The following is a 288,358-nucleotide window of genomic DNA, read 5'->3' as shown; positions in this document are numbered from 1 at the left end:
GAATGCCTTAAAACTTGCTCTCTGCAACAGATTGCATTAGAGAAGTACTGCTTTTTAGGTAGAATTGTCTCATTCCAGGAATCTCCAGTAATGAAAGTACAAAACAAAAAGAGGAAAATGAATTTATGCTCTTCCTTCCTTTCATCAGCAGCATGTTACTAACAGCAAAAAACCTGTAGTTTATTAAGGCTATATTTATATACAAGCAGACCACCAGAAATTTTCTTTTGAATGTTTCCTCCTGAATTAGTTGTGATATTGCATGCTGAATTTCCTAAACTAACTTGAACCAGATAATTGCTTAAAATAGACAGGAAACATTCAAGGGATAACTATTTTCCCACTACTTGTGTGCTGTTCTGACTCATAGCTCCAGCAAAGCAAGTGCTGAAGTCAGTGAGAACCTTTCCTATGACATAAGTAAGTTTTACATTTGCCCATCTGAGCTATAAGAGCAGTCTTCAAGTTCCTCCAACCCACATATCTTCATGTCCATATGGACTGAATCAGCAGGATACATAGCATACCTCACAGAGATCCAAAAGGAAGGTCACAGGAGACATTGCACATATGGGAGATAACAGGCTTTGGAGAAGTCCCACTGTTCTCTCTCAGCGTTGTCGTGCATTGCAGGACAATCTGGTAGTATCAAAGTAGTTGATGGCTTCTTTTCTCTAGTAACTGAGATCCTGCCCAGTAACCAGGAAAGAGTATGACTAAAACACAGTAGCTGCACTCAACCTGCTGGTGACCACACATGGTTTAAAAGCTACAGGTAGCTCAAAAACTCAGTCTTATCCTGTCATTTGAGTTCCTTTCAGTCTGCTGCTGTTTTAGAGTGAAAATTTGGAGACAGTGAGCTTAGAGTGCAGTGCTTAGCTCCTGAATTAGTTGTCTTGGGTCCAATGAAACTGGTACAATTGTGTTTGTTTACATCATCTCAGAATATTGCCACAAATTATTAAATCAAGTTTCCCTGTGTGGTTGTAACAAGTACTAACTGTATCTACTGACAATGGACTAAAATCCCAGCGTCGTTATGAATCAAACTAATCAGGTCAATGTTATTGCTAAGCCTTGGATGTAATGAAGCAAGAGAGAACACAGAATTGCTCATTGCAATGTTATTTTAGGGTTTTAGATTCTCAGGCCTGTGGTATTTTTGAAAATATAGTTAAATTCACATAAATAGTGTTCATTATATGATTAGACAGGAAGCCTGTAAATTAAATATGTTGTAATGTTTCCACAATCTGGAGATGTTATGTGATGTGAGGAAAAGCATCTTGAAATGACAATTAACAAATGACAATTTTTCATATATATGGCTTTACTTTTACGTTTTTCAAAGCAGTTTCTTTTTACTTCTCTAGTGATGATCAGTCCTACAAAATACTGTTACTGTTACATCATTGGTTTGTGTGTGAGCAATAATTCTTTATTTAGTAGCAACAAAACATGAAGATGACTTTCTATGACAATTAATATATTTTTGGAGAAATAAGGTTCACTACTGAAGTGTAAGGAATACCATGAGCTGTGGGCACAAAAATGGAATGCTAAAATCATAACCATTATGGAATCAGAAAATATACCTGAGCTCAGTAGCTTGTACAGCTAAAATAAGAAGCCATACAAATTCTCACACCTGAGAGCTCTCCTGCATTAGCATGGTCCATTCGTTCCATTTGGAGCCATACCACACATTGTTAAATGGAAGACTTACATGATTAATACCTAACACCAAAAGTTGACAGAGGCAAAATTGGCTGGAAACTAGAAAACTAGAAGTTGCTTAGCCACATAATATTTGAGCTGAATCAAAGAGATTTGGTGCCTCTCCTAAATCTTAATCTGCCAAATCTTACAGATGTTACAGTTGACTTTACATTCCTTGGAGTTACATTATCAAAGAATTTGAGCTTCTATATCCACTTTTCATAGTTGATGTGATAGGTACTGTGACATCCAGTATGTTTTTTCAATGACTGAACCATCTGCAGAGAAAACACTGTGTAGGCAGCTAGGAGAGCTAAAGCTAATAAGATAGACTCTCACACAATGGCATTTTAGGTTGAATCAAGCTAGCAGGTTTGAACTCTCTTGCTCACAGTTGAGACAATCTCTTTTTTTGAAGACACACGGAGGTATTCCTAAATTTCTTCAGTGAAAGCAACTTGTTAGGTCCCTGACACCAGCTTTCATCTAAGCTATTGTCTGTTATGAGCACACTTCACTCTAGGATGAAGTGTTAGGATTATAAATCAAATACATATAAAGGGTATAAGGGAAAGTATCATGTAGTTTCTTTCTTGTTAATGCAAAATTATTCCCAGTGGTAATGAAAAGGATTCCTGCAGGGATTAACAAAGTAGAAAAGGATGCACTTTCCTATGGTAGAGTAACGACAGTCCCAGCTTCTCAAATCCTAGATTTCACTATCCTGGCTTCTTATTTTCCATGTGACTCCCTTTCAGTCGAGTGTCAAACTATTCTTCCTGCCAAGACTATACAGGTTGAGGGGATTTCCCATAGATCAGTTTAAAGGAAGAAGGGTAAAAAGATGATACCAAACACTAGGAACAGAGAGTGAGCAAGCACAGAGTGTTCTGTCATTCCTGTTTTCTTCACTGCTTTTTGGCCACCAAAAGGAAAGATCTCATTTTCCTAGTGCTGCCAGCCTTCCTCCATTTTCTTCTCTTCTCATGCGTTCAGATGTAGAAAAACCCTTAATTCCTGTTAAAAACCACAGTGAATAAAGGAAGTTATAATCAGAGGCACTTTTCTTCTTTAGTCCTGTTTTGCAGAGTAGGAATTCACCAGGAGGGATGCTTGCTGGCCTATGCTTCCTCCTGTGTCTGCTGTGAATGCAACATCTCTCATGCCTGTTTTGGTTCACTTTTCACTAAGTCAGGAATAAAATTCTCAGGAGGCGTCTTTCCTTATGTTCCCAATTTTTCATCTTAATATTTCCAATAACTTTCACCAATACAAAGGTGAAAGGAAGACAGATTTCTCACATGTATGGAACAGCCACTGTAAGAGCTTCCAAGTATTGAAGGGGCAGTATCAAAACACATCTACTTTAACTCTGATTTAAAGAAATCTACTTCCTTATTGTTCTGAAAATTGGAGGCTTTTGGAGATTATTGTGCAAAACTTCACCATACTTATGTTATACAACACCACACAAAGAGATAAGCCAAAGCTAAATTAGGCAGGTGTGACTGCTTCCTTCTATTAAAATAAATCTCTTAATCATTACATTTAAATTAACATGTTTCCCAGTATATTTGAAAAATAATGTCTTATTGAAACTGTCTCTGCTTCCAGGTTCTCACTGTCAATGTGGAAGTGCAGATAGGAGATAAAACAGAGGATACTCAAGTCATACTTATTGCAGATAGCCACTACCATGGAAAATCATGAAAGAATGCAACTTTTTTCTTACTGTTGGAAAGAAAGTTCTTGTCATGTTCCTTCCACATTCTGGCTGTATCTTCTTTGTCCAAGAGGAATAATACACAGAAAACAAGTTTATGAAACTGAAAGAGTAGATGACATAAGCTGAGAGTGCACTCAGAAGTTTGGTTGATGGCAATGGCAACATCCTTATTTGTCCTTCCATATTCTTATGGAAACCACAATATGTTCTAATAATATATAATAGAGTCAAAAAGCACACATCAATTAAAGTTTCTGACAGCATCATTTAAATGTGGTCATGGCCCAAAGATGGGCTTTTATATAGCATAGCCTAGCAAATTCTAAGTTTTCTAGTTTTGCTTTTAGTAATCTATGTTTGATTTTTTTGTGAGATGTTTTAGCAATACTGTTTCTAAATCTTATCTTGATATGCCTTCAAAGACACACTGGAAAAAGAAAAGTGCATATGCACGCTGTCAGTTTAGACTCCTGCTTTTGAATTGTCTCAGTGCAGCTCAAAGATAAATGAGGCAAGTAATATAAAAGACAAAAGCAGCATCTAGAAGAAATGTGCAAGAACTATGTCAGAGGTTTTGGGGTCAGGTTTTTTTTAAGTGAATATTTGGAAAGCAATTCTTTAAAGCAATTAATACAGAGTCCAAACGACTTTGGACAAAGTCAGAAAGATCAACTAGAACAGAAAGAGATATGATCATTTAACATAAATTAATTTATTGCCCCATAAGCAAAGTAGAGTCTTGCCAACATGTGCCAATATGTATCATTTCAGTTTGTGGGGAAAGAAAAAACAAATTGTTTTGTTCTTGCACCTGCCAATAATTTAAATTGCTATTGTATTTCAGAGTATTTTGCTTCTACATGCCTGTCACTGGAGCAGTTATCCCCAGTGATGATAGACCTGTTTCACGTCTGACATCCATCACCTTTCTAACAGTACTTTGAAGAATGATTCACATCAATTCTATATGAGATTGTTCATCTTGACAAATACAGCCCATCAACTCAATGAGTGTCAGTCAGTCCTCTAAAACTCTGGACATAACAGCCGTAGTCAAGCCTACAGTGAAGGTCATAAATCTTCCAGTTTTGTAGTATCTGCAGTTTATTTGATAGCTGCAAGTTACTGAGGACTATATCAAACTCTCAGGGAAAGACTCACATCCTTCCAGGGTAAGACTTGGACCAGACCCAAAATCATACTGTGTAATTTAATTGAATGAATGAAACACAATGTTGATTTGCCAGCTGTTATATTAGAATTCAGGCTTTTAATTCCTTCCTCAAAATGACTCTCTGCATGCAGGAGGGACTAAAGGATTGTTCCATTTAACACCTAGTAATTCAGAGCCTGTAGGGAGCTCTGTTGCATGCAATGCAAATACTGGCTATAAATACCAAAACGTTCCCAAGTATTTAAATTAAACACTTTCAGAAGTTTCAAGAAGTAATATAGTCTTAAGACTAGTAATCACACTGTGCAATGAAATGTGTACAAAATATACATGCATACATACATAAGCATGCATAAATACATACGTTACAGTCAGATATTTCAGTCTTGTCTTGGTTTCCTAAGACTTGGCTTCTATTTGTCTATTCCAATTTTGAGTTGAAAGAAGTGTTAACACAGAATTCTCTTGCCTTCACCCTGTCCAGCATCATGACTTACAACTGCCTGTGCTCTGTCTGACATTGTTTAAAATGAGGATCTGAATTACTGAAAATGTGACAGAGCCTAGAACAAAGATTTGTGTAGGCAGAGAAACATAACTTGAAGATATTTCAGCACTGTTGAAATGTAACTGTCATTTCCAAACACAAAGATTTGAAAATAATTCCTAACTTACCTGACAGGATAATTTGGATTAAAAGAGAGAATAATTGTTGCATCTTTAATAAGTGAAAACCTAAGATAAATGTCTGATCTTGTAGCTTTTGTCTATTCCTAAAAATGCAGTGTTAGAAAATGAGAAGGACCTCTAGGAATTGGTTGTTTTAGAGATTTAGGCAGTCATTTAGATCTCGAATGATGGATTGCAAGGTCAGGTCCTGAAGATTGTCATTACTATCGCATTTGACTTAGTCAGCAATGACACGCTGTATAGAACACGCTTGACAACCAAATTATCTGTCACAATGGCATATGGTGAGATACAACACTGTATAACATCTCAGTGAAGGCAGAGAGGGAAAGTGGTTATCAAATATATATTTAATGTTGGCACAGTTCTTAAATTATTAAAATAATAACGTGAAAACCAAGAAAATATCATGTTCTCAAAAACGAAGAGAATGAGGTTCATTTGAGTTAGAATGACTAGTCTTCCGAAGTCTCTTGTTAACTCTCATTTCCCAAATGAATGAATCCCAAGAACTACTGTCTCTTCTTTCTTTTTGTACTTCCTTGATACATAATTTGTGCAGGTCATCTAGTACTTTCATTGCTGAATTTTAGGACTCCTATTTGAAATTGAACACATTGAAATGTAACTTGAAATCTGCTGATGAAAAAATTGTTATGGAGTTCAGCAATCAATACCTGTTGGAAAATTATTTTTAAATAATTTGAAAATTTGATAGAGGTAAGAAAAATTCAGTTTCACCACTTTGATGAAGTACAGCAGTGTACACAGACTCTTACTTCCATTACGATTAGCATTCCATGCATGTAAATCCTAACCTAATTAAACTCGGTGACAATATTTTCTTTGGTAAGATATCCAAGATATATCACCATTTATTTTTTAATTGCTGTTTCCCTATCATAACAGCTATTTCTCAGAGAGTCAAGTGAGTTTAAAATTTCATTAAGAGCAAAAATATAATAAATAAACCAAGTCCACAATACATCTTGTTTGACATTTCATCTTACCCTGAGGAAAAACGTGCCTATGGCTAAACACTCAAAGTTTAGGCCACTTGCATTATTTACAAATTTTAAGTGTACACTTGTAAAGCCAACTTCTAAACATAAACCCTACAAATTTAACTGAAGGAATAGTAATATTGCAATAGAGACAAGACCCAGAACGAAGGATATCACTTTTTGTGCCATCACTGCAACACATGCATTTTGACACAGTACTGAATTTCGTACTATTTTTAAGACACACACATTTCCTCATGCAGTGGATGAAGTGGTCAGCACATCTATTCATTAATTTCCATTCTTCTTGATTAAATTGTTTCTGTCACTTCCCATGCATCACTGACTATTGAAAAGACAAAATAATTCTTTTTCTCCATGACATAGCACCTGTTGGAGGTGTTCAAATATATCAGCAGATTGATTTTCACAATTACTATCTCTGTTTTACAGAAAACATAAGCAGAGAAATAAAGTTGAAAGTATGGATGCTTTTAGTAGTACTGCATATGGTATTGGATACTTTTCTATGCAATTAATCCTGTTCTAGACCTCCAATGACTATAGTGGGAATTTAGACATTTAGCAGACTTACAGGCATGTATTTACAGATAGTTACATAACAAATCTGAAGCCTATTGAAGATATATATTGCTGCCTTGAGACAGTGAACAAGTCTCTTATTTATTCAAGGCTAACTGAGTAGACTTGGCACTTTTTAATGTCATCTGAAGCCAAAGCAGAAAGGCAGCAAAGCCTTCTGTCAAAAAGGGAGGGGGTTTGTGGTCTCCCTCTGGTTTTGAAAACCCTTTCCAAAGATTCATTTCAAGTAACAGTAACACTTTCTAGAAGTACCAATTACTTTTAATATTTATTCTGGATGTCTATAAAACCTTTGCAGCATCCATTATGCAGCATTCACAATCTCTTTTCTAGCTGTGAACAGAAAGGCATCTTTCTGTTGGGATATGTTGGGTAGACATATTGCAACTGCAGTGATGAAGACTGTAAAGTCAATAAACTAGGAAATTCCAAAATTAAATCTACTTTTTCAAGGCTAGCAGAAGACACAGATTAAGTCATGGCAAACCAAAATGTATACTTTGCTTTCAGATTTGTTTAAATTGTGTTGTACAAATCACATTGGAAAAAAACCCCAAACCACACCAGTTTGTCTTTAAAATGGAGAAAAACAGCATCTTTTGTAAAATACTTATAGAAGTAACATGATCACCTTCCAGCATGGGCACCAAAAGAGGCGGGGCTCTAATAATTTTCTCCTTATATGTAGAGGTGAGTATGTTGTCTCTTGTGATTCAGCCTTCTTCACTAGGTTATAAGGATCCCCTGGATGCTCTATTTTCTATTAGCAGACACAGAATGCAGCACGAGCAATCCGTTAATATATAGATACATATTACAACTTCAAAACTGTCAAGAGCAATGCTGGATGCCAAGTATTATTAATTAAGAGTTATCATAGATTATGTTGGCAGTACGGACACTTTGAAATTAAAGTCCAAGAGGAACTATGACAGCAGTGGGCAATAACATTCTCATGCCCATGGACTCAGACATCTCTGGATACCAATAGGAATAACAATGAGGAATGCCATCTGCTGAGCTCTGAAATGAACGCTTTATTCATGCTTGGCAGACCTGCACAAAAAAAGGAGGGGGAAGGAAGGGATGTGAGGAGTTTGTAGCCAAAATTTGCAGCTAGATAAAGGTAAGCACAGCAGATGTTGTCAGCGCTTCCCTCGTGGGGTTTTGTTTACCCATCCGCTATTTTTCTGTAGAGACTAGAAGCCATCATTCAAGGGACCCACTGCAATCGCCAGCAATGCTTTCCCAAGCCTGGTACTTTCAGCAATCAGGTGTTAGCAACACATAAATACATGCTACTGTGGAACAAATTTAGATCCTAACAGAGCCCAACTGCAATAATTGAGATGGAACTAATGCCTTTTGTGATTTCTGCAGGGTAGGCTAAAGTAAATGCTTTATGGAGAAGAGAAGGTGCATCAGTGGTATTTTCTCCTATAGAAGCATATAAGTTCAGATCTCTATCATTTTACACAGTATTCGATGGAACACAGATAGCTCAGTGTGTAAGTACACAGCGCTGCTGATTTGTCAGATGAAAAGCAAAAGAAAGCCCTTGTTGATCACATTTTCAATTTCCAGAAATATAAAGCAGATTTACAGCGCCATACATTTTTACAGAGGGTTGCAAAAGAACACACAGCACTGAGGCTGTATCCAGTAAACATGATTTTTGTCAGGCTTTGTGCTGACCTTACAGCTCAGAGTCTAAGGACTTTTTGGCCTTCGCTTGGATCGAGCTGAGTGTAGCTTGCTTTGATAATTGTGTGATGGTCAGCAATATCTGTCCTGTTGTAACTTCATCTCTGGAAATACTGCACATGGTAAAGGCCTGACAAACCTGACAAGCAATTCTGTCAGGTGGGGCAGGCAGAGGCTGCTGTGCAGCTTTCACACTTCACCTAGGAACCAAGAAGCAGGCAGATCTTGCTGGCAAAACATATTAGAAAACACCAAACAGACTCAAAGAATTTTAAGACTACTTTGATGAGACATCTCTGTATTAATTTGAACAATATTTTTGTAACAGGTTAATAATTTTGACTAACTTGACTAAGAGTAAATACTTAATTTCAGGTATATATTATGTTCCCTTCTGCATGTAACAACATTTGTAGTGTATCAAGATCATTTAATACCAATTCTATGCCCTCCTGGACCAGCACTATAAATTTAATTATGAATATATGAAGACATTTCTGTTGAATCAGCCAGAGCACACAATATAAAATTTATGTTAGATTTATACTGCTATGCTGGCTTTATATCAGCTCGTGGAAGACAGATGACATATGATAAAGCCTGTAAATAGTACAGAGTTAACATACCAGAAGTTCTGCATGAATTTGAGTCAGCAGAGCGAGCTTATATGGAATCAGCACTTTGCTCCTTGCAGCTGCAACAGTTTGATCTAGTACTGGGAACATGAAGACAAGCTTTCCTATACGATAAAATTGTGGTCTCAGAAACTCTGGTACTGCAGTTTTGATTTATATCCTCCCTTTACAATTCATGTAGGCACTAGGATATTCATATGACGGAGAACGTTCCTTAGGATTCAATAAATAAGGGATACCGTGATGAACATGCTGATTATTTTTATCCTCAGTGCTTACATCAGTTACCTTATTTTCCATTCTTTCTCCCTTCTCCCTTCCAGCTCTTGTTTATCATTCTCTTTGATTTTCTCCTTTCTGGCTTTGTTCTTCACTACTTATCTCTTGGTTATTTCCCTCCCCTTCTCTTGCCTTCCCTGCTTTTTGATAAGTCTCTCTGCTCTGTCTTTCCTAAAACCTCCTCCACCCCTCCTCCTTGCTGATCTCTTGTCTGTATGCAGAGCCCTGCAGACTGCTCATCAGCACTCCTTTGCTGAGCAGCCAGGCCAGAGCAGGTTAATGGAATAGCACGCTGGGTTCCTGTATTGAATAAGACACTCATGTTTATAGAAATAATTGTTGCGTGATAGCTTTGTTTTGACTACAAAGCTGTAAGTGGTTTGAGTTGAAAACAGCTAAATAAATTTCTACTAAATGAGTAATGGAATTTAGCATAACGAATTTAAATGTATTATAGTCTGACTGTGTTTAATAAGTATCTGAGAAAAAAATTCTAAGAAGGTAGTAAATACTTGAGAGAGCTCAGACTGCCAACATAAAATGTAGTCATTGAAAAAAATAGGGAGACTAGGAATAAAAAGAAAAGAAAATAAGAAATTATGAAGCAGGGGAGAAAGTCTCAGTTTCCATATACTCATAATCAGACAAATCAACCTTACCTGTCCAAAGACGGAATTTAGACCTGAAAAAAGAGTGGTTAAAAAATAAAATCAATAGGAATCATATTAAAACTATTAAATTAGAGTGGGATACTGACCTTGTAAAAGCTCTAGTTACCCTTTTCAGGGTACTGCTGGATGTACTGTTGTATCACTGGATGACTTTTGGTTACCCTCATAAAGTGAGCTGACGACTTTGATCTAGACTGTAAAGTGAAGTCACACAAAGCATACAGGAAGTTAACATGAATGACAAGAAGAAATATACATTTATTATTGGTTCAGCAAGAGTTAAAAGGAGATGTTTCTTTTCAGCAAATTTCTCACTAAAGAAAAATAGTGTTTTTGAATTGTTAATGTATCCAAAGGGCTAACAGGGTGAGACTGCCACATCAGCTGCAGAGAACAATAAAATAATGCAATGCTTGCTGAAAATGTAAAAGAAAATTATCTTTATAGAAGGAAAATCTTCATTAATACGAAAAAAAAAAAAAGTTATGTCCTAAGGGAATCACTTCATACTTTGTCTGTCGCTGTCAAAGGATAGAAAGTACTCAGGGACTCTGATTTCATCCATTCCTTTCCTCAGCAGTCAATGAGCTTTCAAGTCATCACTCCCTCTTCTTGATCTATTTAATCCAGATCATAACCAGAGAATGTCATTGCAGCCTTAACCTCTCAAGCTTCAATACGAGATGTGTGTGGATTCATTAAACTTTCTTGAGCCTCCAGTTCTATTGGACTCTAGAGACCCAACCAAAGCACCTAAAAGAGAAGCCAGGTTGCCCTTGCTTCCCATTACAACCTGAGAGAAATACAAACAGGAACAAAGGTGACTCATCTTAAATAGGCTAAATTTCTTTTAGGATGTCTCTGTGAGAAACTACAGGGGAGCTGTATTCCTATTCATTGCTCCTAATTGCTTAAAATTAGGATAAATTGGGGGTGAAGGAGGACTTGGAATAAACACGGTGTGCTGTGCAAAGCTATGTCAAATAAGTAAGGCCCCTTGGGGACTTTACAGCCCAGTCTGCTGGGCCACACAGGCTTGCACAACAGGAAAATCCATAGGGATATGTTGTCTTAAGACTCAATTCAAAGCACTTTGAAGTAAATTAAACTTGGTTGATTTCAGTGGGCCTCTTCTTCCCTGCTGGGTGTCCGAAGAGGTGAGCCAGCACCTTTCACTTATGGAAAGAAGTGAAGTGTGACCGCCTGTCTGACCTGCAGATGTTGTCTGTTACAGCTGACATCACTTGTCATGGGTAAAATGTGTCTCCCTATGAATTTTGTGCTTGCTTGTTCTCTGTTCACTTTCATGCTGTACTGTAACACTCCTGCCCAAGCAGCACAAAAGCCTCAGAAACATTTACATGCTGTGTGAACTGCCTGCATATTCTCTCGACCTTTCTCAAAGACAGGAAGCAGCTGCACTGTTGCATCTATGCTGACAACTTCAATCTGAGTTTTACATCGCCTGTCATCTTGCCAAATACTTTTCATTACTCTTCCAAAAAACACCCCAACCATACACCTGATTAAAAACCAAATTTGGATCACAGTTTGGATCACAACTGGCTTACTGAATTTGTACAAAATCTGGCACTTGTGGAGCATACAGTAGGAAAACAGGCAGATGTAAAAGTAAATGCTTCACTGCTTTATTCCTTGCCATTTTTTTAATTTGAAAATGAGAGCACTATTTATATGCCAGATCTGATCAACCACTGAACTAGAACACTACAAAGACATCATAATTAATCTGCAAAGCTTTTTTTCCAAGGGAAACTTGGTAACACAGACTATTATTGCTTGCTCTATGCTCGTGTTTCTAGGCCCTATTCTTCCACAGATTGAATTTATATTGGCATGTTTCAACAAAAATCTCTCAGTCACTTCAGAAAAGGCATATAAGATAAAAGTCCACTTCAACACAAGCAGGCTTTGCTCTAGTACTTAACACTCTCATGAACAGTCATTTTTCAATCTCGAAAATGGTCCTTTTTATGTATTTGTGTGCAGGGTGTATTTATTTTTGGTATAGAAATTCATAGGTTTTTTAAAAAGTAAACTGCAACAACCATAACTTTGAAAGCTCTGTCATTTGAGGTAACAAGCACTTAGCAGTAGCCACAATTCATGTAGGTTTGACAACAGAAAAAAAATGGGCAGAAGTCAAGAAATGTGGACTGTATCAAGCACTGTGCAATGCTAAATACAGATACCCAAGCTAGTAAAGGCACTGAGAAACTGAAGCAGAAGATAAGCTTTTCAATGTAAAATTATTGATGAAATAGAAAAACCACATACTGAGTCTAATCTGGGAGTCTGGAGATGTTCAAATAACTGTCAAAACAAAATGAGAAATAGAGGAGAAAACACTGTTCCAAAGCCTGCTCATTGATTTAAGCATTTTTGATGCCAATAGGAATAATAACAATGAAAACCATCTGCTGATCTCTGCAATGAATTCTTTATCTATGCTTAAAAGGCTTGTGCATAGATGAGAGGCCATGTGTGAGGCTGTAGACAAAACAAGGTGTGTGTGACAGATGTTCAGAGGGTTCCACTCTTGGGAATCCAAATGCCACATATTTAAGGATCTTCAGGTACTGGAGATCAGCTTCTTGTGGAGATATTATCATCAGATCTAACAACACATCTTCAAATCTTGTGGTTTAATTCATGAACCATTAGCCAAAAATAAAACTGAGATTCTGAAATGAGCAATGGTTCTAAAAGTACTATTATAATTTAGTATATACTGATCCAAATAGAAGTTGATGAACAAACAGAAAATTGATAAAGGACATACTGGATTATTTTATTCCTCCCATGGAAAATTCCATAAATCCATGGCATTCACTGGTAGATTTTTTATTGTATGCACTGCTTCAATGCAAATCAGGCTGCTGTATGATCACTAAAGTTGTAATTCTTAAATATTTTTTCACAAAGTTGTGGCATATGGTGTATTTAGGAATTATCTATTTGCATTCACATGGAAAGTGACTTGACCACATAGGCAGAAAGGGCAGAGCAGGGCTGCACTAATTAAAGGGAAACAAAAACTGAAGATTATTTTATTAGAACAGCAGAAGTAACCTTTACACCACTCCCACATAGATGTTCACATGTTGAATACTCAGCGGTTAGCAGCTTATGTTCACCACTAGTAATCACATAGTGATAGTGTGCGTCAGCAAATACAATTTTTGCCATTATTCACAAGACCACAGGCTTGACATGAACTTGACAGTGGAAGGACTCACTACTTCTCTGGGGCTAAGATACTTTTAGCAGTAGTCAAAAGATTACTACCTGAAAGTTGTAGCTTCTGGGAATATGATGGTTCAACAGATTCAGATAGTCACTGTGTGATGTACAACAGCCCTTTATACTCACAGGAGCCAGAGAAGGCCTTTGGGTGATGCTCAGTGAGTAGAAATAGTCTTAAGTGGAACCCAAGATCAAAGAGGAAGGGACCTCCACACCATGTCATTCTCCTCCTGAAGACTGCAGGTTGCCCAGAATTCATCCTGGACATTTCCACCTTCAAATGCACTCATCTGCTTGCAGAAGATTGTGGTTATTGGCTGTAGAGCCCATAGGGACACTGGAAGGGTAAAGGGATAAATGTTACTTTCTATCAATTTTAAGAGTATTTTTTATGAGATTTTTCCTTATTACCTTGGAGTATGAGTGTTAACGGTATTGAGATTGACTAAGAGTAACCATTCACTATATTTTGGTTAGATTTTTATGATTCAGATTAGTCTAACAAGAAATTCTTTGCTCCATGCATATTTATGAAGCTCTTCCTTTTGTCTCTAGCAAGATTTCAAGAATAATAGTAGCTGGGATATAGCATACTTTTCCACATCCTTCAAAGAGGAAATAATTGTAACAGATGATACATACAGATCTTTTAGGGGCAAGAATAGTATTTTACGTTGTATAACCGTGATCAGGAATATAATTGGCTTAGCACAGTGACAAATCTGTGCTTCTGGACTGGAATTAAGCTATCTCAACAGATTCTTCCTCATTGTCATGTTAGATGCAAGAGTGAGCTGAAGTTATTGTAGAGATTGTGATGAAATTAAAAGTAATGTTTAGTCTAACTGGCTATTTCTATTATGCTGCACCTATATGCATATGTATCTGTGGCTTTATATGTCTCTGCCTATCATGTACACAGAGCCAGATTCTGGATACAAACTGAGGTCTAGCTAGCAGAAATGCTCTTGTGCTTTTGCCAGCTGCAAATTAGGGCTTGATAAATGTCTCCTTTGGAGAATGAATGGTGCCCTTCAGAGATTAAAGGGTCAATCTGCACCATACAGTTGCTGTCCTAGATAAGGCCTTTAATGGGTCTCTCATGGCAGAAGAGCTTTTCCTGGCAGAAAGCAGTAGAAGTTGTAAGAGTAGCACTCATCAGCTAGTAGAAGTTTGGGATCCTTTTGAGCAGAGATTGGAGGTCCTGATGCCTGCTAAATAAAATAAGCACCATCCTGTCACTTGTCCCAACCCTGCCTGAGCAGAGCAGTATGTATTTCTACACTCTTCCTCTATAAATTCAAGTGTACTCAGTATTCAGCAAAAGACTACACACATCTGCTGTTCCAAGAAGCAAGTTTAATTGCTGATGGGATTTTTTCCCACTAGCATTTCAACCCATCTGCATGTTGCGATTACTGAAGCCTAATTTTGTTTTTGTCTACTTCAACCTTTTCAAGTGATATTCATTAATCCCATCTATGGCATCTCTAACATGTGGGAAATCTGCCTAGAGTAATTACAAAGTATTTCCTCTACACTTAGTTCTCATATGAGAGCATGGGAAGATAATGAAAGCTGATTGTAGTGTCATCATTCCATTGAGGAAATGAATGATGCCGTTCAACTAACAGCTGGCTTGTTACATAAAAGAAATGACAGATCAGAATAATAAAGGCAAACTCCCCTTTAACAGATCATTTTAATTTGAAAGTCTCAAATAATTGCCTGGAATCCTGGAAATACAGAAAAAAGTACAAAAAACCAAGCCCTTAAGTTTGATCTCCACATGGTCAAGTGTATGTGTGTATTTACACACTTATACATACATGCCTACAAACACAGAATACTTTTTAGTGTATCATTTCTGTAACATATGTATATATACATATTTTTACATCTGTATGTATTACAGTGAGATAGCAAGAAAAATCACCAAGCCTAGTATTTTTAATTTGGAATAACCATCATGGAAAATAGAATACAAATAGGGAAATTTCTTTTTATTGTTAACTGACCCAAAGTGAGCATTTAGGAAGGTGAATGATATGTGTTAGAATTGAATTCAAGGTGCAATGGGAGTTTCACCGTATAATAATTTACATTATAGTGCCTTTATAAAAAATCTTACAAGGCTTTTAGTCTCTAGCATATGCAAATGAATCACTGGAAGTTTTCCTCTTTTTAAATATATATATTTATATATATATAAATATTTTAAATACAATTTTATATGTACAAACATCACATGTACAAACTTACATATAAAAATAGAAAACCTCAGTTGTGTGTCCATTTAAAAGTACACACTCTTTCATGGATAAAATTTGCTCTGCTCAGCTCACAGTCTGAAAAGCCAAAGGGCTAATTTTACTGTGCCTTTCTGTCTGAGGATGTCTTTCAGACAGTCTAAACCCTAGAGTCTGACTCCTTGATTACGGAAGGAATGAAATCATAACGAATTATTAGATTATGCCACTTGATTACTAGTTTGAATTTAAAATACAGGCAAGCTAATAACAACCGAAATGTGACGTCTTTCAGGTCTATGAATTGCCTCAAATGATCCAAGGAAAACATCATTCAATGCAATGTGTGACCTCGAATGATACAGGAGATAAAATTAAAGCTAGTGACATCATAGGGTAAAATGAGCCTTTGAGAACAGACTTTCTCAACAGCACTAGCTACCTCCCTGAACTAGATACAACAGACTCTGGAAACATTGTTTGTGTACTCCTATTTTACATTTTCAAGCTGTAGCGAATAAGATGGACCCCGTTCAGAGGATCACAGAGCAATATTGGTTTCCAGTCCAGCCTGCTGCTCCAAGCAGCATCTGCTGTGGTAACTTCAAGGGCAGAGACCACACAATCTAAGTTGAATATATCCACCTGGAACATAAAATCCTATTAGTGAGGGCAATAAAGTAGTTTAAATTGACTGTATGCAAAGTCCATGAAAGGCTAGCTTCAGGAAATGGTGGAGCAAAAATGTAACTTGATTCAATTATATTTTTATTATTATTCATAAATGAAAAAATAGGGATCTATATTGCCATAGCAACAAAATACCGTATGTTATTTCTATATAAATTTGAAAATGTAATGTCCTCACATGAAATTAAAACCAGAGCCCTGGAGCACAAAAAACATTAAAGTAGTGCATTTATAATAGGAAAAGTATAATTTTCTGTCCAATTGGTTTTGTCTTCAAATTAAAAGATTGTTGAAAGGGATATTTAACACTGAAGTTGATTTTTGAGAAGTATCCATTCAGCCTATAACTAAAAATTACCTGAGAGAGCAATTTTTCTCTAGCAACCCCATATGTAGCTTTGAAGAAATAATATATCACTTGATAGCTCAGGGCATAACTTCTTTTAAAAAAAAAATACTGTCTAGATCAAAGAGTAAGCTGTGCTGCAGATGTGAACTGATACCGCCTCTTGAAAATGTAGTTTCTAAGAATGTTGTTAATCCCAGATTTAGCGAATAAATTTAGTGAAAGCCTTTAACTGAGAGTAGTTCTACACAACAGAGACATATCTGCATGTATTTAGAACAGGACTCAGCAATCCTGAGTTGCTGACCCCTGCACATGCTATAAGCCCTCTGACCTAAATGCCTCTTATTATCAAACTAAGCCGAACTGCAAATTTAAGATAGTAGAGGCTGGAGCCAAAATCAGAGTGAAAGTAATAGACAGTTTTTAGCTAGTGGACAGCATTTGCACGTCATATTTCAGTATCACATTTGAATTCAGACATTAGATGAAGCTGATTTCTTAATAGTAAATCAAAATGTCTTTTTATTTGCAGCAGACTTGTTACAGCTCTCATGAAAGTATCAAAGCAAGGAGACTGAATAAGAACCTCTGCAATTGCTTATTCTTTCAAAGTCTTGATCTTAAACTCTGCTACTTGTGTTAGAAATCACATTTGACTTTAAGAATTTGAAGGCTTTCAGAAAGAGATAGAAGAAAGCAGTTTTAATTCAAAATTTTTCACCTGACCTGCTCTTATTGATGTCTCTGGAAGTTTTTCAGACTTCCCCTACCATAGGAGTTGGATAATCTCTAAAGGTCTCTTCCAAGCCCTACCATTCTATGAAGTGTGGCATAAGTGTACAAGGCACTATGATAACTCTGTTCTGAGTAAATTTTCCCAGATGACTGGGCTCTCATCTGATGTACATTTTTAATTTTCAGTAACCAGGAGAGACCGTTTGTTCTTTTCTCTGCTGATTTGACAAGGGTAGAAATTTTATATTATATATTGAGTATCATACTAAAAATTCAGAATTTAGTTCTGCTAGTGGATAATTATATCAAGACCAAAAAAGCTAAGGAGATAGATGTGTTATATTTTATTTTTTTTAAAAAAAAAATCTTTAACAATACAAAGGTATTTCACTGTTATTTCAGCTCTAGCAATAAAAAGTTCTCTGAAATTTTGTTCATTCAACCTCATCACATTTTTCCAGTTCTCCACATTTTCTCCATGTTTCAGAATTTAGTGACAAGCTTAGCATGTGAAAGTACAATGTTTAGTCCATATGGTTTTACGTTGAATGACACTACTAGTTTTGACTGGTGAAATCTTCCTGTCTTTTTGTGTCAGCAGCACATTTCTGTAACTTACAGAGCAGCCACTGGTTGCACTGTATTTACAACTGATCAAAAAAATACGTTTACCAAAGCATTCCAAGTTTCAGCTGCTGGCACACCACTAAGGAATGCCTGACTGTCAGAGAAAAAGAAAATCACACTGAGTGCCTGGCTAAATTGGTAATTGTGACCATTTCTGAGCTGGACTCAACAAACATGGAAAAGATGAGGTAGGGAGAGAGAAGAGTAGAATCACAGAATCACAGGATCTTAAGGGTTGGAAGGGACCTTGAAAGACCTAATCCAATCCTCCTGCCAGAGGAGCACCTAGAGTAAGTGACACAGGACCTCATCCAGGTGGGTAGAAGCTCTTTTTCTCATTGCTTTTGTTTAAATCAGATTCTTCCACAGCTGTGTCAGTGTGGATTTGAGGCTTATAGTTGTGATATAAACCTACTATTGGAAAAAGTCTTCTGAAACTTTTAGTAAAATTTTCAAAGAACCTAAAAGGAATTAAGCACACACAGCTAAAGTGAAGCAGGAGTAAAGTGCCTGATTCTTTTAGGTCAAATAAATGTATTTATTAAATGAAAACTATATAAATATGCCTGGGTTAGGTAATAAACCAAACAAACCTTATATCCAAAATCCAATGCTCAGTTTTCACTTCCTTCAAAAGACAATATCATTTTTCACTTTGAATTTCCCTAGACATTTCTAGTCTTGCCCTTGGTTATTTCATTCTCTGTTTGCCCTAATCAAGCATCTTTTTGCCTAATTCACATCTACATCCTTAGTACAAAGCCTAGACATAACTGTGTCACAGCAAGCACAAGACAGGGCTGTCCCTGTCTGCATTAAGAACCAGAAGCAAAATAGCCAAGGTCCAACTTGAGCAATATGGTTTCTAGGATCCTAAATCCTTTTCGGTAACACAACTGTCACAAACTCAGGGTAGTCTGCAGCCTGTCACAGCACTCTGCCTGTAGCAACAGCAATAAATCACATTAAATCACAGTGGAAGACAACTCCAGCCATTAGGTCCTTGCATATAAAATATTATTTCATCCTTGCACTTCTTCTCATGAAAGCAAACCATATGTGCAGCTGAAGTATTTGCATGACTCAATTTGGGCACCTACCCTAATCAGGGAGTCCAGATGACAGAAAACAAGATTATGATTCTTGAAATGGCAATGGGATGCTTTGTGTTTGTTCAAGTGACTTCTGCTCAGATCCTGCTCATCTCTTCACCCAGTAGAAGAAGCCTGCTCACAAATCTAGGGGAGGAATCCAAACCCTAAAACACTGGTGCAGTCATATTTGTTTCGGCAGCTAGAGATTATAACATCTACATAACAGTTGAATCTCATAGCACACATCAGAAGACTACTTGGGCCCAGTTCTTCTGGAAACCTTTGAGTTTGTTACCAGCAGCTGTAAGGCTCTTCTGTTATTGAAATATTAAAGCATCTGAGCCAGTAAGGGAAGGAAGAGATCCTATCCAGGGAATACCAAAATGCATTTGATCTCCTGAGAAAATGAGATATGAATGTGATAAGGCCAAAAGGCAAATGAGAAAAGTATGAAGATCAGAAATGAGTACAGCAGTACCAAACCACCTCTTGAATACAAACATATCTAGACTGAAATTCAGTCAGCCTGACTTACAAACATAGCATGCCCATATATAGTTTCTAACAAAACAGCCTTCCGAAATAAGACCCTAAATTTCCTATAATGTTAATTAAGTTGATAACTTGAAGGGACTCCAAAGGGAGATTTCATAACTCCAAATTTTAGCCCCTAAGCTAGACTGTCAGGAGTGTCTTGGGACACTGACTGCCTCTCTAGAAGGCTTGTTCCAGTGTTTACTACCCACTTAAAAACAAATATCTTAGCTATATATCATAGAATCATAGAATGGTAGGGATTGGAATTGACCGTTAGAGATCATCTAGTCCAATTCCCCTGAAGAAGCAGAGTCACCTAGATCAGGTCTCACAGCAACATGTCCAGGTAGGTCCTGAAGACTTCCAAGGAAGGAGACTCCACAACCCCTCTGGGCAGCCTGTGCCAGGGCTCCCTCACCCTCACAGTGAAATAGTTTTTTCTTATGTTTAAATGGAACTTTTTGTGTTCCAGCTTCATCCCATTACCCCTTGTCCTGTTGCTAGCTACAATAGAAAAAAGGGATGTCCCAACTTCCTGACACACACCATTTAGATATTTGTAAATGTTAATAAGATCCCCCCCTCATTTCCTTTGCCATTTCAAAGGGGGAAGATATTCTACTAAACTTCATCTTTTTTTTTTTTTGGAGTGGAATTTTTCAGCTTCCTACATGTCTGCATACCCTCTCCTTATACACATGCATACAGAAACACCTACAGGGTACTAAGTATATACTTAGATCTTTGAGAGGATTATGCAATTTTAAAATGTGTAGGCTATATGAAAACAAAGAGTTTAAACACAACTTAAATAGAAAAGAAAGAATTAACAGAGAGAGTTCTAAGAGCCAGAAGATTGTTAGTAGCAGGTCTTCCTACTAATTCTGAAATTAAAAAGAAAAAAGAACCAAATGAAATTTTGAAATAAGATGTCCTTCCAAGCAAATAATGAACAAGTCATTTGGACGGTACTTGACAACGATTCTCTATTTTCTCCACTTGCTTTTTTTAGCACTTGAAATTTGCCACTGAAAGTAGCCCTTTGAGAAATTTTTCACAAAAAGCAACAGAAATTAAAAAATGAGAATGTAATTAAGGGGTGCATAAATATCAAGTAAAAAGAGGGAAAGAGCCACAATTATTATATTTTCCTTCACCCATTGATTATGTCATCAAAGATAATTTCTGTTTACTTTCGTTCCTTCTGTGAAACATTAGAAAATGGAGCTTCTTGCTTGTGTCACAGCCATTACTGTGTTCCTTTTATCACACTTTGGAATGATTTGGAAGATGATTCTTTTTCTGATACATATAATTCCTCCATAGAGGTGCAATGACGTTTCTGAGGTCATTCATTGCTCCCTTTATCCACATATTAGGAAGCTTGAATGATTCAAAAGACATGCATACTAATATTATATTTGGGGCATAATCAGTTAGGCATGGAGATTCAAAACCAGATTTTAAACAAGTTTCTGTTTCTATTTGCATTTAACAGAGTTAGATGTGCTTTGTATAAAACAGAGTTACCAGATCTATGTCTGAGAAACCTGGTATATGACAAGCCTTGTTGATCTTACATCCTATGTTTAAAGTTGATTTCAAAAAATCATTTTCAAACTTCCACCTGACAATACAGTCTAAACATTTGTCTTAAAAGGTTATGTTACACTCTCAGAAAGTCTTGCTGAATCTGATCAATGGAAATTCGACAGGATGAGTGGTTTACAAGCAGCAGGGGAAGCATTAATAACTAACTTACCCTCTGCAGAATGAGATGGTGATATATCTTGGATGGTATGTGCATGTTAGGTCTAAAATAAATCATGGCAACCAAAAAACTCTGTGATGTGAGCAATGCAGGAGAAGTCCTGGACGTGGATTTTTATTGTGGTGTTAGGAGTGTTTTGCTTAGTTTATTTTCTTTTTTCCTTTTTTCTTGTCTTTCTTTGTAGTTACTGTTTCATTTACCTAATTTGATTTAAAAGTAGTGGAACACGTTTTCTTGAAACTCTGTATAAGGTTGTTAAAGAATCCATGCTTCTGCATTCCTGTAATACTTACTATGTAAGTATCTCAATGCACCCACAACATTTTTATAAGCAGATTCCTCCAAAATCGTCTGCATGTTTCAGCAGAAATTAGATAAAAGAGACACCTCATTGATTTTTATAATTTATTCCATACTAGTAACAAACCCACAATTTATTCTACAGTAGTAGCAGAACTAAAGAAATCAAGATTTTCTTGATGCAAAATGCAGATAGAAAGTCAACATGCTGAATCAATCAAAAAGGAGATAAAAAAAGCCAGTATTTAGCTGAACATAGACATTTTACTTTGCTGCAATATCTGACAACATATTCCTAAAGTCTATATGTTTCTGGGCACTAACATTAGGTTGATTTGCACTCCAGAATAGTTAATAGCTATGAACTATTAACTATATATTAACTATATAATAGCTTAAACCTGCATGGTTTAAGCCATTCAGCTTCTCTTCTTGGAACTAGCCATTCACCCAATTTTTGTGTCATCCATTAAGTTGTTAAGTGTACATTTTTTTCCACAAGCCAGACTGATGATGAAGACATTAAAGAGTATTAGGCCTCATATCAACCCCGGTGAATATCATATTTTACTGGCTACCAGTTAGACTTTGAACCATTGACCAGTAATTCTCTAAGCCAAATGGTGTACATAGTTTTTCTCAACAGCTTGAAGTCTAGCCCATTCACTCCACAGTCCATAATTTGGCTAAAAGGATGCTATGGGAGATCATTTCAAAGGTTTTGGAAAGCAAAGTAAATTATATGCCCTGCTCTTGTCTGCATAGTTAATAGTTTCATCACAGAAAGCAACCACACTGATCAGACAACAGTATTTGCATTGGGAAAATTCATGTCAACTGCTTCCAATTGCCCTCTTGTTCATTTGCTTGGAAACGGCTTCCATGAAGATAGTCCACATTACTCACAGGAACTGAGTTGGAGGATGACCCTCCTGTAGCTACCCAGATCCTCTTGTTCTCTACCTGAAGCTTCCTTGAAAGTTTCCTTGCCTGCCAAACATTTTGAAAAAAATGTTACCAATGGGCCTCACAGTAATATTGACAACTCCTCAGATTCATCCTGTTCAGCTCCACTGGATCGCCTGTTTTCATTTTACTCTGTCTCGTTAGTCCTCCATTGCAGGTAGCACTTCTCTCTTCCTCACTGTGCTAGTAGACACAGAGATCTAAGGTTGACAATAAAGACTAAGGCTTACTTGCCAGAACAAGGTAAAGGAGATATAACCACCTATTACACATCATTTGTCATTTTTCATGTCACTCATCATTGAGCTGCACACTTCATTTAGTAGAAGACCCAAATTTCCATGGTTTTCTTTTGCTGCCAAAGTACCATCTATTTGTTCCTCACATTCCTCACAAGTTTCATTTGCAGCTGAGATTTAACTTTCCCTCTGTCATCCTTACCTGTTTGATCACCTCAGTCAGGACATACCCTTTCAGTCAAGCTGGTTTTCTGCTCAGCTGTCTTCACATCAGGATGGACTGCTCTTGAACTTTGAGGAGGTTGCTCCTGAAGAACACCCTTTAAGCCTCATGGCAGATTGCCATGACTACCAGTTCCCTGAACAAGCTTTCTAGAAATTCAGTCTCAGAAAGTTTTTGGTCATTATTCTGAAATCTGCTTTCATTCCTTTCCTCAGGTTCTTCAGCTCTATCCTATCACGATCACTGCAACAAAAGCTACACTGGCTATCACATCCTCTGAAGCAGATCCAGCAGAGTACCTCTCTGTCACTCTGTCTAACATGTCTGCAATAAAATTGTCTGTAGAGCTCTCTTGACTTGTTTCTATTGCTCATCTCTCCTCCCAAGAATAGATAACTCAGAAGGAATAGTGCTGCAGAACTTCATTCATCTCAGTGTTTTTTCTAATTCAAACACATCTGGAGTTGCCTTTAGTCATTTTTATGCAACAGAGTCTAACATGGAGTATCAGAATTCTTCGTTGAACTCTTTAGCTTGCACATTTATGTCTAATGTCAGTTTTGGAGGCATGGTTCAGCTCAATCAAAAATTACATTTGATACAGTAATTCCTGAAAGTGAAAGTCTACGTTGCATGGCTTTAATGAGAAATCAAATGAGGTGAGTAGAATGCAGCCTTAGAAGTCAATTACTTGGAGTACACGGAGAAATGATTTTGTTAAAAGAAGATTCCTTTTAGCTTTCTAGCAGTATTCAAGCCCAAACTCATGTGAAATAAAAAAACCAAACCTATTCTTGCTTTTCTTTCATAACAGCACTGCTTCATTCTTTTCAAAGTCTGAAGAAAAGGTATCAATCGTATACGAAAATATTGAGTTTGTCTAGCACATTTCTGGTGCAAATGAAGCCAGTTAGAAGCCTGAGAAAAAAAGACTCTTAAATGTTCTTACAGTCCTATGCATTGTCGGTAGCTTGCCCTATCTCAGTTATGGATTTAAAAGAAGCAAAAAGGGGAAGGAATGTGGTTTTACTGCTAGCGTTACCCAGCATGTCACACTCCCAGTTAAAATGTGGTCATGTAGACCCTAGTATAAGACATCAGATTAACTATACTGCCAGTTTACATCTACAGACATTTTACTGTTTCAGCATTTGGCATTTCACTCATGCAGTTAACTAATTCCCCACATAGAACTTTGCAGATATACTTCATCAAAGTATAAAGGCCATCCTCACTTCCATTTCTCCTTCATTGTGTGCTTTCGTGATAGTCCCTTTTTTCTCCCTTCAGAGAAGAAAGCACAGCAGATTACCCCCTCACTAAATTTATGGGCTTTGGTCTTAGCCTTTGAGGAAGTGAAATTTAATCTCAACTGCAGCTTCCCTCATCTACTAACATAATCAGAGATGTGCTGCTTTAATGTTCTGTTAATACTGGAAAAATGAGAACAATGACCTTTGTGTTAATTACTTAGCCCAGAGTAGCAACTAAGGTGGAAAATGTAAAACTTTGCAGGCAATCAGGTTACATAATCTCCCCATATCTTATGTTAATTATGTGCTCAAATAAATGTTGCTGCACATGCTAGTAGCCTTCCATCTCCTTCATTTTAGTTGGGACAGGAATATATTTCCTCTCAAAAATCGCTATTTTTTCTTAATCCACATGAACATTAGAAATTATCACTAGAAATTAGAAATTAGAAATGTATCACTGGGTTGTGTACATGGTGCTGAGTGATTCACTGTGCTTTTTTCTTCCTTTTTCAAGACACTCTCGTGACACATTCCCTTATAATTTTTTTATTATATAAAGAGTTAAGCCATTATCCATGTCATTACAATTAAAAAATGTTCTCAGAATCATGCAAGTTGGATCTTTTCAACCTGCAAATTGAGTATTTTCAGATACCTCACATTCCAGTATACATACCTGGACTATAACAATTACAGTACACTTCTAAATAAGCACGATTGTCAGATTCTACACTCTCAGCCCCTGCCCTTAAAATGAAAATGCTCAGAGTCTTTTTACTAAATACTGGTTCCTTAAGTCCCTTCAGAGATGATCATTTTGCTCTCAGAACATATTGTCTTCAATTTATTACTTGAATTGTTATTTGGCAGTGAAGCTAAGAGAGCAACTGTCAGGTAAGACTGATATTGGCAGCCTGAAAACACAGTTGCACAGATAGTATCATACAGATCCAGAGCTAAAATTGAGCTTCCACTACAACAGAGCCTGTCAATCTGTCACGTGTCATCCGCTCTGATCAAACATTTTGGGATCAGGTGTCTACAAATACAGTAGAAGTTTCCTAGAAAGTAGTGATGCAAAATTAAAAACCTGACTGATGTGTCCATCACAGTATGGTCAAGGGCAACAAAAGTAGTCTAAAAGCTTGTTCATATGAATATTTTCATTAATCAGATGACTTTTTGGTAGAAATTACCCAAAAGATCTCTTTTAACTCCCTGTTGTCTCAGAAAATACCTAGATGTCATCAACAGAGAGACTTCAGGTCCTTCATCTGCCAACTTTGTTTAAGAAAAAAAAAAAGACTGGAGAAAAGAAATAATTTCTCCACTTATTAAAGTGAGGGAAAACATATTTTCTTCTCTTTCTCAGTTTTCAGAAATCTGTTTGCATCAGGATTACATTTGGTCTCTTCTCCAAAGGAGGATTTCTACTCACAGTCTTGGAGAGAGACCTTTAGTGAAAACAGTCCCTAGAAACTTTGGCTCTAAATCACAGAGTTCTTCAGATGACTTGCAATAAATAATGGGAAGATCAAAGAAGGATTAGAGGCTGCCTGTGAAGAACATGAGGAGGAATGACAAAAGGAAAGGCACTAGTATTAGTCATGTTCCCACTGAGAAAATAATAAAGAAAAAAACCTCTTCTTCTTATCAAAATTTGCTGGATTCATTGTCTAATAAAAGAGTTCCCTGTATTCCTGTGTTACTATTGTCCTGTTGCTGTACATACCAAATAGGAACAGATTCCTGCTGAGCATTTCATGCTCACAGTTTAACAGATCATGTGTCCTAAATTCAAGCAGAGATTTTGAATGTTCTGTTAAATATAGTAAAACCTTAACATTTAGAAAAAATACACAAATAAATCAAAGTAGAAAACTAGATCTTCTCTATAATTATTATTTTCCTCCTTGACTTTTTCTTCCTTCTTCCAGCTTCTTCTAAGTAATATTTTGCAAAGGTGAAATAATAAACAACTTTTTTATTTAGATTAATGTACACAGACTAGCACAGAAAAAATTTGGAGGCCTGTGGCCAGTGGAGTTCCACAGGGATCAGTTCTGCGGCCACTGTTGGTCAAGATCTTCATCAACAACCTGGATGAGGGGACAGAGTGTACCCTCAGCAAGTTGGCTGATGACACCAAACTGGGAGGACTGGCTGATTCCCCAGAAGGCTGTGCTGCCATTCAGCAGGATCTCGACCGGATTGAGAGTTGGGCAGAGAGGAACCTCATGAGGTTCAACAAGGACAAGTGTAGAGTCCTGCATCTGGGAAGGAACAACCCCATGCACCAGTACAGGCTCGGGGTCAAACTGCTGAAGAGCAGCTCTGCAGAGACAGACCTGGGAGTCCTGATTGATAATAAACATGAGCCAACAATGTGTCCTCATGGCCAGGAAGGCCAATGGCATCCTGGGATGCATCAAGAAGAGTGTGGCCAGCAGGTCGAGGGAGGTTCTTTTCCCCCTCTACTCTGCCCTGGTGAGGCTTCATCTAGAGTACTGTGTCCAGTTCTGGGCTCCTCAGCTCAAGAGGGACAGAGAACTTCTGGAGAGAGTCCAGCACAGGGCCAACAAGATGATCAGAGGACTGGAACATCTTTCTCAGGAGGAAAGGCTGTGGGAACTGGGCCTGTTTAGTCTAGAGAAGAGGAGACTGAGGGAGGATCTTATTAACATTTACAAATATCTAAATGATGGGTGTCAGGAGGTTGGGGCATCCCTTTTTTGATGGTATCTAGCAACAGGACAAGGGGTAATGGGATGAAGCTGGAACACAAAAAGTTCCACTTAAACATAAGAAAAAACTATTTCACTGTGAGGGTGAGGGAGCAGTGGAACAGGCTGCCCAGAGGGGTTGTGGAGTCTCCTTCCTTGAAGGTCTTCAAGACCCGCCTGGACATGTTCCTATGCAACCTGATCTAGGTGAACCTGCTTCCACAGGGGAATTGGACTACATGATTTCTAAAAGTCCCTTCCAACTCCTACCATCCTATGATTCTATGATTCCTTTGTTGTCTTGTCCACAGTATGAGATAAAAGCCTAATTTAAGGTCAACTTTATCTTTCAAACTATACTTTCATAGTTGTATACTTCAGGACTTGGTTCACAGAGTTTGAGTTTAGACCTCAGACCTTAAGAGTTCTGCTGTCATGCACTGCTATTAAATCTAAGTGATTAATACACCTAAAAAAGGGATACCCCAACCTCCTGACACCCATCCTCTGATTTACCAGGTCATAGTGATAGTCTCCTACTAAATGTGGCCAAACTAGTTACTGTGACCCTTTCTGCTTACAACAGGTTACCAGGGTCTGACAGATAATGATTGTAGGCTGTCCAAGACTAGGGGCTATGGTAAATATAAAATATTAGTCTTATCAACTGAAGCTCCCATGTCATCCACATGAGCAGGTTTCCTTTCTGTAGAAAATGGAGCACAGGAAAGAGAAGAAGGAGTAAAGGAGGAGGAGCTGTGACCAGAGCAGAAACCCACACTTGAGAACTGGGAAGTTTCCCTCTGATGCCTGATGTATACAAAATTCTCACAAGGCCTAAAGTAAGCATACACAATACTTGTCCAAGCATCCCCCTATGGCATTATATTGTACTTCCTACATCAACTTTCATTTGAGGATCCTATGTCACTAAGGCAGAGGTATCTCTCCTCCTCAGAAAAATAGGAAGCTGAAACATGATGAAGGAAAACAAGTCCTAATCATTGAAACACTTATCTTGTTTGCCAAGATCAAAGATAGTAGAGTAGCTGAGCAGCTGAGACTGGAAAGTAATGATCAAAAGTTGAGTTCACAGAAAGTCATCATCATTTTCCCTTTGACTTCACCAGGCAAGCAAAGAGTCACAATTTCAGCTCAAATCTTTGACTGACCAACTGCTGCTTTGTATTGTGACAGAGCCTCATTCTTCTGATGAAGACTGAGAGGTCTCCAAAATATTTTCTTTCATGATGATGTCAAAGAACAGAGGAAACTAGGAACTCAGAAACAAAAAGTGTTCAAATGCTGTATTTGAAATATATTGATTCGTGCTAAGATATTCCGGTGAAGCTCATCCTAGCCTTAAGCCATTTCACTGTATACAGGCTTTGAAACTTACAAAATGCAATTGCTAGAAAGTATAAACTCTGCCCAACATTAGTAAGATTGTTTAGGTGGATAAGGACTTTCAAATGTAGTTAAAGCTTGATTCTGTTGCAGTAAGAACTTAAAATCAACCAAACTGAGTAATACCAGAGATCCATCCAAATCAACAGTCTGTCTTTAAAAATGGCCTGTAACTGATGTTTGGAAAAATGGGCATGCATAGGGTAAAGGTTCCCCTGATACCTCTGTGACTTTTCACTCTACTCCTGTTTAGATTTTGTCTAAACCTGCTCATTCTAAAGCCTGATGCATTCTGGGATCAGTGCCATTAGGTCAAAGCAAAATACTACACAGGCAGGACAGGTGGTCAGGAAGAGTTCACGGGTGATTATGCAGCCACGATCATCTGCAAATTGCTGTATCCCATAGCCATTATCTTTTATCTGTTAGTTTCCTCGGAATCCACTGAATTATGGAAACTCCAAGCTGATCTTAGCCCAAAAGGTTTGGAGGAGATCCAACAGCAGTTGGACTGCTGAGGCTTTCATGGTTCCCCGTGTAATACAGGGGATGTCTGCACCAAGACAGAGGAAAAGCACTCACAATCAGCTAGGTAACAAATACTTTTCATGTGCTCATAGAAGCATGATATTATGAGTTGAGGGTTGTAAGCTATGAAACCTTACAACTTGAATGGTGAATAAGTGAAACAGCATGATAGACTGGTCTGGGCAATAGGGGATTGAGTCCCTGTTTATTATTTTTCTTACTGAGCTGAGGAAATAAAGTTTAAATCACATATTAAGTTTTCCTGTAAATTTGAGAGATTCAAATGGACTTTTGACATATCTTCCATTCAGCTTTTAGCATGCACTTACTACACCAGAGACTGCATCCAGATAATCGTCTTTGCTGGAGGATGTGAACCCATTTTGGCCTCCACAATATCCTGTGACAATGAATTACGCAGTTTAGTTATTTATAATGTGAAAATAATCTCTCTGGAGAGAAAGTAATTGTTGAAGTGAATTGCAAGACAGTTTTCTCAGTCAGACACTCTGTGGATCATGTTGCAATGCCAGGGCTATGGCAAATACCTCAGACAGTGATACCAAGAGTGAAGGGTACCAATTAGCTGTGATCTAGTTCCACTTTCCTGCTATTAGAAGCTCACAGAAGTGTGATGGGAACCACATCTTTTTTATCCCAGTAGGACTTACATCACAATGAGAAACAGGAGAGACATCTCAGGAAGAGATCTCAGCCTGCAACTGTGGTTATGTCATTTAAATTGGCAGTGACTTCAAGCACACTGCTCAACAAATTGTTTTACTAGGCAGTTCAAGAAAATTATCTGATGATCTTTTCAGTTTTGCCAACAGAAGCATGATCTGGTAGAATGACATCAAATGCTTCCTATTTTCTTTATTACAGGTTTAAAAGAAATTATTATGGTTTGAAATAGAGATCTTTTCTGGTAGATGGTCCAGAGAATGAAAAGTGACAGAGAATTTTGACTTCTTCATATGCTGGCAGCCATATAAGAGATTTATAAAGAAACAAAAGGTATTTGGTATCTTTACTGTCGCTCATACAGTAGGAGAAGCAGTCTGAGGAGACAATAGTTTTGGGAGGCTATCAAATAGGCAAAAAAAGAAGGTAAGTAAAAAAAGTATATTTTTCTTTACCTCAACTTTCAATTCTTGCTACAATTTAGAAGCTACATGACACACATTCAGAATCTTTTTTGCTTTCTTTTCCCTGTGACATTGTTGTAAGATGCATAAAAACTCTATATATTCTTGCTGTGAAGAAAACCAAAAAATCATCTGAACCCAAATATCAACTATGGAAAGGGCAGGTAAGCAAATTTGTGGTTACCAATTGAATTAGGATTACACCAGGAATTTAGAAAGAATTATCTTGATCTTTCCACACTACTGAGAGCTGATGCTTGCTACTTTGTCAGAGAATCAGAATTTAAGTTAATCAGGCTTGTTGGTGTCATAAATTTTACAGGCTGACTGTGTACATACTATGCACTTGTATTTGTCATCTGGCTTTTAAATTCTCCAGGTTTCATCTTTCTCACATGAGACGGCTGATCTAGTCTTATAGCTTCCTACTGACAGGTGGGCTGCCCCATAAAGAAGGGGTTGAAGGGATCAAAGAGAGTTCAGCTCTTGCTCCTGCCGCCATCTTTCACCTGTCAGACCAACTGCCAAGCACAGATAACCCCCTTTTACCTCTCCGGATATGTTGCATTGCATTGCTGTGACCATTTGGACAGAATATTCAGCAAAGCTTTGCAGTTGCAACCCAAATAATTTGAGCACAGGCAAAAGGGAAAAGAAAAACAAGAGAGGCAAAGTAGCAGATATCACTGACAAATGAGCTCCCCTAGTTTATAGTTTCAATTTTTGTACTTTTCTCCCAAGTTTTGATTCGGTTACTAGTGGCTTTCCTTGCTGCCAGCAGGCCCAATGGCCTGCTCTGAAGTCTTGAATTCCAACGTATAGCTGAGACTATTCATAGTTTGTTTAATCATTTATAGCTCCTTTGTTACATGTAAGGATACAGGAGGCCATAACAATGTCAAAAGGATTTCTTGAAATACACAGAAAGAGCAAATAATCTATTCAAGTCACTAAAATGTCAACATATGACCCACGACTACCAAGCAGAGATTTAAATTTAAATTGATACTTCATTTAAATTGATACTTCATTTAAATTGATACTTCATTCTGCAACAACAAAATATTCAACCCTCATCAACTATAATTATAAACATTCAGCAAGGACAAAATATTCCCTATGGATTAAGAGCTTCCCTCACATTCCAGACAAATTTAAAAACACATGCACAACAAGCCTTCAAATATCTAAATTCACTTAAACAAAGAAAACCCCTACTAGATTCCAGAAGACACAAAAATGTCTCATGTACAAGAACTGATCTTAGCAATTAGGTATCCTGATACCTAGTGTATATCCTTTTCTGAGAGCAAGGTTCTTTTGCAAATGAGCAAAATATATTCTACAAGTTCTGGAGAGAGCTATTAACCAGTCTGGATCCATAAAAAAATCTGACCTCATCTAATCTTTTATCTTTTGTCCACAAAAGGTGAAGTGCATTTGGTCTCAGCAGGAAGTGTAAAACGGAAAGGGTTACTCAGAACTGTCTAAAGATTCTGTTATATCCCCTCATTCAGGGCCATTTAACAGTTCTGCTAATTCTGTACTTTGTTCATATCAGCAATTTAGGTTGCAGTCAAATGGTGTTCCCCAAAAGACGTGTTGCTTTTCATTTACATAAACTGTAAAAGTTTAAATGTCTTTACTAGTCTTAACTCCCATAAGAAAAGGAAATATGTTCTCAGTATATCTCATGACACTTCTTGAGGTGTTTTAGCTCCGTGTGACACTGCAAAACCTGAGAAATCTCTATCCATACATGTACCTTACTGAATATATTTAACATAATACGCATTCAAGTACAAGAGACAGTATAGGAAAAAACTAACAGTGTACAGGAAGTAAACTCAGATAATCAGAGCTCAGTGCACAAGTAGGAATAGTTTGCATTCTTGATTTCCTATGACCCTAAGCAAAGATACTCATTAAAGTAACCATAATAAGTAGCTGCAGCACATTTATTGTATCCTCAGTACCACTAACAGCATCTTTTCAGTCTCTTTGTTGAAAAAAAAGGTAAGGTAATTTTAATTCCTTTGGCATTCTTTTACATTTTTATGTCATTCCGGTTGTCATAAAGAAAAGTAATTGCTAGTATTCTTCCTGGACTATACATAATTACAAGTTGCTGGGTTTGCTTGTTTTCCATTATCAGGAACTGTAAATCTAAGAAGAGTTTAGTGAGGTACACTAGTAGACAACAACAGTATCTCTGTTTGAACCCAAAAAGCAGAGGAGTTGGCAATTCCAAAACAGATGTCATTAAGATGCCTCACTGTTTCCCTTTTAATAAACATATTCTTTTTTTCCACATTGTGAAAGCCACTGCAGTTTAAAAAGGCACAGTGGTCCTATTCAGATTATAAAAAAAAATCTAACATCTGTCTTGCCTGACTGTCTAGGAAAATGGCACTTGCAGTAGCAATCACAAGGATGACTTTGGCTTTTCCTCTAAGGGAAGTAAAACTGGCTCTTGTCTGGCTGAATAAGGCAATGTGTTCCTTTCAAAAAAAAATTTAAAAAGTTATTACACTGTAAAAATTTCTGGAAAGCTGCTCAGATCACCTTTATGTGCCTTGCAGCAGGCTGTGGGGAGGAATTTGTTAAGATCTTGTTGTGGTTTGGCCCAGCTAGCAAAGCAGCACCACGACAGTCTTTCATTCAGTGCCTCCATTCACCCCCACCCTGGTTAGGATGGCAGAGGCCCCAGTGAAATGGGAGTAAAAAGGTAAGCAAGGTTGGTGTGGATTAAGACAAGGGCAGGGAGGGCTCACTGCCAATTACAGTTCTGGGCAAAACAGACTCCAGTACTTGGCTTAGAGAGGAAAGCAGGAAAGTTTATTGTACTGCCTACAAGAAACAGAATGGAATAAAAGCAAAGAGGGAGTAGGATGATGAGAAAACTACAACCAGCACTTTAAGATCTCCCTCCCCCATCCCTCCTTTCTTCCCAGGCCCAGCTCACTGCTCAAGATATCTCTACCTCCTCCCCCCTCAATGGCTCAGGGGGGCAGAGAGTGGAGGATGTCTCTCACAGATGGGCTCTGCCGCTTCTCTCCTCTCTGATGAGGATGACTCCTGGCATTCTTTCCCTGCTCCAACACGGGGTTCTTCCCCCCAGACACAATCCTTAACAAACTTCTCTAATGTGGGTTGTTCCCAGCAGCTGCGGCTTCTGCCCATACAGGATCCCTCACACAGGACACAGTCCTTGGTGAATATCTCTGGCGTGGATTCTTTGCCACTGTTGCAGTTTCTGCCGATAGAGAGTCCCTCCCTTGGGATATGGCCTCTTCTGGGCATAAGTTTAATGAGCTGCTTTGTCGTGGGTGTCTTCCCACAGTTACAGCTGTGAATATTGGGTTCCTTCCTCAGGACATGACCTCTTCTGGACATAGTTTTCACAAAGAAAATCACTGCCCCTGGCTCGGGGTCTGTAGTGAGGTGATTGGGTCCCTCTCACAGGACACAGCCTCCTCCGGCCATAGTCACTGTCCCTGGCTCAGGGCCTTTAATGAAGTGAATCGCTGCCCCTGGTCTGGGGTCAGCTTTAGCAAAATGAGTCTCTGCCCCTGACACGGGCTCATTATCAAAATGAGTCTCTACCGCCGATGCGGGGTCTTTAAAGAAGTGCAAATAAATCTCAGCTTCACCAGTTATCTTCGTAGAATGCAGGGGAGTCTCTACTGCAGCGCACCTCCTCCTCTCCTTTATCACTGACCTTGGAGTCCACATGGTTGTTTCTCTCTTCCTACTCCTTGCACCACCACCAGCCAGAAGAAGAAGAAGGAGCAGAAGAAGGAAGAAGCAGAAAGAAGAAGGAGAAAGCACTCTCCTCTTCCAGCTTCTTCTTAAAAAGTGATCGTGGAGGTGTCTAATTGGCTCAGCCCCAGAAGTGGGTCTGGATCAGAGCTGGGGAGAGTTGCAAGCAAGTTCTTACAGCAGTCACACAGCCCCTTCCCCTTACCAGAAAAGGCTGTCATGTCAAACCATGACAGACCTATAATAAATTTTCCCAGAAACGCTTGCTGAAGAAATTAGTTCCTGTGAGTGGTTGGAGAAGCAGCATATCACTGCATGGCTATCCAGCATACAGTCTGCTGTTAGGAGCCAGGCTGAGTGAGAAGTTAAAATAACTCTTCTCCATCTGAAGCAGCTTATCTTCTGTTCATTAGCCTCTGCCTACCTCAAGTAAATTTTTGGGATTAATTACATTGGTTTCTACTAGTTAAGAACTTATCTCCTGTGATCCGTACATTCAGGCAGGGAATAAGACATGTTGAGTCTTGTAAAATTTCCACCTGGACTTATAACTATCCCTCAAGTCAGACTCCAAAACTTAGAGTAGGTTTCTCATTTGGCATTGCAGAGTTTTCCCTCTGCACCAAATCCTGCTTTGGTGCAGACAGACACATTTTCAGCTGTTCTGGATCATATGTACATATCTCTGGTTTATGCATCTTTGGCAGCTCTCTGCATCATCATATATGAGGCAGTGGGTGTCCTTGCTGGCAACCTGACTGCAATTGTAATGCCAATATGGTTAACCTTGATGGCAGTCATCATCCTTGCAAGAGGCAGGAAGTTTGTGCTGGGAAGTGAAAGCCATGTTTTAGTGAAAAATGAAACTAAAGAACATCAAACAGCGGAAAGGAGTAGTCTCATCTTAAATAAAACCAGGGTCCTTGTCAGAACCTATTGGGGGGAAAAAAGGGAACTACAAAAGATTTTGTTTAAAGGAACATAAAATAGCAAGGGGCAATGGAAAAGTAGAATCTATCAGAGAAGTACTATTGTTATATCTTGCATTTGGCTAAGATGGAGGTTTTTTTCTTGAGAAAATGAGAGAGAGTTCAGCCAGGACAGATGACCCAAACTTGACAATGCGATATTCAATACTATATGATGTCATATTCAGTGTATAACTGGGAGGAACCAGCAGGGTGGCTGGGGGGTGGATCACGGCTTGAGAATGGGCTGGACCTTGGGCTGAGCAATTGCTTGGTGCATCATTCATTTCATATACTCTTTTTTTTTTTTAAAAAAAAATATTACTGTTCTTATTTATTGTCTCCTTGTGTTGTTCTATTAAACTGTCCTTATCTCAGTCCATGGCGTTTTTATCTTTTGTCTTCTGATTCTCTTCCCCATCCCACCATGAGGGAGAGAAGGTTGAGCATTCATGATCTGCTTAACTGCCAACTGAGCCTTAGCCATGATATGTAGCAGATCTGATCTTTCTGGACAAATAAGCCTGGCCTCACTTCAAAATGATGGGCTCTTTCAAGAACATGGTGTGTCCATACACATTGTTTTCAATATTTTACAAAGAGGGTAGTAGTTTACAAACAGAACAAGTGCTTTATGAACCTGAACAAAATGATATCAGACCCAAATTTGTTTGGAACAGTTAGTCTTAACATTTACTTTATAAGCATTTTTACTTCCCATTGTAAAAATGCTTGATTCTACTTGAGGTCTTTTAGCATCTAATATTCCAGTGCTGACTGGAAATCTATGAAAGTCAATCTACAAGGACAGATAGTAGCCTCTTACACAAATGCCTTTAACTCTTTGCTGCAGCTAGGGATTTTTTAATCCAAACTTTGACCTCAATGAGTCATTTCTATCATAAAGTGAATTACTCCCTTGCAAGAATAAATCAGAAGTATTATAGCATCTAGCAAGCATCGCTGTCTTCCTTGTAGAGCTGGCCTGAAGCCTAGAGGAGGTCATTTCAGGGAGATCAAAGCACTCAGGACTTGCAAGTAAAATTCAGAGGGGAAATCAGATGAGTGAGTCAACTGCCTTTAAAAAGGATACACCAGCATAGATAGGGCCATCCCCACACTTCAATAATAATAAGCAGCAAAAACATATCTGTAAGGTGGTAAATAACAGTTCTTGCAACAAAGAGCTCTGACAAACCACTGAAGTGAGAGATATCCTTTTAAACAGCTACTTTCTTATCACCAGCTATGGGGTGTGTCCCTAATGTAGGGAGCCAGAACTGAAAGCTCCTGATCTAATGTGTTTTCTCTCAAAGCAATTATACTATCTCACACTGACATAACTTCTGCTTCATTCTTCTCATAGCCGTAAACCAGGGTGAGATTTATTTAAAGGCATAACTACAGCATTTGATTGCATTTGTCCCAAAGGCTTTTACAGAGTACTAAAAAAATCCTTGTCTTTAAGAACAGTAGGCTAGTTCAGTCTGAAGGTGCTAGCTTGGGCTATGGGAGATGTGGCTTAATTTATATGGTCAGTTGATGCTGAACATATAAATTATATGCTGGTATAACATGCTGGTAACATGGTAATCTTTACTACTAAGTGGTAATTAAAGGCATTCTGCCTTCCAGGGCAGGGTGATGATGACAAAAATAGAGGCTGAAACACCTTGGATACCATCATAAATGTAATGCTGCAGATCCTAATGAGCGTTTTGAATTGCTCCTTGTTCAAAGTACCAAGTGAGCATTTGATTTCAGTTTTGCCACCAAAAAGACATGATGTTGCCAAAGGCAGAGCAGAACACAGGAGTACAGGCCTCTTCAGGAAGCAGTAAACCAGCACCCCATTCAAATATGTCTCTTAAAAAAAAGATGACCCAAAAAAACCACATTATTTTTCACACAGCTTAGCCATAACCAGTCAAAGAGCTAAAGACTACGAAGGTATGTTGATACACCCGCCTTATACAACGTTATATAAGATTGAAACTACCTTTCATTAATACAGGGCAAGTATTTTTAGGTAGCATGATTCACTGCATAACTATGACAACACACTTCAATCATCTGAAAATAAACCAATATTCCTATAAACTACTTCAAAGCAAAAAATGACAGAATTCAGGCTTTTCATAGTAGACATTGCAACTCAGCAGGGCTTGGGCTGGCTCACATAATTTGGAACAACTCTCAGTGCCTTAAGACATCCCATGGGTGTCTGTATTTACTTTCTCTTCCTACCCACTGGTCTCAAAATCAAAGCCAAATATTCTTAGCCTATTTGCAATCTGAACCTAAAATACATATGGAAATAAAATTTACAACATTCATGGTTCATCTAAAGTAGAACCAATTCTGCTCACTAGAAAGGAATGTGGTTTTGTCATTATTTTTGTGAAAACAAAATAATAGAATGAAAGCCAGGGTTGCTGACCCTAGCTGACAAGGTAAAGGACTAAACCAACTCCTGTTTTCTCAATGAATATGTAAAACTACAGAGGAGAAAGATTAAGATGGTCCATTTTTCATCAGGAAAAGAGAGCACTTATTCTGCCAGAATTTCACTTCCACCTTTGGATAAGAAAATAACTCTTTTTGTTTGTTGTGTTTTATACCTGAGTGCAGTAGCATGTGCTTCTGGGCTTTGTGTTCTTCAAAACAGTTTGCATGTCTCATCAGAAATGTGATAGAAACATGAGAACTGCTACAGGGACAGCAAAGGACATTTAGTCCTGAAAATTCACCATGTATGCCAGTAAAAGTATGAAGCCAAGTGAGCAGCTCTGGGCTGGGCTTCTTAATGAAGCCATTCCCCTACAGATAAGCACAGTCCTTTCCAGTCCTCTGAAAAGGGGATGTCTTGCTCCTTTCTATTTCCTTCTGAAATTGGTAAAGACAAAAATCCTCAAGATCAAGTCATTTTCCAGTGTGCAAAACTCTCATATTTTGGATCTGTGTTATCACAATTTGACACTTTTTCTTGGGTACATAAGAAAAATTTAATTATGATTATCCTATATAAATAAAACCAGAATATTTTGGGAAAGATTTTAAGGAAATCAAATAAGCACTAGTTGTAGTCAAACAAAACTTCATTTGTTCAAATTTAATAATAAATCTAGGTAATTTAAAATTAAATGCCTGAACCTAAGCTTGTAATTCTGGATTTGCCTTGTAGTACATGAAGGATAGCTATATTTCAAGCACAAAGAAGTTTATCATAAAAGAAGAGTTTAATGTAAATACTCCTCCGGAGGTGTTTATATCTCCCAAATGACAGTATAGCCTAGGATGACTAACCTGGAATTGTATGTCTAATTTTTAGACTCTTACATTTTGGCAAATGGATCCCACCATGAGTATGTTAATGTAGAGAATCTATGACAGGCATTATTAAGACAGCAACTTGGATTTTAAAAAAATGAAAGATGTTAAATGATTCTGCTGCTCCCATTACAACAACGCTTTTCTCTTGCAACCGTTTCGCTACCCAACATAAATATTTTTTAGTGATATCTCCTAAAATGAAATACACATGCACCTGGTGCCACCAGCTGAGCTGTGCAGCCCATAATCTTTTATATGAAATGTCATGAGCATCAGATACAACATCTTTAACAGTACTTTTTAGCATGCTGTTAAGGCATTAAGAGCCTAAGATACAATCTGGAAAAGATTGTGTGGCAATGTTGCTGACAATGGCTTTTATCTCCCCTGCACTGAAGCATCTTGGGTTTAGACATTATAAAATAAATCGTAGACATAAATAAATCTCAAATAATACACTAAAGAAAAAAAAGGAAGGAGAATTATATATTAAATTGGCTATAAGACACTACAGAACATTGTACCCAAATCTGGAAAACAGAGCTGTGGTCCTAACCCCCAGCTCTCAAATGCAGGGTTATTCTGCTGCATCTAAATCTAGATCTAAATTTAAATACAAATATTTCATAGTCCAAGCAAAAAGGGCACATTTTCTAGTATTAATTGTAACAATTTGACTACTCTTATTTTGAAAGGAACTGTGAGAGAGGAGTAGAATGTCATTTTGCGCTATTTAATAGGCCCATAAAGGCCAAAGATTATGACAACATTTGGTAGAGAGACAAGCATCAGTGCTAGAGGCCTGGAATATAAACACAAGGAACTGGCATTATTCATTTCTAAAGAAAGAAAATTATAATACTGGTATTACTGAAGCTCAGAGTCATGTGCCTGGAATGATAAAATATCAGACACGTTATTTATACGACATATTGTGTGCAAGTGAAATCCTAGCATTGACCCTGATGCTAGGCAGCACTGATACAATTGTCAATGAGGATGTGAAGGCAGATGCATTCAACAGATACATGCAGTCTTTATCTTGGGGCAAATCTGAAAGATGTGCTTCAATTTTCCAGTCTTCATGGAATAGCTTCTATCTCCTTGGCAAGTCTGATATGTTTAAATTTTGTAACTATAAAAGCTAAATGTACTCAAACTGGGAGAATTGCAGATCTTTCACCTAGGAGTATCAAAACCATTAGAGTCTCTCTCCCTACATGGTCTAACATCATGCAGTCCTGAGAAATTTGAGAAAAAGTGAGGTAAGCTGACCTGAGATTACAGAAATGGTAAATATCTGTTTTCAGGCAAGTAAAGTGAGCCTTTGGGCCAGGAATCAGTTTCAGGTTAGGAAACTTAAAATGTCTCTTCGTAGGTGTCTACAGATGTCTAAAATCCTATTACAGGCCTAAGAAGCATTTCAGCTCATGATAAAACAGACATCTAGAGGATGACTCAGCTGCCTACACACTGGTTTGCAGTGGCATTTGATACATCTCCGGGTATACATGATGTCAAATGGATCTCTGTGAGACTCTTGCACTTCTACAGCAGAAGCTGGAAGCCAGATGAGATTAATAAGGACATGGGAAGTTGCATTAATGCCTCTGTGGTATGAACAAATAATATCTCTTGTGATAGCAGAATTGCTCCCTGTATCTCCACCAACTATGAAGTCTCCTCTACAGAGACCACTGAGAACTAAATTTATCAGTCTAAACTGATCTATCTTAATCTTGAAATTAATCCCATCTGTCAGAAACATCTAAGGAAAAAAAAAAAGATGCCACAGTTACATGCTGCCAGTTTTCCCCTTCAATGTAGAAATGCTGAAAAAACATTAGGCATCATTGTAATGAATGATTGCAGTGTGATAGCTTGTAGGGAAAACAGTATCAAACAGGAGGAGGAAGGTGGTGTTGCCTCTTTGTATACCATCTGTAATAGCTTTTGTAGCTCTGTTGTCAACATTTTAAAGAAGAAGATGGTAAAATGTGGGGAAGGATTTCACAAAGAGACCCAATCATGGTCTAGAAAGCACACTTAATTAAAGACATGGAGGATATCATGCACTATTGTAAATATTCGTATAATCATAGAAACATAGAATGCTAGGGGTTGGAAGGGACCTCTAAAGATCATCTAGTCCAGCTCCTCTGCTCAAGCAGGTCCACCTAGATCATCACTCAGGAATGCATCCAGGTGAGTTTTGAAAACATCCAGAGGAGACTCCATACCCTCCCTCAGCAGCCTGTGCCAGGGCTCCCTCACCCTCACAGTAAAGTAGTTTTTCCTTCAGTTTAAGTGGAACTTTTTGTGTTCCAGCTTTTGTCCATTACCCCTAATCCTATCACTGGACACTACAGAAAAAAATGTTGCCCCATCCTCTTGACATACACCTTTTAAATGTAAGTATTAATTAGGTCTCCCCACAGCCTTCTCTTCTCTAGACTAAACAGCCTCAGTTTGAACAGCTTTCCCTCACAAGGAAGATGCTCCAGTCCCCTGATCATCTTAGTGGCTCTGCATTGGACTCTCTCCAGAAGTTCTCTGTCCCTCTGGAGTTGAGGAGCCCAGAACTGGACACAAGACTCCAGATGAGGCCTCACCAGGGCAGAGTAGAGAGGCAGAAGAACCTCCCTTGACTGGCTGGCCACACTCTTCTTGATGCATCCCAGGATGCCATTGGCCTTCTTGGCTACAAGGGCACATTGCTGGCTCATGTTCAGTTTGTTATCAACCAGGACTCCCAGGTCTCTCTCTGCAGAGATGCTCTCCAGCAGGTCAATCCCCAGTCTGTACTGGTACATGGTGGTGTTCCTTCCCAGATGCAGGACTCTGCACTTGTCTCATGAGATTCCTCTCTGCCCAACTCTCAAGCCAGTTGAGATCCCATTGAATGGGTTGCCTCATCCAGGTCATTGATGAAGATGTTGAACAATACTGGTCCCAGAACCAACCCTGGTGGAAGCCAACTGACCACAGGTCTCCAGCTTGCCTCAGCTCTGTGTTTCAGATAGAGCATGTTCTCATCTGTTTACACAGTTGGAAATTTCTGTCAGAAAAATTCTGAAAACTATCAGAAAAATACAGAGAGAGATGTCATATTTGAAAACTAATAAATTTGAGGGCTTTTTTTTTTCTAAAAAATGAAAAGCTGTCACATAGAAATGGGGATTTTTTAACTCTAATTTGTCCAGCTTTTTCACAGAGATGCCCTAGGATGATTTGTCCTGGTGCTGAACAAGCAATGTTCTACAGGACCTTAGAGCAGAAGAGCAAATGGGTGCCCTGTGGCTGTGATAGTTATGACACTATTTAGTGATGCTAATACATCAAAGTGTAACCCTCAGAAATGTCCTCAGGCTCTGTGTGAGATCTCGGAGACCTTGGGGAATGCACCAAGAGAGTGGGAAGAGAAAAAGCAAAGGCTGTCTTTTAGAAGAGAGCAAACTGTGCCAATTAGCACAGAGATACACTGAGGTGCATCTTGGTGTCAGTTCTTTTCTTTCATCTTTCACAGAATGTCCAAAGCCATACCAGATGTATGACTAGTAGCATAACCCAGTGTTTATCACAATAAATTGTTAATAAGATTGAAAATTTTCTAGAGGGAGCCTCAGGAAACATTCCTTGACTGAAAAATTGAAAACAAACCTGTAACATTAAAGACAGCTCTGACAGCATAAAAACAAGATATTCTTAAAAGAAGGCTGGGAATTAGTTGCCTCTAAATATCTAGAGAGGGATGATTGCTGCATAAGCTGCATACCTCTTTGTGTAGCAGAAGAAAGGTAACAAGGAGCTACTGGGACCTCCTCCATCTCCCACAACAATGATTGCAAAATTGCTGCAAAATTCATGGGCATCTACAAGGAAATCAGAGGGGATTTGGGAGGAAAAACATTGTACATATAAAGTCATGTAATAATTACTAGTTTCATCTCAACATAATTACAAATGAGCTTCTACCAGCTACTAATTATCTTCTTGGTTACAAAGGCCATATTTTATTTAAACGAAGTGGAATGAAACCCTGGTAAAAGCTACATATATACTACTAATGAAAGAATGTATCAGAGGAGACCTATTTCCCCTTTAGGCCCTTGAATTAAGGGTCCTGATTTTAAAAAAACAAGAAGAAAAAGCACACAGAATCTGAGCATCCTCCTGAATATCTGAGAAACCCCAGGTCTAGATTAAAAATGAATGTACTTTCTTTGAATGTGTGACAAACAGCACATGCAAAGAAATATAGTCAATTTGTTATAGAGCTCGTTGCTCTTCCAGCGTTCTTGAAAAGATCCAGTCCAAATACACTTTTTGGATGAGGGCCTTTGATCATATCCTTCTCACCTTTCTTCAGGCACCCATGGTAAATGTGCCTGCAATATTTTCTGCATTCATGGAGGTAAGTGCATCTTTGTTGGATCTCTAAATGTCAAAGCTATGCAGGAGGAATGTTTTGTCCAACTTCACCTAAGGAACTTACCAAATACCCCACTAAGGAAAGTCAGGTGTTTTCACACATACAGGAAAGCTCTTATGTTACATTTATCTGTGAAAAGTAATTCATAATCATGTGTATTGGAATAAAGTCTAAGGACTAAACAGAGAAAGATAGGGTAACCTGCAGTCCCTACCTAAAAACTCTACTCTAAATAGACAAAGCAGAAAAAGGCTGGAGGAAATTATATCACATGAGAGCAGAAGGGTGTGATCACATCCACCATCTGAGATGGTCCACAGTTCTCATTTTTTAGTTAGAAGGCAAAGCTCACAGAAACAGAGGTCAAGGCCTGAGATATGTTGGAAATGAAGACAAGGAAGAAAGAAGGAAGTGACTATAAAATGTATGTAGGGAAAGAAGTTGCAAGGATCACCTTTTTCTCAATATGTTGCAAAGTATGTAGGGTTAATGATGGACCTAGTGCATAACTTGGACAGAAATCCACAGTGAAATCAAACCATTGAAAGACAAAACCAGAAAGACTAAAATGATCAAAGACAATGAAAACCTTATGAGAATAGCATATGCATATAAATATTTTTGACATTTAAATGTCAAAATGATTTCATGACAACAACAATAGCTGTCAAGTGCAAATGCATTGAGCCTTCCTTTCACCTTTCAAATAGCAATTTAATAAGTAATTTTAATATTTTTTCCTTTCATAGATATGGGCTTTGCTTACAAGATTTGTCATTTATAGTGAAAAATATCATTCTTATAATGAAACATTCATTTAGTATAGCAATTGTGTAAGTGTTGTTGGTTATTTATTCCTAACATACTGGCTCTTCTTAAGATAAGGGCTATGGTAGCTAAAGCACTCATGATTTTGCTGTGAGATACTACTCCATGTACATTTACAGCTGGGGACACAAAGCCTTGCCATAAAGCCCACTAGGATGGGGCTTTCTGCAATCACAGATATGGCAGTGGCAGACTGCACAGACATGAAAACCTTGGCAAGCATCTCACAGTGCAGGCATAGCTAAAAAAAAAGCCAAACACAACCGCAATATACAAACCTCTACATACTCCCATGGTTTTCTTCTTAGAGTGAAGTGAATTACATTATCTGCGTTTGCAGCTGGTTCAGCTTACTCATAATTATCTGGCTCATTTCTTGCACATCACACTGAATACATAAATGTAATATCCAGAGATGTAGCAGAATGATAAAGACATAAACATAATTCATAGTACTAGGAAAAAAAATGAAGGCAGTATTACCGTGCTGTGAAATATTCCAACCTGAAGAGCAGTATTGCCTTGAAAAGCATTTAATTTTTTCTTTTGTCTGAAAGAGGAATAGACATTTGGCTTTAACCTTCCACTTTTACAGCCTGTTTTATAACACATATGAAATTATTTTTCAGTATTTAGTTATTTGAACATTAAGTACCAGATGCTCAACACTCTACTGTATATGAAATATACATATATTTAGTACCTCTGTTGAAACCCAGTAAGAACAAAAGCAGGATTTTCTGCAGTTTCTCTAGACAGCTACCTATGCCTCCTGTCTGTGGACTACATTTCCATGTGTGATTAAAATGATAGGTGTCTTGTGGTTTATAAAACCCAATCCTATTTACTTAGCTGTGTTTTTAATTAAGTGTGCTTTGCAGTTGAACTCTCTGTGGCACTTGTATGGGGAATGCTATAAAAATAAAATGAGTGACTGAATGTAATATTGGATAGGGATTGCTGAAATGCATTTTAATGTATTTAAAGCATGCTCATAAAACTTTTGTTGGACAGGCTAAAAATTCAAATTTCCTGGAGGAAAAGATTTTTTTGTTGTTGTTTAGCCAGTGACATATGATTAGCCATTACAGTCTACTCAGAAAAATTAAAAAACTATTTTATGCCACTATTTCCCTTCTGAGTTTCAGATTGTTCTACCTTACAGCTATTTTCATCAACTGTAGCACAGCAGGTGATAAATGATGCTCCTCTGCCTGCTCATGGATTTGCTATTGTGATGGTTATGTCACAGGAATGAAGGGCTTGGACTTCATCTGTTTGAATTCTGCATCTTTTCAAACCATGGGTTACATCTGGAAACTCAAAACATCCTTAAATTACTAGATGACATTAGATAAGAGATATATAATTATCTGGACATATATTCAGTACTTGGTGCTTTTATTGTTCTTATGCCCATGGACTGGAACATACAGACCTTCAATTTTGATCCCATTCAGCTACTGCCTGTATCAACACAAAACAAATGAGCGAAGAAGGCAATGCTCCCTAAGTGCCCTTCTCTCTCTAGATGTTATGAAAGGAATATGGGAATTTGAGAACCACATATTCACCTTGCAGATGTCTAGAATAAGAGGAGATAAACTTCAGAGCCAGGATAGCTGATTATCGTAATTTTTCTCTTGGAAGCCCAAATATTTAAGGAAAACTGTTTATATAAAAGAGTGCAAAGGAGTGGTTTTGCACATATTTTGATGAAGCTCATCTCAGATTGACACCAACTATGACACCTGGTCAGGCCCTTTCCAGTAACAGAATGATGCAATCAATGATTTTTCAATGTATTTTTTAATACACAATTCAATTTCTTCATTATCCTTTGCAGTAATAAGATACTGATGTGTATACGACAGAAACTTCATTAAGCTGCAGGAGCAAAATGTACAGCTACTGGTGCAGGTACTTTTCTTTGTGAGTCAACTTGTATGACTCACTGCAAACTCCATATTATGTTCCAGCTGGGAGCAGAAAAATTAAAACTCATGCTCTTTTTAGTGGCCTCTTTTGACTCTAAAACAAAACTTTGTGTGTGATCCTGTGTGTGTTTGCAGTATATCAACTACACAGCAGTCTGAGCCATTTTTGACTCAGATCACTTGCTCTCCTGACTGTTGCAAGTGCAAAGACATACATTATGGTCTTGGATTTTCCTTTGGGAAAAGCCAAAGTTCTTGCTTTCACAATATAAAATTATTAGGTTTGGTGGGACTGATCAAACTACAGCTAAATCCACCATCTTCTTAAGTTTGCTTCTTTCTAAGTTCTTTGGGTGCTTTCAGTCTGAGCTGCAGCTTTGGATATAGCACACAAGACAGATAAAGTGTATGGATAAGGCAGCAGCACAGTTATCCTATTTTTTGACCTCTACAGTATCATAGAATCACAGAATGGTAGGGGTTGGAAGGGACCTTTAGAGGTCTTCTAGTCCAACCCCCCTGCAGAAGCAGGTTCAACTAGATCAGGTCGCATAGGAACATGTCCAGGCGGGTCTTGAAGGCCTCCAGAGAAGGAGACTCCACAACCCCTCTGGGCAGCCTGTGCCACTGCTCCCTCACCCTCACAGTAGTATAGTTTTTTCTTCTGTTTAAATGGAATTTCTTGTGTTCCAGCTTTATCCCATTACCCCTTTGTCCTGTCCCTAGATACAATAGAAAAAAGGGATGTCCATATGGTTAAACATACAGTCTTTTGGTACCTATCTAGATATCCACTTTTATCACAGACTGTCACTTGCAGAACAGGAATCATACAAGCTTCTTTGTCGCCTTCTTTGTCTACCCTGGATTGCAAAACAAGAAACAACAGCACAAATAATCCAGTGAGTGGCAAGAAACACCTTTAGCAATTTTTTTGAGTGTTTTTAGTAGGTTCAACTCCTTGTATTAGTTTATCTATTCAAGCAGCAAAAGGCTGTTAGGTGAATAAGGAAACTGTACTCTCTGTTGTGATTTTAAGGGTAATCTCAAAATTTTTATACTATTAATGAGCATAGTAGTCTAACAATTGAAATTACCCATGTACTGTACTTTAAATTTACATGATACAGCCCAGTAGTGCATGAAAAAGTGTGAAGTCATGAAGCAAATGGCATAGCTGTTGCAGAGCCATACTTAAAGCAGACTACATGCTTCTACAGACCTCATGTACAGATCTGCTTGAGTGTAGGCTTTACAAAGGGACCTGGACAAACAAGATCGATGAGCTAAAGCCAGTTTTATGAGGTTTAACAAGGACAAGTGCTAAGTCTTGCACATTGGCCACAACAACTGCATGCAACGCTACAGGCTTGGGAATGTGCAACTGGAAAGCTCTCTGGTGGAAAAGGACCTAAGGCAATTATTCAACAGCCACCTAAACATGCTCCAGCAGTGTGCTCAGGTGGCCAAGAAGGCAAATGGCATCCTGGATTGTATCAGAAACAATGTGGCCTAGAGGATCAAGGAAGTCATTGGCCCCGTGTACTGGGCGCTGATGAGGCTGCACCTCAAATAGTGTGCCAAGTTCTGGGCCCTTCACTACAAGAAGAACATTGAGGTGCTTGAACATGTTCAGAAATGGACAACTAAACTGGTGAAGGATCTGGAGAACAAGTCTTTTGGGGAGCAGCTGAAGGAGCTCAAGATGTTTAATTTGGAAAAGAGGAGATTCTGAGGAGACCTTATAGTTGTCTACAACTACCTGTATAATAATATTCAGCCTAAAGGGAGAGGCAGGGAGTAGTCTGCCTGTTTGCCCTTCATGAACAATAAGATGCTGGCCAAAATGAAAAATAGTCTTTGAAGGATAAACTTCTGATTACTAGAACAATTCTTATCTCAATAAATAGAAAGGAATGTACTTTTCAAGGATCATGAAGAATAGAATCTTGTTAATTGTTTCACTTGGAAACAATTATAAAATATACCCATTGTTAATGGGTATATTTTTGGCAATTTTCTTTTGTAATATTGCATTACCAGTGATGCTTCCAGTAAAAAGAAAGTATCCTACCCATTCACAGGAAACACTGAAAGCAAGCGTAGCAATGTTCTGGGTTTGGAAAAGTACTCTCATACAGGTTGGAAATGGCACAATATTGACCTATGTGATGGTGCTTGCTTATATTCTCAGCTGATAAAAATTGTGACTGTTGAACTGAGCAGAACAAGTTTTTTTTTTTGACAGAACAAGGTTTACAGGAACTCAGAGTCTGTTCTGTGAGACATCCTTCAATTACTGATCATTAAATTAAGCCTCATTTTAGGCATCTAATAATAAGCAGTTCAGCATTCCTGACTCCAGAGATTTACAGATACTACAATGATAAAATTAACGCTGCAAGGTAAATGTAACAGAATTGTTTCTTTCTCCTTGGTTTCTTTCACTGTTGAACTTTGAATAGCTAGCTACAGAATGTAAGATATAAGAACTTTACTTCTTAAGGTTATCATTTAATTACAGATTATAACACACAAAAAAAATCTTGGTACCAGTATGGCACATACCTAAACAATAAAGGGATATAAAGCTCAATATGAGTGATATTTTTTATCAATTGTCTATAAATTAATACACTTGTAGGATAATCTAATGAATGGAGGTCATTTGAGACAAATAGTTTTGTCAGTTCATTTCTTTCTGAGGTGGAATTTAGGGACAGGAATAAGAATTTCTTTGCCTGCTGCCTGGGCACACTTACAGTTACTTGATGCCTCCTCTGCTAGGATCTCACCAGTGCCACTGGTGTCACTGTTGTTGGAGAGGAACAGCTCTGCAACCTCCTGAAATGATGGCAGGACAATAGTACTGGATGTAGTGTCTTTTTAACCAACTCAGTATCCCCAGGGAGAGGAGAGCAAGGGGAGGTGACAGAAAGAGCAGTCTGGGTGGAACAGTGGAAAAATTAGAAGCAAAAGATTGTGTTTTCTTAGGCAAGTGGTCTAAGACAGAAAAAGAGAAAATAGAACTTACCTCCTTCCTGCTGCAGAGAGGATGTGTAGAAAGTTTCTTTCTTTCCATCCCCTTCCTCTTTAGAAAAATTCAGCCTCCATTTGCCTCCATTTGTCTATGCTCAGCTGCCAGTCCAAAGACTCCAGCTGAGCCCAGTATATCCTGCAGCATTAGTGCAGGACATGCTGCCCGTCCTTCCCTATCTTGGTTGGCAAGTGATCCTGCCTGTCTGTCAGCCACACTCCCCAGGTGAGACTTTGTCTGTCTGACTGCATTGCATTCCCACTTGCCATCAATCTGCTGGATATTTGTATGCTGTTATTATACAGTTACAGCATTGAGTATATTTTAGATATACATCCAGTTTACTTCACTTTCTCTTCCTACAAAAACATATATATCCTCTTAATTCTGTATAGGCAAAATCACTCAGTTTCACTCCGTTCTTAGCTTCATTTCTGGTACTGGTACTTATCTTGTCAAACCCAAGTAACAAAACACATTTACTAGCTGCAGTTGCAAGAATTGTAAATGGGTTTCTTGCTTTGCTTAAATTCATCAAACCGAAAGGCTCAGTAGCGCCACCATAAAAGGAATTTGAAGAGACACAACACTGAAATAACTCCTGCATCAATTTGTTCACATCAAGGCAGAAGTTTTTCAGTGTGAGAGAATCCCAGGGGAAATCAGCAGGAATACTGAGCAGCTAGAGAAAAAAAGAAAGAGACATATCACTTACTGATTCCAAAACACCTTGCTGAAAAACTAGCTACTTCTCTTTGCACCAGTGGGAACTGCGCTGAGAAATAAGTCCCTTGCTCCACTCACTGACTGGATAAAAACGTAACATAAAATTACATTTGGTGCCAGATTCTTCACATTCTTATGCAGATGCTTAATTTCAGGTGTTTGCAACAGCCTTGCATGCTTAGATGTGTGTTAAGTGATTGCAGTGCTAAGGTTACAGGTGCATAATGTTATCTTCTTAAAATACGCCACTAGAAGTAGGGGGAGTCCATCCATGAGATTGTTATGATCAAAGTGCTCAAATCAATCTTACTCAATTAACAGGTATAAAAAGCATTCTTTTTGAAGCATGAGAGTCCATACACTACAAAAAGCTTGAAAGAGAGTTTCTTACAAAGAAAATTTAAGGTATCCAAAATCCAAATGGGGAAAAACAAAGACACAAGAATCAAAGCAGGACTTTGTCCTTTTTTAAAAGTCAATCATAGGATACAACTGTGAGGACCACAAGATCACAAAATATGTTGGATTCAGATGCCAGACAGCTATAAAAGCTTTTTTGAATGCATGGACAACTCAGGGCTCACAACAGTCTCTATAATGTCTGTTATTTCCTTTTCTCTGCAACAAAATAAACCTAAAAAGAGACCAAAATGCAGTAACATCATCCCTGCTAGTACTGCAGCATAATGACCTAAAATTGAATAGATTAGCTTAAATGGAACCATTTTTTGGCATCGTAACAAAATCATTATGGTATATTTGGTTACCATAGAAACACAGGTAATGAATGAAGCCCTGCCACTAAATCATGAAACTTGAAAGAAATGAATACAGATATTGGAAACATGGCCTCGTGTATTACATTAAAGGACCAATCTCACTGACACACAACTGTCTCTAGAATATAAACTCTAACTTTATTGATTGTGCAAATTCAAAAGACAGATTGTGCCTAGATGTCATTCAAATAAAAAAATTAGTCTTCATTCAATATTTGGAAAGTATAAAAAGCTTTAAGAACTTGCTACTCACCCATGTTAAACAAATAAACAAGCAAATAGTACTGACTAAAGTGTAACATTTAACAAAGAGGTCAGAACCACAGCAGCTCCTACAACACTCAGGCAGAATCTGTAACTGCTAGAAATAGCTACTTTTCTACCACTTGCAACTTTCTGAGTTTTAAGGTTAAATGCCATCCTGTTGTTACTGGTTTTTCCCCAAGGTAAATGAGGAGGTCTTTTGCTTTCTCTGTCAAACAGCTTTGACAACAGCTATGAAAACAAAGTCTCGCCTCTGCTCAACTGCTTCATTAAAAAAGCTCAGCCTTCTACTGCCATTATCCAAAAGGTGAAAAACATGGGTAGCCTACATAAAGGTCTGTGCAACAAGGCAGGTGTGTGTATACTTGTGTTTTGTATTTCTCACATACATGCAAATTAAGCATCACACCCACAGGAGCCAATTTAAAAGTCTGAATCCTCAACAAACTTGCAATCACACAAAGCTAGCTTTTTTGACTATTTTTAATAACATCTGGCATTCTCAGCTTACCCTTTTCATCTCTCTTTCCTCCTTCTCTTCCCTCTTTTTCCTCCCAGTGTTCCTTGTCTACTTTGATAAAGTGTGCCAGAGCGAATTTAAAACTTTCTTGTAAATATTTCCACTCCACTGATTCTCATCAAATATGATTTGCTTGGAAATGCATTCTTCATTACTGCATATGTTGCCAATTAGGGAACGCAATGTCCTACCAGTTACACTTTATCACAGCATGTGAAGTATAAATATTCTAACTAGAGGAAGAGAATGAAGAATAAAGAAGGATGCAATCTAATAACTTTGATATTTACCTAAGCTTTAGCAATCTGACTCCTATGGCAAAACAGTTGCACAAAGATCAGGGTTATATATGTTAGAGGACAAGTGAGATCCAAATATAGAGTTATAAGATACATAGCAAGTATTACATACATGATTGGTCTCTGAAGGTGACTGACAGCTTTATTAGGGCACTTGAGAAAGTGACCTGGATTCGAGCTGTTGCATCGCAGGACTAGAGAGTCAGCATCTACAGTAGAATCTAGGAAATATTTGTTTCTGTGTTGTAGTCATACTTCAGCCACCTGCCATTAACAGAAGTTAACAGCAATATGTTAATATTCCTTGTTTCTGATTCTATTATTACAGTGCTACAAGAGCAATTAAGGGAGAATTACTTTCCAGTAGAGTTGATAATTATAATCTCATCTTCCATCCTACCCCTGAAATATGACAATTGGTGTCATGTTTTCACCTTGCAGGCAAGAAGGAAAGAACAACAACAAAAGCTGTAAAATGCAGTCCAATTCTTTTCTCCCCAATGAGAGTTTTACAGAACAAGAGAGAGTAGCAAGTAGCTGAAATAATAAAAGTTGCCAATGTCATTCTCAGCACAAGAAACAGTAATGTAATAAGAAAATGTGAATTTCTAGTTTGTACCTTGTGTTTGTCATACTTACTCTTTCTCCTACAAAGAAAAGCAGAGAAAACCGTTGGGTATTTTCAGCAGGATTGTATAAATCCTTCCATAAACCTTAAACAGAACGTCCACACTAGAGGAAGGGTTCCTCAGACCAGTTGCCATGTCTTTTTGGTAACGGAGTTTCAATCTGTAACCTGGTTACACTGCATGTGTAAGTTCCTGATGCCTGGGGCACTGCTGTGCCTCTCTTGGAAGCTCCTGGAGGGATTCCCACAGCCCTTGTCACCCCTGCAGGAGCTGGTTCCTAGATGTTAGCGACAGGCATCATGGTAGACATTTCCTTCAGGCATGTTAGAAAATAAAAAGCTCTTAATTTTGCAATACTGTTCAGACGGGCTATTTGCAACCTCATAAGGCATTTAATGTTTAAATAAAGGACTGCTTCAAATGTAGTACCAAGACAGAGGTACTGGTTTAGTTCTCTTACAAAGGAGTCCCCATTAGGCCCTCGTAGCAGAACATTTTCATGGAGAAAGGATGGGGCTAGTTTCTTTTCTGCACTGTCCAGTGACACTTGAACATGAGGAGAAACTTCTTTCCTATGAGGGTGAGGGAGCCCAGGCACAGGCTGCCCAGGGAGGTTGTGGAGTCTCCTCTGGGTGTTTTCAAAATCCACCTGGACACATTCCTGTGTGACCTGGTTGAGGTGAGTCTGCTTTAGCAGGGACTTTGGACTAGATGATCTCTAAAGGTCTCTCCCAATCCCCACCATTTGGTGATGCTCTGGTTCTGTTAATATCCCTCCTTTGTTTACGTTGAATGAGTCTGAAAAGTCTACATGGTTAGAGACCAGAAAGGTTGGATTTCTTGATGTTGGAGAAAGAGGGGGAGAAAACAAATTGTATTGAGTCTAGTTGGGTTGCTGATGATATTCACAGCAAACCAATTTTGGAGTTGTGAGTAAAACAGTGTTCTTGAGAAATAAGGGTTTTGGTTATTGCTGATCAGTGCTTATACAGAATTAAGGTTCTCTTTTTTCCTACTCTGCCCACCAGGCTGAAAGTAGATAAGAAGCTGGGAGGCACAGGTGAGACAGTTGACCCCAAATAACTACAGGAATACTACATGAGATAAAAGCTTGGGAAAATGAAGAGGATCCAGAGATCTTTGTGGTTGTGGCAGTTCTCTTCACAAGTAACCATTATGCATGCTGAAGCATGACTTTCCATGTAGAATCATAGAATCATAGACTGTTAGGGGTTGGAAGGGACCTTTAGAGATCATCTAGTTCAAACTCCCTGCCTAAGCAGGTTAATCTAGATCAGGTCACACAGGAAAATGTCTAGGTGGATCTTCAAGACCAAATCACAGGAGGAGACTCCACAACCTCCCTGGGCAGCCTGTTCCAGTGCTCTGTCACCTTCACAGTAAAATAGGGTTTTTCCTTATGTTTAAATGGAACATTTTGTGCTCCAGCTTCTTCCCATTACCCCTTGTCCTGTTGCTAGATACCATGGAAAAAAAAGGAATGCCCCAACCACCTAACACCCACCATTTAGATATTTGTAAATATTAACAAGATCCCCCTCAGTCTCCTCTTCTCTGGACTAAACAGCCCCAAATCATGTAGCTTTTCCTCATAAGGAAGATGCTCCAGTCCCCTGATCATCTTAGTGGTCCTGTGCTGGACTTTCTCCAAAAGTTCTCTGTCCCTCTTGAGCTGAGGAGCCCCAGAACTGGACACAGGACTCCAGATGAGGCCACACCAAGGCAGAGTAGAGGGGGAGAAGAACCTCCCTCAACCTGCTGGCCACACTCTTCTTGATGCATCCCAGGATGCCATTGGCCTTCTTGGCCATGAGGGCACATTGCTAGCTCATAGTTAGTTTATTATCAATCAGATGTAGTATCATCTGCCTGCCAGTGAGAAATAGTGAATAAATTTCTGTTTTGTGTGTATAGCTTTGCCTCACCTATTTCTCTAGCACAAGAGTCTTCTTGGCTTTGCTCTTCTGGTTCTTGGATGACAGCATAAAAAATTGTTCCCATCACACTTTTCTATGACTGCATTGCAAGTGAGACAAGACTGGTCTTCTCTTATGAAACAGGATTCAGAAACTTTGTGATTTTCCATTTTAGGAGTCCTAGAAAAATTTCTATAATTTTTAAAGGACATCCTGAATTATTAATGCAATATCCTTTTGGTAATGTTCTTAATGGCTTTTTTAATACTGTAACAAAACCTCAGTGGCTGGATTTTTCTTCAGCAAGCTAAAGAAAGAAGTAACCTCATAGTTCACCTAATGAATATACATAAATCTTTTCTCCAGGTCTATAAAGTCAAATCGTGCTGAAAGATCACATTCTAAAACATTCATCTTTTCTCTCTATTGTTCCAAAGAAAATCCTTTACAAATTGACTGTAATCCTACTATGATGTCCTCAGGTGATAACATGTAATTCTGGTCATTTTAGTATTAAAAGAACAACTACCGTACCTGCTGCTTCCATAAAACTTTTTGCACAAAAGACATTTGTAATCTGCAGAATGTGCTTTTTATTTCCAATCACTTAGAATTGCAAGGCAAGGGGGAACTGCTAAGCAATACAGGACATGACTGACACAGGTCTTTATGGGCAGAGACAGAATCACATGGGAATTTCCTCTGAGGCCCACTGCTCCCTTGCTGCTGCTTGGAGCCTGGGAAAGCAAAGGGGGCCAGAACAGAGGAGTAGAAGGGACCAAGCATTTGAAACAGAAGCAATTTTTAAACTTCAAAAAAGTAAATCCAAGACCCTGGATCATATCTTCTAGATTGGTCAACTGTGTTTATATTGTAGGCCACTTCTTTGTGTGTAGAGATACCTATGAACCATGCATACATGTGAAGCCTTCTGCCTACCCTGCCACATTCCTCAAGGATACACCAAGCCTGCAAAGTGCTCTGTGTCCAATAAATAATTTGGAGACTCTATTGTTTGGAATATAAACTCCCTAATGTAACTGCATTTGTGCTGTAAGGGCAGGATAGAGATCTTGAAATCATAAGAGACTATGCACCAATTTGTAGCCTTTAAGAGTATCATCTATTAGCACAGCAGCCAGGCAGCCAGGAGAGGGGAGGGGAGATGCTGTTTCTGTAAGAGGTAATGGGATGAAGCTGGAACACGAAAAGTTCCACTTAAATATAAGAAAAAACTATTTTACTGTGAGAGAGCAGTGGCACAGGCTGCCCAGAGGGGTTGTGGAGTCTCCTTCCTTGGAGGTCTTCAAGACCCGCCTGGACATGTTCCTATGTGACCTGATCTAGGTGAACCTGCTTCTGCAGGGTGGTTTAAACTAGATGATCTCTAAAGTTCCCTTCCAACCCCTACCATTCTATGATTCCTTTGTTGTCTTTTAAAGCAGACTAACAGAAGCTCAATAGAAAGTAGCGAATGTTATAAAAGCCTTCTTAATTTCACCAAAGACTGTAGAAAGCACCATTAAAAAGCTTAAAACTTCCTTGCCTGCTGTCCCCAGATCAGCTGCTTCTGCTTCTTTGAGGAGCCGGCTACACTGCAGCTATAAATTTCACCAGCTGAACAGGGAAAAAATGGAGAATCCCTTTCGCACCAAAAATACAAATGAGCACAGTTGTGCCACAGAGGCGAGGCAGGAGGGAAGAACGCAAATACTCAGTCTTCGTATTTCTATGCACCTAAATATATCATAGCTTTCCTACAAAAATCTCTCCTAGAGGGATTCTGTTTATTAATTACTAGAGGAATCAGTGCACTAAAAAAATCCTGGCTGCAGGCTGCCATCTGCTGTCGTGCGCTGTGAAAGGGCACTTGCAAGCTGGTTTTATCACAGTACTTTGTCACTGTAAACAGCAGTGACAAATCCTCTCCCGTGGCAGACTGGGGGCACCCCATTCCCACCATTGGCAGCTGATGAAGTTTCTGGAAGACAGAGGGTTTTCTGAACCTGACTTATTGCTTCCCAGAACTCTTTTAAAAGACACCACTTTCACAGATATGGCTTCTCTATAAATACAAATTTTAAGTTTATATGCTTTGATACTTACTGTCAGGTTATGTGTCTTCCAGCCACACAATACACATGCATATGTGCAGTCCCCATGGAAGCCACATTATCAGGCAAAGTCTAATTTTTGTTGAACTTCATGTCATACATAACACATCAAACTGGCATATTGTTTTCTTGCAGTAGGCTTTTAGTTTTATATTCCTCAGATGATATGCCCTGAAGGTTCTCCATCTGTTTTCCTGGGCTCTTGACATCATTTAATGACTTATTAAAGCTCAGAAAACAAACATTTTATTGGATTCAAGTGCAGCATGTAAATTAAATGAACCTGTGCTGATAAGGATATCTTGGTTCTCTAATTTAGTTGGCATTTCACAGAATCACAGAATGGTAGGGGTTGGAAGGAACCTCTAGAGATCATCTAGTCCAACCCCCTGCTAAGGCAGATTCACTTTGATCAGATTGCACAGGAACATATCCAGGAAGGTTTGGAAAATATCCAGAGGAGACTCCACACTTTAACTGGCCAGACTGTGACAGGGTTCCCTCACCCATGCAAGTAGAGGAGTTTCTCCTCATTTATGTTCATAGGTGCAAGACCAGTGCTCATAGAAAGTCCTAGAAATAAAAGCCAGGCTTGTGTTAACCAGTAGTAGCTTTTGATATTGACTTCAGTGAGTTCAGGGGACACGAAACTCTCTCCATATAAAACATATTGTCAGAAAAAAGGTTCTAGGGATTATTTCAGTATGGAGTGTGCACCTCCCTCTCACAGTAGTTACTGTTTCAGAAATACAACTATTAATATTTCAATTCTTCATCTGGATCATTCACCAGTTTTTGAAAGGTCTCACGAGTCCCTATTACAATCAATGTTAAACTTTCCTTGTTCCAAAAAATACACAGCAGAGTAACTGACTACCTAATGAGCCAACAACTCAGTTGAATTTTGCAATATCAGAGCATCATATTCATCATTTTGTAATCAAGAGAATATCATCAAGATTAACAGACCTTATACTAACTTTCATTTATATTCTCTACAGCCCTTTTCAGAATGGGTATAATTCTTTACAATGTGAAAAGGACTTTGTTTGCTTGTGTGCTTTAATGTATCTCAGAGGAAAGCAGAGAAATCTGTGATATTGTGTGCATATATGCATTCATATGGATTTGCACACACAGATTTTACAATGTCTGAGAGAAATAGAGCAAGGGTTGCAAACGAAATCTTTGGAAGGTAAGAGCACTGTGATATTTCCCGGGGCTTGCTGCTCATACCTGAACAGTTTTCTACCACTTGAACAAAATGTGTTGGAGCCACTTTATTAATTCTGTTGCCTCTTCTTAAAAACATTGAATTTGCTAAATTTTAAGATAACACGTGTCCCCTGCTTGACCTGACAGAAATTTCCTGAAGTTCAGCAAAAAGGCAAATGCAGAGTCCTGCATATGGGATAGGGTAATTCCATGCAGCAGGACAGACTGGGGTCCAGGAGGCTGGAGAGCTGCTTTACAGGAAAGGACCTAGAGGTTCTGATGGAAGGTTTGAATATGAGTCACCACTGCACCTTCACAGCACACCAAAGTGTCCTGGACTATATTAGCAGAAGTTAATCCAAAAGGTCAAAGAAAAAGGTTGTATAAAGCACTTGTGAGCCTATATCTGAAGCCCTGTGTCCAGTTTTGGGCTACACTGTAGAAGACAGACACTGATACTATTGAACAAGTGCAGAAGACACCACCAAACACATTTGGGCAGCATAGCATGATGGTCAAGGAGATCATGAAAGGTCTGGACCTATGCAGCCTGGGGAAGTGAGGATATTGAGGGATGATCTTACTGCTAAGAAAAAACACCAAATAGGAAGGTAAGAGAAAGTAAATTCAGATTTTTCTTGAAGGCACACGGTTATAGAACAGGAGGCAATAAACACAAATTAAAACATAGAAAAATCTGAATAGTTTTAAAGAAAAAGATTTTTTAATATAAGAGTGGTCAAACAGCAGGACACATTGTCTCAACATGCTGTGGGATCTCCATCTCTAGAAATATTCAAAAGCCTATTGGACCTGGCTCTGAGCAAAGCTCACTCTGCTTTGAGCAGGCGAGTCGAATGAGACACTTCCAAGAGGTGCCTTCTGGCCTACTTTATTCTCTCTTTTACTTTCTGAAGATTTTTCTTGTTCACACAGCAGTAACAAGAAGATACAGAAATTCTCTGCTGGCTCTTAAGCACTTCAGCAGATGAGGAAGAAACAGCACATGACACTAGAACAAGATATTCACTTGGAGCTGTCAAATCCATCAGTTCTCTGTGCATGAAATGAGACGATTCCTACCAATGCACCTTTATAAAATGTTTGCTTCTCCTTTGTGTGTTGGAGAAATGTACCTTTCTGTTATTTAAACATAGTTCTTGGACATCTGTAAATGGCTTTGCCAGTCTAGTAGCATAACAACAGTATGAACTGTCACATTAGCAGATAACAAGAACAGTTAATATTTTCCAGTTAGTGGAATGCAATTAAGAAATTCGGTGTCACTCTAAATAGGGATGATCTGTTGTTAATCAGGCACAAACCTCACCTTAAATAGATAAATAGATTATTTCTAAGTAGAATATACCCATTAAAAAACTCTAGGGACACATTTTATAAAAAACCAGTAGCTCTTACTGAGTCTGACCTGTGTTGCAATTTGGTTGGCCTAAAGTCCCTTCTCCTTTTCCTGGTCCATGAAGATATGGGTAAGGGAACTTTTGGCAGCCCACTGAGTTATTTTCTCTCAGTCTATGGGAGAGGAAAGTTCCAAGGTCATCATGAGGATGTTTATCTTTAAAAAACAAGGTTGTAAATGTTAGTTTTTGTTATGTGTTCTCCTCTGTCAACTCTGTCACTTATATTCCCATCAGGATAAACAAAAAGTGATCCTCGGCTGTTTAGCAGTATTGTACACAAAAATATATTAATGTGAAGCTAACTATTATTTAGAAATTAATTCCTATATTCAAATGTATATTTTTTTAATGTATTTTTATTAATGAAAAGCTTTTATCACAGATACTATCACAGATATTACAGGTTCATCAAGGGGAAATCCTGTTTGACCAAATTGATAACCTTCTGTGAGAGAATAACTGGCTGACTAGTTGAGGGGACAGCAGTGGATGTCACCTACCTTGACTTCAACAGGGCTTTTGACACGGTCTCCTATTACATTCCCATTGAAAAACTCAGGCAGTGTGACTTGGATGAGTGGACGATGAGGTAAATCTAGAGCTGGCTGAATGACAGAGCCCAGAGGGTGGTGATCAGTGGCACAGAATCGAGTTGGAGGCCTGTGGCCAGTGGGGTTCCACAAGGGTCACATCTGTGGCCAATCTTATTCAACATCTTCATCAATGACCTGAATGAGGGGACAGAGTGTACCCTCAGCAAGTTTGCTGGTGACATCAAACTGGGGGGACTGACTGATTCCCCAGAAGGCTGTGCTGCCATTCAGTGGGATCTCGACAGGCTTGAGAGCTGGGCAGAGAGGAACCTCATGAGGTTCAACAAGGACAAGTGCAGAGTCCTGCATCTGGGAAGGAACAACTCCATGCACCAGTAAAGCTGGGGATTGACCTGCTGGAGATTAGCTCTGCAGAGAGAGACCTGGGAGTTCTAATTGATAATAAGCTAAATATGAGCCAGCAATGTGCCCTCATGGCCAAGAAGGCCAATGGCATCCTGGGATGCATCAAGAAGAGTGTGGCCAGCAGGTCAAGGGAGGTTCTTCTTTCCCCCTCTACTCTGCCCTGGTGAGGTCTCATCAGGAGTCCTGTGTCCAGTTCTGGGTTCACCAGCTCAAGAGAGTGTCCAGCGCAGGGCCACCAGGATGATCAGGGGACTGGAACATCTTTCATATGAGGAAAGGCTGTGAGATCTGGGACTGTTTAGTCTTAAGAAGAGGAAACTGAGGAAGGAACCTCATTAATACTTAGGAGTATTTAAAAGGTGTATGTCGAAAGGATGTAAGTGTCCAGTAATAGGATAAGGGGTAATGGACAAAAGCTGGAACACAAAAAGTTCGACTTATGGAAAATTACTGTGAGGATGATGAAGCACTGGCCCAGGCTGCCTGAGAGAGTTGTGGAATCTCCCTCTCTGTAGGTTTTCAAAACCCACCTGGATGTGTTCCTGAGTGACCTGATCTAGGTGGATCTGCTTGAGTAGTGGGGTTGGAGTAGATGATCCTTAGAGATCACTTCCAGTCTCTACCATTCTATGATTCTATAATGAAAATGCTAATACCTTGCATCTGTCCTTATGACAAAACAAATCCGAATGCTAATCTGAATGACACAGGCATCTGCAGACTGTTAAACTGAGCATTTTAACTGACAGTCAATGGATTTATCTATTAAGTTCTCAGATATACAACATAATCTGTATTTGCTGTTGAAACTCCATTAGTGCCATTCTCAGCAGGCTAAAGTAGATTTTAGGATGATCTCTGTTGGAAAAACTCATAAGTTCCAGATAGTCACAGATATTTTCATTTTTTTCATTTTATGCCCTAGAATGCAAAATTAAGTATTATAATTTGAAATCAGTTGCCAATTGAGAAGAACATATGAAACCATGTATCAATGCCTGTAATTATCACATGTAATGACAATTCTATTAATAATGTATGATAAACAGTGATTGCTAATCATACTTGGAGTCTCTTAAATGCTGTTCTGACTTCATTTGGTCTGAAATTGAAGGAAAGCAGTAAAGTTTATGGAGCATGAAATACTGCAGTTTCTTGTTCCATATATAGGCTTCAAAGGGTATTGAGAGTGCTTTCTGTCAATCTTTATCTATAAAAGAAATGTTTACTCCTCTGGGAAAAAATACAGAACTTGGGACTTATATTTCAAGTATACTTGTTTCAGGCAGATTTTCTCTCTTTATTTCAGCACTTCTGAGTTCTGCTGTGATTGTTGGCTATCTTCATATGTAGCTATGTCTAAAAAATATTTGGTTTATATGTACACATAGAGAAGAAACAGGTGACAGCAGAACCATTATTTTAATTTATTCTAAGCCTTTCAAATATATTTCCAGTGTTCAACAGACTACCCATCTCTCATCTTTTAAAGTCATCAATTCCACACACACACACATACCACCCCCACCCACCCAACAGAAAATCCCAGAGATTAAAGCATTAAGGCAGCCCATAAGAAAACTGATGATTTTCCAAGCCCTCTCATTGCCTCCTTCTATGTGAGCAAGGTATCTGGTAGCAAACCCTGCTTTGATCTCCTGATGAAGAGAGTCTTCTCCTCCACAAATCATGATGCCAGGAGCGGAAGTGACACATTCCTTTGATGTTTTGCCTTGCACAGCTGCTGGTCTGGGTGTTTATAAAGGTAGCCTTCTGTGAACACATTAAGTTGCAGCTCATCAGGTTTTATATTAGGAGCCCTGTTGAGCATCACTGCCTTAAGATGTTGCTCTCATGCCCATGGCATGTGGTAACTTCACTGCTTTGAAGGCTGGGAGCACATTTGATACAAATGGGTGTATGTTTGTCCACTTCCTTATTTCTCTGATGCCCTTTGTCACAGCTGTAGATTTTTCTCTCACCCTGAGCTTACTTCTCCAATGCTGTGCAGCTCCTCTGCATACTGCAGTTCCCTTAGCTGGGACAAAAAGACCTGTGAGCACAACAACCTGTCAGAACCAGTGCAGGAAGCCTGTTGCCAGAGCAGAAGCATGTCTGCTTCTCTTTGTCATGCGGAGTCAAGACAACATTTTTTGTATGTTCACCATAGTAAGAACAAGGTGAGACAGTTACTTCAAAAACCAGAAAGAGAAAAGATGGTTCAGGAGGTGTATGACAGAATTAACATGATGCATAAAGGCCATGGACATGGGATGCATCTGGTAAAAAACCAGAAGTTATTTGATTCTAGGACAAAAACAAATGCCTTGATATTTAACTGAGGGGGAAAAAAGGAAAAAAAAAAAGCAAAGAATGAGAAAAGGAGAGGCAAAATACAAGAACTGGAGCTTCAGCATTACTATCATGACATTTTGTCAGAAGCAAAGTGGTAAATAAGGGAACTGGCAGTTTCCCAAGGGTATGTAATACCAAGATTTCTTAGCACTAAGTCTTTCTAGGACAAGCACAAATGCTTAAGCACTTCAAAGGTAACATAACACAGAAGAGCAAGACATGGATATTAATGTAAGGCAAACAGATACATGATTTCAGAAAGCAAAGTCAGACAGCTAATTTAAAGGCAGGGAGAAAAAGAGAAGGAAAAAACCCAAACTACCAAGCAGTGTTTTTAGATAAATTGGCTTTCACAGCTAACCTTTTCCTCCTGTCCCTGTAATAAATGCTCAGTCAAGCATTAAACTTCTGCCACTTTACTGACTGTTTCCTACTATTCTTTAGCCTCTTTCAACATTCACAGTTCTCATAGTTCTTGCAAAACATATCTACCTGTCTATCTATGTATACAAACACATGGATATACAAAGTCAACACCCTTGCCCTTTGCTCTGATCTTTTCTTACTCCTGAAATCTGTTGATCTGATCTGCTACTCACAGTTCAAGTCACTTGCCTTTCTTTTTACTCTCATACACAACACTAATAACTTCTTTCTCCCGTTCCTCTAAGCCTTCTCCATGAGGGATGATGAATCAGTGATGATCTCTCAGCTAGATTAATCTTTGCAACTAGAATCCTCTACGCATTGAAATAGCCTCTGGAGGACACCACCAACTAAACATAGTACAGAAGAAAAGAGAAGAACTTGGAAATTCCAGATTTTTTGTTTTATTACTGTCTTCTTTCTAATTTCCTTTTGTCTAGATAGTAAGTGTTTTTTTGCTAGAGGGGTGGGAAATTTCTTCATATGGCATCACCAGCAAATTGCAATGAAGACAATATATGTTTTACTCTATAAATCTAACAGAGTGTATAAAAGAAATCGAAGATGTGTATTTCCCCACAGCTTTTAAAGGGATGGACTTAATACTCACCAAGAGAGAAGAAAGTCAGATTGCTCTACAGAAACCTATTAAAGAGCTTCAGGAGAGGCTCTGAGATCAATAGATATTTAAAGGGTAGCCACTGTATGAAGTAAATGTTATAAGAAGAGAAAAAAGTATTAAGAAAGGATGTGGGTGCTGACTGTTGCTTGAATAAGAAACATAAGAAAAAAACCCCAACAAATCAGACCCCCAAAAACAGAGTATGTGGGCCTCTGGCACCCTGAAAATATTTGACCAAGTCAATGGGAGTTTTGGCTCTGTGCACATTTTTTGTTGGTCTTGCTGTAAAGCATACAGCTGAAAACCATTTCCTTGACTTATTTACAGAACTGTAAGTGGAAAAAAGGATTTTCTTTTCTAAATTACTCTGTAACAGTATCATTACTCAAGCAAACAATGACATAAAGAGCACACAGAAACACAATTGGGCAGCAGTATTTAACCTCTTTATTGCTTACAAAAGATGCATATTTTGTCTCCATATGTACTAGTTCATTAAAACCACCTCTTTCTTTTAAGCAACAGAATTGTACATGTGGAAATAACAGGTCAACCTTTCAGCCCTGCTGTAATCACTTCAATTGTTCCATTAAAGTAGAAAAACTCCCAAGGACTGTGTCTGTAAATGCATTAGTGTGAGACTTTTGTCTTTTAGAGATGTCAGAAAACATACTGGGATATTCCATTAGCTGGGTAAAAAAAGATGATGCTTCAATAAGAAAGATGCATGAAAGCTATACCAGCAAAACAAGAAAGTGAGGCAGCACAAAGCAAGAGCAGCTGCCTGGCTGTGAACTAGAACTTTGTAAAAGTGCTGCAGAAAAGTAATCCTGAGCTTTTGAAGCAACTCCAGGCAGTCTGAAATAAACTGGACTGCTATTCCAGTAATAATACTCCTAAATAAATAGTTACTGTTCCAACAAGCAAAGCAATCAGACTCACTTTCTTTTCTCGGATGAAACCATGTATACCAATTCCATTTTAACTGTCTGTCACAGTGCCCTCTTCTAAGCCACAAGGATTCATCTTTTAGGATTGAATTTTCCCACTAAAATCTCAATTAATAAAAGGATCTTTTGGTGTCAGAATACATTGTCTGTGAGTTTTTCAAACACTGTGGATGAATATTTAAGACAATTGTATATAGAAACAATACTAACAGTTGGCCAAGATCTACAAGACCTGTTCTTCTCAGTAACAAAATGCTTAGAAATAATATATTTTAACTTGTTAATTCTATAGGGAATGTTTTATAGTTAAATACAGAAAATTAATTTGTCTTACAAATCTGTTTACAATAATAACCATTGTTTTTAAAAATACATTGGAAAGATCAAGGAAAGATGCATGCTGCCTGTTAATGTACTGCCAATATTTTAACAAAGATCCTTAGTAAAATAAATCCTTCCATTGGTCATGTTAAGCTTCATTGACTGAGTGCTACACAGCAATAACGTTGTAAAAGTCTTTCTTTGTAACCCCCAAAAAATCTCTCTCAGGTTTGCAGGAAGGATGGAATCACAAAAAGAGGAAGAGACACTTGAAATTAGCTTTTGCAGGCAGGTTTTCTTTTCTGTGTTCTGAAAAATAAAATGGTAGAAAGTCAATGAAATCCACTTGTGGACAATAACAGGGAGGGTAATCCATGGCATAGATAGGATAAACTAGGGTTAAATATGTCACAAGCTTTTGATGCCAGATGCACAGAAAAGGCAAGTTTAACTACAGTTCAGACCAGGAAGTTCTAAGCAGTTATTCTTCTAGTTTTAAAGGTTTTCAGCACCCTAGTACTATTCAAGAAAGTACCCATCTCACAATAGGGGCTTTCTGAGAATATATATAGCAATCATTTGACATGAACTTCATTTAAAAACAATAGAACTAGAACTTATGCAGAATTTAGGTTCCCTAAGTTTAAAGTTGCAGTTCTCAAGTCTCCATCTGGCTGCTACCAAGTCTTAGAAGCATCACTGCTTTCAAAGTGAGAGTTGTTGAGCAATTGAACTTCTCCCTGCCCATGCCTCACACTTCATGAGGTTTGGCAGATTCTGTCCAGAATCTCTAAGGATCTGGAAATTAGTTGTTCTAGTAGTCATTTCCGTTTGGTAAGTGTATACTAAAAACAACTATCATAAATCCATGGATGTGTTACACAGTGGTGATAATTTTCTTTGAAAATGGCGTTGCTGCTACTTTTTCTACTCCAAATTTCTACAGAGAGCTTGCTAGTTAAGTCACATATCCAAGGAAATGGAGATTGAGATCTACTTCCTATGTCTTCATGAGATTACTTTAATCAGTGAATTCTAGCTGACAGTGAGTACAGAGAGGGAAAGATCATGCAAGACATGGTAGTATTTGTTCTCATTCTTTAATCATTCAATGTTACTTTGAGCTTTGTGCACAAGTTATTTCAATTTTCATTGCATCAGAGATGGAGCACAAAGACCTTGAGGACTATGTCCCATATCCCTTGCCCCATGGACTGTTCAATGAGTGACTTCAATATTTTTACAAAAAAAAACCCAAGGTTTGTGTGTATTAAGACATCTCAGGTAAAAATGTATTAGCTCCAGATTCATCTCTTACTTTGTTTTCCTCATTTGTTGTTTTAGAGTCACCTACAGGATGATTTCACTTTGATTCCCATTCTGATGCACCAAACTCTCTGTACGTACTACAGTGGGATCTGAAAGCAATCCTTGACATAAAGTCCCTTTTTGGAACCACAATGTAACTCACTGATGAATCAAATGTCTTACTTCCCACCTATAATCAGTTCATAGAGAATGAGACCTTGTAAAAGACCACACACATACTTGTTCTGAGAATTTGTCTGAAGACTCTGGGTTACTGCAGGTCAGTCTGATTCATTTCATGACCAAAAGATTTGCTCCTCAGTAGTGTCTTTGTAATGTGATTAAGCACCATGAAGGTGAGCTGCAGGCCTTTCTCCAGATCAGAAGCAAGGCCATCACTCTCTCTTTATCTTTGATCTGGTAGACAAATTATAATAAGCTTCTTAAGAATTCCCTTCAGTAGATAACTACGTCATTAAACATCATTAAATTGCAGTCATACGAAGAACTATAACCACCAAAATAATGATGTTTAAAGACTACAATACACAGAATTTGTCTGTGCTCACCAAACATTTCCAAACCCAACAAATATAAGACTTTTAGACTCCTTTGTCATCACTGAAAAGTTATTCTGAATCTTTTGCTGAAAATTGAGCTACAATTTGGTATATTCTTTAAGTAATTGAAAAAACACATTTACTTGGGAAACGTTATGTCAGAGCTGGAGTTGTCAACAGTGTAATTCAGACTTAGCTACTGTTTGCATGCAAAGAAATATCTTTCTAAAGAAATTCCAAAAGATTTAATGTTTGATTTCTCTATGATGTTTTTCACCAAGCTGTTTCCAAGCTTGAAACATATTGGTTATGATGATATGTGTACGGTCAACATCTCCCAGTATCACAAATACCTGGCGGGTCACACAGAATATTGGACAGTCAGTGTAGATTATACAAGGATTTTCAACATAGTAGAAAAAAACCCAGTGAAACACAGGAAAGTTTGTACTCATTCAGAATTCAGAAAAAGAAAGAGCAAGGATAAACTTATATTAGATACTCTCCTAGAATGAAATTTCTACCTTCTTTTAAGAACTAGGATACACTAGAAGGAATTACCAGTTTCATCTTTCAAACAGTTCAGTGTGATCATCTAAGAAGTTCAGGATTCAGAGAACAGCTACATTAGGCTGTTATTTCAGTACATCTTCAATTGGAAGACCTGCATACAGTGTATCTTACTACTGTTTTCTACAGAGCAAAACTTCTGTTAGGGTGTTGTCCTTTAAATATTGACTATCTGATGGACTCAGTTCCATTTGCCTTTTCAGACCCAAGGTCAACCAACTTGTGAAACCCTATTAGCCAGGAAGATCCATTAGCTTAAAGAAATTCCAACTATTAGTGAACATTTCTTTTGTGACTCTGTGACAAACTTTTTGTGTGATTTCCCAAGAACAGAATGAAAATAAAATCCAGGGAAATTGTAATGGATTGGCTGTTGAGACCAAGGGCAGTTTTTAAATTGCTTTACAGCTGCAGTACCTGTTTCATTTCAGCTTTTGCTGATTTTTTTTTACAGCTCAGCAAGAGGTTTATAGCTTACTGACAAAGACAGAAAGAGAAAGAAAGGAAACCAGAAAGGTGTCAGTTGTATCCCTCGGGCTCTGATAATCGTAAAAGGGCTTCCCATTTATCTAGTTCTATTTTGGATCATTGGATCAAATCCACCTTTCATGTGTCGAATTATTACAGTGGAGTTTAAAGCTTTTATGTGGGAGGCTCATTACAGCTCCTATAATGTGTGAGAGGCAACTATTTCAGTCCTGTTTCGGGGGGAGGAAACTGGGTAAAAGCTCAGCAGGCCCTGTAAATGGCTTTCTTTCACAGAAGCTGGCATTGTGGAAGGCAGAGAAGCACCCAGCTTCACAAAACTCAAGCAACTACCCAGCCTTTCACTATGGGCAGGTACTACTGTGTATCAAATCCAGTAGATTTGAGGCCCTGGGACCTACAGGCAGACAGCCCAGCAGAGCTGTGTGACCCTCTCTCACTGCCCAGTGATGCCAGATGCCCGACACAGGGGACATATCACCTTCCCAAGGCAACGGTCGCAGCATCTCACAGCTCCAGCTGGGCTCACAGCTCCTGCAGACTGCAGCGTTTTCCACATATCTTCTTCATGTTCTTTAAATAAAATCCTCTTCCCCTAGAAGCAGTAACTGTGTCTTAGAAGAGCAGGAAGAAACCTGAGGGCACAGTATGCCTCTGCTCTCCCACTTTTAGGTTTATTCTTACACCTATCTATAAATAGGCAAACTGTAAGTGCAAATAAGAGAGTAATTTACCTGCCTTAGCTCTATGATTAAACTGCAAACAGAAGCCGGCTATCCTGGCCTCCTGACTCTGCTCTAAAGCTATCACCACAGTTATGAACAGCTCAGACAGACTTGCAAATACCAGGGTTACATCTTACTGTGAAAACACCAGGTATCAAATATGAGAAAAGACAAATTACTCCATTGTGATACTAAAAATAATTGGAATAGATAATCAATCATAAATGGGATTCGAGGTCTGCAAAATAAAGGACCTGATCCAACAAAAGCCAAAGGACAGAATTTGCAGTAATCAGGATAGTCACTATAACTGTTCATAAAGATGGCTAGATGCACAGACCTGATGCATAGCCACAAAGGGCTGCATCCTTTGGGAAGGAGATTACAGGTCTACTACCCATTTCTTAGAATCATAGAATGGTGGGGTTGGAAGGGACCTCTAGAGATCATCTAGTACAACCCTCATGCAGAAGCAGGTTCACCTAGATCAGGTCTCATAGGAACATGTCCAGGCGGGTCTTGAAGACCTCCAAGGAAGGAGACTCCACAACCCCTCTGGGCAGCCTGTTCCACTGCTCCCTCACCCTCACAGTGAAATAGTTTTTTCTTAAGTGGAACTTTTTGTGTTCCAGCTTCATCCCATTACCCCTTGTCCTGTTACTAGCTACTATAGAAAAGAAGGATGTCCCAACCTCCTGACACCCACCCTATAGATATTTATAAATGTTAATAAGATTGTCCCTCAATCTCCTCTTCTCCAGACTAAACAGCCCCAGTTCCCACAGCCTTTCCTCATATGAAAGATGTTCCATACCCCTGATCATCTTGGTGGCCCTGTGCTGGACTCTCTCCAGCACTTCCCTGTCCCTCTTGAGCTGAGGAGCCCAGAATTGGACATAGGACTCCAGATGAGGCCTCATCAGGGCAGAGTAGAGGGGGAGAAGAACCTCCCTTGACCTGCTGGTCACACTCTTCTTGATGCATCCCAGGATGCCATTGGCCTTCTTGGCCATGAGGGCACATTGCTGACTCATATTTAGCTTATTATCAATCAGGACTCCCAGGTCTCTCTCTGCAGAGCTGCTCTTCAGCAGTTTGACCCTCAGCCTGTACTGGTGCATGGGGTTGTTCCTTCCCAGATGCAGGACTCTACACTTGTCCTTGTTGAACCTCATGAGGTTCCTCTCTGCCCAACTCTCAAGCCAGTTGAGATCCCACTGAATGGTAGCACAGAAGAACTGTGAAGAAGAAGAACACAGCATTTCAGGAAGAACTGGTTGCTTATAGTTGCTTTATATCTGGCTAATGCTAATTGCATTTCCTGGTACTTTGTTGTCACACTAAGGGACAACAAACAGTCTTTTACCCTTATTATGCCACTCACAGGTCTGCAGACCTCTGCCAGGCTGTACTGGCACTCTCCATCATTTAACTCTTCTGACTCTCCTCTAAACCTTTCCCAACTGCAGCACATCCTTTAAAAGCCAGAGGGATCAGAATTCCACTCAATGTATCAGCTGTGGGAAAACCATGAGTTTGTCCAGCAGCAAGATGAGAGTTTTTTGATTGTCTTTTATTTCCCTCTTGATGATTCCTAGCATTTCATCTGCCTTTTGACTGCTACTGAAATGATCCAGGGTTCTTCTCTGCAGTGGTAATGACCACTGCAGAGCCTATCATTTTATGCAATTAAAGGATTGCTGCTTTTTTCCTAATCTACATCGCTTCACATTCATCTGTGCTGAATTTCATTTGCCACTTTTTGTCCAGTCATTCAGTTACATACATATTCAACTTCTTCCTGCCATAAATAGAAGTATCAGACTCCATCTAACTTCTTGATTTGCTTTTCTCCCTCTATCAAATTCTTTCTCTTTAAAACCTCTGCAGAATTCATCCATCTCCAGTAACTATTTCTGGTTTGCTGAAGCAACATCTTTTCAAGAGAGTGTTGTATTCATCAAAAATATTGCATTCAGCTTTCTGTGGTAATATAATAGAGTCTTCATTTGCTTTGTAGTTCTGTGACTTTATGCCTTTCCAATGTTTTGCATATAAATTCAGCTGAAAAGGACATAGACACAGCTGGTGTAACTCAACATGGTTTCGATGAAAGTTTCTAAATTTCTTCCCTTATTTTCAGTTATTTGAATAATATTTTGCATGAGCAGTTGAGTGGAACTATACATAGAATTACTGGTGGGATATGTGATGTAGCATTGCTGGAGATAATCAATGTCCTTTAAGATTTTAATTCTTTTAGCTTTCCCTTCCTCGTCTTCTCCACTTTCATATTCTCCACAATCTCTTCGGCACATCTACGTTGAAATGATAAAACCCACCACTGACATGGATATGGAGGCATGCCAACAGACTGTTGGCTGGGATATGTGAATAAATCAGTGAATTCATAGCAGGAGCTTTTTCAAAATACTGAAGTGCAAATTTCTTGCAGAACTCTTATTGCAAGTATATCCCAGAACATTACACAATGCATAGGACACTGTTTACATCATGGTCCATATTAGAGTGGCTACAGGATAAGACAGACGAGTATCACACCATGTGGCAATACAATACCGTACAACAAAATTAACTGGTCTTGTTTCTGTCTAATGATCCAGAACAAGGGAGCCCAAGTAAGCAGTATTACATCAGCCACTGAATTAACAGTTTATTTTAATGCACAAAAATATCTGCTAGTGGTATTGTGGAAAAAATGTTGGTTTATTAAATATCTTAAGACAATTTGAAGTAATTTGTTAATGTATTGTGATTTTTATTGGGTTTATTAGTTGACAGAAAATATAATTGCTTTGGCAGCCCTCACTGTTACTTTCTGCTTCAGGAATTTATTATACACCTATGACAAACAAGATGGTAACTGATTTCAAATGTTGAAGATAGGGTTAAATGCTATATTACCTATTAGATAGAAGAGATTGCCTGACCTCTTTATGTTTAATTACCTACATTGCAAGGTGTTTACTGTGTTTACTTGGATTGAGGAGCTTAAGAAAAGACAGGTCAAAAATAGTGTGCTTACCAATGCCATTCCCAACTACAGTTGAAACTCTGCAGGACATTGGAGGTGTTTTTATTATACTATGGTGATGCCATTCTTGTTTTTTGTATATACACTGTTTTATAGCTTCCATGTATTAAGATCTTGTAAACATATGGATTTCAGGGATGCATTTGTTATGAAGATTGAGAATGTAAAACTTAGTGTGAAGATGTGTAGGACCAATGTCAGTAATGAATTCTGATCCAAAATATGGTACCTATTTTGTAATCGTAATAGAGACATATAAAGCATTCGGTGCTCTAGTTTTAGGTCCATCACAAACATCTTGTAAAACAGATTCTGAGATAATTTACAAATACCATATTATCATTTTCTTGGGATTGAGTTAAAATTAAGATGAAGAGTTTGAACTCTGCGACAAATCCTTTAAAATGGAGAAAAGGTTGCATTTGCATTGCAATGGGCCTGGAGAAAACAAGAGATCCTTATTCAACTCTCAGAAAAGTCCTGTTGTACATATCATAAGCTCGATTAAAAAAGAAGATATAAGCATTGTGTGTTCACTGGTATTAACTATATGACTTACATTAAGACAGATAAAAAACAGAGAATTCTTGCCCCATGTTTACTATAGTCTCCTAGCAAACCAGTGGGTGACAAGAAAAGGGATAACAAAACCAATTTTTTTGGTTTATATCCGTGTCAAACTGGCAATGGCCTCCCTTTCTGTTACGATCAAATCAGTGGACAGTGTAAAGGTATTGAACAGCTGCATTTCAAATAAAGTATGATTAGGATGTTGAGGAACAATAACTGGGACAAAGAGACACAGAGGGATAATTGAGATATTTGACATGAGGGAAGGAAAGAAATGGGAGATCTTAAAGATGCTGAAAAGGAAAAAGCACACAGATGCATCAGGTTAAGAAAGTCCCTGAAAGACAAGGAAGAAACTTTCCAGGTAAGCCAAAGCTAACTTCTTTTTGCAGTTTACTTGGGTGAAAATTTCCAGGACTCCAGGTGAAATGGTTAGATGAGGGAATTTACAAAATTACTGGAATTCTGCTTTAAACCATGCACTCAGATGAGGTGTTGTAAAGACCTGGTATATAGTAAGGGTTAAGGAATTTTGGAGAAAATGGGAACAGGAAAAATGAATACTGCAAAAAAAGGTCAGAACAAGAAAGAACTAGAGAGAATGATCCAAAGTATTCGCTTACAGAAATGTTAACAGAAATATTGATTGGTCTGAATGAAGAACGAATGGAAATATCTGTATATGAAAGCGCCAGGGGACTCAATATGGAACAAAGGTCAAAATAATGTATTAATAACCAAGGACATGATTTACAGCAATAGACTGCTTAAAACTCAAGAACTTGTCGTTATTCACATCAAGATCAGCAGGTCTATGATTTGATAAAGCCATCGAATAGATGACTTTTCAGCAGAAGATCTGCTTGTTGACAATAGGAAGGTGGCAATGAGGTGACACCGCAGTGTGTCTTATTCTTCCTCCTATCTCAGCTGGAAGGCTATAGCTCTGAGATCCAAAATAAGGGCATACTGACAGAACTTTGCTTTATTTTAGGCAGGCTGCAGAAAGAAATATTCTGAGGGAAAAGCATCACATCATGGCTTACTAAAAAGGGGTTAAAGAATAGTCTATCATTGCCAGAAAAGAACATGGTGACGTAATTAGGACTCAACTATTGGCGTCCTTTTCCCTGCCACACACAAGGTGACATTGAGAAGACCACTTGGCCGTGTCTTTGTGCTTTGTTGGTGGGTCTGAGAGTGACTGCAATATATGTGAGAATGGCCATGAGTGTCTGATTGAATTGTTTGGAAAAAAATACCTCCTTGGCCTTTTACAAGGCCTCACAATGAGTTGATTTCCTGTTTATCTCAGATAAACCAGCCCTGTGAATTTAATGATAATTCATAACTACAGGCTTAATACAAGAATTCCCTTTTTAAACAAAACAAATTTGTCTATCAAATGAAAGCATATGCACTTTTTTAACCTTTTCACAATACTTTTTTCTGGTTTGTTAGATTATCTGTATAAATAATAGGTACTGAATTGTAAAATTGCATAAAAGGTGGCAAAGGCCTCAGCATCCACAGCACACTTTTACTGATGAATATTTCAAAATAATTTTTAACTCAACTATGGATTAAAATTTGCTGACTAGTTTGAGCTCTACCTATGACTTCTCAAAAAATGGACACTTACTTACAGAATATAAGAATGAATCATACAGTAACAAAGGTTTTTTAAGGCACGTGATTGTAATCTTCCTACTAAAATCAAGAATATATTATTGGAAGATAGGATATACAAATGGTGGAGAGAGGAAGCTTAATATTAAGCAAGAAGGATAACAATAAGAATGAAGTTTAACTTTGATATTTATGCTTCAGGGCTTAGAGGGGAGGGAAATAACAAAATATTATTAAAGTTAAGCTGGAAAGATCTTGCTGCAAAAATGGCAATTGTATTTTCTCTTTATGAATGAGAATACAGTCTTCTACCAGTTAGCATGGCAATATTATAAAATGTCAAGTGAATTCTAACTAAAGTGTATTGAAAATGCTGAGGTAAAATTGTTGTTCATGATACACTCAGGGACAAACGTTCACTATGCAAAATAATGCTTGGATTTTACAGACTCTAAAGACTACACTGCTCATTCATTTGGATATTATAAACTGTGGACCAATTAAAATCCATGTGAACTCCTAGACAGAGGGAACTCTGTGTTCTGCATTGCATAGGATTACTCTGAAATTCAGCACCTAAGAGGGAGCCAGGTCAACACAGCTAGGAAAAACAGATAGGCATCTAATAAAATTGGTCTCTGCAGACTTTGAAGAAGTAAATAAGTAACTCCCGCACCTTTGCTAGCAGCACATGATCCAAAGTGACAAAAGACAAAACCAAATATATAGATATTTACAGACACAGATATAGATATGTAGATAGAGAGGTATTATTTAAAAGCCATTTGTCCAGGCACTTGGATAACTGACTGAAAGAGAATAATCCAGGCAAAAGGCAAACCTGAAAGAAAGACAAAACACTTCAGCTCTCATGAGGGCTGAGAGACCTGCTCCTCTCTGTTGACCTAGCTATTGCAAACATATTGGCTTTCAGAGCTGTTGGCGCATCAGACAACCCGGAGCAATTGACTTTGAAGAAGCCCCTGTGTTACATCTGTGCAGATGTTTTCTGAGGTCAGTAACTGTGCTGAATACAAGGGATGATCAGTTCTGTAATTCTGAAACCGTCTGAACTCACCTAACTTCAGGTGGGACCCTGGAGGATCCAGATCCTTCTTACAGTAATTTGATGAAATTGGATCAGATTTAGCTCCTTTAATAAAACACATTGCTTCAACATTATCTCAGTAGTCTTTACCCATTTCAATTCTCCCTCCTGTTCTCATGCCACATCCCATTGACTTATTTTTGTGCTAGAAAAATATCACTTTGTTGAGATATACCACAGCCAATGGAAATTTTGGATGCTTTGAGCTTGGGGAAAAAAAGCATGTAAAATAGTAAATATGACTTAGAGCTGGGAAAAAGCACATGAAATGGAAAACATGATGTAGAGGTACAGGGCATTCCATGGGATCTACAAGAAAACAAAGGCCAAGTGTGACAGAGTGGGAACATAGACAGTTATGAATCAGCTCTTCAAGAAAAAGAGAAGTAAATGAAGGAGAAAAAAATGCACATGCTGCAAGGATAACTAGAATGGGCCAAAACTCATTTGGTTATCTCCCTTTGACTTTAGAATTTCTTTGAATCTCATTTTAATTCCTCAGCATGAGTTTTGTTTTGCATAATATTCAAGCCTGAATCTGAATTTCATTGATGCATATTTGTATCCTTCCATAGTTCCTACAGTTGTCAACATTTTTTTCCAGCTAATGCAATGCATTGTCATAGACATCCAGCACTGAAACAAAATCCACTGCAGCTACATGGCTAATAAGAATACATTAACACTATGTAATAATCAAAATTGTGCTTCGCAATAAAATAAAGACAGAGCTACGTTATAATAGTTAATGCATACAATTAACTATTGAAATTCCTTTTGTTGGTACATTCCTATTGTTTGAGGTAAACCAATTCAAACATAAAGAAAAAAAGTTATTATTCAAAAGCATTTTTATGAATCACAGATCATTTCTGTCCCAAAAAAACCTGAGATTTTTACCAAATATATGGAAATTAATTCTTTAGAGCTATTTAAAAAGTTTTAATGAAGGATTCTCAGAAAGTTGTGCTAGGAAGTTCCAGCACAACTGTGGAAGCATGTATTACAGCATTCGCACCTTCTCTGAACTTATTCTGTAGTAATATCTTAACAAAAACATTTTTTATAAAAATGATGGGGAGAATGATCATCATCCAGTTATTCTTGTTTCCTTACTGACAAAAATGTCACTGGTGTTCCAGTGCAGTCTCAAATGACAACGTGGAGGTAAAACGTTAAACAAAGGAGAAAGAAAACCTTTTTTAATGAGTTAACAAATGAGTGCCTTGCTTAAATTGAAAAGCTTGAATCCAAGTTTGGATGGTTATTTTACAGGCATAGATACACATATGAATATATTTCTTAGTTACTATTAAATTACCGAGGACCAATCACACTCAAAAAGTTGCTGCTCAGTGGTTTGAGGTAGAATCCTTCACAAAGTTAATCTAGCTGAGGAATCTGTGCCTGGTTCTGCTGTCTCCCATCATGAGGTGGCTCTGCATTAACAGGGACCTTTTCGGTCTTCACTACCTGCTAATCCCCTTTCTCACCCCTGACTGAACTGAACAGACAGTATGTCTGCTCATTATTTCAGTCACGCTTTTTTGGTGCCCCTGGCTGATATATCACGCAGTTCTCAGTGTCACAGAACTAAAGCTACAACACCTTCCCACTAAAGGTTTTTTAGCAGCTTGGCTCTAAATGTGTGTAAGTATGAACTGTTTTCACACTTAGTTGGATAGCATTTGGCACAGTAAGGCTTAAATCTGTGTGTTCATCCAAAACAAATATTAAGTAACAGTGATAATTCTAATGGCAGAATTAACTTGGAATGGAAAAAAATCTATTTATAACTGAGAGGAAGAAAGATCTTTCCAGAGGATTGAATTCCCATTGTCCTTTCCATTTTATTCTATATCATTCATTTCCAGGTATTGTACAGAATTTTTTGAGAAAGAATTTTTTTTTCTTGAATCCAGATAACTCATTAAACTAAAAATATGTCTAGTGTATGTAAGTATAGCTATTTTAGAACTGGAACCACAGAAATTTTTCATTTGCTTGAAAGAAAATACAGGCAGTTGTATGTGTCTCAGTTGCTAGGCTTGAAAAACCTGCATAAATCCTTCTGAAAAGAGCTACTTCTGCATGAACCCACTCTGTCTATGTTTTTTTCTGGTTGGAATGCCAATAAAGTTGATTAGGTAAATTCCCTTTTGACCAAAACAGAGTGATGGGGTGAGTTTGTAAATCCAGAGTACGCAAATGCATTCAAGTAGACTTTTTGTAACAGTCAAATAATCACATACTGTGAATTAAAACAAAAACCAAACCACTGTTTGCCTAGAGATTTTTATTACTATTTAAAGTAATTTGAGGTAATTTCTGAGTTGTGTGCTCCTGTCTTACAATGCTGAAATATGATTTTAAGGCTCTCCCTGAGTTAATAATTTTTAAGTGCACTGGATGTGGATTGTGTCTTTGTAGGAAAAAGATATAACGAGGCTCTGATTGAGTTCAACTACTCAGGACTCTCATTTGTTGAAACAACATCTCCTGTTGTTCATCAAATAAATTAATGTTCTTTTTTCTCTTTAGCAACAACAACTTGAGCACTATCTAGACTTAATTTCTTATATTTAAGTGGACTTAAATCTCTAGCAGATTTGGTTTTGCTTCATCATGGTAAAGCAGAGCTGAGGCTTGAATTGATGAGTAAAGCCAGTGACACAGGGCCTGAGTCTGTTGTTGTTCACACAGGACCTCCATACACATCAGAGAAAAAAACGTTTTGTGTCACTAGAAGGAAGCTTGAGTTACTGCAGTGTAACTGAGAAGATAATCCAATCAATTAACCAAAAGGATGTAAAGGAATTCTTATACCTTGGGCTAAACTTTCACTTTAATTTACATAGATTTGCATTAATTATACATTTTCAAAGCTATTTCCATAAAGTAAAAGGTGAGTGTTTGGTCAGTGGTCCCACTGGTCTACTTCAGAAATAAGTAATGCTTGAACACTTACAACTTTTACCACTACTGGGCTGCATCCCCAAATTAAGAAAATCTCAGTCCAAAAAGTTGGAAACATCTCCTCTGGTTTAGTTAGTTAACATACAAGGAGGAATTAAGTTTCTCAGTCACTATTTAGTAGGGTCCAGATACATTTTGCAACTCTCCTTGACTGTGAAACAAATAGTTTGGGGGTAACATGCATTCAGCTAGAGACAACCTTAACATATCAAAGAACCATAGAATCTTTTCAGCTGGAAGAGATCTTTAAGTCCAGCTTTTGTCCCAGCACTATCAAACACTAGACCATTTCCCTAAGTGCAACATCCGACTGTCTCTTAAACACTTCCAGGGACAGTGACTCCAGCACCTCCCCAGCAGGCTGTTCCAGTGGAGACATTAAAATGCTGTTGTGGAAATACAAGGCCCTCACAAGCTAAAAGCACACACTTTGTACTCTGCTCAAGAGATTGGATCAATTTCTGTTGCTTGGACCATGAAGTCTCCTGAAAGGCCTTCCATGGTTCTTATTAAACTAAGGACATCATCAAGATCTGGAAATCTCTCCTCACTGCTGTGCAATGTTCTGGCTCTGATCGTAATCTAGAACCTGGATTTCACACCACTTTCTCATGTGTGTGTGCAAGGTAGGTTTATTTGGTGATACAGCTTACAGAGGTGAAGTAAGAAAAGCACTTTTCTCCACTCAAAGTGCAATTACTATTTTTGTAGTCATGCAAATACATCCCTGAGCTTGCAAAATTTTAAAAGCAATACTTAAGGTTAGCAACAATGCAGAGCAAGTGGGTTGGTTTTCAGTTAATGCTGCTGCAGTATTTGCAGTCTTTTAGAAGACCGACATGCATTCTGCATTTGACTGACTCTTTTTCCAATCCCCTTCCTATTATATGTCTTCTTCCAAGCTACTATTATTTCTTTTCAGGTAGTTTTAGAGGCTCCTGTTGAAAAAAAGTACCTGTTAGCTCTCCACCTCATATAGAAATCCAACAACTAAAGAAATTTAGTAATGTCAAAATGATAAAGCCCAGGAACAAAAGGTTACTATTTATGGTGTCTTAAATCTCCAGGGGAAAAGAACACGTAGTGGAGATGAAAGAAGACAGGTAGATAGGAGAAATGTCCATGCTGAACACAAGAAAAATCATTATTGCTCCTTATTGTGTGTTTGCAATTCATTTTGAGGAGTAGTATCCTACTACATTGATTCTGAGCTCAATTAGAAACGAGTAAATTCCAGAATGGTATTAGGTTTTGTTCAGAATAGCTCATGTAATTTATTATTCAACAAGCCAGAGGCCAAAGCTGAAATTCTTTGCTGTGTGGACAAAAGTAGGCCTACCCTTCCTCTACAAAACTACTGTTGCAAGCTAAAAAACAAGCAAACAAACAAACAAAAAAACCCCCGAAACTTATACCTCTTGAATCTCAGTACTTTTACATGTGTTTTGTTCCAAATACAACTGAGTATCACTGTTTGCACAATGTGTGACATTAAAAGTCACAAGTTGGAATTTCTGACAGCAGAATTGCTTTGTTGAAATCCATCAACTTTTGCCAAGCCTCATCAGGTAAAGATCAGACCCTGTATCTTCTACTGGCTCACAGCATGACTTTGCAGGCAATATAGTTGTAGTGGGTTGACTCTGGCCAGCTGCCAGACGCCCACCCAGCTGCTCTCTCATTGCTCTTCCTCAACAGGACAGGGAGAGAAAATAAGATGAAAAAGCTCATGGGTTGAAAGACAGGGAGATCACTTCCAATTACCATCACGGGCAAAACAGACTTGACTTGGGGAAGGTTAATTAATTTCTTGCCAATTAAAAGAGAGTGGGATGGTGAGAAATAAAGGCAAAATTAAAATAGTGTCCTCCTCCATCTCCCCCCTTTCTCCTAGGATAAACTTCATTTATTCATCCTGTCTCCTCCTCCTTCCAGTGCAGCACAGGGGGATGAAGAATGAGGTTTGTGCTCAATACATAACAATTCTTTTCTGTTGCTTCTTACTCCTCATCCTTTCCCCTTGATCCAGTATGGAGTCCCTCCATGGAATACAGTTCTTCAGAAACCGTGCAGGTGTGGAATGCAGTCCTTCAGGATAAGTCTGCTCCAGTGCACACTCTCCATGCTCTGCAGGGGAATCTCTGTTCCAGTTCCTGGAGAGCTTCTTCCCCTTCCTTCTCACATTCATATTTTAATAATTTTAGTAACTTTTGCTTGTGTTCTACTTTATCTCCTGAGCCAAACTAAGGGATTTGGTTTTGTTGCTGATGCAGAAACAACAAAAAAACTTCAGTAACACAAGCACAATATCCAATAGGAAGCGTGTTCATGCTTTGGAAAGCAGACTCGAGGCATGTAATTCTTTATTAAGTTATTTATAAACTCTACTGGATTTGATTAATTTCAGGTGCTCTGAGGCTTTTTTCCTAATTTTTGTCATGGTGTTGGACTGAGCATTGTGACACATGGCTCAGAGAGGCTGTGGAGTTTCTGTCCTTGGAGATCTTCAATAGCTGTCTGGACATGGTCTTGGACAGGTGGCTCTAGGTGGACCTGCTTGAGCAGAGGGACTTGGACCAAATGACCTCTGGAGGTCCCTTCCAACCTCAATCATTTTGTTGTGTTTCTGTGGTCTCAAAATGATGCCAATAGGGCTTTATGAGTAAGCATGTTTAACTGAATGCAGGTTGAAATGACTCATTTGTTACATACAATATATGTGCTGAACATCATCTACACAGAACAATTGCCTTAGGCAGGTCATGATGATTTATTGACATGGACAATTCTGAGCAATTCTGAGAAAGTATGCTCTTGTAAGACATGATTTCACAATCAGATGTCAGCACTTAACTAGTGTCAATGATTTTCACCTTACTCTCATGGTTAATTAAAAAATCAAGTGTTGCTAATGCTAAACTAAAAAAAAAATCATTTTAACTGACAGGTACCTAAAATAGTCAAGAGTATGATAGAAACATAGATAGATTTCTTTTCTCATCAAATCTGGTAGTTATGTGTAGCTAATAAATAATTTTTTTTTGCATCTGAAGTTTTTGAGAGGTTCAGAAGGAATTACATCCACACAGATTAAAGCTATCTCTAACACTGCAATTAAAACCAAAGTATTCAGTATGTCAAAACCAAAAAAGTACTTACTTTTATGTTCAATGTCATACAGTCATTTTAGAATTGCTGCAAGTAACTCACTGAAAGTCATTCCAGTTTAAAGCCTCTAAAGTTATGTTTTTTAAATAAAGAAGTCAATAAATGAATGAATGTGTCCATCTGCTGTATACAATCACACCAAAGCTGGACCTTATTAGTGATGTTCCAATGGAGTTTTTAAGCACAATAAACTGAATTAAGATCTGTGAGTTACTAGGCATGTTTTCCTAGTTTATTGGGCCTTATTAGACTGCAAGGGTCTAGCTCTGCTCTGAGATCTATGGGGGAACACAATACAAAATTACCTTTGCCCATTTATCTGTTAAGCCACTGATTTTATATGAAAATTGGATAAATTTAAAAGAATGAAAAATCCTTTGCATTCCCATAACTAAGCTGGAGGTTAACATTATTAAGTTACTTTGCCTTGAGAGATGGCAATAAGTGGAAGACAAAAAAATGAACGTGTTCGAAGCACAGAAATTGAGAGGCTAATTACTTTTAGCAGAAGAGTGTCTTAGGGAAAATTTAGGTGTTAATTTCCAAAGGCAAATGGAAGTTACTGTCATGGCATTTCTCTGATAGAGTAAAGGATATTATTAGTCATCTTCATGATAACAGTTATTTCAAGAATTAAAAGAAGTAAAATGGCAGGTTTTTTGGTTTTTGTTAATTCAAATTTTGGTTTGAAGTATATTTTCTGAAGATGAAAATCTCTCTGAGACATACACAGAAATTACTTCTAGGAGAAAAGAGTTGTGTTACCAATAAATTTAGGCATTGTACTTTGAGAAAGTGAATTTAAGAAATAAAAATAATTTTTTAAAATAAGATAAAAAATTAAGAAAAAAGAATCAAAAAGCCACGTTCTGCTGTGGCCATGATTCAGGACTGTGCAAACTCAGCTGGACTCCAAATGCAGTACACTTATCTTGTTCAGTAAGATAAAGTTCAGTGAAATAAATCTTTTCTGAAAGACACCTAATGTAAACTAAAATAGGCTTCTCCAACAGTCACTAAGAAGACAGGTGAGCCCCAAAAGTGATTCCTAGCACAAGCTCAGCCACTTTACAGTGAGCGAAGTCCCTGAAGTGCTTACCTTTCTCCATGTGGAAGGCTGAACAATGAGGAAGTTGCCTGGCTGAACAAAGATCTCTGTCCTAAACTCATCTCCTGGTGCCACGATGCACATCAGGCCCCTGGTAGTAATGAGGTATCAGTGTCTTATCAATACAGAGACAGGGAGGATGAGAGGGGAGAGATAGACTAGTTCTTGGTGAAGGATTATTCTCACCTCACTTTGAATGTTTAAATCACCACAAGTACTCTATGTAGCCAATGGAGATAGACTGTCACTTTTGGAAAATGGTCCATACATGTGTTTTAGATATCTACTCTAACATGAGATGAAACAACCCCCTTCCTCCCCACTGGGTAAGAAGGAAGCACAAAACTGTTCCAGATGCTGTTAATATCTGCACTAGAGGTCAGTGAAAGAACCCTGTGTGAGGCATCACATGAGGATGGTCTAGGGGATATGATGCTGTAACCCTTATAGATAATGTCCAGTCTCTGTGCTGTGATAGCAGAGGAATACCTGACTCCAAGACTGTGCCCAGATGCCTTTTGAAAAAAAAACCTGCCTAAACCAATGTGTCAGTAAGTGTTTCATCATCTCCACCTTTTGTCAATAATTACCCCAAAGCATTAATTTTAACCTGTGATCTCTCGGGCCTAGGCAGAAAGGAAGGAAGGATCACTGCTGAAGAATAAGGCTTCCTTCAAATCTGTTAGTTGTTGTTACTTTGCATTCCCTTTTGACAATTGTTATGTTTGTGTTGGTGGAACGTTTTATCTTCATAGGTGTACCACCAAAAGTATATATAACTTATTTTTTTATTTTACACCCATGTCATAGACTGCTTAAGGAAAACAGAGAAAGGAGGCTTTATGAATACTGTCCATTATACTACTTAATAGTATCAGAAATTAGCTCTGGATAGCTGCAAATGCCTACAACTTTTGAACTACACCTAGTCCTGTCTCCTAAACCAATTCTGACTATAATCCCATATTATTCTGAATAAACATTTAGCCTTCTGAACTCTCCTTTTTATTGCAAAGACCTCACTTTCCTTCCTTCTCATTTTCCTTATTTCTCTGCTAGACAGGAGACTAGTTGTTCTTTTCTTGCTTTTCCCATTGAGTACTATCAATTTTATTTTTTTCTATTGGAGAAAATACTGAAATCCTATAGCAGCTCCTCTTTCACTCTCGTCTAAATTGCTTTCCCCTCCAAACTTCCTTTATTCTACATCAACTTGTGTCCTAGATTCTGTGAGTTGTTGCCAGTTGCCTTCATTTATATCTTTTAATCTTCCCCTGTCACTCTTTTAAGCTGCTGTTTCAGGCTTATCTCAGTCACCTGTCATTCACTCCAATCCCCTGACTTCAATTCACTTTCTTTTTTTTTTTTCAGTGAGGCAGCTGAGACACTCATCCTGTTAGTTCTCTATTTAAGAAAAAACCCAGAAAGAAGAGATACACAAAGGACCAAACTCTGTTCTGCTATGTCCATACATACTAAATGATTTAAATGAAGAAGAGTTGCTTTAAATGTGAGAAGAACTGTGATCCCAGTCTCAAGTGTGCTTACTGGAGCACTTTGAAAATGGTAAAGGCGGATGAGATCAAAAGGCTGAGTGGAGAAGAATACATAACTGAGTACTCATGCTCTTTTTTTTTTAATCTCTACAGATGATGTTTTGCAATGCAAACACTGAAAGGAAAGGATAAAAAACTTTCTTCAGCGAAACTTTTGAACTCACATGAAACTCAGATGAAACTTCATAATCTTTCACTACTCTAACAGCAGCTTTGGAAGAAAACAATTTTTAAATGGATGAATGTAAACATAAAATATGATTGACCACAGAAAACTCTTGAGGCATCTCAGATCTCAACACCTTTCTGCCTATAGTTTAATGTAGATTAGTACATTATAGGTCACTGCAAGAGCTGTTAAAGTGTTACATATTAATATACTAGCAGGCCTTAGCACCTAATTCATTAAATCTACTGTGAATTTGTTTAAATGCCATAGTAATAACCATGAGCACATTAGTAAATGGAATGGCTATTTACTGGAGCAAATATGTTAAAAGCAGTAAATACCCTACCAATCTAAGTTTTGCAGTACAAAAGTAGGAAACTATTCTTCTGGCAGGTTTATTTTCATTCAAAGAAACAGTATTCAGAGTGCTGTAGTTCATCCTTAAAAAAAAAAATCACATGAGATGGACTCAGCTTAGTGAAAATAAATCATTTCATAAAATACCATTCAATCTTTTCTTGCTTGTCACCTCAAGGCCCCAGCACTGATATTTGCAGTAGTTATGATGGCAGTTGAGACATACAGACATTTAGCAAACGAGCTTTCTCTACCGTGACAACAGCTTTTCTTTCTATACTCTGTCAGTAGGCAGAGGTACTTTTGAATTCTGCAGAGGGAAAATGTGCACAATGGTGGTTTTGCTTTCCCAGTCTCCCCAGTCTTTGGACCATATGCACAAATTTCATCCTGCAGAGCAGAAGGGAAACATCTCCAATATGTTACATTAAGAAATGAAAGCGATAAGACAAGCCAACAGGTCAGGATGCCGTATTTTCAGCACTAGGCTGTTGTCTGACAGCCTGTGAATACACTCTCACACACCTTCAGCTCTCTGCAGAGAGAAATTCTGAGTTCACACCCTCACTATTTTTGTTTCACTCATTGCAGAATGGTCAGTTGCATGAATTACAACCCAGAAATTACAAGAGCAATTTCAATCATCCTGATTATAAATTTCAGTAATAGCCAAGGTCATATCAGAAACCCAAACCATCTAAACAATCTGGAAGATAAAAGTATATGAAACCTAACATCAGCATGCTCTTTAGTGTATACTGAAACAAAGAGGTTCTTGAATCATCCTCAAATTTAGTACAACGATGGTCAATTTATTACGGCAAATGCAGAGCAATCAAAAGGAGATTCAGAAGATGGAATGTGGATTACATTTGTCTTTCATATGACACTTAGAAAAAGTGCCAGTATGCACTTAATATCCTAAAACCCACTGTTTGTCATAAGAAGCCAGCCAGCGTATACTCTCCAGGATCTTGTGTGTCATGATAGCTCTTTTCGATGTTTATGTGCCACCTCCTTCACTCACATCTGTAGCCAGCAAAAATGAACCCCTAGCAATTGCTTGGAACTGAGTATGAATTGCTGCAGGTCCATATAGGTCTGTAGGATCAGAGTCTAGATTTACCTATAAAAACTCAGATCATAGGGGGTTGCTTGTAAGATTTTTCTGTCAACCCTACTCATCCCAAAAAGGATGGACGTAATATGAGATTTGCAGAGAGCAGCAGTTTGAAATCCTCTTCAGTACACTGAGCGTGGAAAGTTTCCAAAGGAGGGATGGACAGTCATAGTCCAGATTTAAGCCTGCTGCTTTTCTTAGTTTGCTTGTGCAGGCTCCTTGGAAATCACACATGGGCATCCTCCCTCACCCTAAGACACAGATTAAACCCCACTGTTCTAAATTGAGAAAAAAGATTGGGGAAAACAAATGCACCATTACTAAAGCTAGACAGAGCCATGGAGACAAACTGGTTCAAAATCAGCCTGAACAAGCAGGACAGAGAAAAATACTGTGCTTTAATGTGAGCCTTCTTGAAAACAACTCTGCAGTGGAAAGCACAGAGACATCCTGATATTCCCTCACTATGGTCAGAAACCTCACACATAGACAACCTTTTCCTAAATAAGCAGTCATCAGAAATCAGGTTTGTTGAAAAAGGGATACAGATGGGTTAAGGCAGAGGTTTAAAGGAATCTCTTAAACTCAGAATTACTCCCTCAGAATTTATATTTAGTAAGAACAAGCTTTTACTGAACTGTACTCTTGGCTTTGCTTTAAGATATCTATGGAAATAGACTGGTTTAAAAAAATGTATTCCCCAGAACTGTTGGCTTCCTCAAGCATAGGGCCTGAAAACAAAACTGGTATTAAACTTTGCAGTTAACTTCCAAGTGTAAAATGAGCAAAAGGTAAGCAGTCCACAACCTGGAGAGTGAAGAACTCTTTAGTATCTTCAGACTTACTGAGGTAAGATGTTGATTTCAGTCTTACCCAAACCAGTGAAAAGATTTGCAGTGACTTTTAGCTGTGCCTTAAGACTTGCATTATTATTAGGTATCATCTAATGTGTCATTATTGGTTAATTATCAAATTCTCTAGGATATAGCCATGTAAAAAGAAAGAATAAAAAAAAAGTTAACTTACCAATATACATTTAAAAGCTTCACAGTAACTGCTGGGTTTGCCAGGGAAATTTTTTCTGGTCTCTTTTGTTGGTGATCAAATACAGAATTTAAATATAAACCATATTTAGTACCTTGTTGAATTGTTTGTTGCAAAGATGAGGATTTAAGAGGCTAGGCTATTCCTGAATAATATTACAAGGTTACTATTTTGGTTAACGGTTCACAATAAAAAACAATTGGAAATTTCTTCAGTCCCATTGCAAAGAGAATAACTAACGTCTGGTTCAAAACATGAGCAAAGTAATGTCCACAAATTCCTTTGCTCTGAGATCTCAGTACATTTGCTGTATTTTAAACCTTAGTATCTAAGTTCATTAGAAGAGAAATCAGTGAAGAGATGTGGAAGGAGACAAATAAGACATCCAGGAGCTTATAGCCAAAGCAGCAATTAAGATCATGCTGCTTAACACTGTGATGAGTACTTTCAAGTGGAAAGTAAGCAATGCTCTCTTCATTCTTACAAATAGATCAAATCCTTTAATGCCCATCACCTATTTTCAAGTCTCCTAACACAAAAGCTATAACTTGCAGTGATGATCCTCATTTTGCTGCTGGGCTGTGATTGCTTGAGGCCTTTTTCAAGTCTTTTTCAATGTTCTCTACAAAAGATGGAAATGAAACAGGAACTGAAAAGCTGATTCCTAAGTTCTCATCTTCAAATGTTTATTGAAAGAAATCTCTTAAAGAAGAAAAGGCATTTGTCCCATATTCATTGTGAGATGGGGTCTCAATAGTTTATTAATAGATTTACGTGTTGTGAATTAACTGAAAGGGTTAGAATTTCCCTTCAGTCTAATATTTCTACTGAATCATCTCCATGCATGCATAACTATATACATGCATTTATAAATGTAATTTTACAAGCTTTTAAAACATAATTTATTGTATTTGCTCTTTCTTTTTCTTTTTAGGTTTCTTTTTTTCAGGGGGAAGAAGAAGCAGTTGCAATCTGCATCTATGACTCATGAGTAAAGCCATGTCAAAAATAATAGTCTACCGTCCCTCAGAAATTCCTCCTGACTTTATGTCATCTAACTTTAAGGGCCTATCTGGAGAGTCTTGGATCCTCATGCAGTCAATGAAGGAAAAAACCATCTGGATTTTACCTCCTAAATAGGGAAGGCAAAAGTACATGTAAATTCATTGGTCTCAATTACTCTCTGGAGTGAAATCTTTCCATGGCTCTACAGGGGAACTTCAGCTCTTAAGTACTTACTGTAAGTGTTGGCAATACCTTCACAAGAACTCAAACTTCAGTTTTCAGCTTTATTTCCTGTTTATGGAGAAGATCAGATAAGCCAGAGAAATGACTCCATATTTTTTCTCACTAAAAATCCCCACATTTATCTTCATGAATAGCCAACCATTCAGTATATGTCACATTCAGTGACTGGTAAGACATATAACCCTTACTGTAAAGGTAACTTGATATGCTTAAAAATTTGGGGTCTATGGATTTGTACTGTTTTGGGGTATTTTTTTAAAACTGATTCATATAGTCAAGGTCAGACAACTTTGTTACATTTATTTTGTCTACTCCCATGAGTGACATGAAGAAAAGGCCACTATGCAATGATTCATATGGAAAGAAACTGTAATTTCTGACAAGACCAGAAGATTGGAAGCAAATCTGCAGTCTATTTCTACCTTGGATTGTCATGTAAATTTGCATGCATAGTATTTAAACACCAAATTATTCAAATCATTATTTAGGGATTTTTAAAAACCTGGTTCAGTGATACATTTGAACCTTTAGCATCTACTCTACATATACATTCATGAAGTTCATAAAATGTTTATTAACCAAACTGAGGAGAAGCAGAGCTCTTGCTCCATAATGTAAAGTTAAAATTCTATATTAAATGTTATTTCGATATCATGCAGACCATAAAATACCCATGAATTATTTTTACACAGACAATATAAAAAGCAGAGATTTCTGACCAGAAAATCTCTATTAAAAACAGAAATGTGCTTATATCCAGCAGCTAACTTGAAATTGTAGGGCTGGGTTAGCTTTGAATTACTTTTAGCACATCAGGGGAGGAAAGTATGAGAACAAATTCAGTGGTTGACAGCTAGACACAATGCCTGAGATAGGTAGAAACACAGGTCACCCTGTCTTACAGCCAAAGTCCTTAGCCCTTGAAACCATCTAAAAAAATCTTTCCTAACACAGGTAAGATACCATAAACTACACTTGAGAGACCCGTGTGGTTGGGCTAAGAGTAAAGCAGCACTTAGGTTGCCCTATTAGCATGTCATTTAGGTACAGCAGCCATCTCTCTGCCATTCCACTTTAGCTAGATTTGTTTTTCACAGGGGCTTCAGATCTCACCTCCAGCAAATTCTGAAGCTACATGCACCACCTGCATGTAAATCATCTGATGGTGCTGTTGTGTCTCCCTCATATTTTCTGCTTCATACACCATTGTTTTCGCATCCAGCCCTGAGGACTGGATCCCTCCAGCCTTTTTCCTGCAGAGGGAGCAGTTGGCCTGGGATTAACCTGTGCTCCCCTGCATCCCTGTCTCTCCTTATAGAGGTGAATGGAAGAGAAGACTCATGCAACTACTGCTAAAGGACAAAAAGTATCAGCAGGTCCCTTCTTGACTTTGCTCTTTTATTTATCATATCATGTGCAAAAGGAATGGGAGCCTGTAGTGATTTTGTCTGGACCAAGTTTTGGGAGCAGGGGGCTACAGGGGTGGCTTGTTTAAACAAAGAGCTGCCAGAAGCTTCCCCTGTAGCTGATAGGGCTAATGCCAGTCAATTCTAAGATGGACCCTGCAGCTGACCAAGGCCTGGCCAATTAGTGATGGAGGTAACACCTCTGTGAATAACATATTTAAGAAGAAGTTCCTATGCAGTTGCTCAATGGCAGCAGCAACAGTGAGTGAGAATGTGAAAACAGCTCTGCAGACACCAAGGTCAGTGGAGAAGGAGGTGCTCAGGCACAGGAAGAAAGATTCCTCTGTGACCTGTGGTGAAGACCATGGTGAGGCAGCTGTGCCCCTGCAGCCCATGGAGGCCAGCAAAGAGGAGAGATCCACTCACGACCCGTGGAGGACCCCACGGTGGAGCGGTTGGATGCCTGAAGGAGTCTGTGACTCTGTGGGAAGCTCACCCTGGAGCAAGTTCCTGGCAGGACCTGAAAGTCCATGGGAAGAGAGAAGCCCATGCCAGAGCAGGTTTGCTGTCAAGACTTGAGATCCTGTTGAGGGACTCAGGCTGCAGCAGTCTGTCCCTGAAGGACTGTTCTCCTGATGAGTGGCCCACACTGGGGCAGGGTATGAGGAGCTGCCCCTGTGGGAGGCCCCACGCTGGAGCAGTTCATGAGGAACTGCAGCCCATGGGAAGGACCAGTGCTGGAGAAGTTCATGAGGAACTATCTCCCATAGGGAGGGACCCCACGCTGTAGCAGTGGGAAGTGAGATGAGGCCTCCCCTTGAGAAGAAGCAGCAGCAAAGTCCATCTGTAATGAACTGACCGCAAGCTCCATACCCCATCCCCTGCGCTGGGGATGGAGAGTCTCTGGGAGAAGGAGGGGTGGGGGAGGTGTTTCAAGATTTGGTTTTATTTCTCATTTTCCCTTCTCTGTTCTAATTGCTCTTTAATTCATCAAATCAATTCTCCCCAGGTTGAGTCTGTTTTGCCCATTACACTAATTATTGAGTGATCTCCCTGTCCTTATCTCGATTCACAAACTTCTCATTATATTTCTCTCTCCCCTGTCCAGTTTAGGAGGGGGAGTGATATTATGACTTGGTAGGCATCTGGCACCCAGCCAGGATTAAACCACCACAGAGCTCAGTTCCCCACATGTCAGGATGACTGGTTTTACAAGTTGTTTCTAGCCAGTTTATCTAAAGGGAAGAGGTCTGCATTTTCAAAATAACTAGTCATATTAAGATATTTGTTCTTTGCCTAGTTAATTTTGCCCTGAAAGTAATGTACTTCCATCCTTGGATTGTGAAGCCCATAATTTAAGATATCTCACCCACTGAACTAAAAAACAAAAATATGGAGGCATCCAGACTCCAGTCCTTTTCCAAAAGTAAGACTGACAATCTTCATAATGAACATCAACATCCTTGTGTTACTCACACAAACATGTGCCAAGTATTCCTTCCTTCTGCCTCAAGTAAGAGAGGAAAGTATCTGAGCTAAAAGGAAAAGGTTGAAAACATTGAACAAATCAGTCACTAGATGATTTAAATGTCTCACCTACTAAACCTTCTGAGGATTGCCCACTGACATCTGCTGATCATATCTGATCCCAAATGCTGGGAGACTCCCTGTACTTTGATTTCTTTGTATTGCAGCTCTCTGCTTTGCTGGTGGCCCTGTTACAAGCAGCTAATGCCAGCATTGCCCTGTGAAGACTTGGAAAGCACAAAACCTCCTAGGAAGAACATGATGCAAAAAGGCCATGGCAGCAGGGTGCTGTCATGTTTTCTTTAAAAATAAATGGCAACATGCCCATTGATTTTTCTGATGACAGGATTTCATGGCACGTACACAAAGTCAAAGTTTGGATGCTGCTGAGGTCTCAATTTCATTCCTCAGGAGTAAGAAAGATAGTAAGAGATTTTAAAATACTAAAATTGGCTTTGATACTTCAGTATTATCTCACATCCCTGCAAGAAAGCCTTGTATATTCCTGTATGTTTTTTAATTATTGTCAAAAAAGCTCATTATCCTCAGCCTCACTGTGACATAGTTTTCTGTAGCCTAACTTTTTAATCTTAGCTGAAATGGTTTAAGCTATCTGTCAGACAGAGCATATCCAGGCTAACAAAGCAAATTCTATGGTTGTGAGAAAAATGAGAGTGAAACCAAGGAGCTAATGCAAAAAAGAGGAGGTCCAGCAACAGCAGAGGCAGAAGACATGGAGAAATGGCAATAAATTAGAGCTGAATCAACTAAGACCACAAAAACAGTGCTTGGCTTATGAGCAGAACAGATCCATTTCAAATTTTGCCCGTAAATTTTGCTCCTACCTACACTGGTACAGCCTCTGAGGGCCCACATGGAAAGATCATTAGCTGCTCAGTGGAGCTTGTTACCGGGAACTTCATATTATTTCATTTCTATAAACACCTGACTGCTACATAGAGACTGTTTAAAGTGTTGAGTCTGCAATATGAAGCAGTTTGAGGAGCATACAGTTTGAGACCTGTTGATTTAAGAATATCTTTTGTGGTCATGCAACAGCTATGGTGACTATGGGGTAACTTCATAGTTGCCTAGGTTGGGGTGTTGGGATTTGAGTCTAAGAGTCAGCTCCAGATTCAGGCATCTCAATGTAGATACTTGCAGAGGTGTTAGTGAAGATCTTAACAACATAGCCAAAGGAGTCAGAAGAGTGAGTAAATGTAGGGATGCAGTTCAGTTCTCTCAGTCAGTTATCTCATATCTTCAAGTTTATGCAAATGCCTCAGATATCTAGAATTGTTTCAAATGGCATTAGATGCCTAAGTTTTAACAACTCAATTGAGCCCTATCTGGTAAAGGGTAAAGTGTATAACCATCCCTCTCAGTCCCTCTGTATTGATTAGCACTCCTTTGACTCCAGTGGGAGCATGGACACTTTGCACACAGGTGCTCAAGTCATGTACTTAACACATGACTCTGGAGCTCAGTACAGCACTTGCATACATCAAATATCTCTGTTTGAAGAAGAGAGGATCCCAAATTCTGAAATGACTCATTTCTGTCCAAAGTGAACTTGTGTCTGTCCAAGATCATTTCCCAAATGAGTTTGCATTGATCACTAGTATTTATGATAGTCATCTACTTGTTAGTTTAGTGAATAAGACATAAAAATAGTATTTACAGGTAGGGCATTAAAAAAAAATCATGTGTATTTCCATTTTTGTCTGCTTTTGGACCTTGTTGGGTTACACGAGATAATGTGCCTACTTTGTTAACATATATTATTTAGATGTGATATACGTACAAGTACTTTTAACAAAGGTTAAAGTCACCTCAAGTTTTGGAACACTGTCTTGAACACCTGTCTAAATAAGTACTGACATCTATGATTAAGCATTGTTTCCGTCCTCTCTGTCTGACATGAGCTGTGCTGTGACACTAGCCAGCTCGTTACCGATACTTTCCAGACACTCACTCACAGACTATTCGAAAAGAATTTCATTTGCTTTTCACATTATCTTGTCTGGCTTCAAGATTTGTTAAGGTGAAGGATGTGGAAACAGTGTTCCTGACTTTAAACATGAACTCAGGTGAAATGCAGGGGAAAAAATGGGGGGAAAAAACCCATCAAACCAAAAAAGAGGTCTGCAAAGCATAAACTTTTCAATACACTGCAAAGCTATTTCCATATCTGTTCAAAAGCAACTGCTTCCATGGGCAGCAGAAGGGGCCTACCACTGGCTCCCTATGGGTTTGTGGCCTCTATCCCTCAAACCTCTCTACTACCACACCTCCGCCTCCCCTGAGATATATCCATGAAGAGCTCAGGAGGGTTGACAGATACACAGTTGACACATGTCAGCCAAGGCGTGTAGCAGCCAAGCCTGGATCCATCTCTATTTATCAAAAGCTTTCAGTGTGGGCACAGAATTGGGCCTTTTCTGTCCACTCAGCATTTTCACAGAACCCCCAGGAATGTAGTTATTTTGAGATTTCCACATGTCTGCCAGGTTAAGCAGATGTCAGCCAACAAAAGCCTGACAGAGCAAAAGCAATCGTAAAGCCTTTTCCTCATAGGAAAGCAGAAAAAATCAGCTATATCCCAAGTCAATGGATAACATTTCCTATTTCTCTCATCCTGAAGGTTGTGTGAATTGAAAGTAACACATTTCTTCTGGTGAAAATATTTAGTTTGTACCAAATCTGAAGTAAACATTGTGTTTGATGGTGTACTGATGTTGCAGAGGAGGAGCAAGAGCCCTGTTAAAATAAACGACCGCAACATAAATGCTGAGTTTGCTGGTTTCTAACTGTTAGTTGTTGCATGGAAAAGGTAAACACTCATATTTCATCCAAGAGTTTCTGCCCATGGATTCAAAAAGAAAAAGAGTTACAAAGTCAGAAAGCAAACAGTAAAAGACAGACATAAGGAAAAGTAGAGAGAAAACATTGCTGTTCTGTTGAAGGCAGGCAAGTTAAATTTAAAGTGGAGTCAGAGTCGGTTAGGAGAAGCCAGTCTTTACATCAAATGTTTCTTTACTGCTTTGCTGTTTATTAGCAATGAAGAAAAAAAGTTGATTTCTTTGAAATCAACAGGAATCAGACAGCAATAAGCAACAGTCTGCTTCATCAGAAAGCAATTCCCAATCATGGGAGGTTTTTCTCCCTCTCTACTATGACCTAGTGAGGCCTCATCTGGAGGACTGTGCCTAGTTCTGGGCTCCTCAGCTCAAGAGGGACAGGGAAGTGCTGGAGAGAGTCCAGCACAGGGCCACCAAGATGATCAGGGGACTGGAACATCTTTCTTATGAGGAAAGGCTGTGGGATCTGGGGCTGTTTAGTCTGGAGAAGAGGAGATTGAGGGGAGATCTTATTAACATTTATAAATATCTAAAGGGTGGGTGTCAGGAGATTGGGACATCCCTTTTTTCTATAGTAGCTAGTAACAGGACAAGGGGGAATGGGATGAAGCTGCAACACAAAAAGTTCCACTTAAACATAAGAAAAAACTATTTCACTGTGAGAGTGAGGGAGCAGTGGCACAGGCTGCCCAGAGGGGTTGTGGAGTCTCCTTCTTTGGAGGTCTTCAAGACCCGCCTGGACATGTATGCAACCTGATCTAGGTGACCCTGCTTCTGCAGGGGGGTTGGACTAGATGATCTCTAAAGGTCCCTTCCAAACCCTACCATTCTATGATTCTATGGGAGAGGTTTTTTTTCATCAGTTGTTGTTTTCTAAGGGCGAATAGTGCCACGACCTCTAAAAAGAAGGCAAGACCCAGCAATTTCCATGAATATTCCGTAGTTCTGTGGTCATAGCATTTGTGTGGTATGAAGAAGATTCAGCAGTTGTTAGCACTCTGTGGTTTCTCCCATACCGCACCTCTGAATCCACAAACTTTTCTGGGATTTGTCTCTCTGCGTTTTTCGCCATCAGTGTAGACCTAAAATGCTCTTGTTTGAATCACACAGAATCACTTTTTGGAAATTAGCTTTAAATAATTTGTACCTTTCTATTTTCTTTTTTTCTGCATTTCAGGTTTTTTAAAAATGTGGCATTTTCCTATTTACAGTTTCAGCTCTCTTTCTTCACCCAGAGGAACTCTCTTTAGACTTTTCTGGGGATTATAACCCTGGGCCTGGATCTGGCTTTATACTATCTCTCCTGTTTTCAGACACATGCACACCTCTGCTCAATAACGCTAGACAGGACCATGATCCTTAACATCTAGACAGAAGATGTATCTGCAGGAAGATGCTGACCAAATGGAGAGTAAATTCTTCTCATTTGTTAATATTTTAAATGAAAATGTCATTGTCTCTTTATCTGCACCCCTCCTATGAACAGAACATATATAGGACTTCAAACTGAAAGAAAGCATATTTAGTTGTAAGGAAGAAGTTCTTCATTGTGAGGATGGTGACATGACAGAAGACGTTGCCCAAAGAACCTGTGGAAGGCCCATGCCTGGAAATGTTCAAGGATAGGTTGAATGGGGCTTTGAGCAACCTGGTGTAGTGGAAGGTGTCCTTGCCCATGCAGGGAGATTCAAATCTACAATGGGTTCTATGATTCTATGAACATGTCATGCAGTGATTTGCTTGTGTCAGGATTGAGGTAAAACTAAAATAAGACTTTTCCAAAACAAAACAAGTAACAAAGAATTTTTGCAATCACAAACACGTTTTCCCCTCTCCTCCCCTCAGAAAATACATTATCCAATGTGGGTATCCTGTGATGTATTTTCATATCTAAAAAGAAAAATTATTTGTTGAGATGATAATTATTTTTTATGAGATCTACAGAAGTCTTTCAGACAATGAGCTTTAAAGAGAAAAGAAAAAGAAATAAATTCTCAGACTCTGGAATTACACTGCACAGCAATCCACAAAACCATTTCAAGGAAGTGGTCAGTAAAGATGATGTAAACAGAGACTTTGCTTCCAGAGTAAGCAGTTAACTGTTTGAGAGCACATCAGCCATGAGAGGATATACTTTCTTCAAGTTATTGTTGTAACTTGTCTTTACTTGAAAAGAACCAGAAATTAAGTGGCTATGACAGAGGTTAGCTGAATTTTTGTCTGTGCGTTTGCAGAGCATTTCTTTTTCACAGTTAACTATATTTTTCAAGTGGATGTTAGCAGTGATGATTGTATCCAGGAATGTCTGTATTTGCACAGCAAAGAGGCATCTAGGCCTGTACTGCAGGCAGATAAACAGTGGGAAAATGCAGTTGTGTTCAGTGAATAGATTAGCTGAGAAAAGACAGATGGCAACCAACGAACTAACAGCATTTTTTCCCCTTTTGGTAATGAAGAAATTATAGATTTCCCTATTCCAGTCCCTCTGAGAGATTTTCCCCTGTGCTCACAAAGACATCGTGACTCCTGTTTTCTAAGTCTCTTTTCAGCACAATGTGCATGAATCTGTACACAACAGCTGCAACTCACTGATGTCTTATTGCTGGAGTGTCTTCAGTGACAGACTCTCCTAACAGCTGGCACAAGATTCTTGCAAGCAGGGAGGCTGATTTAAGTTAGAGAGTCTTTATAGTATTCTTTCATTACACACTAAATACTTCACTGAAGTCAGGCATTTCTGCTCCAGAAAGACTGTCAAGTGGTTTTAATCTCTACTACTCTATGGAGAGAAGTGTTGATCCATTTAAGTAGTGAGTATTTTGAGAAAGCTCACAGACATGAGTGAGCTATTCCCATTAACAGGGCAAGTCTGCACCTAATCATGATTGTCATCTTTTTTCCACCTACAGCTGCAGGATAAAAGAAAGCCTGGTAATATCTGAGAGTACTAATCTATATATTATCTGCACAATGGTTACACACTGTAAAGAGGTCATCTGTTCTTTCCACAGATTGAAAACCCCTTCACAAGGCCTGGTGAGATACTAGCGATAAATTTGAGCAGCACAGATATTTACTTTGCCTGAAAGTCAAAGAGTCAAACAAAAACATCTCATTGCCCAGTAGATTCATTTTTATGATGGCTGGCCTCTATGCCTTAAGGGAGATTCCCAGTACCATGTGCTAAGCAGTGCTAAGAAAAAGACTAGTAAAGAAGAGCCTTTATGACAAAACATCTTTAAATAGCCAATTGTAATCACTTTATTTACAAAAACACAACCAACCAACCAACAAAACAAAAAACAACACCCCAACAAGCCATCTATCTCAATCAACAGAAAAGCAATGTTTACAGGAATGTAACAACTTTGCAACAGTACTTCAAGGTTAATCCAAAGAACAGGCAGGAGTCCCTGGGCCACAGTGACAGTCACTGCACCAATTGTGATGAGAAATGAGCAAAAATTCTCTCCTGAAGTACCATGGTCAACTGAGATATTCATAGCAATATAAAAAAATACCCCAGAGAGACTAACATCCTGATGATTTTAGAGAGAATGAGAAATAATACTACCTTAGGGACTGTACAAGAGAAACAGAAAGACTCTGGCTCAGCATTACCACTAAGCCTGATTTGATCGGGGTGCAAAACTGAAAGGCTTTAACAGAAACTACATGCACTTGTTAAACATTGCAAGTACCACAATTCTGACTAATTTGTAAAATATCTTGTACATTGGTGGATAGTATCTTATACAATATTTGTGATATTATAAACAAAGCCAGTACAAAACCACACGTATGCAAGAGCGATTCCACAATTCTAATTTAGGATTTTAAATCTTGAGTTACAGTACAGCACATGGGGCCATCACAACCCAATTGTAGGATTCTCCCTCATTTCTACAATGAGATGGTCCAGCCTAACCCACAAACCTGAATCTCTAGATGCTAAAATAGTTTCATGAACATATGTCAGGGGAAAGTATCCCCACTGCTTACTATCATAAAGTAATTTTCACATAATCACAGAATCTTAAGGGTTAGAAGAGACCTCAAAAGATCATCTAGTCCTAACCCCCTGCAGAGCAGGACCACCAAGAGTAGGTCACACAGGAACTCATCTGAGTGGGTTTTTAATGTCTCCAGAGAAGGAGACTCCACACTTCATCTGGGCAGCCTGTGTCAGTGCTCCCTCTCTCTCACATTGAGGAGATTCTTCCTTATGTTTCTTTGGAATGTCTTGTGTTCAATATGCTATAATCTTAACAAATAATTTTGAATGTATTTTGCTTTTGTTTTGTTGCAGTCTGTGCACTCCTCAGAAATAAAGTATTTAAATCATGCCACATAGAGTTAATTCAAATCACCTTGAAAATATATATGTGAGATAACAACTAAAACCACGTTGAACTATAAGAATTTTATTGCAAGTATCTCAGCAGAGCTACTAAGCAGTGTGGAGAGGATGGAGAGAAGAGGTCAACAGTTTTGAAAGGGATCTCAGTGAATATGACATGCATCATCAAATAACAGGGAAGACAAAAAATGATATGTAAGGATTCATCCTTAAAATAACTTGCAGAAGCAGACTAGAAAAATTTAAATAATAATAGCCTTAATAATAATGAATTAAGAGCATCTGTCTACCAATTCCAGTCCATTTGCAGAATAAGGCATGAAGCTCATGGATGACTTAACACACTACTCATAAGATAACATAAAGTACAGCAGCATTTTCTGCATTAAGGCACAGTAAACTACTTAACATATTATTAAGGACACAGCAAATTAAAAGATATTTCTTGAAGGAAGTGTTACAGAATATGTTGCCATGGTAACCAATACAAATCACTATCTATTGTTAAACTTAGTACTTCGAACATTAAAAAGAAAAGGAAAAACCACTTTAGGTAGCCAATATGCTCTGTGATTAACAGATGAAAAATCAAAATGCATGGGAAAATTGTTAATTTTTATTTCAATCAATAGCTCACTTGATGTTTCAAAATGATTAACACAAGCAAAAGTTTTTTTAAAAAGATAAGGTATGGTAGAGAGCAATTCTCACCTTTTCCAGGGTTTTTTCTAACTTCCAAAGAAATTGACTGATTTTGATCAATTTCCTATTTCACCTCAAGCAGTTAAAGTTCAGAGCTCTTGGAACATTATCAAAATTTGTCCTTCCAAAGTCACTCTGTGTTGAGATTAGATACTTTCTTACAAATACACATCCATCAGTTTCTACAATAGATGTTCTTATTGCATATGAAGATAATAAAAGTGGGTTCTCTTTTAAAGCAGCTGCTGCTCTTTAATGTGGGGCAAGAGGGAACAGAAAAACTTTTTCTTTAATAACAGAGATCCCAACTTCTCTCTTTGTGATATGTGTGAAAGAATTCTACAAGGGTGATATTTTTTCAGGAAACAGCATTTAAGTATTTCCTGATGTTTTTTTCCATAACTCTCAGAGACTAACTAAAAAAGTCTTCATTATTTTCACTGCCCAATTTGAAAAGCAAGTGATAAAATCAAAGAACAAGTATTTTATTATTAATATATGTTCATTGTCAATTCTCTCTCATATAGGAAATAAAGAAATTCCAATTATTGGGTTAATTCCCTAAATTTAAGAAACTGTCACGCTCTCCACTTTCAGAGGTGGCAGGGAGCAAGATGAGGATTTGGTCCAGGCATTTTGCTAATATGGTATAGGAAAGATAGAAGAGTATATTTATGCATATATCAAGAGTTTACTGACTCATAGCTCTGATGTGATTTGCCACTTGGCTACATTTTGGAAAGAAAACGTTGTCTGATGTACACAGAGGTAAAAGTGACCATTAGAAGGCTGCTGGAGTAAATAGAAATAGAACAAGAAAGATCAAGAGTGTTGCCACTGTCCTTAATCCTGACAGCAATGGGGAATTTGCCTTGTAAAGCTCCCTTTTTCTCCTAGAATGCCTTGCACGTTGTCAAAACTCCAGTCATCCTGCTTGGGAAGAGCTCTGTCCCAGTCCCAAGAGCATCAATCCAGTCAAATCTGTGACTGGATCAAAGCACACAGTCCTGAGACCTGCATAATAAATAAATGCCATTAGAAGGATCAATGCACCCTATTCATGTTAGTAATTGTAGTCAAACTACCATGCCTCAGAAATCATCAGCAGAGAGAAGAAATTAATTCTGGCCTTACCAAACAGCTACGCCCCATCCTCCCACACCTCAAAAAAGAACAAATTAAACCAAAATACATGTTGAAATCAACGTCTCATTCACCCTGCTTCAAGATGTAAATGTAATCAGACACAAAGAGATTTGGGCCACAGGATTTATTTTTTCTGTGCCAAGGAACTGCTCTATTCTCTGTCACACACACTCCTTATATCTCTGAAAATCCTTCTTGTCTCTATTGCCGTGTTTGAAAGACCAGCTCAGACTTCATTCTTCAAACAGTCTGAAATTTTCTAACTTCCAGTCTAGATTTATGTACAACACTTGGAGCATTTACCTCCTTCCCTTTTCTGAAGGTATTTATACACGAATCATTGTATTATCTTTCAACTCTTTGCTAGGCCAAACAAATCTAGAAGCAATGGGTCAGTCAGCCTTGCACAGACCATTTTGAATGATAACAGAAAAAAAAGTAGTAAAGAGCCAAACAGCCTCATAAGGCAGCTACATGTATTATAATGACCACATAAGATCTGTAACAGCTTGTATTTTATATATTATTTAGAAGACTTTGCTCCTCTTCCATTTATTGGGATTCTCAGTGTATGCAAAGGAAATATGATTGATAATTAACTGAATTCAATCTAAAAGCAAAACAAAACTCAATCTTAACAAATTAGACTTGTAATAAATAATATAGAGTGTGTATTGATCATAATATAGAGTGTGTATTGATCATAATAAATATAGTATAAAGCGGATGGCGATTATAATAATATAATGTGTGTGATAATTTTAATATGGAGTGTTTAATAGAAATATGTGTTCGGGTGGTCAGTTCCCAGTGTTTGTCTCTTATAGATACCAAGGGGTGGGTGATGGGAATTGACTATGGGGACACAGTGATAGTGCTTGAAAATAACTAATCAGGGGACAACAGAAGTGCTGGTACCATCCTGGATCGACGAGTTTACGGTGGATGATGACACTCATCGGCTAAGATTGCATCAGCCGCCTTAAACTTGCTGTATCACCAGCAATACCCAAATTAGGTATATCTGGACATCGATCTACTGCGAATGAAGAGGAATAAGGACTTTGAATCCTTAAAGAGGACCAATCGAGACTCCCGACGTAAAAGCTGGACATTTCGAAACCCAATCATGGACTATGTTCAGGCGTATGGACAGCATTAAGATCCTATATAAGGCGGGTGATAGAAAGCCAAAGTGTGCCGTGGCGGAACTACTGTGTTTCCCCGGTCACCCAGGGCTGTTTTGCTCATTTGCCACTTGCTAAATGTCTTTATTTTGTGTTAAACTTTGATTAATAAATTTCTGTATAGAAGAAAACGGATGTGACAACTTTTTCGTCCATAACAGACTGGTGACAAATAAAATAGAAACGGTTATGTTGAATACATAACTAGTTGAATACATATTCTAGTTGAATACTGTACTAAGCTATGAAAGCAGTTCATTAACTCCATAATGTTTCTCAGCATAAAAAGGCAATTAAGTATAGTGTCATTTTAAAGAAAAATTTTAAATTCATTCTCTAGATAGATTTAAATGACATTTCTGGAAGATATCATGATGTTTTACTAAATCGTTTTAATGCATTTAACCTGAGCAGATGAGATTCATGTTGGCTGACAAGATTTTTGAAGGTGAAGAAAAGGTGAAAAGAAGGTATTTATGTTGTGTCAAAATATGTATAGCAATTTCTGTTAATGGATGAAGTCCAAGATTAACTATTTCTGTAAGATGCCAGTACACTCCGAGCCTCTTTGGGCTTGAATTTCTGATCCATGGCTTCTGAGTTTAGTATCAGACCAGAGCACACAGGGATAACAGAGAACTCCAAGTTTGGAATCTCTGCAAGAAAATGTCCACATATGCTGGTTGGTTCTTCACCAAACTAGAAAGACTGAATCAACTGTACTTTTTAGTAGTTTTTGAACATAACAACAGCTGAAGCCAGCTCAGAACAGAGCAAAGATTTCAACTTTTAGTAGCATCTCCTTTTTTTCTTCTTCAATTCCTTCATTTTAATTAAAAATTAATTAAAAGAAATATCTAACTCTTTAATCATTGTATGGGTCTGCAAAGCCAGAGGCATTGCTTCAAATGCCACAGGGGAAGTAAGGTCAAACCTACAAAGAGCTTAGATATGAAATCTCAGAGAAAATTCATCTTCTGGGCAAAAAAGTGTCAAGTGCAGATAGTTTAAAGCCAATATTGTTTTCATGAAACATAGAAAAAAACTTCTCAGTATTTTTCCAGATAAAAATGGCCGAAATTGAGCTGTTTTGTTGCTTTAGTGCCAGTGGATCAGCTACTCTTGCCACTTAGTCCCAATTAAATTCTTTCAAGAAAGGCCTGTAGAAATGATGTGTTTGATGAAAATATGAAAAGAGGGGATTATCACAGCCTAAAAACCAAGAAACTAAACTTTGATACCCTCTGTTGATGTAAATAGTTTTGTATCCAGTTGTCCATGGTATTATGCAAGCTATATTTCTAGCACATAGGTCTCCAGTAGGGTGAGGTTTTCACCAAACTGGTTATAACTTCTTAGAAAGAGGAATTAAATGCATCTGTCAGAAACAGACGAAAATTTGGTTTGCCTCATATCTTTATCCTTTCAGTTCTAATTTGTTTGTTTTGCAATCAAAAGAACATCTCATGGTATGACAAGGGAAATTGTTTATAATGACTGCAACCAGTGAAGTTGAAAGCTACTGTTCTCTATTCCAGGCCCAACCCTTTCCTGCTGTGATCTGCCTTCATTCAAATTCCTACAGTCAGCATATACCATCACACTCATTGCAGTCTCACTTAAGCCAACTCACTCAACACACTACCACCTAGAAACAGGAGATAACCCTTCATACAGTTTCCTCTATTTCTGTTCTTCTTGGGGATGAGATATGAGGGATGAATAGCTCCCCTACTAAACATTAGTGGTTGTACTTCCTCAAACGGTTAAAACATACTGCTCCCTGGGATTCTCTGACAGCAGAGATGGCTTCTACTGAAAATACACAACTTTCAGTGTGTGGTGGCAGACAGACATACAGCCGATAGAAATCAGGAGACTCCACAAAAACTCTTCTCGTTTAAAGCAGGTGATTTATGAAACCTGCAACTTGACTTAATTACAAGGTCCACAGGGAAAAGTTCCCCTCAGCATACTGAATGCAGAAAAGGAACCTGATTCCCAGCTGAATCCATAAAGTGCTGCTGAAGCAGAGCTGAAGGAAAGGAGAAATAACTTATGTATCAAGGCACGTGTGGGGTAGCTGCCAAAGAGACATCACTCCTTCTGCCAGCAACACAGCTGTCAGTAGATAATTGCTGAGCCAACCTGACAGTGCAGTAGGAAAGTGAGAAGGCTGTCACATTTCACCGTGCAGCATGGCTGCAAGAACCCCAAGGCTTGCTGCTTGGCAAGCAAAACGTTACAGTTAGTTACTGACATTACAGAAAGAGGCTGATAGAGGCTGAACATCAGGTTTTCTCCTGTTTCAGCTGTCAGAAATGCAAAAAACTGACTTTAGTGCTGGAATGAGGGCATGAAGAAGAAAAAAATCTGCAGCCACAGTATGGGAGTGCATCCAACCATCAGGTGGATGAAATGCACCAGAAAGTTCTGCTCAGAAAAGCAACTAGCTAAACACGTCAATTTCTGCCCAGTGTAAGCCACAGGGCAAATCCTGTACTGGTAGGAAGAAGGGAGTCCCATACTCCAACAATGGAGGAAACAGGACAGCAAAACTTACCCGGCATATATCTATTCTGCTGTGATCTGCCCAGTCTTGTACCAAAAAGCTGGTAGGTGAAAGCCATTTCTATCCATTATGGCTTCTAATTGTTCAATCGAGTCTCAGAGGTTTGGGGTTAATATCTAGGTAGAGAAAGGAAATAAACACTATTCTTTCTAATCTGATCCAGATTAGTAGTAGACGGGGACTTGTGTGGAAAGAGATTTGAGTCCCAAAACCTTCTATCACATCTGGAGATGATATACTGCAGTGTAATCTCCCCATCCCCAAGGTGCAGTGTCCTCTGCACAGAGAAAGAGAGTGACAAAGAGGAAAAAGTTTCGATCTTGGCCAAACTGAGATCTAAGCTTAAACAGAAACATTTACCAAGTCCTCATGTGGAAAATGAGTGTAGCACAGCTACACAGATCCATATCACAGACATTTAACTAGAAAAATTTGAAAATATGCCCACAGATTCCTTCTAAAAGCAGTGGGGGGATCACAAGCCCAGAGTTCAAGAGTGCAGGACAAGTGAATTGTCTGAGATTCATTTAAATAATTTAAGAAAGAATCCAACCTTGGCAGTTCTTTTGGTAAAGTAATCATCTATTAAGGGCTCTTCACACTCTATTAGCTGAGAAAATGTCAACAGAAGTTAATTCTTTATTGAATTATCTGTTTTGCTCTCACTGTTTTCTTGCTTTAAGTAGAAAAATAAAAGTCACCTGGTTTGTAAAATTACCATTTAATTAGAAAGGCTTCAAGAACATCACAAAGAAGATTTATAGTCCAAAAAAATAGGTGAGCACTGAACATTTACAGAATCACAGCACACTGTTTTCATCACTCTCTTAAATCTCCAGCTACTCTTTCCAGCTTCCAAAAAAAACCCACCAAACCCAAAATCTGGTGATACATGTACAAGTGTACAAGACCTCTATAGCACCTGTACAAAAACTTAGAGATGAGAATTACAAGGTAGCTGCAATTTCATCTGCACCATGCATGCATCCCCAGCTGAAGCAAGCCAGTGCAGTTCTGCTCACAACAGAGCTAGTTCTTCCAACACCGTCCAGCAATATAGCCTTTAGACTTCAACTCAGTCAAGATTAACACTTCCCAGCCTTACTACTGGGCTTTGATGATCCAAGTTCTCCTTCTGATCTAACTGGCTGGTTATGAAGTAAATCTGCAGTGGTGCAGGCTCTCCTTTCACACAAGCCACTGGAGTTGATTGAACAGCAGAACTTATCCATGGGTTGCACAGGGAAATCTTTTTTCCCAGGCTAGAGAATGGCTTATTTCATCATGGGAGGCAAGCAGTGGGCAGATGACTCCCAGGCTCATTTTTGTCAAGTCCTCTGCTTAAATCCAATCAGGCTCTGTGGGAATCTGAGTTGCAATTGATCCACGTGCATGCAAATAGCATTATAAATGCATCTGTTTTTCTGTCTCAGCATGAAGCTTGATCAGAAGATAAATATTTGCTGATATTTGCTGGACAGTATAACTGTTGTTATCACGATGGAAAAAACAAAACAAAACAGGGAAGCAGGACTGAGAAGAGAAAAAAAAATAATGCTTTCACTATGCAAACTGGTGAGTGGAAATATCTGCTTTGTGGGGGATTGACCCAGGAACATTTTTGCCCTTGTCTGTTGATACTTTTATGGGCATACTTCCAAGTCATAGCCTTGAGATGCTGAAGGGAAGAATTCAAACACTCTCTAGTGCCAGGTGAAAGGATGCTTTAGTTTTACAACCTTAAGGAAATTAGCACCTTTAGTTAGTATTTTACACACAATCTAGTTTTATGAACTATTCCTGATCTGGCAAATCAAAAGATTAGGATTGAAAGATTATGTAAACAATGCTTCTGAATAGGCAAGTTTCTTGTCTTGAGTCCAAGATGTTACAGAGATATAGGATTTAAGAGCACGAAAGTGCATATGATACCAAGAATATACCATGTGATAACATTGTATATCTACCCAGGGAGGTTGTGGAGTCTCCTTCTTTGGAGGTCTTCAAGACCTGCCTGGACACGTTCCTACGTGACCTGATCTAGGTGAACCTGCTTCTGCAGGGGGATTGGACTAGAAGATCTCTAAAGGTCCATTCCAACCCTATCATTCTATGATTCTATGATCTTCAAAGTGCTACAGGGAATAATTAAAGGGAGCATTACCATTATATGTGTAAATGGATTGTGTAGCCTATATATCCCCTCTTGTTTAGCATCTATTCATCCTTCCAGTACCAAACTGGCGTTTATCTGCTCACTTTTTGTTTTCCATTTAGCTCTACGTCACTAGAAGCAGCAGATGAAATGAAAAAGATTAGGTGATGGTGAAATCAAGGTGGCTGCTGTAACACAGAATGCTCTGGACAATGTAAATACTTTTGCATAATGACAGGAATGACCTTCAGTCCAGAATTGCCTTTCTGTTATTGTTGAGTTGATGCAGTATCAAAGGAGAGAGAATGCAAAATCCCAAGGTTTACAGGTGTCAGACATGCTATGAACTATCATGGGCAACAGAAAAGTTCAAATATAGAGTCCAGCAGTCAAAAATCCCAAACATCCAATCACTCCAATAGCAAAGGGCAAAGAAGTGATTCTTCACTATATTTTTTTACCTGCTAAGGTCCAAAAATACTTGTAAGAATTTCAGTTGTTGATAGAAATGCATGCTCATTTGTAAAAGGAATTTTGCATAAAATATGCTCTTAGCATAGTTTGTGACTGCCATTCTGCAGCATGCTGTGCTAGGTGGCCATGGATTATTAACAGACACTAGCTGTGCCTAGCTGAAAGCTGCTCATTTACTGACTTGCTCCCTTGCAATCCTAAATGGAATTCTCTGATTTTTGCAGACAGAAGCACACTGGTACAACTGCTGACATTAAAAATGAGGTGCAGCACAGATATAGCTCATAAAAGCAATAGTTACCTCAGTAGAAATGAGTTTTACTTAAAATGAAGTACGACATGCAAGTGAATCTAATCTTTCTCTGTGGGTGTCTTGTTTACACAGGCATTAAAAGACATTAATTTTTACCTTTACAGATCTAGAATTTGATGAAAGACTTGAGTTGGACCCTTTCCATCAATACCCAACAAACATAGCGGGAACTAATTGTACTTTTACAGCTGGCACTTCTTGCTGAGAAATAAAAATGGAATGTGATCTTCCTTTGTCAACCAAGACATGTCAGCATTGAAATCCCTTAGAGGTGCTTCCCCAAGACAGGAAAATTAGTAGAACCACACAGGAATTCAGGCATTGTCATTCCCACAAAGGCAATTCAATGCCTTACTAATCATGCCAGATGATTTATGCAGCAAAATTCCCTTGAGGACATAAAGTCTTATTTGAATATATGCATTTTACATAAATTATTATCATTATTATTATTAATTATAACAATAATAATTCTTATAGAGTGTTCCTTTTTTAGTGTTTTTAAAAAGTATTTCCTTCTGTTCTAGATATACTCCTGGTAGAATGCAATTCACTGAGAGGGCAAATCTATCATCTGGAGTACTGTGTCCAGTTCTGGGCTTCTTGGCTCAAGAGAGACAGAGAACTTCTGGAGAGAGTTCAGCGCACGGCCACCAAGATGATCAGGGGACGGGAACATCTTTCTTATGAGAAAAGGCTGCAGGAACTGGGGCTGTTTAGTCTGGAGAAGAGGAGACAGGGGGGATCTTATTAATATTTACAATTATCTAAAGGATGGGTGTCAGGAGGTTGGGACATCTCTTTTTTCTATGGTATCTAGTAACAGAACAAGGGGTAATGGGATGAAGTTGGAACACAACAAGTTCCATTTAAATATAAGAAAAAACTGTTTCAGTGTGAGGGTGAGGGAGCCCTGGCACAGGCTGCCCAGAGGGGTTGTGGAGTCTCCTTCCTTGGAGGTCTTCAAGACCCGCCTGGACATGTTCCTATGTGACCTGACCTAGGTGACCCAGCTTCTGTAGGGAGGTTGGACTAGATGATCTCTAAAGGTCCCTTCCAACCCCTACCATTCTATGTTTGTATGATTCTATCCATAGTGTCCTCCCATGGAGGTAATCTTGTATTTTTTGACTGATGTGAGCAGTAAGGCTTTATGTGCAGATATAAGAAATAAAACTAAAAAAAAGAAAGGGGGAGCACGTACTATATCAAAGTCACATGTACAATCTAAGAGAGAAAAAGAGTTAATCCAATGCTAAGAGCCTAAATCAAGCTAAATGAATGAAAATATAATCACAGTCGGCTAGAAAGCTCATTCAAATAAAATGGCTAAAAAGAAAATTAACATTTTTATGAGTATTAATTGACCACCGGAACAATGTACGTTGACAGGTGGTAAGATTGTCTATGATTTGCATAGTTCAGATCTACACAGGGCTCCCTTCCAACAAAGAACATTGTTGTTTACATAGAAGTTCTGTGTTCAGTAAAGGAATTGTTGGGTGAGAGGTTCTGATCTTTATAGGGATATAGACAGATTAAATGATTGCAGACCTGACCCTGAGGTCTGTGAATTTCCGTCCCTGAAGGGCCATATGCAATTGGTGTACCACTAAATGGCACACAGCTGGTTGACTGCCTGGGGGGAAAAAGAAAATTCCAGTTCAGGGAATCAGAATCACCTGCTCTGCCACAGCTACTCACAAAAGGTCATTTAGGACTGATGGCACATTGTGGTGAACACAAGCCTCCTCTCATTAGATTGTGCTATGGCCTTAGCTTTTTTTTCTTTCTCTGATTAATAAAGAGGATCTGTGTGTACACACACCCTTGTACATACCTTTTTTTTTCCCCCCTAAGTGCTTTGGTTCTTTGTACAATGTTGACTGTTAAAGCAAACCAGTAATTACCATCGTACGACACATCTCTTTTGAGTGTCTGTCGCCTACAGCAGCTAATTAATTGGCAAGTTTGTTTTCATTAGGTTGAACCAATTAAAAAAATTCTTCAGCTTTAATAAACTGATACCCTGCTGCTCGCCCTTGAATATTCCTTTCGTGAGCAAGTGCTCTGCATCAATCTCCTACCTTGTTTCATGTTGGTGCCCCTAGCTCCCAAGAAGCAGGGAGCTGAAATGAAAATGCTGAAGAGCTTCCAGCGTGAAGCTGCTCTTTCATGTAATTATGCCTGCTGCTAATGGTTTTCCATCAGAGCCACAGCACAGGTTTTACTAATCCATTAAAAATGATTGGTTGGAATATAAAACGCAGCCACAAGTGAACCAGTTTTCTCGTTGAGCTCAAGCTGTCAGATTTCAAACCCTTTTTATCCTCTGTAAGTGACAAGATAGGCCACCTTACAACTGCTATTACCAAAGAGAAGGGTTAAACTTATCATTAGAACCTCATCAGAGTTCACCTGTGAGGTAATTTCCTGAAAATAATGAGACTGGCTCTGCCCATTTCTGGAATCAGGGTGAGCTCCGAAGTCAGACACTGGGCTTTAACAAAGGGCTTGCTGCATAAACCTGGCCAATAACCAGCATTGCCTGCAGTGCTGCAGCTTGCCTGAGGAGATGAATGCACAGGTAATTGAGTTTCAAACTTCTGACAAATCTTCCACAAGGAGCAAAAAAAAAAATATGAAAAAAGTCTCAACCAGGAACATATGAAACATCCCTAATTTCACTCTGAGGTGCTCAATTTATTTGTTCTTATGTCTTAGAGAAAACTCACCCTAAGTTCACACTGAAAGTTACAGAAAATGTTTCCTATGTTTTGAAGTGCCATTTTATTTAAAAATCACACTGTGACAGAGCCTCGATCTGCAGACCACTCAGTTCCAAAGCCATGTTCAAATGTATGTTCCAGTCAATTAGCTGACAGACTGTGAGCCTAAAGATCAGGTAGATAAAGGATTTAGCTGAATCAGGGTTTCTTGGATATTTATGGAAGAATTCAGTTGTCAGCATTAAGAAAGGTAAACAGAGGTGTGTAAAAATATAGGTGCTAACCTGTAAACAAGTGTCTACGTGCCTGTTAAAGTCAGTGAAGCTTAGACAGGCAAGCACCTCACCTGCAGTGGACACTTACTTACTGGCTCATGAAATCACATCTTTGCTCCGCTATCTGAAGGGGGTTGAACTTGATTCAGTTGCTTGCTCATAAATCTCTATTGCCCTTTCAGATGCTTTAAAGCATCCCATGAGACCTGCACTAGCAGCGCACGAGTATCTCCCAGACTTGCACTCTTATCCTCCCCCAGCCATGGCTGGATGTCCCAGACACTCAACAACATTCCAAGCACCACCAGACATCTGACACTAAAGAATGGAGTAAATCCCTAAATCCACTCAGCCTTTAACAGCAGTGCAGAGGTCTTGCTCACCTGTAGACACCTGCATTTAAGGGTTTTAACCTTAAACAGTGTGTCTGAAAGTGACAAATTGAGGAAGAGCAATTGGTTCTTCCTTCAACAGCATCTTAAAGAATCCATCAAAATACAGCAACCCCCCCCCCCCCCCCCCTAGAAATCGTGCAGTTTATTTTTCTGCACAGCAAATGCTCTGTTTCTATCCCTACTTCACACTGGTTTAAGTGTCAGGTCATTAACAAAATAGCAACAAAATCAAATGAGAACACACAGGCCCAGTTGCACATTACACCTCCACAGTGCCAGGAAGGGAGAAAGGCCCAAGACAAAGGGAGACTTTTCTCTCCAACTTTCCTTACAATTTTAGCATCATTTAGTGAATGTAAACCTTTTTATACAAGCTTACAACTGTGGAAAGTGCCTTTTGTCGTGCAAACTGCACTCACACACTGCCATCTTGTGTTGCCAGTGGATAACAGGTGCTGCTAAACACAGCCCACCATCACGCTCCACACACTCGAATGAGGGTTGAAATACAAAGACACAACAATGTTTTTAAGTGTGCTGGTTTTGACTGAGATAATTTCCTCCCCCCCCCCCCCCCGCCCCCAGTAGCTAGTACAGGGCTATGTTTTGGATTTGTGCTGAAAATAGTGTTAATAACAGGGATGTTTTAGTTATTGCTGGTCAGAGCTTGCACCGAGTTAGGGCCTTTTCTGCTTCTCATCTGCCCTGCCAGCAAGGGGGCCGGAAATGCACAAGCAGTTGGGAAGGGACACAGCTGGGACAGATAATCCCAACTAACCAAAGGGATACCCCAGATGATGTCCCTATGATGTCATCCTTAGCATATAGAGCTGGGGGAAGAAGGAGGAAGGGAGAAAGGGATATTAGGAGCTATGGCATTTGTCATCCCATTAACCAATACCCATGATGGATCTCTGCTTTCCTGGGGATGGCTGAACACATGCCTGCTGATGGGAAGGGCAGTATGAACCCCTTTTTTTCCCTTTGCTTGCATATATGGCTTTTGCTTTATCTATTAAACCGTCTTTATCTCAACCGATGAGTTTTATCACTTCTACCCTTTCTCTCTTGTCGCACCAGAAGGGAGTGAGGAAGCAGCTGTGTGGTGCTTAGTTCCTGGCTGGGGTTAAACCATGACAGTGGGTTTCTCTGCACGTTTTCCTCCAGGGTAAGGAGAGGAGGATGGAGTTTTTGTTACTCAAATTAGCGAATGCAGGCTTGAAGGAGCCTTGCTAAACCGTGTCTTTAACAAGGGTGAGAAACGTGGGTTCAATCTACGAAAGTTCCAACTTCAGCTCTTTAAGCACCACTAAATCAGAAGTTCCACTTGCTGTTTGCTCCCAGGCAAGCAATTTAATACAAGCTAATGAAATAACTCAGGGTTTCTTTTCAGACATTTTATTGGAAAATGAAATAGAAGCCTACATGGAAATACTTGACATCAATTAGGAAAACCCAGCCTGGCTCAGAGTCCATCACTTCAGGCTGTGGGGTACCAGTCAGGCAGCTCTGGCAGCATTACAGACCGCAGACTGCTGAGTTTTCTTCCTTCTCCATTCTTCACCCCCAGGTGATTTCCATGCCCAAATGATTCTCAAGGACAGGGCAGCAGGACTGGGCTCTAGCTGCAAGAAATGCCATGGCTGTCCCTGACTTTTCCCACAGTTTAGCTGCAGTTTACACTGAGAGAGAGGAAATCATGGAGAAGGGAGTATAAAATTTATTGATGCCTAGGAGGGCAAGAAACTTTGACCTGTGACAAAAAATTTTTGTTCTCTCAGTATATTTCAGAGCTGATGATGAGGACTGTGGGGTCTCAGAATTTATTGGGGCTGAGGCAATTGTTCATAGTCTGATGCTTTCTACCACGAAAGAAGGCTGAAAACTAGACAGTGTAGAGGAGCATCTGCATCATCTCCGTTAGGTATGTTTCTTAACCAAGAGACACAGCTGCACATTCCCTAATTTGGGTTTCTATTCTGAATATCTCTCAGGGAAGCAACCTTCTTCCTTTAGCAGCAGTGAGGACTCCAGGCTCCCAGAGATCTGTGTAAACAACCAGTGTGGATATCCTTCCACAATCTGTATTTGAAGAATAAGGTCTTCACACCCAAGAGCTCTCACCTGTAGTCCACAGTGCCGTTACTTACCAGAATATCGAAAACCAAATGAAATACCTTTACCAGTCAACAGGTAAAGACACAGGAGACAATTTAACCAAATACCAAAAGCCAAGGCCAAGTCACAAAGGTGGCTTAAAATTGAAGCTTGGCAACTTTGGGTTGATGAGACATTTTAGGGGGTTTTTTAGGTAGAATTTGAAAATGTTTGGCACTTTGTACTTCAGTATTTATTAGCACAGAGTTCCTTGATGTGAGGCAGAACCCTTCTGTTCAGAGGAAATAAGAGTAAACCAAAGCAATCAGGAGATAGGTGAAGTTAGAAGCAGAAGTTACAGGAGGTTCACACAGGGGAGGTTCTCCTACACTGAAACAGCAAGATCTTCTCTCGCTGCCCCCAGTTATCACAGCCATGATGTCTCTCCCCTAGCTGCTAGCTCTCCTGTCCATCCCTGAGAGGAAGAAGCACCCTAAGATGCTTTGGCACCCTTACTGTGGCTCCTCATGGTGCCACATACAAGCTGAAAGTCAGAGCCTCACCACGCCAATACACCTCCCAACTGTCCTCTGCCTCGGTTTTATCCACAAAACACTCCCCCAAATTCCTCTGAGCCACATTCCATATGTTCCTCCTGCTTCCAAGCATGTGGATATAGAAGGGTACCTAACTGGGCATGAAAGGTTTTGGGGAAGCCACTGACCAAAGCAATTGGGGAGCCACATAGCACCCATTCCAACCGTGTTTTCAGAAGGAGCAGAATCTAATCCTAAATATTTTCAGCACCTCATTTCTAGACACAGCAGTTTTGGGGAATTTCCAGGTCTTCCAGTTGTCATGCTTGAGAGATGAGCACAGGGGACAAAAGAATCAGTCTCACCACTTGTGTTAAATGCTCAAGGGAAAAAGAACGCAGGGCTCGATGGGAGGACTACACACTAAATTCGATGTGTACTGTAAAGAGAAAAGCAAGCACTACAGTTTTTGAACATATTTAGGTGGACTTCTTAATCCTCTCAAAAAAATATTTTCCCAAGATGAAATTCAAACAATTTTATACTTCAGCAAATCACTTTAGACACATTTAACAGGACAGAAAGAAAAAAAACCCCAACTTCCAATAAATGCAACATCAGAAATTTTATTTACAAATATACTGTAATTCAACAACCATTCTCCACTCAGTTTGTGAAGGAAAAAGTGATAGTTACATGTTCCAAATGGGAAAAGAGAGCTCTTCCCCTTAAACGGATTCCACAGAATATTATGCCAACACCATTGAGCAAACTGATTATTCTTTGTATTTAAGTTTCAAAAAAGCACATAATTTTAGAAACCAGCATATGGAAAGCAAACACATTTGTGTGCATTTAAATGCAGCTTCATATTAACCTAGAGAATTCACTTTCAATATATGTCAAAAATAAAGACAGCAATTGCAAATATATATTTATATTAGCTATTTCTCTAACGCTCACTTCAAGAGCTTAGAAACAAAATACCCTCTTCGTATACCATTGGAAAGTCAACTAGTTGATTGTAAGCCTCAAAAATATTTTGAAGTTATTACCGAAAATATACTTATTCTCCCCTTGTGCTCTCTGGACTTGAAACTGAAAAAGTGAATGCATTTTTCCCAGATATTTCCTTACTGCAATTACTTTCTTATAAATAAAAATAGTTATATGAAGAATACAATGCATTGCTATGAAGACTAGACAAGCGAGAGTTAACTCTTAGAAAAAACACACATACACATAATATATATATTTATAGATCTACATCAGCAGCAATCACCTCTTCTTTTATCTCCAACAGTGGTTTCATGTCTTCATTTGCTTCACATGGAGGTTGGTTGTCCAGCTGTTAAAGAGAGTCAGAAGAAACTATTAATTAAAGTCTACCTACCAAGGAACCTTAGCTACAAATGTAAAAATATCCGAATTTGAATAAAAGCCAGATAATGGTACTTCCAACACCTATTGAAATTGGTAACACAAACTAAAGTATATATTTTGAATCTAGCAATCCAAATTTAATGAACAATTCAAGTTTGAGTTTAATCCAGTCATAGCACTGCAAATATTTCAGACCAAGTAATATTCCACAGAACATGCACGTTACCAAGTTAAGAACTATTTTTAGTATTAGCATAGAGACAAGGTGACAGTTTTTCTAAATTTACCCTTCAGTAATAAAAATAAAAGTTGCTAAATTACTGTGACATTATTAACAAATAACTTTTTTTATTCTCTCTGCATATATTTGTGAGCATCTGCCAGTACACCGGTGTTTCGCCACAGTGTTCCAAGTTTAAACCACAAAATTAACATAGAAATGTGCAGAAGTGTCACACCATAAAATTACACTGTGAATATTAATTAGCCTACTGTTTATAAAACCTTTTAGCCAATATGTTCACGTTACAAGCTAATGAATAATTAGCCAGGCTGATGTCAAACGCCAACTGCAAAGTACTCTGCATTGCACACCAGTCCTGTGCTGTCAGTATATTTTCATTGCAGTAATCACATAGTTGGCTTTTGTATTATTCAAACAGCTAATTTAAATTACTAATCACTAATCTCAATACTTTATTCTGTACATACAAATTCTTACAATTCCTGATTTACTCGTATCTCAAACAATTATGTTTCAAGGTGCCCACTGGCCCAAGTAGATGCAGTCTGAAGGGAAGGGAATATAACTGTTTTCTCACAGATCAACTCTGTTTCTGAAAGGCACTGCTGCGATTTTATGGGCTGTAATGTCAAAAAGAGACTAAATAGCAACTCATCTATGATAAAATTTTTGGTTACTTTCATCAGCAAATTCCTGAATGTTGTCTTGGCAGGGTATTATTTTGTTCAGACTCATTCAACTCATCCAAGCAATTCAGACCCACAAAGAAAAGATTAAAACACATGAGTAGGTCCTGGGGTGAATCTCCCACACATTTGGGTGCTTAGAATAGCAATATAGTTGCTTTGGTGTAGTCTCATAATCAAGGAGATAAATTCTCTGAACATTAACACAGAGAGATATGACCCAGTGCTCTGGATCACCTCCAGGTGGAAGGGGGTGATGTTCTTCCTCCTTCTGCTGATGGTGGTGGCATCCTTGCACCGAACATCAGCCTCCATTAATGCACTGTTAACATCAAGGAAATGTGTGGGGTTTTCTGGGTTTAGCTCAGGCATCACGTAATCATTTCTGTGATGTGGGCAGGTTTTCCTCTTCTTGGAAGGCAAAATGAGCCTGAAAACAGCAACAGCATCAGATGCAGAGCTTCTCTTTTTTTCTGAGCTAGGCTTCCCAGCTAGCAGATGCCCAAGTGGTGCTCAAGTATTGCAGCATGAGTATCCTGTTCCCTTCACTGCCTTCTGGTCCACCATAGGAAAAATGTGCCAGGTTTAAGAAGAAACACAGACACATTTCCCAGGAATTCAGTCAGAAATATTTTCCCTTAGCTGAATTTTATCATTCTAGAGAATTCTACATTAGCTACATAAAAGTACATACAAAACATCCGAGACATCAAAATTAGGAGGTTGTCTACCATCAGCTATGACAGCATTAAAAAAACCCCCAAACAACACCTCAACATTATTATTCAAAGCCTTAACATCATGCTCCAGCAAATCATAATTCTGCAAACCATAATAAAGGAAAAAAAATATACTGCACCTTTTAATTAAGATCTGTAAGTAAATCAATTCCTCCTGAACTTGTACCTAAATGAATAACCAATCACAGACCTATAATTCAAATCATAATAGCATCGCGAAAAGAAACCAGCATTTGTGCCACCTGCACAGGATAAACTAACAGCTTTCCAGGTATGCATTAGGACTGAATTAAATACATATTCAGATTACTTTTTAAAAAAGATGTTAGACAATTTTTCAAAAAGACTTCTCTGTTACCAGGACAAGCCTGCTCAGCAGCTGACAACTCCTTGGCACTGCTTTCTCAGATCCCTGAAGAAAGCAGGATGACTACACCACATTGTCTACTTGGAGCAGTTTAATAACAAGGTGGTAAATTCAGCTACTAGCAAGTCAAAAGTAAGGAATAACTATCTTACAAAAGACAGAAACTGGCAAGCAAACCTTGCTGAACCTAATGTACCCACTGAAAGCTAAACTTGAAAGCTATCAAGTGGCTCAGCTATGCAAACACTCAAGGTTGTACAGCACAGAGAACAATGGTCATGCACACTGCAGCTGGACTGGCTTACTTTTAAATCTGATATAGCAGTCGTTGCAGAAGAGTTTGTTGTTTCGGATCCTAACTTCGGCTCCGGAGCGGGATCCTCCAAGGTCGCATCCACAGGCAACACACTGTGTAACAGATGAATAATTACCAACTCCTTACAAAATACTAAGAAACAAAAATGCTGTTCAAAAGCAGCTTGGATTAAGCTCAGCAAAGCTTGAACCATAAACCCACAATCACTAGAAGCAAGTATATAACAATTAGTAGACCAAAATGCAACCAACCCCTAGAAAGTATTTTAAGGCGACAACTGGACAGTGAGTAGCAGAGATACATCAACATAAAGCAGATGGTTTTTAAAGATTAATTCATTAAACTTATTTTGCACTTTTGTTTCTCTGAAAATGAAAATTGGCTCAACATGAAAACAATATTATTCCCTAGATGGCAACAAGAATTTTGGCACAGAACACCTGGGTGTGCTACTTGCAGATTTCCATGTGGCACTAGAACATTTCTGGTGTCCTCAGCCCTTTGGCATTCAAAGCAGCAAATACTGAAGCACTCTCAATTTCCTGGGTTTACATCATAAAAACAAGCTCTTATTTGGAGAGAAGGGGCCCATTTCATTTTCCTTGAATAAACACATGAATAATAGTCTTGATAGTTTTCATGCTAACATTAAACTATTTAACTATGGTGGCTGAACACGTCTTTGCTGTGAATATGAACCACTTCTGGAAGGAATGTAACTCAAAACATGATACCCTCCCCTTGCTGGATTTATGAAGCAAAGTATTTGGCTGACTATGGAAGGATAGATAGTTCGCCTGCTTGAACGAGTAATGAATCTTTTGGATGGCAGTCTGTTCCACAGCTCATTAATCTCCAGAAATTTGAAAAACAGAAATTTGGGATTTGCTTATGTAGGTTAGGAGCTACAGGTGAACTCCCTTGCACAGAATACATGTTCTTCAGAAAGGGAATGATGACCGGTTCCCATGGATTACTCTCATCCCTCCTGCTCAGGCTAGCAGGACCAGGGAGAGCTTTGAGTCAATCCCTTGTCATTTTCAGGTGATATTGGAGCTGGGCATGGAAGACAAGTATTCTGAATGAGACACAGAAGTCTCTTTCTTAAAGTCATGGAAGGTTCAACAGCACTTCCAAATCAGAATCTAGTTTCTCATCTGGTCCCAGGGTAGGGGAACTAGAAGTGCTTTTACATCTTCTGCAGGCAGGCATTTATTCTTTAGCTCTGTGTACGCCCTAAGCTGACTGGAAATCACGTAGCTCTGCCTCACTGCTAAGCATGAGCTAATATACCTAGTCTCTGACCAGGCCTAAGTAGCACTAAGCATAGTTTCTGGTTTGGTGCTGGGTTTTATCCTGCCAGGGTGAATGCTGCCAACATGCTTTTGCCTGGAAAAAAACACATGAACACTGCCTACTAGGATTAGAAGTGATGGGTTATCTTTTATTATTTGATTGCCAGTGTCCAGGCTGAGATTTTTAAAAATTTATTTTTATTTTCATTCTTTTTTCACAGAATCACAGAATGGTTGGAAGGGATCTTTAGAGATCATCTAGTCCAACCCCCCTGCAGAAGCAGGTTCACCTAGATCAGGTCACATAGGAACATGTCCAGGCGGGTCTTGAAGACCTCCAAGGAAGGAGACACCACAAGCCCCCTGGGCAGCCTGTGCCACTGCTCCATCACAGTAAAGGATCTTTTTTAAGGATCTTGGTTCATCTGGGAGAAGTGGCACCTTCTGATTTTTTGCTGCCTATTCAAAGAAGGAAGAAATTTGATCTCACAGACAATGTGTCCATCTTACTTGTCAAAGTCCTTCCTGTTAGATCTGGCATTTAAGAAATTTAAGAGCTGAGTGCTAAATGCCTGCAGATAAGGACTGCCTCATGGAAATATGCATGCACCACGCTGTCAAGAATAGAAGGCAAAGCAGGTGATTAGTAGAGCCCCTGTGAGCATAACACTGAGTAGCCATGCGTGCTCCTGATTAGTTCCTGTTCCTTCACGATGTGACTCCCAGCTCTCACCTTAAAGCAATGTAAATGATAACAAAGACCAAGAGACTCAATGATCATGGCTGCTCCTTTGCCCAGAACGTTATTACAGTATGAACAGATTTTCTTCCCACTGACTGACCTAAATGTAGAATGAAAAACCTTAAAACCAGCTTGAAAAGGTTTAAAAGACAAAAGAAAAGTTATCAAAGACTTTGAGACTAAAAAACACACTGGTAAGAAGTGGACTGATAGACTGCTTGGGGAAAATAAACTGAAAAATTAATATTATTTACAGTAGATTGGAAAGCTGAAGTGTTGTATTTTAGATCAGCATTACAAAGGAATAAATGAAGAAATCCCATCACATTCTTGGAAGATATTTCATTGTACAAAATGCCTTTGACAAATAAAAGAAGTATATTGTTAAGTTTGGAGAGTAAGAACACAGGTTCTGTGCTCCTGTTGTATTTTTTATTTGTGGGGGATTATCCCAAGGGCTGAGTTTTAGCAAGCACCATTCCCAAGTCGTAGCATCTGCACTTTGTTAGGTAGCAGAAGGCTAGTCCTGGCCATATAATATTGTGTTAACCTTTTGAACGTAAGCCATACAGAGGTCAGTTTCCACAGATCTACCAAACTGCTAGCAAATGGAAGTGAGAATAAGATAAGCAAACATGGTTAAGAGGGTAATTTTCTTACGTTATTAAGAATGTAGGAGCCTAGCTTTAAGGGACCAAAAAAAATCCAACAAAAAAGGTCAATTTAGCACAAAGTGCTGAGATTGTAAGATCTAGAGAAGTAGTTTTCACACTGTTGTTATATATAATACACGAATAGCACGGGGATGATTCTCTATAGTCTTATCCCAAGGTATTACTAAAATGTTTCAAGAAAACAGCAGAGTTATGTATTCTACCACAACCAAATTCCATTTTTCCTTTAAAATATGTCGTAATTCTTGCTTTCTCCTCCTAGATTAAAACCAATATCCTACTCTGTAATTCTCCAAGGTGTATTCTCTTATGAGAATTCCTGAGTGCTCCTTGAGATGATATTGACCATATGCCAGCAAAAGGGGAGACCAAGACGACGGACATGAAGTGTGGGTTTCAGGAATCTTTTGTTAAAACAAACCTAAGAAAATAAGCCATCAGGAATGCCATCTGGAGTAGGCTTTTACTCATCGTTTTGGTAACCAACACACAGCTTGGAAACCAGAGATTTATTATTTCAGTTCCTTTGTTATTTTAACCGATGTCAAGCAGCGATGACAAACCTGAGGAATTTTCTGAATGACTGGAGCAGGGAGGTAATATCAGCCCATATTCCCACTGTCGCATCCAGACAAAAAAAATCAGGTACTTTTCAGACTTGTTCATCGATATAGTTGCAAGAACACTCCTGTAGATCACCATATACACAAAGTTCCCTCTTTATAAGGGCCTGACATTTGTACCTTTTCAGCAGAAAGGCACTTGCTCACCTGCTCCGTGTCTGGGGCCCTGGCTGGGAAGCAGAGAGAGGAGACTGAGCCCGGGGGGCTGTCTGGGACACAGAGGGGGCCCTCACAGAGGCGGCTGCAGGAGGTGCTTTGCTGGAGGAAGGAGTGCACATGTAGGCTCGGTTGGAAGTCGATACCGGGCGACTGAAATCTTGACTAGAGGACAGAGATGAAGAGGAGGCAGACTGGCTCAGCCATGAGTGGTGTCTCCATGAGCTTGTTCTTGAAGAATCAAGATTGTCCAAAGACTCGCCTCTGTAAGAGAGGTACACATGCAAATGTAAATGCCAGCACAATTGGAGCAGAAGAGTTATATTCTGGTGTATTTTTTAACCAACAAACCATTACTCTATAATTTTTAAGACTTTCTAATACAAATATGCTTGTCTGCTCACTCTGAGCAATATTCTTCACATAGTGGTTAAAAATATTTGACAAGCAAATCACCCTCTGTGTCCAGCCCTAGTCTCATGAGAAAATGCAGGTGGGGCAAAAGAGGTGTCACTTAAGTACTGCAGAATAAAAGCAAAACATTCTTCACCTCAGCCTTATCAGGGTGAAACGTATCGAAATCCACTGTACGACAACGCACCTCAGATACCAGGTTTGTTTTTGTTTTCTCCAAGGGATACCAGAACAAAAATACCAATCCACCCAGACTGGATAGCATCGGCCAGATACAAGGTGTTGGCCCAATAGCTAAACACTCTCCTGACCGATAATTTGGCTGTTTCCTAAGTGACAAATCTAACATCCATGCAATACTCAAAGCGAGAAATAAACTCCCACCTTTCTGACATATTTCTAAGTAAAAAAAAACCCAAGCAACCAACCCACCCAAAGGTATACTCCTTAGTCATAATAATTAACTTCCACAATAAACTGTCATGCTGAAATTCTTGAGCATGTCTATCCCTGACCAGGCACATGATTTATTTCCAATGCTGGTATATCAAGTAAGAAATGAGGTGCTAGGTTATTTACAGGTCAGATCCATGTTCTTTACTTGCAAAAAACCACATTTAGTTCCAGCTGTGATACAGCTACTTTCTTCTACCTGTGTTGCTATGCAGTTTACCTTACAGCACTTCACAGACTCCATTTGTTTCTGTGCTTTGTAATACAAGCTGAAGTTTAGAATAACCAAACAAAAATATTTGATGAGAAACAAAGTTAATTTTTAATGCTATGCCTACCTCCTCATACTATTGCTGTACAGACTAATGGGCTCCTTATGTATACTGGAACTGCGCTGCCTAATCCAGCTGCTGTCTGTGTGTAGAGATGTTTTCTTTCTCATTTCCTGAAGGATTTGCTGTCTCTCCAACTCTGCTGCAGACAGGTTTTGCTCCTTCTGAGATTTCTTCTGTGACTCACCCACATTCCAAGATCTCTCTGAATACTTGCTCTGGGTACCTGTATGGACAAGATGTGCAGATCTCAGCTGGACACCTTAAGGCACAAAAGCTGTTATCACACATACTGTACTCTGGCTATAACTCCAAAAGCAGTCATTCATCACCACATTCACAAGTCTCTCCAATTCCTTTTTACAGCCGGGTGGCTGGTACCAAACTTGGCAATACGTTACTAGGATGCCAATTTTTTTACCTGTTTCTATTATTGTAGCCTTTTACATGATATTTAACACAAATACAAGTAGGTATATGCACATACACTTGGAAAGTGAAGGAAAATACATTTGCCTGTACATATATACACACTCATACATGTATTTTTACACACTTTTACACACACTTATAGATGTATAAGAGCACAATATCTTTTAGTGACATAATTTGGACCTATCTGCCTATACAAACTGAAGCATGTTTGGAATATACAGTTGAATGGTGGGATCCTTTCATTGTCTGTAAGAGCCCATTTTCTTTTTTTCTCTCTCAGTTATCCCTGTTTTCAAGAATTCTCTTATGCAAGACACTAAGCACATTGCTTTATAGAAATATATATATGGAAAGTGAGGACGGGAGAGGAGAGGGAAGTCTTACAGAGAGTTTCTCTATTATTTGGATGTTAAATAGTCAGTTGAAACGAGTTCTATGGTATAGCTGGCATTTGACATTTTGGAAGGTGAAAAAGACAGCCATCTTTTTCTGACACATTAGAAGGCAATGATTCTTTCTTTAAAGAATAGTTACCAGATCTAGGAAATATAGTAAGACTAATTAAGATAATTACTCAGCAATAAGTCATTCAATTAAAATTTCAATCCCCTTTCATTCCTGCTCTGACTATAGATTTTCTATTGGATTTATTGCTATAGATTACCATTATAAAACATTGTGGAAGTTTACTCTCTCATTAGCTTCAATGTCCAAGCTTTAAGGTATGAAAGCAATGTTGCCAATCTGCAATATATCTTTAGAAAAGTGAACACTGTATTAGAGATTACTTGTGACTATGGTCTTTAACCATGTTATAGACACTGGAGTGGCTTCCAGGCATTTCGTATTGTAACACATTTATAAATCTGGTTGGTCGCTTTGCTTTACCCACATTCCTCTAAAAACAGTAACATAATGGAAGGACAGCTCAAGAAAGGCAGCAAAGAACTGGAGTCCAGGAAACAAGTCACTATGGCAGTATCAAGAGCTGACTTCTAGTTGTGTTACTCCTAGACTAACAGAAGTTAAAGAGAGCAAAATGTATTAAATACATTAGCATTTTGGGATATGTAGCTTTTTTTGTTGACAGAGTCAACATATCAAGACGTATATCTTCAGTGATACACCTACATGATTGGCTTAACTTCATATAAACATCAGTCATCTAAAATTTAGGCATCTAAAGATCCATTTGTAATCACTGCTATGGTCTTCAAGAGAAGAGTTAATCACTTGTCCTAGGCTTACATATTCACTGTACAAATTTCTTCTTGCTGTTGAAACTTCATGAAATTGTGGCACAGTATGAATTTGAATTACAATGCATCTATCAAAAAAAGAACTTTGATAATTATTTTTAAGATGACACCTAATACATCTAATACCTTTAAAAAAAAAAAGGAAATTAAACAATACTCACCATTTCTGACTGTGTTTAAGTCATTCAGTTCCGATGTAGACTTGGACTTATTCCTAAGGATATAGAAAACATTGATTTCTCTATCTCAACTAGGGGACCTAGCCTTAGACAAAGATTTTATTGCAGATGACAGATACACAGCCTTTTTCCACTATCTCTCCCATCAACAACTTAAACTGTACTTAAAGTATGAGGCAAAAATACCCAAAGACCAACAGGGTATTAAGTGGATAAAAAAAATATATATATGAATAACTAGATGTCAATAGATAATCACCAATTAATATTTAATGCTGTACTAAAAGCTCCCAGTGCTTTAGGGATGAGACTGATCATCAACACAAAACAATGTAAAAAACAAAGTCCTTCCCTGTGGAAGCTTTGTGAAGACTACAGTCAGACAATCAAAACCCAATAAATAATTTATAAACCTGCTTTGAAAGTTAACTTCAGGAGAAACTTAAATGATACATCAGTACCATTATTAGACTGTAAGCAAAACACCTCCTCAAAGAGTGCATGCAGATTCTCCTTGTGAAATTTATTATTCACTGATTACACACAGCATAGGGGTTTTTTTAATGAGTTTTAGCCAAGCCAAGTTTTAGTCATTGAATATACAGGAAGACAAATAGCAAAATGACAGATTTCTGACAGTACAGAGCAGGAGGCTTCAGCAACACCTCTATGTTGTACTATTACTTTCAATTAATACAGCCGGTTTCGTAGTTTAACACCTCAGAAAGGAACATAAATCCTTTGCTGGGTTCACAATTCAAAGCTGTTACATGAATGTGAATACACACAGCACTGGCTGCATAACAGTGTTTTGAGGGAGTTTTGTCCTTTGTAGATAAAAGATGCATAAACTGCATCATGCTTCTTGCTCCCCAAAGTTCTGATTGTCTGTCATATGAAACAGAGTTATTTTCTAATGTATTTGAAAAGATGCAACAGTTTCACTGTTACTTGTAGTAAACTGGAGCTCCAAAGAGCAGGTCAGTCTTGCCTGGGATGCCTTTAGTACTTCAGCATCCTTCTCACACATATATCCAAGCTTTAACTATTTAGTGTAGGCACCTTATGAAGTTAGACTTAGAACTTCCATAATTAACAGCTCCCTCAGTTGTACCCTGTAAGTCTTGGGCTTCCTCTTAATGTAAAACAAAAAGGAAAAAAAGTATGCTCACTCCAAGGACTGAATAAATATGCAAGGGACATGATCTTTCAGAACTACTAGGGGATGCCATCTAAGACAAAGGCTTGATACAAACATTCTCAATTTAAGTCACATCAGCATTTTTAAAACCATAGCCCAGTTATTAAAAGGGAGAAGAAAAAGCTGTCTGTTCAAAGAACCCAGTACTGCAGTGGCTAATATAGTCTACTGAAATAAAAGAGAAAACAAAAGTAAAAACCCCAAAACAACTCAACAATAAAACCCCAAACAAACCACCAAGCAAAACAAAACGGCAAATAGCCGTGGTAAGAGAGTGTAACTTAACAAGAGGCATATCTGTTATCTTCCTGATAAATACCTTGCTGCTGCCTCTCATTTCCCTCCCTGTTTACTCTCTCAAGTTGCACAATCCCGATTGGGATGACTGCACCTTAGTTTGTACAGCACGTTACCTCACAACCACAATATTATCTGAAATTGTTTTCCAGCCAGATAAAGTCTAGTGCCGCCCACATATTTGCTTCCTTACTGTTCTGCTTCTCCCAGCAAAACCCTACTGACTGACTGTTGTTTACAGCACAGCACATAATTTGCCAGAAGTTTGGCTTCTTGTTTTCCCAGTGTGAAAGCATGCCATAAAATCTGTAAAACATAGCAGCAATACCAAGCATACACTTAGCTGCCACAGCTAAAGTTTATTGCAAGTTTCAGAGCTTTCTGACACAGAAAGGGTGAACTGTCTACACTGAAATTCAGTATCACACATACCTGTCAGAAAACGACTGGCCAGGTTGCTCCTCAATGGTTTTAGAAACTTCGTAGTGCTCATAATGCCTATTAAAAACAAAAAAACAAAAAAACCACCATAACATTATCTTTATATACAGCAAAGAACATACAGAGACATAACTATCCTCTAGTAAAGCCAGATTCTTAAGGGAAATAAAGGAAAAAACCCTAACAGGTAAAGTTCTAAGAAGGCTTAACATTATGGGTCAGAAACACAACAAACAGAAGAAGGTAGAAAGAGAAAGGTTGTCAGAAAAGCTATCTGAAATTACTTTTTTTGTAAGTGATGAGAAATCCAAAGGTGAGCATTCAGAAATGGTTAATGATTATTGCTGAAGATGTTCCAACCTACTTATTGATTCAATTTCTTATTACCTGTCAACAAGAGGATGGCCAGGCCGATCTTCTATTGTTTTAGAGACTTCATAGCGCTCATAATGTCTAGAAGCAAAACACAGACAGAAGAAAATACATATTAAAACAAAAAAACCCCCATTTTCTAAAACTAGGCAAACAGTAAGTACACATGGAAAAAATTCAGGAAGTTCAGATGTGTTAGAAACATGAAAATACATGAGGCAAAAAAACCACTAAAGGCTTAAGATTCCGCAAAAGTTGCAAGAGTCAGTGTATGACAGTGATTATCTCAGCCATTTCAAAGGCAGGAGGTAAGCTCTGTGTAAACACAGCGGTTCTCTAGAAGTTACATATATATTCTAGAAAATGGTCTACATGCAGTCTGTGGCCCATAAAGAAACACTAACTTCCACAAAGCTCTTCCAGCTGTCCGTCCCCAACCTCTGTGCTCTTTGCTGCATGGATCATGCCTTCATAGATGTTTATGTAACATTTCAGATTTCAAGTCATATCTTTGGATAGTATCGTAAAGCAAACATTTCACACCAGATAGTTTAAATACCAGTTTTACTGAACTTGCTCCTTTACTGTTAAGCAAAGCCATCCTTGTTTAGCAAAACACATCCTTTGGCAGGAACTTCAGAAGCAACAAAATCCCCTGGGACTACAGCACATATTAAGGATTTAGATATGCAGATATTACAGCAGCTTAATAAGCTACCACACAAAGTCCTATTATCTTGCAATTGGGGCAAGCTGAAACTGTAGAGATATCCTTGCTCAGATGCCAAGAAGAACTTGTTCCGCCTTTGTAACAACTATGCCTTGGCTGTGCTCAGCAGGGATCTCAAGCAGCAGTCATTTACAATGAGCTAAGTAACTCCAGGACTCAATCTCCCTGGCAAATATATGCAACTTTATAACCATATTTTCTTCTCCTAAGACTTGATACCATGTGTTATCTTCAGTCATCTCTTATTACTTATGTAATAAAAGGGGAAAATCCTCAAGGGACACAGCAAAGCTGTTTACACAAGGCAGTAAGCTAAATGTACAAGAAATAAGGAAAAGTTACCATTTTAATCTGTTTCAGACAGATTCATCTCCCATAATACCTGTATTAGTAGCCCAAAAACTTCTGGGCTAGAACTTGAACTTGTAAACTAATAGTTGGCAGATTTTTTTGTTGGGTTGGGTTGTTTTTCTTTGTTCTAGAGTGTTGGGTTTTTTTAATACCAAGCTGCCAAATAAGGTAAAGAAAGAAACTTTGTCATGCTGTAGAAGAAATTTATCCATAGTGGTTATTTCTAAGAGGCTATGATATCTAAACCACTATCTGTTCTATCATACACCAGGATGCCTCTCATAGACAAATTAATCCAGTAGTGCAATTGAACTTTATTGTTGCAGTGTCAAAATAAAATGAGAAAGGAGACTGGAAAACCAGTCATATTTGTTGGAAAAGAGTTAACTCTGTTTCTTCTGAAAGCTTTGTATGTTGAGCCACTGGCTCTCAATTTACAAGCTTATGCAGTGCTCTTAGAAAATCTTCATACTAAGTACTTCAAGTCATCTTTGCTTTGGCTGTAAGTACTGTATCTACATTTCCTATTTAAAAAACAAGCTAAGGTGGGTAAATAGAGCACTTGATTCACAGGGAAAGACTTTGCATTATACCTGATTCTTCTACCTTTAGAAAACAAGCCTATCCTGTGTTATCTACCAATTAATCTACAGCCTTACACGTATGCACTTAGATATTCAGGATAAATGCACTCCCTTTAGAGATGTATTTGAATTTTTAATGCAGAAAGATGAGGGTACATCCACCACCACAAGCACACGCACCTTTGGTACTGAGGAGTCTCCACTGACATCTCCCTTTGCCTTTCAGCCTGTCTCCTCTGCTCCTCCATCTCTGCCTGTCTCCTCCTCTCCTCCATCTCTGCCTGTCTCCTCTGCTCCTCCATCTCTGCCTGTCTCCTCCGCTCCTCCATTTCCACCTGTCGCTGCCGCTCTTCCATCTCTGCCCGCCGCCGCCGCCGCTGCTCCTCAGCATATTGCTCTTCCCTCTCTTTACGTTGTCTCTCAAGCTCCAGTTCCTGGAGTTCCCTTTCTTGCTCAAAACGCAGGGCTGCTTCTTCCTGGGTCCTCCGTTCCTCCTGAAGCCTCCTCCTTTCTTCTTCCTTACCCAGTAAGTGCGCTGTCAGCTCTCTTCTTCCATCTCCTCCTAGCTCTTCAGGAGTATTTTCCTCAGAGCTTGCCCTCCAGCTGGACACAGATGGAGCCCGTGCAGGGACAGATGCTGTGTTTAAAGTTAGAACAGTCTGCTCCTGTAGAAAATTTTTTAAAATCATGTTTTTAGGGAAGGGAGCTAATTTTTAAACAGGTTACTCAAACAGAAAAGTTCATTTATTCTATGAGGGAAGACTGCGTAAAAAACCCTCCTGAATACTTTCCATGCAAGACCCCTTTAGTTTCACATTTTGAGTGTCTTCTAGCACATTTTCTTAACACAAGACCTTAGACCTTCATTCCACACAGCAGCCTTAGTAAGTGCCACAGGCAGTGTGGCCACAACTATGTGAAACATTCTGCTTTCTGAAGTATCATTTACATTTCAAGCCATCCTCATCTCCACTTAAATACACACGGAAAACCAAGATGATCGGGGAATGGAACATCTTTCATAGGAGGAAAGGCTGTGGGAACTGGGGCTGTTTAGTCTGGAGAAGAGGAGACTGAGGGGAGATCTTATTAACATCTATAAATATCTAAAGGGTGGGTGTCAGAAGGTTGGGACATCCCTTTTTTCTATAGTAGCTAGCAACAGGACAAGGGGTAATGAGATGAAGCTGGAACACAAAAAATTCCACTTAAACATAAGAAAAAACTATTTCACTGTGAAGGTGAGGGAGCAGTGGCACAGGCTGCCCAGAGGGGTTGTGGAGTCTCCTTCCTTGGAGATCTTCAAGACCCACCTGGACATGTTCCTATGCGACCTTATCTAGGTGACCCTGCTTCTTCAGGGGGATTGGACTAGATGATCTCAAAAGGTCCCTTCCAACCCCTACCATTCTATGATTCTATGAAAACAAACTCTTCCATGACACTCAGCATTTCTCTCTCTTGTTTTGACTTAGGAACCCAAGACCAACCTTAGTGTGTTTACACACTGTAAGAGTATATTAGACCAATGAATTTGATATGACTTCTCACATGGGGGAAACCTCCTCCATTCTCCTACCATTCGTAAGTCAAGCTTCAGATCTACCACTCCATGACTCTTAGACAAAAAAAAAAAGGTCTCTCAGCAGTCAAATATGCTTTAATTGCAGAGAACAAATACTGCTTTTAATTAAGGATTGATCCATCCAAACTTCTAGTGATTAAAAAAATATATTAAATGGTTTACATTCTTGTACAGCAAAGTCCTCTAACAGCTCAGAGAGCTTTCTTATTGAAAATTACAGTCTACTTATTTTTGACTGTATAAACACAACTGATTTAGCTGGCATGCCTGAAGCACCATTCACATAGCAATAAACAAGAGATATCTCAGACACCTCTAACCCTCAGGGAAAAAAACCAAACTTGCTCAGCTTCCCATTAGCAACAGACACAAAATCAATATCTATAGAAACTACATGCATTTAATATTTTGAAGCATGTGACAGCAAATCTGAAGTTGATTTGATATGTAAATTTATCAGAGATAGGATGAACTGGCTGCCAGTAACAAGCCAGGCACTCAGGAATATGCCTCATGATGAAGTATTGAAGCAGAGTTGATCTCTCCAGTAATGGATGTTAAGACAAGACAAAATGGGTTCAAGTTGCGCCGAGGTTTAGACTGGACATTAGGAAGAACTTTTTCACCAAGAGGGTTGTTAAGCATTGGAATGGGCTGCCCAGGGAGGTGGTGGAGTCACCATCCCTAGAGATATTCAAAAGATGTGTAGAGGAGGTGCTGAGGGATATGGTTCAGTTTAGTGATGGGCCTGGCAATTTTAGGTTAGTGGTTGGACTTGATGATCTTTATAGGTCTCTTCCCACCATAATGATTCTATGATTCTGTGAAAGGCAAAGCCATATTCATAGCCTACCTCATCAAAATACTTGGAGCTCTCTTTTTCTGCTTCTTGCTTAGCTCGCAGCCATTCTTCCCTCAATTTTTCTTGTTCCCGTTTGTATTTCTCCTGTTAGGTTAGATTGAAGTTAAACATGCAAAGGAACATTGTCTTTTACACTTGCATTAAAATGTATTACTGGTATTTAATGTAGTTTTTAACAGACCAGCATGATAAAAACATGCCTGAGCTCCACTAGGACGTTAGGTCTGCCATGAGTGAATGAAATCCTGGCTCAAATACAATCCAAATGAGTTCTGCAATTGATTTTGGTGAACTGCGACTTATTACACATTAAGTCTCATAACAACTGACCTACCATCTGTTATATTCCCCATCTTCCAGTTTAGTTCCTATTCGAACAAAAATCAGTTATCTAAGGTATTTCTTGAAAGACGGAGGGATTATATTTGACTTGGAATTGGGCACATTAATATGGTAATTGTAAAGTGATCACCAAGTGAAATACGAGGCAGCAATTTGATTTGAGCAAGAGCTCTTTGTCTTTTGGAATGGTATTTAAACAAAAAAACCCCCATTTTCTGGACCTCCAAATTTGTCCTGTGAGTGTATTTGGTATTAAATGAATGTAATGTCTTAAAGCATTACTCAAGGTATACAAGAAATGTTTTGGTGGTTTTGTCAATCACCACTTACGTCTTGGGAAAAGCAAAATATTTAATGATGTCAAAGTATTCCCTCTAAAATGCTGGAAAAAAGGCAAAACCAGACTTCCTTTCTCTGTTACTTGAAAATTCATTATTAGGATCATGGGGAAGAGAAAAAACATTATTACCCTGGCCAAATTTACTACTTCAGGACTAAAAAGTGAGAAGGAAAGAAAATTGATAGTAGAGGGCTGAGAAAGCTCTCAGGAAAAGTGGACCGATGTATACATTCTTTAAAGTCATCTCTTAAGGGATAAAATGGAGCATCATACCACAATGGAGCCCACAAACATATTTAGGAAGGCACAACTCTTGCCTTGCAGAGTTTGTAAGATAAAAGAGAGAAAACGTCCCACAAGTAACAGAGTCACTAAGCCATACTTTGACATCACAGATTTCTGCAGAATGCACCAAACTTATTAAGTGGGCTTGTGCAGAATAAATGATGTTCACTGATGCCTCTCCTAGCCAAGAGACTTCAGATAACTTCAATTTGCAGAGATGCGTCTTGTTGAACATGCCTGAATGGTCTTATGGTTGAGCTGAGATCTTTGCAGACACATGTGCTTGGTTTCTGTGCTACCCTAGGCTAACATACATTGCCCCTTCCCTCTGCACCACTTCTGTTCTTCTCTAGCAATTGGTTATCAAGGTGGTTTTGTGTTAGCAGGTTCAGCTTCCTGACTCACAGAGGTCCTGGGAACCTGCCTGATTCCAAGTGATTAGCTGACTGCTAAATAGGATGCTAGTAGGCATCTAAACATGGCATTGGCTGTGTTCTCTTCATCTCTGAATATGACACATATTCTCTCATATTCATCTCTGAATCTTGAGGCAAAATACCTTCTAGAGAAAATTTTCTTAAGGGGAAAAAACTAAAACTCATATTCAAAAGAAAAAACTATTTCACTGTGAGGGTGAGGGAGCAGTGGCACAGGCTGCCCAGAGGGGTTGTGGAGTCTCCTTCTTTGGAGGTCTTCAAGACCCACCTGGACACGTTCCTATGTGACCTGATCTAGGTGATCCTGCTTCTGTAGGGGAGTTGGACTAGATGATCTCTAAAGGTCCCTTCCAACCCCTACCATTCTATGAAAGTGAAAGGCTGTCGCCCCTGCAGTCTTTGCTTCTCCTTTAAATTCTGCTGCCAGTAAGAGCAAACCAGCCTTGTGATGCCTGGGCTCTTCAGGCCATAGTGAATACTCAGTCTGGGTTTGACTTCATGAAGCTTATTAATGCCTCTTTTTGCTAAATAATTGCTAACATGTGTAATTGTGCAGTGCAGCAAATGTATCTGAAAGGCCTCTTAGACCATCAGTAAGGCCATCAGCTGCAGAGTCACACATTACTTTTTTTCCCCCCTAACAACTGCTGAACCCAAGGTAATTCCAGCCTACAATTACAAAGACTAATGATACCTGCAATAAACGGTCCTGCTCCTTTTGCCATTTTTCCTGTCGTTTTCGTTCTTCCTCTTGATCCCAAACACGACGACTGGGAGCACTAATAGTTGGGACTGGGAGCTAATGCAGCACAGAAATGAAATATTATTATCTTTTCATGTGTTCAACACTCTACATTTTAAAACTTTTTTTTTTTTAAGTGAGAAATAAAAGACACTACAAACATTGTAGCTTTATACTGACAAGGATCTAAATTAGGCTTTTATTTAAAGGGACAGAAAGCAACACAGCAGAAAATCTTAGTAACTCCTCTCAGATGTGATCATGTTTTTAAAGCAGTATAAAAAGCAATAGAAAGCATTAAGCTTTTTAAAAAGATTGGTATTATACAATGATTTACTAGTTTGTAAATGGAACTTACATCAGGCATTGCAGGTTCTGGGCCTCCTGTGAGATTTGAGGAAAAAAAACCACAGAAATCATTAGAACCATTTATAGCCACTACTGCAAAACTTGTGTAAGCGTGGAAGGTCAAAGCTTCAGACTAATTTTTGCTTCCTTAGTAAGCCATGCTTGCATTTTGCCCTACTGAACTCATTAGGTGCTTTCAACAAATGTGTGCAACTGTTTAAAAGCTTTACATGCTTACAAGTGCCATCAACAATTGCTTGTACATCTTCCACCGTGGTAACACAGAGGTTCTTTGCTACAGATCTCCTATTATTATTCTGAAAACCAGCTGTTCAGCATGACCAACACTTGGAATGCTGCTCCAGGGCACAGCAGCTACTCACCTACTGTCCTTGACATGAATTAAGAGCAATAGATATCCATATGCAGCTTTGGCACAATAGCATGTATTTTCCCTTCACACTGCCCTCTTCATCTACTCCCAAAAGCACACTTGAATTTGGTGAACTCATCACCATTTACTACAACCCTTGTGATATATGAGGCTATCATGCTTGGTGTCAGCTTGTGCCAATAAAATTATTAAAAAGGTAAATATTGTGCTAATAACCTAAAAGTATAGAATAAGCAGGGAAATACAAGCATAATCCTTTCCCAAACATCATCTTTATTTGTTGCTACTCTACTTGATACTTCGTTGTCCAAATTTCAGCTTAAAAAATGCTGAAAAAAACCAGATGCCCTAGTAGTTTTCTGAAGTATGACCACATGAATTAGAGAAAAGGTCAAATTTAGGATCCAAAAAACATTTGAGTCACATACTACTGAACAATCCATACATGCACAATATTGCCTTTGTGGTCAGATTGCAACAGCCACAATAACAACAGGACAAAAACACTTGGTCTCCTGTAATCGTGCCAGGAGATGCTAAAGGGAGGCACTGGCAGCACCTCTTTGTTCCTCTTTTGAAGAGGCTTACACCTTTGTAAGCTTATGCTGGCCTGTACAGGTTTAGGAAGAATCTTTTATATCATTGTAATGCTAAAGTGTTGAAAGTTTAAAATTAACAAAAGTGTACTCTTTGAAATAAGCCCCTCTCTCTCTCAAGTACAAGTGAAATATTTCAAATATTGCCATAACATTTATTAAAATAAAACCAAAGTTCATAGCCAACCTTTAAAAAAATCCCAACAAGAAGAGGAAGAAAAAAAACCACAAAAAAAAAAAAAACAACGACAAAATGCCACCATATTGCAGATAAAATGCAGCAGAAGTATATAATAGCAAGCAACCACAAACATGGACTTATGCTGTGGCACTTCACATATCACTTTCTGAAAAAAAAAAAAAAAAAAAAACCAGAAGCCATCACCACTGAAGGCAAAGTCCTGGCTCCACTAAAATCATTGCCAATGTTCACACTGGACTTTCAGTGGGCCAGAATTTCACTCTTCCGGGCTACAGCCAAACAGCAAGGCAAACAGTCTGAAGACAGCATTAGACATACAATATTAGTGGAAGTATGTGAGTTGTGACATGCAAAACACCAGAAAGCAACCTACAAAACCAAAATGGAGTGCCTCATTTTGCCTTTCAAACTAGCATATATAATTCAAAATTCTTGGGATCTCGCAACACCACCACAGAGTGGAAAGCCAGCAGTTGCCATTTTCTACCAATTTAGACAAAAGCACAGAGCTGCAATCCAAGATAAAATCAAATCCAGAGTTATGTATTTTATCAACAGCTCTGACATCTGTGCTAAGCCTCTGCTGGAATATTCAACATTATTCTTGTTTTGTAGGTAGTAGCAAACCTGAATGGAGAGTGCTACCCTACCCAGTATAAAAAAAAAAAGTATGAACAAGACAGAGATATAAACAGCTACAGATATAGGAGAACACACAAAGACCCATTACCACAAAGGTAGACCCATGAATTGTAAGAATAAACTGATGACCCTGGAGAAAGAAGGGAAATTAATTATGTTGCTTCATCATAACTGCAACAAACAATGCTGAAGAGGTACAGTACCCAGCACCAGACTTGTTAGGAAGAGTGTGCAGCAGGAACAATTTCATGAAGTACATGAAATGTTAGCTCTTTGATTTACCTTGTTCAAAAAATTGTGACCGTCTTTTTAAGTTTTTCAAAGAAATAGGTTCAGAGGCTATTTGAAAAATACAAAGAATACAAGCAAGTCAATGAGGTGCTGATTTTGTATTTGATTTTTTTTTAATGACTGTCACCACTGGATATAAAATTATTGTTAAATCTCCAGCCTACATCAACACCACTTCAGAAAAATAAAAGTCCATGAAAGACAAAGAAAAATCTAATCTTTCATACTAACAAATAGAGTTTTTAGTAGGTTACATCATATACTGATTAGTATTTCGTTTTATCACTAACAATGTCCAACTATAACAACAACACAAGTGTTAAACTTGGACTCAGCTTCTCCCTGTCTAATTTAAGCCTCCTCATTTGAGATACTGAATGGCACTGGGGAGCTTAATCACCATTTAAGGTCATCAGAAAGGCATCTCCAGAGGACAACTGATCTCTAGAGGAAACTCTTTTATAAATCGCTATGTGCTTTCAAGATAAAATGACATACAAAGTTCCCAGTTAAGGATTATTGTTCCATTAGGAAGCGTATGTAACTGGTTTCTCTCACTGTCATCAAGTGAGGCTACAACTGCACCATAAATAATTATTGATACAAGAATCATCAATATTTTTCACCAGGAATAAAAGTAAAGTAATAGTAAACCAACTGCTACCCCTAAAAACCTCACAACTTAAAGGGGGCGGAGGAAGGTGGTAGCTGAATATCCTTTACATTCTTCCTGGACGGTAAAATACATTGATACTCATACTGACTCAGTCTCCACACGATGCAGTAGCAATCAAAATAAACTGTGTACCTTCTCCTCTTTCACCACTACCACATGGTAAATTTACAAGCACTAATGCAGAGACTGAGGGGTACTGTCAATGCTTTGCTGTCAGTTCTCCAACTGCCTAGCAGGTTGTGGGAGCAAACTACATCCAGTCTGGATGCAACTAGATCTCTGTGATACATGTCTAGCTTACAGTTCATTAAAGTCTCGCTCTGCCCAATGCATAAAGCTTGCAATGATTACAGGTTTAGTGTCTGTGCTTGTTGCAAATCCAAACAATTAGCAGATGAAAAGCAGCAGTGGTTTACCTCTTTGTTCATTAGAGCCAAGATCTCCCTGCATTCCATTTATCAGTTTTGTTTCTGTACCCTAAAAAAAAAAAAAAACCAATAAAATAAAAGGTTTAGGTTTGTTAGATTTGTGGAAGTTTATCGTATTACACATCTCTCCTGACAGGAACTGTGTATCATGAAACACTTCACAACACTTTTCACAAAAATTACAAAACTATTTAAAACTTCCTGAGTGAATTATACGATGAAAACTACTGCAGGCATTTGAGGTGATCAATAAGCAGCTGTGAACTGCTGGCTGAAACACATTAGTTTGCAAGAAAACACCAGAAGCAGAGCTGTTTCTATTTCAGCTCCAGGCAGGGTATTATTTGCAAACAATTTGAAAGCACATTCACACTTGCTCTTTGGGCCTGCAACTGTCATTTGTGCTAATAATGGAGGTAAAAATCTTTGCTAAAGAATAAACACTCTATACATTTTAGTTAAAACACAGTCTGCATGCATTTTAATACTTGACACTTAGAAGTGTCTATTCATGAGTGGACAGCAGCAAGTCTTTAAAACACCTACTTAACACACAGGCAGCTACATTTGCAGCATCCTATATGTTCCCTAGGCAATACAAGTAATGATATGATTTCCAAGGTCTTTTCTTCATCCTTCCCCTACAAAGGCATTACATTTCTACTTTATTCCTTCCTCCAAATCCCACAGTCCTTCAAAAAAGATACTCACAGAACTCTGAAGGCTGCTGGAGAGATCTCTTTTTGTTGATATGGTGGAAACATTTGAACTGTGTTCTCCAGAAGTTGCATCAATCCATTTATTTTCAGATGTACCTATAATGTTGGTAGCCATACTGGTGAGATTGAGGATTTTATGCTTTACATGTGGCAGGGAAGGCTGGTCTGTGCCCCAATCTTTTTGGTATGTGAAGGATCGAGAAATTAATGTAGACAGTAACGTCAAAGAACAGAACAAGAGTTAGTGAAAACACATTCAAATAACACAAAAAAAAAACCAGAGAAGAAGGAGACACACAAATCAGGTAGGATTTATGAAGAAAAGTGAAAGGGCTTTTATGAGCAGACCGCCTTCCCCAAAAATACAAGTGTTAGTCACAAGCCAGGTAAAAGTACCAGATGTTTTGCTAACATGGACTATAGCAGCTCAACATTACAGAGCGGTTAGTATTTATTGGAAACTATTAGCATTAGTAAGGATTGAAAAAATTCTTCCCAACTTTACTCACACAAGGTACAATTTTGACCCACATATTTTCCCGGAAGTGTGTTCTCATGTCTGTGCTTGTCAGAAAAAGAAAAGGCAGTTTAAACTAGCAAAACTGATGAGGAGAAGACAAATCATCATCTTCTCTCAGACTTCAGCATTTCTCCCCTCGCACTACCTGAAATTTATTCTATGAGTTCTTCTCAAGTAATCTCACTCTTCATTTGTTCTAGGCCTTGTAGAAGTCATGATTTGTTTCTTGTCTCCCTCATCCTCCTATTTTCCCCCCTCCCCACACTTGATGGTAACTTCTACCTAGCTTACCACCAAAAGAATATTTTGTATTTATACTGTGAAAGAAGTCATTGGTCAAACTTCCAACTCTGGAAAAATCTTTTGAGACTTTGAAAGGGTGTTGTGATTAGACACATTAGATGCTCAAGCCAAGAGGGAAACTCTGGCTAGTCAGAAGAGGTGGTACCATTCAGAAGAAACTGTATCATCACAATATTTGGGTCAATGGCCAAAATTTTGGCATAGAGGTGCTACATCATCCCCAAGCTCCTACACCACCTGAAATACTCCCTGAAGAAAGGAACAGAAGGTCCTCCTTCTCTGAAGAATGGGGAAGGGAGGCTCTAAAAATTATTAACCTCTAGAGATTAGCCCCTCTTCATTTCTGTGAAACATAAGCAAAAAACTTCTTCACTGTGAGGGTGATGGAGCACTGGAACGAGTTGCTCAGACAGGTTGTGGAGTCTCTTTCTCTGGAGACATTCCAAACCCACCTGGATGAGTTCCTGTGTGACCTACTCTAGGTGGTCCTACTCTGGTAGGGGGGTTGGACTAGATCTCTTGAGGTCCCTTCCAACCCTTAAGATTCTGTGATTCTGTGGTATGGCAGGAAACAAAATGTTATATTCCCTTGTGTGATGGTTGCACACTTTTTTTACCTGTGCATCCTCTCAGAAACAGGTGAGAGCATAGACAGGTCAGTAGTTCAATGCTTTGTAGACTTGCTTGTCAAGGCATTTCTAATGCACGAGCAGTTAAAAAAAGCGAAGTTGTGTTAAAATGCAACAAACATGCTAGCAAACTACTTAGCTTAGATACATATTACTACTGCAAGGGTCATAAAGACTCTCAGCTGTCAGGGACAGCAGAGACAAAGCTTATTTGCCTTACAGAGCATACTGTATCTGCCTGATGAAACAACTCACCATTCTTTCCATATCGTCTGACATCCATGACTAGGTTTCCAGTTTCTAGCGCTCTGCCGATGGCTTCTTCCCACTGACGATAGTCCATCCGTGAGACTTTCATGCCGTTGACAGCAATGATCTCATCATCTACATGCAGCTGAGAAAAGGCTGCAGGGCTACCTGCAGAAAACGAAAGGAAAATAAAATTACATCTCCATTCACAATGATTTTTTTACCACAGTTGTGATGAAGGCAGGAAGGAATAGTCAAAGAAATACACATCTGTAGATATTCAAGAAGTCTTTGAAAAATCTACTACACTGTAATATAAAGTCAGGAAACTCAGTATCAAAGTATTGTTTCAATTTTAAACTTATGAAAACAACAGAGAACATCAGCTGTTTAGACTTGTAAGCATTCACATTCTGGCTCGCCCATTTAATAAACAACTTCTGGGCCCACTCTTGCTTTCACTAATTCACCTTTATAATCTGGGACAGCGAGAGGCAAGGCAACAGTGTCTGTAGCTAACGATTAGCTGAAAATCAGCCAATGTTTGGGTAATCCTCTTATCTGCCAAAATAAAAATCAACCTCCACCTTGTTAATTCCAGTAGAAGCTGGCTTTCTCATGTTTTCATTTACATTTTCTCGGCTCTACTGACAAGACCATTCTGCTCCACTGTTTTGCTAAAATAGCAAACTATTGACTGGTAATTGGGTTCAAGGTACTGCTGGGTGCTGTCCCATTAGGATTCTTTAGATTCTACTTACTTTGTCTATTAAGAGTAAATTTTTTTACAGCTTGGACTTTGAGTTCTACTGATATTTTGCAAGACAGGCTGCACTTTATACTCTTTTTCATCTACTACACATTGGCAGGCCTAAGGACAGCGAATATACAGGATCAGTTGGTGAACTTTTTCCATTAAATTCAGAAAATGACTGAGCTGAGAAACTGAGACCTCCCTAAGTAAGATTTTATGAATTACATCTGAATGGTTCTTCCATTAACATTTATGGCCTTAGTAGAATAGAAAATGGAAAAGCTACGTGAAAACATAGTTAAAGATTGCACAATAAATCCTCATGTTGACAAAATAAAAAAAATCTGAATTACACAATAGAAGCATTTTCCAAAAGTGAGCAGTGAAAGCATAGATCTTATTTACCAAGAACAATGCTATATTACATTATCAGAAACAAATGCAGACAAGCATGACAGAAGGATTTAGCCACCATATACTTCATCATGACTGACTCGGTAGTAAAATACTGTTCTAAGTCTGGATCATCCACTAAGGTTTTGGATAGCTTTTAATATTGCTGGTATCTGAAGAAGCTAAGAAATGAAGAACTGCTGTGCTTCCTAATGCTGCATCAAACAGTGATCCATCCTAGTTCACCAAAAAACAATGCTAAGTACTATGCCAAAATAGTATAGCTTCATATTCTATTTCTCTGCATTCTTCTTAAATTGTGGACTAAAAGCTCCATTAACAGTTATCAGTAAAGTTTTCAAAACACATCACTTTTAAGTAATATTACAGAGGAAAAGGTAGGGTTTTCATTTGGAGAAAGAAAAAGCTCAGGCAACAGCTGAACTGGGAAAAACCTGCAACTCAAAGCCGTGAAGATGCTAAAGAATTAATGGATTTTTCAGATCTATTAACACAAGGTACTATTAAGGATACTGTTGAAGACAATACCACCAAAGTTATTATTTTCAACAACTTCATAAACATTTGGAATTGAGTCTGATTTCAAAATCTTTAGTACTATATAGTTTGACCATATCTGGACTGAGCTTAAGCTTAAGGTAGAGCAACTCTATCATTCTATGATTCTATGAAAGCTTCAGGCCCAAGGAGAGTCATCAGAACTGATGATTTCCCTGTTTTGTGTTGTTACAGAATGAGCTTTAGGAACAAAAAAAGGTGATGTTCATTTTACTCAGTTCCACAGGGGTGAGATCCAGCTTAGAAGTGAGAACAGTATACCTCAGTTCAGTTTTAGGAAATTTAAGCCTGCATGTTTACGCCTGTATCATCACCAGAAAGAACATATCCAGACCGTATCCCAGCCATGCAGATTTTAATGAACAGCAGCAGTCTCTAGATTTCACATGTAAACCTAACACAGCCAAAACAAGTTACACGGTGCAATTTTTGGCACGTAACTCTGGCAGCTGCTCTTCATTTACTGCCTCTACTGTCTGTGAATAAAAGGGCTTCACAAGAGCGCAAACTATAGTGCCATATTGGGCTTCTGCTCTGATTCACCTCCACGGAAGCCTAGAGAGACTAGCTGGCCGTTCAGGTGCTGAAAGTTGTATGGTGCTAGTTGTCTTTCTCTGTCCAGCTCCTTCAAAACTATAGTAATTTCTACCAATAATTTCTTTGTACTGCTGTGGAGTATTTAGTTTACAGTACATGAAAGAGGTATTGCTGTTTTTCATAAGTTTCTCTGGCAGTAAAATATTTTTCTTTCTTACTACTCAGCAAAAACAAAACTGACCATAGTATTTAGTTATCTCTAACCTATTCCCATCTGTTGTTATTTCAACAGATAAATACTAGCTGAAGCCATACAAAAAAAATCCCTAAAGCTCGAAGGAAGTGGGTCAAATTTGTCCCACTTGCCTGCAAGTGTTTGATCAGACACATGCACTCCTACATCAACACCATCTCAAAAAAAAAAAAAGGGTTGCAAGTAGGGTGTGTGAAAGGGAAAGGACTGAAACAATAAAGATTACATGGCACTGGGGAAGCTGGCAGAACAATGACTAGATTAGCTACTTTGAGGTTTCCCATTTACCTAATTTTTAGCATAAAGGTTAAAAATTCCTGAAAAAAAATGATCACTATCTTCTTTTATATGTAGTAAGTGAGTCTCACTGAAACATATTACAAGCTTAACTCTTACCAAGCTTTTTTGAGAATATTTAAAAGCACAGTAGATGAGGTGATGAGGGACGTGGTTTAGTGGTGGACTTGGCAGCATTAGGTTAGTCGTTGGACTTGATGACGTTAAAGATCTTATCCAACTAAAACAATTCTATGATTCTAAGTTAATTTTGCTTGCCAAGTACTTAACTGTTTTTTTAAGGAAAAGCATAAATGACTCTGTATTCTACATATAAGTAGTTAAAAGATAAATGCAGGTTATCACCCGAAGAAAATCATGTAGCTAGTTAGGATGGCAAGTATGTCAAGATAATCAGAGAAAGTCTTCCTAAAAGCTACTTCTGGGCTGACAAAAATGTGACTGTGAAAGGTTGTTATGGATTTGCCAAGCCTAAATCAATCTGGTTGTCTTCAATGATGAAATGGCAAAATCCATGGATGAAGGGAGAGCATTTTAATGACAGAATGTATGATATTTGACACAATCCTTTCACAGTATCCTGGTATCAAATTTGCGACAGTATTGTCTACAGGGCAGAAGCAGATAGGTCAAAGGTTGTCTGGGCTGTCAGGCTCTATAGGTAACAGTTAATGGTTCATACTCAGCCTGGAGGCTGATTACAAGTGGAGCTCCCCAGGGATGCATTCTGGGACCTGTGCTCTCCAATATGTTTACCAATAACCAGGAGGTGATGAAACACACTCTCATTCACTTTGCAAACCCTGCCAAAAGGGAGAGCGTAGTTGATATGCTGGAGGGAAGGGCTGTCTTTCAGAGCAGGAACCTGTGATTCACCACAGGCAAATAAGAAGCCCTGATCCTGGGATGGACTAACCCCAGTGATGGTATAACATTGGGAGCTGATTGGCTGGAGGGACCTCAGCTGAATGTGAGACAGCAGCTGGCCCTGGCAGTGGTGGGGCTATCAATGCCGGGAGCCATAGGAATGCCTGCATAATCATCAGATCAAGGGAAGTGACTATCCCATACGCTCAGCAGTTATACTACATCACCAATACTGTACCCAGTTTTGGTATCACTGTTAAGAGAGACATCAATAAACAGAGGCAAGCTCACAGGAGGCCACTGAAATACTTGCCCTGTGAGGAACAAGGCTTGCTCAGCCTGGAGAAGAGAAGCCTTGGGGGATCTTAAAAGCAGTCACCCCAGTCCCCATACCTACAGGGAGGTCACTGAGGAGAGCTTGCTCTTCATTGAAATTCATGGGAGGAGCACAGGAGTTATAAACAAAGAGAAAGGCTGGTCTGACTGGATATACAAGGAAAAAAATTCTCAGAATGGATAATTATCTGTTGGAGCACACTGCCTAAAAAGAGGCTGCATAGTCTCCATCATTGGAAGGTCTCTAACTCACTTGTGTAAAGCCCTAGGCAACCTGGTCTGAATTCAGTCATAACACATTTTTGAGCTGGGGTTTGCTCTAGATGATCTTCCAAGGTTCCTCTCAATATCAATTACCCTATGACTTATCCTTAAAAACTGACAGTGCAAAATTCTGAAGTCCCTAGCTGAAAGCACATCTTACTCTTTCAACAGGCCATTCATCTCCTTCATCCTTCATTCCTCTAAAGGAAACTACAGCTATAGAATGAGTACAGTATGAGTCAGTTGTTGAAAAAATAAGAAAGTTAAACAGGCTAAATGAGAATACCAAGATACAGTCGATTCTCCATTCAATCTTTATATGTTCCATCCTTTCTTGTGAGAATGGTAAGAAAGCATAACCAAGTTAACAGCCACAAGGCCCTTCATCTTCTCCTCTTTCCCAACAGAGTGGGGATAGAGTTCACGTGGACCTCTGTGAATGACCAACAGGAACATTCACTACTCTCAGGTTTCTCTTTATGCTTCCAGCTGTAAATAAGACAGTTCTCTGCCTCTGAGTATCAGTATTAAATCAGAAGCCTAGTAGTGAGGAAAGCAAATGGAAAATGATTCTTTATGCAAAGGAAACTAATGGTTATAATCTATTTCTGAGAAGTACTCAGCTATAGTGAAGAGTTGTAAAAACTGACTTTTAAACAACATAAAAAAAAAGCCATCAGAGCTGCTCAGTAAGTGGCATTTTTTCCTCTATGGAAAGCATAATAAAGGGATAATTAAATGAGAAGTTTCCAGTTATTTCTCCTTTCTCAGGATGATCTTGTGTTAACTGGAAGAAAGAGTACAAGCACAATTAAATATTCCTCAAGTGTTACTGGCAATGGGAAAGATTAATGTTCAGGAAACAAGCACTCCATGTGATTTGCTTGAGTTTTTGTTATTGTGTTTTCTTGTATTTTTTATTAGGAAAACTGAGCTTGTTCTCTGCAGACAATTACTAAAGCTCAGAAACAAACTTCATGCATGTTTCATTTCAAGACAAAAATGCGCTTCCTCAGTATTAATATATCTGAAAAAAAACCCCCTGCACTGGAAAATCAATTTACGAGTTACAACTGCTTAAAAATATTATCTCCAAAATTCAATACGACTAGGAAAGGTAAAACTGAAATAAAGATGCTAGCTCCTAACTAAGTTTCCTCTAAACATGTTAAACCACAGGAAAAAAAAAACCCAACATCTTTTAAATGTCGCTGAATGGAAAAATATGGATTTTAAAAATCTGTATGTGCCCCTTAATACTGCTCCAGAAGGGGATGGGTTAACATTTGTGTAATCATGTTTATGCCTTTTCAGTGGTTTTACAAATGTCCTTTGATTAGGAAAATATTTTAACCTTTCTGAATTCAACTTGTTCAAAGAGATGAGGACTCACAGAAATACGTTAGGAAACTAAATACTGTTTTTTCAATTCTTTAGCCGAGTTTTTAAACTATTTGCAGCATTCTTAACAGTAAAAGTCTTGATTTAGAAGATTCTGCAAACCAAATGCGAGAACAAAAATTTCTACAGTTAATACACATTTACCTTCTTCAACTGTCTGTACAAAGGCCCCTGAAGAACTCCAATTTGTCGTAAACCCAAAGCTGCGACTGTGGCCAGGTCTCTGGTTTATACTGATTCTCATTTCACTGTACTGTTCCTGAAAAATAAAACATGACACTACAGTATCTGGTATCACAGGAATCTAAATGAAGGAAAGTTTATCCTCTAAATAAGTGAGGCTCTTCACAATGTGCACTTTAATCATCTATTATTAGCAACGTAGACAATGGAAATAGCACTGAAGTCAGTTAAGTAATTTGGTTTTTATTCAAACAGCTTCCATTTCTATTTTCTCTATCCTTATATTCAGTTGTGCATTTCTCTTGCTTTAAATGTGATGCTACAAAATGTAAGAAACCAGAGGAAAGTAAAACTCTAAATGGATCCTTCATGGATACTCTTCTTGTGAATTTGCAGAACATGCTGTCTCCTAAGAGAGCATCAGTCAAATAGTGATGTGAAAGAGCTAGGTAACAGTAATTGTTTGTGTTTTTTTCTTGCACATTTTACAGTAGGCATCATCAGTTTCTTTTAAGCTCGATGCTGCAACTAGATTTACTTGGGTGAACAATCATCTTTTTTGTTTTCTGTGAAATACTATTAGCTTGCTATGGGTTTTTTAATGAAGGCTTTAAGTTAACAAAACTGATCTCAGAATTAGCTAGAATCCAGATCTTCCAATTCTACTGGACTTTCAAGATGCTATGAAAATCTGAACAAAACCCCAACATTAACATTTTAAGCTACAGAAATACTTGATTTGGAAAATATTTTGGAACATGTGCTTTCAGCCCCACAATATAATATGAACATGTACTGCATACATTAACATTTTAATGCAAACTCGTTTAAAAAAAATTAAGATACCCAGAAGCTTGGTATTCACTTCATTATTAAGGAGCTGACATTGTTCTAAATGGGAAAAAAAAATACTTTTTCTGTCAAACACTGTTAAAAGAGATACATTCCAGCAGTGTGTGCATGGAGGAGACCCCCGCATACATACTAAATTTGGTATACTAAATGCACACCTACATTTTAGTTGCCTGGAGAACCAGCTTTCCTGAAGGGTGAGACTCATTCTCCCTAGCTTAAAATATTTTAAGTATAGTAGGTATCTAAGCCAATTCCCCAAAGTTCCTAAATTGGTAGGATGCAACAGGGAGCTGCAGGGAGCATTGCACAAGCAGATGTACTTAGCCAGAGTCTCTGGGCAGGATGCAGGCAGAGGAGGCTTCAGCAGTACCTGAGTGCTGAATGCGGAAGAAAACAACATTGCAAGGCAACATCCTGAAATTTCGCTTCATGTTACAGGAATGTCCTGGCAAAACACTCCTTGCTACGGCCCAAGGCAGAAATTAAGTCCTTTCTTTAAATACACATCTCTTAGCTTGCAAATGCTCCCATACAACCTTGGTGCCTAGGTAAGTAACTGTATTACAAGTGAATCTACTAAAAGGCAGGGCAGTGCACTGGGCTACAGCACATATAAAGCTTTTGAACTTGAGTCTGTTCCTGGAAATTACCAGTTATTTTTATTTCCACTATCCTAACCCAGGTCTTCTTCAAATCTACCTCTCATCAGAGGAGGAATGTAATTTTGGACACTCAGCTTCATAATTTAGACAGATCATCTCCAAAGCACTTAGTACTCCACAAACTTGATGTTACTGCCCTGATGACTACTGAACTATATCAGTCTCTCAACTCTGGCAATGATTGACAAACATGCCAAATGAAATTTGCATTCCTTAAGTTATAGTTTGTTTGAGGCACAACACCAGCTTTTTTTAAAAAGCATGAACATACAACCAACCTCCCTCCCAAAACGCCACCCCAGTCCAAACATTTTAATTTTCTTTTTTAACTTAAAACAACCACACATTAATTGTTCATGGGAAGGACAATTTATAATCTTGTGACTGATGACAGGAAAAAAAGAAATGGACCTGTACATTGTGTTCTCATTTGGTGCTCACAGCGATACAAAGAACCCATATCTAATCTATGTTTTCACTGATTAGAACAGCAATTCCCCTGCCTGCTTTTGCTACAACTGGGGGGGAAAAAAAAAAAGAGATTATTATCTCTTTCCTTATACAACAATCAGAGTTTTGAAAAATTATGATTATTTCACTGCAATGGCCAAGGGGTATCAGGAAATGTGTTCCTTTTCCACAAGTGATTAGGAAGAAGAATGGTTCAAAGTGACTGAATTTATAAAAAGCTAGTGTGGGAAATGATTTCATAAATCATCATCCAAGGTCTTATGATCTTCACCCAAGCAAATGACACTTTTACAGCACCATTTGGAATGCAAAGAATTAACTTCTAATCTGTCAAGGGGTATGAACCGCACCACAGTATTAGAGAAAGGTATCGACAATTAAAGCAATTGCTGGTCATTTTACACATATGAATCATGCAATCAATTAGAGGAAACAAAACTTGAAGATACATATTCAAAAAAATAACTGAAAGATCCAGCTCCTGGATAAGCACAAAGAGATGGTGATTTGCTTTAAATCCATAAACATGAACATGAATTAGATTAATTTCAAGTAAATTATTAAAAAAAAGGGGGGGAGCTCAAGCCACAGCAAATAGAAAAAAAGATCATGAGATACTAATGTTTAGGGTTAGCCTTTGAAAAGTTGATCTTTATTTTCCACCACCATTATAAAAGTGCAAATGAATGCTACAGCAGCTCAGATCATTCATCTGACATACTTGATTGAGTACAATGTGCTAATTTGGAGAATAGCAGGAACTTTGAACGCATCAAACAATATTTAGAATAACTCTTTTGAATTCGAATGAGAAATAAAATTAAGCACAGGACACAGTAAAGGTAAGGGGAAAATACAGCAAAATAACCAATTTTTTTCTTTCCAAAGATTCTCTTTCCCCGAATTAAATTGAAGGAAACAGTAGTTCTCTGAGCTGTTTTCTTACTACTAAAAATACAGGCATTAGATGTAATTTTGTTTATGTTTTCTTTTACTCTGCTGTAGCACTCAGTTACACTAAGTAATCACATTATTTCCACACTTACCAGCAATTTTGAATCCTCAGGCTCTGGCAGACTCACATTTTCTGCAGAAGATGCAAGGGAAAGAGAATCAGGAGGAAGACAATACTCTGATTTAAGAATACTGCTTCCAGCATCTTGGTCTTGGGATTTTACAGGTAATGTCAAACTAGGAGGAGGTGTTGACTGAACACCTTCTTTTTCCTCCTCCTCACCTCTGCCTCTGAATGCACTAGTGGAGAGAGGGTGTGCAGAGTCTGGTTGGGAAAATGAACTGCTAGTGAACAAAGTTTGAGTTCTTTTTGTTTTTTCTACTTCTCCGTTGTATTTCTGGGTATCGTCCATCTAAAACAAAAATGACAGTTTGGTAAATATGTGCCTTAAAAAAAGCCTGCTAAACTTTCAGTAGTCTAAATAGGTAACAAAAGCCCCCTTCTCCCTTTGATGAAAATTCTGGTTTCTGTACCCACTACTAATTGCCCACTTCAAGAAGAAAAAAAAAAAAGTAAGCCACTCTTCTTTAAAGTGCTTGAACAATAAACAGCCCAGACTTCTTAAGATAAACTTGTTAAAATCATCTGCTTAAAATTATTTGCATTCTTACCATTTTTTAAATTGAGACAAATAGGGATTTAGGTGAAAGCTGTGAAAAATCAACATAGTAATCGGGAGGGGAGGGAAACAATTACTGTGTCTCACTGTTTTACTGAGCAGGCAAATTTTAAGCTAGCATAAAATTCGTATTTCAACAAAATCAGGAGAGCAGAGGAAATCATATCACCTGAAAAAATTGTCTTTAATACTTATTGTATTAGCTTCAAACAATTACATCTGATGAAGCCATGTTTTTCTATAAGGAGCAGGAGACTTGCTACAAGTAGTGAAAGGATTATTCTAACAAACACATTTATCAACCTTATTTCTAGGAGTGCCTTTAAGTACAGAAACGCAAGTAAGCATCTAAAGACATGACAGAATTAGCCTTCTCTATTAACACAGACTTCAAAAAGCAGATGATTTAAAAAAAAAACCCAATAAAACAACAAAAACCCAACAAATGTTAAAAATCTACTGTTCCCCCAGCTATCTCAGACCCCAATAAATTTCAGGGATGAAATGGAATTTTACCGTGAACGACCGTGGAAGTGACGAGATTCCTCTGGAGTGGACACCAAAAGGTCTGGGTGTAACCACAGATGTTAACCTAGAGGTATCAGTTTTCTGGTAACTTCTCGGGAGAGATGCTGAAACCTGAGCTGACCCAGTTTGAGCATTCACTGAGTAGCGGGTAGACAAAAGAGTCGAGCTCTGCTCCTCTGCCAGGCTCTTTGGCTGAGCGGGAGCTTCATGAGAGGCCAAGCTCTCTGGCGGGTTCTCCTTGCGTGGTTGTGCAACATGTGCATTTTTGCTGTCCTTAGGGCTGCGGGGTGTATCTTCTTCCAAAAGATAATCTTTTGTTGACCGTGTGGAAGGTGCTTTTTCCTCACTGAACACATCGTCATTCAGTGAATACGTCCATCTGTGTTCATATCTTCGCTGCCCATAGGAGTCTTGATCTCTGTCCTCCCTATGGGGACAAAGCACATTAAAATACCAAAGTGACCTGACAAACAGTCGGGCCCTAAGTTTTCCACTGCTGAATATTCAAGGCAGGGCATAAACCAAGAAACACATCTCCATTAAAATGAAAATGAATGGCATAATTTAAAAATATTAGTACTTTGTTTTTAACTCTACCTTTTTCCCCCTCCTCCCCATTTCAACACTCCCTTAACACTCAGGCATATTACTGTCACATTATCGGATCGCCACTGTGACAGAAATCTCTTTGCCAAGAAAATTATATAGTTATTGAAGTTACATATCCTTAGAAATTCAGATTTTAATGAAGAAAGAATTGGAGGAAGGTAATGTCTTAACAGTGCCTGAACTGTATAGCACTGCTGATGTCTCGGCTCTACAAAAATGCTATCATGAACCTTAGGATACTACCATATTTTATTAACTTCAGATTATTTCATTTTCCGCTATTCATTCCTTTGTCATAAAGGAACAACCATCACTGAGGTTATCTTCACATCATTTTTAAGATTCTGATGATATTGGACATTCAACACAATTACCATTCATATTTTTATTCGAGAGACTAATTTCTCTTCTCATCAAGCAAGTAAAAAAGATCAGAAATGAAAAAAATTTTGGTTTAAGGCTTATCTATAAAAGAAATTTAAATACATGGCACATGCATATTCCTTTACTCTCAATCACACATGCATTAAAAAAGATACTATCACGAGTAGAAAAGGTACTGTGCTACTCAGTTTACACTGTTTAGTCTTCAGAAAGAATCTTGTTCTGTAGATACTCAGAGGAACAACTGAGGATAGAGGGGAAACCAAGTAAAAGTTTACAGCTCTGTGATGTACATTAACATTCTGGCAGTATTACTCTGCAGTGGTTAAAGAACAGAAAATGCAGTGGTAGAGGAAAGAGAAATAGCTAAACTGTTCCAAGAACATAAAAAGGCAATTAGCCAATTCAACACTATTATTTTAACCTCTTTAAAGTGAATATATATACTAACTTCTCAATACATTTATTTATGGATAGCAAACTAAAACATCATTTCTAGATCAAAACTGTTTAACATTCTGTGAAAATAATTAATTAGCAGACCATATTCCACACTTCAGTTGCCTAGGTTTTCTGCACTATCATTTGCAACTAAAACTGTTGAAAACTGCAGAATTAATTGTAACTTGCCAGCAAAAGTTGCTCAAGAAAAGACGGGACTAAAATTGCTCAGATTTAACTTCAACATAATACTCCCACTAGGGTGATTACCTCTCCTGCTGCATTTCTTTCAGTGACTTGGTACTCCTTCCAGACACCTCAGAGGCTCTCCTTTCTATTTCTTCTCTTTCCTCCTTTTTCTTTTGCAATTCAGAAGTGAAGCTCTTTCTACGATTCTTCCATTTTGCTAGATCCTACAAGAACAACGTGAACGTTTACAAGCAGATTTTCTTAAGACTTCGTAAGTATACAGAGACATCCCATCACATCTTCCCTACTGCCCTGATTCTCCTTGCATGTCTGCATTCACACCACATTTTCATGGACTTTCCCTCTAAATGATAAAGTGGTTCTTGTACTTCAGTCAGTGTTACAACAGGTTCACTGCCTGTTAAGGTTAACAAGTCTAATTACTGCACTGTGAGTGGAGAAGTGTGTGCTTTGTCCTTTCTTTTGCCCCTTTGACAATATCAATTTTATTCTAGGATACATCACCCAAGAACACATAGTTGAAAACTAATGCAAATGCCATCTGTATTTCTTTGCTGGAGGCTTTGGAGTTTGGGATCTTATTCTTTTCCAAATCACTGTTACATTATACTGATGCATTAGCTTAAGAATCAAAATGCCTTAAAACCCAAATAAAAAACATATACTTCAATATTTTCTTCATTTCTGCAAAACCACAACAGGAACTGGCAATATTCTCCATGAAATACCAGAGATGGATTAAGAGATATCCTGAATATTAGAATTGAGATGCATTAAACAAACTATGCATTAAACAAACTGCTTGCTCGGTGCTCTGTTCTTAATTTCAGCTTCTCATTGGTGTTAATTGCCATGCACAGATTTCAATACAGTAAAGGTCTTCAGATAACCTTATGGTTAAGTGCAAAGTTACCACATTATTTACAGACTGGATTTAAAACCAAATTATTGGAGGACAGGAGCCTCAAGATTTTTCACATCTCCTGAAGGGTGGAATATGCAAACATTCCAATCATTTGTATTCACCAATTTCACACAACACATGAAAGTGTGCCCTAACTTTTCTCTATGGCTACAGAAATGAAGACCAAAAGCTTTATTGCAATACACAGAAGTCTCTAAAGGTCCCTTCCAACCCCTACCATTCTATGATTCTATATGATTCTATGACAACATTTAAAATAATTTCAGATCTGCATTGAACTGCTATCCCAAAAACACAGGAGGCTGCATGAGGTGGATCATTTTAGAAAATAACCCCATAGATTGTTGCACACATGCCAAAGCCTGTTTTCTAGCAGCAATGAAGGTAGGCAGCACCCAGGCCTTCAGTAAGACATGTGAGAATAGGTGAAAAGGAGTATTTACTTCTTGCCACTTCAGATCTTGCTCTTGTAGCTGCTCTTTTATCCTTTGTAGTTCTTCATAACGAATTTTGCGCAATGACTGCAAGTCCTCTGTGCTGACATCATTCAATGATTTACTCCTAGAAAGAAAAAAAGAGCACTAGGTTTTATCATATCTAAGCCATCACTTATGCAAGTAAGACCTGAGGGACAGAGAGAGAGAGTGAAATATTGTGTTAGTACAACTGAGCACTTTTGAGTGAGTGTTATTTTGAACAGAGCAGGAAACACGTGGGCAGCTGAATGGGTAAAGTTGGGATGTGCTCTGCTGCCAGCATTCAAGTCAGTAGTTGCATATTTGAGCAAATAAAATTAAATTAAAGAACAAGCAGCTCTGTAGCAGCTCCACGCTGACCATTCACATTAAAATCCTCTTACCTGACTGCTACTTCTGTTTAAACTTAACTATTGATCTTGCTCTTCCTTTGACCTAAAAGGGGTTCCCCCACTCCTTGAGTTCAAATTCTCATCCTTTCACTTCTCTCCAGTATCAGCCCTAGAATCACCTCACATTCTTTCTTTCCTTAGGCTAATGATAGCCTAAGGATAACAAGTCAGTTGTTGATGCACAATTCTAAAAGAGAAAAGCAATTCACTGCTAAATGCTCAGTTCACATATGTCATGTGCCATGCTAGCTTACATTACTCCTTCCCAAGCCTCTCTAATGCCTTCCATCTAAGTCAGGAAGCTCACCTTTAATGCTTATTTCTCCTTTCTAATGCTATTTTCTCCTTTGTTCTTTAACACTACAGTGATAAACATAACAGGACTTTTAATTTAGTTATAGGACAGGACCTGCTCAGTGCTGACCACAGGCCTCTGAGACTTCAATCAAAATGCAGGTGTTCCATCATAAGATTCAATGCTGTAACATAAAAGGAAATCTAGGCTTCTAGGTTTTTGTTTTGGTTTGTTTCATTGTTTAGGGTTTTTTTGCAAAATCACTTTTGTTTGCATTTATTCAAACAAAATCTGAATGATGCAGGGGCATAACCAAGTCCTAACAGGACTTGACAAGGTGGCACTTATCTGACGTGATGGAAGAAACACAATAAAAAATAAACTGATTCAGCACAGGGCCTTGCTCTAATCTCTTACATACCAAGAGAGCTCTGAACTAACAAACCAGACTCTCACTTCCTCTCAAGAGGCCCAACTCGATTTCACTGGTAACACAAAACTTTGGACTTTGGCCACTAGAAATAAAGGCTAGGGCACTAACTCAATATACCTGTTTGCTTGTTTGTTTTCTGAATGGAAAAGGTGTCAAATTTAGTGAAAAATCTTATTGCCACAACTGTATAAACTCTTTTTCTTGTACAGTTCTCTCTCCTCTTTATTATTTAGTTATATCACATGTAGAAATGGTTTTGGGTAACTGAACTGTACATTACAGCCTCATTCCAGAAAATTAATATCATCACGGTTTCGTTTTCCTTCTCTGAAATTTCTATATCTTGCTATAACAAAACAGGAAAATCTAGACTTAAATACAATATAAGTAAGGATATATGCATATATTCGTACCAAGGAGCAGGATATACTCTTAACTTAAAAAAATCTAAGCAGTGATTTATCAGAGCCTTCTGAGTCTCTCTCTCCTAACACCTAGCTTCTGATATTTTACATCTTCTGGAAGTGTTTAGTCATTTACCAAGTTTTGCCTCAGGGCAAAATGAGTAAATAACTACATGTGTATTTAAAAAAATTAGAAAATCATGCAAAAATCAAATATTTAACATGCCATCACACAGCAAGTGGAAATATATTTCTCTTTGAGTCACAGCACATCATAAACAAGGCCTAAGTTCATATGGCACTAACCAGTAAGTTTACCACTGAGGATTCAATAAGCTGGAGCATATAAAATAACCACCAAACACTCACCTCCCCCATGATAAAAAATATGTCTTTAAATATTTTCAGATCGTACCTATACAGACTTCAAAATAAAATACTTACTAAACTTCCTTTAAATTTCTGAATGTTTTAAAGCCTAATTTAAATACAGAATACCAACACTTAAACGGGAATAAAATATCAGATCTGATTTTCTAAATGCCTGATAACCATGACTACAATACTCTAAGTGTCAGAGAAAACTTTTGCTAGACACATGGCTTTTAGTCCTACATTCGTTACTTAAATTGCCCAAGCATGTAAGAACAAAGCAGCATGCACAAGTTGCTTTCAGCACAAGTTTTTAGCTACTGTGCATGCATGAAAATTTAAACAAGAGGCAAAAATAGCATTATGATTTTTCAAGCTTGTACAAAACTTACCCTTGCTCATCAGAAAGCTTTTGAAACAGTCTGAGAAACCAGAAACCAAAAAAAAGAAAAGATTCAGTCTTGATATTCGTAACAACATGAACACCACCAGTACACCCACCACTCAATGAAGGGGAAACTGAAAGCTTGAGGACCAGCCAGCATGGAATAGCACATCAGAGATCTGACACTACTCAAAAGACACATCAGGGCTTGTGTGATGTGTAAGTTGGGCAGAAAACTGACAGAACGAGGCAGCCTGCAAGTTCACAACACTTCAAACTTAGCAATATCACACAAATATAGCCTTGCATTAATCCTGCATCACTTACTCCACTGCTGTTTGAACAGCCTGGTGCTCACAAGATACTCATTTCAAGAAATCAAAATTAATGCCAACTTGACTCCCAACAAGAAGCCTGGCTTACAGAGGCTGTCTTCTTGTTACTTCAACCATTTCTCATAGTAAGTGAAAGCAGTACTTGAAACAGGTAAGAATAAAAGGTCCTATATAGAAGTTTAGCACATTTAGGCAGAGAACCAAATTAATCTGGTGTGATTCAAGAGGACTTTTCGTATTCTTGAATATGAGTATTTTATTCTGTTGAATGAATTCTTAAAATGTTAAATATTTTTAAGCACTTGAGAAATATTTCTCAGTGAAGCTTGCACTTTGTTAACAGTATTAAGCTTAACAATTAAATGCAGCAACATGAAAGTATCAACTGGAACACAGAAGTGTCTTAGTCACAAAGTAATGATGCACAGCTGGGAGAACTGCAACTTGCAATGCCGTATTTTCAGAGCTAAGGAAACATTTGAAACCCCACTCTCCCCTAGTAAGTACAAAATTCAAATGAGAGATGGGAAGAAGGTAAAAACAGTATTCAGTTAGGAAAAAAAGAAAATTTGAATATACCAGGAAAGGATTAAGAGAAAGTATTAATCATGAGTGTATGAAAGCTGGTGGAAAACACTGGCAGAAGAAAAGTTACGTCACAGTAGCCTTTAACACTATATGAACACAAAGCTTATGCACTGTGACTTTGAGTGGGCAAAACAACACTAGGGTGGTGTGGTTTTTTCCACCTTATCTAATAATCTCAAAACTGTGGCAGGACAATTTCCAAGCATTTTCAAACTTAGGTGCAAACAAGAATCTCAGAATGCCCAGTTCCATTACTGGGGGAAAAACAGTCTTTTGAATAAGCACTAGTTATATTCAACCATGGAAAGAAACTTAGGCACAACTTTGAGCCTGAAGGAATCGTAACTACTTTCTCTAATGAAGCAGCCTAAAACTAGAACACAATGTAATTGTTTTTGTCGTTGAAAATATGGTATTGCAGTCATGAGCTTCTATTCAAAGCAAATAAAAAAGCTTGTCCAGGATGTCATGAACAAATAGCAGATTGGCACTCTACGAATGGTTGAGCACATGACGACACTTTTTCTGTATGGAAAGGGTTCAGCTGCACTCAAGCACAACCCGTGCAGGACACAACCTGACCTCTCCACCATCTGCCGTTTCTTGTGTCTAACTTTGCTGGCCTCTCTGATTGCTTCCCATTTCTTCCAGTCTTCTTCACTGCATGGACCTGGGATGAAATTTACTGGCTGGACGTTACCTCCGACCTTCCAAGATTCAATCTTGCGGGTCAGCATATCATCCTTCTTATGGCGGGATGATGGTGACAGCACTCTGCCATTGCTCTTTCTTTCCTCCGGTGTTGCATTTCTTTCAAGCAGACATAGAAATTTGGACCGGATCTCCTCTGGAAGACTCCACGGGTCAGGAAAGAGTGCTGGGTGATACTTGTCTGGAGCACCTGACAAAGGCACCTCTTTTTTCTGAGAGAGGATTTTACGTAATATCATATCATCTTTTTCCAAATCTGGAATCACAGGTTGGCCCTCTCTGGGTTGCAGAATTATCTCACCCTCTAGGGGAGGCTCCTGCTCAGAGAATCTTTTTAAATACCGGGGGTCTTGAAGAACAACTGGATTCACATGGAAAGCCCCAGTTTTCCGAACAAACAAGTCATCATTCTCTAAGTCTGGATACAGATATCCATTTTCCGCATCCCCTTGCTTGTATCCTGGTACAAAGGAAATATTCTTTCTACATTTTATGAGCCTAGGGCCAGAAGTAGGATCAATTTTGGTCTTCGTTTCAGAAGACAAGTAGTCAGAGTATTTTTGCAGGGCCTGAAGTAACGAAAACTGACTGAAGCATATAAAACAAAAGGAGGGAAGTAAAAATATCATTAAGAGACAAGCAGATCACAATGTATTGTGATACACATATGGTTTAGACTTGCAGTACAACTCTTGAGCAGTACAACTACACCACTTGGCATTCACCTCCACTAACCACAGCACAGCACACGTCAACCAACGTAGAAGTATAATGGCATACTAACCTGCTCAGCGACAGCACGCTTACATGCTCACACACAAAGCCAGTAGCCCTATGCAGCATGTAATACTTTTGCATTTACATGTTTCAGAAGATCAGTAACTTACGGCTGCATTAAAAAACAAACACAAAACCAAACCCAAATCAACCAACCAACCAAAACAGTAATCAAAAAAGCACAACATCGCAGGACATGGTTTAATTTAATTTAACTGTTGCATATTCAGCCATTTCTTTTTTGATGCACCAAGAGTACAGGTCATGCAGCAATATCAACCTGGGCTGATCAGAAGCCTCCAAGATTTTTCCTTCTGCAATCTGTGACAATGAGCTTCCCACAAATTCAGCAGTTGGCTTATAGTTCTGATCCCTTCTGCAACTGCTGTTCCAGTCAAAACTTGGTCTTGGTTGATTAGCAACAATGCCAGAGCTTTGTTTGTAAGCATATTCCTCATCCTCAGAATCTGATTTCTTTCTACTGTGCAGCAGCACAAAGAATGAGCAGAGAGAAAGAAAAAAAAAAAACACCAAGTGTACTCATTGAGTAAAACACACAGTGGTAAGTGCAATGAAAATACTACTTGAATTGTTTTCTTAAACAGAAAAAAAAAAGAGAGAGAGAAAACATATCCTGCTGCTACACTGACAATAAAAATGAAAAATAAAATCATACACTTTATTTTTGCACACAGGAGAGAAACAGGGGCATGCATGAAAACGCACCTGAACCCTTGAATCTCTTTATACCAGGGTTTGAAAGAGGATTTCCTGATTTTTTTCCATAGCAATTCTTCTTCTGGAGTCCAAAATTTAGGAAGAAATTTGTCAAAAGCAACAACTGTATTTGCCGCTGAAGAACTTAGCTTGCGGAAATAGAGATCATCTTTTTCAACGTTTGGGATGCCTATTTCTTCTTCCTCGTCCTCATCAAAATACCCAGATAATTCTGAAGGAATGTTAACTCTTGGTTTGTTTTCCTCTTTAATATCCAATTGCCTCTGCCTCCTCTGGTTACTGTTCAAAATACCCAATCAGTTAAGATATTTTAGGAGCAACTTGACATAAAGAATGCAAAAAGACATGCTTTTTGGCTCAGGAGTTCAACCTTGTGAATGAAGCAAATTAGTTCTCAATTCCATCACTGCAGCACCAGAAAAAATAAAATACATTTTAAAAAACAAACAAACAAACAAAAAAGAGTTAAATGGTTATATCAGCATCCTATTGCTTCTGCCAAAAATACCAAGTTTGACAGAAAAGGCGTAACAAACTATCAGCTGTGTTAAAATGCCGATTAGAAGGCTAACTTTATGGCGTTACTTATGGACTGCAATTTAGGTAATACAATAGTTACAGGTTCTTGGATTAGTATGTCTGACCTCAGTGGTTCAAGCATGGCAGCTAGTGGACCAGCTGGATAACTTTCTTGTGAGCAAGATTTACGAGAGTCATTGCGTAACACGAAATGATGTCCAGGTGCAGCAGAGCTTACAGGGCTCTTTTTGACTAGAAATCTACGGTTTGCTAAGTCATCCATAACCACGTCAGGCAGCCTTCTTTCATCTTCTGAATCAGAGCCACTGTCATACTCAGAGATCATCTGGAGGGAAGCTGGATTTGGGAGCTCACACTCTGCTCTGCTATTTTGGCAGGAAGCTATGGGATTCCTTTCACGTCCACTGAGGTTGACCAAAACAGGAACAGAATGAAGACAGTGAAGTCACGAAGGCAATGATGACACTCAAGAACTGCCCACTAATCTCATTTGTGTGCATCAAGAAGTCGGACAACCAAAATTCATCACCGCATTTTGAAAGATTTTAATGACAAACTGAAACTGTAGGATCATCGCTCGTGACCTTGCATTTTACATCACTTAAATCCCCTCTATCTGGAGGCTGACCAGTCTCAAAACATTACTCAAAACACCAGAAAACTAGTTATGTGGATCAAAGTAAAAGAAACCACCCCAACAAAAAAACAATCACACAACCAACGTGATAACACTCACACCTCACACTTTGTTATTATATAGAAACTCAAATCCTTTATATTGCAGCAAGAGCAGCTTTTCTTTAACTAATAAAGAACTAATTAATCTGAGAACTCCTAAATAAAATTCTAAAGTTGCACACCAGTACCTTGAAAATGTTCCATCTGACTCCGTGAAGACAGGACTTGCCCAGCTCCTCCTGTTGTCCTCATTCTTCTCTGTTCTCTTCTTCCTTAAGGGAGCTGGCACATATGACGTCTGCTTGTTTTTGTTGGGTAAGAAGCGATTGAAGTCAGTGGTAGGTTTCGGTTCAATCACAGGAATCCTACGGTAAGATCTATCATCTTTATGCGAGTCATGCATTTTGAAGGGCAGTTCCGAGTCTGTGTCGCTGTCACAACCTTAGAAGGAAGGGGATTAAAAGGAAGGCACAAACATTACTTCTGTAGACACAAGCTTCTGGTTACAACTTGCACCAAAATCTTTAAAAAAAACACCAAAATAATCAATTTAACTCCATATTCAGGATATTTGAGATGCAAATTTGCTGAGCTAGTGATAGGACAGTAGGAGAGGTATTTTTAGAAGTTTGTGGCAAAGCTGCAACAAGTTCCAGTACACTGTGTCTCGCTTGCATCTCCCTGCTACATTTGTTCCATTCTTTCACTATCACTGTTCCCTGCAGGAAACAAAGCCCTAACCCCCAGGTTGAAAATTTAAAACAGCACAGAAAGGTTTAATTAAAAAAATACATGCCACTCAAATTTATTACAAGAGATAAGTTACCAGCAAACAGTAGAGCAACATACTTGTCTCATCAGATTAATGACTAATAGAAGCCCAGGGTAAATTGCATATGTACCATAGCTATCTGTTGCTTTGCTCAGATTAGAAATGCTCCATGTGTCCTCAGCTCCATGATTTTGTTATTCACATAGAAGAAAATTCCAAAGCTCACTATTTTTATAACTTTAAGTTAGACTACAAGTTCGTGTTGAATTTTAAAACTGGGAGAGAAACACAGGTTCAGGTAGAGCTGTAGGGATTGAACTTCACAAACTTTCTTCTGGCTAACTTTCTTTCTATGGCAAACTATCAAAAGCAATAACTACTATTCAGTTTTTAACCTAGGCTGGAAAAACTCTATTGAACATACACAAATGGAGTAGAGATGCAAAAGTTTGACATACCCACAAGAAGAACAAGGCAAGAGACTTTTGCAACTGTTGGATTCTGAGTGATCCCATCAGGATGTGAATTCTAGCAACTTCCCTTACTAAACTATGGGAAAACACCCTGCACATACATATACCCTAATGCAGCAGAGAATGCAATAGTTCTAGCAACCCTTCCTAAGAAATTTCATGTGAGTATTGCTTTGTTTTCTACCAACTGTTAAAGGCCAGTATTTTGCTTCATTAAAATGCAGCTGCAGAAGTTTCAAAACTAAAGCTGCCTTTCAAGTCAATCTAACTTCTGGGCACCTAAAGTACTAGGTCCATATATTGTCTTCCCTCACACTCGTAAGACATATCAACTAAAGACTTAAAAGGGGAAAACATACCTTCACTGCCACCTTTCAAAGTTATATCTGATGAAAAGCTTGTAGAGGATCTTGAACCAAGAGAGTCCAAGCTATCGAAGGAATCGTCTCTTTTATGGCTAGCTGAAGATGAAAAAGGCTCTCCCCGATCAACGTACCAAATATCACCGTACCCACTATCCCTGCCACTTCTGTTCAGGTGGCTGGACTCTTCAAGCGCCTATGAGAAGAATTTTGGAAAGGTCTTTTATTTAAGATGCAAATGCCACTTGTGAGTTTTCAATCTTTTTTTAAAAAATGCATTTGAAGTGCATAAATGACCTTGAACAAAGGCTGCAAATCCCTAAAAACAACATATACAACAGCTTGCATAGGGGATACAACACAAGGTCTTACTTTTCTCTTAAGTCAGCCTAAGGGAATCAAAACAGGACTCTTCACAATCTACCACATCAATCAGAGCGGGTAGATTCTGAACTTCATTATGTGGGTAGAACAACAACCCGTATAAGCTAAAAAAACCCATCATTCCCTTCACATGGACTTTGATAGCAAGCAAAACAGAACAAAACAAATTACTGCATTGTCCAAAGCAAGAATAAAATTAACCCACCAAGAGACTGCTTATAGAGTTGATGGTGTAATGTATGGCAAACTATAAAATTCAGAGTATTTGTTCACTATTATTTTTTGAATTCTTACCTTAGTCAATGCTTGCCCTAATAATTTCTCAAATGCTTTAAGATTGAGGTACGGACCATTATAATGAGGATTACTTTGAGCTTTTCTCCCAAGCCAGTATAATGTAATCAAAACCTAAAAACAAACGAACAAAAACCCACAAATGCAAACACAAATACTTTCATGTATCAGTACAAAAGAATCTCAGCATGCTGTTAGAAATGTCTTCCACAATGGATCGTAAAATCTTGTTCACAATATCAACTATAATTTCCAACAAAACCAGTTAAAGTGTTATAAACCATCTCACGTATCTCAAGAAAGTGGATATAAAGTGCTGTTTCTAATTATTACATTTATTTGGGAAAGGAAGCTGCAGAGATCATTGTAAGCTGACACTAATTTGCATCAGATCAATGAACAGCAGAAGAATAAGGTAAACATGATAGTGCCATAAATATCAGTGTTTCAAATATATTTAATCAGCATTAGTGTGAAATTGTTTGAGAAAGCATTTAAGTACATGTCTTACATTTTTCACTCTTCTGTTGGTCTCCTCTGGTCTGAAGCAGGGCATGGAGTGAAGAAAAAAAAAAAAACAAAATAAAGATTTTTTAATTATCTGACTTAAATTTTAATTATTATTCAAGATCTAAAAGGTTTCAAGCCCAATTAGAGACCAGTATTAAATATGCAACTATCACTGTTCCAAAAGAAATAGAAAGCACTTGGCTTTTAATTCATAGTTAAAACTCTGTATTGTTTCAATCATTACATGTAATGCAAGAAACTAGCTAATCTAATACAGTTTCTGATTTGAGAGGTACTCAGAAAGGCTCTAGGCTTTTTTAATTAGCTATGTTTTTAGTTATCAACAAAATAAAAATGGAAAACAAGCTGATGACTTTAGGAAATATAGCTTCTGTTAAACAGAAAGATCTTCACTTCTGTATGAAAGTAGATTCAACTGTTAATTTTTCCCCAGTTGTATTTTTTCTAAAATATTTGCCTCAGACACTGAGAACATAGACAAAAAACATGAGCAACTGATATTGGGACATCTGGGAGAGCTGTTGTGGGGCTGAAAGGAGGAGGTTTGATTTGCTTTTATATGAGACATGTTTCTCAAAAAAAAATGAAATATGTATGCAATCACTAACATTACCTAACTTCTTATATACAGCCAATTTGTGGCAGATCTTGGAAGTACACAAACACATGCTCACAGTAGTCCTGTTCTGCTCCTTCTAAGAACAAGAAGAAGCTCTTCCAATGGGAGCCTTGTGGTACCACAGACTCAAGTGTAAATGTGTAGGGCAGGAGTGCAAACAGCAGCTGAACAACACTTCTACCCGCGGCTGCCTGCCATTATGGAAGAGTATACGGCTTAAATATACCAAAAAAACTTTTCACTTGCTCCAGACACTGTTGGTTTGGGGCTAGCTCAGCAGCAAACTTCACACACAGCATGGTATAATGGTTTCAAACAAAAAAGTGTAGAATTAACATACAGCGGCAGAAAGACTTATGCAGTGCCCTGTAACAGGTCAGACCAACGGATAATGTATCAGTGCACCTATCCTGTTCCTGGTTGTTTAGGAACAAGCTAGTCAAAGGTTGCAGGGAAAAGGTAAAATAAGCCATTGGGAACAATTACAAGTGATTGAAATGATGACAGGGCCTGATCAGCATAGACGGTGCTCTTCAGGGAAATACAATATTTGATGCAGTGTGACAACTGACAGGAACACAGATCATCCCTTCCTCTTTTTCTTCCTGATTTTAGAGGGCCTGCTCCCATTCCTTGTGGTTTTAATTGCCTTGCCCATCCCTACATCATAGATAAATCAGACAGCCAGGAACACAAAGTCCTGAGAGTGATCCGACCGGCATAGTCCTTGACCTTTGGCTTCCTTAATATCACATGCTAGAGATGCTATTGGCTGTGTAGTTAGTAACCTTCCTCACAAATCGGGAGGAACCTTTCTCCTTTAACATGAAATATTTACTCTTTTTATTTTTTAAAAAGACCCAACACATTGCTCTTTTTTTCAATGAAGACTATTTTTTGAAAAAATAAATCCTCTTCTTTTCTTCAGTCAGCAGCTTTCTTTTCCAATATCCACACTGCAGTACACACTATGCCTCTGACTAAAGAAACCTGGGTTGGTTTCCCAAGCAGAAGATAGAAGATTATTCTTGTGGTGGTATCAACATTACACTTCCCATAGTCAACACAGAGAATTTTGAAGGCATACATTCTGTAGCTTCAATGTCTGAAAGCCTTTCATTAGTGAAATTTCTGCTGTTCTTTACAATCACAAAAGCAGAGGCCATGCATGCCATTGCTAGGAATGCCTTAAAGTTTACTTCCAAACTTCAGCAGTCTAGCAAAGAGTGAAAAACTACACCCTCAGTCTTCTGGAGCCCACATCCAAGAGGTTGCCAACCTTCACGTAGAGCAAAGCTGCATGACGGAGCATGATGATGTCCACTTCTGTGCTTCGTGAGTCGTCTGAGATTATTTAGGTCAACCATTTGCAAGAGAAGCACTATTCAGCTGTCATTATATTTCAGTACATTTTCTATACTGGAATAATCATAAATATACTAGAACTGTTTGCTTGGACTGTAAACAATGCAAAACTTAGAACATTCAGGTAAAGCAGTGAGCACTATTGAGACCCAAAACGCAGGCAGGGAGATATTTCACACACTGGAATGACAGACTGGGCTCCATTCACAAGTTTACTTGGCTAACAACTGAAGCAAACACAAGTTGTCTACTTTGTAGAACTACAGTTTCTATACTTGCATTACTACTCTCATCTGAACTAGGCCTATTGGTCTCTAAACATTTACATGTCATGACAGATGTGGTCTGAGCAGAAGAAAAAACAACATAAGAAAAGCCCTGTTAATCTAGAACAATCAGTTCCTCATTTGTACAAGCATATATTAACTACTCTTTGATGGCGCTTGACCAAGAAACAGGAGAATTCTGGATGATGGCTATACTGTCCTAGAATCTGTGTTAAAAAGCAGGTATATAGTTTTTCAACAAAAAGCTCACAAATAAAGAAGCAATGATGTTGGGGGTTTTTTTTGTAAGGCCTTAAAAGTCATTTGTCACCTACAAACTTCACAGCTGCTTCTCCTCTCAGGCATGCAACTTGCCAAAGATGCAGTTTGGATCCACTTGCTAACATTCCCCAGGTGAAATAAAAGCCTTTTTTATGTACAACCTGGCCAAGCTCATGATGTGCATCCACACTTATGTGCACAAGCCATGGCCCAGTTTAATCTCCAGCAAATTGTATTTAAAATGTCTGGGCAAATATCTGTTGAAAAGAAATGTGATACAAATTGTAGAGCTTTTAAGAGGAATCACCTTTTCCTGTGAATGTCAAAATTAAAAAGCACAAGACTAACTCAATTGCAGTAAATGAAGACACAAAATGAAATAGTTTAATAAACAGATCTCCTTCAGAAGAAGTAATCAAAATGCAACTACTATGCAAAGAATTCAAGCAGCATCTTGTGTATAGCTCTGAACAACTACAGTTCATATCAGCAGACAAGATAGAAGCACTAACTTCAAGCATAGCAAGTTCTTTGCTGCTATGAGAGAAAGCATGACCTTATCTTCTCTACAACCTCTGGCTACCCAAAAGTGAACTTCTGCTCTCAGCTCTGCTCCCCTTTACAAGTCTGGCTCTCAATACAAAGGGCTGAAACATTCAGAGCCTGCAGAAAGAATTTTATTCCAAATATTTCATCTGCTCCTGCAACCGTCTCAGCATTTTTGCATTCGTTCTGAAGTTTAGAACAAAAACACTTATCCTTTGTGTTACCTAATATTACCGCTACGTCAAACCCCAACTAACAAAGGGGTCCCAAGATTCTCAAGTACAACTTTTAATTCACAAAGTGTGAATCTGAATTGTTTCAATAACAGTTTAAGTACAAGTTTAAGATTACCCATGCTGGAAAATATCTAACAAGTGTAGCATGAAAATCTAAAGGGCATGAGATAACAACATGTGGGAGTTATTATAATAATTATGAAGCACAATTGCACGATTCCAAGTTGAAAACTGATGCGAAAAGATGCGAAATAACCACCCGTGGAGAAATAATACCTTCTGTGTAAATCACGTTGTTACGTCAATCCTTTAGCAAACAGAAAGAAGACAAATGGGACAGAAATAGCTCTCACTTGTTAGTAGGGGATATGCTTAGAGACCAAGTACGTCTGTTAGATCTGAGCACATCATATAGTCAGACATCACATACATCTATCCAGCACAGACCGATGGATATTTCTCCAATGAGGACCACTCTACAAGAATAAAACTAAGTGATACAGTAGGTCAGCACTCTGAGCCACAGCTCAAGGAATTTACTCTCAAGCTCTGCTGTTTGCTTAAGGTTAAATAGCAGAATTAGTCACCAAGGCCCTAGCATGACAATACAAAGGCTTTGGCAGCAGCTCTAGTTTAAGGATTTCCTGGTCTCCCTTTCCCTTCCAGCTGCTCCTGTTTGTGGCCCCCGTGGTTATGCCAACACAACTCTGAATCACTCTGTGGTTCTACGTTGTGCATCAGGACCAGAGGGAAGGCTGTGTCCATTTCTTTCTTTAGATTTTTCCTAATATATATTTCCAAAACCCCAGTTAAGTCACTCATCTGCTTTACAGCACATTTGTACAGGCAGCACATTTGTCCACACTGGGGCAGAGGCAGCGCCGGGCTTGCTGAAGGAGGACCCTGCTCCACGTGCCAGTACGGTGACGAAACCTCAGCCACAGGTGCTCTGTGCTTCCCCTTCACCTGCTGACACTTAGCTCCAAGGAGTGAGGAAAGCTTGCTAGTATTATTTCAACATTTTGTGAGGTACATGACTGTAGCCAGCAGACTGCAGTACTTTAAGAAACCATGAACCAGATTTAATCAATTATAAAGGATATCCATTAGCAATGCTGATGCTTAGACATACGCCTCTCCAGTGACTCCTCACAAAAGAGCAGTTAATTCGAAGTAGCTATGTTTAGGCTGACTTATTTCAAGACTTTTAACAAATATATCCTTATACTTTGGATTTTGTTTTCCCAACACATTATGTGGTTTCGTTCCCCCACATCCTAATACATATTAAATTACAGAAACTATAAACTCATCACGTCAAATCTACTTTAACACTTCACTTAGTTATTTTTTAGGGATAACATCAACAAGAGCTTAAGATCACATCCAAGATACCAAGAAGACTGAGCAAAATTCTGGAAGACGATTTTACAGCATCCTGTTGAGAATCTGTTTCTCTTGCAGAAAGATTTACAGTATAGATATCAATCCATGATTTTTTTTTTAAAACCTAAAGTTAGATCAGAGATTCCCCCTCCCCTAAATGAGAGTCATCTGCCAAAAAGAGGCTGCTTGGTCGTGCCCAAGGAGATAAGACAAATCTAAATCCATTTACGGGGAGAAAGAAGGGACAGAGACACTCCTAGTGATAGAAAGGAATGTGCCAGTGACAAATGCACCCTGCCCAGTGCCAAACCCTTCCCTTGGTGACGAATACTCCAGAAACCCCAACAGCTGCCAAAGCTATCCATTTTCCATCCCTTCCTCTGTCCTAGAGATGGCACGAATGCAGGATTTTAATAGATTTCAGTTTAAAAAGAGGTATCAGTTCTCTCCTTTTGAACTTCAGTCCACCAAGTTCCACTTCCCTAATGCCTTCTGAAGGAAGAGGCATGCCCTGGGGCCTGTGAGCCAGAGCAAATCAGTGGGGTGCAGAGCAAGCCTGCTCCCAAGCTCCTTGCCTAGCTCCAGACACTCTAGCCTGACACTAACCAGCTTCACTTACACTTCTGAGGACACTAGAGGGTTTGAAGCCTTCTCCACCCCCGCTGAGGCATGCTGCACAGGAGACAAATGCCGGCTGTCCAACTAGCAGTAGGCTTGTGCTGAATTTCAACCTCTTTGGCCACCTACTCAGCTGCTATAAATATTGCCGTTATCGGATCTCGCTGAATTCCCACATGCTACTGAGAATAGAAAGGCACCAGTGGAAGATGGGGCTGTCTCATGGGTACAGAAACATGAGGACATTCCTCCAGCACTTGAATTCTCAGCAAAATGATATCCAGCCCTGAGAGCCACAGTTTGCTGCTTTGATTGCTGGAAATAAACTGGTCAGGTTATGGTCACAGCATTCAAGACAGTTTTTGGAAACACCTCTTTCTATTTGACCATAAAAAGCACATGTATTCTCCATAGCAACACATCCACCAGACCCAACGCCACTTACACCATAACAGCACACAGAGTCAGGTATGAAATGATGCAGAAAGCATTTCTTCATGCCCCTACAAACTCTTGTTGGCAGCAGGTTGCTCTGTGGGCCCTGATGACCAATTAGCCTGTTCCCACTCCACATCCTTGCTTACTAATAAAGGAGCTGAGGGGTGGAGAAGAGATAACCCAAGAGGGGAAAGGCGGAGGACACAGCCAGCCAACACCCTCCATGGGAACGCGTCTCTGCACATTGCCACCGAGTCCATCCTTTTTTACCACCTCTTGAGTATAGTGCTTCCTTGCTAATCTCACCCATTATGCTCCCATGCTATTCTTAAATCCCTTATCGAAACAAAAACAGGCACTTCTGGCAAGGTGCATCAGCCCTGGCAAGTCACTGGACACTAACATTACCCACTTCCTCATGCTCTTTTCCGACTCCTCCCTGGGTGGTCCAACTCTGCCAGCTTCCTCATATCCCAGTCTAATCTACAGGTTCTCCTAAAATGAGAACTAATATTCAGGATAGGTATGCCTTCTGCCCCACACTATCAAATAAAAAAGCCCAAAACCATCCCCAGAAGAATAACCCTGTGCAGAGGGGCCTAGCTGGTAACCTAGGCATTCCTTGGCTCTTGTCTCAGGGGTGGGAGGCAGTGGATCATTGCTGCAGCAACAACTTGCAGAGAAAGATGAAACTGACAATCCTGCAGCTCCCTGCTCAAATAGCAAAGAAAATGAAAGTGTTTAAAAAAAGCAGTGTAGATTTGTTGACTGGTCCCTTTTTGTGTCTTTTTTTTAAGTCTCTTCCTAAAAACCCCTAAAAGTCAGCAGCTTCACTAATTAGAGGGAATTAAACTGGATATTTATTCTATTAGTTGGTTTGTTTATTTTTTTCCAGGGCAGATGTAGATTTTTTTTCACCATTCAGTATTAGCTACTTTAAATTCTATGTCTAGACAGGTACCCTGTCTAGTTGTTTGAATTTCAGAGGTGAAATTAATTGCTTTTCAAGAAAAAAAACCCAACACTTCAAAATACATGGCAATTTAAATGGATAGGTACCAAGTTACTGCTTACATACCCTATAGATTTTAACAGACTTCCAAAGTATTGATCTTTAGAACTTGGAGTGTACTACTCTGCTGAATCTCTCTTTTTATCCTTCTATTGCTCCCCCACGCCCCACCTTTAATCTGTACTTAATTCAGCTGACTCTTACACCAGGGTTATACTAAATGTTACCACTTCCTTCTTCCTTCCTTGTACCTTTTCCAAATGTTGAGATTTCAAACTTCTCCCTCCCAAGAATCAGACTTAAGCTCATCCTGCTGATCATCAGGTTAATCATCTACGTTAACTTGTCTTGCAGTGAGCTTCCTTTACCTTCATTCCCACCCACAAAACTAGACCATATCGTGTCAATGTTGGGGATTTACTTGAAGATAAATCCATATGGGGAATGCACAATTGTGTGGTTATTCTTTACAAAAGGAATAGTATATCTAAGGAATCACTCTGAAAAACAAAGTATTAAAACAGACAATTAATTGCAATTTTGTAAGTTTTGAGAAATAGGTACAAAAACAGATGAAGATTCAGCTGTTGCCTAGCACAGAAATAATTCAATAGCATTTAAAAAAATATTCTTTATAAAATGCATTATTTGCTTTAGCTCAGCTGAAGCAACCATGGCAACTCCAGTTAGCAGTTTTTCAAGACAATACCAAAATTCACTTTCTCTATTGTTTGATGTCTTTTTGCATTATTAAATCTAATATTTCCAAAATTGTTTTCTTTCTCACTCCCACTCTTACACCCAACTGAAGTATTTCAACATCCCACTTTCCACAGGCAAATACTAGAGGTAATTTTGTAGAATAGCCCTCAATACTGACTCATTCATTCTCTTTTAGCATCGCTCAGACACCTCTGCGCCAATTCCGTGTACAGATAAACATGTTACTGCAAGGTAAGTCAGGGTAAAAAATTTTCCATCTACCAAGTACTCCATAGCAACTGCCTGTGTGCACTCTCTTACTCTCAGCCTCCAAGATGAATACAAGTGTTCAGTTTGGATAAGGCATTCAAAGATGGTCCCTCAGAAAGAGCTAGGATTTGCCAGGTTATACAATTCAGTTTGCTCAGAGAGACAGAGACATTTTTTAATAGCCTCTATAATCAGATAGCAGAGGGGAAAAAAAGAAGAAAGCCAAACAACAACAACCTCCTGCATTCAATCTTCTTTCCCTGGGCATGGACCAAGGGAGATTTGGTAAATGGTAAATTTGTTATTTTGGTGTCAAGAAAACAGGTGGCAATGTAAAAGCCCCTTGTGTATAAGCAAAAATGGTTTATGACAGCTTATAACATTCAACAGCAAGGTGTAACTTTGGGGTGTGCAAAAAAAAGACAACCCCGAGAAAAAGATAACACACCATAATTTAAGTCTACACTGTGTCATTTATACAAGGTGTTTGCAAATGAACATACCAGCTGATAAAAAGACAACTGACAGTAACTCCTGCCCGGTATTGTTATGATCACGCCTGTGCTAATATTTCACCACTGGAAGTAGGTATCTGCTTGGTTGCTTCTGTTCTAACACATACACAGAAAACAATTCAGTACAGAGGTGACTCAGAGTTAACAGTAGAAACTAGATGCCCTATCCATGGCCCGCGATTGGGAAGTAATGCAGACTTCAGTCCACTCCAGTAGCTATCTCTTCAGGGGAGCCAAGACCCTCAAGTGCCATGTATACCCATGCAGGTGGATATATCCTCCAGAAAGGGAGTATGTGGGATATGCAGCACCAGGGAGTTGCTTCACAGGTTTCTGATGTCTCTTTTTTCCTCCTAGATCAGTTCCAACCTAGTGCTGGCCAAGCTATTACACAGGAGAAGAAAGAACTGGGGTAGCATCCACCCCAGACCCTCCTTTCATTCTAAACTTTTGTCATACTATTAAAGACCAACTTCTTTAGCAGTTTCAATGGAGATGACTAAAAGCACAGCTTTTGAGAAAGTGTCATAGAGCTATGATGTTAGAAAAGAAAATTAGATTTATTTATAGAGACGGACAGAGCAAAGATGACCAAATGGAGGTACAAGGTAAATGCAGTTTATTCCATGATAAAGGTTTTGGAAACAAGTTAAAGTGATGTTGGAATTTGTCCTAAGTTGAAATAAATCACTACTTCGTGACTGCATCACTTAGTTTAGTATCTACATTTGCAATAAAAACTTTAAAGAACTACTGGGTTTTCTCAGTAATGTTTTGGCAAAATATTTCACAAGCAAATAAGAAGCACTGAAGAAATTATAACGCTTCCTTTTTGAAATTCTGCCGTATTTTCTCTATGTTTCTTTGGGTTACCCTAGCAACAGAGAGCACAACATCATCACTTGTCACACAGAGCACAAAAGCATGAAACAGACTGAGCCTAACTTCTCTTTATTGAGGTCTGCTCTCTATTAACTTAGATGGATGCATACATGCCCTAAAGAAGTGAGGTACACAGATACAACCGAACTTTAATATTTCCCATGTTTTCTTGATCTCCCTTCATTTGTGAAGATGTATTTAGAGCCAAGAAAGAGCACTTCAATTAATTCAGAGGCAAATATTAATCTATTCACCCATATCAGAAAAGAATACTGAAACAGGATGTATTCTCTTGAACCAGCTCTCCCAGAAGACGTGGTGTGAAACAGCAACACAAGGTAAATAAAAAACAAGCTACAAAAATCAAGTAAAATTCACAAGGTGTACTAATCTTAAAAAAAAAATGTGTCCTTTTGTTTTGGGGAACAGACAAGATCTAAGGCAAACAGGTATTATCTTCAGTATTTGCTATATTTCTCACCTCCCATCCTCAGCTCCTGCAATGTCTCCACTTTTTGTTTTGAGGAAAAAAAGAATTTATCCACCCCAGTGGACAACAGTGCTTTAAGGCTACTTGGAGAAGCCAAGTCATAGGGTATTTTTAAACATTTGCTCTAAGCTTTTTGCGCCAGGTTTACTGGCCAAGTTTTTAATGTTGGAAAAATGAATGCTTCTTTACTGCAAAGTGAGAGAATGGGTAAAAGTCCAAATACTTGCTCTGCCAGAATGTTAGAAAGCCTGTGTGGGACGTAAGTGGGTGGGGAGGTGGGGGAAAGAAAAGTTAAGCTACCCTGATCATATACCTCTGAAGTTGGAGAATGTACCACAACTCTGAGCATCCCAACCTACTGAAACCAAACATGCTATTAGTCACTTGAGAGTTTCTGTTGTAAAGTTAGAGGAGTCTGAGAATAAAAACTTGAACAAAATTAATGATATGGGAAAACAATCCCAGACAGAGAACTATTGATGATCTCACACTTCTTTTTCACTGGTACTCATGCAGTGTGCAGTTTGTACCACAAAACTGATGACTGAGGAAAAAAGCTTAATACATCAATTAAGACACCACCAAATCGCTCCAACAAGCTATTACAACTAAGTCTGGTGGTAGGAAGGGAGTGGAACAAAATGATCCAATTCTGCTCCAAGTGAGGCCATGGCAATAGTCCCAACATCTTTAATGAGTTCATGAGTAAATGCTAAATTAGGAATCTTCCTTCTCACGAGAAAGAAGATACTATATACACTAGCTCTTGGAAACTACAGTTAGTCATCCGCAGAATTTCACCAACTGCCTAGCCAGATGAAGCTCTGGAGAAGCAGACTCCTTAAAAACACACATGGTGGTTTTTAAGCTATCCTTCCCAGAAGTCAATCAAACCTTAGAGCCAGGATAACACAAAAGTAACCCTTGAGTTCTGAAAGAGGCTATTCTGTAAATTCTTTCCTCAACAATTCTCATCATTTCTACACAAAGACCAGACAGACTTTTTGACCCAGATAAAGTTAACAAAACCCTTGAGAGTCTCATCTAGTACATCAGCTTCTGAAGACTAAGAGTCACTTGAAAACTGTGTGAATGGCCATCATTATTGCACTTAGTCATTGTAAAGACTAAAAATCAAACTAATGGTTAAACTGCAGTTTATATCAACAGCACCAGTTTCCTACCAGGTTCAACTTCATAAGTATGCATGTTGCATTAGTGACTGCTAAATTCAGACCTGCTTCCATGCAAGTGTCTATAGAAGCAGCCCTTTTGATCTCAAGTTTTATGCCTATTTGATTAAAAAAAACTCAACAAAAAAACAGTGCTGCTACTATGTTCACTGTTTTACATTTCAATTAAAAGCTAAGACCTTATCATCTCCCAATTAAGACTGACACACTGCAAAAGCAGTTTGATAAGACTAATCAGATGTTTCTCCCCTTGATTGCACTTAATTGTAGTGTAGCCTACCTGAAACAAATTACAACTGGGGAAGAATCCATAGGAAACTCTCTCAGAGGTCTCTTCACCAACATGCACAGCGCAACAGGAAGACTCAAAATAACTTCCAAGGTCTCCGCTCCCTCTTTTCACCCCCAGGCTAACAGTGATGCAAGAAGAAACTCAGCTACTCTTTGACAACCACCATAAACTACAGGGCAAAAGAACAGGATAGAAATACCTCCATATAGCATAAGTAAAAGATAACCTTGAGCCTGATCATCGTGTTTGGTTGACAGATGGCAAACTGTATACCACGTTCTATACACAACACTTGTTTTTTTTGCAAATACTTTCATTTTCTTGCTGCATAGCATTAGATAGCTGGAGTGCTCTTAACATACTATCCTCTCTACATTTCAATGTAGATGCAATTAATGGCCCAGTTAACCTGCTAGAGGATACATTTTCAAATTAAATTTAGTGGAAGTCACTGCTGTAAACTTTTTTTTTAGCAAGAGAAGGTACAAAGACGTGCAATAGATTTATGTCACAGTAGTACAGCACACAAGTTTTTTAAGATGTTAAAAAATAGCTAATACTGCAGTGCAAGTTACGCAAGCCTCGTCTTTAGTAACTATCTAATTGTACTATCAAAAGAACAGCTCATGATATAATGAATCAGCCATCTGTTTGATGCTAATTTATTGGAAGACTTTAATTCAGAATCATTGCAGTAGTCAGGTATTTATTGCTCAAAGAGAAAGAAGATGAATGTGAAGTCTCCTGCCACACCACATTTAAAGTTCTTTGCTTGGAAAACAGCACACTGAGTACATGCAAAAGTATGCACCCCAACCTTTTTTTTTTTTCAGGTAGGAAAGAATCTATGGAAGCTTTTGCTCGGGAAAGAAAGCCAGAACTGTTGCATGAACTCCGGACAGAATGTCAAGTATGTAATTATTTGAACTATTATTAAAAGTAGCATAGTTATTACTTAAGCCCCTGAAGGAAAAACACTAACAGACACAGGATAGGTACACAGGTGAACATATTTGAACTTCTTTGAATAATAAAGTTACCAAGAGAAAACAGGCAATGCTTAAAAAAGGAAAGCCACCAGGAAAAGAATAATAAATTAAAAGCACAGAGCTTCCATTCTTCACAGGGAAAAAACCAAACTCATGTCAAAAGCACTCCCAAATTCTCTTGTTAAACAGTGACATTGAAATTTTAGCACTGATGAATGCCGATAGCATAGAAATCTGCAGATTGGATGTGAAGAAAACAGGCTTTTTGAAATACATTAATGTACATTTAAACTCATCCTGCGTGGATTTACAATGTGTAAAATTTCAAATGCATTCATTTTGAATGTCATGCCAATTCTCTTAAAAAAATCTGTTCACTAACATTCATGATTCTAGAGGAAGTAATAAATAAAAACTGTTTTGAAACTCTGCTTTCTTCAAAAATACTTTTATTTTTGCTAATTTTGGTTTGCACAGAAGATCCTGTGTTTCACAGGTACAACTGAGACTCACCAAAGTGGTTTAATAAGTTCAATCCTGACAAGGGAGTACCACCAGTGGTAAGTGAGCTTTAGTCAACCCAGAAAGCAACTGACTGAAAAAATAAACATGTAATTATCCAACGAATACAAATCACAGTACTTTATTTGTTAAAAAAATAATGATTTTACTGCGTGTATAAAAATTAGAATGGACTGCAACTCACTTTGTTTAACAAGCCAACTTCTTTTTCTACCTCTGTTCTTCCAGAAAGCTTTTAAGTTGATCATCTATACCAAATTTGTCTTATACTCTCCTCTTTCTCCCTGTATCTCGCTGTGTTGACCACCAGTTGAAAAAAAAATGCTACATACTTTCAAGCCTTGGCCATAAACTAATTTCTGCTATATCCTCCACCACCAAGGACTGTATAAGGTAAGTTTTTCTAACAATTACTCCCTAATTATTTTTGGTATATAAGGAGCAGGGTGTTACACACTTTAATAAGCAAATACATGGAAACCTCTACAGCCATCTTGTGTATTACCATTAAAGATTAACCTTGTATAACTGTCACCTGCCCTCTGCTTTAGAGCCTGCACTCTTTGAGGCTGACCTGCTGTGACTGTTTGTTTTGAGAGTTGCTTGGCAGAGACATCTGAGCAATGGAGAATGGAAACTGCAAAAGCACCTTCACTGGGTATCCCAAATTAGCTGGAGAGTTTAACTGAAGGCTATTCCAAACCATGGCAGCAGTGGCACACAAACCACCTAGAGCCAAGGAGTTAGAAACTGAGAAGATGATATTTTCCAGGTAAAGACTAATCTTAATGTACTTGTTTTGAAACTGAAGGGAGTCTTCATAATTAAACATACAGCATTAAGAAAGAAATCACGGTACCAAGAGCTGAAGTAACCTCAAGTAATTAGCTGGAGTGCTCTTTCATGGGTGAAGGTATTAAAAAAAACCCAAAACACTGCTTAGTAGTCTTCTTGTACTGCTTTCACTGCTCCTTAATTTAGCTTATGAGAAGCCCTGTCTGTCCCACGACTACAGATGCACAAATAACAGGAACATGTTCCATTAAATGTCATATGCCAAAACCTACACGCAATTAAGCTTGACCAAACAGTTCTTAGGAGCTTGAACATATTTGCTTTTCTGAAAAAAAGTCTGCTAACAAAAGCTCCTTCTATAAGTAAGGTACACATGCCTTTGGTAGATGTCCATCAAAAAGATTCTTTCCCTGGGAGATAAAAGCCAGCTTCTCTCTACCCCTCTAACTGATCAGACAGCAATACATCATTTTTACATGATGGAAGTCACACAAACACATTCCTGGGCAACAGGAGACAAGAAGAAATACCCAGTTTTTGCAGCTTTCCCATCTTCCCTGAACCAGAATTAAGCCAATACAAAAACTTTCAATTTAGGCTCTCCTCAGACCTGAAACAAAAAAATCCCAACCTAAATCTGTAAGTACCCAAACACAAACCATTTTGCCATACAAAGCACTCTATTTGAAAGTGAAAATGCATTTCGGTGGCGCTGACAAGAACTCATAATGCTTCTCTAATACTAGGGACCAGCTGAGATTCATCTCTCCAACACAGTTAATAAAATAAATGAAGGGCTTGACTCTTTTACATTAGCAGCAAAATTTGATTCAAAGCTATTTCTTTTGTAGTCAGCTACACTGTGTGCTAACAAGTTCTGTAGAGGAACACAGAAATCTAGGCAGAGGTCTAGTTAGATAGCTATACCAAGCAGGATGGTACAGAAATACCAAAGTTGTTGTGAAAGGCAAAAGAGGAACAAAGCTGAACACTGTTATGTGATGCGACTCCAGCAGGACACAGTCACAGGTGCCTACAACAAATACGTTCCAAATGTACTGTGGTGGGACACAGCTTTGGGTCAGTGCTTGCAGTATTAGCAGAAGAGGCTGCTGTTCCCAGGGCTCAGATGTTAAGCCAACCCAGCACATATTATCCTGAAGGCTTACTTTTCATCAAGTAAAATTAATGGAAGCTGTGTAATATCTGCACCAGTGGACTCCTTTCTTTCCTACTGACTCTGCTACTTGGGAATAAACATTCACTGGTTTTTAACATACGTCACTTCAGCATTTTCACTTATGTGCTCATACTTGAGCTGCTTGAGGGAATCAAGACTTTGTATTTTATTCTCCTCTTATCTTATTATGTTCAGTTTGTATTTCGTAGAATCATAGAATGGTAGGGTTGGAAGGGACCTTTAGAGATCATCTAGACAGTTTTTCAAGCCATTGCACTTTTTCAATGTTTATATCCTTTCCCAAACATGAATTTTAGTAAAGGATAGAAAATAAAAAGTGCTAAGGAGTGAACTTATTTCAAGTACTATGGCCATTGTTAAGATTGAGGTTTCCAACTCGTCTCAGCCTTATTTCAGTTCAAATTTTAGTTCAGTGAGGATTTCACAACTGCTCAGATTAAGCTCCAGTCTGAGAATGGATTTTGAATCCTCTTTGTATTCAGATTCTCCTTGGATTTTACCTTGAGGACAAGATGCACCAGTCCTTCAATTCAGCTTTTCTCCTGATAAAACTCACATTGTCATTAAAGAAAAAAAGTTTATGAAGTGACTTTGACAGACACTCAACACAGCATAAATGTGGAGTACCTGCTGTAGTTTATTCTGAGAGTCTGAACCAGCATAGCCTTCCAAAGCAGTGCTGGCAAGCCAGGCAATGAGCCGGCATGTGTCCTCCTGTATCAGCAGCCCGATGCACAGCTGAGAGCAGCCGTTGTTGTGCTCACTGCTCACATGGTACCCATGCATGCCAAGCTCAGATACACAGACTTGTGCTGGTCAGTTCCATCAGCCCCTGGATTCCTAGATTTAAAATTTTATCCAATTGATGAAAAAGAATGCTGAACAGAAAATAGAAGCAGTAATTTCCAAATGCAGTCACATCATTTTGATGACAATCACCTCCCTAGACTGACTACACCACCCGGATTACTGGAGACTTCTCTATAGGTTATTAAATAACTAAACAAACTAGCTTGTTCCAAGACATTCACAAATTATTCATACAGCTTTGGAGAAGACTGAATTAAACTAAGTAATTTCATTTCAGCTCAAAGAGGAAAATGCTTCAGAAAGACAAAGTGGTTTTTGTATTAAAGTGTCCTTTTCCAGTAACTTTTTTTTGTCTTGGAGGAACAAAACCATCACAATCTAATGGCAAGTAGTCACATAAATCGCCAGTGCTAAGTGACTTTTGTATGATTTCTCAATGACAGTCAACAGTCAACATGAAAGGAGAGCTCAGATTTCAAAGAATAAAATGTTCTGCACAGACAGTGAGCGTTTTGCAGGACAAGCACAGCAGAGGAGTATCATTACTGATGCATCCCATTTTGCACTTATTCAGTCTGGGTGGGTGTGCCTTCTGCATAACCATCTGATGTGTGATCTCACAGTTATATTACCCATGCCAAAATCAGTAACAAAACCTCTTAAATTAACTGATCTTTTTAGAGCAAAAGTAGGCTTTAAGTAATAATGCTGAATATAGTATATGCAAATGCACGTGCCAGCTTATTTCAAGAGAGTTTCAGCCATTCTTATTTATTATTTTTATGAAGCTTTTAATAACATTTCAAATGGCTTGATGAAAAACTACCAACTGTTAAGTTCCTAAGAAGTCCTAATAATATTTCTCCTTGTGATTGCACAACCTGGTCACATATAGAAGCAGTCAAATGCTGGTCTAAATTAAGAGACCTACCATGATTTTTCTCATCTTTTCAGACACCTCTGCATACAGTGTTCCATGCTTACTAAAGCTTAGCAATGCTAGATTGCATGATTGATTCTGCAAATGAAATGAATTTGCTTCCATAATATTTGTGTTTGATTTTCTCTTTAATTTTGCTTCTTGGAGGAGGTAATAATAGACCTACAGAAGTTAAAAGTAGCTTTCACTGGATATGACCTTTTTTGAAAAGCGCACAGAAACATCCACATGAGGCTCTATTTAAAACTCTATTTAGCCCAGGACCTCATCCTCCTGTGCAACCCCAAGTGGTTGCCTAAGGAAGAGGCAAAATAGAGCAGGCAAGACATTTCTCCCTTGAGAACTTCCCAAGCTAGATGTGGTTTCCCCATATTAAGTAATTCTTAACAGATTTCCCTTCTTTGAACTCCCCACTACCCCCTGAACTCAAGTAAACTTTTACCATTCACAGCATCTTTTGACAAGGAAGTCTACTGCCCCTTTGTTTGGTTCATTGATTACTCCTAGAACATGTGACAGAGTGACTAGTTGAACCACTTCATCTATGCCATCTGCCAGAGTTCTTTTGTTTATTTCTTGGCTTGTTTTAAGGGCTTGCTGCTTTCTGCACCTCTCCATTCATTATTTCTCTTTCAGGCTCAGATTGCTCACACATTTAACTAGACTTTAGTGAACTGAGAGGCAGGAAAGGGAAAGTGATCCAAAGGGAAAGTCCAAAACTACAGAAGCAACTTCCATATTACTCACTGCAGCACACTGATGTGCCATTGTTTTTCCTAATACTTATTAGCAATGATTGGGTTTTGTTTCTGGTTGAGTTACAAGAGTGAGGCGGGGTGTTGCCTTCACAAAACTCACAGAACTCCTAACCCCATTATCTGAGGCCTAAGCAATATCAGCTGCTCCAGGACCCATAATTTTATACACAAAATTGGATTTTTAAAAATTTTCCTGTTCTCACTTAAGTAACCCAAGTGTTGCCTCTATTCTATAGATAAAAAATGAACAGCTTCTGAAAAATTGACCTGCAAACTACTATTAGAAACTGTTTACTAGTGTAGTCAATACTGGTAAATTCTGACAGATTAGTTTGTCCAATCGTACAGTAATTCCCTAACTGCAAAGATTTGTGATGAAACCACATTTTCAAGTCAAACCATGAACATAAATACACTGTGCCTTCTGTTAACTTGGGCATTTTTAGCTAGTGCTTCAACAAGTACATCACTCACCCCAGAAAACAATCACAGCTGAGAGCATCTTAAAAACATCAGGTCACGGAGTTAAAAAGAATAAGATTACTGCCCCTTAAATTCAATAAGCATATTTCAGCATTTATTCACAGGGCACAAGTGACTGTCTGCAATTTAATGGCCTTTGCAAAAGCAGAAATATTTTGAACTTAGCCTCCCTTTCCCCACCCCAGTTAAATATTTTATCATATAACACGTTGGAATCCACGTCAGTTGATGCATATCTGTATATACTGGGTTCAAAGGTGTGTACATGTTTACATTTGCAGGACGGTTTTTCTACAAGAGAAAGAGGAAATATCATCTGCATTAGTCAATCTTCTTACTCTAGTATCAGCAACCAGCTGCAGCAGCTTTCAAAAGTTTTTCTCTCTGAGTCAGTTTCTGATCCTGTGCTTCCTCCCCAAGCAGACAGGAGCATGGGGAGGGCGCAGTCGATATGCCAGAGGGCAGGGCTACCCGGAAGACTGGATCTGCAGGAACCTCATGATATTCAATGAGGACAAAGTCTAAGTCCTGCTCCTGGGATGGATCTAACCCCTGTAATGGCTGAGTGGGGTGGAGAGCTAGGCCTGGGGGTCCTGCTGGGCTGAACGTCAGCCCACAGTACCCAAGGCTGTATGAAATGTAGCGTGGCCAGAGGCTGATGGACCTGATTATCCATCCTCCCTTTGCTCAGCCCTTGTTACACCGTGTCGATAATGTTGCTGTCTCCTGTTTAGTCTCCCCCAGTACCAGAAAGACATTAAGTGGTGCAAGTTGAGTGGAGGTCATTGGAAGTGTCAAGGCTGGAGATCCTGACCTTGATTGTCCATCTTTTTCAACCTGGAGAAGAGTTCTCCAGTTGGGTTTTCTTTTGGTGGTTCCCTTCCTTCCCTCCCCCCCTCTCCCTTTTATTTTCTTAAAAACAGATCTCTATCATGTAAAAGAAACATAAAAAGGTCATGCCTTTGTGTGGTTGAGCTTGGCTGCTATCTAGCACTCTTCATTTCCCTCCCCTTTCTTATCTTTTAACCATGTGAACATTATTTAACTGGTTTTAAGTGACAAGCTGAAAAAGGCCCTGCAATCCTCTTGACATGTCCTTTATAAAAATATTTGAATTTGTTATTACCAATTACTTTCCATAGTAAAACCCGTTAATGCCCTTTGAACGATACTATGAGACCTCTGATTAAACAGTAATAACAATTAGAACTGAAATCTCTGAAAGTGTTGTAACAATAGCATCAGTCCTATAGAAGTACAGTTTTATATGGAGTAGGATACAGAACTGTGAATGCACTGCACAGCTGTACTTTTATAGAGTTAACTGACAAACTCCTGTATCCATGGAAAAAAATCAAGTCAGCTTCCCCCAGTATTTAAACATAGGAGCTCTTCCTATTGAGCTGTCTGTCTACAGAAAAGCTAACTGTACTTCAGCAATTTGGCAGTAAAACACGATTAAAAATGATACAATAGTGGACTCGCATACATGCTTCTGTATAATAGATATTAGGAAAACACAAGCTTATTCTTCTTAAAAGTCCTTCAACTTCCAACCTTAGATACAAGCTCTTTTTTTAATACATCACCAAAAAAGTAGGTTCTCTTTCAGAACTGCTACTCATTCAAATTGCTTTCCTCTCTCTACCGCATTCTTGTATAAACTGCATTTAATCCTGAGATATTAAGGGATCGATGTGCACGCTTAAATCAAATTCAGGTGCCTAAGGTTTAGATGGATTCTCATAGGAATTCTAAAAGGTTAGAAACAGTTCTCTTAACATAAAGTAAAGGAGCATTGAAAAAGTATTGTAAATGCTTTTAGTAATAATGGGTTTGTACCCTTTCCAAGTTATTACGGAGATACTTTTAAAGTGTAATAGGATCAAAAATGAAGACCTTTCAGCAGAAAGCTACTGTAACCTCCTTCAGCAAATCATTCAGTGTTGGAGCATAACTATTTAAATTCCAATATAAGGCTATAAATCTGTGTCACTAGATATACCTGATTGACTCTCAATACAGCTAATACACATTAATGTCATTTTTTCCCCAAATGTTTTGAGACACCTGCACACTTTTAGGTACAGGTCTACAACTCCAGAACCTTTTAACTCTTACAGCAAAATTATCTCACAAAATAGAGAAAGGGTAAAAATCAAGATATCAAGAGTATAATCCCACGAAGAAAGTGTAAATTATTAACTGTTAAATTACTCAATAGAAATAATGAGCAATTTCAAACATTTCTCTTGATGACCAGAAACTTCACTGATAAAGTAGAAAGATTAAATAGTACCACACCCAATACTTTACAGACTTTAAACTGAGGAGTTGGAGGTAAATTTCTTGTAGGTATGGTCCAAGGTTCTGGAGTATGATATGAATATTATATATTATATTATGCTAAAACACAACAGTTTCACAAGACTGAAAAATGCACTCTAATTTTCTTTACCTCTGTGTGACTGTCAGTGGGATGAATAAAATCAAACATGCAAAATGCGTGATCTTGAAATTAGTCATATACTAAATGAAACAAATACAGCAGTTTCAATGTTTAGAATATGGCTAAGCCAATGAAGATTAACTACTGTAAATATTACTCATCTTCATTTTCTATGAATATGGTCATAGAAAAAAAAAAATTCCACACTTAGAAAGTCATAGGAACATTTCTAGAGTCACTCTGAAGCAAGGGTGCTACACTTTTCCATTTCAAGGGAAGTGTCACTAGGAAACTCGGTTACCACAATAAAAGCCTATTACAACCACATGTTTAAGACCACATCTATTGCCCTGGATAGATGGGGGGGGGGGGGGGGGGGGGGCGCGGAGGGGAAAGAAGCAAGATTCATTGTTCTAATTAAATTTTGGTTAAATGGTTTGCATTTCATTTTGCAAGACCCACAAAACACTGTCCTTATACCTCATCTTGAATTCATTGACAGTTTCTTAGGCCTTTATGCCCAAGTCTTTGAGGCGTTTGACTCTGTAGTCACACAGATATAGGCAGTGACCTTACACAGGTATAAATCTAGGGTTATTATCATACTTCTTGCACTGAAGCACTTGGCTTTGACCCAGCCAATGACTTTCTATTCTACACAAAATAAAAAGGCAGGAAAGGGTGGTTCAATGTTGCATGTTTTGGGTGCTTTGTTTTCCTCTTTTTTTTTTAAAGCCAAAATAGAACTATTTTTTCACTTCATTTAAATGTATGTTTCTTGAGAAAAAAAAAAAATGTACAGCAAATTCAGGTTCAGCTCACTCTATCACCCACTCTTACTATAACCATGAAATTCTTGAGCAAAAAAAGTTTTCAGGAAGATCCAGTAACTTTGCAAATACATTAGACACTGAAGACAACTCAAGTATCAATTCAGTGTGATCAACAGCAAACACTAGCACTGATCACAAACTCACTTGCACTCATCTGTCTCTGACCAATGAGAACTAATTTGTGGACACTTTGTGTCTCTGCTTCCTTTAAACAAAATATGGCAGCTCTTCCCAAGGCACAAAATGGGATACAAGTCCCAAAACAATACGTCATCGTCACATCTCAAGCTTCCAGGTAAGTCTCTTGTCAGGTACCTAAGCATTACTGGCAAAGCAATCTTAAAAAAATTCCTCCTAAATCTGAGAGACAGGAGTACTTTCACACTTAAAGCTCTCAAAAACCCCAGATTTCTAAGAGCACTGACACTCCTCCACTCAAAAATATAATCTTTTCAGTGTTTTCCATGCAGAATGCTTTCTTCAGTGATCTGTTTGGCAGTGGTAACATTCCTCACATAGAACTGAAATTTCACTTTGCCTTTTTTTTACTCTGCAGAAGAAAACACCCTGAGCAGGAAAAGCAAGTGGAATCAGGAAATCCGGCATATTCCCCAGGACTAGACAGGAAGAACATTAAAGTACCAAGAAACCATCAACTTACATTGGAAAAAAAAAAAAAACAATTAAAAATATGTTTTCTAATTAGAAAGAAAATATACAGTTATTTTCCTATCACATGAAAAATAGGAAGTTGCTAAAGGACTGACTATAGAACTGGAAGAATCTACATCTGCATTTAACCTCTCTCTTCTACTCCTTCCCTTGCTAATATCAGGAAGCCTGTTATACCTGCACATTTAGTGATTGCATCCAAAAAGACAAGTGAGGCAACTTTTATCACTGAAAGGAGACACTGGCATATGGTAATCTGAATTATGGGGTAAAGAAGGTAGCTCCTAGAGGATGCTTTGAGCTTAACTTGGTGCTAGAAGGCTTCCTTTTCAACAGCTCCTGAAAGTAGATATTTGCTTAGTAAGGGACAATAGCTGTGATACGGCAGGTAGTGATCCTGTATATATGCTTAAAATAGTTTACATTGGTATAATGACTATCATTGTTCACTCTTATTTAATCAGAAAAAAGCCCCATGAACACATCCTTCTCCAGATGGACAGAGATGCAGAATATATGCTCAGGATCTAGGCTGAACCTGCTTCTGCATGGGGGGTTGGACTAGATCTCTAAAAGGTCTCTTCCAACCTGTACCATTCTATGATTCTATGACTGCATCACTTAGCAACTACTTATTTTTCTCGGGCTTTATTTTAAAAGCATCTAATCTCTGAATGACTTTTTTGCGGTATTTTAAATTCAGAAAGTATTATCTTTGTGAACTGAAATTCTGAGCCTGTCTCAAAAATTCAGCTTCTGAAATGCACGAACACAAGGATGAACATGACAGATAACAGCTGGTACTCCTCTTCAGTTCTATCTAGTTCTTTAGAGCTTTATGATACAGAAAGCATGACACTAAAATTTTTCTATGATTGCCTTTTGCTTTAGGAAATGATGAAAAATAATTGAGCTAAAGGAACATTATATTAACAGCTAAAACTATTCAAAAGTTCAAAATGCAGGGCTAAAGTCAGAGATCCATTAATTCATCTCATGCATGCACTTGTCCCATTTCAGCAAGACTTCTCCAACAGGGTTTTCTCTTTGCTTCATAGATGTACACTTCATTCAGTGCACAGGAGTGAGGATGAAGCAGCAAAGCAGCACAGAGCAGCAAAAAGTTGAAGGCCTTATGAAAATACCAAGCTCTGCAAAGTACTGAGATACTTCCAGCTAGCTTTGGAGACAGTTTTTGAGTTTCATTCAAGACCTATTCTAAATATAAATTTGTAGTAATAATATTAATAGAAACCAAATATTTTTGTTTGATATTTTATTGAAGAATGGAATTAATACAGTAAACTTCCATATAAGGATCAGGGGCTTGTTGTACATTTAGAAGTGTTTGCTATTTAAGATCAAGGCAGTGAATTGTTTCTTTTTTGTGTTTTGTTTAGTTTAATATAGTCATCTATTAAGCTGCCATTGCTTGGATTTATTCGCAGCATTTAATGAGATTCTTTAAGATGATACCTCATTTTACAGAATTAGATTTTGTTTTCGGAGGGAAGAAAGTTTTATTGAAAGACGTGACAAGTTTTAGTTATGCCATCCATCTGACTGTTCAGGCTGCCCCCTTTAAAACTGCTAATTAGGGTAACACATTCTATCAGAACAGAATTTTGGTATCTGCCTAAGCAAACTCATTTTTAACTCCATGGCATGATTTTACTAAGAATCTGTCCACAGCTGGGAACAACTGGGTGTGTCGCCTCTGAAGAGCTGGGCAAGGAAGTGCTTAACATTTTTAAATAGCAACCATGCTGACAACTGAGAGTCACTAAGCTCCCAAGACAGTCTTACTTTGATAGAACTAAAACAAACAAACAAATAAATAAATAAAATGAAGCATTAAGATAGCCTTTCATTACTATAAAAAAAACAACCAAGCAAGCAAGCTGCTTGACTTCAAAACAGCATCTCTAGTTAAAAAACAGTGAAATTACAGGTTAAAAAAACCTCCAACTGTATCAAGAGAACTGAAGAGGGACACATAGCACATTTATATAAATAACTAACCATGAAACAAGAAGATAATGCACATGACTGCTGGACACAGTATGTGAGGAATAAATCCATCTGGATAATCTTTACTGGAACACATGACACATTACTGTACTATACCATTGAGCAATAACTTCTGCAGACTTACAGAATGACTGAACTATAAATCTCAGACGTTAATCCACACTCCCATTTTCATTGGCAGAAAAGAAACCATGCATGCCAGTATGTTTTTTCCACATCACCCGACTACTAATCTCATCGCTGATCTGGCAAAGCATAAAGTTTGCAAGGCTTTGAACAGCAACCAGTAATTTTAACCAGCCCTTTTCACACAAACTTCTAAACAATAAAATTTTAAGAAGCTTTTTCTTTGCAAAAAGGATAATCACATAATCACTTGGAACTGCGAGTCTGGATATTTAAGAGGATTCTTGCCTCTCCCGGCCCAGATACTAGCCGTAATTACAGAGGAGGGTTTCACATTATGATGCCTGTGCATCATCTCACTTGCACTAGAAAACACAGTACATGTGGAAAGTTGCAACCTCCTCACCAGATAGGAAGAGTATTTTCTTGATATCATTTCTGGCAAGCCATGAAAAACAGAGTGTCTTCACCTTAACTCAGGTGATGCACTACATACAAACAAAGAGTTTTGTATCTCTGAATGGCTTGGTGTTGCTGTCAATGAAACAGAAAGACACCACTATCAGGGCAGGTACGGTGAAAAGCAGCAAGCGTGCCGAGAAAGCAGGTACAAGGAGAAAAGAACTTTTGTTACAGGGGAGGCCATGTGCCCAGGTGGGACAAGACTGAGATGCCAACAGCCTGAGGACATATGATTTCCCACAAAGCAAAAAGGAGGACATACCACACACAATTGCCAGCCAGCAGAGAGAGAAAGAACAGGGAGAACAGTTTGAGTACATCACCTTCAGAGGTCTACAGAAGGCCAAGAGCAGCACAGATGCAACCTCCCAGCCAATGTTAGACACTGTCTGCTCCAACATAAGATGACAACTGGCATGTCTTTCTTGGCAACAGAAGTGGACCCACCCTTTAATGGTATCTTCCTTGTACCTGTTTTCCACATACGAGGCAAATCGGGCATCTTATGCTTGGCAGCACACTGTTCTCTGCCACCCCAGCCTGAAAAGCTGACTGCTTAAGCAACAGTTTATTTAATGTACTTTGGGTAGATAAAAAACATGTGCTAACAGTGGTGCAAGAACAGAACATAGAAATACTTCAGGGCACACGTTAATGTTATCCTAGACAACCTATCACAGCTGGTTTAAGATGTAGGCAATTAGCCTCAGGTGACAGCAGCAAAATGAATTTGCTTAGGAATGTCAGAAAGCCAAAATTAAATGCAATCTTTTATAAAAATCAACATATTTTAAAAAAATTAATCCCTCTTTGTGACAAGAAATTGTTTCCTTCTAATGCTGAAACCAAAGGTTAAACAGAGAAGAGCATGAAAGCAAGACAAGAAAGAGTATTACCTTTTTTGAAGGCTGGCATCTTACAAGTTCTGAAGGAATTTTTAATTCAGCTTGAATGTATGGAGCTACTTATTTCTATTAAATAATTTTAAAAATACATCAGATAAAGCTCCTGATGAGGCGTCAATTGCCTCCTGACACACATGAGACTCTTTCTGGGAACCTTCTGAAGACTAGCTTGCCCTCTGGGTAATCAAATGATGCATAACGCTCAATCTTAAAGGTCTCTTCCAGCTGAAACGATTCTATAACAACTTTTTCAGCTGAGACACTTATCATCATATAACCTATTTCCTCAAGATCTCGGAGTAAAACAACTCTCCTGTTCCTCTCCAAACTCCTGATCACTTAGAAAATGTGCTAGCACAGTTAGGTTACCTCTTTACAGTATACTCACATACAGAAGTTTTGAATTACTTTGTAAGCATTTCACACACATGGTGGGACTGTCATATGATACATAACATGTGGAAAACAAAGATATATTGTAACAAATTTAAAAAGCATGGCTATAGGGCTGGAAGCTCTTTTGACTCTAACCCAAACCTCTCCATTGGTGTCTGTAAGAAGTGCTCAGTAGTCAAATCTGCTTTTCTGAAAAAACACCAATTAATCTGTTGCTGAGCAGATGTGATGTAAAACCCTCACTGCCTTATGACAACTTCAAACTCCAGCCTTACTCTCTTCAGGTGAAGCTAAAATTATTAAAAACCAAAAAACTCAAACTAAAGAAAAACAAAAAAACCCAAACCCTAAGACAAAAAAAACCCACCCCAAACAGTTACAGACTGGAAGAATTTCTTGGCTGACCTCGCTTGGGCACTACAGTTAATGTAGGGACGAGTTGGACAACATATCTTACACAACAGCTGGCTAACTTGACCTCCTCGGGATTTCAAGCTTATCACTCTTGACACTGCTGAAGACCAGTTCCTGACTGCCTCCAAATCTTCCCAGCTATACCCTTGGAGCAATCCTCCACTAAAACAACATTAGGAAAGGTTTTGTGGATAATTAAAGCATAGCAGAGGTTACCAACCCTGCAACTTTCAGCATGAGGTAGGAATCAGCAGAGAGAATACCAGCACCCTGGAAAAGTGCCAAGTCCTTAAACACCACATTAGCGAGAAATTATGTTTCGGGTATGAGTCAAAGACTGGAAAACATGGTGCCATCTCAAGTATCTGACCTCAAAACGGTACAAGCTTTCATTCTGAAAACAGGCAGAGAGTATGTCAACATGCTGCTGCCCGATCCACCTACAAGAGATTTCTTTCTAATTAAAGCAGTTACGTGTCATTTCACTTTTTTTTTTTGTATTGACAGAAGGATTATTGCCAATTCATCTTTGATAAAACTGCTCATTTAAGACAGGAATCAATTTTTAACGTTTAACTTGACAAGTTTCCAGCAGAACCCTCTGAAACTTTTTTTTCCCGCAACCGTATAAATTCACCCTTTGTATCACAGTAAAAACCAGCTCACACTGTAACAGAGATGCCCCAAAATGATGTTTTTCTATGACACATCTTAGAACACCTGTCAAGTGTCTATATAGTAAAGCTCCACCTTAATCTCTCAGAAACTAGTAATAAAACTCCCAATAGGAGACACAGCAGTCCTGAAATTTGAGAATCCAGTAACTCTATTTCAGAACCAAACCACTGCCATTTCATAGGAAAGCTCTTTCCTTTGTAAACATGATAATTACTCCGTGCAATTCAGTACTTGGTTTGTACTCACAGCTTCCTTGACAGGAGATGTGACATTTGGTGACAAACACCTGGTTAATATTCACAGTGGCGAGACCAGCAGTCATTTAGGAACACCGCACCAGAGCCTCAGAGCCATTCAGATAAGTATCAGAAGTACCACCTCAACCTTTCAGATTTTATAACAGTAATCTCAAAACATAAAGGGAACCAATACCATCTACAGTTAATTTTGCTCCAAGATTAAAGTAACCTAGCAGTTTCTGTCTCGTGTATTAAATGCTGTAAATATTCATTAACAATTAGCTTGCAAGGAAAAAAAATGAAGTATTATTATAAATCAAATTTGTGCAAATCTTCTCTACCAGTCTTAACAAGGCTTAAGCCCTCACCCACAGTATTCATAACTGCTCATACTAGATTAAAAGAAGAATTTTTCCATAGGCAAACATTAAAAAAAAATTTAAAAAGACCATGAAGCAGCTTAGAGGGAGAAGGGGAGGGAGAAAAGAAAACCACAAAACTCACTTGACTGTAACTCGATTGGACAAATCCTGAAGATCTCCTGGGTGAAAAAGCTGAGCTTCTTTCAGTCCAATATTTTCGCACGCTTTCAGAAAAACATTTATATTATCCTGCGAAGAGAAGTAGAAAGCAGTTGCTTAGTTCAAAGCACTAAGCAGGTTTACAAGACGATTAGTGTGAGCCTTTAAATGTCAAAGTCCAGCTCACGGAAATAATACTGAAAAAGCAGTTTTCTGGTGCAGGCAGGCAGGCTGGGTTGCGATCCCGGTGACTGAGGGGTACGTTAAAGATTACCTGGCATAAGGCACTGGCGAGCCAGTAGGCAGCAGCCTCCACTTTGATGTCAGCTCTGATCAGCAAACAAACGCCCTCTTCCCAGCTTTGCACGACAAGCCTCACCTCTTGCCTTTAAAAATAACTCCAGCTACTGACATTCACCACCCAGAAACTCTTGGCAGGGGAGGAAGAAGAGGAGGGACGCACCGTTTCTATGCTCACAGACCGATGAGGGAATACTGCACCTGGAGTCTGGGTTTGGTTGCTGAGCAAAGCTCCGGAGACAGAAACCGAACTGTATTCAGTTTTTCTGCTTCCTTACTTGGGGGAGGGGGGGTGTGGGGGGGTGTTTCTCTCCTCTCCACCTTGCCATATGACACCAATATCTAACAAAATATAGGTGCAGTATATTTCAGCACCCACTTGCTGCACCTGCTGCAGATCAGCTGACTTGTAAGAGCAAGGTTAAAAAAAATGAGAAATCCAACAATATAGAGAGAGATTATACAACTTGCAATCTCTTTCCACTTCATAAACAATAGGCAATAGGCAAGAAATTCCTTCTCGTTAAGGCGGAATGCTATCAACAACAAAAGAATGTGCCCTCTTGTGCACTTGCTCTCTTCAGCTGGAAGCCACGGGAAAAGGTACACAAAGTTACTTAATTCATAAGCTACGTGCAGCCCTGTCACTCTAAGGGTAAGTCAAGGTTCTGGTATCAGAGTTTCACAGTACAGAAAAGCTTTGTTTCAGCAACTTTCTTTTTAAATTTTTTTTTTTGGGAGGGGGGACACATATAATCACTGGATGCAACAGTTATTCCATTATTTTATATTTATTCTTTAAAAAAAAATCCACAAGGGAAACAGACACTTGTCATACAGACTTTAAAAAGTAAAACAAACACTTTAAAATAAGTGAAACGAACCTAAGAATCTCCACAACCTTGTGTTTTGAAGGTCCCTAGGATTCTAGTATTTCTTATCACTCTGTAAACATGGCTTCATTCAAAGAAAATATTTGAACAAGGTATTCCCTGTGCATGCTGCAGGCTCTGTGTCACCACATCCCTAAAGATCCCAAGTATCTTACACCATAAAGGTTACTCCCCAAAGCCTGAGGTGCGAGTTGCCACAGTGAGGTCTGTTCTGCTGCAGTGAAGTGTGACACAACAGTAGTGGATGACAAGATAATGGCAGCAGATGGGTAGAGGGGTCTGGGAAGGATTAAGGATGGGCAACCCTGCCTCTTCAACAGCTCCTACAATACCCAAGAGGCTTCCTGCATTAGTGGCCAACATAGAACTTCATGCTGGGGATGCAGCCTCAGGAGGGACATTTACTTTTTCTTTCCATGCAACACCTCTTTTTCTTTTCCATGCAATATAGGGAAAGCCAGCTACCTGTGTCAGTTTTATTCCATTAATATTTGAGCACCAATACCCCAAGGACTTGAAAAGGCATTATTTCTTCTGTATGCAAGAGGCCACAGATTTAAGTCTTACGGGAAGAAGAAGATGAACAATTTGTTAAACAACAAAACACATCAGGACATTTGGGAGTCCAAGAAGTCCAAGAAACAGGCAGGTAAGGACAAAGAAAGAAAGCCAATGGAGTGGAGTAAACAAGTAGTTGCAAGGTAACTGAACATCAACTGAACTGCAGAAAATGAGCACATTGTGCAAGTAAACAAGGAAGAAGAGTCAGAGATTTAGCAAACTGGATGCTGCCTGCACCCTGAGCACAATGAAAATAAAGCAGAGGAGTTGCTCATCAGTGGCTGCTTGGCTGCACAACCACCAAATTGTTGGTGCAAAAAAGAATTAATTTTGAAGGTGTCACAGCAATTAAACTATCATATGTCAATCTCCTGCTAAATAACACACACAGGCCCCTGAGAAACACCCCTGCCAATGTGACACTAGAGCTTGCAAAAGGTGTCAGAGGCAGGAGGAGATAACAAAAGAGGCAGAACACAGCTAGTCACATCACTCATGTCCAGGACAAAAGATGGTTCAGAACCTGCCTTTTGCCACCTCCCAAGTCAGCAGTTTGATCACAGCTGCCATCACAATGGTGACTACCCCAGCACTAGCTCTCTGGTCAGTGCCTGAAACTGACCCCCAGAGCATCAAGAGATGACACCCAAAGGGCTATTACTCAGGTTTAGGTGTAACCTTTTTGACACAAAAAGGTGTAACTCCAACAAATTAGCACTTCCAAAACACTGTCCTTGACGGGTTATTCTTGACCATCCCTAATCATCATAGCAAGCCACTGAAGCTACAGGTCTCAAAATAGCTGGCAGCCATTTTAAACTCTACCAGAATAACAAACCTGAAAATGAATTTTAAACAGCACCACAGAAATAGCAGAGAGGGGAAAAAAAGAGACAAGCTATCAACCTTGCAATTAGATTTATCATTAGAAATGTGAACAGGGAAATTATTCAGTGATTAATACACTCTAATATAGAAACCATGAAGCTACTTCTTTTACCAGTATAATCCTACTTTAGTAACACTAAAGGTTGTTACCACTTCAGCTTCAATGGGTATACTGCAACCTGAGTCTCATCATGCTCCACAAAAATGGTTCTTTTTAGACATCCAGAACTCAAAAGCCTGGAGAAGGACAACACACCAGACCTATCTCCTGGTGACCACAAGTCACCCAAGCATCATACTTGAGAATAAAGGGTTTAACATCTGTGTCCACAACCTTCCTCTGCCACCAAGGTGTTCCCAACCTCTGTAAACAAAGGTAGGCTGTTTACATTTAGGAAAGATTCAAATTAACCAAGTTGAAGAGGGCTATGACAATGAAGGAAGACAAGGGAACTATATAATGAGAACTTGGTTCTGTTATGCCAATAAAATGGAGCACTAGAGGCAATACCACTATCAGCTCAAGCAAAACCAGCATCAGAAAAAACAAGAGTAGAGAAGAGCTGCACAGTCCAAAAGCAAGGATCCATGGTCAGACAGATCAAATACATTTATGCAGGAAACATAAGGTTTCTGACCATTAAAAGAGAGAGCTTCTGAGTTAACAGGGATAACAGGGACAGAAAACAACTAGGTGATTTTAATACAGAGCTCAATTGGTACATTTCCGTGACCATCTGAAGTTGGAATGAGCAGAATTAGAGGTTTCAAATCACAACAAAAACAAAGCCTAAAGTCTCAACCACAGAAATATAGTGCAATTCATTTCTGGTATGTTATTATTACTTCTAAGTGTTTTGGTGGGAGGAGGTGGAAGGAGGCTAGTGGGGAGACTGCTTTTTTTTTACCCCCAGTGTGCATGATAAAACAGATGAACATTTCAGACGCTTCCAGTACAACTTGAGTTCCTGACACATCATACAGACTGAAATGCACAGCACAGAACGCTGACTAGGTAGAGGTATTACCATTCAGCATTTCATTTTTGTCTCAAACTTCAAAGTAAACCACACCCAAAAACTCTGCAAAGTCGTAACATGGGAGAGATGGAGCTGGCAGTGGGAAGCAGGTCACACAGGAGCAGGCATTTAAATATCACTGTTTGGGGGAATGACAAATGACACCGCATGCTTTCAGGCATGCACCTGCCTTTCTGGTCTCCATGGGCCATAAGTGGCCACAGAACCTTCCCTCTGTCTGTGCCTGAAGCATCCTAGTCTAACCAACAGTGAGAAGGAGCCAAGATCATAGAATCAGAATCATAGAATGGTAGGGATGGAGGGGACCTTTAGAGATCATCTAGTCCAAATGCCTGCAGAAGTAGGTCCACCTAGATCAGGTCACACAGGAACATGTCCAGGCGTGTCTTATAGACCTCCAAGGAAGGAGACTCCACAATCTCCCTGGGCAGCCTGTGCCACTGCTCCCTCACCCTCACAGTGAAATAGTTTTTCCTTGTGTTTAAATGGAACTGTTTGTGTTCCAGCTTCATCCCATTACCCAATGCCCATATTGAAAACAAGAATGTGGTTCATGCCCTCCCTCCAACATCCTAGCAGAGCAAAGCTGTCTCTCATCCCTGCAACCTCATAGATATGAGGTAAGAGCTGAGTTTTCCCATTCCTTCCATGCCAGGCCCCAGTACTGGTTCTGCTCCTAGGCAAGGGGCAGAGGAGTCGCACCAGAGCTCTACACCTCCAGCAGACAAATGCAGTTGGAATCGCAAAGCTGCCACTGCAAGGCTGCTCATTCCCATCACTGTTCTCCAGACCACAAAGAAGAAAAAAGCCAGTTACTAGATGAGAAAACACCACTCTCCTTTAAAATATAAGAATTTTTAAAATTAATTAAAAAATATAAAAATACATATTAAAAAATCTGTGGGATTGTGAGTGGCAATGATGCTCTGTTTGCACCTGTAATGAGCTCCTGAACTAGAGACAAAAGTGCAGCTGTGCTACAAAAAGCAAGACAGACATACAGTGCTGGTAAGGTGGTGGTTGTAGGGAAGTATATAGGTTCCTCAAGACCTAAGAGAAAAAAACCCTATAAAGGCAGAAAAAGAACACTTCTAAGACAGAAGGAAGCATCAGCATAAGCAACAAAAAGATGAGGGAAAAGATAAAAGAAGAGATGCAAAAAGAATCAAGAAAAAGAGTTGAAAGAGCTGACCTTAAATAGGAAAAACACCCCAACCCACCAACCCAAGAAGGGTCGTACAATGCATAAAATGCAAAAAGAATTTAAAAAAATCTCAAGCAAAAGAGCTTAGAGGTGGAAGGTAATTAAGAAATCTCCACATAAGAATGTGTAAATAGCATATTATTTTGACTACTTATGTACAATGCAGCATCACTGTAAATTCAGCTTGTATATTTGAGCTGCAATTTAATTAAAGAATAAATCCCTCATTATCATGATTATCCGGGTGGGGCAGGAATATTAATTTAAACAAGTGTGTAAATGCATTTGCTTTCTTTAGGCTGCAGTCATGCTGTGTGGTGAGCCTGTCTTCTCCCTAGTTAACTGTTTCTCTGAAAACCTACACATGTACCAAAACACAGCAAGATCTCATACAAGTTACAGCACATCTTTCAATTCAGTCAGCATCTGGAAGAAAAACAATTTAATTAACACAGCATTTTTCTGTTTTTCCTGGCTGCATCAGTCAATAGATGTAGACAATCCATTGTCTCTTACTCATGCAAATACTCAGTCTCAGTTAAAGTCCTTTTACTGCTATTCAAGCTCAGGTTTTGGGGGTTTTTGGGGGGAGTGGTTTTGTTTGTTTGTTTGTGTTGTTGTTGCTGTTGGGAACTTCAGAGTTTTTTTTTTTTTTCCAGAGTATGAAAGAGAAGAATGGGAACAGAATTTCATAATGGCACCCTATACTTGCATGGCCGTGAAACATATTTTCATTGAAGTATTGCAGCATCATCCAGGCTGTGAATTGGTGCCAGAAGTTGTTTTCAATTCCTAGGCTCCCAAAAGAAAAAAAACCACCCAGTACCTACAGTGCCTAGCAACAAAAACTTTTGACATTTTAGGAAGAGACTGATGTACATTTTTGGCTAGAGAATTGTGAAAATCATCTGAATAGATCATATTAACAGACATTTTTCTAAGTACTACATCTATGAATTAATTTCAAGTCACCTTGAAAGCTTACATTCTTGTCTTCTTCAGCTCTGCGTTCACAACCAGCTCTCTTTATCAGCATCCTCATTCCCTAAATTAAGGGCTTATTTCCATTACAAAAAAAAAAAAGGGTTTTTTTTAATGTAGAAAAATGTCTTTCAGAGACATGGCATTAAACTGACCATTAAAACTGGCTCAAAGCAGATTACTATACAATTTAGAGGTGTGTTTTCCAGTGGCATAACTGCACAGCTACATATTGTTTATATTCAGAGGTGGGGTGGGGGAAGAAACCTACATCAGGAGCTCGTTGAACAAGTCGGGTAACTTGCTCTTCCTCGGAGGTACGTTTCGGTTATTAGTGTCGGCTGTGGGTGCAGGGTAGGGGCAGAAGGCGTGAGGGGGAAGCAAGGGACGGAGCTGAACCAACGCTGTGGTCTGACCACAGGCCTGGAAGCCAGGAACTCCCAATTACGACCTTGGCCTTACAAGTCATCATCCCATCTATAGACTGATTCCAGCTCCTACAGCTCTTTGTATTTCTCAGAAGGCTGCTAACGGGTTTGACTTTGAACCAAAAGGAGGAAAAGCAGAGGGTGAAATAGAGAAATGACTTTTTTTCCCTCTTTCTTTGGGCCCAAAACAAAAAAATAATAATTAAAACAATCATCCTGTAGGAATAATTTGACTTACTGATGACCTCAAGGCTTCTGTTCAGTAAATTATCCCACCTGTAACGGCGTGCACAGAGCACTGCATTGGACAAAGATCAGAAACGGTGCTAATTGCTTTGCCACTCCCCTCCATGTGCCCTTTGCTGTTTTTCCACACCGTGTAAAATAATAAATTACTGTGATCTTTGACACAGGTTTCCCTGCCCTAGCTCTCTGCACAAATTAAAGACACCAACTCTTCAACAATTCACTTCCAGCCTTCCTCTCAAAAAGCGGGTGGTCCTCCTGCTAGGATACAGGAATTAAGCTCCATAAACTTCATAAACTCTCCCATTCCCTTGGTGCTCCCAGTATCTCAACAATTGTAAGGCATAACCAGGAAGAGGAAGGTTCCTCAGCACCACTGCAGTTCACAGGTATCACCTGAGCTCAGCCATTACATTCTGAAGCAGCCTTAGATAAGAAGCATTTTGGTTTTGGACAAAAAGGCTCCCTCAGAATTCAACTCTATCTGTGACAGCAGCAACAAGTCATAGATATCTGTAAGACCAAGGTATGTGTTGAAGGAGTTTGTTTCTCAGGTTCTGTCACTCCCCACTGCTGTGGTGTAACAGCCAGCAGATGACCTCTCTGCCCAGCTCACCTCATTCCCTGCAACCTCTTGTGCCACTGAGCTCCACGGTTTCTTTCCCACAGGAGCAATGCAGTTAAGGAAGATACACTACAGAAATTAATGGGTTCTTTCTGAAGCAAGACTTTGGAGTTGACAGCTTTTGAGGTGCCTGACACAGGAAGGGACCAACTGTCCCCAATGACTCAAAATCCCTCCCATGTCTCTTACCATGCTACAGCATAACCTTTGTTATGACATTACAGCAACAAAATGTACCAAATAAGCCTTTTATAGATAAGAGAGTATCAGGTTGTAAACCACAGGTGTGTTTCTGGGATGTCACTGCTACCAAATAAGGACAGCTGGAAAGGAGAAGAGCACAGCACACGGGCATCCTGGGCAGACATGCCTTGCTAATCAAGACAGCTCTCTGCACTTCACAGCTTCATTCCAGTTTGGACAAGACAAATGGAATTTAGCTTGCCCACTTACAGGCATTCATACTGTAAAGAAAGTATAGGCTCTGAAAGCCAGCATGGAATAACCATCCCAGGCTCTTTCTATGTTTAGACAAGCCTTAACTTTCCCACCAGTTACTTGCATTCCAGTCAAAAAAAAGAGTCAAGTGATGTGTTTTTCACCCCAAATGCTTTTTACAAAACAGACTTTACAAGTGAAGTGTGTAAAATACTCCAGTGCCAAGTCACCCCACTACACAGAACTGGAATGACAGTAATCCACTTAGAGGTGAAACTCCCATGAAGCCTGATGAGTAAGTAAAGATCCCTTGTTCTTGAAACACAAAGTTTTGGCAGAGATTGCCCTTTTTCTTTTTTTTTTAACTTCACCTGTTTTATAATTTGTATACACAAGTCTTTCTGTTTTGCTCACACAGGTTAACAGTATGACATAGATGAAATTCAGCTTCTCTGTACACAGGATCTGAAACACAGCAAGTTGCCTCAGAACTTCAGTTCACATAATCCCAAATTTTAGATTGTCATTTAGCAATTCATTCAAGAACTTGGAAGTTTCCTCTAGCTTTGATTCCTTCAGCAGCAAGAGAAGTAGCATCCTACTAGACTATTTAACCCTTGTCGACTTTGTGGGCTCATCCCTTCAGATCAATGAGCAGGTTCAGAGGCCTTAATGCCATGCTTCCTCATGTCTCTCCCCATCCTCATGCCCTGTAGAAAGTGTGCTTGGTTACCACAGCTGCAGTGTCTTGGCACCCTCACAGAAAGCAGTATTAGGTGTTGGCATCGTATTTAAGAGATTTTTTACATACATTGGAGGATGCTTCAGCATGGGCACAGTGTCTCTGGAGGTATTCAGACAGGCATTAAAAGATGTGGTGTGAGGATTTTGTACCAAACAGAAGAGTAAGTAGCACAGCTGTACAGCTCCAGCATTGATATCACAGAAAAAACTTAACCACTGCTGTAATTAACATCTACTTTCTTTGGAAGTTGCCATGAATGTTAAAACACCACATATCAATAAAATTCTGACAAGCCAGAGAAAAGGAAAAGCACTTGTAGCATCTAGCTCACGAAGATTTAACACAGATAAACACCAACTGCCGTAAAAATCTCAACACTGCACCTCCTTGGCAAAGGGAGAACTCAGATTATAAATGTCATTCAAGTATGATTTAAGGCATGTACCTTTTCTGCGTGGTTGACATTTTTTTCCAGGTAGGAAGGAATGTTTCTTTACAAATGCAGAAACAATCATCAATTTAAAGAAATAAATATAGCACACAAATGACAGAGTATACTACAGATTACAGCTGATGGAGTTGATAAATGGAAAATTTTTGGCAGTTCATTTGGCAAACATGTTTATGTATTTTGTTAAGTGCTGGCAAGTTGAGGCAAAAAGGGTCATACTTTTTCAGAGCTTTAGATGATCAGGGTACTGGAACATCTTTCTTACGAGGAAAGGCTGTGGGACCTGTGGCTGTTTAGTCTAAAAAAGAGGAGACTCGGGGGAATTTGTAAATTAATTTGTAAATTAATATTTAAATATTTAATATTTACAAATATCTAAATGGTGGGTGTCAGGAGGTTAAGGCATCCCTTTTTTCAATGGTACCTAGCAACAGGACAAGGGGTAATGGGATGAAGCTGGAACACAAAAAGTTCCACTTAAATATAAGAAAAAAAATATTTTACTGTGAGGGTGACAGAGCAGTGGAACAGACTGCCCAGGGAGATGGTGGAGTCTCCTAGACCCACCTGGACATGTTTTTGTGTGACCTGATCTAGGTGATCCTGCTTCTGCAGGGGGGTTGGACCAGATGATCTCTAGAGGTCCCTTCCAACTCTACCATTCTATGATTGCATGATTTAGTTTAAGGCAGGAGGAGGGATATAAAATCTCCACATTAGAAAGTCCTTGCTGCCAATCATGTTACCTTACAGTTAATTCACAAGAATTTTAAAAGTCATTAATTAGCATTTTGACATTTCACCCCAGTAACACACTCTCATACTGCTTTTGATTCACAGGGGCAGGTACAACACTTACCATCCCCTGGCAAGAGACCAGGGAGAGGAGTTGAACCACTATTTCTTTGGGTCTGAACCCATGTAACTTCTCCCCATTTATGTCTCCTAGCTGCATTTCACTTCATCATCACCCACCCAAAACCTGTCAAGTTCAATCCAGCATCTGGGTTTCATTCTGCCCGATCGAAGTCTGAAGCAGCTACTAAAAATGTCACAAAGAGTTTACATCAACCTCCCCTTTCCCCACACCCTACATTTCAAAGTGTTTAGGCAGCAACAGAAAACAATTAAAGGAAATTCAGAGCTAAGGCTGAAACATGCCATATGTTTTCAAGCAGAAGGGCACAAAACATCAGCAAACCACTGCCGAGATTACATACTCCCACTATCAGGCATTGAAAGACTACAGAACAATGTCATCTCTAACTATTAATAACCATACTTCCTTTCTAGAACACAACCCTCTTTTTTTTAATTGTCTAACAGAGTTATTTCATACAAGCCACATTCTTCTTTCCCATAAGATAGCTGAAAGATTACCAGAAATGATTTATAGTTTCACATACGTTCCTACCAGGTGTTGCAACACCCCTGACATTTGCTAATTCATAGTTTTAGGTTCTTACAACTCAGGTCAGAAATTTTATTTGTTTGTTTGCAGTTCAGTCGATGAGAGAATCAGACTGAGTCAAAATTTAATCCCCAGGCTATGCTGATTTACTGACTGACCTCAGGAAAGCCACTAAAAGTGCTTCTACCCACGCTCTGTTATCTTCCAATGTAGAACTGAAACCATGGTAAAGAGCTCTTTGTGAAGTACTCTGAGATCTCACCTTTTTTAAAAAATTATATAAAGAGGTAACATTTTTCTTAAATTCTAAGCATAATGATCAGGTTTCTAAAATACTTCATAAATTTACAAAGAAAAGAAAGTCACAACTGCCTATTTTCTCTCTTAGGGGAGGTGGGGTGGGTGCAGATTTTCATCTTTCAGTTTGTATGCCCATCCTTTTCCCAAACTTGAAGCAGCATCTCTTTTGGAGTTTGAAGTAATGCCAACTGAAACTGAAATTTTTCATAGCAGCATCTGTTTCAGAGTTTGAAGTAATGCCAACTGAAACTGAAATTTTTCATAGGACTGACAAAATCTCACTAAAATTTGTTAAGTAAGAAATTTAACACATCATTTGATGGTTACATTTGAAATACCACGCTTTGTCACTTCCCAGGTGAAAAGATATTTTTCTCAGACTAAAATAAATTCTTTTCTTTCCAGGAAACTTGTTTGAGCACTTCAGCTGGACCACTGATCAAAGAGAAAAAAAAAATTCCCCTCCTATGTAATGCTACTTGTCAGAACAAAACTAGATACTTAAGGTGTATCCTAGTCACCTGTTTGGAAACAGTCAGGTAGAAATCCTCATCTGGTTTAAGCACTTTAAAAATCTGAAGATGTTACTGCACTTACTTAAAGCAAAGCAATAAACATACCACTATACATTAAAATGCTTTTCAGTATTTCATGAAACTATACCATTTGCCAGAGCAGGCATATTTCAAGTTAAGGCTGAATTATCTGGAGGGAAAAAATAAAATGCTTGTTTGTTTTTTAAGTATAGTAAAATATGATCACTTAAAGCTATGTTGGCCTCCTGGCAATTACTATTTATTTATTTAAAAAAAAAATAGAAAGCAGTTTGGGTTGGAAGGGACCTTTAAAGGTCATCTAGTCCAACTCCCTTGCAGCAAGCAGGGTCATCTTCAGCTAAATTAGGTTGCAGAGCCCTGTCCAACCTTTCTTTGAATGTTTCCAGGAATGGAGCATCTACCACCTCTCTGGGCAACCTGTTCCAGTGATTCACCATCCTCATTGTAAAAAAATGTCTTCCTTTTATCTAGTCTAAAGCCAACCTCTCTTAGTTTAAAACCATTACCCCTTATCCTGTCACTACAGGCCCTGCTAAAATGACTGTCCTCATCTTTATTATAAGCTGTCTTTAAGTACTGAAGGTTGCAATTAGGCCTCACTGGAGCCTTTTCTTCTCTAGACTGAATCATCCCACCTCTCTCAGCCTTTCCTCACTGGAGAAGTGCTCCAGCCTCCTGATAATTTTTGTGGCCCTCTCTGGACCTACTCCCAACAGCTCCATGTCTTTCCTGTACTGAGGACTCAAGAGCTGGATGCAGTACTTGAGATGAAGTAGAAGGTCAGAACTGTTGGTCACACTTCCTTTGATGGAGTCCAGAGTATGACTGGCTCTCTGGGCTGTAAGAACACATTGCCAGATCACATCGAGCTTTGCATCTATCAATACTTCTCAAATCCTTTTCTGCAGGGCTGCTCTCAATCCCTTCATCCTCCAGCCTGTACTAGTACGGAGAGTTGCCCGGATCCAGGTACAAGACCTTGCACTTGGCCCTGTTGAACCTCATGAGGCTTACTATTTTATCTGGATCCCTCTGAATGGCATCCCATCCCTCAGAGGTGTCAGCAGTTAGTTGGTGTTGCCTGCAAACTTGCTGAGGGTGCACTAGATTTCACTGTCTACATAACTGATGGAGACATTAAACAGTACTTGTTCTACTACAGATCCATGAGGTACACCACTTGTCACTGATTTCCATCTGGACAGTGAGTCGTTGACCACTACCATCTGGATGTAATCATCCAACCAATTCTTCATCCACTGAACTGTCCATCCATCAAATCTGTACCTTGTCAATTTAGATAAGAGGATGTTGTGAGGGACCATGTCAAAGGCCTTACAGAAGTCCACATAGAAAACACCTGTAGCTCTTGTCCACTGATGTAATCACTCAATCACAGAAGGCCACCAAGTTGATCAGGCAGGACTTGCCCTTGGTGAAGCCATGCTGGCTGTCTCAAATCATCTCTGTTTTCCATAGGCATAGTTTCTGGGAGAATCTGTGATCTTCCCTGGTACAGGAGGTGCAGCTGACAGGTCAGTAGATGCCAGGGCCCTTCTTTCTACCCTTTTTTGAAAGTGAGTGCAATGTTTCTCATTTCCCACAATTTTTTCTTCCCGTGAGAAAAAGGAAAAATAACACTTTTGCTAAGTTTTGAATGAAAAGAGGTAGAAAGAGAAACCTGATCTCATTTTTGCCACCCGGAGTGCTTCTGGGCTTTAAATGTATAGGCTGCCTTATAAAGGAGAGCACATGTTGGATGCAGGGCATGAATTCTGTCAGATCACATTGACTTTCACTTTCTCTCCTTTCCTCTTCAGTATGAGAGATATTGAAGTCACAAGAAACACCAATTGCTATTGTAAAGCAAAAACCTCCACTCATGTAAGGAATGATTACGCCAAGTAAGTAGAAGTCTCTTAAAATACTTGTTTTTCTGAGTTCTGCAACAACTTGCTGAGCATATTCATCCAGAGAATGAGTGATGATACCTCTTTAACTTTGTTTACACATTGAAGTTATCAACTTTTCAGAAAAAACAAGAGACATGTATCATCTGTATCTTGCCTTTCAAAAAGCAATACCAGACTAATCAGTTTACAGGTGAAAGACATCAAGTAGAACTTAAAACAACTTCACTCTTTGCAGCAGCACTGAGTACACACTCACTCCTTACCTCTTAATTTACAGTCCACAGACAAATCAATATGCCAACATAGGTCAGTCACAGGAGGAGGCAGGGCTTAAAGCAGAGCCCACAACTGCTGTTAGCTATGATTTGTTCTGGTCCCCATCAAAAAGGTGACTTAAACCTTCAGAAGAAAAAGTAATACTTCATATCACTCAGTATTACTCCCTCATTGTTGCAAAAAGAAATCTCAGACAAGCAAACAAAGCAAGTCAAATGGTTATCAGCTCATTAGTCAGCCTAACTAAAATTTGAGGCTATTTCTTAAGAGGCTTTTTGTATACTCTTCATTGCTGCACAATCAGCAAGCCCATCTAAGTTTAAGCCTTTATTTTTTTGGTGTTCGGTAGCAAAGCAAAGCAAACAATCTTAGCTCATATATTTGTGTATTTGCCCTTCCTCGCTTGCCCTGAAGTTCAGAAAGGAGGAGTTCTCATATATTCATTTTCTCATACCAGGTAACCCACTGTTAATATTACTAATGTGGCCCATAGTAGGAAAGTTTAATATTTAAAAGTTTGAATTATTAAAAAAAAATAGAAGATACAAGAAGAAAGCAAGCATGGACCAGTTGTTGTGGATATAAAGACTATACTAAACACAAGAAGATAAACAGCAGGAGAAAATAAATATTTAGCATTTTCAGCATGAAGGAGTGAACTTGGGAAGTAAAGCTGCTTTAAAAAAAATTAAAAATTAAAATGAAGCCTCTTGTATTAATCCTGCCATCAGATTTTAAAATTTACTTGGAAAATGTAACTGTTTTGATTCTAAGTAATCTAGAGAAAAAACTTTGTAGCCAAGTCCTAAATAAAGCATATAACTAAAATAATCTTTACTTTGCAAGTACAAGTTTTACATGAAAAACTGTTTTAAAAGGATCCTATAATAAAGTCAAAATGTCATCTGCTTATCATTCTGCTGCCACACATACAAAAAGAATCATGTCAAGAAAACTTTCCCACAGAAAAAGCAACTTTGGCCAGCTCTACTTGATGACAAGAGATAAGGAAGTAGCAGGGCAGTTCCATGGTTTGGAAAGTGTTAGGCACGAAGGCTCAGAAAAAGTTTTTTAATGGTAGTGTTTTTATCTTCTTAACCCCTCTCCATCTCCTTTCATTTTGGTATAGCTTTCTTCCATATTTCTGGTTTCTTCCCTCTGAGGGTGATGGAGCACTGGATTGGGCTGCCCAGATGGGTTTTTGAGTCTCTTCTCTGGAGACATTGAAAACCCACCTGGATGAGTTCCTGTATGACCTAAACTAGGTGGTCCTGCTCTGGCAGAGGGTTTGAACTAGATCATCTTTTGAGGTCCCTTCCAGCCCTTGAGAGTCTATGATTCCCTGCTATCCTGGTCTAAGAGGTTCCTGCCAATTATCTCCATAACAAAGTAGTTCTCCCTCATTGTTTAAGGTGGTTGTTTTGGTACAACTGGAATTAATACCTTCTGATACATTAAATAAATTATAGAATACAGTGGTGTTACGTTAGATTGCATTAAAGAGAGGGAATGATCTTTGAGTAGCACTTGTCAGAAGGGCATGTTGGCCCTTGGTGAACCAGGAAAAAGCAGAGTTTGAAAAACATCCTGCCTGGAAAACTATCAATACCCTAAAGAAATCTTAATTTACCACTAAAAGAAAAAACAAAAAATCCCACTCTACAGTATTTCAAATGCACATATTCAAACCTGGGGCTATCTAGAGATGTGTATTTTTATTCTCTTGCATGAAAACCAACAATCTCTGCCAAGTTGAAGAACTAATGAAGATGTCATTTGGTACAAGCATTCATCCAGCGCTCACATCTCTGCTCTACTCTGAAATCAAGGTCTAACTTTAAAAAAAAAAAAGCAGCACTAATTGCATTTCATTTACCATTCTAAAAACTCAATAGTTCAATAGCTTCGTACTCTGCCCTGTGGTTTGACTGAATCCCTCACACCTCTGATGTGATGAAACACTTCTGAACCACAAAGAAAGGCATTGTGCTTCTGCCTTACTCACAGAAGCTGCAAGAAAAATGGTCTTAGAAGACCAAATCGGTACATTGCAAGGCCAGGTTCCCATTAGCTACCACTGTCCACAGGAGATACAGATTCTAACTGAATTTGCTTCACCACCTGGTCTCAGTTGAAAAGTAAGTACAATTTTGCCTTGCTAGGCAGCATACAGTTATTCCTCTTCAGCAATGTATTATTTTGACAGATATGTTGAGATTGCATATACTAAGCAAAACTATCCATCTTCCTGCTGTCTCATGACATCCCGCGATTTCCATCCCAGTTTATGATTCTCTCTGTTCAGCCAACTGAGATGTGAACGTGATCTTTCCGGGGAACAACAGCGCTGCAGCCAGTGATGCACCTCTGAAAATGCTCACCAGAGCCTTGTTGGAAAATATGTTGTCAGACCACAAAGTCTTCCCCCTTGTGCAATTATATCCAAACTATCTTGCTTGCTGGGATTCAAACTGAAAAGTTCACATTTATTTAGAACCAAGTTTTCTTTGGGTTTACTTTTGTTAAGTATTCATTTTATTTCCACCACTCCTATCCCTCAACAACTCTAAACAAAATAATTTTGCAGAATCTGAACCCATCAAGATTCATCAATTTGAGTCATTTTCTTTAACTCTCATTTCTGTTTCACACAAGTATGGACTATGAACAGCGGATTTTAAAGGCTTTCACTACTGTGTATAATAAAAAAAACCCCAGTTTCCATAACCTTCTGCTCTTTTGGTTATCCTTAGCATATTGCCCAGAAATGGTAGAGGGCTCCAGGAACTGCTACCTTGTGCAGGTTTGCTTGTCATGTTCTAGGAAAAATAGATGCATTCTTTTTTACACAAAGTGTGTATTTTAGACAGTTTGAAAGATAAGTAGAAAGTACATTTTCATTTTCCAGAAACTATTTAAATGATCAAAATGAAAGCAAACAAACCAACATCCATGTTCCTTTCAGGAAACCTACGGGAAAACCGTCTCCAAAATCTGCTGTGTGCTGTTAAAAAGAAATAAATAAAAATCAACCTGTCCCAAGTGGCATCTTTCTGTGACCACTACCAGAGTTAGTCCTTTGCATTTTGCAGACAGCTCACCTCGTTGCTCACTTCAAGACCTGGATGGATATTTCTTTGGTTACCTGTCTTTGACCACTGCTTCCTTGCAACAGCTCTGGTATTTTCCAGTGAAGCTGTTCAGTTTTCCAAAGGGGAACAGAAACTAGGTGTTCAAGACCTACCTGGACATGTTCCTGTGCTATCTGATCTCAGTGGACCTGTTTCTGCAGGGGGGTTGGATGATCTTTAAAGGTTCATTCGAATGCCTACCATTCTATGATTCTATGGCTAAATTGATGGCTAGATCTCACCCAAACCATGGAGAGCATATGCCTCAGAAGAGAAATGGAGCACCAGGACTGGAGCAGCAAGCTGCCAAATGGAGATCAATTTATGGCCAGGTTCAACTCTCCTTCCCAAAGAATTTTAACAAACCCTCCCATGTAAGCTGCAGCCCAGTCTTCTTGCACCATGTCAAACTTGGGATAAGTTTTTCAAGCTTGCCTGGCACCAATCCAACATCTCTGTTAATTAAATGTCAAGTTTCATTTTTATATTTAACCATCAAAACACATGTATTTATGTATCCATTTCACCATGATTATGCTCAAACCAATATGATTCACACCCAAAAATTGCAGCAGTATAATCAAACTCAAAGTGAAAGCAAAGGTTTATTTTCAGTTGTTTAAAATGTGCTTAGAACTTAGGTGATCCTGTTAATATAAAGCCCATATTAGATTTTATGATAACTAAGGTGTTACAAAACTAAGTATGATAAACTAATAATGAATTTATTTAATTAATTCATTATAAAAAGCACCTCATCCTAACTCAATACAAAAAAAAAGTATAGCACACAATATTCCATATAATATAGAAAGTTTCATTATTTATGCAAGCTTTCACTTTCTATTTTACTCAGAAAAAAAGTTTACAAAATCACCAGGAAGTCAAAGAAATATAATGAAATCATTCTGGAGATTCAACTAAAGATGCCTGCTGAATGCTGTATTATAGAATCATAGAATCATTTCAGCTGGAAGAGACCTTTAAGATCATCGAGTCCAGCCTTTGTCCCAGCCCTATCAACCACTATTTCTCTTCTACTGAAAAAAACCAAAACCCAAAGCTGCCAAGTATTTGAAGTGAACAGAACACTTAAACACACTTACATGGAAGTCAAATATATTATCTCCCTAGAGAACACAAAGCCAAACTTTAAGAAATTCCTGGAGTGGAAGAAAACAAAGAGGGGAGAAGGGAATAATCCAAACAAACAAAAATCTACCCAAAAAAACCTAATATGTCTTTTAAAGCATTTGCTTCCTTCTGAAAAAAAAAAAAAAAAAAAAAAAAAATCACACTGCCACAAAACTGTCAAGAATACAGGCTTTTTGTTTCCTCTTAAATCAGAAAATCCAGGAGAGAAATAGATGCTAGTTGCCCAACAATGTACCATAAAAAGTTTTAGAAATAGAACTTGAAGACATGAGTCTAGAAGATCATGAAGAAGCAGCTGTAGAAAGAACATAACCAAAAGATGTTTGGACAACAGGGTCTCCAAGACTTGAATCCAGGTTACAGCATCTGTTTATCCTTTATTTAAAAAAAAGAAAAAATCCATATATTTAAGGGAAAATTTCCACCTGGCTTAAAAAAAAAAAAAAAAGAGCAAGGAAAAAGAAAAATATCCCCTACTCTATCAACAGTAATTTCTATATCTCAAAGTCTCAGGGGAAACAATTAATGCAAGACTCAAAGACATTAAAACCAGCAGAAGTATATATATAAAGCCACACAAAACACTTACCTAGAAGCAGCTTTGTTGGGGAAAGCAACTTAAAAGCAATGAAAATATTTCCAGAACCTGGCACTCAAGCCTATGGGCTAATTCCTTAGCAAGCTCCTTCCATCTCTAAATCCTATGGCTCCTCAGTAACAGTATTCTGAGCCTGTTAGGTATCAATGCTTGCCTTCACATAAATTCAAAACACCATCATTTTTAGTTAGATTTTCACATGCCAGGATGAAAACTGGGCTCTTCAAAGCCGATATAACTGAGGATGTTTCTCTCATACCTGGGAAAATACAATCTCCCCTCCCACTCTTACCATCCTAAGCACCTCATAATCACAGTCTTCTGAAACTGAAGTATTTATGTGAATGTATTTACGTATTTATTTTCATGGGTTAACACAAAACATCAGTTCTCTCAGTTGTTTAACAACAATACCACTGGATGATCTTGGTTTAAAGAGAAACATTTACCTTTCCACCCATTTCCTTTATTTTCGAAGGTTTGTAATAACTAGAAACATCTTAAAGGACCAATAATTCAACTACAAGAAAGGTATCAACTAGACGTCTAATGAATCCTCCAGATTTTTGCATCTGGAAACAAACAAAAAATGCATATGAAATCAAGAGTTCTTGCAGTTATGATTCAAGACACCACAAAAATGAAATCTAGCCTATGGTTTTCTGGTTTGGATTAAATGGCTACTTCAGAGACCATTAAGGCAATGAAACCACTGATAAAATAACTGTGCTGTCCTCCCAAAAATGATTTTGGTTTCATTTGAATTCTTTTTTGGATGCCTCATGCAAAAAGAATGTGCAGCACTCATTATTTGCAAGCTTAATACCCTGAGCTTTTCTGGAACAAAGGCAGCTAAAGAATTTCTACATTCATTTGATCTGGAAATGCATGTTCTCAGCTTGTGCAATAATATATGGCAAGTTAAACCAATCTTACGGCCTTCAGCCAAGTTAACTACACTTCCTTTCTAATGAGACCCGTAGCTGACCTGCAAAAGCAGATGCTTTGTTGGCTCATCCCTTTAAGGCATTCAAATAAAACTACCTAGAGATGTTCTGCATTTTACTTCTATTTAAGGAGTCAAATAACTTTCCCTACTGTTGACATCCCATGTTTACCACAAAGTGGGATCTTCCAGTTATTACTGGAATCATACATCATAGAATCATAGAATGGTAGGGGTTGGAAGGGACCTTTACAGATCTAGTCCAACTCCCCTACAGAAGCAAGTTCACCTAGATCAGGTCGCATAGGAACATGTCCAGGCGGGACTTGAAGACCTCCAAGGAAGGAGACTCCACAACCCCTCTGGGCAGCCTGTGCCAGGGCTCCGTCACCCTCACAGTGAAATAGTTTTTTCTTATATTTAAGTGGAACTTTTTGTGTTCCAGCTTCATCCCGTTACCCCTTGTCCTGTTGCTAGCTACTATAGAAAAAAGGGAACGTCCCTGTTCACCTTGGCTCTTTTAGGACAAGACCAATAGTTCTAGTGATGGGACTAAGGGGCTAAGGTACCCTAGTGACATGAATAGTCAAAATGGCTTTTGCAGGAAAAACTTCAGAAAAATGTATTTGAATTTGTTTATCCACAAAAGGGTTTCTGATGTCAAGAGGCTACAATATTCATTCTACAGTCTCTGGTCAGCAAATTTTCCAGAGAGCATACAGGAAATCTTTTAAATTTCCTGTGAAAATTATTACATATATCTCCCCCCTTTCCCTCCTGCCAACATGATTTACAGCCAAAACATTGGCAAATCCCTCAACTGAAGCCTGAGGAGAGATCTTTTGTATCACCAGAGTTATTTTAGTGCAACCTAAGCTTTGCTGTGGGTGGGGAGAAGCAGATGCTAAAAATACTTCAGTTACACAGAACACCTCCAAGTCTGCCCCTTCCCTAATAGAGAGAGACCTGAAATGGCCTGTGAATACAAAATAGGATGGTAGTGTTAAAATGAAGACAAGTAACACTGTATAGGTTTGTGTACAGGCACTGTCAGTGGTTGATACAACTGGGGATGGTGAAGCTCCATGCAGTGACAAGTTGATTAAGGCTGCAGATGCGAATCACAGAATGGGTAACCTTTGCAGTCTGAGACAACATGATATATTTTAAAACCAGAAATGGAACTAAACTCTTGGCAACTTAGTAGGTTTTAGGAGCAAGACTATGTAAGAACAGGCAAGAAGGATAGTGCTCATTAAACACAAACACAACTTGGTGTCATACCCCAGATATTAGATTTGATATTATTACTTACCAAGCCAGCTATTGGAGTTGACAGACGATTGATCTTCTTAACAATGCCAGGTTTGATCTTGTTAATCAAACTAAAAAGAAATATGATTTTCTGTTACGTAATTTCATTTAACCATAAGCAGCAATGCTTATTAAGAAATACTTTGCATATAGTCCTAATTTCTATGACTTGAACAAAGTAAATTTGAACCTACTAATGTCACCCAATTTTTTTAACAACAAAAGTGAGGAGCAACATGAAGACTGTGTAAGAAAAACAAGTGGGACAACTCACACATACAGGAAAGAAAAAAAAAAAGGTCTCTGAGAATGGCAAAGTCAAAGAAGAAACAAAAATGCAGGGTAGGAGTAGGCAGAAATGGATCTGTGTTTCTACTACATGGGTGGCGATGTTAATCAGACTCCAATTTCTCGTTTAAAATATTTTCTTCACACAAAAGTTCTAATGCAGAAGATGCCAAAAATAGATCAGAATTAATTTTCGGAGTTCAATGTGAAAGCACAGATACTGCTGTAATAAATCAACTCAGTTTTCATAATGCTATCAAGCCCAGTGTGATGCGTGCAACACTTTCGGTTCATATAATTTACACATACAAGTCACTCAGTTTCAGAGAGAAGATATTGCACTGTTACTTTATGTAAAATTTATAGTTAATCTGAGAAGATAGGACAGACTAATACATCACTGTTGCATACACAAGCTCAGATGCATACCTTGTCCTGCAGCGAGAGTGAGGCTCAGGATTCCTTGCACCTTTATATCCAGATTTTCAGTCAGAGGTAGGGAAATACTGTGGTTCACCAAATTATATGCTAGACCACAGGATCAACAGAGAACGGTGAACTCAGGACACCCTGAAGACTTCATCTGCCTATATACCTTTGAGGATTTTTTACTTGCTCCCTCTTCTTGTTGCTGCTTGTCTAGCCAGACCCTTTACCCTAAAAAGCATCAGCAAGGTTTTGTGATCTACCCACACCAATGGAGAGTCAGGCCCTGGAGTTTGAGACCATGTGGTAAAAGGCATTTTTTTTTGCTCAAGGAGCAAATGTATTTGGAAAATAAACACAAAGAACAGAGCTTACCTATAGACACTGAAATGGAGGAAGAAATAATGGATGGCTGCAGGTCCTGATATTTTTCCAGTCACGTTAAATTACTAGTTAAAAAAACCCCAAAACAAAAGTGATCTGTTGAGGTGGAATTAAATAGTTTGGGTCCTCTCTCCCTTTTTTTTTTAAATCTTCCATATGCATAATTTTTATTTGCTTCATTGTACTTTACTTGCTTTATTGTACATGAAGTAGCACATGAGGAGGAAAGCTTTAACGACTTAATTCCTCTAGTGTGTACATGGGAGATCTGGTAAAAGTAAAAGGATTTGTCGACTACTGATCAGCCAGTCAACATGTGCAAGTGGCCAAACAAATCAACTGGACTGCAATAGAAATATGTGGTAAAAACATAGGTCTTATCTGCTATAGTTTAAGTCCAGTATACCATTTCTAGAGATAGTGTATCTGTGGACACTAAATTAGCCACATCACAGGTGAAACAAGGAAATGTCTAGTTTTTGTCAATTACTTGTGATCTTGCACTCAATTGACTTTGGTGAAAACCGGACATCTGAAAATCATTTCCATCTTGTTTCTTTTCCTTTCCTACAGAATTTCTGTGAAGAAAAAAAATCACTGTCTCCTTATACTTCAAGTATGTACATAAATTTAAAATTATGGCATGGGAAGACAGCTATATGATTCAGTGCAATGTAATGAGGCATGTTTTGCTTAAAAGAAACTTGCTGCCTCCTAAGGCAAGCTGCTCAGCTGAAGAAATTACAGAATGTTTTTCTTGCATATGGCTATTAATTACAGATAAATTTAACTGCTTTGCATTTGGCAGATGGAGGGCTTGCATTCTTTTGCCAAATAAGCATCAACAACGAAGATATCAGATGATAAAAATGTCAGTTCTCTGCCAATTCTTAAAGATGCTATTTAAAAGTTACTGCTGAATACAAAAACCACTAAATACATACCTGCAAAAATACATTCTTAGCGAAAGTATATTTTTATTATTACATTCAGTCTTGTTAATGTCTGATTACATAAGCAACGAAAATAGTGTTCATCTCTACAACATCATGCAAAATGAATCAGCTCCCCCATACCACAAAGATCACTGCAGAAGCAACTAGAAAGACAGACTGGATGGGTAAAGGGTCCAAAATAGGAAAATGAAGGCAAAACCAGAAAACACAGTAATATTGACAGAAGGGAAAATGTAGCAATGTTGCCTTTTTGCATTTGCTTTGCTTATTTTTGATATATACTATTATGAGAATTGAATCTTTATAATTATTTTCTAAAAGTTCGCTTCTCTGGATTGATTTAAGAGCAGCTTTGAGATTTGACATTTTAAGTGTCCCAGGTATTTCTCTAACGAGATTTCTCTTGCACTGGCATTCTAATAATATTTACACCTGCCATGCCTTAAAATACTAAGAGATAAATACCATTTCCAGCCCTGTGAACTGTTCTACTAAATACAAAACCAATTACAGATATGAGGAAGAGATGAGTGGACATTTTACATCTCTGACTCAGTCTAGCAACGAAACCAGACAAGTCTCATTACTGCCAAGCCTATAATACATAAGCAGGAGGAAGCTTTTTAGAGAAAGCACTCCTGAAAAAGCTGAGGGCAGAGTCTGTTGTTGAAAGCAGTAATTCAGTCCAGATAGTACTGAAACCTAGACTGCATGTGTGTGTACATGACAACGTATTTCTGCATTATGCAGAGGCCCAATCCACTTAATTTTATCATGCTAAAGTGTTTAGTTTTGGGGTTTTTCTTTTAAGTCTATTTTTGTAAAGTATTCCAAATGGCATCCACTAGATTCTACATTACTGAGATACTTGGATGCAACCATAATAGCAGTATTAGTAAGTAACAGACAGATGAAATCAAAGGGCTGCCTCTTATCTTTAATTTACAATTTTTAAAAACTCACTTCTGAAATGTAGTACTTTAAAAAAACCAAAACAAAACACCACAAAACAAACTTCCCTGACTGTAAAGTTCTCCTGTAGGAATAGATAACTTTCAGGATGTAGAGAATAAACAGCACACAGAGTTTACAATGCTTTCTTATGGGCAGGTGAGAACAGGGGATAAAAACCCAATTCCCAACCACAACAAAGAATATAAAGATCCCAGCCATGGCCACGCCACCTTGCACAAGCTGAAGAGAAAACCCAGTAACACCATGAGCATTATAACCAATAAAACTAATCAACTGGCCAGATGATCAGCATTACCTTCTCAGTAACACAGAAGGAGAAAGTAGGACAACATGTGAAATACAGAACTTGAGAGATTATGTTCAAAAGTTTTTCTACCTTACTACAGTAATTACCAGGTATTAAAAAACAATACTTATTACAGAAGAGTTTTGGTATATAAAAAAAAAATATTCAGAGGCTGGCAAGGAAAAGAGGCCAACTGATGTTAACCTGAAAGATTTTTATATCAGTAAGTCAATACTCACTCGCACAACAGGACTCCATTTTCCAGAGCTGCTCGAAAGTCTTTGGTTCCAAAACTTTTCCCAGTAGCTGTCTATAAAAATAGGAATTGAGAGTTAATTGGACACAGACAAGATCAGGAAAAGTAAGAATATCTAAGTAGGGCTAAAAAAACCCCCCTCCCCAACTTTTCAGTTTAGCCCTTACTTCATTATATATATATTTTTTTCTAATATTAATTTCAAAAAATAATTGTTCTCTATGCCTCAAAAGAAGTCAGATCCAATCCTTTCAAATAGTTTCCTCTAGTGCAAATCAACCTTTAGCTAATTTCTGTGGGAATACTTATTGTTCTCTACAGCAATACCAGCCACATTGAAAAGCATAAAATCAATTTTAAACAGAAGTGAAAAAGAAACGAGAGATCTTTGACATCCCGCTTCGTATTACAGCATATATACTCATGATATCTGGCACAAAATATTCTAATAGGATTTTTTCTTTCCTGCCACTTGCACCTAAGGCAGTGTGACTAAAGAAGCACTCTGGCAAGCCTGTCCAATACTTGGCAAGCAGAACTATACTAATGAGACTACTTTTTATATCCACAGTGAAAAGCAGTAAACAAGAACAATGTCTTACAAAAAAAACCCTGAAGATAGCCAATACCAGAAGCATCACCTACAGGTTTTCAGTGGTTTTCCACAAAAAACTCCAACAACAACAACAACATCTGCTTTTTGCATTAACTCTTTTCAAGTCACATAAGACTGTCATTTACTCTAAATTAATTTTTATTTTTCTTAGTAGATCCCCCTTCTGCCCATGTTCCTTGAAGGGATCAAATTTGGGAGATTTCTTATAAATGGCCAGATAAGTAACCTATGTGCAAGTCAGGAAAAGTACGCAATATTACTCCCAAAAGTCCAGAACATGTGTTTATCTCAGATGGGTATAGAATTCAAACACTAGGAGAGGTATTTATTTGTGCTTAGAGGTCGGCAGGTTCAGTCACCAGCTAATTACAAACCTCCCTTCAGAGTTGCTGACCATTTCCAACACTGCAAGAGACTTCATTAACACCATTACAAGTGCTGTGGAAGCTGCCTGCATCCAGACCAAAGCTACCGGTGACCACAATAGTTAAGGAAATTAGTAGTGAAACAAATAAGCTGCTCTTTGTAAAAGAGCTAAGGAAAGGACGTAGCTTTTTAAGGGCCTGTTACACTACCACCCTATTATTTTTTTTACCCCCTAAATCACAAAATGAATGTATTACTAACACCAGAAATGCTAGAATCTAAGCAAGTAGTTTTTACATGAGTTCTTTTTCATTTAGGAAGTTGTAGCTTCAATCTTGATGTTGAGAACAAATATAGATGGTACAAAAGTCTTCTTTAGGATTTAAGGTTTTTTTCTATGATTTAACAAATAAGGTGAGAGAAAGAATTATGACAAACCAACTCAAGACAGACAAAATTTCAACATTCAGGTAAAGGAAAAGGAAAGAATTTAAAAGAAAAAAACAAACAAAACAAACCCAGAGCTTTTAACAAAAGCTAACAGTGATTCCCCTGGGAGAGCTTCATTTAATAGAATATTCCTTTAACATTCTGTTCTTACAGAAGAGTAGGTGTTGCATTTTAGCAATATAATTTTCTAGGATCATTTTGAAACATGGCAACTGAATACTATCCTCAGCTCAAATAAAATAGGACCTTTTGCTTCTAAGTTTGTATAGAAAGCTGCTACATTTAGTGAAAATAATTTTGAAGAAGCTAGACAATATAACAGTAATGAAAGTTTTAATATAATTATTTGTCTTCCTTAGGAAATAAAGAATATGGCTTATAGATTAAGCCCTTCATTCTGCAAGCTAGAAACTTGAAGTCTGTGTGTCATACAGCAGAATCATACTGTAACGGGCTGTAGGTCAGGGTCTAGCTTTACACTTATGTTTCAAACTCCAGTCAATCCTGAGCTTAAAACTTATTCTCAATTCTGGAGGTGTCACTGACATCTACAGGACTACACAGTCCAAATGTTTGGTTTAACACAGATGGTTTGCTAGTGAGTCATGCGTGCAATAGATGGTGAGATGTTTCCTTCACCTAGACTTGGGCCCATCCCAAACATGCAATGCCTTACATATCCACAAACGACCTTCACATCAAAATTTCTTAAAAAAAAAAAAATCCTAGATCTGCAGCATGTAAAGATCAGTCCTCAAAAATTATTCTCCAGAAGTCAAGGAACATGTGTCACTGATGACACGTTAAACTTTAGCACTGTCCCTCCAGAACACAGGAGTACCATGCCGCAGTGCATAGGCATGTTTTCTTGGGGCATCTTGTGGTCTTTTCCACAAAAAAAAAGATCAATACCTCAATTTCCAAAATGATGTGTAAACATTTTCAATTCATAAAGTCTTCAGGTACATGTCCTCAGGTAACTAGAAGCCATCCTTGAACAATAAGAGTCTAACTTGAGTACAAGGTTGTAAATGCTGCTATTAAGACTTACAGACCTCTTAAAATTACGTTACAGATCATTACACTAGGAGCATTTTGATGAAATTATCTGTGCAGCCACTGTGGTAATCAACATTGATTTGATATACGGGATGGAGCCGTCAGACCAAATTTATGGCCCACAGATTTTGACTACGTGGTTTGTTGACGTTAAAATAAAAGCATCAGTACTGCCAAGTTAGGTTTCATTAATATTGACTTTTAAAGGATAACTAATAATTAAGTAATTAAGAGGTATTCTCAAGGAACAATTTAACATTAGTGGCTTGAAACCGAAACATTTTCCAAGTTGCATAACACCTTGGATTTCTTGATGTCACAAAAGTAAGTACTCCATTTTAAACCAAGCTTTCAGACAGAGAGAGGACTTTTCTCAGCAGAGCCTTTCACCCAGCTTATATCCACTGCAAGGCATCAAGCTGTGCTGTAACCATTACAGCTTACACAGGAACTAGATACCTTTCTTAAAAAATGGAAGACCACAGATTGGCTCAGAGTTCTCTGAATTTTAAGAAGCTGAGTAAGATAACACGAATCCCACCCTAAAATATTATACATTCAAACAATGTCTATGATTTGTGAGTCACTGTTTATTCATTAAAACTGGTTATACTGGGTGTGGTACTCTTATGTAACAGGCATAAGTGACTTTTTTCGACAACTTTTCAACTCCTTAGGCCATGTGAGCCCCCAAATACTGAAGGAAATATCTTGCAAAAGCAAGTTTCATCCTTTTTGGAAAACATTTCTTTTCCAATTATGTCTCTTTTCTATCTCTCATTCAGCTGGATGTATTCTGAGTCTTTCTCTGCTTTTTTGGTAGAGAGCAATTACATAATTAAAAGCTATATAATAAAATCATATTTAATCGTTACTATAAACCAGTTTGATTTTATTTTGTAACATAGTATCCCCTAATACTTTGGTAACTTGCACTTGCTAGGTCTAAGGAATTTACTTCAAAAAGCATGCAAATCAAGTCTTAAATGTAGACATTTTTAAAAGTACTTACACACATACATACACACACACAGAGCTAATTTAATTTCAGGTTTCCTGTTATTCCTTTAAGAGGATGCAAATCAAGAAGAAATAACCAAAGCTCAACCATTCTGAAGATGGCAAGACATCAAAATCATGATGGACTGAACAAAAAGCACATGGCGCACAGAATACACTAATTATATGCCTCAGCACCAAAATTAACATTGGGAACATTTCTTTGGCTTTCCCTACTAAAGGCCAAATATAGCTGATCATAATAGGCCTTCTTTGCCTAAAAGCTACTCAAAGTTTTCATTTTTCAATGTTAGTAAAAAAATATTAAGGAGGTTCATCATGTCAGGTTGCTTCCATGGTTTACACCAATTTGAGTGGCTTTATCAGAGAGACAGCTCTACCACAGGATAGTAGACATTTTCGAGTGAGTTAGTTTCCCATATATACCACCACAGGCAATTCAAAGTGCAAAGGACCTGGCGGGTTTCACAATCTAACTTTGCTGTGGTGGAAATACCAAAGCTAGACTCTTCATCCAATACAAGACTTGCACCACATACACAGGCACTCGGGCTAACCAGTTCTCCATCACAAATACATTAGCAGCTCAGAAGCAAGGATGCAGCCTTGCATCATTGCCCAGTCTGCGACCTGAACAATACCTTGCTGCAGAGGAGCCAGGTACTTGCCATCCAGTTGGCTCTGCAGTTCATGTTGGCCCTGCAATTCACACTGGCCAGCCCTACTTTCTTCACTTCATTTGGAGTTCTTCTTCCACTACCCCATGTAGAGACTGCACCGTCTCAAACTGTGCAAGGATCCCATGTGCCAATCTGAGATAAACACTAAGTGCACCATGTGGAATCCACAGTTCTCTGATGTAGGGTCATAGGCTAAGGATAGAAGATTCATGAAAAGATACTGACCCTACATAATAACAACAGCCTTAATGCAGGCTCATGCAAGGATCTCATGGGGCAAGCAATTAATCAGACAGCAACCTCTAGGATACTACATCAATTTATGAAATACATCTCCCCAGGTCAGCCTGCAACAAGAAAAGCCAAGTTTATCGTGCTACAGATAGGACTGCTCATCTGCTGCAGAGAACTAGGACAGTGATACAAATCTGACACTGCGGTACCATCTCCGCTACAGAATTTCAGCTACGCCTGCCAGTTTCTGTCACGGTGCTTGCCTCGACAGATGACCTCACATATGCATCAACACCTGAATGACTACCTTGCTAATGGCCTTTCCTCCCCCTACCTTAGTTACCAAAAATCTAGTTCACACTACGTGACAAATGACTCCATCCTTACATAATTCCAGCATTACATATCTTTTTCACAGCACTCGTTTGTCTCTGACTGCCCTCATCCAACATATCACTCCAGAACACTACTGTTACTAAGAGGTACAAGGAAAAACATAGGATATATCCAGAGCCAACAAGCAAGCGTTCAGGCAGCTCCCAATACTCTGTCATCTGTACAGTTTGGCAGGGCCTGGAAGTAGATTTATAACATTTTTTACGTGGTGTTTTGAGTCCATTGCATTTTATATACAATTGGTGGTGACATACTCTACCTCAGCTTGACAGATTTCACCTTTTAGGACCTGTCATGAAGGAGGAGTAACACTTAAAATGATACAAAAATAATAGGGATTTTTCCCTCTCCTGCATCCCCCCAGTAGTCACTGGTGCTTCTGAACTGTGTCTGAGTAGCTGCTTTGTTGGACACTTCAGATGCGCTACCCAAAGTCCTGCCTTCTCCTTTCATTGGTATTTGTAGTCCTGTTTAAGTACCCTGTAGGATATGAGCCTGTCCTTGAATGGCATAGGCGGTTGCTCTCAAAAATGTTGCCATTATGCTTTGCAAGTAAGGAATTGGTGGTGCTTAGCCTTTGCAGATTTCGTTCTCCACTCTACTGGTTCCTCCTCTCTGAATTTTGATTTTTAAAACAACCGCAACTAACCCAAACCAAAAAACCCTAACACTGCCACAGGTTGCTCTACTAAGCAATTGATTTATCCAAATTCCTCCCAAAGTGCAGGTGGTAAGAACCATATTCAGAGACTGCACACAATCTTGAACACACAAGTTGCAAAATCAGACATTTGGGTAGAAAGTTTTTGGCATTACAGCAAAGAGCCTAACCACAATGATAACTGGATTTTTCAAGGTCAAGCAGCAGGAAAGAGCAGTTTATTTGAGGCAAGCAGGATCTGTCTCCCTGAATGCTGAGCCCAGGGAAGATGTACAAAAAGAGTGAGCATTCACATAGTCCACTTGTGGAAGAACACTGCCAGCATTTTACCTCTGCTATCAGGAGGGGTATTAGGGCCAGAGCAGCCAAGGTCATCAAGGGAACCATGCTGCTACGTTATCTTCTAATCACAATTTAATTCATCATCCAACAGATTCCTGAGAAGTCAACAAATGCTCAAGAAACTGGCACCCACAAAGCCTTTCCAGCAATGATGTTAGGACACTGCCCAGCCTAACAGCTTCAAAGGAGTCAAGAGCAAAGCCTAGATTTCTACAAAAGCAAGCTCCTCATTTCAAGTCCTCAGACTTCCTTGCTAAAATTCATGACAGACACAACTCCACCGAGGCAAAGAGTTGAGGTGGCTGGAAATAAGAAAAATACCTACCAAGAAATCTGCTGTATAATCTGATTGCACAGCAAAAATAAGAAGGATGAAGGAGATGAATTTTTATGTTATTGAACACTTATGCTGAAACATGTGAATGTTCCCCTTTATATCCATAACACTAATGTTTTTTACTTGGAATAATTCCGGCCCTATTGCTCAATCCAAAACTCTACTCCCCTGTTTAATCCCATACTCCAAATCCCTGGGTATCATTTAATTTCAGAGGATGTGGAAACGTCTCAATCTTCAGCCAAAACTGCCTTTGATAACAAACAAGAATAGACATTTATAAAAGGAAATAGTTGATTATTGAAAATGTCTTACTGTGATTTTCTATCATCAACATAATGACGGGGTCTTATTGTGGTATGCCTTCTGGACATACACGCCAAAACTCCTGAAATAACATACAACTACGTTTTTAGAAAAGATGAAGAAAAGCAATAAACAAGGGGCAATCAAGGAGAGGCACGATTACCAGTGTGATAGGTGTGAGAAGAATAAATAGCTGTTCATCAGCTTCTTACAGTCTCTCTATTTCACCTCTTGTGTAAAATTGCACCTAGAAACAGCCTGAAGGATGAAAGTGAATCTTTCTTCCCCCCTCAATATTTAAGGCAATCTCCGACTTAAGGAAACAATACTGCAGAAAGAACAGGGATAATCCTTTACAAACAATCAATTCACTTTAGCTTTCTTCCCCCCACAAACAAGATCATCCCACAACACAGCAAGCTGAATCTTTTTGTTTATACTGATGACTGCACCAACAGGTGACAAACTAGGAAAACCAATATCTATTGCTTTGTGTGATAAAAAGGTCTCCCTCTGTATGCAGAGAAGGGTAGCAAAAACTAGACAGAGGGAGGTGTTCAAGTAAGATTGAAAACTTGCAAATGCAAAGTCAGATTGGAATGAACAGGTATCTCTGAAAAATACCCCCAAGTCATTGACATTTTATTGTAATCATATAGGTACATCTGAATTAGTTGGAAACTACTGATGCCATAAACAGTCTAATACGCACAAATTCTAAAGCTACCATCTTAAGTGATGCATGCTGATTTAATTTTCAACCACATATTTACTTTCTCACATATATTTGCAATTCGCTTCAGTTAAATATAGGTGGATATTCATGCTTTTCCAAGACTAGAAGAGGAAAGTTATTGTTTTAAAATTTACCAGCTGAACTTCATACTAGTTCAGTGGTTGGTGGTAAAAGTGGCATTGGGCCCCTTAACCACAAATGTTTCTTATTAAGCAGGGAAAAGGATAAAGTAATCATGAGAAAACAAATGTCTAAGCATTCCGTTCATCTGGCTCACCCCAATTGGTTTCAACAATCAGAAAGCAACTGCTGAATTCTACAAAAATGCCAAAAAAATACCCCCAAAACAATTGGTTTTCTGAAAGTTGTCTTTTTCAAGTAACTCATAACAGTGGTGTCCTAGACTCGGGTGCTTCTTTCCTCCAGAGGATAAAAAAACCCATTAAACACACCCATGGAACAAGAGTTAAGAAGGAATGGTTTTCTAGAAAAGTCATCAACTGAGATAATAGAAGAGATGGTGAGCAGAGATTCCAGTTTCACTGCTTAGATATCTTTTAATGACCATGTTTCATAATATAGGCGCTATCATGCCAGCCAAATTTTGAACTTGTCTGTTGTGAAACTCTGTCACTCTGAATACCTTAATCTTGTGTATACACCTGTATCTTAATTTTTGTTCTAAAACATCTGCCTCTTAGCACTGCATTGGTTGTTACTTGACTTCAAGTTGTTAATGCCTTTCCAAGCTGGGGAGTAAGTGATCATGATATAAATGAAGCCATGCATAGCTATGTCTCAGCTGGATTTCTACATAGCGTTCACCAGGGGCATACAAAAAAGCTTGTCCTGGACAGAAAGTCAGTATATTCTTAACATCTCCCTTAGAGTGTTGAAATAAAAAGGCTAGAAGCGTATCAGCAACAACACAGCTTAGAAAACAGGGCTTGTGAAAACATTTAGACATACCAAAGGCAAAATAAGGTTTTGTAGGGCTGAGCAATCAACTCAGAGATTAAAATCATGATCTTCCTGCTGACTGGAAACAGCATGAGAGCCTCCTTTCCCATACTCTTCTTCATGCCCATGTGAAGGGTCTGCATTTAGAAAGCCTCTTGCAGTCACTCAGACAACTTTATGCTTTAATACAGTACTCAAAATGATAAAAACCATACCCATCTAACTCTCCCATATATCCCACTGTCGCTAGAAATTGAGTTAGACATTCCAGGCCACGAAAAGGCATCACAGAGCTGGAGCTACAGTACAGTGGAGATGAGATAGGGATAATGTGTGGACTTTGTGCAGATACTTGAGAGGTTTAACATACCCAAAGATGCAATGATTCAGTGCCCTGACAGCCAGGTGATACGTAACCTATGGGATGGCCAACCATGCACCCTCATGAAGAACTTCAAGTTCTGACAAGAGTAATAATAATAATTAAAAAATCCAACGTGAAAAAAGTGTATACAAAAATCTGTCTAGGCCATTGTTTTTGCTGAAGGAGAAAACCCAAAGTCTGACAATTACAGCCCTTTAGTTTCAGGTGAACGAGAAACAAAAAAAGCAATTTATATATATTTTTAAAGAAGGGATTCAAGCAAATGGAAATGTGGACATTTTTTGCTGTAGAGGTACTAAAAAAATAATCTCATTTGTCTAACATGTTAACCCATTATTTTATATTTAGTATTTTAAGCACTGTCTCCATTTCACTGTAATTGAATCTTTAAATATTTTGTTCCTGCTTATTTAGAACAGAAGATAAATGCAAGCTATAAAAACCCTTCTCATGTTTGCATTTCTGATGTTTATAGCTCAGCTATACTACTATTGTAATTCCAGGTCAGAAAGTACATGCTGCCAGTTTTAATACAGGCTTTCAGTATCATTAGCATTTATTTTTGTAGGAAAGACTTTTGCTTGCACTGATTAAGAAAAATATGCTAAAACTCTGCTGCTATTTTCAAGCAGGTCTCTGTTGGGATTATTTATGTAAGTGGCTGAACAATGCAGAGATAGCAAATGAATGGGCCAAAACCAGAACATACTTCTGCCTTAGATTACAGCTATCTCTTACAAATTGACTGCTTTGATCCTGGGTGTATCTACTAATTTGGTTTTTCGTATATCTTAACTATGAGTGGCTCTGCAGAGGTCAGTGCTATGAGCAAACCAGGGATCTAACCGCAAAGTCCTGAAATTATGTTTAGCAGAGGGAGGATGGAGGAATCTGATAAAAATACACACACAAGAGGGAAATGCTTTAGATGCAATTGGTTTTGCATGTTTAGCATGGTTATTCATGCATGGAAGCCATATCTTGTTGTTACTGGAGATTCAATCTCTTCAATTTTTTCAGCCTTTACTGGAAGCAGTACTTTGAGCAGCATATGTACCAAGATGTGGTTTAAGTCAGCTTCAGTCAGCTCCTTCCCTTTCTCTCTTGCACATACACCCACACGCACACACATACAGTTCTGAGAACCAACAGCCTTGTCACCAAGTCTTTCCTCCTGTCCCCACATCCCCTGACTTTTATATCTCCTTCTACACCCACAGGTTTCCAACCCATTTCACCAGGTTTATTTAGCTCATTAACACAGCGACAGATGGACCAGCAAGCAAAGAAATTGTGCGGAAACAAACATTTAACAGGGTCAAAAGACACTGTAAAGGCAATCAGTGTCATGTATGCAGTCTGGGAAAAATAATCACAACACTGCTTCCCAGTAAATTGTGGCACTTGGCATTAGTTGCAGTGCTTAAATGACAGCATTTAGAAGTTTCAATATTATCTAACAACAGTCATGTAGAAATAAACCACCAGGTGGAAGCCACCAAAGTTAATGCTGGCCTCAGCTGCAGAAATATCATGCTCTTCTCTGGAGCTGGATTAATTCAAAAGGAAGAAATAGCTTAAGAGAACTCTGATGATATGATGTGTTCAAATAAATCTAAAAACAAGGCTGTAAAGCTCTTGATTTATTACACTGTGATTAGTAGTTGGGGATTTTTTAGCTACATTTAAGTTTTAAGAAGTGAGAGTGAGTAAGCCATGGGAGAAGCTATACAGAGCTGTGACATAAGCAAAATAGTCTTTGAGGGTTTTTGTGGGTTTGGTTTTTGGGTTTTTTCCCCCCTCAGTTTTAAAAATCTGGAATTTGAAGGAATATAAACACATACAAACAATTACACAGGTAAAGTTGAAATGCAGTGTGCACGCACCAAGTTACTAAGCTGAGAGTGAGACTTCTGAAGGCTTAATTTCCCAAGCAACGATATGCTGCGTTACAGGTGACAGGTTCCTGCATTACAGCACAGGATGGCAGAGGACTCTGCCACTGCCCCGCAGCACCATCTAATGAGCGACGCCAGGTACGACACATGACCAGAGGCTTTGTGCTCACATGTAGTCCCTCGCCTTGGCAGGAGATGAAAGAAATTGCCTCTGGCAAAGAAATTAAATAATTGCAGTCAGAGGAGGAAGGATGGCTACGGAGGAAATTGAAGTCCAAAGGAGGCACAAAAGGATGGCACGCATCTGAAATGATGACAGAAGCACAACTAGGGGAGGGAGAATATCACTCTGGGAAAAGGGATAAGGACATTTAAGCTAAAAAATTTTGCTGACCAACTACCATCTCTGGTTATGTTTTTGATGAGTTCTAAAATCTGAAACGTTGTCCTTCTAAATAGAAAGGATTTCAGTATAAAGGAATATTTGATGAACATGTAGCAAGCTACTCAAGAGTCTTTATGGTACTTGCAGAACAAGTGAAGCAAATGTGGGTTTGTGCCTAATGACACAGCTTTCAGCTTTTCAAGGGATCCTCTTACAGCCACATCTCCTTCAAGATGCTTCCATCATCTCTGAGCACACACAGTACCATTCTCAACAGTAGCCTACACTACTCATCTGTTACTCCTGATTATATATTCCCCCCCACTTCCCAAGATTTAACTTCTTTAGCATTTGAGATATATTTGCCTTTACAAAAATAAGATGACATTGCTAACCAAAATCAGGGATCGAGTTACCATCAAACCCAAATCAGGACTACATCCTACATAAAGCTGACATGGAAAGCCTCTTCTTTATGTACCACACTGCTTTGTCATCTGTTTTTCCTATCTGAATGTTTCAGTCTAGTCATTTGAGTATTTGTTAGAGTCAAATATACCACTAGCAAACTGCTCTTCTCCAGGGAACTCTTCTGCCTGGTTTGCAAAGCCACAGATAGTAGATGCATTAGCAACTGTCAAAGTCATAGGTGGCTCCACACAGAGATAACTCTGCAGTTCAATTAAATAATTAAGGTTAAGAGAACAAGAGAGCTTGTGGTCCAGAAGGGAAGCCACGAATAACAATTGTTGCTCTTCCAAACCCCTGCAATGCTCCCATCTTTCCTCTTCGCCGTTGTCACTCCACTTCTGATCCATGCTAAGCATTGATACAACCCAAGCATTACTCAACCACCTCCAGTCATTTTATTGCTCCTCTGAAAATGCAAGTCTAATTATTTAAGGAACCAAACTGGTTTGACAGAGTGCTTGCCTCCTCACATGGGTGTGTTTAGAGAAGCCCAAGATAAGATTGACTGTCACAGCAGCTACACAAGGTTGCTATGTACACTGCCCAGAGGTAGGATTTAATTACTAGTTGAAAGCAACCAATCTCTTCTTTATTACAGAAGACAATTATAATTTGCTTATATTTATGATGACATCCTTGCAGAAGTGTTCATGACTCTTCATAAACAATTCCATACCCTGCAAGGGAGAGGCAGAAATTTATCCCACAATTTCCATATTCAATCCATTAGGCATTTGAAGTGAGAATCCCAAACACTAGATTTTTATATTTATATATATATATATATATATATATAAAATCAGAAAGTTCCATGATGCTGAAAAAAATAATTTCTTTTCCTCTAGAGGGAAAAAAAAAAGACAACGGTATATTCAGTAATTTACCTGTATATGGATGAAAAAAATCAGTCTCTCTTTGAGAAAAGATGTAAGTCCTATGTAGAAAAAAAACCAAGAGTTTCCCCACCTATAGTGGGTTGATTCACAAACCTCCCCTAATTATACAGCCACAGTGATTTAAAAAGCCACACAAAAAGCACATAAGGAAAGCACTGAGATGCAAGCAAATAAATTTTTCCAGAAAACATTCTATCCAGATCCATAAAAACCAGTGTTGGAAGACTACTCTGATACATTCGTTTAGCAGGATTAAGCTTACCCCCCATAACCACAGAAAAGATGCACTTTTTGGATTATAAACAGTTGCATGTACTTGGGGCATTTCTTTATCTTTTTGTCTGGAAAAATAACAATGCATTAAGTAGAGAAATATTGTCAGTAATCCATACAGTTTCTCATCAGCAGAGCATATCTGTGTCCTGGAAGACTGAGATTTTCTTCCACCATAGGCAAGAATGCCTCAGGCATTTCAGGTTCGAACCACAATGGTTTCTATGAACAGCTGCCTTCCAGGGCACAGAGACTTCAAAAATGTCTGAAGTTTTGCCTAGCAACTGAGACAAAGCATAGACAATTTTAACATTTTCCTCCATGTGTATTGCATGAAGTTGTGCCAATTTCTGCTGCTTGATCTGGTACACGATTACCATTTCTACATGAAAAATTGTTACTGTTTTATTTACAGCTCAGTGCAGCAGTGGAAGACACTTTTCCTACCAGAAGAAAAACAAAACTGGAAAGTGCTTTCAACATTCAGCCACTGCTTTGTCGAAGCAGAATGTTGTCTTTGGAGTGGTTTGCTTTGGGGATTTTTTTAATTTGAAATTTCAGAGAGAAAAAAATGATACTTCTTTTCATCAGTGTTATTTCCAATGCAAAACTTAAATTTGTTCAGGGCCATTACAAAATTCTACATTTTATTGGACACAAGTCCTCTCAAATATTTTATGTTGGAAGGAAAAGTTGGATGTAACTTCAGCTTGAAGTGTTTAAACACCACTTGCGCAGTGTTTACAGGCTAACAAAGGAATTAGCCTATTGAGTTAAACTAGTTGTCCACCCTTGCCCAGCATTCTCTGTTGGACAGTGACCTGTATCAGGTATGTCAGCACGTTCACAGGGTGGGGAGGGAGGATACCAGTACTTTCACATTTAGAGTAGAGGAGTTCCAGCCTTCTCTATAATTACATGGTAAAAACACAGATGGGGAGAGCAACACATCTTTTCACAAACAGTCTTCTTGCATCAGAACTCATTACAGAAAGGAGACATCACCCACCACTTCCTCCTGCCCCATACCCTTTTTTTAAAAAAAATAAAATATTTGCTTGCTTAAATATTTCTTTATTTGAAATAAACAAGAAGATGAGGAAATGTATATCCAAAAAGAGCTGGACACTAGTCTAAGTCCAGTGTGTTAAATCTACACAATGCCTTTTTAACTAAGGCATGTAACCGTGAACAAGTTACTAAAATCTAGGCAATGTTCTCCCAGATTGGTGCCTCAGTTTGAGAGCCCACATTGATATCAAGTGTGAATTCACACAGAATCTGGGTGTCACTGCAAAACTCATCTCACGTATCTCCTGACATATTCTGACCTCTGGTGTTACAAAGTGGAATTTATTTTGATGATTTTTTTTTCCCTCCTTTAAAACACTGTCTTCAGCTGAATAAGACTTTTCAGTATCTATAATTTTCCTGAGTAAAGAAACAATAGGAAAAGTCACTTTTATTTTATACTGAGAAGCACAAAAAGAAAGTGCCCAAGCTTTTCTTTTCCTATTATACTCCTATCATCCTGTCATTTACTATAAACAGCATATTTAACAATTACATAAACACATACACCCTGTTCTTTTAGCACCTGGACTCTACATATGCTACCAAAGTGCCCCAACATCATCTTTCTCCAAGAATGCAGTGGTTCAGGCTTTTAATGACAGATACTAGCAAAACCACTGACCATACCAATATACAGGCTATAGCTAATCCGAAACTGTTCAAACTAGTTTTAGGCTGCCTTCTGGGTTGGTTTGGTTTTTTTTTTCCTTTCAGTTTAAGTTGCATTTTCACTACAAAAATATTCGACAGAAGACTAACAAACTCTCTTAATTATGTACAAGTCCAGAACTCTATATTGAATTTTGACTGTACTGTTTAGTAAAGAAATCTTATGTTAATTAATCCTATACATTAACATCACCAAAAGAGTAAATGTGAATGAATTTATATCTATATTGGTTGGCAAGATTTTGAAGACAGCAAAGCACAACTGTAAGTGATAGGTACACTGAGAAGGGAAAAGAAGAAACAAGGCAGTGTTCCTCATGCTGCTCTACTACTCATCCAGGAGGTAAAACGAAGTTTAGAAGTCTCCTCTTAGACCTTGATCTTGATGATCAAGGCAAGGACCTTTACTGTACTTATCACAAATGCTCAAAGAACATTTGGCTTTTCCTTTCCCCTCATAATGCCTGACACAACTTCAAAATAAAACTGCACCTACAGCTCACATTATTTCTGCCAGACTTGCTGATTTCCCATGACTTGGGAGATGATAAAGTATTTGATCAAGTATTTATAAACAGTATGGATGTAAGACTATTTCCCAGTCAGATAGCACTTTTGACTAAAGAACAGAAGGACAGTGGCAGAGTGCCCAAGGAGTGTTTTGATATCAAATGCTCTTTTTATCTTCATGTTTAACTAGGCAAGAGACCCTAATCTCAAATCTGCAAACTCACTCTTATGTTAAAGGCGTACTTCTTTTAGTGCTACAAGTAGGAAATAGCCTTTTCAGTTCCTTGGCTATAATTCCTTCTAAAAACCCCTCTGTTTTCACCGATGGTGGTGTTCTTTACCAGAAATACTGAAGTAAATGGTCTTTTTATTGTTCTTCATGCAACTATTTTATTTTCACCTTCAGGCATATAGTTAAGTAATTAAAGAAAAAAAACAACCAAACAAACCAATCTGAAGTTTTTGCTTCTGCTGAGACTTATATATGTAAATTTGCCATAACACCTTTATTGGAGTAAAAGCAGGAAATGCAACAGTCTCATATGAAGAGAAAAAGAATCAATCACTCTCACCCATCCACCCACACAAACAAATCACTGAATCTTAAAGGATCCTCAACTCTAACTACTAAACAGTCATTAAAACTCAGCACAGCACCTTACTCCAGCACACAGATAGCCAGAGATAGCCTGTTATTGTACACATGCTCCTCTCCAGTAAGTACCCTCATGTATTTTCCTTTGCCTTCAGTTGCAACCACCACCATCTGGTTGAAAGTAAAACTGAAATGGCCCCCCAAAATGTTACTGTGAGTCCAGGAATGAATCATACAATCATAGAATCGTTTCAGCTAGAAGAGACCTTTGAGATCATTGAGTCCAGCCTTTGTCCCAGCCCTATTACTAGACCATTTCCCTAAGTGCAACATCCACCCATCTCTTAAACACCTCCAGAGAAGGATGGTGACTCCACCACTTCCCTGGGCAGGCCGTTCCAATGCCCAACAACCCTTTCAGTAAAAAACTTCCTCCTAAAATCTACAGTTTCAGCAATGATGCCAAGTAATAGGTTATACAAACTACAACCAATGTCCTGTAGGTTTTAACATCACAATTGATGTTTTAAAATATGGAACTACTTTAAATAAGGCATGTCAACTTAGCTCAGCATCCCACTGAAGTTTTTTTAATAAAGACAACAGGTTTGCATAATATCAAGAGGAAGCCTCAGTTCTGCAGTCTGTGTATAGAGACTACTCAGCAGTACCTTGCAAGTAGAATCAAAATTTATTTATTGTTTTAAAGGCTATCACAGAATCCACCAGGTGTTCAATCAAATCAATAAAATACTATGGGTAATTTAATTTTGCGTTCTACCAAATATGTGACGAGAAACTGAATAGCCTAAACCAAAGAGCAGTATGATTAAACCAAAACTCTTTGAGAAACCAGTTAGCAAAAATGGAAGCAAACAAAATTCACACAGCTAGCATAATGACAAGAGAGTCAGGCAAGTTAAAGTGAAAAAGTCAAAAGACAAAATGTAGAAGAAATTCTACAGTCATGCTAGAGGAAAAAGATAGGAAAGATCAGTTATGATGAAGGTAAATAAATAATTGAAGACAAGATGCTTACTATGTTTGGTTAAAGAGCTGTCAGATTCTTCAGAGAAGCATGAGACTCAGAAAACAACCATTGAGAGTAGAAAAAAAGTGTTGAAGAAGGTAAAGCCTGGAAGCATTTGCTTAATTAAAGTTCTTCTGTGTTCTAGAGCGTGCTCTAAGTCATTAGCAATTACCTTCAACTCAAAGGGCTGGAAAGGTCTCATTGACTGAAAAATTAAAAATAAAGACCTCCTTTGGAAGTATGACAACATGAGAAGAAACCAGAATAAGCATTAGAAAAACATTTAGACTATTCTCTCCAACAATCTAGAAGGGTATTAAATATTACTGATTCACCATGAAGCCATAGCTCTTCAGAAAGGAGGTAACGTTTTGGTTTGAGAAGTCACATATAATTTTTTTGGTTTGGTCCCTGCTTTGGAAAATTAACTGGTCTGTTGCACAAGAAGAAAAGTCATAGTGAGCTATAGGTGGACTTGAGTTATGCAAAGGACAAAAAGCACGGCTATTTTATTTAAAGATGGATAGATTGTGGAAATATAGTCTAGGTAGAAAAAACTAAAAGGCCATTTCGTCACAGAGGAAGATGAAGATGATACATGCAAAGAGCAGGTTTCTGAGGTGTAACAGCAGACTGGGATAAGGTCTGCTGGATCCAAGAGTTTTATCAACTAATTGGACCCAAGAGAAGTTATTTAAAATTCCAAGACCCTCTAGTGTTCTTTACAGAATGAGGTGATGGACCACAACTGCATAATTTATAAACCCAAACTGAGACATTGCATGAGCCTTATGGGGGCAGATGAGAATTTGCCATTCTAGTCCTAAATTGGAATCCTAATCTAAAGCTGAGCCAGAGAAAATTCAGCAGTGTTTAGTTATAAAATCTTTCTCTTAAAATGGGGCAACTGAACACAAAAATAAAATATTCATGTACATCTCAAAACAATGTTTTTGGGGTTTTAACAACAGACTTGACCTCAGTTTGTAGTCAGTCACCCCCACACACTTTCCTGCATTGTTACTGCCTTAAGTGGTTACTTATCAGCTTATATGGGTGCAGTAGTTGTCCTGCTCTTGGTTTGGTACATGCTACTGCATGTATCACACACACATCAAGACAAGACAGAAAAAAGACTTAACAGTACAAATACAAGTTATTATAGAGAAGAGATGAGACTGAGAAGGAATGTTTCTTTTCCAAGTTTATCATAGAAGAAGTTGTAGAAATTGGTTTAAATTGCAGTAAAGAAGACTGTCACCATAAAAGCTGTGTACCATAGATGAGTTTGTCAGTTCTTCAGAGGTTAGGAAGAAAAAAAATATATCTGACAGGAATGGTACAGGTATAGGAATATCCAGTCTTACAAGAGACTAGTCATGAACAATGTGACCTCTGAGCTCCTTCCAGCCATATATGCTATTTCCACATGAAAGAGCTTATTACTCATTCAATCTCATCTGAATACCAAACCAGGAGAAAATCCTTAGTTAAGCATATATGCATCTGCAGGATTTAGGGCATAAGCCAGAACAAGGTGAGTTTTGGAAATGAGGGACTTCAACTGCTCAAAAACACATAACCTAGATGCAAAAAATGTCTACATGTAAATCAGTTTATTTTAAGGTGTATACTCTAAATGTCAAGTCAGAAATTCAAACCTATAATGCCTACTATGACCTGACACTGTTAAAACAGCAATAAAAAACAAACTGCAAGCTGTACTGGGGAGAAGGAAAAGAAAAACTGGACAGACAAAAGTATTGCCCCCTCAAGTAAATATAATTACTAAGATGAGGACAACGACCAGGTCTGAAAGCATACAGTTTATATGGCACTTCCACTATCATATATAATCCAAATATCAGTCTCTGTTAATCTAATGTTATGGTAAAAGTTGCATAGAGAACTATGATCTAATTCAAAGGCTAAGGTACTGGTTGCATCTGACTGATATTCTACCAAATTCTTTTCCCCAAAAGAAGTTCATCTGTATGGCCTGTTAATTCTCACCACTTGGGTGGGGATAGGGATGAAGAAAATGACTGGTCTGCAAGGTTATTAGTGTTACATTGGTTAGAAAAGTTCTTGATGGTCCATTTGTGCTCCTCTCATGGCCTGCTGTCCTAGAACCACTGGAGATGCCTGCCAAAAGATGGGTGAGCACAAGGTAATGGTGCTGAGGATGTCTATGCATCACTGGCACTTTCTACATTTCCACAGAGATTACACAATGGTGTCAGACAATAACAAAAAAACCTATGGTTTCCCTTTCCTTGACAGAGGATTGTCTTCATCTAATAAAACGGACTGACCTACAAGCTCTGAAGGACAAAGGGCTCCTCCTGTGCACCTCCAATGACAGAGTTATGTGGGAATAGGGCAGGTAGCAGTGCAGAGAATAGCTACAGCTACTGAAGTGTTTTCTTTGAACAACCTCCAGAAACCACCTAAGAGAACTAACAGAAACATATTTTTTTGAAAGGAACATTCAAAGTAGAAGCAGGTCTGAACTTCTTTACACAGCTTTTGTTCACAGATGCTACATGAATCCACCTGCTTGAGGTGTCATTTTAGACACACACAGTAAGAAAAAATAGACATATATTTAAAAAGTAAAGTTTTGCCACTTCAAGGGAGAAGGTGCAAAACTCTTGCAGAGCCTTGCTGCCAGAAGGAACAGAAGAAACCTGGGACAAAGATGGAGAGCCCTGAAAGATGTGCTGTTTGTGTTTTCATTTGAGAACTAAAGAAGCAGAAAGGTGAGAATGGCCACTTGTTGTCTGCTCCACACCCTCCAGCACACACTGACAGTGTCCAGCACAGCCCTTGCATAATCCTGCCTCAGGTCAGCAGTAGGGACATGACCTCTGTGACATCTTGGTCTCCTGCCTTTGCCTGCAGCCCTGTGCAACATTAGCACTGAATTCAGGAAGGTTTCAGAGAAGCACAGCAAGCTGTGACTATCCCAATGCCTGATGAGCAAACATTTCATGGTAATGGCAGTTAGCACAGGAACCTCAAAAAATACCAAACATGAAAATCAAATTTGGTATATCAGAAGTAGCCCTCCAAGGTTTTGTTTGAGCAAAGATTTGCAGTGGTCAAGGCTACATACACTTTAACATGTGCCAAATTTATATCAATACGTGTATCTGTCACAAGATACACCTATGAAAAGTGACTGTCCATCTGTGTATTTAATTTACAAATGGCTTTGAAGAAGCAAATTAGAAGTTAAATCATGTCCAGCAAGCCAACAAAAAAGTTTATGTTCTTCTCTATATGCAGGAATAAGTCTACAATGTAGCTACTCAAACCGTTTTCTACCAAATCACAAAGTAGGTACAATTAAACAATTCTGAAAATTATATTCAATATTATTTTAAACCAGCTTATACTGGAATGAAAGATTTCCTTTATAAACACTGTAACAGCAAGTTGACAATCCCTGCAAAGTATCTTCAGAATCCTTGGGAAGTAACACACTGCAATGGAAAGCATTGCGATTTTTAATCAAATCTGAAAAACTTTGTACAAAATTAAACTAGATTAAGCAGTAAACACTTTGCTGGCTAATGCAACGTTTGGGAGCTATCTTGTGATACCAACGTTTCTGCTAGAAAGAAAAAATACAACGTGAGAAATACTAGGGTAGAAAATTCTTTGTAGTTTTTGTAATAAATTTTGCAAACAGAAAGACTTTTGTGCTACTCAAAAAAGCACAGCAGCATTCAGAATAGCAGAAAGTTACTGACATAAAACATCAACTGCTTTCTGCATCTTGCTCCTATTTTTTCACATAAATGAAACATTTGTGAAAGTCATAGCATCTGAATGCCAAATACACATTTTTTTCAGTATGGCATAATGAGGGCTATTTTAAGATGCTGGAATGTCATTAATTTGTGCCCCTTAGCTCAGCAATTTGTAAATGATTAGCTCTAGAGCACCAAAACAAAGTAAAGCCTGTCTAAGACCATTTCATCTAACTACTAGCATTTAATTTAAACATAATTTCAGGATGTAATGCCAAAACACTACTTATCATAAAACTGAAAAGGAAGACAAATGTATGATATGTACCTACAGGAAGACAAGAATAACTTTTATTTTGAGCCTTTAGGCTTCAAAGGCTTGGCCTTTTCAGTTTCCCAAGATTTCTAACAATGACCTACATTTCTGCTGGTAACAAATCCCATGAAGAGGGCCAAGTTTAACTCAAGATGTCACTATCAAAAATGTTTTTCCTATAGCATCAATAGAAAGAAGGGGAAAGAAGAATATTTAAATAGCGTTATGCTTAATCATATCTATTTTTCTGCTTTATTTAATGGCAACCTTAAAGGGGGGTGAGACTCGTACTATGAGATTGCTGTTGGGAGTTTTACAGGAAATAGCAAGTCCTTGGCTGTTGTGCTCGATCACAGAGGGCTGCACCAAGGATTACTGTTAGAGTCCTGAAGCTCTGGTCTCTGGAAAAGCCTTAAACTCTCAAAAGGTTATAAGACTCCTAAAACAAGGCTAAAAATGAAATTATAGGGGGGAAAGTGAGGAAAGTTTATGAAAAGTTGGCTCCAGGAGAGAAGCTCTCTCGACTGCAAACCTCTCTGAATGGGACAGCAGACACTGCTTTGTGTTTGTCTTTTTTTTTAAATCCATGAGACAAGAACACACCTACCGCTTCTCTTTTCATCCTGGGCAATTCATTGAAAGCCAAAGCTTTGGTCTGAAGCTTTAAGGTTTTTTTTATTGTATTTAGTTCTGGGCTAGCCTTAAAGGAGCAGTGAGAGAGGTTTAAAACTGACAACATCCTTCACCAGGAAATACAAGTTACCTGCTCTTAGGCACCTATGGGAGTGTGCTTGCTTCAAGTTCTTCAAGTTGGAGAAAAAAGAAATCTGGACTTCAAAAAATCCTTACTTTAATTAATGACTTGCTCTAACTTGACTTTAAATTAGTTTAATCACTATGAAGGAACAATTTGAAAAAAGAGAGAGATCAGCATCACTTGATATTGTAAAGTAACATCTTCAAAATGTCACTTTTCTGTTTAACCAACCCCTACTTTGAGCCACAGGGCTTTCATACTAGGTTTCAAGGAGAAAAAATAAAAAATGACCACATTGGCACAACCCTGAGACTTGAGGCACAAGAGAGGCTGAAGATTCAAAGGTGGCAGTGAATGGTCCTGCTGCATGGTGCCACACCTGGCCAGCGTCTCTCTGATGGGGGTCTCAGTCCTCATAGCAGGAGAGAGCAGAGGTCTTCTATAGCCCTCCTTGCCTGCAATTCAAACATTTCCATCACGTAGTGTAAGTCATCTGTCCACGAGAAAGTTTCATATTACTACAAATCTTTCTGGTTTAAACGGATACAAAAGCCAAAGGAACACAATAAGGAAGAGAAATTTTGAGAAAGGATGGTCCAGAAACCTCCACACTTAGACAAAGAGAAGTAAAATTTAAGCCTCCAATTCCTAACTTGAAAAAAAAAACCAAAACAACAAAACAACCCAACTAAGAGAAGATTATGTTTTAATTTTGAGTGTTATCTGGAAGTTTTCCAAGTCCTTATCCACCTAAAAGAAATTCTAATGAGGAAGGCATCACACTGAAGCCCTGAAATCCAAGCTAATTAATTTCATTTAACTAAGAAAAGACATTTCATGTTTCTTTTCCCTAGCAACTGATTTTATCCACAGTTAGAAGTATCTCCTCTCTGTTTTGTGCTTAAAGAAAGAAAATCAAATACACAGGCAGGCTGCTGCAGCAGCTCTGAGTTGAGATGCTCCTGCTCACCTCAGCTGGGAAATTTCCTAACCCTGATGGGTGCCACTGAAAGCAATCAGATTGTTTAACATCCTATGCAAATCACTGGAGATGAATGCTCAAATCCACCAGCACACATATAAGCGGAAATTAGCAAACAGCAGCAATATGGTAATTCAGCATGATACTCAACTTAATCCAAACATCACTAAAGGAAATCAACAGGAGACAGAAAGTAAGACAAATTTTGTGACTGTAGCCTGAGTTACAGCAGAAGGGCTACATGTTGATGATATTCAAAATAGAAAATCCCACTTCATAGGCTTTTTTTTTTTTTGATCTGGAACAAAGAATCTTTACCTTCTGCTAAAAAAAGAAAACAAGAAGCCCACAGAAAACCTCCTCCAGCTATGAGTGCACCTTAAAGTTGTTGTGGCAGACATTTAGTATTAACCACCTTGAACCTTCTCCCCCACAAACTTAATCTCTGTGTAGTTAAACAAATATTAATAATTGAAAAGTACGCAAAGTTATTTTACTAAGGAGTAATTAACAACTTCATTTCAGTTTCGCAGCTGATTTTGAGTTGGCGTTAAACCAACAGGAGCTTAAAAGAACCTATTACACATGGATAAGATTCTGAACAATCTTGTGAGGTACTAGTTGGCAGCTTGATGTGGCCCTCAGACTTCAAAGGCTCCTTTCATAAGAAAACAGGACAAAGGAAGAGAGGTCTTTATCATCATTTATGGTAAATAAGATAGACAAATCCACTACATACTAGAAAGCTGATGTAAGGGAAAAGAGCCAGCTTTGCATGAGCTTCACCAACATTATAGAAGCCCTAAATCACCTAGTAGCTTTCTGATCAGAAGATGACAGTATCTTGAAAAGGAAACAGCAAATAGTCCAGTAGCGCAGAAGGACCCAGGTAAAGAGTTTCTGCTACTTTGCTATTAGAAGATGCCTGTGTTTCCTGACATCTTAAATCGGAGTCTCCCACTCTGGGCACACACAAATCAAACTCTCTTCTTCTTCTACTGTTTAGCCTTAATGATTCCCATTACTCTAGCCGTGAATATACAGGCATAGGCACAAGTGACAACTCTTGGCATCAGCACTAAAGAAATTTCACGTTAAGGTCTAATCACTAAATACACACACTGCTGATAACAAAGCCATGTAGAAACATAAGGATCTCCCCCTCACCAGAATTCACCGATGAAAAACCAGCAAGGATACAAGACTTAAAATTAACGTAGTGTGAAATGAAAAGTACAAACCTTTAAGTGGAAAGCTGCCTAATGTAATGTTCACAATTACCATTTAATTTAAGAAGCAGATCAAAGAAATGCATCATTTACATTTTCAAACATTAAGTTTTAAAGATCAAAGACCTCTAGTATTTCCAGACTGAACATATGTGGGTAACTTGGTTAATGAACCTATGCAGAGAAAGAACATGAGCTGCTCGTTTGCTCCATGCAGCAGCTTCCCCATTGTCTGAGAATGCAGAAAGTGGTATCTGCAACATGCATCACCAACAAGCATCTGTTGACCCTAATACAGTAAGGGAACCAAGGGGCTTCAAGGTCTAAAGCAGCATTGTGCCAATATTCTGACTGCTGGAGAACTCTTTCCCTGAAAGCAGTGACTGCTTCAGAGGGTTTTTTCACAACTCCGGTCTGACAGCAATGATTTAACAGTGCTTATACAATCTTCCAGATGTCGTTAAATAATACACTTCACTGCAGTGTTTAACCAAAACTGCATTTTCATGACAATGTTATAACCTAATTGTGCTCAAAAAGTTAAATATAGAAAAATTTGCAATGTAAACATTCCAAAACATGTCAGTTTAATGCCACGTAAAAATCAGCAGCAGTGGTGATGTTTTAATGATCACCAGGAGTGGCTGCAACAGACCCTGGTCAAAAGCAGTGTAAAGTAGAAAGTGTCCTGGCGCTTATATCCAGGAAACAATCAAACTTTCAGTTCATACTGAAGACTCCTGCCTATTTCTGAGCTTCTCCCAAAAACCCACAGCTTAGAATTCAAGATTAAAACCAGATTTTCCTCAGCAGAAAACCAGAAAGCAACACAGCCACAAGATCTATGCTAAAAAAAGCCCCACCACACAAAGGAGGAATGTGACAACACCACATGCGCAATGTGCTAGGACTTTCAGTACCCGATTGCTGGTGTTACAACCGCATTCAGTCCCCAGAGTATTCCTTATCATACACTAAGATCCTCAATACCTCAAGCTGCCCATCAGATTGGTTATAAACACAGAATGGATTTTCATCTGCATCTCCCTTATGTTATCTATTTTTTTTCCAAATCACAGGATCAAAACTAGTTTAGAAGTAGATAGGAGGGGATAGAGAATGCTAACATTTACACAAAGGTTGAGAGTCTTAGATCACAGAATTACGTATCTAACACAGGAAAGAAAGGAGGCATATGAAACCCATGTACCTACCTCTAAGCATGAGGGGATTTAAAGCAGCTGTCTCAAGAGAAGGTTCTCCAACAGACATTTCTCATGGTATGGACTTTGCACTCTATAACAGACTATCAAGCTTTTAAAAAGATGATCAGCCACTGTACTTGGACAATAGTTGAGGAACCTATGTATTATTAGCACTCTGGAAAAAAGTCTTCCTGACAGACAAAAGAAGTTACTTAGAAGCAAAAAGTAAGCAATATTCAGGCTCATTAGGTAAAGAAAATGATGAGTTGTGTCTGGCTGCAATTAACTCACACAACATAAACATCCTTTGAGATTAGGATGCTATAACGCTGTAGAATACGTGGGTATTCCTGCCAGACCTAAACTGGCTCACATGGATTTCTGTGTGACAGCAGCCACACTGTTTCCAATCCCCAGCTGACATCAGATGGTAGGTAGACACAGTCAAAGCACTTAAAGGTCTTAATCTGCATCTCTTTCAAAATTTGAAACCACTGTGTGCAATCTAAGCAACATTATATGCATCAGTAGATGAAAACCATTGGTAAGACTGGTGCATGTCACATCTACCTCTGCTAACAGCCTGCAGAAGAGTGCCCCTTCCCAAAGGTGAATGCATATCCTCTACCTCAACATGAAACAAAGACACATACACTTCCTTATTTCAGTGGAGAAGCACATGCTGAGGTTGGGATGAGAAAGGTTCACAGATCAAGATCTCTTCTCCATATCCTCCCTCAAGGAAAAAGGCCTGTTAAACTGAGCCTGCACCAGGTTCATCCATTCCCAAATCCCAACATCACAAGAATAAAGATGAGATGTGGCCAAGCTACAGCCACAGTGCAGCTAGGTTAGGGATAAAACTCTTAAGGAAATGAAAAGAAAATAAGACTGAGGTGAGGAAGGCCTTCATACCTTTAAAAACAGATGCGACTCACAAATATTCTTCCCATATTTCACTCCTCTGTATCCAAAAGGTAGCGTGATATTAGATATGTCTTCTACTGCCTGAGAGACACCCTCCTCTATCCTACCTCCCTAGCTGATCACATAAGAAAAAGAAAGCAACCAGATGAGTCACTGCTGGAAATCCACACTGCTGGATCTCATCTAACCCATCCATGCACCAGACACATGAAACTGAATTCCTGCCAGCCCTCCAACCACGTCTGCTCACGCGCTGGGAGACACGGCTCTCATCTTAACGCTTTGTTACCATCATCAGCAGATACAGTTCTTGCAAGAAACTTGCCAGAAAGCAAACACCAAATCTTGTTGCCAAAATGTGAATGTAAAGTACTCTGACAAATAGAACCATTATCTTCAGAATCAGACATGATTCGATACCATTATTCTTAACTATGGTATATCTCCGTAAGTTTAGAGAAAGAACATTCACGTTTTTACTGTCATTTTCAAGAGGAGACAGTTTTCACAAGCAAAGATCAAAGATTCCACTAGAAAATGCAATGCCACAAGATTTTAGCTGCCATATTTAAAAAAACAACCAACCAAAACCATCCACAAAAACCCAAAACAACCTACAAATTAGAAATTCTTAGCTGAGGAAGTAAGAAAGGGGGAAAAAAAATCCCCCCCCCAAATAAAGGAACCAGAAGGTACACACACACACATGCATTTTTCAGTCAGCTCTAACAGTCTGCTTCCATGCCCCATAGCAGGTAAAGCAGATGAGATATTGATTTTACAAATACATAAGTGAAAAAATAAAAATAAGCATCACAACACATTCAGAAATTTAGAGCAGTCTGAGACTCTATGCTTCCAATCTTCTAAAGGACCAAGATGCAAAACAAATGCAAAAAAAAAATCCCCCCTAGATTTAAAAAGCCAGTGTGTTCTACAAAATCTCATCATTTAAATACTTACAAGGCAAGAAATTCACTCCAGTAAGGAGGAAAAAGTAGTTATTTACAGATAACCTTAGGTGCACATTTCTCCTCTTCCCTTTCCAAGCCTCTCTCCTCTGTCATTTCTCGCCAAAGCACAGCTCCCAACCTCATCCACTGACATGTGACATGCAGAACTTCCTGGAGTCTTTAACGATGCTCTCAAATGAGATTACAGCCCATGCCTGCAAGATCTACTCCAACGTCACAGGGGACTTCTGGATGTTAACAGATGCATGAGTGCTAGGTCATTAGTGAACAACCAGTCTGTGCATCTTAATGGAGATTTGTCTTTGAAAAAAAATTGTTGACTCATAAAACTGGTAGTTGTGATGCAATACCGTCCTGAATAATCATCAAGTTGATGTTTATTATATCAGGGCTGGTTTGGGTTTTTTTTTTTTTTACCTCCACAGCATCAGTCAAATGTCTGTAAAAGATATCCATCTGCACCTGGAGCTCATGTCTCTGTCATCACCCAATTTCTTACTCAGTCCAAAGAAAAGTAACTCCACGCAACCTCTTTATTGAATGCTGAGAACTTGCACTGAGGATGCCCACTTGATATTTCAAAAAATAAATTACACAAAAGGTGAGAACTTCGTAGCTAGTACAAGATAGTTGATGGCACTTTGTTACTAGCCCTTCTATTTACAAAAGAACCTGCAATCAAATGTCTAGCCCATTTTTGCTCAGGATTACACTTCTCAGGTGCATCAAAAGGTACGTTTTCTCAGTAGCACAGTTTAGGCAAATGGAGCATGGTGACAGAAGAAAGAGGCTTCTCCTAGAGCAGAAACACAGGAATGCCTAGCTTCTTCCTCAGCTTCACCTAACCTGAAATAGTATCCAAAGCAGCATTTCAAGGCAGTGCAACAGCTGTTGATACAAAACCTCCCACCCCTATAACATCAAACCTGGATCTTAATTTTTCTTCCTCTGCTCCGCAGCCACTTTGGCATCTGGCTTCGTTTGCTTCCATTCTTTATCACATCATGATTTACTAGCTGACATGGTCACTTGACCACATAAAGTCTCAGATGAAGCTCCACAAGACAGATTTTTGAAATTCCTTCCTGAAGGAGAAAATAATAAACAAACAACAAATAGCAGGGCCTATAAATTACTTCCAGGAAAGAATTTGCAAATAACACTGGAGATTAGATCTAAGATTAGATTGCACTCCTGAAGGGCAGGTGGTGACCACTGCAGAACTGCTGGGCCAGATGGCCCAACACCTCTGAAGGCCGTGTCCCAGCTGACGAAACTCTAGAGAGATGCAAAAGCTTCTCCCATAGTGGAAGTCGGTGTATAAGCGTATCAAATACTTTCAAGTGCTTTGGTCCAGAAAATCTGGGCAGACTTTATATTTAAAACAGCTCTCTAACTGTATTTAAAAAACCTTATGATATTCATCCCAAAGAAGTTAGTTATGGCTGGAAGCCAGTCTCCTTAATTCAGGTGTCTAGCTTATATCTCGACCCCGGGCGTCTAGTGAACAGCTCCCAAGTAGTAGAAGGAAGAGAGCCAGGCAATGAGCAGAAGCAGGTGACTTGAGAAGCCTCCAGGGAAAGAGATAGCTTGTCTAAATTCAGGTGTCTGCCTGTCTTCATCCCACTAGCTTGGCTGCAACCCAACAGTGAGCTGCCACCAAAAGGCCCACTGCACCAACACCACCTTTTTCTTGGCAGGAGTGCTGGTGCTCATGTCACCTCCCAGGAGCCAAGTGAGCACCTATCACCACAAAACAGGCCAAGTTTCCATCATCTGATGAATTCCCCGAGCCAGACTGCCGGAGGGTCAGATAAATGCCACTGCCACCACAAAAGGAGGCAGGAGATGCACATGGCGAGATCGGAAGTTTCAGTGACACCTTGCTGTGATAACGTCCCAACACTAACAACAAAGCATGTTGTTTTGGGACCTACCCTAGGAGGACAGCCCAACCAATGGTTTTCACTATCTGTACTACTTGATGTGATCCCAACCCAGATATTCCCTTTAAGCTGTGTTACATGACAACAATTTCGACTTTTTGCCAACATCATAATAACTATTTCTCAAAGTTAGTATATCAGGTTTCTTTTCTAATAGGAATGACTGAAAGCTGAATCACATCCAGAAAGAAAAGTTAAGACTTTCACATGAGCTGGTGCAAAAAAAATGTGCCAACACACCCAGAACTGGCAAAAAAAATAAAGTGAGCCTTACAGCCCTCACGCCCGTCTAAGATAATCCCAGATGTTTTGCACCACAAATGCTACAGACTGCTGAAATTACATTTCTCTATTCAGCGCAACACAAAAGTTTTCCAGCTAAATATCCAACTGGAAGCTAGTACACTGTGAGTCAGATCCATACATCTTTTCTTTTCATTGGAAGAATAAAAATTTAGCACTATTCATAAGTACTAAATTTACAGCTGCTTGCAGAAGCTCACAGAATGAGGAAGAAAAGAACATATTTTAAAGTAGCTTATTCACTACAGTTAGATTTTCCCTTGGGTTGACAGTATACAGATACATAGAAAAAAAGCAAAACCAAAACACTCCTCCTAAAGTAATCTGGATAATAAGTTAGGTGTGTCAAGCACACCTTAGACCAACAGAAGCATTTCTAGGACACTGGGTCTGACAGCACATGCTGTTTTCCATTAAGTTGCTGAAGTTGGGAAAAAAATGATAGTAAAGAGTTTTGTTAGTCTCATCAAGCAGAAAAGGTTGGGTTTGTTTTGTTTTTTAAAGAACTTCCCTAGGAGTGGATAAAGGAACTTAAAAGAGGAGTGGTAGGTACAAGAAACAGCTGGAACATATCTGGTTCTTACAACACAATAAAACAAAAGTTTTCCAAAGCCCAGCAAGGTCACCATCTAATGTAATACACACAAATGCTCATTAAAAACTTTAAAATTCAGACCACAAAAAAAAAGTGTTTGACAAAGAAAACGTACTAAAAGGGAGTTTGTAGTAAGGCAGGGTGGTGGGTGCGGAGAGCATGTTAAACATGGAGATCATCATCTCACCTCCTCCACAGACTATGTGTGGAAAAAGAAAAAAAAAAAAAAAAAGGATCTCCTCACAAAAGAACACAGTTGAAAGAGGACAAATGAAAATACAATAATAAAAAGAACAAAAGTAGCACCGTGGCTAATTGTAGCTGGTGACCACAAAATACAGAACAGAAGAAAACACAAGTCCGGTCAGAATTGTCTGCAGATCCCCTTAAGCTGCAATGAATTTCACTGGTATAGAAGACATACTCATTTCTATAGTTAACAAGTTAAATTTTCCTCTTAAAGTGCCTGCAGATGCTGCTTTTGTGCAAAATATTAAAACAACACAGAAAACTACAAAGAGAAACCATCCACAAAGGAAACTATACTGTGAAGTCAGCACACAGCTATGCATACCCATCATACAGGACTACATGAAGACAGACTTTGAGCATCTCCAAGAAATCCAAATGTAGACTTAACTTGAAAGTATAGAAACCCACCTTGCTGAAACTAGGAAAGAAGAGTTTACTCTCAAGCAAAAAAACCCAAACAAAAATGAGGCTGTTTTTTTTGTTTTGTTTTGCTCTCAAACACATCACCAAACACACCACAGATTCCTTTCCTGAGGTCCAGAAATAAAAGAGGCAACGGTAACAGAGAGAGTAGTGTTCAGTGAGATAAAACAGTATTACTGTCATCCTCTCCTCCTAAAACATTACTTTGATCCCTGGACATTTTGCCACAGCACTTCCACAGTCTGCAGTCCATGGAGAACATTATTTCTAGGATTTACATTACCACACTATTTACTTAAGAGCACATACCAATTAATATTTATATATTAATTGGATACACTTAGATTTACTCCATGCAAGGGCTCACTGCCAAGGAACTACACACAATAATGAAATATTGATGCATCCACATAAAGTAGGGTTAAATACATCCTGTATGCAGATGTGAGCCAGGACTTTGGCAGATGTGCTGTAAGAAGTTCTCCAGAAACCAGCCCACCCAGGTTTTATGACTTGACAGAATAACACAGTATTAGACATGGTTTAGGCAACACAATATATAGAGATTTTTGCCTTCTCATTCACACATTTGTCATTCTGACACTATCCAGGATACTGACTACAGGCTGAGAGCACCTTACCCAGAAACAAGGAAAACCTTTTCAGAATGACTAAGTTCAAGTAAAATAAAGGTACCTACAAGAGGTGTTTTGAACAGTAAGATGAGTCTTTTGTCTCTACAGTTATTCTTCCCATCTGCCTTACCAGACTCTATGCATTAGATTCATGCTTGGGGGAAAAACAAAATAAAATAATCACTGAGGTAAGTTCTCTATGCAAATACAGAGAAAACATTGCTGCTAGACTTCTTGCTGCATTTGCAGAAGCCATAAAAATATACAGTAGAAACGCAGACTTCAAAGACTTTCAACAAATAGAAACATTTGGTGACCACATGTCAGAGACCATTCACTGGATTTGATCGCTGCACTGTTGGTCCAAACCAAAAGATTTCAGTAAGTAGTCCCGGCTCTCAAGTTTTATCCTCAAGCTGACTCTACCAAAGCTACTCTGCAAATCTGCTTTTTTAATCTTCTGAGCAAGCAGGGAGGAGAGGCAGGGGGTGGAGGGGAAGTACACACCCCAAATAATTTTCCAACATCCAAAATGTAACAGATACTTTTAAATCACAAAGGCAGATAGTTTTCTACTCTGAAAAGTACACTGTAATGTGATAATAAATGAAGTTGCTGGGGTATAAAACAGCATTCAGATAAATTAGGCTGTTTTACCACCTACTTAACAGCCACAGCAGATACAAGCAGCAGAGTTACCTTTAGGTGCTGTCCAGACATGCCAGGCTCTCTTCCTCTAATGCTACCTATCAAAAATGACATAAATCTTATTGTGCTACAGAAATCCTAATGGACTAACACCCATTCTCTAGCAACACTGGGCAGCACTGGCACTAGAAAGGACTTCTGTCTAGAAAGGCTGCAGTGTCCCTGCATAAGGAACAGTACCAAGACCACAAGGTCCTGTTTGTGACTGACATTCTCGATAACAGTGCCAGATTAAATTTGTATCTGTCAGAACATATGACTCCAACAACCCTAGATCAGCTATTAGAGGAAGAAAATAAGCTTCCAAGAGGCTTCATAATAGCTTGCAATGTTAAGAATTACTTTGCCCAACACCTATTTTTCACCTCAGTGGAATTGTCAAGGTTGCTCCACATGCTTTCCTACAGCTCTGCTGTTTTACTCCAACAATTCATTCAGGCACACGCTCACTGCCCCTCAGACAGGATCTGTACATTCAGCTACTTCAGGGGGGAAAAAAATAAAAATCAAGTGTTATTTGCCTCAGGGCACTCTAAAGATTTACAGACTTTGTGGTTCAGGTTTCAAGTTGCTTTAGCAAACAATTTCAAACCATAGACGTTTACCTGAAGATTAGGGTTCATTCGAGAAACAGAACAGGAATCAAAAGCTGAGATGTTTTACAAGGAAACAGCACATACTCTTCTTTCCCCTTGAACTCTTAGAGAGGCATCACTTAAAATGATGAAGGGTATTCTGAGAATGAGGAACCACGTCTCCATTCACAAGGATGAACTTCATGGTGGACTGCAGGCAGGAAGAGGCAGACCACCCTCCCACATCTTGAGGCAGGAAAACAGACTCGGCAGTCTGGGAGATTTAATAGCTGGGAGAAGAATGCTTTGGTTTGGAAGAACAGCTTTTGGCTTGCTTAAGGTATAATATGGAACAGAGCGCAGTAAAACAATTTTAACCCAGCTATTTCTAGCTTTGGCAAACACAGCTCTACCTTAGAGAAACTATTTCCAAATTGTGGTGTTTCAGTATTTAATTCTGGTTTCAGCATTCACCACCTGCCTAGCTTAGGTGCTAAGTAAAGGCTGAGCTGCATATGAGTTTGGCCAGCACCAGTTGTTACAGACAGAGCTCAGAAGACTCTGTGAGTCCCATATGCAAGAACAACAATAATCAATGCCAAGTTCTGGATAGAGGACACCTGAGAATAGCTTGAGTTTTGCACTGAAAACATCTACTCTTTCCCCAAAAAAAGGAGATGACCTTGACAGCCAGCTCTCCCAGAGTGACTAACCAGCACCATTATCTCTGCTTCTGGTTCACACAGCACATAACACACAAGAGGCTGGGGGTTAAACTTAAACACATCTTTGCACTGTAAAGACTACAGACCTGACGTGTCGGCATTATCATAAACTGTGCCTCAACATGCATCTGAATTAAAGAACAAAGTCTTTAATTAACCAACATCAGATATCAGATGTGGGTTTCTTTGTTGTTATTAATCAAGTGTTTGGCTTTTTTGTTTTGGTTTTGGGGTGGGTTTTATATAGCATAACAATTACGATCAAGCATTTGAGCTCCCACCAGGCAGTGGCTGCTGTACAGCATTTAGACTCCAGCTGTGACCAAGTGCAAGATGGACTTGACCAGGTCATAATTTGCTCTTGACAGAAGCTTCAAGAATTGATGAGGTGAAAATTTTTGATGTTTTGAGGTGCCTTATTTTCCCTCCCTCCCCACTAAGATCTGGCAAATACAGCTGCTCATTGCTGTTACAAAAAGCCCTCAGCTTTGAGGTTTGAGATCATCTTCAGAGGTTTTTCTAAACTTCAGAGTCCAGAAAGTTTTGTATTGAAATATAGAGATACATTAACACATTTTTCATTAGCAAAGAGAAATAGCAACAGTTTACAAAAATATTTTTGCTTGTTCTTTTAAATATATAGTAGCTAGTGTTTGTATGCTTTCATCATACTCTAATGTTAGAGTGAAACTGCCACAGGAAACCTTACCAAAACATAAGAACTTCAAGTTCATAAATATTTGGAAGTCTGTCTGATCTTCAAAACTAATTGCTTAATCATTAGGACTCATCAAAACTCTCAATTGTGTATACACCACTGTGTCTCAACAAGATGCACAAAACCTTGGGACATGTCTCACTGCTCTAAAAATATCTTTTCTCTTCTGATACAACAGCGGAAATGGTTGGTCTTGACTTTTTAATCCATCTGGATTTAAAGAGTAGAGAAATACAACAGATCCTCTGAAATGCAAACCTCATTTCACAGGGAAATAAATATTTATATTTTCCTTCAACCTTATGGAATTCTTAACATCCTGTTTATCAATACCTCCAGGTTTTTAAGTTACTTGATTTACAACAAAACATTTCTCCAGAGAGTAAGTTTAAAAGTTACTTCAAAATGAGAACAACTTCCCCATATCAGAAACAAAGTATAGCTGCACAAATTAGATGTAGAAAGGGGGAAGCTGAACATAAGATTTTTCCCACCCAGTGCACACTTTACACTTAGATCGCTTGGCTAGGGCACCTCTCTGCTACTGGCAGGCAAAGAAGGAAACTTTTGTAGGAATAGCACAGCCAGTGAATATCAAGTGAAAATTAATAATAATCAAAACAAGTCCCCCAAACCCTTAAAACAGGGTTTCCAAAGATGACATTACATCACCTTAATGAAACTACTTGAAATAAGCTCTGCCAATTCAAAGATTGCAACGCAAGAAACATATACGCGACACAGGAATGCTTTAATTGCCTAAACTCACAGCTAGCTCTTACAAAATGGACACTTTAATTACCTGTATTCAGAGAGCACTTACAAAACAGACACTCCTGGAAGTCATTTGTGATACCCTTGCCTACAGTGCTCCCGATTCAAAATTTTCAATAGATTTTAAGCACTAGATGTCATCGTTTTACAGAGGAAACAAAGAAGCCTGCCTCAGGTCTTGACAAGCTTAGAAAGATGGGGGTAAAAAGCAACACTCTTCTTTGAAAGTTACTGGGATAGCATTTCTGACAACAGAAGTTTCACCTCAAGAGAAAGGGTGCAAAGAATCAAGCCTAATACAATAATATACAGATAAACCATCATGCCAAAGCTCCTCCTTCAAAGCACGCAATGACTCTATGTGAGGCTGTTTGATACTTGTAACAATTCCTCAAACCACCTTCCACACCATCAGCCTCGCTCACTAGCCTGTACTCACACGTACACACTCGGGTACACCTGTCAGCAAACTCTTTCCCCAGGCATCAACACGTATTGCACCAGCATGATTTTGTGCAACGATACAGAAACATGGGTATTTACATCAAGAACTATGTGCAGCCAGACACTCATGTTTAAACATCGGAGAGAAGACAATGACTGTAATTTCAGGTTACTCTCTGTCCTGATCTCTTTTGAGACGGGAAGGAGAGGAGCGCCTTTAATTCACGCTGTCTCAGAGCAAGCGCTAGAGAAGTAATTTACAAGACGGCATGAAATTACAAGCCTTAATGACAGGAGGGCAACCGCACCAGCCTTTAATTTGGATTTTGGGGAGGGGGCCATTGGCGATACTACCAGATACTGCAGACCGACCTCTGTAGGCTTTCACGACATCTTCTAAAAATAGCAGCGTGCAGCTGCTGACAAAGAAGCAAAGTTTAGGAGCCACGTCCCTGGAGCTCCTACCCGACGGCGGGGAGAGGCGGGGGGCAGAGGCAGTGTCCTTCCCCAGTGGCCGTGTGCGGGGGGTGCAGCGGGACCCCGACGGCGAGCGGGAGAAGGTGGGGGCAGGCGCCGGGGGCGGCACGCAAAAGGGCCGAGAGAAACACCTCACCTCTACCCATCGCCGAGCTTCAGCGAACGCTGCCTGGCAGTCACACTCCGCGTCCTCTCTCCCCTCCATGGCCGGCAGCGTGAGGGAAGGAGCGAGCTGAAAGGGGGAGACGGCGGCGAGCGGCCGGTCCTCCGACGAGCTGGGGGCGCGAAGAGCAGCCGCTGTCATTCAGCTGCCTCCTTTTAACGCTCCCGGCGCCGTCTCCTCCCCCTCCACCTCCTCCCCGCGGAGCTCCCCCTCCCGGGAGCCCGCTGGCCCTCAAGAATTCCACCGCAAGATTTCGAAGCAGCCGCCGCTGTGGAGCAGCGCCGCGACCTCCCGGGGGCTGCCCTCCCCACCTCCTCCTCCTCCTCCGCGGCGGGGGCTCCGTCCCGCCGGGCCAGGCCGGGCCGCCTCTCGCCCTCCCGCCCGGTGGAGGCTGCCCCCGGCGGCTCCCGCCCCGGCGCATACCAGGAATAGTTGGGGACAATCGCACCTTTCAGGCCGGCCGCCTCCGCCCCGGTCCCGCGCGGGCTCCCTCAGCTCCTCACCGGCGAGGCTGCTCCGGCGCCCGGCGGCAGCCCCGAGGTTCAGGGGCGGTGGAGGGGAAGGGGGAACGACTCCACACTCATCTGCGGCGTTGTCCCGTTTGAGGACGAAGTTTGGAGCCTTTCCCGCTGCTTTGGAAGGCGGGAGAGACCCGCGCTTTCCACACAGATTGACGGCAGCAGAGGTACCCGGGGACAAAACTAGAACCTCACCGCTCGGTCTCCAGCCTTCCCTCCTGCTCGCGACACCGTTTGCCTCGATGTGGATTTGCTCGCAGTACCACATTGATGCCCTTTGCTTTATTTCACTCGTGCCCCCTGCCCTCCGATACACCGCAACAGGTTCGTTATGACCTCTACCCTCTGCACGCCTTCCTGGGCTCGGACGCTGAGCTGCAGCCCTGTCGTGGTGCGCCCGTCCCCAGCTCAGCTCCTCCTGAGCCCGGGTGAGTGCCACGCTGGGCTCTGGCCCCTGTGGTAACCGCAGACATTGGGTGAGTTGGAATAACGCTACGCCGCAGCAAAGCTTCTTCCACCCTGACCTAGGGACCTAAGCTGAGAGGGAGCAGGTGTGCTAACAAAACACAGCAAAAACCCTTTCTTCCAGTACAGGAACAGACATGTGCAGAGCAGAAGAGTTAATAAAAGACCAGGAAAAAAGAGCCATTTTCTGGAATATTCAGGCCCAGTGTTAGGGGTTTTTTTCTTTTGTAAAAAAAAAAAAAAACACACTTGGTTACATTTTATTGTATTTAAGATGACATTTTTCTACTGGAACTTTTAATAATATTATTAATAATATTTTTTCTTGCCTTATTTTCTCTGTAAGCAAAACAGAGTTTGATTGCTGCACCCATCTTTTGCTTATGTATCAGAACATGTATTTTTGTAAGGACTACCAAGAAAAAATAAATTCATCCTGTGCACAAAGTAGCTTTTCCCGAGATGGTTACTGGGGAGTTCATCTCATTTCTGCTCTGTAAACAACATTCTCAGAACAGTAATGAAGATTTCAGGAGACCAACATAGCAAGAAGCTATTAGCCATCAGTTTGTGCAATATGTGGAAATGAGTGTTAGTGGTGGTACATGCGGGGAGGAAAACCCAATAACTTCATCTGAAATAAGTCCCACAGGAGATGCCTGACTTTTATTCAAATTACAAATGCACAGACATGATATAGTTAGCTTCTCACAGTGGTATGATTTGAGACATCTATGCTGTAGAGGCAGTGACAAACAAAACTATAATCCAAGCTGTAATGTTGACTGTTTTTCCTGCTTTAAGTCATATCATCCCCAAGTTGAAATACAAATGAAGAATCTGCATTCTTCTAGAGTGGGAGGCATGAGCAACAGAAAACAACCCTCTTGTCTCGCTGTCTTAAATTCATGACCACAGAGGTTTAAGAAAAGCCTAAATAAAGCATGTATGTGCTGTTGCTGCTGGCTGACATCAGTTTGCATTAGCTGGCATTACTAACCAAAGTGTTTGAAAAGCAGTTTCCAAGTTCTCACTTATTTCTGGTTGTTTTATTTCACTTCATGGCAAGTCAAAGCACTTTTCTTACAAATCAAGTATTTAATGTTGTAAATCAAATAATTCCACTGAGTAATCAAGTAAGTTGATTACAACCTCATTTTAATAAAAGCTGCTGTGGTCTATGCAGCTTAAGTCAAAGTTATTCACTACACAAAAAAAGTTCCAGCACACAAGTTTCTGCTTCAAAGCAAATTTTTAAATCAAATGTCACAGATAGTTTATCTACAAGAGCCTGAACAACCAAAATAGCTTAATATTCCTTTGTGTTAACTAGTTACTAGACTCCTAGATCAGAGAAAGATTGCATACACCAGGCATGGACTGGTAGTTGTTGGTGTCAAAAGTGGCAAACATAACATTGTCTTACTTGGCAAAAACAGACCTTTTTCAGTGTGTGTGCTTCTAGGGGTAAGTCAAGCAACAGTTTACGTCACATCCTTTTCATAGAGAGCTCTACAAATACTGGAGGCAGTAATATTTTCTACCAAGGCTGGCTTCTTCTTTTACTGAAAGACCATATTTGTTTTCTAAACATGGGCTGTTAAGTGTTTGTTTTCTAAAACTCCTAGTTCAGTGTGAGAAAACACTTCTTTCTCCCTTCCTTGACTGAATCATGCATTCATGACTGAAAAGGAAAGAGAACTGTACTGGTTATTAAGTTCTTACGGTTTCTCAACAAAATGCTTCTAATAACATGGGGAAAAAAAACTTACACCAATACACTTAAAAGAGTGCGAACAATCCCGAGTGCTTAATAGCACACCAGCTCCACTCAGCTAAAACTAACGTAAGTGCTGAGCATGCATCATCTCTTCACCCCATTTCCATACGATGACCTGTACAGCCAGCCCAGGCTGCATGAGCTGAAGACGGACTTCCTGGCAGTTGCTGTCTGCCTGTGGCCAAACCATGCTCCCCACTGAGGTGGCCAGGCTCTGGTGGCATTACACAAGTTAGATGTACAGGGGCACGGCCAAGCCAAAAGCACCACGGGGTCTGCAGAGCTTACCAGTCCCTGGTCAATATCTAACTGTTGGATTCCGTGAGCTAGCCAAGCATTTCCACTCTACTTCTTGTATCCACGTTATACAGGTTCTGTTAGTGCCAAAGATATTCCAGCATCTTGTAGATCCCTTTACTTTCTCTGCTGCTCAGGGTGGTCACCAATGCCTGTCCTGTGCCAAAGTGTAGTCTTACAAGCACTGGAAGGCCGTTGCCTTACCTTATGTCTTAGGTGAGAGCACTTCTGCAGTGCAGTCTCTCAAAGGTTCTGTCTGGTGAGGGACCGTGCAGGCACGAGGAACAGTTCAGCTCAAAAATTGGTGCGTTGCTCTTCCTCTGTCATCTCAAACTTTTGAGAACCTCTCCAAAAGCAATATTCACTCAAAGGTACCGTCTTGTATATTCATAAACAGGAGATGAACAGTGATGTATTTTTCCAGTGTGACCATGAAAATTCCCACCAGAAGTTTACTCTTTTAACCTTGATTTCCTTTGTTATGAATTCCTTTAATTAGTCCTCCTACTCGTTAAAGCTCTAGTTCTAAAATTATTTGCAAAATTGTATAAAAACAGAGCCCCCTCCATTTATTACCTAAACTCACTGAAACCTCCTAAACACTGAAGAGCGTATGATGCTGATGAAGAGCATATGTAGCTGGTTTTAACAGCTTTGAACTGCACTTCCTCTCTTTCCTTGCTCTCCTCTCTACCCTAAAAGCACATCATCTGTAATTGACTATGGCTTACTTCAAATGTAGTCCTCTGAGTCACATACATACAATATCCCCATTAAATTGTGACAACTTTTATGTGATTTTTCTGCTATTAGCAGGAAGACAAGGCAGCTGCTTTGGTTACTGAAGTGTTTGATTGTTATTTAAAAGTAAGTTCCAGGGCTTTACGAATGAGCACAGTGACATAAAGTAAGCCTTAATGACACTGTGCTTTATTGGGGTGAAAAAGTGCTCAAAAGGCAGAAGCTCATTAGTGTTGTTCTTCCCCCTCACTTTTCCAACCAGCTCATTTGTAGAAAACAGACTCTTGTTGTTAGTGGACTCTCCAGGTGACATGTTTTAGACAGATACTCTGACTTCTCTTTAGAGTGAAAAAGATGTTCTTAAGCGATAAGACAGACTCCCAGGCCTCTTTCTTTTCTATAAAGAAGGAAAACCCTGCCAGATTGCTTCTGGTGTAACCTCATTCATTTTGTTCGTGCGATGACAATTGACAGAGAATGAAAGCACCTTCTGGGACATGGTAGCTTCAGTTTCCTTTGGCAGCGGTCTTGATTGGAAGCAAACTTGAATTATTTCACTTGAAAACAACAAAGAAGGAGTACTTTTCTGGAATGTCAAAAGTATGTGCATCAACCTAAACCAACCTTAAAGCATAATAATTGCTTGGAAATAAACCAGCCAAAAAACAAAACCCAAAAAGAAGCCAAACAATGAAATTGTTACTAATTCAAGTGTAGAAATTGGCCAACGGTACCTTCAGATCCAGTGGGTGGGGTGAGAGGGATGGCATGAGGGAAAGGTATCACATAGCATTCTGTAAAGCCACCTGACAAACTTACATTAGATATTCCTAAAGGGGAACAAAAGTATATAAGCATCATGGCTATTACACAGAGCTTTATGGCAACAACCACTACTTTTCTAGCATTTATTTCAGTTCGGTGAGATACTTCACATTGCTGTAGAAATTCACCCACCTGTGCCCTCCACAGTCTCACCATTTGAAGCAGCATTAGTTACTAGTATGGCTTTTCTGGGGCAAAACTGTATCCATGTTGTTTTTCTACATATACAAATAGCAAACACTGGTTTAATGAAAGCTTTTTGACAATTTATTAACATATTAGGCTTGAGAAACAAAATTAAGTTTTATCCAAAATGTAAAGATTAAGACAATTTTTAAATGTTAGTGCTCACCAACAGTAAGAAGAAACAGTCCTTTTCCTGCTTTTGTTCTTCCATATATTTATTTATAAATAATGTACTGAAAAAGAACAGTCTTTGTCTTTTGAGGCACCTGCAAAAGTTCTTATAACATTCTTGTATCATTGTAATTAAAAGGTGAAGATAGCCTCATATTTCCAGTTTTTACCCATTAACATACCACACACTCAACATGTTGTCTGTGAATGACACAAATGATCCTGCTCTGAAGTAGCTCATCATAATTATGATGAAATATGACAGATAATTCCCAAAAATTTAAGGGGGTGGAAGGGGAAAAACCCACCACACTGAAGTCTTGCACAAAATGCATGCGTGTATATAAACACCCAAAGTTGCTTCAGGAACAAGCAGCAAGATCTAGCAAGGACAAAGTTTATTCCACGAGTGCTACAATTAATCAACATGTTAGGGAAGTATCAAAATTTGTATTATTAACATATGGCAACAGTTTTATTGTTACAATACATTGCAATAGATGAGCCCTCTGGGATAAGGCTTTTAAGCTGCAGACAGTGCAATTGCATTAAATCTTAATTCTTCTGGGTCACGTTCCATGAATTTCTTGCAAACTTCTATTGCATCCTAGGGAAAAAAGCGAAAAACAAAGAACTACTATAAATCATTCTTTTTTAAAAAAACCCTTCAACTGAAATCTGAAGATATGCATTATACAACCTATGCTCAAAATGGATTTTCCCATAAAGATTATTAATTTAATTTACTCATTTATGACAAACCTCAAACTGTATTTCTGATCTGACTTCCAAATAGTCAAGATTATTCACAGTGCTCCTATAGGCAGAATAAGAGAGCAAACGTTTTATGCAAAACCTTAGCAACAATGATTTTTGTGACTGAGTATTAGCTTGTGAAACAGATGTGTTTCTTGTCTGACTTTCTAAATGCGTTTCTGAAGTTTGCCTTTACTAGTAGTGTTGTATTCAAAAAGTTTTCTTTTGTCTCAAGATGAATCTAAGCTGTGTGGGGTAAGTGAAAGATTATAACTTATTCGTCCATCTAGCTTTAGGGTGCAATCTGGAGAACACATGTTATCAGTAAAACAGAAAAAAGCCACACATGAAAGAAGGAAAGTTTGATCCAGCTTCTCCCCCTGCCTAAAGAAGCCCAAATTGTATGCAAGCTTCTCTGGTTTCTTCCTTTTATAAACCTAATTCAGTCAGGGTACCATAAAAGTCAGATCTATGCATTGCCTTCTCTCAGTTTCAACTTCACATCATTCTGTGGGGATGACAGTTTATCCTCCCAATTCAGTGCATCTCTTTCCAATTAATTTCTCAACTGAACAATTCCTGACACAAAAGAGCACCAAAAAGCTGCCACAAGACTGGAGAAGAAGGATTATTTTCAATCTGATGGTTTCATCTCATGTACAGTCTGAAAAGACCAGAGGTATATGAAAATTTCAGCACTAAGGAAAAGTCAGTCCGATCTTCTGTTACGGTCAACACTTCCAGCATTTCTTCTTGTTGTGTTACAATACTTTTGTCACCCAGAGTCACAGCATGAGAATTCTGGTACATCTGTTTTAAAACTGATTAAATCTGATTTTGTTTCACCATCCTACTTGCTTCATTCCTCATCCAACCATAAATATAGTAATACTTTTGTATACATATTTTCATAAATATTTTTATTTTTTTGTGGAATTATAGCAAGAATTCTGTATAGCACCATTTAAGAAGGTCTTTCTATTCCTACCTCTAGAAATGAATCGTCACTAGTTTCCCCGTGGTTTATTGGGAACGGTTTGCGCCCATCTGTTGAAACACAAAGCAGGATTGAACAAAACATTTAGGAAAGTAGAAAAGCTTTATTTTCACAGTTAAAACTATCTGAATGGATTTTTTTGCTCGCCACTTACAAAAACACTACACTGTTTTTCATAGAAGAATCACATATAGCTAGCTATTCCTTGGTTTCGCACCTGCTTCAACAGGTATCATTATGGACAGTTTCATAAATTAAAAAAATCCAATAAGAAATATGAAATTCTTAATTATTTTATTTGAAAACTTTAAAACCTGCAAGTTGTGATTGTTTTGGTGCTGATATCTTACCTATGAGGAAAGGCTGTGGGACCTGGGGCTGTTTAGTCTAGAGAAGAGGAGACTGAGGGGGGATCTCATTAATATTTGCAAATATCTAAATGGTGGATGTCAGGAAGTTGGGGCATCCCTTTTTTCTGTTGTATCCAGTGACAGGACAAGGAGTAATGGGATGAAGCTGGAACACAAAAAGTTCCATTTAAACATAAGAAAAAAACTATCTCACCATGAGGGAAACAGAGCAGTGGCACAGGCTGACCAGGGAGGTTGTGGAGTCTCCTTCCTTGGAGGTCTACAAGACCCGCCTGGACATGTTCCTATGCGACCTGATCTAGGTGAACCTGCTTCTGCAGGTGAGTTGGACTAGATGATCTCTAAAGGTCCCTTCCAACCCTACCATTCTATGATTCTATAGTAGTTCAGTTTTTCAAGTAGAGAAGAACAATAGAACATCAGAGGTTCCAAAGAAACACAAGGGAAAATTTCTTCACTGTGGAGTGTGACGGAGCACTGGAACAGGCTGCCCAGGTGGACCGTGGAGTCACCTTCTCTGTAGATATTCAAAACCCACCTGGATGGGTTCTTGTGTGACCTGTTCTAGAAGGTCCTGCTCTGGCAGGGAGGTTGGACTAGATGATTTTTTGAGCTCCCTTCCAACCCTTAAGACTCTGTGATTCTGTGTAACTACATTTAATGGATTTACCAAGAGACAGCTGTACCTCTGTGGTCTTTGACAGCTATGATCAGGGACTCCACAACAGAACAGAACACCAAACCCACCACTCTGAAGAGCCTGGCATAACTGAAATGTCACTCTCATTTAAAATAAATAAGCAAACAAACCCAATAACTATAAGTACTGGGTACTTTCAGAGCATTTAAAAATAGTTGCTACAGTTATTTTTTTTCTCCCATTTGCAACATAATAATGCATCATTCTCAGCATTTGAAAAATTATTTCATTCATAGAAATTTGTTTCATGTTACTTGTGAAGAGCTAACAGTATGAGAACATATGTCAGGATATCTTAAGTATTTGCTAGACCAAATTCCCTGTTGGCTCTGTCCTGCCTGTAACAGACTCTTCCCTCCCCAGTGATCCCATGGAAGTCGACAATACTTCCAAACTACACTTTCCAGAACTAAAAATAAATGCAATGTTAGAAAACTTTTGGATTTACAATGATGAACAGCCTTTCATTCATGTAACAACAATGCAAAACCCTCAGAATGTGCCAAAGAGAGAAATCTGAATGCCCTGTACTGTTGCAAGCAAAGCTTGATTCAATTTTTTTTTTTTAAAAAAAAACCCAAACTTCTTGGCACAACAGGACGTTAATTTCATGTGCCTATAAATAACATGCTTGCTATGGCAAAAACATAGTAAGCACTTAACATCTGTGTGCTTCTTTAGCATTTTCTGCCTGCCAAAGCCCACATGGTGGCCACAGTGACTGAAGTCAGTAAATCAATTAAAAAACCTTCCCTATTTTGATACTTTGAAGTATTTTTTGCTTTCTTCTGCTGCTACAGAAAGAAGTTGTTTGAAGAGCAAAGCAAGTGGTATTGGTATTCCACTATACAGTGTATATAGTGGAACTAAGTGCCACTTTTTTAATTTAGGCAAAACATGTATGTGGGTTTTATTATACTTACGGAAAACAGCTAAACATGGTAATAATAGGCTGTAGTGTGCTTTTTAAGCAGAGCATATTAATGCACAATGAAAAGGTAAAATGGAAATTAGCAGCACACAACTGAAAGAGGAGCGAGCTGTCCATCACTCCTGGAAATTTAGAATCATAAAATATTTATATTACATCCTACAGTAGTCACCTCACTATTTGATCTAGTTCACTGACAGACATCCAGCAATATAAAAATATGGAAATGTGTGCCTATTGTTCTCCACTTACCACTGATAATACCCTTTAGGTCACCTCATTATTAATATAAGCACTTGTTATATACCGCTTATTGCCCAGGTTATGATTAGTTGTCAGCTGTTAAGGTCACTGCTTCATTTTCAGAAGATTAAAATGTTCTCACCATAAAATACTGCAAAAGTTATGTTGGGAGAGATCAGTGACTTGCAGTTTTTAAATCCTGATCTACTTGCTAGCTTCCTGAAGCACCTGCAGCAAAACCTAGTTGCCCAGCAACACGTTCAAGATTGGAATCATTAAGAGAATATCTGAGCAAAACTTAGTGCTACACAATCTGAAGAGGGAAAAACATGGCTGTAATTCAGAAAACAGAGACTACTGTTTTACAGTTAACTGTCTAGTGACCACAAAAAGGTAGAAGAAAAAATTACTATAATGAATGAGTTGCAGGCTATTAGTATCTGCTAGCATCCTGGCTACATAACTTCAGTTTAAACCATATCATGCTACTTAATAATACAGCTAACACTGCTAAAGTGGCATACAGATTCCACACGCTATTCTGGGACATAAATATAACGGTGCTATCCTCTCTGAAACTCTGAGTGTCCATCAGTTCTTTCTTGCTTCCTGGTCTTGTAAATCATTAAGGAAGTCAGAGGCAATCTAGTATTCTGTACCATTTTATCTTAATAAGAGAGAGATGAGTTAAGGCGAATTAAAAAAAAACAACATGAAGGCAGCTGCAAATGTTGAAAAGAACCTAAGCCCTAAATTACATCAAGTATTCTCTCTCAAACTTTGACAGTTAACAAGATTACTACTTGTATTTGTTTCAAACAAGTGGAGAGAACAGACAAAAAGTGTTCTTACCCAATTCATAGAGATGACCACCTACATTAACTAATGCAATGAAGTGAAGATCTACTTTTTCATCTATACTTGGTGCCTGCAAGACAGAAGAAAACAAAGAGAAATTGTGTTCATTAAAGCACTTATCACGATATGATTAAAGAGAACATATCATCATGATATGCAAAGGACCTGGCCAAGAGAAATCACAAGTGAGAAGCACATTCTGGATCTATACAGAATGGCAGAAGTCACACTGTAGAACATTTCAGAATACAAAGAAGCTTTCTGCAGTGCACTGATCAGTAGGAATCCTTTCATTGTAGTATCTGGAAGTATTTCCAATTATAGCTCTACGTAAAAGCTTTTATTTCTCATTACTGAATTAGAAATAGTATTGACTCAAATACTGTAACATTAAAAATAGATATTTGTATAAATAGCAACTCCTCATTAACCCACTTCCCATAACAAAGCAATGCAGGGCTGAACTCTGAACCTGCAGTATTTTAAAACTGAAAATATTTGATCAAAATGGCTTTTCTTTTCCTTGTAAGTGACATACAGTACTGTTCACTTGTTCTCTCTTCATGGGCAGTCACAAGACACAGTTCACACATCTCAGGTGACGAGGAAGGAAAATAACCAGAGGTGCCTAGACTAACATTTCAAAGTGGCATCATAGCAAGAAAGGATTGAAGTAAAGTGACAGCTTCAAGTGATATGACTTTAAAAAATGGTTACAGTTGGTAAAGATTTATCTAGCCCAATACTGTGTTGCCAACTACAGGAAGCAAAAGCTCTTTCAGCAGAAAACAGGCTGTGAACACAGCATACACAGCACACTACTTTGCCAGCACACATTCCCAGCATCCACTAAGCACCGGCTTTTGAACTTCTGAGTCAAAAGGTGCATAGCCACTGCTGTGTTCAATAGAAATTGATGGTCTTATTTCCTCATCCATCTGTCCAGTCTGTATCTGAGCCTCCATCCACAATTTAAGAAGATGCTGTTTGAGGGAAGGGCAAAAAGCATCTCTGTTTTTCTTCAAATTATCAAGGATATGACTTCTGTGAAAATCTCTTTCATGCAATTTTCTTCCATCTTGTAGTTACTGTTAGTGCTATGTGAAGTTCTCAAAGCACCTCAAAAATCTAAGAATTTACCAGAAACGGATTAGAGTGTAAAATGAGTTGTGGAACCTTACAGACACAGCATGTTTTCAAGATTGAGTTAAAAGTTTCTTTCTTCCTGATGGTCATGAGAAAAGACTTAAATAGATTATCTAAAGTGAAGAAATGTAGCAAACAACTTGAACAATAAAGCAAAGGACAAGGAGTCACTGTCAGTTTATTACATCAAGAACACCAAAGAACAAAAACCACAAAGAACAGAGCAACTGCCAATAGCTCACACAAAGTCTATGCAGCAAGCTCAAAAACAGAAGGAAAAAAAAGAACATAACAAAACAAAAATCACACAACCTCTCCTCACTCTCATTTGAGAGTCACCTCCATGACCAGCTAAAGTGTGAAAGGCATAAATGCTCCGTTTCATCTTTGTTTCAGAGAGCCTGGGTTGGTGAAAGAGCATCCCTGATGCTGAAGGTGAGGTGGCTCTCAAAGAGACAAGACAATCTTTCTACCAGAACTCTAAGGAGCCTTCTTCCCCAATGGCATAATTTAATTGCCTTTGAGAATCCTGTTTTAGAGAAGGCCAAATAGAGCCAGAGTTTAGAAAAATAAGCAGCCTCAAGAGTTTGGCTACTCCAGTTGTAAATTTCCAAGGATCACAGGTTTCCATAACTTCCTGAAAACCACACAAGACATTAGCCAACAACCAATGGCACCCTGTTGTTATTTACATCTATCAACCTACTTTTTACAGGCATCTAAACTGTGGTGCTACAAAAGTGTGCAGGCAGGCAAAGCTGAGTCCTTGCCACATCCTACATTGCCACCTAATTCCCTTTGAAGGCACATGACTTCAGGTCTGTCCACTTACTAATTAAACCTACTACCTGGGAAATCTGGGCTTATAGTGTTAGAGAAAAGACCACTGCAGTTAGCCTCACTTTAGGAAGGAAATAGTTTAGCATTTAAAAGCTTGTGTCTGATCATCTGCTATCTGGGCTCAAACTGATACTAACTAAAAAGAGTTCAAAGTATCACTGTTTCAGAGGACTTGAAGATGTTCAGGATTTGGTTTGAGCACATTTAGAACATAATACAGTTGCCCCTTTGACCATTTTGAGGGTTATATTCTTTCACAGCTTCTAATAAACACCTGTTTTACAGAAGGTACAATGCCTGCAACACTAAGCCTACATACAGCTAGAAGATGGATAAGGAAGCCATTGAAAGAAAGCATGATGAACTTTTCAAGGACTTCACGTGGAGATAGATTCCTATACAGTCCTGCTGAATGTTTGTACATGCCTAATCTAAATAACCACCTTTCATTGTGCTGTTGCCACAACTGTGAGAAATACTGTGTTTTTACATTTTTCGTCCCCCAGCCTCTGAGAGAGAACTGAAGTGCTGTGGCATTATTAATAAGTTCCTACCACATGTTCTAATGTAGAAAAACTCTTTTCATTGTGATTTTTTTCCCCATCTAATATAGATAGTAAATTCATGACAAAGTAGATCTATTGCATTTCTTGTAAAGTTAGGATTTCAATCATTTTTTACAGACAATTATTTGCATAATCAGAAGCACAGAGGAACTACAGGGTCTGAGTAGTCAAGACAATCTAAAATTTATAAAAATCTGTTGCTCATGACTTAGGCAAACAAGCAACTGGATTAAACTTTCACAATGTGATGAATTTAATTCAAAATGCCGCCCCATCCCTCCTTAGGGAACAAAAAACTCCATCCGCTGCATATATGTGCATGTACATGAACACACAGACACACGTATAAAAAGAAGTCTAGTCAGGCCAATTTCTCCTTCCCTGAGAAACTCTACAAATCCTAACACTTGAACCAGAAGCCTTTACATTTCAAAAGAATGAAAAGAAAAGGGAATGCCAGCTTCAGGGAGATGTCTTTTGTGGTCTCCCTGAAAAGCTACACCTTTGGCCAAGTTTTCACCTTCTAATAAACAGTCTGTGTGAATGCTTAAAAGAACAAAAGAATACAGCTTTAAGAAGTCTGCCTGCATGTTCATTCATCACCAGGCACTATTTTCAAGAACAATTATAGAGGATTTTTTCTTGATGAGTCTTTTTGTCCAAGACCATAATAACATGAACATCAATCAAGTTTTGGGATGATCTGTTCCTTTAGATTTTTACACTTAGGAAGCCCTCTCAGTGTTCAAAAGGAGACAGAAGCTTTGAATGACTGTGTGTATGAATCACAAGGTAAGAGAAAGACAGATGACTGTCTAATCAGGATTTGTAATTAACTTATGGGATTCAAGACTCACTTTTCATGTTTCCCAAAAGCTATATAGCACATAGTGAAGAAGGTTTATATTTCTCTCCCATCGAGGAAAGACAGAAAGAGGACAGGTAACAGTTTCTTGGGTAGCTTATGTTATGACTTCAACATTAGTTTAAGAAAAGAAGTTTTGGTAATATGAGTTAGTGAGCATCATTTTTCCAATTTATATATTCAAATGAAAAAAGCCTGACCAGTAGACTTGAAATTGATCTGGAGAAGAAAAATATGAAAAATGTGCTCAAAACATTGCTCCTGAGAATATCTCAGCAGTAATTTATTCTCAAGGTATTGAGATAATGCTCAATGATGATAATATCGTGGATCTTACTGAATACCCAGTCTTATATACAAAAGTGCACAGCCAAGGTTGTCATGCTCTCTAATTCTTGATACTATGTTGTTAAGAGCATTTAAATGATGGGGTCTTGAACTGCCAGAGGATTTGACTGCCTTCCTGGACATTAAAATTAAATAATAAACATTTGCTGATTGCTGGGAGAAGTCAATTTTAATTGATTTGCCCCAGGGCAATACTTATTAGCTCATGTTACTGAAAACAGCACCTCTACATTTCTTCCTCTATGCTTCACTGGCAGATTCCAATCAGTAATTTTAAAAATGACACTTCCCATAATTTTTATTATACAAATTGCAACCCTTCCTGCTCCCTGTTGTTGTACTGAGAAATTCCTTGATGTTATCTTTCATTGCTGCATGCTGTCCCCTCCTTGTGAACTACAAGAGACTTCTTCCTTGTTGTCGCACTAACCTTCAGAAACTCAATGGTGCATCCCTGTGTCATTGTTTGCCCAATCAGCTCAGCTGGTCTAACAAAGTGTATTTCAGCATCTACACAGCTCATCTTGATAATTAATTTACACTGTATTTCTTGGACAAAAAGAGAGTTGGGAGAAAGAAAACAATTGTCCCTCTCTCATGGACATACTGAACAAGTCCTCACCATACCCTGCTTAAAATTTATTTATGAGAGATCACATTATAAAAACAGGTTCAATGTTACATGACAGATTTCAGGCAAATTCTTCCAAAGAAATTTTGTATTTTTATTATTTCCTTATACTTGCTCTTGAGAGAATATAGGGAAGCAAGAAAGAAGCCTCACAAAGCAGTTCAATACAATGCTCTGAATTACAGGTAATAGCTGGGAAAGGCAAAACAATCAGTTCTGTTACGTCAAGAAATCGGCATCAAGGGTAGTCAGGTTCTGGAAAAAAAACCAAGGTAAAGACTGGTAAGACAATTTTGCAGAACTTCAAGGAATAAAGTTTCAGATGCATCCAGGTGAAAGAAAAGTATGAAAGTAACCAAAGACCAAGAGAAGAAAAAACCTTAGGGCTTAACTATATAATTTCACTCACAAAGAGTTAGAAGAAGCAAAAGAACAACATATTCCAAAAATGAAGTTCACACAACTGGATGTTAGGTATTGTTTGGATTCAATAAATTCTGAAGTAAAGGGGGAAAAAGTGATGCAATTGTTATTGGGTGGGTTAGGCATCTGTAATTTCAGTTCCAAGGCAAGGAACATGCTTGGGCAAATGCACTGCGTAGGCCCGTGAGAGGCATTTGAATCCTGGTTAAAATACTGCAATTAAAACAAAGACCACTGGTTTGATGATCACAAGTTTCAGCAAGATTATTTCTGACTCATTCTCACAGAACAGCGACATCTCCATCTCAACATACTGTAAATAGTGCATGCTATTTGAAATGCTTTGGAATGTCACAGTTGAACATACATAGCTTGATTTAGATTAAGGTATTCCTTGTTCAGAATTAGGAGAAAGAATTTCTATAGGAAAGTTGCTGAGGGACTGTCTTGAGTGCTGACCCAAGAATGGGCAAGAAGTTCCTTTGTTAAACATTGCCTTATGTACTTTTTTTACCATGTTGTCATGGTAGAGAAGCTGTCTCAAGTTTATTAACTTTATGATCCCAACTACAGCTAGAATACACAACTGTTAAGTGAGGTACAATTCCAAGCTGCAAGATGGTAGTATCTGATTTTGAATAGGAGGTTCCCAAGCAAGAAGGTGACATTCATCTTTATCAATGACCTGAGTTATTTAGATACAGAAAGTTTGCACCAATAACAATCTTCCTTCAGATTCATAAGCAAGAGGGATCTCAGGGCTATGCTGCTCCATATAGGTATTTCCTGTTTGGAAGAGGTGGAAGGTTTGGTTTTGGTTTAAATGGGAACTTTTGTCTAACACACAAAGTAAATGTGAGAAAACAAAGAGCATGTTTTCCAACTTGAGAATGTAGGAAAGAAAAAAGAATTAGGATATTATCTTGATATATAAAAAGCAGTAAAATGATCCTAAGGCAGGCAGAGTCACTAAACCAAAAGAACAGATGAGCTGGAAGAACAAGAGATCATTACAAACACTGAGGAAAAGTCAACGTTATCAATAAAGTATGTTGTCATCTATAGCTGAAAAACTTGCCACACCTGCAATTTATCAGGTTTGCACAGAACATTTCAGAAAAGACAAAAAATACTCTTTTTTTTTTTTTTTTTTTTTTCCAATTCTGCCAATTTTGTTCTTCTCTGGAGACCTACTCTAAAAAGTTGGATTGCTCTGTTGAGATAGAACTAACTTCCCCTGTAGTGCTGAGCTTTGTGTTGGAAGCTAGAAAGTTGTTGATAACACACCAGCGTTTTGGCTGCTGCTGAGCAGAGTACTGGAACAGCAGCAAGGCTGTCTCACTAGCTGTGAGGTGGGCAAGATCTTGGGATTGTACAGTCAGGAGCTGTCCTGACCTAAACTGACAAAAGGGATATTCCATGCTATATGACTATATGACTATATTCCATACTATATGACTATATGGCTCAGCAATAAAAGCTAAGAGAAAGGAGAAGGGGATAGTGCAGGCAGGAGGCATTCAGTATTATGACAGCTGACTTCCAGAGCAACCAGGAAGTGGTTTCCCTGCTTCCCAGGAAGTGGCTGGATATTGCCCACTGATGGGAAGTAGAGAATAAATATTCTGTTCTCCTTTGCTTCCATGTACAATATTTGTTGTTGCTTTATTAAAATGCCTTTGTCTTGAGCCATGAGGGTGTTATCCATCTTATTTTCTCCTCACACATCCTGCTAAGGGGAACGATAAGAGTTGTTTGGTGGATGCTATTGAATTCAGTGATAAAACTTTGCATGTTGGACTCAAGATTTTTATGTCAGATGGAAACAGTCAGGATCTCAGGGGAGTTAACAAGTAATATTTAAAACCTTTCTTTAGCGGAAACTTCTGTTTTGCCAGATATAGTTGTACTGAAGGCCACTTGTTTTTTTAATTAAGTCTTTTAAATTTCCAAAGCAAATGCTTACTTCTCATGGATAAGGAACTGTTTCTGTAATTTTTCTGAAGTAAATAAGCCTCTCAACTTGTCAACAGTGGTTTTCTATCATAATCACAACAGATTATGCTGTAATGTCCATCCTTAGATATGTCATGGTTTATTTAGTGTTGAATTAAACTCACGGTTAATTAAAGTTTTTGTTCTAGGCAGGCACACTCAAGTTCAAGTCCTCCTCAGTAAGTCTTTTGTTAACAAGAAGCTTATGTAGGTCAAATTCCTAAAAGATCCCAGTTTCCATTTAAGAGAAAGATGATCTAGAATTTTCAGAATTTTGCTAAACAAACAAAAAAGTCCCCAGGAGAAACGTCAGAGGTTTCCCAATGTTAATGGCATAAATATTGAATGGGGGAAGGAAGCATGAGCTGGGGAGAACTTAATTCTATGCCAAACTCCATGTCTCCTCAAATCCAAAGGTATTTATCCAGCACCAAACAATAACTTCAAGAATGTTCCATAATTCTGAAGATTATAAGAGAGCTAGATACCTAATAGCAGCAATTATTGTTCACATAAAGAGAAAGGAGTCTGGGAAAAGGTCTCATCTTGGGATACTTATCAGGATAAAAATGTAAAAGCTGTAAATTAATGGAAGCATTTGGATACTAATTTTTAACAGCAATAAAACATTAAGAAAAAGATTTGCACATCTGGAAAGACAGATCTGTATGAAAAAGGAAACTGTTTGGACCACAGACAGAAAAGTTATTTCACCTCAGGAGAAAATCCACGTACCTCAAATAAGAATTCCTAGTAACACAGGTGAAATGTGGTCATTACCAAAGAATGATAAAACAATCAACACTACTCTGCCAATTTCATATTTAAGATAATTCATATCTACATGTCAAGATACTTTTTGCATGTATACTATAAGTGTGATGACTCTTTAAAAGCAGGATGAAATACCACTAAATCAGTCTTTCAGTTCAGGGTTTCTGATGGTGGTCATAGGACAGTTTAGAAATACTGGCTATTATGTGCATGTAATTTTTTTTCTACCTTTTCAAGACAGATTTGTGCCCTGTGAGTGAAGAAGGAAAAAAGTCTAAGTATGATATTTGATGACAAGCCTTTCTATTACAATGCCTTCACCTTCAACTAGCACGTATATCTACAAACTGGATAAAGAAACAGATGTCAAGTGAGAAAGCAAGTCAGCTCCTTAGGATTACAGGAAACATTTCATCTTTACTGAAATACACAGGGACCATTAAGCAAGACTTAGAATGAAAGAAAAGAAGACTAGGTTTACGATATGAGAACATAAACCACGTCTCAAACATAGAAGAAATAATATCACGTGACAAAGAATTAGAAGTCCTTTGATTTAGCACATCCAAATGAAAGATCATGAAGATGAGTTGAAAAGAAGAGGCTGGATGTGGAGCCTATGGTGAAAAAATAAAAAAGTCACTTCATGAAGGGCAAACTTCATCTATGCTTTGGAAATGATTTGGCACGTGTATTGAATCATAGAATGAATCAAAAATACCTGAACAGCAAAGCATGGAGTGATGTACTTTTGCTGTCCGACATGGGGGAAAGAAAAAGAAAAAACAACCAAGGAAGAAAGAAATCCTAAGAATGGTTGACCCCAACAAAAAAAATGATGCCTTGAAGACCGAAGTTACATGGCAGAAGGCCAGTCGTGTCAGAGTAAGAAAAGACTGAAGATGGACTACACTTACAACAGAATGAAGCCCAACAGATGGAAGGCGTATCAAGGGCCGCCAACGACGAAGACGGATTGACGGACTGGTAGCCTTTGCAGGACCTACATGATTACGTTTGGCCCAGGAGAGGGATGCAGAGTGACACAATGGTGAAGCCTTCGTTCTGCTGTGGCTAACCTGAGGCTGCGATGAGGATGGTGGTGAAGACAGCGAGGACGGTGACGACTACATAAACATTAAAAAAGAACATACTTAGCCCACTTAAACTTGAAGGAATACACCTAAAAAGGCAACTGCAAAGATGTCCGCTGTTTGTTATACTGCCCTTTAACTGATCAAATCACACAGGTAACAATCAAGAATGTTTCAAATTTGAATAAGACGACAAAAATAACCAAAGACATGGTCCAAATCTGAAGTTTATCACCAGAAAAGTTAGAGGTTATTCACACCCAGTGAACTTCATAATATGAACACAAGTTAACTGACTCATTCAAGAGATGGACTGTTGAAAAGGAAGGAGGGAGAGGATTTAATTATCATATCATGGAAGGAATAGTTGAGAACGGAAAGTGATTGGTTTTGTCTACAGCTATAAAAACTGTAAGCAACAGTTCTTTGGTAATTTAGGAGAGCTAGGTTGTGCTACTCGGGGATTTAAAATTAATCAAATAACTACTGTAACAGAACCCAGAGGGTTTTTACTGGTCCATTGTCTAACATAAAAGGAAAACAAAGGAAAAGGGAAGCTTACCGTGGTGAGGTATGCAACTTGCTAAGTTTTTCACCTATTCTTCTAAAATAGCAGGCCAGTGGCAGTATTGCCATTAACACTCAGGATCCCTTTAGTATCCGTGGAAGCAGTAGGACTATGTTAAACCATTCAAATTGTTACTATTAGAAGAAAGACCACAGAAGTATTAAAAATGACTCTCAGCTGCAACTGACAAAGTTACAGTAAATATATTACGACCAGAAAGGACCATTGTGATGATTTAGTTTTGATCTTCTGTCCCACACAGGCCACAGGACCAATCAAGTTCAAGTTTTGTTCAGATCAGAACATGCTCACAAAACAAAGACTAATGTTCAAGCACAACAATTCAAAATTTCAATCAATCCTGTCTATACAGGAGACAAAGCAACATACAGCTACAGAGACAGTAAGTAACATAGTCATACAGTTTACTAAATACATTAGTGCTAAATGAAAAGACAACCTTTCTAGTCCTGCTTAATGTGTATCATAACATGAAACAATAGATTACATTAGTTCATCAGCCACAATGTCAAACCAATGGCTCACCTTCAGCTTATCATCCACCATTACTTTCTCCTTTCAGCACATACAAAAATCTCTAGTGTTACATTCAGGCTTTCAGAGAGTCTCTCACTTTCTGTTAAAAAATAAACTTCATCTTTTGTGCTAATTAAATCACCTTTATTAGTTCTCAGAAAAATAATACTTTGAAGCTACTGTAGAGGACAATCCAGACTGTCCTGAGTCGATGTCAGGGTAAAAAGATTATGAGATGGGAAAACACATATCTGGAAGTTTTGGGAAGTATTTTGGAAGTATTTTTATATCACTTTCCATGTCATTGACAGAAGTTGTTTAACAATACAAGTCTTAGATCCCATCCTGGCAGAGCCCCACTAGCAAACACACTTACTCATCAATTATCTCATTTATCTACACTGTGACCTGCCAGTTGGTTGTGAATCCATTAAAGTTATGCAAGCAGATTAGAAACTGCAGTTCCTTAAGGTGTGTCCCACATTACGCATTTAATGGAATCATAGAATGGTAGGGGTTGGAAGGGACCTTTAGAGATCATCTAGTCCAACCCCCCTACAGAAGCAGGTTCACCTAGATCAGGTCACACAAGAATGCATCCAGGCGGGTTTTTAAAACCTCCAGAGAAGGAGAATCCACAACTTCCCTGGGCAGTCTGTGCCAGGGCTTCAATCACCCTCACAGTAAAACATTTTTTCTTATGTACTCTAGAAGACTTTGAAAAATGAGCATTGGATAACTTCTCTGAAGCTATCTAAAATTTTCACTCTTTTTTCAATGCATAAGTGCCAATCAAAACCATTCACTATCTTTGCATTACTTTTGAAGCAATTAATCTTCTTTCCAGTTCAATTTTATTCTTTTTCCTTTTCCTATCACGAGCAGGACAATGAATTGATTCTTTCTGCTCCCAGATTGCTGACCTGGAAGAACAATCAAAGGTACGGGAATTCTTCAAGAAAAGCATCAAGTACAGTGGAAAACAAAGCTGAGGGATAAGCATGGAGTGTTATCAAGCCTCATAACCTGTTCAGAGAATAGTTTTCCACGGGTTTGTCACAGGTTTTTGTTTGTTTGTTTTAATTAGCTTCTGATTTTCTACTACTGTGATGCACTCCTAGATCTCAACAGCTCCACATAAGAGGAGAAAACCGGAAAACTTCCATCCCAAAAATGCAAACATACGAAGGAAGAGGAATTTGGCAATGACAATACTTCAAGTCCAAAGAAGCTTACAAGACTTTACTAGCTATTATAGTTTATCTGTACTAGTGATTGTTTTTTTCAGTTTCTTTATTGGAATTTTTTTAGAATGAGACATTTTATATTTAGATAATGTATCAGATTGCTTTAAAACCAATTTATTCTCAGCTTGCCTATGAAAATTCCAAAAGATGACTGATAAAGCAGTGCTCATAGAAGTCCTCACAGTTCACAGATCTCCCTATTCAGGGAGGAACCTGTAAGATTAGAATGTGCTGTGGGACAGACATTTAGGAACTTTGCTGACTAGACAATTAACGATAAAAAGCAAGACACGCTACATTATATTTCTTAATTTTGTAAGCTGCTGGTATCCAGCCAGACAAGATTGTTAAACTTCCTGGAATCTGCGCTATAGTATCTATTTACTTAGAAATAGTTAAAAAAACCCTAAACTGAAAAGCTTGTTCAGAGTGGGAATTTAGTCTATGCATTCCATTGACTGTGTGATGTTAGACTGTAAACTTTTGCTCTGAAAAAAACCCTCTTTCAGCACTTGTAATTACTATGAAACCATTAATAAGACTTTGAACTTACTGAATTTGAGATTTAAGAGCACAGAGATGACCAGAAGACACTTTTCATAAAGTCTTTTTGGTTTTTTTTTAAATTTTGCTACCAGTTTACCATAGTTCTTTCCTTTTACTATTCTTAATGATTACACTTATCTCTTTGCTTTCTGGCTAATATTGTCAAAATAATTGAAATATATTAAAAATGCCACTTGCCTTAATGTAATGAGACCAGAAAAGACTTTAAATAATCCAAACTGAATTTATTACCTAGAATACAGTTTAAAGCAATTACTACTTCAATAATTCTAGGTCAGTGTTTGTCCTCATTGTAAATCCCATTCGTTGCATCTTTTTATATTTTATTTCCTGTTCCTTAGTGAGATCAACCCAAACTACTTCCCCACTGAAAACATACTTTTGCATTTATAAGAGTGAAATTTTGAAAGACAGTATTATAGGAATTTTGTAAAAACAAAGTTAATACTAGGTTATGTTTCATTAACAAGACTCCAATAGCCGTAACATTGCATGTCTTGCTTTACCAATAAGCACAAATTAAGCTGTGTCAACTGATATTATTTTCAACTATTATAAAAAAAATTAAAATAGAATGAAATGTCAATATTAGTATGAAATTAAAGTTAAATATTCATCTTCAAATAAAGAATACCAAGTCATTCATTTCACATTTAATTTAAAATATGGAATACAAATAAAAACTTGAGACGCTCTATGCAAACAAGACTTATTAACAGCTAGAAACTGCAGAGAAGAAAGATTTAGACTAACTTCACAAGATGAAAAGATCACAGGAGCATATTTTGTGAAAACTGTAGCAGGTCAAATATCTGAAGTGGTAAAACAAAAACCCTGAAATAGAATTGAATGTTATTGTCACATAAACCATTAAGCACATTAAGTTTGTGGTTTTTAATGCAAAAAAACCCATTATGAGTAAGTTAAAAGATTCATTGAATAGGTCCAAAAAAACATTTAGGCAATTATCATCTGCCTCAATCCAAAATACATTCCTATATATAGTTGTTACTAAAGCCTAGAGCCATTTACATCTAAGATCTAAAGGAAACCCCGATGAAGTTCATCAGGAACCAGGAGCTGTGCTTTTGCACATACCTAAAAGTGCAGAAGTTTGAGAGTACAAGTAGCTCATGACCCAGCTCACACCCAAACCTGTCAAGTTACAGAAACAGGGATCTGTCTGCTCATCTTGATTGAGGAACCCAGTCCAGCAAAGTATCTCAGTCCGCATCTACCGCACTGAAGACCTGACAGAACAAAGCAGTATCTGGTAATGCATGACCATTTCTCTCTAAGAAATATGTATTACTAATTAACTTGATGGTGGTTACAAAAATTCACCTGTCCTCTCAGTAGAAAATTCAAGTCTGTGTCTCATTCCTCTAAGGAAGCTTCCCTGTCTATCAGCTGACAAACTATGTTGGGACTGGGGCTTGCTTCTCTTCTCCATTTTGAAGTTCTGTCACTGTGTAGAAAGAATTGCTAGCTGCACTGGGACAGAGATCAAATGAGCTTTAACTGCATACCAACATCACAGAAACTTGGGAAACAGAAGGAGATACAATACTTTTAGTCCTGGTCTTTGTTTCATATGCATAACTCTGGGATCAGAGGTTCTGCCATGTGTTCTGCATCTGCTCAGCTGAGTTGGTTCATGAGCGTGCAGTAACTCCTCCCAACAAACTAAGTACTTCTGGCCCTGTTAGACAGTTCCTGTCGTAGAGATGGGGGAAGGTTGTGGTGACAATAAAAAATGCAACTTGTCCAGACAAAGGGGCAATATAAGAGTTATTATATAGCATTAAGATTCTATTCAGAAAGGATGAACTTAATATCGATAATTTTTACCCACTACCTTTTGAAACTTTGTTTTGCCTAAGTAATTTCTCATTATTGAATTAAACACAATATTTTAATGAGTCTATATTAAAGTTAAAAGCATAATAGACTTTTTCTTCCTTAGAAGTCATTATCCTTAGTTGGTTTTTTTACAGGCAAATTAAATCTATGCATCGCACTATCTGAAAAAAAAAAAAGTCCTCTTCCTTCTCCTTCCTTCACAGGTATTTTTCATCTTTCAGCAGCATTTCAAGCCTGTTTTGGTGGTGGTGGTGAAATTAGGAGAGACATCAAGTTCCTTTAAGTTTTTATAAGAAGATACGCAGTGAGGAAGGGAAGAGTAGCTTTGACAAAGGAAGTATTCCACAGAGGAAGCTGCTTCATGAGTTCATCTCCAACAGAACACCATAAAATTCAATCGAATGAGAGACATTATGAATATTTCAACTGCAGTAAAAGCCATGCCCCTGACTAGAACTTCCTTACACGAGACAAAAGCCTGCAAAACATGCAAATTCTTAGGAAGTTAAAGTTTATAAACTCCACTTCTCACAGACCTACCTATTTTGTCAACATTGCAATTATCAGCATTAAAATGAACTGAAACTGAGACTAGAGTTTTTAAACTGAATTGGGCTGCATCTGCTAGCCAATCAACTTCTGCACCAGTAAGTTTAATTAGTGTTTCTGTAGCTGGTAAAAAGAAAATCTTTACAGTATTCTCCATATCAGTTTAATCCATAATTAAGAATAGACAATATCCCAACATATGGGTATAGACAGAGCTTAAAGATGAGAAAAATGGTGAGACTGGAGAATAATAATTAAAAAAAACAACCAAAAAAATCCCTTTCCAAAATTAGTGATAATTTGTCTCTTTCTGAAGACCTAAATTCAAGTTTTCTGGCCTATGTCAGGCAAAAGCCAAGCTAGATTATCACAATGGTGACTTCTGTGATCAAAAATTAGTGGAATTGCAAAAAGGAAACTCCAAAGTTAGAGATCTCTGCAAAATCTAAATTAACTAGATTTTTTCAAATAGTGTTTCCTCTGCAAGATTTTTTTTCTTCAATAAATTGAAAAGCATTGTTGCACATGGAACTACCATGGTTTTAGAGTGCTTCCTTGAGCAAAGTCAGTTGATGCAACGTCAGTTCTCTGAGTAGTTTTAGCCCACTGTCTAGTTTCAGTTGTATTGGCAAAATGTTGTCATTCTTAAGGATTTAAGTGCTTATTTTTTTTTCCTCCACATTACTAGTTTGATAAAGGGGAAAAAAAAAAAAAAAAAAGAGTGCCAAATCAGTTTCTTTTCTGCCTGAGGGAAGAAGGCTGAGTGGGAACTCCATCACTTGTCCTGACCAGCCTTCTAAGCTGCCAGTGAACAAACACGACTAGAGCCTGCTGCTTACTGTCTCTTGCACAGAGAGTGCAAAAACAGCACCGAAAGTGTTATGGACTGGAGAGATGCAAAAGAAACAAAACCAAAAAAACCCAAAACACTTATGGTGGCTGGTTGGTAGAGATGTTGGATGCAAAACTGAAGAAACATGTTGTTACTTTCACTCATTTATTTTTTTATGTACTTGTTATTTAAATTCATGGGCTGCTTTATGGGTGCGAATATCCTCTACTGTTATGTTTCATCCTAGGAATCAGAGTTCCTTCATGCAGATTTTACAGTTAAGCACAAGACCCAGAACAACACTTCAGAGCAATACTGTATTGATACCTTACTAGTTATTTGCTCAGTACAGAAATCAGATTGATGCATATCTCTGAAACACTGACATGTTAAATAACAGGGCAATGCAATGAGTCAAAGACTAAGACCAGAACACTTTGCATGATTCTAGTAAGCCCATTTTTACACATTTGCTGCAGAGACTGTAAAAGAAAAAAATCTATAGCTAACATGTTTAGGGAACTTCATTGCCATTACAGGATAGGTTACATGCTTGTTCTGTAAGGCTAAACTAAACAAAAATAATCTTAGAGACAGTGATATAATTTATTTTATATTCTCCTGAGATCCAAATGGTTCTTTATAAGACTCTGGTTCTTTATGAGACTCTGGATTATTCAGAAGAAACACCAAGGCACATCGGCTACTTAAAGAAAAAATCCCATCATACGTTCTTGGCGGGTGCGAAAGGGAAGCTCCTTTAGATTTCTTTTCTAACAATAAATTGTAATGCCTCAGGGAACCAGAGATCTTTGAAAGTTCAAAATTTATAGCAGTTGAGAACAGAGTGCATTGACTCTACTTCTTGCCAACATTAACAACAGTTACTGTGATCAAAGTCTAACTTCGCGCATTCCAAGCAAGATTACAGTTCTCAAGGCACACTAAAGTTTACAGACTACAGTTTGCAGTTATGGTTTGAGTCAAGGAAGAACTCCAGCTGAGGTAGTTTTTTTAGTAGCTGCCAACTTCAATCCATGTTAAAAATATTGGTAATCATACTTGTGAACTAAAAGTACATCTAAGCAAACATACTGATGTGCACATGTATTTAAGGGTTTTATGAACATCTGAGACCAGCTCTTGTGATTTTTATACTGACAGAGTCAAATACCAATTCAGATTTTCAAAGGTTATTTTTTACCATCAATATTTTTGGCAGAGGCTTAATGAGGTGCAAAAATGTTGTTCTCATTGAAGTGGCAGCTCAGATGCAGTACCTCAATCTGCTCAGTTCTGAACCTCATTTAGCCCAACATATCGTTTTAACAGCCAAAAGTGTCTGTTGGTAAACAGATGTATAATGTATACTAAAAAACCCCTAAAAAAGCAGAAGATATTACAGAATCAAAAGGCAATATTTTTTGTGCTCCCCAAAATAGTTGATAGGTTTCCTATTTCACTTCTGTTTTGTCTTCCATAACAACTAGTAACTGAAACATTTTAGGTTAGACATTCTCAATAGTCTCTGACTTAGAGGAAAGAAAAAAGAGGACTTAAGAGCTTTTAATTTTCTCCAAAGAATTAGGGCCAGGAACAAAATCAATAAGCTCTTACTCTTCTCTAACCAATATCTAACACAGGTATTTTAAGTAGCCAGTTCACTTATATTTATTTGTTTTATCTAAACATTTTTTGAGCACTGCTGTAATAATATTTAAAGAAGTAAACTTCCCAAAGACCATGACTCACATTGTGTTAAGCAGTAATGCATAAACCATACTAAAACTGCCTGTCCAAATAAAAAAACAAAACACCAAAATCTCAGTCAATCTCACATACAAAAGTGGTTCCATATGCCACAAGTACTTCAAGACATAACAAAAAGTTCACTCTATCATTTGAACTTTCTAACAAAAAGTGATATGGAAAGCCATGTGTCAGCACTTAGCAATACCTTGACATTGTGCAAACAGCCTACCAATTACTTAACACCACACTTACTTGAGCATTTGCTGTTTGCAGCAGCAAAAGCTGATCTAAGCCTCTTGTTAAGCCTCTCCTCTCTTACCAGGACTATGTATCTTAACACCTCTGTGCCAGCACTAGCTCCCACAAGGTTAGGGGATGAGCTGTTTCAGAAACTGATGGAAGACAGAAGATGTTGTAGGTAACCTGATGATCCAGAATTATTTCAACAGACACAGACAAACACAGCACGCTAAAACTTCAGCTACTATTATCGGAATAGTACCTGAATAAGAGTTAAGGATGTCAAAGCCTTTAGAAAGGCAGAAATTGAATATAGATTATTCCCTAGATCTAATTCCTTGAATAAGAGGCAATTATGCCAGAGCTATTTTCCTTACTGTAAAATTGAGCTGTAATAAAGTATAGTTGCAAAGTAGTGGATATGAGAGTAATATGAGAGCAGAACAACAATATCTTGCTACTCACATTATTATATTCACAGGTTTAAAGCATCATTTATTTCAAGGATCAGTACAGATATTTTCTACCTGGAATAAATTCCTTCAAGGTATCACAGTATATCGCTGTTTTAAGTCAGTTAAATAATTTCTACTGGTTTATTTCTGCAATAAGTGTGCCTTCACATTTTCCTCCCTTCCTACTCTCTCAGAAAACAATAAAGTAACTTTTTATTATCAATGAAAATTAGTAGGTAGAATATAACATAAGATTTTTTCCCCCAATACTAATTCAAAAGGGCTATTTGCTCTGCAAAACACTCTAGACCTGGAATTCTCTCTCATTTAGTGACATCTTCTCCCATTTGCAAAAAATTATCACCTCAGATTTTCTGATTTACTTAAAAATAGTTATTATGATTGTTTTGGAAGAAAAAAGCCCAAGATATTAATATCCGACTTCTTTGCATTACTATAACCCCCATGAGTGCTATTAATTGCTACTTTTCCTCCCTCAAATTTTGCCATAGCTTCTCATTAATGATCACTGTAGATTTGACAAACTAATGCGGATGCTCTAGCATCGACAAACTGTACTGGGGTTTTTTTTAAGGGATTATGGCCTTTTTGTTTGTTTGTTTTATGAGAAAGTATCAAAAATGTTAATATCTGTGGTAGTACAGGCTTTCAACAGTTCCTGAACTGCTGTAGGAGGCACTGGAAGAACTAAAAGATAAAGATGAAAACCCTGCAACTGCAAAACAAACAGGAAAACTCAAAACATTGCTCAGTACTAAGCAAAAACAGAAGGATCAGGTTAGAAGTTGAGTGCCATTCTGCAAGAAGCAGGTTGTATTTTCCATGTCTTCCGACATCCTAGATGTTTTAAAACAAAAGTACATACTCAGCAGAAGCCTTGGGAAAGAATAAAGAGGATCTTGAATAGATGGCAATTATTCTATTCTCTGCAATAGCTGCCTTTAAGGAGCGATCACATAGAAAGGAGAGAGAGCTAGATCTGTGAAGCTTTATTGAAAAGACCTAGACCTGTTTTTTGGCAGCTTTGGATATGCAATATCTGTCACTTGAAAAAGTTTAAGGTTTTGCAGCATAAAGTTTAACTGAAGGATTGTTACAAGATTCTTACATTAATTGCTCTCATTATGGTACTGGAACATGGGACCAGAATCAAACCACCCTTGAAACCTCTGAAACCAACACTGTGCTTCTCCTGTGGAATTATTCACAGATCTTACTGTTTGCTTCGAAAGTAATTTTAAGGAGACCTACTTTTTTTTTTTTTTACATATGTAAGTACACACAGGATTGCTTTATCTATTTATTTGCTTTACCGTAGCAAAAAAAGTGAGCCACAGAATCCAGAAGTCTTAACACAGAAGTTGTTAACTGAATCAAACCTGGTCCAAAACCTGGCCTGAAGGATAAGCTCAAATTTACAATCCTTTTAATATGCAAACTTGAAATGAATTAGCAAAATTAAAACTGCTTAACTGTTCTTAAAAACTTCAGAAATTACAATAATGTGATTACAGATAGCTAGAAAGATACCACTGCTTTTCTCTGCTACTGCTAACCTTTTATTTCTAGGTAGATTTGCTTCATTTCAAGGCTCGAAATACCCACATACACCAGAAACAAAAGCAGAAAACCTATTTGCATATTATAAAAATCAAGTAGCCACTGAGATGGCTTAGAAGGCTATCAAGGAGCAAGCAATAAATACAGGCTGAATCCTCCAAGACCTGAGAAATCAGAGCCCCCAAATAAATAAACAAAAAGTTACAGAAGATAATCTGTCTGTCTTCTTTGCTATTTTTAAACCTTTCACATCTCAACACTACAGATAATTTTACTTTTATTCCATAATATTGACCTCTGGTGTGGTGGTGTGTTTTGCATGGTGAGGGGAAAGAATGGCATCTTGGGAGTAGTTACACAGGTTTTTAACCAAATCAGCAAGGATGACTGCCATGCATCCCCCCTTTGGTATTTACTCTAACACAGTTGATCTTAAGCAACATATGCAGAAGAATTTGAGTGGACAGCAGTATGCAATATCTAAGGAACAGAACTACCCACACAGCAGGCTACTCTTAGGAAGCATGTGAGCCAAATTAACAACCCAAAAGAGTAGGCCTGAATGTTTTCTTAATCTGTAATTCTGTAGGAGACTTGGACAGTGCTTTTTGCTTGCAAAACTACAGCACTTTCTATCATTAAGCAACTATATAAGTCACTTTATGTAAAGTAAATGTTTCTCTGCAAAATGCCCTTGCTGTTCAGGAATGGGGCAAGGGATGGAAAACAACTCAACAGTCACAGAAGGCAAATATGTTCCTTTCCACTGCTCTGAAAGGAAGTTCAAGTTCTCAGGAAAGTAATTGCCACAATAATAGATATGCAGGAGAAATGGGATTCTGTCTTGCTTCAAAAGTGCTAGAAGTTACCAACTTACCCTGCAGGACAAGTAAACATCCGTGTATGACTTGCATATGTGAATTTCAGCATCTTCAAGGGGATGCTGTTCATCAGTCCCTCCAACACTACATCAGAGAATGGTAGGGGTTGGGAGGGACCTCTAAAGATCATCTAGTCCAACTGCCCTGCTCAAGCAGGTCTGCCCAGATGACAAGAAAGTATACAGCTACATTTAAAATGCACGATTGGAAGGAAAAAGACTAGGAGACTAACTCACTCCAATCCTCAAGTCAAGTTCTCAGCATATTCACATTTCAGATTTTGGTGTGCTTACGAAGAATTGTACTTCAAAGTACAGCAATTCCTCCCATACAGATGAAAGCAGAGGCCTTGCTGCCAATTTAACTACACTATGGTAGGACAGGATCTTCAGGCAATTAGATGATCCAGTAAGATAACTTGTTTATTTCTTCCCTTCTTGGTTGATGCATTGGAGCTATACTGAAAAAGTCCCAGGACATGTATTCAGTCACTGTACTATTGCAACTTCGGAAAAAGGACAGGAAAAAGTAATTTTACTAGTCTAAGGAACATGCACATGGATTTATTTCCAGACTCAGCTATGCAAAACACAGTAATAAATATTTGACAAGAAAACTACCTATTCTATAGATGTATTTAGACATGGTTGCTAAAACAATCGTGGAAAATTTTATTACAAAAAAGAGTCCTCATCTTTCCACACAATTATTCATCTTTTGTATTGTGGTTATCTTGCTCAGGAAGTAAAACTTATTTGTGGAAGTTCAAGAAGTTAAGTGTCCCTTATTAGGAGATTGTGATCACTTTAGACATCCCCTGAATCTTTATGAAGACCATCAGGCATTGCACCCTTGCATTTTCTTTCCCACTCATGCCATAATTCCCGCCAGAAGAATGTGTAGACAAACCATTTCTTGGATGAATGTCACTGTACATCAAGGCAATTCAAGAAGCTTTTCTCTTTCACAAGAATTTTAGGAAAAGATACAGTCTTTAGCAACCTGTGGGAATAATCTCCCTAGCCCCTCCTACTGAGCTTGCCAAGAATGACTAGAACGGGACTACTTTGTAAGAAAACAGATCAGATTCTTTGAGTTTCACACTTAGAAGAGAAAGAGAAATACAAATTTGTTCTGATGTTTCTTCCTGAAATATAGAACCTCGATTAATTTAGAAAAAGAGAAAAGAAGAAAAAGATTGGTGGTTGTTTCTCAAGAAAATACCACAAAGAAAATTAAGTATAACAGAAGTAGTTAAAATTATTCTCTTAATTTTTATTTACAGAAGGTGGGGAAAGGGAGAGCAGAAAGGACTGTTTTGCTTTCTCCTGCATTGTTTAGAAGATACTGTATAAACCATAAGAAGAAAAATCTCTCATCTACAGTACTTCAATAAAAGAAAGTAGATGAGCCACTGAAGTCACCAAATAAAGGATAGTTTCTCTCTTTGTCAAACAAAACAGTGCTAGCAATTTTCCAGAACACTTTCTATTTGTGGAACAAATAGTGAAATCTGAACTGGAAAGATGGAAAACTGCCTTACTATGGTTAAAGAAGAAAAAATATTGACTGTTAAGCCCATGTTTAATTTTAAGGGTTTTTGGTGCTTTGGGGTGTGTTTATAAATATATGTATTGCTGAGAATGTATCTTAATTATTATTTGTATACAAACAGCACATACCCATTGGCAAACCAGGTATTGTACTATTTATTTTCCTGAAATAAAGCTTTACAGACTTATAAAATGTTTGTTCCATCTGTGTGATTGCTATGGATCTTACACTCTCAGCTACAAATTTGCAACATCAAAACCTCAACTTTCACGAAAAATACTGTTGCTGGCAGTTTTACTCTGAAATGAAGCTTGAAAATATCACCCATGTTCTAGAAAAGCTTAAAAAAACCAAGCAAATAAAGCCCCAAAACTCAAACAACCTTCAAGTTTGTTTTCCTCACAACAATGCTACTTGATCTCTCGTCCTCATTTTTGACTAATAACACAGTACTGCAAACCAAGCAATAATCTCCATTTTGCTGTAAACCTTCACTATATGGTTGTTTTCATTACAGTTATATTCAACTCAAAGTAGTTATTAACAAAGATTTTTTTAAACAATGAATACCTCAGTCTGACCTTCATGGGCACTGGATTCATGAGTGACACGAATAGCCTAAAATTAAAACATACTTCAATCAGACTTCAAATGAGAGATTTCCAATGTTTCAAGCATCACTCTATGCTCTTCATTTTACCAAATGCCATAGATGTTACTATTTTTGTTCAGTGCTTGTAATAAATACACAACAAGTTAATAAACAAATAATCTTCACTTCCAAGGATCTTGGAAGATCAGTATTTCAGTTTCACCACAGTTAATTAAAATCAAACACTTAGCAGCTTGTAATAGCACTTTTAATATATCACTTCTTGAGCAGACAAAATACTTTAGATAGAAGCTCTGATCAGAGATTTTATGTCTAACATTTCTACAGAAACTATCATCAAATCTCTACCGTTTCTGTTTGTTACTATTTCCCGCAGCCACATGTTAACACTATATTCCTGAGGGCTACACAATGTGCTGAAATTGAACTCAGACTTGGAAATCATCAAGATTTTCATTTTCATTTTGAGAGAGGATCATTGTTATGTTCACAGGCAACAGCATTACTCTCCCTTTCCACCCTTGGCCAGATGTTTCTGTTGCATCTTTTCAAACAGCACTAATGATCTGGCTAATCACCCTGTCAGCTAGCTGATCTAATTATTTGGGGTGGTGGGGAAGATTGTATTTCAGCCAAATCATCTCTTTGTGTGCCCCAAACCATTAAAGCCATTAAAACCATTAAAGAGATGACTAAAAGGCACAAATGACCCAGCAGAAGGGCCACTGTTTCATCAATAGTACCAGATCAGCTTAAATTGACCAATAAACAGCATCCTGAACCCACCCATATTTCTCATCCATTTCCAAGTAATTTTAAACTAAGCCAGTGAATTAATATGGATGAGGAGCACTGACAAAATCCATTCTGCTGACTAATCTTTGGGCAGGTAGGAATACTTTAAATTACCAGGGCAGGGTGCTCTTTGTAGCAACTGTCTGCTCACAAGCTCATATGTAAAACTGAATTAAGTATTCACTGGATGAAATCCTAAGACAGTACTTGCTCATGCAGGCAACTCTTATATCATTTTAAATAAAAGTAAAAAACACATAATACTAACTTCATAAGTTTCTAGATATTTGGCCCTCTCTTCAGGAGTCATAGATAATGAATCTTCTAGGAACTTTTTCAGTGAAGAATTAGTTTCTTAAAAAAATAGAAAAGACACATGATTAGAGTAAAGCTTCAGCTTCATTGGAAGCTTACACAATGCTTATATCCAATAAAAGATTTAAAGATGCTATTACATTGTATCTTTCATATACTGAAGGCTGATGGCAAGAGGAATTGCTGCTTGATGCAGTTTGCAATGTTTTCAGTGCTTTAGTTCATGGATTAGCCTGAAATACTCTTTTTTATAATTACGCTTCTTTTTATAATAAATGCTTCCTGAATAGTGATTGTGCTTTATAAATGGTTATATTCAGAGAAAATAGTACAAAATGTATCCTTCCCTCCATGCCTTCCCACAGTTAAGGAAAAAGAAAAAAAAAGGAAAAAAGTCAACAACAACAAAAGCCACCAACCAACAAAACTTACCAAAGTTCATTTTATCTCTGTTGTTTGCAATAGCATGAATTAGTCCAATTGTTCCACAAGCATTGTTAATGGTCTGCTTGATGAAATACACTGATGATTTGACATCTTGCCCTTTAGCTTTTATTCTCTCTTCTTCTTCTGTTCTGAAGGTTTCATACTAGATGAAAAGTTACAGATTATATTTCAAAAACAGTACAAATAGATACTGGCCACACTATTTGAGCAAAAGTAATTTTAAAAAAAGGAATAGCTAACCAATAAAAATCAAAATTCAATTTGTAACTTGAAACAACACATGTGGTCCAACAAGTATATGTAAAATTACTCAGTTGAACAGCTTTATTTTGTTTCTTAAACCAATGCCTTGTCAGTAGCCAAATGTCAGTCACACTTGAAACATAATTTTGGAATAAGTGCTAACTAACAGAATGTCAAAACTGTTCACAATATTTCCTTAATCTGAGCACCTGTCACCATCTCTTCAACCTAACAATAACCTTTTAAGGACAGATGTCTCAAGGTGCTATAAAGAAAACCATAATACTTTGTGTGTCTAATCAGCATGAAGCATTCTTACAAGTTCTATTTCCACATTTCATTTTTTTTCCAGGAATATAAAGTGAAAAAGATATATATATATATATACACATGTATAAATATAAAAGAAATGCTCACAGCCGCAAAACAGGCCCTTCAAAAGCAATATTCATAAAGTGAATGTTTATTTTCTGTAGTAAAACAATACAGCTTGATTGAACAATCTAAAGTAATGTGAAGACCATAACTGACTAAAATCTCTTATATTGTGAAACAGTGTGTTAAGTTTTTTGTGGTTTGTGGGGGAGTGTTTTAATTGTTTGACTGATTGGAGTTTTATAGTTTGTTGGTTTTGTTGGGTTTTTAAAAATTATTTATATATTTTCATCTCAAACATGAATGAAAGAAAACTGCAAATGTACCAGACAATGCTGCTCTTTGTTCCTCTTTTGCAAATAAAAAAACGCATATACTTTTATGAAAAAAACCAAAAAAAACAACAAAACTATGACAAAAGTTTAAACTGTTATCAAATAATTATTTCTGAAAACCCACAAGAAGTTTCTCTCAGACTCTATGTACCATCAGAACAGAATTTACAGAAACAAATATATCCTTAACTGAGAAAAAAAATTCATAGAGCATAAGCAGATAAAAATTCAGATAATTCAAAAGGTAAACAATATAGCTGCCATTCACTCCTGGCCAACCAAAATCAACTCCATGGCAAAAATAAATATATAAATGTTGAGAATACTGAAATTATGATTTTCAGCAAGGGTTAGACCACATCACTTCAAGAAGTCCTTCCTAACCCAACCTATCCTATGATACGTATTCATTGGATCATGTCCAAAACACCCAACACTCACAATATTCACTCTGTCTAGAACTTAAAATGCGGACTAACAAAATCATTGACCTTTAAACTTCACAATAACCCTAAGATTATCTGTATGTTAATGAGACTATCTTGCCCTAAAAACAAGTTCAAGTAAATTGACATTCAAAAGCCACCAGGACAAGTTCCTATGTGACCTACTCTAGGTGGTCCTGCTCTGGCAGGGATTTGGACTAAATGATCTTTCAAGGTCCCTTCCAACCCTTAAGATTCTGTGATATATAGGAAACATGAAAGAAAAGAACTTCTAGACAGAAGAACAAAGACATGATAGAAAACTGTATACAAGAGCAGCAAAATTAAGAGGCACGCTTGCAATAAGTGTGGACACAGACAAGAACCATAAGTAAATAATAAATTAATTAAAAGCAAAAATAAAAGGCCATATTGAAAGGGAGACTGAGGAGGAGTAACCTACCCCAGAAATACAAAATAATGCTCAAGAGACTTGCAGAGTTCACACTAAACAACAACAGTTTCAGAACATTTTGACTTCAACTGGAAGATTCAGCCTTCACATACCCAGGCTAAACAGTTGATAGAAACACTTGTACCCCTTATGTTTCTAAAGGATTAACATGCTGGAGAAAATCTCAAATATTTGGCTGGTGGTCAAATTTGGTTGACTGATGCAACAGAACACATGCTGTTTCTCTGGTTCTGTTTGCCATATGCTTCCTCAGAATGAAATCAGATACACTTTCTGGAAAAAGAAGAAGACTATTCTTTCCCATGGGATGATGCTCCCATAGCGTGATCCAAGAAAGGAAGTTTGGACAGGCAGAGAGGCAAGAGAAAGGTGACAGTCATAGAAAGAGCTCAGACCTGTAGCTCAGGCAGCCAGACAGAAACCACAGCACGTAGAAAACAACTCCTCAAAGTTGCCAGAAAGGAAATTTTCTGAAGATAGGTGATGGGTTTTTCTTAAATTCACAACTCTCAGGGTGGCTGAAATCAAGTCTGGAAAAGACTGCCTACATAGCTGTCTTGGAGACACTGAGAACACAAAAGTTTATGGGATCTAATGAGTAAAAGGACTGACCTAGTCACTCTTCTCTCTAAACAGGTTTTGTTATAGAAGTTAAGCTTTAATAGTTAACTTTTTTCCTTATGAACCACTTTTTTTTTTTTTGAGAGGCACATTAAAAGGACGAAGTTTGGGCTGATTCACCTCAAACCTTTTGATTGACTCAATCTCCATCACTTAAGATTTTCATGAAATGAAAGATCAGTACAAATCATATTTCAACTACAAAACAAAGGAGATGAGTAAGATGGATGTCTTCTCTGTGTAAAAGTATATGTTGCAAAACAAGCAGACTTGAAGGCTTATCCAAATCAATTATTTCAAGGTCTAACTAGAGGAAGAAGGCGAGGGTGGGGTAGGGGGCAGAAATTATCTTTCATCTTAGAAATACGCCCCATTTGTCCAAGCAGCAGAAGCTATTTTAGTACTGATGACTGAACTGGAAATGGATTGAAGTTTTGTCAGTGTAACAGTATGAAAATTCAGAAAGTAGTGGCATTTAATATAGACCTACACCTTACCTCTTAATTTGCTTAACTATTGTAGCTTTCTGCTAAAAGCAGCAGAACTGAGCCATTTCATACCTTTAATTATCTGTAATAGAAAAATGTGAGGCATATTTCCCCATGCTTCTACATTAGCTTTTCCCACTCCAACTTGAAAAAGAAATTGGAAATACATACATGAGATTATCGAAAGAAGGTTTTGAAGCATGTGTTTTATTGTTGTTTTTATTTAAGAAGTCTTTTAAATAAGGTTTGAATCTCATCTCGGTTCTGTTATGACACCAAAGCACAAGATTCCAACTGTTTATTCCCATTTCATTTACAGCAAAAGTGATCAGCTGACTATTAAATAAACATTTACCTTTTCTGTTATTGGAAAGAGAAGCAGCACGGCACAGACAGGTCTTGGCACCATGCTAAGTAGTTCTGGTTCCATACCATAAACATCTACAAATTGCCAGTCGGGATGTATACCCAATTGTTTGAGAAACTGGAAAAGAAAAAATAGAATATATTAAATAGTACACTTATACATCTACCATTTTAAAAGCATAACAAAGTATTTGCAATGTGAAATACATTACAATAACCCATTTAAGAATAAATGAGATTGGAGATTTGAGCCTGAATAAATGCTAGTGCTAACAAAGACACGTAAAATCCCTGGTTTATTTATTTAAATAGTTTTATAAAAGGGAAGTACAAACACACTGAGCACTATTTATTAAAGCATTTCAGTCATTTTTCTATTTTGTGACAAAACACTTTTAAAGTACTGAATATTTACTTTAACTAGAAATCATGGGCCACAACACATAGGAATGAACTGATACTATTTGACTCCATGGGTACTTCAGAATACCTGATACCAGTGCTCATACTCGAGCTGCTGGGTTTCAGCAATTCAAAAAAACTGAGATTTTCTACGGCCTTTGCAGTAAAGAGACACAAGATAACTATTTTAGTAGGTGTACCTTTTAAGTTGTTCTTTTATATGGAAAATCTTTTCAAACATAATAGAGTAATGCATTTTGAAGTAGACAAAGATTAAGTGCCCAACCATGAATCTTCAGGTAATTCTCATTTGCTTCATTTCAATTCATAGAATCGTAGAATGTTAGGGGTTGGAAGAGACCTTTAGAGATCATCTAGTCCAACCCCCCTGCAGAAGCAGGTCCACCTAGAACAGGTCGCATAGGAACACGTCCAGGCGCGTCTTGAAGACCTCCAAGGAAGGAGCCTCCACAACCCCTCTGGGCAGCCTGTTCCAGTGAAATAGTTTTTTCTTATATTTAAGTGAAACTTCTTTTGTTCCAGCTTCATCCCATTACCCCTTGTCCTGTTGCTATCTACTATAGAAAAAAGGGATGTCCCAACCTCCTGACACCCACCCTTTAGATATTTATAAATGTTAATAAGATCTTCCCTCAGTCTCCTCTTTTCCAGACTAAACAGCCCCAGTTCCTGCAGCCTTTCCTCATATGAAAGATGTTCCAGTCCCCTGATCATCTTGGTGGCCCTGCACTGGACTCTCTCCAGCACTTCCCCGTCTCTCTTGAGCTGAGGAGCCCAGAACTGGACACAATGCTCCAGATGAAGCCTCACCAGGGCAGAGTAGAGGGGGAGAAGAATCTCCCTCGATCTGCTGGCCACACTCTTCTTGATGCATCCCAGGATGCCATTGGCCTTCTTGGCCACGAGGGCACATTACTGGCTCATGTTTAGTTTACTATCAATCAGGACTCCCAGGTCTCTCTCTGCAGAGCTGCTCTTCAGCAGTTCGACCCCCAGCCTGTACTAGTGCATTGGGTTGTTCCTAAGACAAAGGCTTTCTAATCATCTTTCCTATACTACAGCTACATGTCACAATACAAGAAGTTTTTATTTTTTACCTAACACTAATCCACTTAAAAGAGAAAGAGACTATAGAATCTATTAGGCTTTGACAACCTTAGCCTACAATTGGGTGCTCACTTTTTAAGCAGATATTCTTCTTTTACTTGGGTATGTTCTGTACCACAGCAGTTTCAGAATTAGTAACTACGAAGGAGCTAAAGCAATTTGAAATATTTGTGTTATCAAAGTCTAGAAGAACCTAACTGAATTCAGAAACTATTGTTACTATACACACAGAGACCATTCACAATTATAAGGAAAAGCTAGTTGTACACTATGGCACACACAAATCCTACTTCAGAACACTACTTCTACTGGTCAAATAAATATTTTTTGAAGAAAAAAATACATGGGAACTATATAGAACTACATTTCTTCTGGAAAAACTATATTCTATAGGAAAATCTTACCCAGTTACCTGAAGGTCTTTAGTTTATTAAAATAAAGAAAGTCTGCTGATAAGCAACTGCACATTTAATGCCTGAAAAACTCTCTACCCACTCCAACAGAATAATAGTGAACTAAAGCATTTCTTTAGCCAGCTCTCAAAAAAATTCAACTCTGCAGTTCCCAATACTGTTCCCAAAAGTGATACTGTAAAAAGGCCAGAGTAATTTGCCCATTATCTTACTAAGAGGGAAAAGATTACTTTAAAAGCTTCATTGTACTTCCTGCCCAGCCCTATTTGAAGAAATCTATTTTTATTGATACATTTGCAGTAAAGATGCTTAAGAATCCCACAAAATGATAAACCTAAATAAAAGGCGTAAATGACTCTCATTTCCATTATGCACATAGTGAGGAGGTTTACACATACACACAAGAACTCAGTAGCAGCCATGCCATATTTGAATAGATTAATGCCTACATGGATATAACTGTAAGAAATACACAAAATGAGTATTTTATTAAAACAAAACAAGAAAACATATCACAAAACACAAGTGTCTTCACCTGCCATGAGATCCCTTCAAATACCAGTTCCAACTTGCATTGGGCAAGAGGCAAGGTGGTTGTATTTCAGAAGACTGAGACCAAGCGCTGACTCAATATTTAGAGATGTAAAGGACTGAGTTTCTACAAAGGCTGATATAGATATCAAGTATTTATAAAGAGTAAGGAAGATATTTGCTAGTAACACTTAGGAACATTCTTTGCAGAGGGATAAAATAGAAAATATACATACACTTAAGCTTATTAAGAGAATGATGCATCATTTGCAGCCAGTTTTAAAAGGAAAATAAATCCCCACAAAGCTCACACTTTTACTATTGTCTCTTTTCATTTAACATTTCAAAGTATTATATAAGAAAAAAAGGCAAGTAAAGGTAATATAAGTTTGAAAAAAGTTTTAAAAGTATCTTGAAAAAATGAATATGGCTTTCACTGTAAGTACATTAATAAGCAATTCCCAGAGTCAATCCAGTGTTTAGTTCTGGCTGCACTGCAAAACAGGTATATTTTCTTTTCATGAGTCCACATAAAAACTTTTATAATTTTTCTCCCCCTCCTTTTTTTTTTCACTGTATACTAATAATAAAAAACATAATTTGACCATAAACTCAAAAAGGAAAAGGGAGATGTGTCTCTTTATTAAGCTCCTAAGGAAATTTCATTCCCTAATGTAGAGGTTTGTGTGTTTGGGCACAACTCATAATTAAGGCTTTGCAAAACCTAACTTTTTTACTAGTTTAAAAAACAAAATAGTTTTGAAGTACAATAAGAAAATTCACACAGAAGATTGCTTATGTAATATACCATGCTCTTTTCATTCTGTACCACCTTTAAGTCTTGCCAAGATTGGGAAGAAGGTCAAATTATTATCTCTTCATGAAAATGGGGAAAAGGAAAAGTGTAAAGTATTTTCTAGCTGATGAAACAGAAGACAATGTATTTTGAATTCCTATTCTAACTCTCTAGATTGTGAGGATAATTACTACTTTGTGAGTTACAAAAACAACAAAAAAAATACAAAGGGGAAGGGAGCGCGTGTATGGGTGCATTAAAATATTATTTGTACTTCTAGGACTTTTCCAATTAAGCCAATGACTAACCTTTCCATCATTTTTACTGTTGTTATTCAGAACTGTGGGAAAAGTCATGCAATTGAAAAAAGTATCACTTATTCTTTTGCAGTATATGAGAGAATATTACCCTTTTTTGGACACTGCTTATATTTCTGTGTATTATTAATTTCTATGTCTTTGAGTATTTATCTTAGAGAAGAAAAAAACCATACTTGGCAAAATTACAAAATTCTTACAGGGGCTCAGGAAGAACAGTAACAATTAAAAACACCACCCATATCAGTATCTTGTTCATTAATTTTTCCACAACTTTGTATTTACTGATCATTGTCATATTTTCTGTTGTCTCTTTTCTTGTATTAAAATACTTTCCTGAAAAACACATTGGTTTTTCACTGCTTCAGATAACCATTAGAATAAAAGTAACTTTTGAAATTACTTTACATACATACACATACCGCCCCCCCTTGTCTACACTTCTCAGGAATGTCTCCTTTCCCCCCCCACCCAGGATTCCAGAAGGTCCTCCCTTTTCATGTGATTATTTCTCTTTCCAAGGTGCTCAGGAAGAGTGTAGAGGAGACACACTCATCTCAGCAATGCAATGAGAAACAATGGAGATATGTTGGAACTTCAGACATTTGAACATGACATGGAAATTTTTTTTTTTTAATAATGATCATGGCAAAACACCAACACAGGCTGCCCAGGAGGCTGCAAGGTCTATGTCCTTCCAGGAATTCAGAACTTGACAAATTCCTGAGCAATTTTTTTTAAACAGAAGATGTCTGGACTATAAAATCTTGGAGGTCCCTTCCAGCCTATCTGATTCTGATTTAAGTTACCACAAACTGCAGATCCTTACCATAAGAACATTTAGGCACATCACTTATTTGATATCATCCATGCTGTTTTCATTTTCGGTACCACTACTTTAACCTACTAACTGTTAGGCACTGAAAGAAGCACAGAGCAGATATCTTTAAGACATGATTCTGCTCCAGGGCACATTGGTTACCTTTAAGATTCATGAAATTTATTGAGTTTAAAAAAAAAAAAAAAAGAGTTCATGCTTATTTACTTAAAGAGCTCAAAAGCAGAGTAGAAACCCAGTGGACAAAGGCAACCTAGCAACATCTTGACCAAGGCAACTTGGCTTCAGCAGTTTAAAATAGAACTTCTGCCAACATGGTTACACAGCCAGTAGCAACATTTGATGTATGGGATTGATGGAAATGTGAAAAGGGTGAGTTAAAATAAGGATTACATCCTTACATTTTCTTAACAGAAAACTTCTGAAGTAGTTAATGCACAATTGAAATATTGTCTGAGGTATTGGTGCTCCTTTGTTACTTGCAGGTAAAAACAAAGTGAGGACAAACATTGAAATAAAATGGACTTTGAAATTTAGCTGCAATTAAAGTTGGATAGCAACTTTTAATTTAACTCACAAATATTTCAAGTACATCACATTGCAAGTACTAAGGCATTATACCCAAAACTTTTGGGTATTCCCACTTTACTGTGGGAATTCGTATACAAGTTGGAAACATGAAAACATTAAACTGGTAAAATGCACAAACATTTCCATACATTCAGATGCAAAAGTCAAAGAGCTCTTGTGGGAAGAACCAACTGTTGTAATCCTCATCTAAATGCAAATCAAGACACCGACAGAGTCTACATTTTATTGTACTTCTGCTCAGTGGATTGAAAACGTTGCTGTATCACAGCAAAATCACATATAAGACTTTCTTCTGCAAAACCAAAATATGCCTATGCTTTTAGGAAACTGGAAGAAAAACACCTAAATAAACCGATTAAGACAATCAATATTTTGTAACTTTTTCATTAAAGCATAAGGATTTTGGCACTTTGTTAAATTGACGCTAATCTTTTTCTCTAGAAAGCAGCAAGACATTGCGTAAATAAAGCTAATAAGAGAGTCAAGACAAAGAAAAAACACCCCACAATAGAAAAATGTTTATATTACAATTAATATAAATCCACAAATAGTTGTATTTAGCCCTTTAAGTATCCTTATTGAAGTAATCTGTTACAAATATAACTGCACAATATTTTGCTTTCCATTCTTTATGTGTCATTTCTAGATGCATACTACAAAACACTGTTTGTTTCAGAGGAGAAATTCCTTTACAGGAATAACAATCACCCATTGGTCATTGTAAGAACATAATTCTTAATTCTTTCCTTATGACATTTATGGAATTAAAATTAAAGGATCATTTTTCAATGTACTTTGGAGAAGGCGCCTTTCAGGCTGTTAATCAAAACGACTGATGTGACAAGATGGCAGCAGCTGTAGAAACTTTAGTTCTATACAATAGGTCAAAAGGCATACCAGAAGCAAATATATGGCTGACATTTAGCTGAAGTGCATTATTCTTCTTTATTGACTATTCTTCACTTAGAGTGGCCACACCATGGTTTTGCTCAAACAGGTGACAGTCCATTATAATAAACTTACTTGGCAAATTCAATATTTATTACAACTTCTTTATTATCCTAAAGCATTACATTTCAAAACCTCATAACAAACTTCAAGGAATTTAGCTCACTTCTCATAATTTC

The 288,358-nt window shown here is 38.5% G+C and overlaps 2 protein-coding genes across 7 annotated transcripts; both read right to left on the bottom strand.

The window, feature by feature from the left end:
- Window positions 1–112,240: 112,240 nt before the first annotated feature.
- On the bottom strand, window positions 112,241–245,730 carry LMO7 (LIM domain 7). Of its 6 annotated transcripts, XM_061995618.1 has the most exons (34): window positions 245,544–245,730; window positions 210,319–210,389; window positions 206,766–206,835; window positions 186,347–186,453; window positions 159,008–159,038; window positions 158,497–158,610; window positions 157,816–158,014; window positions 156,400–156,652; window positions 155,638–155,937; window positions 154,982–155,272; window positions 154,536–154,736; window positions 153,350–154,066; window positions 151,852–151,881; window positions 149,531–149,648; window positions 148,223–148,365; window positions 146,507–146,945; window positions 145,403–145,723; window positions 142,330–142,444; window positions 136,511–136,672; window positions 134,796–134,980; window positions 134,073–134,133; window positions 132,972–133,028; window positions 130,866–130,891; window positions 130,460–130,564; window positions 128,353–128,445; window positions 126,095–126,579; window positions 124,265–124,330; window positions 123,869–123,934; window positions 121,921–121,973; window positions 120,072–120,291; window positions 118,858–119,130; window positions 117,405–117,513; window positions 115,366–115,468; window positions 112,241–112,988 (listed from the first exon to the last, which is right to left on the bottom strand). In XM_061995618.1, exons 1-34 carry the CDS (start codon window positions 245,709–245,711, stop codon window positions 112,966–112,968), a joined length of 5,775 nt encoding a protein of 1,924 aa, XP_061851602.1. In that variant the 5' UTR covers window positions 245,712–245,730; the 3' UTR covers window positions 112,241–112,965. The 6 variants fall into 6 exon arrangements, with proteins under 6 accessions (XP_061851602.1, XP_061851594.1, XP_061851562.1 ...); XM_061995610.1 differs by lacking the exons at window positions 153,350–154,066; window positions 154,536–154,736; window positions 154,982–155,272; window positions 155,638–155,937 and having other exon boundaries at window positions 145,403–145,443; window positions 145,594–145,723; window positions 245,544–245,727; XM_061995578.1 differs by lacking the exons at window positions 153,350–154,066; window positions 154,536–154,736; window positions 154,982–155,272; window positions 155,638–155,937 and having other exon boundaries at window positions 245,544–245,728.
- A 5,206-nt stretch (window positions 245,731–250,936) lies between these two features.
- On the bottom strand, window positions 250,937–282,330 carry UCHL3 (ubiquitin C-terminal hydrolase L3). Its single transcript, XM_062020512.1, has 7 exons — window positions 282,205–282,330; window positions 278,873–279,029; window positions 278,394–278,479; window positions 277,288–277,335; window positions 255,404–255,479; window positions 252,298–252,356; window positions 250,937–251,160 (listed from the first exon to the last, which is right to left on the bottom strand). The coding sequence occupies exons 1-7, from the start codon at window positions 282,277–282,279 to the stop codon at window positions 251,077–251,079; spliced, it is 585 nt and encodes a 194-aa protein (XP_061876496.1). The 5' UTR covers window positions 282,280–282,330; the 3' UTR covers window positions 250,937–251,076.
- Window positions 282,331–288,358: the final 6,028 nt, after the last annotated feature.

This window comes from Colius striatus, chromosome 1 (assembly GCF_028858725.1).
Source record: "Colius striatus isolate bColStr4 chromosome 1, bColStr4.1.hap1, whole genome shotgun sequence".
Lineage (NCBI taxonomy): Eukaryota > Metazoa > Chordata > Aves > Coliiformes > Coliidae > Colius > Colius striatus.
Note: the sequence above shows the minus strand (reverse complement) of the source record. Positions and strands in the feature narration are given on the sequence as shown.

What these genes read in the sequence shown, in the direction of transcription:
- LMO7 (XM_061995618.1), bottom strand. Translation starts at nt 245,711, where the DNA reads ATGACAGCGGCTGCTCTTCGCGCCCCCAGCTCGTCGGAGGACCGGCCG. An exon ending in AAGCTTTCTGATGAGCAAGG is followed by an intron (nt 149,649 to 151,851) that starts GTAAGTTTTGTA and finishes TTTTCTTTCTAG; the next exon opens with GAGTAAATCATTGAATGATG. An exon ending in AAGATCTGAAGTGGCAAGAA is followed by an intron (nt 148,366 to 149,530) that starts GTAAATACTCCT and finishes TTGTTCTTGTAG; the next exon opens with GATCTAGCAAAATGGAAGAA.
- UCHL3 (XM_062020512.1), bottom strand. Translation starts at nt 282,279, where the DNA reads ATGGAACCAGAACTACTTAGCATGGTGCCAAGACCTGTCTGTGCCGTG. An exon ending in TCTTTCCAATAACAGAAAAG is followed by an intron (nt 279,030 to 282,204) that starts GTAAATGTTTAT and finishes CTTTTCATCTAG; the next exon opens with TATGAAACCTTCAGAACAGA. An exon ending in AATATCTAGAAACTTATGAA is followed by an intron (nt 277,336 to 278,393) that starts GTTAGTATTATG and finishes TTTTAATTTTAG; the next exon opens with GCTATTCGTGTCACTCATGA.